Source organism: Desmodus rotundus, chromosome 12 (assembly GCF_022682495.2).
Source record: "Desmodus rotundus isolate HL8 chromosome 12, HLdesRot8A.1, whole genome shotgun sequence".
Taxonomy (NCBI): domain Eukaryota; kingdom Metazoa; phylum Chordata; class Mammalia; order Chiroptera; family Phyllostomidae; genus Desmodus; species Desmodus rotundus.
The window spans coordinates 73,795,384-74,021,237 of NC_071398.1; the positions used below are offsets into that span (position 1 = coordinate 73,795,384).

The 225,854-nt window shown below is 45.8% G+C and overlaps 4 protein-coding genes and 2 pseudogenes across 6 annotated transcripts; 3 read left to right on the plus strand and 3 right to left on the minus strand.

The window, feature by feature from the left end:
• Nucleotides 1-1,730: 1,730 nt before the first annotated feature.
• On the plus strand, nucleotides 1,731-11,392 carry REN (renin). The gene is made up of 9 exons (XM_045183410.2): nucleotides 1,731-1,856; nucleotides 4,873-5,023; nucleotides 5,563-5,686; nucleotides 6,241-6,359; nucleotides 7,321-7,517; nucleotides 9,499-9,618; nucleotides 10,023-10,167; nucleotides 10,370-10,468; nucleotides 11,061-11,392. Exons 1-9 carry the CDS (start codon nucleotides 1,759-1,761, stop codon nucleotides 11,220-11,222), a joined length of 1,215 nt encoding a protein of 404 aa, XP_045039345.1. The 5' UTR covers nucleotides 1,731-1,758; the 3' UTR covers nucleotides 11,223-11,392.
• Nucleotides 11,393-13,543: 2,151 nt separating this feature from the next.
• Nucleotides 13,544-32,719, plus strand: ETNK2 (ethanolamine kinase 2). The gene is made up of 8 exons (XM_024571419.4): nucleotides 13,544-14,094; nucleotides 15,664-15,923; nucleotides 18,867-18,989; nucleotides 23,357-23,499; nucleotides 24,097-24,180; nucleotides 27,701-27,846; nucleotides 29,524-29,597; nucleotides 31,706-32,719. The coding sequence occupies exons 1-8, from the start codon at nucleotides 13,837-13,839 to the stop codon at nucleotides 31,776-31,778; spliced, it is 1,161 nt and encodes a 386-aa protein (XP_024427187.1). The 5' UTR covers nucleotides 13,544-13,836; the 3' UTR covers nucleotides 31,779-32,719.
• Nucleotides 32,720-36,929: 4,210 nt separating this feature from the next.
• On the minus strand, nucleotides 36,930-82,194 carry SOX13 (SRY-box transcription factor 13). 3 transcript variants are annotated; one of them, XM_024574972.4, is made up of 14 exons: nucleotides 81,618-82,194; nucleotides 50,196-50,394; nucleotides 48,985-49,096; nucleotides 48,793-48,879; nucleotides 45,260-45,432; nucleotides 44,756-44,824; nucleotides 44,244-44,355; nucleotides 41,884-41,969; nucleotides 41,588-41,750; nucleotides 41,075-41,184; nucleotides 40,825-40,927; nucleotides 40,359-40,502; nucleotides 39,316-39,532; nucleotides 36,930-38,686 (listed from the first exon to the last, which is right to left on the minus strand). In XM_024574972.4, the coding sequence occupies exons 2-14, from the start codon at nucleotides 50,391-50,393 to the stop codon at nucleotides 38,425-38,427; spliced, it is 1,836 nt and encodes a 611-aa protein (XP_024430740.2). In that variant the 5' UTR covers nucleotide 50,394; nucleotides 81,618-82,194; the 3' UTR covers nucleotides 36,930-38,424. The 3 variants fall into 3 exon arrangements, with proteins under 3 accessions (XP_024430740.2, XP_024430737.2, XP_045038263.2); XM_024574969.4 differs by having other exon boundaries at nucleotides 44,244-44,358; XM_045182328.3 differs by having other exon boundaries at nucleotides 38,514-38,679; nucleotides 44,244-44,358.
• Nucleotides 76,699-177,410, plus strand: LOC112314845 (glyceraldehyde-3-phosphate dehydrogenase-like; annotated as a pseudogene).
• Nucleotides 177,411-184,366: 6,956 nt separating this feature from the next.
• On the minus strand, nucleotides 184,367-184,480 carry LOC112318435 (U6 spliceosomal RNA; annotated as a pseudogene).
• Nucleotides 184,481-214,370: 29,890 nt separating this feature from the next.
• On the minus strand, nucleotides 214,371-215,495 carry LOC112315864 (glyceraldehyde-3-phosphate dehydrogenase-like). The gene is given in 3 exon segments (XM_024572562.3): nucleotides 214,371-214,527; nucleotides 214,529-214,742; nucleotides 214,745-215,495. Coding segments are annotated over 3 exon segments (996 nt in total). The 5' UTR covers nucleotides 215,430-215,495; the 3' UTR covers nucleotides 214,371-214,430.
• Between the last annotated feature and the right edge of the window lie 10,359 nt (nucleotides 215,496-225,854).

Consider the following 225,854-nt stretch of genomic DNA (forward strand, 5'->3'; position numbering starts at 1 on the left):
GCTGGAGATTTCTCGCTGGATGATGCTCCACGGTCAGGTACACCTGTTGAAGTTGATAGTGATCAAATCAAGACATTAATTGAGAACAATCAACGTTATACCATGTGGGGGATAGCTGACATACTCAAAATATCCAATTCAATAGCTATTAGTGAAAATGAACAATGTGCCTTTTATTTTATGGAAAAAACTAAATGGACTTTTTGGCCAACCTGGTAGTTTACGTTTGTGTTGTGATGAGAACACTCTGTCTCCACAAGAGCAGAAACCGTGTTTATTTTTGCCACCCTTGTGACTCCAACAGCTCAAAAAGTGTTTGACAAACCATAAATGTTCTGTGAATATTTTCTAATGAGTGAAAGAGCACAGAAACCTACAGGAGTGCTTAATAAATAACAAGACCAATCCCACTGCCAATTACCATGCCTGTAAATTCTTCAGTTAGACTTTACACCAAGAAACACCAAATTCTCCCATCATTTGGTGAGGGTGTTACAGATTTTGAGGCCCAAACATTCATTAGTAGACACATTAGCAACAAAGCCTCTGATTAAGGCTTTACTGTCCGCCCCGGTCTGTGTGGCTCAGTTGGTTGGAGTGTTGTCCTGCTACCCAAAAGGTCGGCGGTTGGATTCCCAGGCAGGGCATGCACTTAACCTAGGTTGCAGCGGCTTCTATCCCTGTTCAGGGCGCATACAGGAGGCAACCGAGAGATGTTCCTCCCTACCCCCGCCCCTTCCTCTCTCTCTAAAAATCAATGGACATATCCTTGGGTGAGGATTAAATAATGAATAAAATAAAATCTATAGAGGGAAAAATTTTTAAAAGGCTTCACTGCCCACAGTTGCTGCAGAGAGCACTCTGTACTCGGAAGACACAGAACAAATACTAGAGTTGGAAGGCACCCTGGGGGCGACCAAGCATCTGCTTCCTTGCACATATTTAGGAATTGAGGCCCAGAGAGAGGAAAGAAGGGGTCCAGTGTCACGGAGCAAGTTTGTGGTAGAGTCGGAACTGGAAGTTGGAAGAGCAGCTGCCCCACTTCACTCTTCGGCCGAAGCCTCCCCAAGCCCCTGAGGGCTGCCCTTCCCTTCCCTCAACACTAGGTCCACAGAGGACAGACAGAGTCTCTGCCTGCAGCTCCCTGCTTCCTGAAGGCCACGCTAGGTGCACTTTCCCATAAATAGCCACTGCCGACAGACAGCTGGAAGGTGGCAGCAGAAAGGTCTGGATCTGTCAGGGAACAAGCCCGGAGGAATCACCCATGTTCCAGACGGGAACACTGAGATGTGGTCTGGCAGAAGCCAGCTGGGGCATAGCCCAGGTGAACACAGAAGCTTCAAGGACGTGGGGGTGGAGCCTTGCTCGGGGTTGGAAACTCATGCTGTACGCCAGTCCCAGCCCTGACTTCGCTCCTGAGCAGTGCTGTTTCTCATCGGCCTCAGGCCCCTCTGGGGGTCCAGGGCCAGGTCACGGCCGGGCTGCTGCCGTCACGGGGTGCAGCGGTGCATTCCCACAGCCCGACTTCCTCTAGCTCCTGCGCTCCATGTGGGAAACCTGGTCACCCTTCACCCACCTAGCTCAGTCCCATGGGGGGTTTATTACTGGCTGCCCTGCCATCTGCCCCAGGGCAATAAATCAGGGCAGAGCAGAACTGCCACCGTCCTGAGTGTAGAGAGTATAAAAGAAGGGTTCTGAGAGCCACAAGGCTTCAGTGGATCCCAGGGAGAGCCAGAGACCCGGAGACCCAGAGGAAGCATGGACCGAGGGAGCAGACTGCCTCTCTGGGGTCTCCTGCTGGCGCTCTGGGGCTCCTGCACCTTCAGTCTCCACATGGACGCGGGCACCTTCCCACGGTAACTGGAGTGAGGGGGGGCAGGTGGCAGGGGTGAATGGGTTTCCACCTTCCTAGTACTCCTGGCTTGCAGATATGTGATATCATCCAGTCCTCAGGACCAGCTGGACAGAGAGGCATAGTCCCATTCAGAGAGGTCAGGTGACTCGTCCACTGTCACACAGCCAGTAGAGGCACTAGTCAGGCCTGGAAGCCCTGCCTTTTGCTTCCTGCACAGACCACCACACCAGGTGCTGTGGGGGACGCAGGGAGGGTTAAGACAGGCCTCAAGCTCCTCGTCTGATCCTTAGGAAGGGTGAGGTACGGTGAAGTCTGCTAGGGAGGAAGCGCAAGATAGGCTTAAATACAAGGCTCCTAGAGCTGAATTGTCTTGGTTTAAATTCTGCTGCACCAGTAGAACTACACTGTTACTAGCTCTTTAACCAGGGGCCAGTTAACTGAACTTCTCCAGGTCTCAGTTCACCTTTTTTACAATAGGGGTAATAATAGCACCTACTTCACTGGAGCTGCTTTGAAGATTCAGTGACAGCCCTCAGCATGATGCCAGGCAAAACCCAGCTGTTGTGGCCCTGCAGGGTGGGTTGTCGCAGAGCTCAAAAGACAGGCTTAAGCAGCCCAAGGGAGGGAGGAGAAAGACTAATTCACATCCATACGTGGTACCAGGCTCTGGGGGAACAAGCAATCCATTAGGGCCACAACAGGAAGAGGCAGAGTGAGACAGGGCCCTGTGGAGAAAGGGGTTTCTGTTTGGGGAGTGCAGAGGGACAAGAAGATCTTAGGTAAAAGGTCAGGTTTTACCGAAAGTGATAGTTGCTAAGCCTGTAAAACGCTTAGGGTTTCACAGGATCATTCCACACATCTCATCTCAAATCATCCTCCCAACAGTCCCACTTTACAGGCGGGGACACTGAGGCTCAGGGCGGTCACATGTGGAGGCCAGACCTCGACGTGCACTGCACTTTTTGTTTCCAAAGCCTCTTCCCTGCTCCCAGAGAGCAACTGGCTTTGGGGGCATGGAGTGAGAAGCTGGGGGCGTCCCCGCAGCAGGTTCCTGGGTGCAGCCTCCATCCTCAGGGTAAAGGCAGAGAGAGGTAAAAAAAAAAAAAAAAAAAAAAAATCTCCCTTGTTCTCTTCAAAAGAAGGAAACTGGGATGGGGCCAGGAGTGGAGAGGAAGTCAGGACTTTGGAATCCAGCTGTAGGAATTTTCGCCACCCGCTGTGGGCTGAGCATGATGCCAGACGCTTCGGGAGACCTGAACACAGGACTCCACATTCTCGAGGCACTTTCACGGCCTTCTACATACACAACTTACATTTATTGAGCTGTGGGCAGCTCAGGTAGTCTGTGCAGTGATTCTCTGAGGTAGGGACTGCCATCAAGTCCTTTGTAGAGAGGAATTCACGGGGGCTCCGACAGGACCCAGAGAGGTTAGGTAGATTGCTCGGAAGTACGCAGGGAGTAAGGAAGTCAAGTACGTCCCCACCACCACTGCGCTCACCGCCAGGCCACACCACCTCTGTGAGCGCAGTGCTGGTGGCGAGCACCAGGGAACACCGGGAAGGAGCCTAAGCACAGGTGAGGCCAGTGATCTGGAGAGCATGGGCAGGTGTCCTGGAAGTGAGGTGAATGCTGGGCTTTGAAGGACTGAAGGGTGAGAGAACTGTGGGGGTGGGAGGGGGAGGAACGGAGCTTTCTGAAAGGAGATCAGTAAAAGTGAAGGTCTAGAGCAGAGGCTGTTCAAATAGTGGAAAATGTACCCTCTTTGGGGACAAGCCTTCTCTGCTCCTCCGTTCTCCATCTGTAAAATGGGAATAATACAATTACCCACCTTGTGGGACAGCTGAGAATCGAATAAGATCATAACTGCAAAAATACTTTTTGAATAGCAAACTGTGACATATGACAAGTCATGTCCATTAAAATATCACACTGACAGGCATATGAAACGTGACTTCATGTGGAATATAAAAGTGGGATCCATACTCATGGGCCTAATGGGGTATGTAGAATGGGGGGACTGTAAGCACAGGAAGGCTGGCAGCTGAGGGATCATCCATCAACTGGACTGCAACCCTGGGACCCCCTTTGCCTACTAACAGCTGGGGACATCTTCCTTCAGGCTTTGGCAAGCAGCCTTCTTGTCAGAGCACAGGGGCCCATACGAGAAAGAGAGGCCGCGCTGCTGCGAGTCCCCGTCCCAGCTGAGCCACCTCATCCTGTGGACCTCCATTTCCTCCTCACTGAGGACAACCCCAGTCTGCAGTTTTCATGAGGGTTATGTGGCAGAATGGCAGGGCAAAGTTTTTCAGGTCTCTAATTCTGCCTACCAAAGGTGGTAGGAAGGTCTCAGGAAAAGAGGCCAAGAGACTGGGGTTAGGCTCAGAAAGGCACATCTTTCCAAGAACAGGGTGCACAGGCACTCTGGAGATGCTGGCCTCTCTCTCTGCCCTACCCAGTTCCTTGGTCCACTGCACCCCACCGCCCTGGCTGGGCACCTGCCCCAGGCATCGCTGTGGAGCCCCTCAGGCTGCTGCGGGTGTCTGCTGCCACCTACAGGCCTTGAGTGGCACTGCCTCCTTCTGTCCAGCTGGAGGGGCACTCCCATCCAGCCTAATCTAGTTAGAGGGACTACCATTTCATTTCCTCCTCTGTCGCCTCCTGGACCCAGCTCCTTCAATGCAGGAAGGACCTTTATCTTTATATCTCTAGTCTCCAGGTTGGTGCAGGCACATAATCACATGTTCGACATGTGATAATGAATGAATGAATGAACGAACAAATAGCCTTGCCGTGATTAGAATTAGGCAACAGGAGGAAAGTAGTCGAGTGTTATTTAATACTAGTGCAGGTGACTCATGGAGGTTTGTAAATTCTCCTTCAGAGGCCTAAGGGCACAGGAGTGATTCTTAGGTGCTTGGGCCTAGATTAGGGGTTATGCTCCTAGATGCTCCAGGGAATCCCATTATTACAGGGGAGAACAGAGCTCTTCTCTTTTTCCATCTTCACTCTGGGCCAGGATCTTCCTCAAGAAAATGCCGTCAGTCCGGGAAAGCCTGAAGGAGCGCGGCGTGGATGTGACCAGGCTCAGGCATAAGGGAAGCCAGTTCTCCGAGAGACTCTCCTTCAGCAACAGCACGTCCCCTGTGGTCCTCACCAACTACCTGGATGTGAGTGCCCTTGCTCCTCCGCTTTCCTTCTCTCTTGGGCCTAGGGCTTTCTCTGCTCTTTCTGGGCTGTCTTTGACTGAGTTGCTGTGAAGCACTAAGCACACTACCAAATTCCCATTTTGCAGCTGGAAAGCCTGAGACACAGAGGGCAGGACAGAGCCCAGAGGCAGGGTTAGGTGTGGAACTCAGGTATTCAGGCCCAGGAGTCACTGGTGGGTAGGAGGGGTGTGTGTGTGTGTGTGTGTGTGTGTGTGTATGTGTGACCTTATACGCAGGTTTCCATGACCAGGCTCAGCACAAACCACTGCTTACCGAGTCAGTGCTTCCTCAAGGGGTGGGGACCTTCCTACTTTGTTTCCAGTATTTTCATTTTGCCCTCTTGTCTCACTTGCTGGAAGTCACAGACAGTGCCAAGCCTCCCATCAGAGGCTATGTGATCTGCCTAATCTCACCCTGAGTGCCAAGGGGGGTATCAAGCCAGACCCCAAGGACCAGGCTCCCCAAGTCCCTCCAGCTGCCTCTTTCTTCCATTCCTACAGACCCAGTACTATGGTGAGATTGGCATTGGCACCCCACCCCAGACCTTCAAAGTCATCTTTGACACAGGATCGGCCAACCTCTGGGTGCCCTCCACCAAGTGCAGCCCTCTCTACACAGCCTGTGGTGAGCCCCAGACCCCTGCCTGCCCTGCCTGGGCAGCCCTGCCTCACATGCAGCTAAAACCCTCCTGCCGCCACTGGAGCTCCTTCCTGCCTGCCTCTGCTCCCACTGTCCCTGGGAGGAGAGAGGAGAACATCCTTTTCCCCCGATATGGCCATCCAGGTAGAACAACAAGCTTCAGGACACCCCAGCCCACCAAGGAGGCCATTTCTACCCTTCCTGAGACCCTCCAGGCACTTGGGCTCTTCCAGCCCTATCCTCAGTCAACAACTTATTGAGTGCTTACTATGTTCAGAAACTTCTCCTTACCCCAGTGTTAGAAATTACTTTAAAATGCTTCATTTGAGCAAAATTCTCAGACATAGGCACATAACAGGGGACCAAGAAACAGTCCTTGATTGGTAAAACACATTTTTCCAAGCCTCCCACTGACCTTAGGACCACCCCATCCCTGTACCTAAGTCCTCAACCCCTCAGGTCATACCCATATGTACCTGCCTTTGAGCCCCCTGTCTGGACCTCTCTGGGACAGACCTGAGCCTTCTTCCCTCCGCCAGAGATTCATAGCCTCTATGACTCCTCGGAATCCTCCAGCTACGTGGAGAATGGGACAGAATTCACCATCCACTATGGATCCGGAAAAGTCAAAGGCTTCCTCAGCCAGGACACGGTGACTGTAAGTGAGACCAGCCTGGGTCATCTGACCCCCTGCTCTTCTTGTCCCCAGACCTCTCCTGCCACTCTAGGGTCCATACTTGGGAAAGGTGTCACCCAGCTCACCTTGCAGTCTGGGGACAGGCTGTGCCACAGATCAGAGCAAACCTGAGCTCCTGGCTCCCCACTGGGTGATTTATAGAGGCTTCTGCCTCTAACTCACACATAGGGTTTGTCTGAGTCCCACAGCCTCCAGTCAAGTAGCCTGCCTGAGGTCACCTGCTCTGACTGAGCCTTCACCAGATGCTAGACTGAAATCAGAGTCAGGGTCAGGGTCAGCAGTATTGTTGACATTGTAGTCGGGGGCAGTTTTGGGGTCAGGCATAGATAGGTTCTAAAGTCATAGTTAAGGTTAGATTTTAGGATTAGGGTCAGGGCCTGGTTTTCTTTTCCATTTGGCCTGTGTCTGACCCTCTCCCCATTCTAGGGTTTCTCCAGACCCTGCTTTGTCAGAGTTAGGGAAATGCTACTCATGGAACCTGAGAGGACATCGGTGTGAACCCTTAACCCCTCTGTGGAATCAGGGGAAAAGAGCACAAAAGGCAGGCCTGGCTCTGCTGAAGAAACCCTGTAGCCCACAGTGGGGGCGGGGCACTGAGACCCAGTCCTGCCAAAGCGAAAGCTGGGCCACTGGGGAGGTGGTGTGGGAGCTCCTGGCATCTTTTTCTACTACTGCTTGACAGTAGCACCTTCTCAGTCTCTGCCCCTTCCAGTCACTGGGCAACCTCAGTTCTCTGTAGACCCAACAGCCTAGATGCATATTAGGAGAGAGGATATGTGTGGGGGTTGATGAAACGGTCTTACCCCAAATTGTTACCCCTGGAACATGTTCATCCCTAAGGGCCCCAGTCTGGAAGCCTAGACTAGACCGTGGGGTAGAGGGTGGCAGAGGGCTTGGTCTCCTCTGGTTCTTCCTCCCATAGGTGGGCGGAATCACGGTGACTCAGACGTTCGGAGAGGTGACGGAGCTGCCCCTGATGCCCTTCATGCTGGCCAAGTTTGATGGTGTCCTGGGCATGGGCTTTCCTGCACAGGCCGTTGAGGGGGTCACCCCCGTCTTTGACCACATCCTCTCGCAGAGGGTGCTAAAGGAGGATGTCTTCTCTGTCTACTACAGCAGGTGGGCCTGGACTCCGGGGCTGGGGAGGGGAGAGGAAGGAGGCAGGGGAGCTGGCAGAGCAAGAGGAATGCTGGAGCAGAAATTTGATGTTCTCACAGTTAGGTGGTATTCAATCCATATCTGGAGCTGCACTATCCAATATGGAAGCTGCCTCTTAAATTTACATAAACTAAAATTAAATAAAATTAGGCATTCGGTTCCTTAGTTGCGCTAGCCACATTTCAAGTGCTCGGCAGCCCAGTGGCTGCTGGCTATCACATTGGATAGTGTAAACATAGAATGTTCCCGTCACTGTAGAAAGTTGTGTTAGCGCTTCTCTAGAACAAGAGGAGGATGCGGGGTGGGGTAATGGGAAGTAAGACACTGCTGCGACCTGTGAGGGCCCCCGGTCCCTCTCACACAGGCAGCTGACGGCATTCATTCATGACACCTTCATTTATTTGCTTAGGCAGAGATTCACTAAATATTGGGCACCTATGTGCCAAGCACCGTGCGAGGGGCTGAGGTATAGCCAGAAACACAATGTACAAGACAGAGCCTGCAGTCTGGCAGGGAGGACACGAAACCTGACGACTTGATGAACAGCCGCAGGTAGCACAGGCCTGAAGCTGTAGGGGCTTTTCAACTCTAGGCTGAGCTTCTGTGCAGGTCAGCCGGACTTGGGGAAGCCATTGCCAGCTGTGGTCTGCTCTAAACGGTTGGGTTTAGAAAGACGGTGTGAGCTAGAGACAAGAATCATAAGGGCAAGGACTCCAGGCCAGTGGCAGTGAGAACAGAGGGGGAGGGCCAAACTCCAGAAACCCCAAAGGTAAAATGAAGGAGTGTCTGGTTTGGTGAGAGGAAGGAAAGCACTGAGAAATGGCCACCAACTGGCTCTGCAGCCAGGTGAGCCGGTTTAGAGGTGGAGCAAGGCCAGACAGCCAGGAGTCCAGAGGTGACTGTGGGGGTTAGAAAGTGAAGGGCAGATGCAGGCTGCCCTGAGAAATTCATGGCGGGGGGGATGTCAGGTAGGGGCCAAGCAGAGGTGAAGAGAGAAGCAGAGAAGGGTGGGCACTTTTAAATGCTACAGGATGCCTGAGCATGCTTGCAGGTAGAGAGAAGGCAATGGAAAGCACGGGACTGAAAATGTGGGAAAAGAGATGATGACGGAGGGCACAGGAGCCAGGAGACCATGGAAGGGAGGAGGATCCAGCAATGAGAAGAAGGCAACTTTGTTTACGGAGGCAACATCCAGAGAGATACTGAAGCATTGGGAGAGGGACAGAGGGAACTTCTGCTAGCACACACGAATGCATGCTAGATATGTAAAAATGCAATTAATTGCACTTACAAGTGACTTCACCTCTTGGTACACACTTGCCCGAGGGGTAAGAAGAGTGCAGAATACCCGCCCTGCCCAACAATGAGCTAGTGAGGCTCTCCTGAAACAAAAGCTTCCTTTCTGCTGTGTCTCTTTTTTTGCAGAAATTCCAAGTAAGGAGATGAAACCCCCCACATGACCCTGACCTTCCAGAGCACCTGGCCCAGAATCACACTCACCACCTGCCCCAAACTCACATCACAGGCCCAGGCTCCGATGGATGCTGACGCACTGGGTTCCTCCTTCCTGCTCTCCTCCTGCCTCTGCCCCCCCACCCCCACCCAACAGCTCCCCTGACTCCCCTCCAATGTACCTGCTCAACTCACCACAACACAAACCAAGTGAAGGTGGGGCCAGTTTGTGTCTTGTTTGCATTCTGGCCTGTCCTGGTGCCTGTTCTTTCCTGTGACCTCCATAGGGAGGCTTTATCAGGTGTAGTTGGACTATCATGGGGGAACCTCCACTGGCTGGGCTGGGTGAGGGGCAAGAAAGGTGGAGAAGCGGTGAGTGCTGCAGCTTGCCAGCCTTGCCGTCCCTGCCTTCCTGGGCCCTGCCTGCACCTGGGCCCAACTTTGTTGTTGGGGTTGCTATTTCACCAAGAACTTCTGATGTTTCCTTTAGGAATTCCCACTTGCTGGGGGGAGAGATTGTGCTAGGAGGCAGTGACCCCCAGTATTACCAAGGGAATTTCCACTACGTGAGCATCAGCAAGACTGGCTCCTGGCAGATCAAAATGAAAGGGTCAGATATCCTTAACCCTTCCCACTTTCCCAAAATGCTGCTGCTGTTAAGGGTGGGAGGGGGAAGGGGCAAGGTTGCCATCCTGCCCTCTCCCCAATGCAGCAACTTCTTAAGGCACAGCCCACATTTGCTCTCTGCCTGCTCTGTCCAGGGGTGGGGAACACTGACACCAGAGGGGCGGAAGGGAGGGGCCCACTGAGAGAAGGGGGAGGGTCACTAAGCAGGTGCCGAGGGAGGGGGCAATGCCTTTCCTCCTCCAGGTCCTGCCTTACCCGTCCTTCACTGCATCACTGGTCCACCAGCATGGCTTTCCCTCTCCTGCCCTCACTCAGAAAAGCTGTGCAGCCTGGTGGTGCCTCATCAGCCTTCTGTCAGTCTGACTGTCTGACTATGGCCTCTCCTAGGGTGTCTGTGAGGTCAGCCACCTTGCTCTGCGAGGAGGGCTGCATGGCAGTGGTGGATACCGGCGCCTCCTACATCTCAGGTCCCACCAGCTCCCTGAGGCTGCTCATGGAGACCCTGGGGGCCAAGGAGCTGAGCACAGATGAAGTAAGACCCTAGAGAAGAGCGCTAATTTGTCCAGAACCCTCAATCTCCCCAGGCAGCATTAGGTCCCAAATGAGGCCATACCAGGCCTCACTTGCTCACCTCTCACACTCTTCAAATGTGGCTGGTTTCACCCTGGGTGGGGGCAGGCCACAAGCTGGAAGGCTTGCCACACTCTAAGGGCCTCCCTCAACTCTCCCCACAGTATGTCGTGAACTGTAACCAGGTGGCCACACTCCCTGACATCTCCTTCCACCTCGGAGGTAGAGCCTACACACTCACCAGTGCAGACTACGTGTTACAGGTGAGGTTCCAGTCTGCCCCCTGGCAACAGGCAGGAAGGGCGGGCAGGAACCTTCAAAAAGGGACAAGTCATTATGACAGATTACCAACTAGGCCAGCAATTCTCAAACTTGGCTGTCAGAGTTGCCTGGGAACATTTAAACATCCCAATAGCAAGCCACATCCCCTACCTATTAAATCAGGACGTCTGGGGGCAGCACCTGGGCATCAGTGTTTTAAAGCTTCCCAGGTGATTCGTGTGCAGCCCAGTTTAGGAATCGTTGTGCTTGGGCCCTCATCTCCGTTTCTCCTCCAATGCTCCTAGTGATGCTATGCTCCTGTACTGTGATCCCCCTTTTACACTCAGTAGACTTAGGGATGTTAAATAACTTGTCTAGGATCAGAAGCTCTGCCAGACTCCAAGCTCGTAATGCTGTGCCTTCTAGGAGGGGCGCCATCCACCATGAGTTGAAAGAGACAGAATGTAATGGAGGGGCAGTGTGGAGAGGGTGGGGAAAGAGGGATGTTGCTAAAAAGGCTCCCTAGGGTCAGGCAAAGTGAGGGCAGAGTGGTCATGTGGTGGGCAGTGGGGAAACCATCTTGCATCCCGCCAGGACCCCTACAGTAATGATGACCTGTGCACACTGGCCCTCCATGGTCTGGACGTCCCACCGCCCACTGGGCCTGTCTGGGTCCTGGGTGCCAGCTTCATCCGCAAGTTCTACACAGAGTTTGATCGGCGTAACAATCGCATTGGCTTTGCTTTGGCCCACTGAGGCCCTCTGCTGCCCCAGCAAGGGCCCCAGCCCTGGCCCAGAGCTGAGACCCCTCTGGGACCATCCCTGCCAGTGCTTGTGTCCTTGTGTTGGAGTACAGGGCGTGGAGCTCCTCCTGGATCATTGACCCGCCCCAGCACCAGCTCTTCCCTGCTTTGAGGACAAACAGAATAAAGATTTCATGTTCATAGCCCTATTGCACCTGGGTCCACTAGGGTATGAAACGGGGGGGGGGGGGCAACCACGTGATCATGTGCAGACAGGAATGTGGCACAGAATGACAAACACATTCACCTAATGTCTGCAGGGCTCAAACAGACTTGTTTACACAACCTTGGGTGGGAAGTTTGCAGACAGCCAGCCCCTCCAGACCCTGAAGGACCAAGGCTAATGCTGTGACATTAGGCTGTGGGTCAAAAAGATGCTCGCTCCCAGCTCATGGAAGCCCACCCCAAGCTCAGGCTCTGCGCTGCTTTGCTAGCCTGAAGTGGCAAGTGCTGCAGCTTGCCAGCCTTGCCTCTCCTATAAGGCAGACACCCCCAACACCCCAGCAGAGCCATTTACAGTGCAGTCCAAGGCACCATCACCTAAAAATGTGGAACACCAGAGATCTGACTGATACTCCCTTTTTACATGTGGGGAAACTGAGGCTCAGAAAATGGAAGGCATTTTGCTGAGATTGCTCAGTGGAGTGTGAAAAATCAAGACCGAAACCAAGCCCATCAGACTCAGGCCCTAGGGCAGGGGTGTCAAACTCATTTTCATCAGCCTTGCCGTTGCCTTCAAAGGGCCGGATGTAATTTTAGGACTGTATAAGTGTAACCACTCCTTAACTAGGGGCAAGGGGCTCGGCACTGCTGCTGGGTACAAACATGGTGCCAGGCCGGAAAAAAAAAGGTAGAGGGCCGGAGTCGGCTCTGGGGCCTTGTGTTTGCCTCCTGTGCCCTAGGGACTTTCCACCTTCCCACATGACCTCCACCTGGAGAGCCCCCAACACCCTGGCATGGGGCCATGGTCCCAGGCACACAGACACACTGCTCACTCCATCTCATGCACTTGAGACAGGCTGAAGTCTTCTCCCACTCCTACCCCTTGGGCTTTCTGCAGGGTTAGCTACCTCTGCTAATGAGAGGCAGCCCCCACCTGAATCCACTGATGCTGTCCCTCTTCGTGGTAGCTGCTCACCCATCTTTTGACCAAAAAGGGTGAGGCACTGAGTAGCCCAATCAGCACTCAGCAAACCTCACACCTGTAGAATGGCAGCCTCTGGAGATTGAGTGGAATCCCAGGGTTTCTCTACGGCAGCATTCCTGCATGGGCAGCATTGTTCTACAGAGCCAAGAGCAGGATTCTTTAAGTTTATTTGCTTGCCTGATTTACTTCCTTACTGCAAAAAGAAGGGTGGGAGTCAGTGTCCTTTCTAACTCCACATCCTGGGGCTCCCTGACCTTAAGTATGCAGCTCTCCCCCACCATCTCCTACACTGTCCAATATGGTAACCACACAAGGCTATTTACATTAAAATTCAATCGTCACACTAGTCATATTTCAAGTGCTGGATACACACATGTGGCTAGTGGCCACTGGACTGGACAACACGATATGTAACATTTCCATCACCACAGAAATTCCTCTGGGCCGAGCTCAGAGATGGATTCTGGACACAATAATGATTGGGTCTTGTGATTGAGGGATTCCTCAACAGGACAAAGGGACAACTTGGTGAAATAGTAAGGACTTTTCTGGGTGGGGCAGTGAAGGCTCTCCCAGGCTGGTAACTAGTGAGATACTCATTAGCACACCCACCTCTAACATGCATCACCCAATGTTCCTTCTCCCTCGTGCGCGTGAGTGTGTGTGTGGTGTGTGTGTGTGTGTGTGTGTGTGTAGGGAGATATTTGCCCAGGGGCTTCCGTACAAGGAACCGCTATTGAGATGCTGTAGGGGCCTCAGAGCCTTTTCCAAGAGCTCAGGGACTGGACGCAGAGAGGTGGGCACATGTGGGATACCCAAGCTGACCTCTTCTTGGTCGCAGCCGGATTTCCCTACAGAATGGAGCGGGGGCGCAGGAAGAGCCCTTCCCCGGCCCTGCCCCAGGGAGAGAGGCTGTAGCCCAGGTAGGAGGGAGGAAGCCAGGTATGAGGGGCAGAGGAAGGTGGTGCCCTCACAAGGGGGCTATCCGGGACCTGGGCCTCCCACGCGCCCCGCCCCCTAGTCACGGCCCCGGCCCCACCCCGCCCCCACCCTTGCGTCACAGCCCCGGCCCCGCCCCCGCGCCGCGGCCCTCTCGGGGGCGTCAACCCGTCCGGAGCCCCAGGTAGCGGCGGCAGCAGTGCTTCCCGCCCGCCTGGGCCGTGCGGGGGCGGAAAGGGGGCGTTCCCACGGCCCGAGCCCCGCGGCCCGCGCCCGTGATGTCACAATCGCGGCCAGCCCCGGCATTCCAGGGTCGGCTTGGGGCTGCAGGCTGCAAGACGGCGAGCGCGGTGGGCAGAGGCTCCAGAGTCATGGCCTGACCCCGGCCCCTCCCCCACCACGCCGCCCCCCGCCCCGAGCCGGGGCCCCCCCCACCGGGGCTAGCGTACGCGCGGCGGCTCCGAGGGGGCGGCCGCTGGGAATGGCTGCGCCCCCTTCGGCTCCGGTGCCGCGCTCGCCCTGTTACCTGAGGAGGCCCGCGCCCGGCCCGCAGTGCTCATGGGGCATGGAGGAGAGAGCGGCGGCAGGCGCGCGCTGCCGGGAGTCGCCCGGCCCCCTGCGGGCCGCCGCCGTCCCGTACTTTGCAATCTCTGTGCACCAGGACGATATTCTGCCCGGAGCCCTGCGCCTCATTCAGGAGCTGCGACCGCATTGGAAACCCGAGCAAGTTCGGACCAAGGTACCCAAGCGGGAATGAGGGACGTCGAACCCCGCATCCTTACGGGCGTGGGTCCCAGGGGGCGCGGCTTCTGCGCTGGAAGGTTGAGATGGGCGTTTGTATGTGTGTTTCCTTTTCCATTCACCTCCCGCACCCCCCCCCACACACACCTCTCCACTCGGGCTCACGGGCGGGCACCCCCGAGGTCCACCTGCCCGCCGTCCGCGTGCGGGCCCCACCCCCTGTCGCGTCGCGCCGCTGACCCTGGCTGCCCACCGGCTGCCCATGGGCGCGTACCCAGCAGGCTCTAAACCTGGGACCGCAGGAACTTTTCAGGAAGAGCCCCCGGCGCCCCCCGCCCCCGGCCAATCACACAGACGGTTTTGCCCTTTCTGCACCCTGTGGTGGTGGCAAAGCCTCCAGGCTCTGAGCGGCCCCGGAATTCGGGCCAGCCCCTGCACTGTGTGGGAATCCTCCCCATCGCCCCAGCTCTGGCTCAGCACCCCCTCCCCGCCCCCACAGGGCGCCTCCCCACCCCTACATGGGCACATTAGCAGGCACACACAATTGGGCAGAGCCTCCCACTGAGGAGCCTCAGGCTGTCTCCCCAGCTGATGTGCATCCTCAGTAAAGAGTCTTCACTTGCCCACCCTCCCATCCCTTTTGAAAGCTGCTTGAGGAGGAACAGCCCGAGGCAGGAGTACCTGCAGCTTGCACTGGAGTGGTAGGGGCTCCATGCTGATGATGAACCTTCTGGGAGGTTCAGCACCAAGTGTGGGGAGAGGGATGGGTGGGTAGCATTTTCAAAATAAAAGGCATATTTTGGAATAAAAGTATTAAGGCATCAAGGAGGCCTGAGGTTAATTCCAATACTGGCCTAACATGCTGTATGCCAGTTCCTTCCTCTCAGGGCTTCAGTTTCCCCACCTAGAATTTCCCCGCCCTCCTAGAGTTCAGGTGTCCTCCAAGGCCCTTTTCAGCTCTGACACGCTGTGCCCTATAAATTCCATGGTTTATTCCTCTTTGTCACCCCTAGGGAACCCTCATCTCCCAGCGGGGGCCTGTTTTCTGGTATGGAACTTAGAGGCCCTAATGAGCTCTGACCACCACAGACCTGGGGTGGGTGTCACCCTCAATACCCTACATGGGAAGGAGGGACAGCAAAGAACCCTCTGCCTACAGGTGGTGAGAGGCAGTTGGTGGGGATGTACTCATCCTGGGTGATCCTGGTCCTCCTCTGCCACATTCTGGTCCATGGAGGTTGCTTACAGAGCCAGGGTGGAGGAGGAGGGAGAGGAAGACGGCCTCTAACCACCAAGTGGCGTGCAGATTCCTCCAGCACCAAACCCCAGCCACTGGAGGCACGCTCAGGAGAAGCGAGCCTCCACTGAGCCCCAGCTGCCACTGTTTTTGAATTCTCTAGTCTATCCCGAGTATTGGGGACGGTGTTGAGCTCTTAAGTAAGTGAGAGGGTAAAGGATGAGATTCCGTGTGGTCGTGCTCCAAGACCTGTGCTGAAGCTGGGCAGCCATGGGGCAAGAGCAGAGGTCCTGCCCCACGTACCCTTGCGTTGCCCTCTCCCCATGCTAGCGCTTCACTGATGGCATCACCAACAAGCTGGTGGCCTGCTATGTGGAGGAGGACATGCGGGACTGTGTGCTGGTTCGGGTGTATGGAGAGCGGACGGAGTTGCTGGTGGACCGGGAGAACGAGGTCAGAAACTTCCAGCTGCTGCGAGCACACGGCTGTGCCCCCAAACTCTACTGTACCTTCCAGAACGGGCTGTGCTATGAGTACATGCCGGGCGTGGCCCTGGGGCCTGAGCACATCCGCGAGCCCCGGCTCTTCAGGTGAGAAAGGTGCCCAGGGGTACTGTTCATCTCTACAATTTCTCAGGCCTTGGGCTTTGAAATCCTTGGCCACCTTCCATGGTGTAGAGTGGAGTCCATGAATGACTCGATAGATCTGTGAACTCCTTGAAATCGCATGAAAAATGTGTGTGTGTTTATGTGCGTTGCTATGTGAAGAGCGACTATGGCTTTGTGCAGGTTTCCAGCGGGGATCTGCTAAAAGCAAGAATTCTTGAGGGAGGCACGGGAGAACCTCGGTTAACATGGGACTGAAGGGTCTGGCTCCCTAAATGCAGCAGGGGTCCCTTTCCTGGGCCATGCCTCAGCCTTCTGCTTACCCTAGTGTGACGTGGAAACGTCTCTGAGCCTTGGAAATGAAATATGAGCCTAGTCCTCAGAGCAGTCAGGGTTTCCTGCTCCTCCCCTCCTGCCAAGAGCCCAGACATGCTAGGAGAATGGCCCTATAGGGTCAAGCACGGCTTTAGCAGCCCAAAGAGATGGCATCCCTCCCCCCCCCCCCCAGTGTGAACAACTCCCAGGTTCCCTGATAAGGTGGGAGTCCAGGTCTGGGGAGCTGCTGAGGCTGCCATAGGCTCACAGAACCCATGGTCCCCAGGGAGCCACTCCTGTTAATTGCCTAGATTAATGTGTGGGACCTTCAAGCCTTTTGGATACTATGGCTGTGGGGCCTGGAGGGAGGAGGACCAAAGAAGAACCCACAGTTCACTCTCTTCTGAACGTGCTGGGCAGGGAGGTCGAACAGGATCCACCTTTATCCTTCCAATGCCATGGCCACGTTCAGGGTCCTCAGACTAGAATGAGTCCCCAGGGCTGAAATTTACTGCTGACTGGGGACAATGGCACAGGGGTCTGCCCCAAACTTTGGGTGCCGTCCTGCTCCAACCACAGGGAAGGAGCCACCTAAATTCCAAGGGACCACAACAAAACCCACCCAGAGAGCAGACCAACAGTCTTCTTTGTTCCCTCACCTGCTGCAGTCAACCCCAAGTTAGTGCACCTCGCCCTATTTGCAGGGAGCCCCTGTCAGGCACTCCGGGGACTTAGGAGGAGGGAATCTGAGAGCCTCACCCCCCAGTGCTCCTGACCACTGCTTCTAGGGCTGGTGAGGCCCCCAAACATTCCATTGAGTTATATATTGTAGCTCTGTCTTTGTGTCTTGGGGTGGGGGATATGCAAACCCATGTAAGGGGCTTCTCAGGCTCCAGTTGAGCAGCTCTACATGCACCCAGCCTGGAGGAGTGAGGTCAGAGGAGCCAGGGCCTGAGGAGCCCTGTCCCGGCTTTCCCTACCAACTCCTCCCAGCTCTTGTGCAAATAAGCTCAAATATTGGCATATCCTCATACTCCCAGTCTCTACCACCCCTGTGAATCTGATCCTGTCACTCATCCTCTCATGAAAACAATTGCCATTGTCAGGAAGATTGAAGATGGATTTAGGTGCAATAATAAAAACTTAACATTTGGGGGAAAGCCAGAAATTGGGCAAAGTGTAGGAGGTAGCCCTTCCTTGATGCTTTTCCAAGGGGGGGACTATTATCTTTGTGGGGTAAAGGTGATTCCCTGAGGAAAGGTGGGGGTGGACTTTGGGAGCTACTTCCCCATGTTGCCCTGAACCCCACCTCCCCACCTTCACTGTTGAGGCTTTGCAGCATAAAAATGCTGAGTGTTGAGGTTGACTTTCATTGCTATTCCAGACAACGACCCTATTGATATTCAAGGAAACACTCTGTCCGTGCTCTATTCAGAATCTTCCTTTGGGAAGGGAAGGCCTGGGTCTCAGGTCGGTTTCCCACCTCGTCCAAACCCTGGTGGGCTCCCTCCTACTCCAGGGCCTCTGGCCTTTGAAAGCACAGACTTCATCTCCCAGCCACTCAGTTGCTGCCACACCCTCTGCCCCCTACACAGGTCTGGGGGAGGAGCCCCTGGAGTGCCCTGTTATCCTGTTGGGTGATAGCCTGCCTCTTCCCAGTACCTGGCAAGGGGAGGGGGTGTCCCTGGAACAGCTTGGCAACAAGGTTTCAAACAGCCAATGCCTTTGTTGTCTTTCTTGGTGATTATTATTCGAACAAGCAGAGGTGAAGGAAGCTTGAATGTTGGAGGCTTGGCAGCCAGTGGGGCTCCAGAGGGAGAGCTGATAGAGGCCTCAGGGAGCCCAGCTGGGACCCAGGGCCTCAGAGGTGGGGTCCTTACCAAGGCCCTCCCTCTCTGACCAGTCAGTCCTCCATCCACCCCCACCCCCCTCCCAGCAGTCTTCCCCTGAGCTGCTTTCTCCTCTCCCCACCACCCCTCCCGCTCTCCTGGGACCTTGGATAATGTCCACAGGAGAACTTGAAAATAGAACACTGGTTTGTTTTGCGTCCTTGGCACCCAGCCGCCAGCATCATCAACTCCCTGCCACAGAGGAAGGGGCTGCCCTGGGCCTGCCTGCTTCCCTCCCCACCTTGGCCAGGCTGATAAGAGGCGGGCATTTCTTCCTGCCTGGCATTGCCATCCCCCAACCCTTGGTGTCCTGCATTCACCTCCCCCTGAGGGCATGGTTCAGAGTCCAAGGTGGGAGGAGAGGTGCCGCCCCCATCCTCTGGTGACCCGTCTGTCCTCAGGGATTGCTGTGGGTACATGACCTTGGCACTGGGCAGGGTCATTGGCCTGTGGCCAGCAGCCCACTGTTTTGCCCTTCTGCTACCTGAAACAGCCCCAGCTCTGACTCTGGAAAGGGAGCTGCTAGGCTGAAGGCCATATCTCGTCTTCATGCTTTCTGCTGAGGTGGAGAGCTCTTAACAGATTTGTAATGATAATTCCGCACTCTGCCCCCTGGCCAGCCCCTCATGGACAGTGTGGGGCCGCTTTCTGGTCAGGAGGGGCTGAGCAGGCAGGGCCTGCCCCACCCACAGTGATATTCTACTCTTCCTGTTTTGTGCTGTAGGCTAATCGCCTTGGAAATGGCAAAGATTCACACCATCCACACCAACGGCAGCCTGCCCAAGCCCACCCTCTGGCACAAGATGCACAGTTATTTCACCCTTGTGAAGAACGAGATTGACCCCAGGTACAAAGATCTGGGAGGGTTCAAGTCTGCCACTGTCTCTACCACCTTAATGTGATCCTCCTCCCTATTCTTTTGCTCCACCCCACCGTACACAAGGTTTAGGGATTTCAGTCCTGGTGACGGAGCCTCTGTCTCCAAGAAGAGTTGGGCCGGTTGAGAAAATCTGAGGAACTTAGACCTATAGTTTTAGACTCCTGTGTGTATTTCTCCTTGAGTCTTCAGGTTATGGCAGGGCCTAGGGTCAGGGACAGCATCTCCCCATTTTACTTAGAGGATACTGAAGCTCATAGACTAAGCTTTGCCCAGTGTCGGGGGCTAGTCAGAGGCAGGGCTTCTGTTCCCAGCCCAGGGCCCTGTCTACCTGAGCTGCCTTTGGAGCCATGAAAAGGGAGGGCACTGCCCTTTGAGAATGGGCTGAGGCTGAGTCACAGTCATTCAGAAGAAGTCAGCTCATCATCCCCCCATGCCTCTCGGGACCCTGCTTTCCACCTTGTTCAGGCTGACAGCTTGCTGTTTCTTCTCTGCTCTTTTTATCCATCCTGACATCACCTTCCCCCAGATAAGACAGGCTTCCCAGAACCTCCCCTACACACTCTGGCTAGCCACCCGAGAGTCCTTCTAGCCTCCAGAAACCTGACTCACCACCAGCATACCCTTGAGTGTTGAGACAGCAGTGGGGGCAAGGGAGAAAGAGTGGTGTCACCTTGCCCCCTCCGTGAAGGCTTGAACACCTGTGTTGCCATGTTCCTGGGAGTGGGTTACACAGGTTTGGGGCAGGATATCTCCTCACCTCCTCAGAGATGACAGGATAGTAAGGAACTCCCTCCCGATCGTGTGCCTCGTTCCCACTCTCCCACACACGATGGCTCTGTCCGTGCCCTCCCACTTAAGGATTACCAAGTGCTGCTTTGGGGCTATTGGACCAGCGTGGCCCATGTGTAGACCTTCTATGTCAAGTGTTATCTCTGGGACAAGAACTGCCTTGTGCCTTAGGACCAGAACAGTACAGAGAGCAGAGTCCTCTGGTACCTGAACCAACAGGACCCTCCCATCCCCCAGCCCACCACTTCCATTTGACAGATTAAGAAACTGAGACCCATCATAGGGATGGGACTTGCCCAAGGTTATTGCTATCAGTGGCAGCTGAAGGACTAGAGTCCAGGCATGATGCTCAGGCGTAACCCCTGCCACTACAGCTTCCTTTGATTCTGCAGTCACTGTGTCACCTTGGGGGGGGGGGGGGGCGGCTTGTTGGGAGGGGAGTGGTCTCTGCAGAAGAACTGACCAATTCCCTTTGTTCTTGGCATGCCTTTGACTTTGGACAAATCAAATTGCTTGACTTTTTTGAGCCTCTTTAGGGGATGATGGCTGCCTCCCCTACCCCAGAGCAGGCTGTGGGGAGCAATCACTGGGACCAGATGAAGCACCTGAGTTCCATAGTAACCCTGCCTGATAACTTGCCTAGTAGCCTTGATTTCGTCCATCTTCCATTTCACAAACACTAATTGATTGGGATTTAAAACAGTAAAGAACACAGAGGTGACATTGGCCCTGCCCACAAGTTGCTTAGAAACTGTGTGGGTAAAGAGGACCTGCCCATGCAGAGCCGTAGAAGGTGGCAGGTGTGTAGAGTGTGCCCCAGGGGTCGGAGAACCAGGGAGCGTCTTCCTGATGGAGATGGGAAGGGAGGCGGCAAGAGCTCAGCCTGCTGGGGATGACGTACAGGAGTTGGCTGGAGCCAGATCTTCAGGAGGTCTAGGGAGGGGTCCAGGGAGATAGAGCTGCGGAGGTTGTATGAGCTGGAGCTTGATTGTGAGGGGCCTTCGATGTCAGGTTAAGGAACGAAGATTCAGTTTCACAGCAGTGGAAAGTAATTGTGAAGGTGTCTGAGCCGTGGACTCAGGGCAGTGCAGTAACCTGACCGGCTCTGTGGTGGGAGTGAGGAGAAGTGGGGGTCAGGGGTAGGGAGACCAGCTGGAGGAGTGTTGAAATTGAATGGGCAACATCCAGCACTAGGGTTCCCCAGATTTGAGCATGAGATCCCCCTGGGTGCTTGCTAAGTGCAGGCTCCCCGTGTGACCCTGGAGAGTGGTGGGAGGTCTTGCACTGGACCCCAGGAGCCTGCGTTTCACAGACTCCTCTGGTGATTCTGAGGGAGAGCATCAAGGAACCATTTTGGGGGGATACTGCCCTAGGCAGCTTCTTGGGGGCTGACTCGGAGACCTTGTGGGAATGGATGTGGTAGTCGAGGCGTTTGAGTAAGTATGGTGGCATCCAGGGTGGCCAGGAGGATGCAGGGATGATGAAGGCTTCGGGGCCCTCGAGGAGACTCAGACAGGGCCAGGCCACGTAAGCCTGAACTCTTAGAAAAGTCCACCTTTCTCCACTCTGACCCTGAGAGCTGAGTGGCCACTTGTCAGGTAGCAGTCCCTTCCTCAGTCCCCCTCACCCTGCTCCTGCTGCCTCGGAGGGACAGAGGAGCGGCTCTGCCTGCCGTGTGAAAGCTTCTGAGATGACCGTTCCGCCCACCCCACAACCTTGGGAGAGTGTGGTGGTATCAGGCCTGAGGGGAGCCCCGCTGGCGACGTTCCAGGTGCTGGGGGAGGGATGGGGAAGCTCAGGACTGTTCCTACAGTAACTGTCTGCGTGACCTTGGGGTGGGTAGTGTGGGGGTCAGGCAGAGGTCAGGGCCCAGGCAGCAGGCGTCCTGGATGTCAAAGCCACGTGGGGGTTTTTTCAGGCTGAGACCTGGGCGAACCAAATGAAGCCTCCTAATTCTTATCTTTGGATGGTCTCACTCCAAGAAAAAAAGAATTTTGAAAGGAAAGGTAGCTTCTTAAGGAGAGCCAAGAAGAAAAGACATTTTATGCAGTCCTGTCGATACAGATAAACTCCAGTGAGGATGGCGTGGGAGCAGGAGGTGGGAGGCCTCCCTCAGATCAGCCCCTAACAGATGCCTGGACTCAGAGCGGCCTGTGCAAAGCCTTGGGCTGGGAGGGTGGGGGTGGAGGGGGGGGTGGGGACCCGGGCCCTTGTGGTTAGGAGGACTGGCTTAATTTCAGACCCTTGGATGGGCTGCGGACCACTTTCCTTAAGAAATAGAGAGTCCAGCTGTGCAAGAGACATCTGGAGGCTACAAGGAAGACTCTGCCCTGCTTGAGCCTCAGTTTCCCCATAGGGTTGGACTAGAGACCTAAGATCTCTTGGCTTTGACCTTCTGAAGCCTGAGGAAGCCTCCCACTCATTCTTTTCCAGTGGCGGGGACATGGAGATGCCTTAATCACTGAACACTCATCTGCATGTTCTGGTTTCTGGGCTGGGGAGAGGGCAGCGGGGCCATCCCGTGGGAGCGTCGGGAGGGCCCGTCTCATTCTTGTCCCCCTGCACACACTCTCGCTGCCCTGGACAAGAGAGCAAACAGGAGACACATGGGCGGAGATAAAACCCCAGGCCTGTCCCCTCCTCCCATCGATGGTTCTGGGTGTTAAGGGCTCTGCTGACGCCTGGCTTTCCAGTGTGCACAGACCGGTGCCTCCTGGGGACCGCAGTTCAGAGCCTCTGCGCACAGTGTGTCCTCCTCAGCTTCCCTGTGGCCTCTGATGGAGCCTTTCATTCATCCGTCAGCGCGGGTTTCTTTCAGCAGCAGTGCCTGTGCGTGCTGTGGGATGGGGCGGCGCCGAGTGGCCTCCACACTTCTTTGTTCCTGCCCTCAAGTTGCCCACAGCCAGTCTGGCAGGGGTCTGGGACAAGGAAACACACACTCCTAGTTCAAGGTGGAAGGGACAAGATACTAGGGAGCTACATAGCAAGTGTTTTTCCACTGAACGGCCCTAATGTCCCCTTGGCCCTGTAGGAGTGATCCCAAGAAACAACTTCTTTGCTTTTGTATGTGGGCCTGAGTGGTCTGTCTGTGAGATACGAAGTCAAACTCTGTGATCCCTCTGCGACACCAGCTGCGAGAGCATGAGGGAGACACACCAGGGGTACCCTCTGCCTCCTCAAGAGAGCGCCAGCCCCTCCCCTGGCCGCCCTGCTCATCTGCACCTTCCCATCCTCTTCTGTGCCTCCTTCCTTACCTTCCTGTGTCCCTTTCACAAAGTAACGGGGACACTGTTGAGTCAGGGATTTTGGTGCTTTGCAAAATGCTTTTAAGCCATTGTTTTAATCATCTTCTTAGAGTAAACACAGGACACCGGATGGATGGGAGACCTTAGTGCCATTTTGCAGATGACAAAAAGTTGGCCATTTGTGCAAGGTCTCTCTGCAGTAAGAGGTAGTGAGGAGGCCAGAGCTCAGGGCTTTTGAGGCCAAGTACTTTCCTACTATCAGCCCTCCCTCCACTGGCCACCTTTCTTGGCACTGTCCAGCCTTTCTGCAGATGTCCCTAAGATAGAGGTGTTGGAATGTGAGCTGGCCTGGCTGAAGGAGCACCTGTCCCAGTTGGACTCCCCTGTGGTGTTTTGTCACAACGACCTGCTCTGCAAGAACATCATCTATGACAGCACCAAAGGTATGGCTTCTTTGGCCCTGGCTGCCCAGCAGGGTTCTGTTCCTGAGGCTGGTACTTGGATAAGCAAAAGGAGACCTTTTGGCTTAGGTCTTAAGTTAATCTGTAGGAGAGAAATGGAAAAGGAAACATTCCTACTTAGAAAAATCTGTGTCAAGAAAGAACTCAGAGTCATGGTTTGTGGAGGTTTTCAACATTAGGGCATCCCAGCTACTCCCCCTGACAATGTTTTGGGCTTCCGAGTCCTTCTCTGCTGCTCCAAGCCTTCCTAGAGGGAAACCTGTGGCCCAGGTGAGAGCTTCACCCAGAGAACCTTTTGCTTTATTCCTGGTCCTCAGCCATGCTGGGGGCAAGCATCTTTAGATGGGGAGAGCTCAAGGATATAGTGTATGAGAGGGACAGCCGGAGCTGGGCAGATGGACAAAGGGACAGACAGATGGAAGAAGCTTAGAAGATTGCTGCTGAGGAGGTTGGGTAAGGCCGGGGGGCTGCAGGAGCCAACCAGAGGCAGTGAGTAAATTGCAGAGGCCTGTGGAAGTTTGACCAGGCTTGTCCAGGTCTGCTGGGACCAATCCCCTTTGCTGCTTCTCTACCTCATAGGTCACGTCCGGTTCATCGACTATGAATATGCCGGCTACAACTACCAGGCTTTTGACATTGGCAACCATTTCAATGAGTTTGCAGGTGAGAGGGCATTAGCATTTGGCCTGTGCTTGAGATACCCACCTTATGATGGATGGTCAGATCAAGGAGAGAGTGAGAGGGGGTTCTGTACCTGGGGGATGGAGGCTAGACAGACCCTGTCCTCTGCAGTGTCCCAGCTCAAGGGGGGAAGACAGTCTGCCTTGAGAGAGCTTCAGGTCTCCTTGGGGAGGCAGGACCCACCTACACAGAGCACACTCCTGCTGGCCAATGTGGCAGTTTGGTACAAGTTAGGAGAACGTGCCCACTATAGGATCCCTGAGGATACTTAGTTTGGCATGTGAGTTAGAAAAAGACCCCTTCCTCTGGGTACATGCAGTGCACACCAGCTGGGCCAGCACAGGACAACCTCAGCCTCCACTTACCCCCTTGTCCATACTTCTTTATGCCCAGTACAGCCTGCTCAATTGTAAATAAGGGCCCGGCATGCAGGTAAGGAGCAGAACAAGCTGTAAGTAACTACTTGCCTAGTGGCATCATGAAAATAATCTAGGTGGAACTAGTTACAAGTATGCCCTCTGCAACTTGACTCCACAACTTTATATTTTTTAAATTTTTTAAATATATTTTATTGATCGTGCTATTACAGTTATCCTGATTTTCCTGCCTTTGGTCCCCCCCACCCAACACTCCCTACTCCCTCCGGCAATCCCCACACCATTGTTCACGTCAGTGAGTCATGTGTATAGTTCTTTGGCTACTCCATTTCCTATGCTGTACTTTACATCCCCATGGCTATTCTGTAACTACCTATTTGTACTTCTTAATCCCCTCACTTCACCCATCCCCCCCACCCGGCAACTATCAAAATGCTCTCCATACCCACGATTCTGTCTCTGTTCTTGTTTGCTTAGTTTGTTTTTTAGATTAAATTATTGATAGATTTATATTTTTTGCCATTTTATTGTTCATAGTTTTGATCTTTTCTTAAGTCCCTTTAACATTTCATATAATAATGGTTTGGTGGTGATTAACTACTTCAGTTTTTTCTTGTCTGGGAAGCTCTTTATCTGCTCTTCAATTATAAATGATACTCTTGCTGGGTAGAGCAATCTTGGCCGTAAGTCCCTCCTTTTCATGACTTTGAATATTTCTTGCCAATTCTTTCTAGCCTGCAAAATTTCTTTTAAGACATCAGTTGACAGTCTTATGGGAACTCCTCTGTAGCTAACTAACTACTTTTCTCTTGCTGCTTTTAGGATTTTCTCTTTATCTTTAACCTTTGGAATTTTAATGCTGATGTGTCTTGGAGTGGGTCTTTTGCATCCATCTTGTTTGGGACTCTGTGGTTCCTGGACTTGCATGTCTATTTCCTTCACCAAATTAGGGAAGTTTTCTTTCATTATTTTTTCAAATAGATTTCCATTTTCTTGCTCTTTCTCTTCTCCTGGCACCCCTGTGATGCGAATGAATGTTGGGCCTCTTGAAGTTGTCCCAGAGGCTGCTTACACTATCCTTATTTTGGGGGGATTCTTTTTTCTTCTTCTTGTTCTAATTGGTTGATTTTTGCTTCCTTATGTTTCATATCATTGATTTGATTCTCGGCTTTATCCACTCTACCATTGTTTCCCTGTAAATTTAAATTGTTCTTTATTTCAAATAGCGTATCCTTCATTTCTGCCTGGACCTTTTCCATGCCGCTGAGGCCCTCTCTAAGTTCCTTGAGCATCCTTATAACCACTGTTTTAAACTCTGCATCTGATAGATTACTTATCTCCATTTTGTTTAGCTCTTTTTCAGGAGTTTTGATCTGTTTTTTTTTGTTTGGGCCATGTTTCTTTGTTTCCTCATTTTGGCAGCCTCCCTGCGTTTGTTTCTATGTATTCAGTACAGCTACTTTAACTCCATGTCTTGGTAGAGTGGCCTAATGTAGTAGGTGTCCTGTAGGGTCCAGTGGCACAGCCACCCCTATCACCCAAGCTGGGTACTTGAGGTGTGCCCTTCATGTGGGCTGAGTTCTCCCTCCTCTTTTAGTTGAGCCTTGGTTGCTGTTGGCAGATCAATGGGAGGGATTTACCCAGGCCAGTCAGGGGCAAGGACTGGCTGTGACCACTGACCACCAACCTCTACCCTCTGTGGAGGATCAGCCGTGCAGGGCAGGGTGATGGGGCTCCGACACGGTCTGTAGCTGTCCACTGGGTGTGCTGGCCGTGGTGTTTCCCCAGTGGTGCAGGCCAAGGTCAACCCCCACCGGTGTATACGTGAGGGTATGACTCCCACGGGGTGGCCACCAGCTGCATTTAGGACCGTGAGGGACCATGGGGCCTCCACTGGACAGAGCAGCTGAACTGTGTGGGTGGCACAGAGATGAAGCTGGCACCAGCAGGGCACTGGGCCTGTGCATGCTCAGCAGCCAACCCCACTGACCTTTCCAGAAGGGATAATTCTTAAGTATTTTAAGTCCTCCTCACCCACCATACAGAGTGAAGTCCAGCTGGAATTTCTTCAGAGGGATAGATGGCATCCTGCTCTTAAGTTGAGAATGAGGGAGAACTGAGCATGGAAGGGGGACAAGGGAGGAGATTGGGAGCTAGGGAGAGGGACCTCCAGGGTTCTTGGAGCATGGAGACCTGCTACTGGGAGCTGGGAGATGAGTTCCAACCCTGAACCCACCCCTAACTGGCTGTGACCTTGAGCAAATTTCTCTCTGGGCCTTAGTTTATACATCTGTACAAGGAGATTCTTCTAGCCATACTCTTGGGGCCCTAGGAGACTAAGTGTGTTTCTCGAGAAATATAAGGAAAGTTTGAGAGGGACAGAAAGAAAAGGAGAGAGGAAGAGCCTGGGGAGGGTGGCCCAGTTCTAGTTCTTTCTTAAATAAACTGCTGCTTTCTGTACCAGCTCTAAAGCTGCTGCCTCTGCCACTGTGCCCAGGACGGGGCTGGTGTGTGTTGGGCTGGCCGCTTGAGGACTCAAAGAAGGGGTCCAGGCTGTCCAGACCAGGGTTTCCAAACCTGTTTATATTTCCCAGTCATCCGGAAAATTGTGTTAGGGGCAGAAGCCTTGGAATATATGTTGTTACTAAGCTCTCCCAGTGATTTTTAAGTAGCCAGCCACGCACTGGCCCAAGAAGCAGTGTTTGAGAGACACACAGCTTCCTCATGTTGTCAGTGAAGAGATCTGGGCCAGTGAGAGGAAAGGGCTTGTCCAAGGTTAGTGTTGGACCTACGACAACCAGGCCCTGATTCAATGCTGTGCCCGAATGCCTCCTATGTGACATAGTTTTGTATAGGGCACAGGGGAGACAGAGGTGCTTATGGGGACCCCATCACTCCCAGGACTGTCCCTGCCTCTCAACCAGTCTGCCTTTCTTGGTGTCCTCAGTTGGGGTGGGGCTCGACCCTTTATACATTATTGGCGATCAGGACAAGCTGCATTCCTAGGCACAGCCCACAGGGCAGAGCAGGTAGACATTTTCAGTGAAGCAGGGGATACCTGAGCTGGAGGCGGCCCCCGGGTGGGCCATCTCTCAGCAACTTCTGTGCTGCTGCCTCCCCATCAGGTGTGAATGAAGTCGATTACTGCCGGTACCCAGCTCGGGAGACCCAGCTGCAGTGGCTGCGCTACTACCTGCAGGCACAAAAGGGGATGGCCGTGACCTCTAGGGAGGTGGAGAGGCTCTATGTGCAAGTCAACAAGTTTGCCCTGGTGAGTGCTTGTGACTGGTAGGGGGCAGGGGAAGGAGGAGCCAGGAGGTGGGATGTGGCCCCACCCCCAGCTCCTGCCCTCCCACAGCCTTGTGGTGGAGGAGGAAGCAGAGCCCAGGGTCAGGTGCGAGTTCCTGGGAAACCCTGCCATGTGCTCCTGAACCCTAGTCCAGAGATGAGATCTGAGAAGAACTATGTTGGGCATCTCCCTAATACTACGGTGCCCTGTTTCCTGCTTCCCCTACCCCAGCAGGTCTAGGAAAGGGAGAACCTAGAAAAGTTTGAGGAAATCAAACTTTTTCCTTCCAGGAAAGATCTCAGCTGCCTGTTTTAGCAGTTCTGTCATTCGGACAAGTAGTTCTTTCTAATGTCTAACCTTAGCCTTTCGTGCTACAGTTAACCACATCCCTTCTTTTTTTCTCTCTCACTCTTTTTTCCTTTTCTTGTTTTTAAGCCTTTGGAGGAGATAGAGAATGTCAGCTTAATCCTCCTCCTTAGCTTCCTCTGCTGACTCAGACTCCTTGTAAGCCTTTCCCACCAGGCTCTTCCTGCTCCAGTTGCTGTGCTGTCAGTTCTTTTTTTTTTTTCAAGATTTTATTTATTTATTTTTAGAGAGAGGAGGAGGGAGAAAGCGAGGGAGAGAAACATCGATGTGCGAGAGATACATCCATCAGTTGCCTCTCTCACACCCCACAACTGGGGACCTGGCTGAAAACCCAGGCATGTGCCCTGACTGGGAGCCAAACTAGTGACCTTTCAGGTCACGGGTCAGCACTCAACCCCCTGGGCCACGCCAGCCAGGGCTGTCCTGTCAGCTCTTTAGTTTGAGTGCCACTTATCCAGGGTACATGGTTCGTGCCAGGTCTGCACTGGTGTGTGCCCAGGGATTGCTGCCCAGTCTTATTAATGTCAGCCATGCATAAGCAAGAAGTCGGTCAGCTGCCCTGAATTTCACACACCATCATAGACCTGGGATTTTGGATTACCTGTTCTATTCTCCTCATTAGCACAAAGCTGATTCTCCTTCAGGTTCTTCCTCTGAACTGTTCCACCCAATGCCTTTCTCTTGCTAAATTTTTTAGTAATCATTCATACTTGCTCATTGATCTATGCCTCCTTTATGTCCTAAAAAGGCAGAAAGTGCGGGGAGGTACTGTAGAGTCCACCCCAGAGTAAGAAGGACTTAGAATGGGATGGGGAACACCAGCCAGGGGAAGTATTGGAGTCACTGCTATTTGTTTGGGGGCAGCAAGAAGCCTGGTTGTCTGGCTTCTGGAACCTGGGGTGACCTGGGTGCCTCTGGCCAGTGGGCCTGGGCTCTGGCTTGGAGGTTCATCTCCCCCTGGGTATGTTGGCCTGGAAGACTTGAGGAGATGCCCCGGTATAAGAGAAGCTAGAGGTAAAGTTCTTCGTGGCCTGGGGCACAAGCCGAAAGTCCTAGAGCGCCAGCCTGCTGACCCCCTCCTGGTGGTGGGAAAAAACCACCTCTGCTTGCTTTTTTCTAGAGGGAGTGGTATCCCCAAATGCTAGCCAGTGACTTGAACTCCTGAATTCCCCCAACCTGTGCTGGGGAGACCTAGTTCTGTGTTTTCCAGTGTGACTGCACCCCTCTAGCTACATGGGGTCCATGACAGGCTTGGGAGGATCACCGTGTTGACCCTCTTTGCTCTGTTTCCAGGCATCTCACTTTTTCTGGGCACTCTGGGCCCTCATCCAGAGCCAGTTCTCCACCATCAACTTTGATTTCCTCAGGTACGCACACGGGACAACTGGGAGCAGAGTGGGTGGGGGAGAAAAGGAACAGCTGAGGGTGTGAGGGAAAAGGACAGCCCAAATAGAATGTCCAGAGTCCCTTCCTCTGCTCACTCATCCCTTGCCCGTGGCCAGTGGGGTCACCACTGCAGGGGAGGCTCAGAAACCCCGAGCAGCGCTCTGAAGGAGCCTGACGTTCTCACGCCTGCCCTGCCTGCCTGGTGGCAGATTGTGCTTCCCCTGTCTTCTCCTGCGACTCCGGAGCCTTTATCCACAGGGCTCGGTGGGGAACGGAATTGTCACAAATCAGTCTGGAAGACCACAAACCTGGCCCGCATTTTAGAGCTGAGAAGTCAGCGTCCCAGAGAGTGGGAGTGACTTGCTGAGGTCACTCGGTGACTTAGTGCTTACTGAGAGGAGTGTCAGACCCAACTCCTCCCCCAGGGGTCCCCCAGTGACTCAGTAGGGGCTGTACTGACACTGTACTTGAGTACTGACTCCTTGGCGGGAAAGGGGGAGCCCATCGTGTGAGGTACATTGCAAGGGGGGACCCAAAAGACAAATTTATTTATAAAAAGTTGTGTATTTATTCTTACATGTTTAAACTTCAGTCACCTTCAAAGTCCTGCACCGCAGATGTGTTGCATCCATATGATGCAACACACCTATCGAGACTTTCTTTCTGCTGCTCAGAACGGTGTTTGAACTCCTCGATTTTGATGGCTTTTAGTGCTGCTGCCGTGTTTGTTTCACCTCTTCCACATCAGCAAAACGTTTCCCCTTGAGGGCTTTTTTCATCCGGGGAAACAAACAAACAAGTCGCTGGAGGCGAGATCAGGTGAATGGGAAGGTGGAGCATGGGAGTCATGCCATTTCTGGTCAAAACCTGCTGAACACGCAGCGTGGCGTGGGCAGCTGTACTCGTAATCACCCATAGTGAAATGGGCACACGCCGTGAGAATCTTCAAAAAAAATTCACTGCAGCCAAATGTAGTCCTCACAACAACGCCCGCTGGTGCACCGATACAGATGGCTTCCGGTAGCACTCCCCCAGTGGGGGAAGCCTGTCTTACAAGGGGCCCGCCCTCCAGAAGATAATTCCAGTGTTTGAAGGGTTCCCCCGTTGTATGTCTCTAAAGACCAGGAATTATTTTGTTCTTCATTCTGGTCCAGGCTCCTCACCTCTCTCCTCCCCGTCCACACTCAGCCAAAAAGGAATGATCACCTGGCTTCAACATGTTCTCAGCCATTAGAGAAATGCAGGTCAAAAGCACACTGAGTTATCACCTCACACCCATTAGGATGCCTGCTATCAAATAAGCAGAAAGTAACAAGTGTTGGCAAGGATGTGGAAACTTGAACCCTTGTGCATTGTTGTTGGTGAAACAATACGGTGCTTCCTCAAAAAAAAGAAAAATAGAATTACTGTATGACCCAGCAATATCACTGCTGGGTATATATCTAAAAGAATCGAAATCAGGGTCTCGGAGAAATACCTAACACTCGTGTTCACGGCAGCATGACTCACAATAGCTGGAGGTGGAAGTAACTCAAGCGTCCATGGAGGGGTGAATGGTAAATTTATGCAATAGAGTTATCATTCATTCTTAAAAAGGAAGGAAATCATGTCATATGCTGGTGTGGATGAACCCTCAGGACATTATGTCAAGTGAAATAAGCCAGCTACAAAAAGGCAAAACTGCAATTCCACTCATGTGAGGAAACAATCAAATTCATGGAAACAAAGTAGAATGGTGGGGGCATGGAAGGCAGAATGGGGAGCTGCCGTTTAAGGGGTCTAGAGTTCAGTTTTGCCAAATGAAAGAGACGTAGGTATCTGTTGCCCACAGTGTGGATGCACTCAACAATACTGAACTGTGAAAATACAAAAATGACCTTGTTTGGGGAAGGGTTGGTCTAGGGTTGGTCTAGTTAGCTCTAAGGAGAAAAAAATTATAGTTGAATTAAAAAAAAAAAACCTCAGCCTGGGCTGGTGTTGCCTTACACAGACCTAGAAGGGCTGAGCTGGTGAGAAGCTTTGCTCCTGGTGGGAGTCCCCCAGCACGGCTTTCCTCTCGCCCCTAGCTCTCTTTCCTGTCTCCTGGCAGGTACGCAGTGATCCGATTCAACCAGTACTTCACGGTGAAGCCTCAAGTGTCTGCCTTGGAGATGCCAAAGTGACCAGCTGCCCCCTCCCTCCCCTTGCCATCTGCCTGGAAAGCTGATTCTCTGGGGCTTGGTTCTGCTCTGGGGTTCGTACCCTTGGACAAGATGGGAAAGGGGACAGGTGGGTATCCTGGGAGAAGACTCCACCAGCCCCCAGTGGGCGCTGCTGTGACCATATTGTCTCATTTGGAAGGACTGACAGACCTCGCTCTGGGGGCCCCTTTGCCTGGCCTGACTTGGGGGAAAGTGCCTGCAGCCAGCTAGAGCTTGGACCACAACCACCCCTCCCCTCGGAAGCCCAGGGTTCCCGGCCCCAGGCCAGTCTGGGATCTGTGCTGCCTGGAGGTGTCTTTGACCTTCCTGGCTTGGGGAGGGGGAAAGGTGGGGGAGGCCTCCTTTCTACCTCCAGTGCCCTGAGCCTCCAGCCCATCTCCCCACAGGCCCCATAGGGGAGGTGTTGAGCCCAAACCAGCACCATGCCAACTCTGACGGATGTAAATACTTTGGGGTGGGGGCTTGACAGCTCCCTAGCAGCTGCCTCATCTGAAGTCCTTTTTTCCAAGGAAAAAAGACTGATCAATCAGATAGCCCCTTCCCAAACCTCAGTCCAGGGACTGCTGCTTCATGCTCTGGCTCCGGCGGAGGGGACAGCAGTCAGCAGCCTTGTTCTTCCCTTGGCCTTCCAGGCCCTCACTTCCAAGGATCTGTCTCCCCATGTCCACCCACTTGAGCTAGACTAGCAGGATTCCAGGGACCAGGGACCAGGGCTCGCCTGGCATGCGAGAGCCTGGGCAGGATCTGTCGTGAAGGTGCTGACTGAGGTCATCGTCCCTAACTCTCAATGGCCTCCACCTCCTTTCTGCCCTCACAGCCCCTGGGGCCCCTCAGCTTGGGCCTATGAAGTGATTCATTTGTAAATTATCTTGATTTTCTGCATTAAAAGGACCATTTCGGGACCACTCTGTCTCAGTGCAGCTGATGAGGCTCTGACCTGGAGGGTGTGACCAGCCGACCTGTGGTGGGGGCGGAGGGGTTCCAGCCCCTCTGGGCTGTGCAGTTTCCACCACGCCCTCAATGCACCTGGCTGACTGTGCCCTGGCTCCTGGTAAAGGGTAGACCTGGGCAGGACTGGTGGTTTCTGCCTTTAACTGTCTTGCATGAGTCAGGTGGCAAAACTGGGAGCATGCTGCTTGGAGGGAACTGAGCTGTGGACTCCAAGAACTTGGCCTTACCCGGATGATGAGCCAGTGAGACACTGAAGGGAAGTACTGAGACTTCTTCCTTGGTCCTCTCTGGCTCCTAGTGTTTGGGGGTTGAGGGGGTGCTACTTTGCCTGGAACTGGTCTGTCACTTTCTCAGAAGGCCAGAGGAAGGGGAGGGCAGGTGCTTCAAGGAGAGCTGGGGTACCCTGCTCCACAGCCCAGGTTGCTAGGGCTGCCCTACCATGACTGGGCAGCAGTGCCCCAGGGTCCCCAGAAGGTACCCAATACCCTTAGGGGCAGTAGCAGCTGCCCGTCCTGTGGATTCTGCAAAGATACCTTAGCTGCCATGGCAACTGCTGGAACTGAGCTGGCACCTGTAGCTGCCTCCAAGGTCATGGTGACCATGTGTGGCTGGGCCCTAGTGGGCAGGACTGAACCTGGGGGCACCCATGGAGAACATGGGGAAAGGTGTGTCTGGCACAGGGATGGTGCCCAGGCTGGGCAGGTCAGCCCACCGAGGGTTCTCTGTGGGGTCAGGTGGTCCTGGTGCAGCCTCCCTGTGGACTGAATGGCAGTGCCCCCCTTCCTTGTTCCTCTCCGATCCACCTCTGGAGCTGAGGGCAGCAAAACCACTGAAGGCAGCTCATCTCCGGTCTCCTGGGGCCTTGATGTCATAGTGTCGCAGTGGTGAACAGTACAGGCACAGGCCCCCAGGTGTTGTCCTGGACCCGAAGGCCCCTGGCCACCACCTGCATGAGGGAGTTAACCTGCAGGCACCATCCTGCTGTCACCTTTGAAAAAGCATCCTCTCTCATTTCTCCAGGGGAAGAGGGCAACCCAGGGCAGGACCCTCCCCCACAAAGCCTTGGAGTCCCACCATCACTCTCAGACTCCAGCACCCAGGCCTCTTTTCAGACCTGATGAAGCGCTGCCGGCAAAGCACTGCCTGGGCAGGGAGTCCCCTCTGCTGGGCTCTGACCTTCGGCATCCGCAGAAGAGCCACAGAGGGCAGAGAAAGAGTTCCTGACCCAGCCTTCCTGGTAATTACCAGGGCACTGTTCCTGGTCTTGCAACGCTCCCCACCCCCACCCCTACTCCTGCCTCTCCTGGAACGGGGTGGGGCTCCAGGGCACCAACCACAGGTCCCCATAAAAGGTTTTTCCCATCCTAAAAGCATGCAGGGTGCATGGCTCTGTCTCAGCACCTAGAGTTGAGACAGGATAGTGAGAAGCTAGGAAAATTCCTTGGCGAATGGAATAGGGAAACTGAAACAGACAGCTGTACCCCATGGCCAAGCAGTTTACCGCCAGGTGCAGATGGTCACCAAGGCAGAAGACCTTGCAGGGGGCAAAACTGGGAAAAATGAGGACCTGACCCCCAGGGTAACCTTTCCTTTCTTGGCCTTTCTTCCCTGGAAATAACATGTAGGCCTCAGTTGTATTCAGCTCCAGGCCCAGAAACAGCAAAACCAGGTGGTCAAATCCAGAACCAGCTGCAATGACTAAAGACCCTAGCCCGGCATTCACCAATCAGTGGAGACCATGGCCCTAAAAAGGCGCATCTGGAGAATGCAGATGAATATTCTGCTGAAACCCTCCCCTGAGATGTCCCCCAAGATTCCCGCCTGCAGGAGAGAAAAACCTGAAGACAGAGGACCCAGCAAGGGTTCCTGGGAAGCAACCCAAATCATTCCTTTCCCTTTTTCTTCCACTTCTTTCTTCACAGGCATCTGTCCCCTAAACTCTAAGGCGATGTGCGGCTGGTGCTTGGCCAGCCTGGGCAGGCTGGTCCCCTGAACCTGTCCCCAAGGCCCCCTTTTCTCTGACTTCCCAGTGAGCTAAGGCAGCCCAGCCTAGGCTCTCCTGCTGCTGCTGCTTTGCTGAGCCCTTCCTTGTTTCACTTTCCCTAGCTTCGCTGCTCACTGGGACTGGTGTGAAATCTTTCCTACATGAAGTCAAGAACCCACACAGTACACCTGGCCCTAGGCAGACGGGCTCAGAACCAGGTCCGTCTAGTAAACTTCCTGGAGTGGAAAGTGGGCAGTGCTGGCCTCAGGCTCCTGAGGCCACAGAGGACCTGGGAACAGGGAAGTGAGAGAAACTCGGGAATGACAGGGGATGAGAGTGAGCCTACCTGGGAGAGTTCTGACCAGGCTCCACATCTGGTTTGGAATACAGGGCTGATAGTGGAGACAAGGGGTGGGGGTAGACGGACAGGGAGTAAGCAACTCCATGTGACCATCAGAGGGCAGGCGCTGCAGGCAGCCACGCTGCTTTTCCCGAGGACCGCCTGCATCCTCTCAAGGGGCCAAGGAAGCTGGGCTCCACTGTGGAGACATGGGGTAGGGAGGGCCGAGGAGAGAAGGCCGAAAGCGCTGGGAGGCTGGGCTGGGGAAAACCTGCAACGGGTTAGCAGCCAGGATGACCCCTAGTTCTAACGTCTGGGACTCCTCTTAAATTGTTGGGGAGTCTTCATGGCCCTGGAATCAACTGCACCTACCTTCTCTCACCTCTCCAACTTAGTAACCTCTTTTCCAGTAATGCCCTCTGCCCCCATCTGGTCTCTGCTGGAATACTTCTTGTGTTGGAAAGTTCACTACCACTTTGAACATTTTTGTCTAAAGTTGTTTTTGTCAGGCCAAAAAATGACCCTCGAGTAGCATCAAGAAGCCAGTTCTACCTCATAACCTGCAGACCGTATTTGCCCACCTTTGAAGAAAGCAGTCTTACCCTTTATGCCCTACCTTAGTCTCCTCTTTTCTGGGCTAACCGTCCCGACCCTTTCAACCATGCCTCTAATACATGTCCCCTCCAGTCCTCTTCTGTGCAGGGTGCCTGTCTTTGGGTCCCTTCAGTGTCACAATGGCCTTTTCTGTTCAGGGGCCAGGACTGTGGGGTGTGCTGACTGGCTGATCACCTCCCTTTTTGTGAACACATGCCTCTGTTACTCCAGCCCAGACCTTCCCGAGAACTGCCATTCCGCTTTGCCGCCCTGGTATCCCGCCAACAGGATAAATAACAGGATAAATTTTTTAACCACGGGAGTTAAGTCTTTTTATTGACCCATTAGTATGTATCTTGAGTTTAAATCTCTTACCTAGCCATTTCAGGTCTAATAGACTGTTATTTCCCCTACTGCAATATAGTTCTTTGAAATCCTCACTCAAAGCACAAGGTCACAGCCCTGGCCAGGTGGCTCAGTTGGTTGGAGCGTCATCCTGTGCACCAAAAGGCCGTGGGTTCGATTCCCAGTTGGGGTGTGTGTAGGAGGCAACTGATTGATGCTTTTCTCTCACATTGCTGTTTCTCTCTCTCTCATCAATAAACATATCCTCGATTAAAAAAAAAAGCACAAGGTCACAGATACAGCCCTGAAACACACCAGAGACCCTGTTCATTTAATCAGCACCCCAGGAGCTTACACACGAGTTTAGGGTGTCCATGTGAGCACTTTTCTGGGGTGAGGGAGGGTCCATGGTTTTCATTAGATTCTCAAAGGACTCCTCCAAAAGAAGGTAAGAACCATGGATAAGGCTTAACCTTGTTTTGGGAGGAAGACAGCGAGGTCCGAGGGGAGTTCGGACACCCCCACTCCCAACATGCATGCACAAGGCCACGCGGCTAGATCTGGGAAGAACCCAAACCTCCGGACTCACGATGGCACTTTCAGCACTGCCTTCTTTCTCAGGGCCTGTGCGGACAGCTGGTGTTGAGGGCTGGCTCTGGCTCGCCTCCTTGAGGCAAGAGCAGTATCTCAGTCATTCACAGTGTGCGCTCTGGGGCCAGGGGTGGGGAGAGGAGTTTGGGAGTTGGGTCTGAGCCTTCCTTGCTTCAGGTGTTCCTTCTGGGTCACAGGCCTGAAGCTCCCTCAGGCTGCCAGCAGGGGGCAGTGATGTCTGGGCTGGTGGCACCTGTAGGACTCCTTGACTTGAGCCTGCCCCCACCCGCCCACACAAGGGCCAAACTCTGAAATGGTCGGTCTTTATTATACCAACAGAAAACAAAAAACTTCCCAAGAGTAAACAGGAGAAATGTGCTGGTTAAGTTACTCATCATTATTAACAAAATAAAGCACTATCTATGTTTACAGTCATAAAAAAGAAACAGCCTGGAGAGAAGTTGGGCTTTGGGGAGAAGATGGAACGTAGGCACAGACTCCACATCCGTCCCTGTGGGACTTGGGTTCCCTTCCCACTCTGACCCACCTGAATCTTTGGAGTCATGCCAATGGGGTTTCATTTTCCTAAGGAAGAAAAACTTGGGAAATCGGTCAGGAACAGAGGCATGTCCCCCAGTGTAGCAGAAGGGGCAGGCAGGTGAGGGCACAGCTGTGTGAGAGGTGGGTGGGAGGGGATGGAGAATGGGCCTTCTCTCCATTTTCGGTGAGCCCCCACCACACCCCCCACTCCCTGCTCTAAGGGGGGAATGGAGACCAGCTGCCATGGGAGCCTGCTCTCCAGGGCTTCTGGCACCAACAGGAAGGGGACACTGCCAATGCTCCCACTCCTGGCACCCAGATTGGGACCGGGATCTAGGGCACCAGGCAGAGCTCTGTGGAGGCTGAGCACATTCCCATGCTGCTCAGAGCTAAAAATGGCTCTGTGGGAACCCACCAGCAAGAGTCAGGGAGGGGGTGAAGAGGTGGGCAGGGGAGGTCAGGGTGGCCCTGGGGCCTTCAGAGACCCAGAGTGGCCAGCAGGCAGAGTCAGACGCCAGGGAAGGGAGAGACACAAACAGGGCCCTGCAAAGAGATAAGGACACACAGAACCTGAGACACCCAGACTGACAAAGAGGTAGCAATATGGGGACAGAGAACACAGAAAGCAGCCCCCAGAGAAGCAGGAGTGGGATCAAGAGACACACCCACAGGAACTCTGCGGCAGTGCCTGGCACATAGTGGGCACTCAATAAATACGCAACCAATGAAGAGGAGAAAACACACGTACGTGCGTGCACACACACACGGCAGCCAGAGGCACAACAGGCTTAACGGAAGATAAAAACAAAGGGACAGCCAGACCTTTTTGCACAAAGTGCAAAGTGATCCTGGTGATGCAGGAGCAATGTGTGGATGTAGAGGGGGCGTGGGGGTGCTGGTCCCGTGGTGGCTGGTCCAGCCAGAACAAGGGTGGAAACAAAGTGTGTGCTCCAGGGAGACAGGTGTGGAGCTGCCATACACCCGGGGAGGGTAGACCTGCAGTAGGGGAGGGTCATACAGTATCCCCCCGCTATGAGCCCCAAGGACCGAGGAGCTCAGCCAACTCAGCTGTCACCGCGCCATGCAGGCCCTGCCCACTTACGCCAACAGCTCTTCAGGTGTGCCTGCAGGTGTGGTGGGGAGGGGGCCTCTATCTACAAGTACACAGCTGTGCCATCTCCTGGCACACCAGAGTCCAAGTACCAACAGTCCCAGTGGGCTGGCTGTGCCCCTCGGCTCGGGGCCAGGTCTTCTCCAGGGGATCAGTCCGTGAGCACCACCAGCTCCCCATCGCTCTTCTCCTCGCCCTCTGAGTCCTCGTCCTCGCTGTACCGGTACATCTCACCGTCAGCCACCGAGTGCCTGTCCTCCGTGGACTCGGCCTCCTCCCTGAGGCTGCAGGTATTCACGATGACAGGCATGTTGGGGTCCAGGCTTCGGGGCACATAGTGCTCCACCATGGTCTGTGCCACCCGAGGGTACAGGGCATCTGGGGAGCTCATCTGCACCTGGCCCGCCTGCGGGCTTCGGGGTAGACAAGAGGCGGGTTACAGAAGCAACTTCACTTCCACCCCCACCCAATTCCTGCCCAGGCCTCCTTAGGCCAAGCTCTCTCACCTCACCCCCCTTTGGCTCCGAGACACACACTCTGCACCCCTGGGCTGCTTTCTGACAGCCACGTTCCTTGTCAGCTACAGCCCTGCACACATGTCTTCAAAGACATTCCTGCAGGACTGTGAGTGAATCCCACTTTTGCAAATTGTATATTTAAATGCTTTTGTCAAGTCAGGAATCTTCTGTATAATGAACACCTTGGTTTTTGGGGGGACCCCTGAATTTTTACTGAGTCTGTCAGAAAAGGAATCCACGGGCACATTTCTCCAGGTACACAGCAGCCCCCCACACTCACTCTATCACAAACTTGTATCCTGAGACACTAGGTACCCACCACACAGTCGCCCCTGCAGTTCCACATGGAGGCCCAGCCACACAGAGATAATGCTCACACACACACCTATACTCACACACAGCCAATAGACCCGCACAGCACTCCTGCAGTCACACACACAAGTGAGCCACACATTAACACCCAGCCACTCACAACAGCTGCACACACACGCACAATCTCAGCAGCCTGGGGAGGGCCTGCTCACGGGGTCATGTAGCTCTGGCGGGCATCCTGGCGTCGGGTCCTCATCAGGGCCTTGTACTCGCCTACCCGTAGCCGCTTGCCCTCCACGATGCAAGTGCGCTTGGGCCGTGGCTTGTACTTATAGTCGGGGTACTTCTCCAGGTGCTGCCGGCTCAGCCTTGCCTGTTCCTCGTAGTAGGGCTGCTTCTCCTGGTTGGTCATGGACTTCCAACGGGAGCCTGGCCCAGCCCCCCGGGGCAGGCAGTCAGTGCTAGCCTGGCTAGGTTGGCTCTGCCAACCTCCCCAGCCCCCTGCAGGCCCTGGAGGAGCCGAGAAGGTTTTGGTTCCCAGATACATGTGTAAGCACTCATCAAGAACCTGGCCCAATGTGGGTGCTCCTTGGATGTTGAGCAAATGATACAATGAAGTTGGCGTGTACATAGGCATCCAACTGTCAGCTTAAGATACGGCACCCAGAAACTTCTGGGAGGCCTTTCTTCTGCATTATTTGCTTAAACAAAAGAGCAGCTACCGAAGCCCACTGATAGAAAAGGCTTCCTGCTCAGGACAAAATATCTGCTACCTGTGCCCATGAGAGACATGCACAGACAGCGGAGGAGTCTCGGTCTTGAAAACAACTGCCCTCTTCTAGCCCCACCTGCCCCACCCTACATCCCACCCTCCAATCAGGGCACCTCATTGAAAAACCTTTCTACTGACAGCCCAAGAACAGGAGTATCTCCTATTTCCTGCTAGTCAGTAGAACAGGTCAGTCAGGCAGAGATGGGGGAGGGGCTCTCTCTCACAGGTATGCATGTGCACACACACTCCTTAAGTTCGGGTGCAGGTGCTGGCAGAAGAGCCAGACAATGGTACAAGACCCTGGGACTCAGCTGCCCCACATCCCGCCTGACTCCCACACCCCGTCAGATTCCACCAGAACGCAACACGGTGGGCACTATCAAGCAAGCCCCAAATAGGTCCAGCTGGCTCCTCAACCGCGTCCTGCTGACAACGGTTCCTGGAGCTCCAGAGCTCCCGCAGACCTTACCCAATGGCCCTTACCGAGGATCTTGCTGATGCTGGAGTTGTGCATGTCCGGGAAGGCTTGGAGGATCTTCCTCCGCTCGTCTTTGGCCCACACCATGAAGGCATTCATGGGTCTCTTGATGTGGCTGCTGTTCCGGGACTCAGGGAAGTGGCGGGAGCCTGGGGGACAGGGGTGGAGTCAGCAGGGCAGCTGGTGTAGCTAGCATAAGGACTGTCCTCCAGGGCCAGCAGACAGAAACACCCCACACTGACCACTAGGGAGTGCTGGAGGGCTCCCACAGCACCCAGGGATGGCCAGCAGCAAGATGTCAATAGACACCTGGCCAAGGGACCAGGGACCCAGAGACGGACAGATACGGACAGGGACTCCACAGACAAAGGGAGAGAAGGGACAGGAAACAGACATGATGTGCCCACCCTGGCCCTGGTGGGAAGTAGAGGTGGGCCCTCCTGCCCATCAGCCCAGTGCCCTGCGCCTCACCGTCCACATCACAGCCCAGCATGGCTTCCTCCAGTGGGTGCACACAGCTCTCCTCCAACCGCTCCTTGACTGGGGATGTGTCCAGGCTGACGAGGTCCTGGGACTGACGGGGCAACCTATACATCAGCCTCTCTGTGTCACCCCACTTCCTTCCCTATCCCCGTCCCCTTGGTGGCCTCAAACTGTGTCTTTCACCCCTGCCATCTGTTCCCTGTACCTGCTCTCAGGTACAGGGAAGTGGGGCCCATACCTTACGGAAGGGTGTGTTGGGGGAGCTTTCCAAGGCCCCGCTGTGGCTGTGCAGCAGCTGTCGAGCATCCTGGATGGCCTTGGTGACAGCGTCCCCTTCACCAAGGAAGCCTATGAGGGGAGGAGAAGGGACACGGAAGGGAGCTGAGGGCTCACCCCAGTTCATGCCATGTCCCTCCGGTGCTCCCTCCGGTCCCTTCCCAGGGCCGTCGCACTGCGCATTCCCGAGGGAGCACCATTTACACTGCCCGTTGTGCCAGCAGACTAGAAATAAGGGTAATATGCCCTGAGACTGTGCGAGCCAGCGGCCTGAATCACCAGAGGCTAGGGTGCCCAGATGGATATGGTGGGGGAGAGATGGGGGCCTTCTGAGACATCAAATGCTGAAACTACAAGGGGCTGACTAGAGCAAGTCTAACCTACTGAGGGGAAGGATCATTCCCAAGGTCATATCATGCCCTCTTGACTCCCCTAGAGAGAGCTAAGGGAAAGGTGAAGCAGGTACAAAGCTTACCCAAAGGCAGGCTGGGGGGGCTGGACTGCAGGTCCCGAGTGGGAGCCCCGTGGCTGGGGGGGCGGGGTCCACAGCTGCTCATCTTCAGGCTTGGGGAGCTGGAGGTGTTGGGCAGCTCGGGAACCTTGGGCTTGGCTGTGAGGTTCAGGGGCTGGGAGGGCTCCTAGGGCAGACCCAGAGGCAGAGGGTGAGAGACACCAACCTAGACCCCCAGAGAGGAAGAGAGGGGAGAAGCATACCCAGAAAAGACGAAGTGGCAGCCAGCCAGCCCAGCTAGGGAGTGGGTGGCACAGTACCTGCAGGGGATGGTGGGAGGCCATGGCCCCAGGCCTCTTCACGGCTGGGGCAGGGGGGCTGTGCAGCAGCTGCAGCGGATACTCCACTGTGGAAAGACGGCAATGAGAAAAGGCCTGGATGAGCACAGAACAGCAGATACCCTGCTTGATGAGCCCCAGCGGCACAAAGTGGACAGAGGCCTGGAGCTGGCCCAGCCTGCTTCCAGCCACGGCTCACCCTGGCCCGAGTGCTGCCAAGGACCTCTGAGCCCTCCCCACCACTGCCCTGCTTGCCAGCAGGCATCATCACCCTGTCCTGCCCTTCACAACCCACTGAGCCTGGAGTTCCAAACCCAGGTGAAATGAGAACAGAAATGCCATCTATTCACTACCAATACTTGTACCTACTATGTGCAGGGTACAAAAGCAACTACCTTCTGTGTACCCTGTCTCCTGTGCATTCTCTTGCAATAATCCTCACTGTGTGGTATACAATAGGTGCTCAATACATGACTCCATTTTACAGATAAAGAAACGGAGACCTAGAGGAGCTAGAGTTGCCCACAAGTTAATCAGTGGGAGTGCTGATGTTTGAACCTAGGTCCTCTACACCCCACACGTTGTCCTCTCCCCTCTGCATGGCGCTCTCTTCTTCCTCATCTATCTCAGTTTCCTCAACCGGGCCCAGAGTCAAGGAGTGGACAGTTCAGATAGAGACAGCTATGTATACAGATCACTAACCACGGAGCCCGTGTGATATGGGCTCAGGGGATGGAGCGCATACGAGACAACTTCGTTCCGGATGAGGGACTGGCACGGGCTTCTTGTGGGGAGCTGAGACGTGAGCTTATGCCCGCAGGCAGGGCATGCGCAGTGGTGGGGTGTGAGAGCAAGATGTGGGAAAGGAGACTGGCACAGGACAGGCAAGGTGGGCTTAGAGGCATGTGAAGGCTGAGCTCTGGAGTCTGGACTCCACGCTATAGGCAATGGAGCGCCGTCCAAAGCCTGTGAGCTGGGACATAGGGAGGGGCATCTGGCAGCCTGCAGGCCCCCTACTTACTAGAATTCTGGATCAAACGAAGCAAGTGGCAGCCTGGCCAGTCCAGGTCTTCCACAGCTTATTTCCTGCCTCCCTGGTCCAGAAGGTATGCGCCCCTCCCTGACCAGGCCCCTGCTCTCCTCACCCCTTTGCCTCTGCTCCACGTTCACCTGGAATTGCAACGCTTTTGTGCCGTTGCCCTATCCTCCCCCTTTCCACTGGAATCTTCCCTCAAGGTGAACAGAGTCAGTGGGGCCAACCAATGACTTTGCCCATGGCCTTCAGGCTTGATGGTGGAACTGTAGGAACTCACCACCCTGCTAGATTTCCCCTGCCTTCTTTCTCCCGTGGAACAGGGAGGGCGGGCCAGAGGAGTTGACTTAAAAGCTACTCCCCCTCCTGGGGCCATCACAGTTTCTGCCCTGTCCCTATGACCATTCAAAGAATCAATGACCGCAGCCTAGTAATTCTACCTCTGCCTCCGTCCCACTCTCACTACCTTCACTCAGGCTGTCACCTCCTATTGCTAGAGTCACCTCCACAGCCCCCTACCCAGTTCTGCCTCCCATTGGCCCACTCTCCATTCCCCATCACCCACAGCCACGTCACAGCACATCCTCTACTCAAGGGCTCGAGCACGCCCACATTCCACAAAATAAACCCCAACATCCATGTTTGGTCCCCACTACCCTGTCGCGCACTCTCCTCGACAGCGACTGTCTCAGGTCCCAGGGCCTCTGCCTGCACTGCCTTTTGGTGCCCTCTGCCCTCAGCTCCCAGCTCCACCCTCACCAGTGTAGTCTCCTGGGACCCAGTCAAGCGCCACCTCCTCAGCAGACCTTCCCACATTCCCCAGTTGTTGGCAGGCTTCTTTCTCCCTCCCCAGACTGTAAATTCCTGAGCTCGAAGTTCACATTTTACCACCCCCCTGGCCATCCACAACCACACAGCCAGCGTCTGACATGTGGTCGGTGCTCATTTGTGGCCACTGAGTTTCAGTGACAGGGCCAATGGCAAGAGTTGTCACAATCGGGGCATGAACAGAAGTACGAATTTGGGAGACATAGAGATCTCAGTTAATGTTCAAAATGTTAATATTCTGGCACAGTAAATGTACCAGAACCGGGGAGGCTAGACCCAGACTGGCTAAATATGGAAAGCGCTTCATGGTTTCCAATGCACTATTTCTCATTCTCCCAGTGACACCCAGACACGAGGGATCATTCTCCCACTGGACAGACCCCAGAACAAGGCCCGGGAGGGCTGCCCTGCACACCTATGGATGAGAGTGGCTCCAGGCCTCCTTTCCCTAATCACCTCAGGACCCCCATCGCATATTCACCTGGTTTGCAAGGGATTGGCTGAATGGGCAAAGCCAGCTGGGAGTCGGGGGTGACAGGTAGAGGTTGGTGGCTTGGGGGGAAGGCCGGGATCATGACATAAGGCATGTTGACCTGCTGAGAGCAAAGAAACCCTGTGTGAGTCCCCAGACACCCAAACGGCTACCACCTGTGGCCAGCCCTGGACAGAGGGTGGACCCAGGGATGAGAGGCACAGAGCTCGGGGCAGGGACAGTCTTCCAAAGGATCTGTCTGACCCCATACCACCTCCAGCGGCCCCTGTCTGCCTGCCCTCAGGTCCCAGCTGGGGAGGAAGGCATTCTGGGCCCCAATCCCTTGAAACAGGGGAAGAAGACGGGGAGGGGAACGGAGCAGGAAAGACACACCCACCTCGGGGTTTTGCCTGAGTGATTCTGCCTGTCCCTCCCTGTCCTCAGCACCACTCCAGGCAGGGATCAACCCCTGAGCCTGAGCCGCCAGCTCTCCTATCACCCAGCCCTCCCCCCCTTATCACCTGGATCTGCTGCTGAAGGAGGTTGATTTTGTGCTGCTGCTGAATTAGCTGTTGCTGCTGCTTAGCAATCTGGCAGAGGGAAGAGTAGGCAAAGGTGGCATGGGCTTAGACCCCTAGGCCCCACCTCCCAGAGTCTTCTGGGCCCCAACCACACACCCTGCCTTCCAAGAGTGCAAACACGGAGGAGAACTGAGTGGGGCGAGAAGCTTAATAGCCAACCTTCAGAATTTATCCTCCTTTTGCTGGGAGCTCAACCTTCCCTCAGGGGCCAGGGATGGAACTTGGGCAGGACCCTTCAGCATCCCTCCAGCCCCTAACCCCCATAAGGGTTATGAACAGCCAGAAGTGGGAATCCTTCAGGCGGGCCCACAGCCCCTCCCTTAAGGGCCCCCTCCCCACCTCCCGGGCCTCAGCTTGTACTGGTTGGGCTGCCCCGAAGGTGCTCCCTCTAGGCCCTGAGAGACCATGCCCCCAAAAGACAGCCAGGCACCAAGCTGGGCCTACCTGTTCCTGCTGCTGGCGGGCCAGCTCCATCTGCTGCTGCTGCTTCTCGAAGAGCATGGCCGCCATGTTCTTCTGCTCTGAGTGGGCTGTCAGAAGCTGATCCCGCAAGGTGGACAGCTGATGGATCATGACCAGAAGCTGGAGCTCCTTCTCTGCCAGGCTCTCTTGGGTCCCTGCTCCAGAGTGAAACAGCCACCACCGAGGAGAATTTTTGTTTGGTCATCTATTTAGCTGTCCATCATCTGCTATTTATGGATCAACTGCTATGATGCAGGGCCATTAGGGGCTGAGCCACAGAGGTGACTGACATTTCAGCCTTGCCCTGGAGGGGCCCTTCATCTTGCTGTTTGACAACTAGCTGTCCTAGATATGCTCCCACCAGCCACTAAAAATGCTGGCGGTGGGGTGTCCCAGCCCGCCCGCCCCTTGGACATCCTCAGGTGCACCGGGTCAGGGTGCATAACCATCCCACAGGAGCGGCCCAGCAGGACATGCTCAGATTTTGGAGCAAGAGAGATTGGGGTCAAATCCCCCTTTCAACCCATCCTGCCTATGAGCTCTTGGGCAAGTTACCAACTTCTCTGCACTTGAGGTTTTTTATTCTACAAATAAGCACACTAATCATCACTTCAAGGGGTTGCTGTAAGGGTTAAAGGAGCAATGAATGTGAAACTCTTAGTCCAGGATCTGGCACATGGTTCTCAACCAACCACCTTAGTGCTTCCTTTCCCTCCAATTTAGCTAATATCAGATGCAGAAAATGCCAGGCCATAGATGATTTGCCTCGGAATTACTCAGGGAGCCTTTGGAAAATAGATGTCCAGGCCCCCCCCCAACCTCTGGGGTTCTCATTCAGTAGATGGCGGTGGAGCCTTGGCACCTGCATTGTTTTAAAGTGCCCTCTGTGATGGAGACACCCACTTCCCTGAGCAAATCACATGAACCTTGACGGACGGCCTTGCAAACTTGGAATCAGCACTGACTCTACCCTCTCAACTATCAGGCAAGGTCAAGGGAACTAGTAGCAAAACCAGACTCAAGCAGAACAAGTTTAACTACACAGAAATGAATGAACTGATTTTATGACTTTTCTGTTTGAGATTACTGATTTTTTTAAAGCTGTTGTTTTCCAGATAAGAGGAAATTTGTTTCTCTTAAACTACCTATGATTTAGCAATTGGTAAATTATACCTTTGTAAGCAATACTGAAACATTTATATATTTCTCCCTACCTGACCCCTAGAACTTGGAAACTCTTAATAAGTATTATTACTTTAGGGCTACATGGTATTCGCGTAAGTTCAGTAAGAATCCCTTCCCTTTACAACAGTACACATCTGGAAACTGGTTTTATTATCAGGCTTTCATGGAAATGTCGTATTTGCGTGAGATGCATAGGCTCAGATGTGAACAGGCAGCTTTAAGAACTTAAGATTGACATAACGTATGGAAGCCAATAAAAACCTTTGGAAATACTGGCCTGGCACCTTGCTTACAGGGTTCCCAGCAGCATTACCATGTGAGTAAAAATGTCACTTCTTGGCAAGTGTAGAAACCCCGGAAGAGCGGAACTCACCCAAACCTACAGGTACTAACTACACAGGCAGCGTCTGATGGCAAGTCCTTGCCTTAGTTTCTCAGGCCTTGAGAGGCCTTATAAAATTCAACCTGAAGATTCTTTGTGAAAAATTCCAGCAGCACCCTGGCTGGTGTCGCTCAGTGCATGGAGTGCTGGCCTGCAAACCGAAAGGTTGCCAGTTCGATTCCCGGGCAAGGCACATGCTTGGGTTGTAGGCCGGGTCCCCCAGTTGGGGGGCACACAAGAGGCAACCAATTGATGTAACTCACACGTCGATGTTTCTCTCCCTCTCTTCCCCTCTCTCTAAAAATAAATGGAATCTTTAAAAAAAATTTTTAAATTCCAGCAAAGCAGACTTAAAAGAGCCTATGAGGTTAATTACTATTCTTGCTGGACTTACACAAATAATCAGGCCAAGTTTATTGAAACTAGACTTATTTTGCTCGTCTTAATTTGGTTATCTTTGGTAAAAATGGGGGTGATTGTAGAGAGAAAATCTGTTTCAGTAGAAACTGTAATATTAGATTTTAGTGCTGTTTATTTGTCTTTTGAGGTTTTAAAGTTTTCTACCTATAAACTGGACTGGATCCTGAGTTTTTCCAGTTTCCTTAAATATTTGGCTGTAACTCCCCAAACTGATATTTTCACGTTTCCACCCTCTGACTTGGAACCACGGAGAACTGGAATCGCTCTTTTCCCAAGGCCACAGAGGCCAAAGTGGGACCACCTGGTGTAGGCTTCACAGAAATCACAACAGCTGTCTGTGGACAGGCGTGGTGCCTGCTGCAGAGACGTCACCAACGACACTCACACTGCAGACCGGGAGAACCTATGGGACTGCGACCGCCTGCCTTCAGCACTCAGAAACCGAGATCATATATAGTCTGCTTCAATCATTAACCTTTGTTTTGTTTCCACAGATGCCTCTTATTAAATACTTGATTGTCTGCACCATGGGCTTAACGTTGGGAGCCCACTGGCACCTCTGCCTCCTGAAATGAGATACAAATTTAACTGAACTCTTCTCAAGATCAGACTGGTTTGATGATACACAGCACGGAGGTCTATCAGCCCACCTTCCGGACTGTGAAAGCTGCAGGGAACTTTCTGAGGAGGGAACTGTAGAGGTTCAGAACAAGCCACCCCAAGATGTACCTCAGTGGTATGCAGATTATTCTGAGCTAAAGGCAATTCTGACTTCAGGCTCAAAAGAAACTTTTCTCCCTCTTTAACTACCTAGAAGAACTTGAATTAGGGGCTTTGCCCATAATAAGAGACTATCAGAAGTAATCCCTTTTGACCCGCCTATACTGGGCAAAATTTTACTCATTAAACATCTGCTCTTCTAAGCATTCTGCAATGACACTCTGCAGCCCCCAAGGTGCACTGCCTCGTCCCTAGCTCAGTGTCTTGCGTACCCATGTTCCCTTTCTGTCTCTGAACTCTGGGCTTCCCACACATCCTGCATGTATTAAACCTGGTTCCTTTCTCCGGCAAATGAATAAAGTGCCCTCTGTGAGTGGGATCAATCACACTGGAAAATGACCCCTTTAATCAACCCACTAAGAAGCCCTTTAATTTACTTATTAGCGAGATCCTGCTGGCCTAAGAATTTATTTTAAAAAATTTAAGGGAATATTCTGGTCGTTTTATAGTTACTTCTGGGAAGTGGCAATGATATGCCCAAGGTCACAAGGGTCCCCAGTAAAGAGCCCACACCCATATCCATGGGATCTGAGTCCCACCGGGCCTCCCCTATGTGGGAAGGAGCCAGACCTAATGCTTGGTCCCCGGCTGAGGGGTGTGCTGACCCCACGGCCAGGCAGGGGTCAGTGTGGCACAGATGTTACCAAGAGCCCCAGGAATTGCCCTGCCGGCCCAGACTGCATGGCCAGGCTGGGAGAAGGCACAGGGGTTCAGACATCCCTCCCCTGCCCACCCCCATGGCCTTCACCTTTGACATCTTTTGTTTCCACTGAGCTCCTTCCCAGAAATCTCTCCTTCCAGTCACTGGACAGCAACTTCTCAATGGCCGGCACGACTAGAAGACACCAAAGGATAAGGACCCAATGTCCTAACATACCTCTCCCCCAGCCCCGCGCCCCCCACCCCAGACCCCTGCCTCTCACTAGGACAGACATCTTACCTTCTTTTAAATTTCGGCTGAAATCCAGCTTCTCTTGGCTTCCAGAAGCAGCCTCAGAGCCTCCTGGTCTTTTGGGCTCCGGGGACCCATTGCTCTCCGGTGAGCTGCAATTCTATAGGGCACACTGAATGTCACTGTCACTTCTGGGGGAGGATGCAGGCTGCAGAAGGGGCTGAGATTTATACTGTAGGGCCCTCCCTCCTCACCTTCCTTTGCTCTGACTTTGCCCGATATACTAAAAAGAAAAAAAGGTCGAAAGACAAGAGACCTGGCGTAGTGACTCTCAAGGTGCTTGATCCCACATGAGTCCCTGAACTTCCCTGCACCTGACTCACCTCCGCTGAAAATGGACTCTCACCATCCCTGTCACAGGGAGTTAATGCATGTCGATGAGGTTTGCCACTGCAGAGTCAGGGGCCCAAAGCCAGCCGTTAATTATGAGACCCTTGCATATACCTACCATCCCAGCTGGGCCACTTACTCCAAGGGCCTCCTCTTCTTCAGACATTGACCCCTCTGCTCTTCTCACCGATTCCTCTCCATTCTTTAAGTCCAGCTTGAAGCCCTACTCCTCCAGGAAGTCTTCCTTGATAACCACCCAACCTCTAACTCCCTCCCAGACACTCCTCCAGGCTGGACCCCTGCTCAGGACCCCGAACCTCTTCTCTTTTCTCCTCATTTGGCTTTTAATTATATGTTCCCTTTTTACATGTCTTACATGGAATGATAGAATTTTTAAGAGCTGCAAGAATCCTTACTGCTCATGTATTTTTCAGCTTCTTCGTTTTAAGGAAGAGGGACCGTATAGTCCTAAACAGCAATTCACCTCGGCTTCGGTCATCAGACCGACTTTCTGAACTCAGGCGAAAAAGCTGTTAGATTATCTCTAAGCCAAACTGTAAGCGTGTATGTCCTGTCTTTCCAACCAGTCCTTGGGATAAGGATTGGTCACACAGGTGAGTGTTAATGTCAGTTGAGTGTAGGAGTGAGTCCATGTCCACTTGGACAGGTGGCCCGAATGAACTTGGCAGCCCCTCCCTACTCACCTAAGTCTTGCCCCAGAGATGACCATTCCTGCCTGCCCCTCTGCCCAGCTAGGGGTGGGTGCCTGCCTGGCTTAGAGAAGAGGCCAGGGGTGGTGCATGGATGTGGTGGGGACACTGGCAAGCTGGGAACACTGACCCAGGAGCCCCTGGGAAAGTATTGGGCACCTGGGCTAGAGCTTGGGGGTCAGCACCATCCTGGGTGGTTCGGGCTGGGTCTCCGGGCTGGGGTTCAGCTGTGGCAGCTGAGCCCTGGGGGGCCTCGTGGCAGGGCTCCTTCTTCCCCTCTGACTTGACAGCACAGTTCACCATGGTGCCACCGCCATCCAGGGCCAGCTGGGCTGAGCCGGGGCTCCTCATGGACATCCTGCAGGAGGAGGGGCAGAGTGAGTGAGGTGAGTCCTGGGATGCAGGGCAGCAACTCTGCCCTCTGTCCCCAGCCCCGAAAAGGCACACTCACAAGGTGGGAGCTCCCACTGGGGATATACAGTGGAAAATTAGAGCCCCGGCTGGTGTGGCTCAGTGGATTGACTGCCAGCCTATGAACCAGGGGGTTGCCGGTTCGATTCCCATTCAGGGGAAATGCCTGGGTTGTGGGCCACGTCCCCAGTAGGGGGCATGCGAGAGGCAACCACACATTGATATTTCTCCCTCTCTTTCTCCCTCCTTCCCCTCTCTCTAATAATAAATAAATAAAATCTTAAAAACCAAAACAAACAAAAAACCCAGAAACTAAGATTAAATTTGTGAATTGGAAAATTTAAAAAGAAAATTAGAAAAGATTCTTCTTCCCCTCACCCTTTTTTTAGGTAGGAAGCTTTAAGAAAAGATTGGGGCCAAACTTGGTGCTCTCTGCCTGTTGCAATGTTGGCACTAGTGGGCTGCTGGGTCCACCCAAGGAAGCCAGAGATTGTTAAGTGGCTATTTCTCAGCCCAGTAAAGCCACGGTCACACACGTCTGTGTGTCTGTGGATGCTTGTGTAGACATCCTTAGCAGTGCTGGAGCCGTGACAGGCAAAGTCATGGGTCCCTCACAAACCAGAACCTCCGTAGGTGGGGCCAGGAACGTGTTGTAACAGGTGATTCTGATCCATATTGGTTTGAGAAGCATTGTTAAATAAAATTTTTTAACAGATTTTTTTATATGGGCATTCATTTTTTTAGGAGGGACGTATAAGGCAAAAAATCAGATGTAGTAAGACAGCCCTTAAGTTAAATTGCAGGCGCACTACATTTGTAAGTCTCATCAACTTTGCGCAACTATGTTTCTTGTAATGTATAATGAATTTCACAATATGCCACATACAACACACTAAATACGAGAAAAATGCATTCCACCTGAATATGATGTGCTCAATTTCTTGCCATCCTACAGATGGGCCCAGACTCTCCGGCAACTTTCAAAGGGCAGGGCTGCCTGGGGGCTGGTATGGAACCCCGGACAGGCCACTGCAGGATGAGGAGGGGCAAAGCTGCCCTGGGAAAGTTGGGCCAGGGCTTTGGGGTCCACCTCCAGGTGCCCTCCCGCCACCCTGGGACCTGGAGAGCATCCAGGAAGTGGGTGGCTCAGCCCATCCGGGCGCAGGGAGGGGCACAAAGCCAGGCCTAGGCAGGCGGGCCGGGTGGGGGAAGGGGGAGTTGAGGAGGGGTATTATCCTGAAGCTGAGGGCAGCAATTACATAACAAACAAACCTCGGCTCAAGCTGTGAATTAATCAAACCGCTGAAAATAAAACCTTCCTCTCAGGAACTTCAGACAAAAGAAATGAAAACAACCAGGCTGGCTGGGAAATAAAAGGCAGCGGCGCTGAAAGGGGGACAAAAGGAAACCAGACAATAGGGTGTTGGACAAAGGCAATAAAGCCAAAGGAAGTGTGACAGGCGAACAATGCAGGCCTGTGGGCTTCTGATCCCACCCGGCTCCGCGCCACCTCGGCCCACGCCCACCATTCCGCTGGCCTCGGCTCGGGCAGGCCACCGGGTCCCTCCCTTGCTCCGGATTCGGGTCCTAAGGGCATTTCTCTTCCATTCTGGACCAACTTCACGACCTTCCAGCCCCCACCTCAAAGCCTCTCTTCCCACAGCAGCCCAGGACGCCGCAGCGGCAGCGCGCTGGGTCAGACCAGCAGGTCTAAGGCCTCCGGACCTCGGTAGAACCGAGCTGCTGTCTCCCCAGTGCCAGACGCTGACCTTCCGGCCATCCCCCTACGGAAGGTGCAGGCAGAGGTGGTGATGCTCTGTCCTAATTAACTGCTGGACAGCAATGCCCAGTACAGCCACTCGGCCGCACGTGGCTACTGAGAACCTGTAATGGGCCAGACCCAATGGAAATGGGCTCAGTGTGAAATACACTAGGTTTTCAAGGAATAGAATGTAAAATAGCTTGTAAATAATTGGCTATTGGCTGCATGTTGAATTTATAATATTTTATAAAGGTTGGGCTAAATTCGTTCACTTGTTCCTTTTTACCCTTCTCAGGGCAGCTACTAGAAACTCAATGCCGTGTGTGGCTCGTGCTCGCTTCTGCGGGCCAGGGCTGCACTAGACATGTCCTTCCTTTCTCTACAGACCCTTCTGCCCACACCTCAGCCCCCACGTCCCCCGGTGGGGCACTGTGCATCACCCTTGTATTGGGGAGCTAGTCTCCTGGAGCTCCCAAAGGCTCGTCCTGGCCTCTGGCCCAGCGCCTGGTAACAAAGAAAATGGCTTCTGGTGACCAGCCAAGCTGGTTGGGAGGTGTCAGTCTGTTCACCAGGGCGGGGTGCCCACCGAATAATCCTGCCAGCCTGCTGCCCAGTCAAGGGCCTTTTACTCCCACAGTCTTGGATCAGCGTCCGGCACGGGCACTGGCTCTCGGCTGGCCCTCTCGGCCCCCACGTGCTGATGGAGGAGCAACAGTGCAGGCCCGATGGGCTCCTCCTGGTCTCACCTTTTGCGAAGAGGGTCCTTGGGCATCTCTTCCCGCCTCCCCGCCACCCCCGCCCCCACCCCTGCACAGGCCTGCTCAAGAAGAGCCTTCTTCCTGCCCTTGCTGAGTCTGAGGCCCACAGAGATGGAAGTCTCTCAGAGAAGTCTGGGTGCCAGCCTCAGGACCCCAACTATCCCAGCCTTTTCTGAGTGCAGAGCACACATCACGCTTGATAATAAAGAACAATGAAGAGGAGGGTGCGGAGTTGCTCTGCCACTGCAGCCGAGTGTCCCTGTGCACAGGTGGCCTCACCTCTGCAGCCGTTGTCTGTAAAGACAGGGTACAGGGGCAGGGGGTGGGGAGAAGTCAGTGGAATACAGCGGAACTCACAGGCTGTGGGTTCAACAACCTGGGTTGTGTGACCTTGGGCAAGTTAATTAACCACTCTGAACCTCGGTCTCCTCAACCATACACTGGGTAAAATAACCCATACTGCACGGGTGTGCATGAAGATGAAATAATACGGGGTAAGCTCCCTCCAGTTGTCGCGTAGCCCAGGACGCTCCTAGGGTCAGGTGGCTGAGAGTAAAGCCTCCAGGGTCAGCTAGACCTGCGTACATTTGAAACCCAATTCTGCCCAATTGCCTGCTGTGCAACTCTGAGCAAGCGTCTCAACTTTTCTGAACCCCCGTTTCCTGCTCACTAAAATGAAAATTTAAAAACCCAGAATGAAGACATGAGCCTTCCCCTGACACTCCAGACCCTGTAAGATACGCTGGTTTGTACATTCTCACGGCACCCTGAGTTGGCTTTCAAAGTGTTTGTAGTTGGTAATGATGCCTTCACATGCTTATTTTGGACTCACCCAGCAGCCTGAGATCCCACCCAACCCCCCTCAGGGCACTGTGGAAAATACCTGGTTTTGCCCATCATTGGTGGCCCCCGGATCTAGCACAGTGCCTGGAGCAGAGTGGATGCTCAATAAATACTCACACAACGATCAAGAAGTGTAACAGCTCAGCGGCATGACACACAGCGGACCTGGGTGCACCGGAAGTGACAGCTACCGTTATCCCCAGGACTGGGCAGGTGCTGCTCCCACCCCCCACACTTTTATCCTCGGTTGCCTTTTCCTTGCCTCTAAGATCTTCCTATGAGTGACCTAAATCCTCCAGCGGCAAAGCAAGTCCATTTCCTTTTGTTTTTACCTTGGGATAGGTAAACACATTTTCCATACCTTTCGGATTTAAAAACTCTGTTGGAACCCTCCCTGGAGTTACTTTTTCTCCAGAGACTAAAAATAACCCTCAAATTCCTTTACCACTTCCTCACCAAGCATGCTCCACGCTTCGACTATCCACATGGTTTCACAGGAGGTTTTAGGCTCAGCAGCCCTTCCCAGGTCCTGGTCAGAGGCCACAAGACCACAAGACACTCTAGTGAGGCCCAGAGAGGTGAGTCCACATGGCATTTTAGGGAAGTACGGCTTCAGAACTACAGAGTCAGAGGCCCCTAACCAACTGGACGTGAAGAGCATCCTTGCTCTATCCTTCCTTCCCTTCTTGGGAACCCACCCCCACATGCCCTCTGCTGCTTTCCTTCTCCTCAGCCTTATCTCACCCGAGCATCATCTCACCCGAGCACCTGTCCCAGGTGAAAGCCCTTAAGGCGAGAGGGCTCCAGCCATCCTCCCCCTTGGTGTCTCTGAGCTGGTGCTGGAGAGGCCCTGGGGCCCCCAATCCAGTCCTAGGACTAGGCACGGAGGCGCCTTCCTCCATGGAGGGCCGGTGGCCCGAGGCACGGCAGGTGCTCTCGCATCTCCTCCCCCCCCACAGCCACCCCGCTCGTGGCCCACCCACCCACAGTGCCCCCTTTTCTACCCAAAGCAAATCACCAGCCACTTCCTCTCCCAATCAGCCAACGAGCAGCCCAGTTGGACTGGAATCAAAGGAGTTTTCACTCAGCCCTTCCTCCCTCCACAACGAAGCCACCCCACCCCCACCCCCACTATCTAGATGCAGATAAGGACAAGAGATAGATTCCAGTCATCGGAGCCTGACGTGTGACTCAGACCCAGGCTACAGGAAGACAGCCTGGACAGACAGGCAGGCCCTCCGGGGGAGCCAACGACCGTGCCTCCCCACCGGGCACACTCCAAGGCCCTCTGCTGCAGGCTCCCAGTCCCAAGCTGGCCCTGAGTGGGTGGTGGCAAGGGCATTGCCAGGGAGGGGGCCACACCGCAGGGGTGGGGCAGGGCCTGAGTCCCAGGGGAATGGCACTTCCTTTCAAAGCCCCAGAGAGTTGAGAGCCTCAGGCAGCCCTAAACAATAGCCCAAGGCGTGGGTGCCCAGAACGGTGCCCCGGTGCCACATCCTGCCATTCTTCTCCCAGGCCGCACCCTGCCACCCTTCCTGGCTACGCCCGATCCTATCTCTGATGTTTACTCTGAGCTGGGGGCTGGGCTGGCTGTAGACTTGGGACAACGCTTTCCTGAGAGGCCCCCTTACCTTCCCCAGCCTGTGTGTGCCCAGGGCGTGTGCCCATCTGGTCTAGCCCGGCTCAGGAGGGGCCACAGCCAACACTCCCAGTCCGTCGGCTGTTCTGGGCTGGCTAGGGCAGTAGAGCGGCCAACACCAGCCAATGGAGGTTCCTCGAATTCCCAAGCTCCTGTCCTTTCGCCTGTTGTTCCCCCGACCCTCCCACCCACCTCCCAGCACAGAAGTCCAGTTTCAGAAAGGGCTTCTTCACAGGCTGCCAGGGTCAGTCGAGGGAGGTAGGACCGGAGGGAGCTGTGACGTTCCCATCCACAGCCCCATCTGGTAGGGCCTCTGAGGCACCTGAGTCTTCTCCCAGCCCAGAGAGAGAGAGAAGGGACAGAGGGGACTTCCAACAGACTTGGAAGTGCTATTGAGGTTCCCAGGGGAATGACTGCCTACCCTACCAGCCCGGGTCAAATTGAGAAGAGGTAAACAGGGTCTCCAGGAGTTCCTTCTGGGGGGGGGGGCCCTTCTGCCTTCAGTACCTGATGCTATCTCCAGCCCCTCCCACGTCCCATCAGCAGCCCACCCACAGTGCTAGGAGGCAGCTCCAGGTCCCGTCCTTGTCTCCCTGTGGCCAGGTGCAAGCAAGCCTACATCCTGGGCAGTGGAGTGTGTCTGGTCTTCTGCACAAATAATAGTGCCCAGCTTGGGGCTGGCACACAGCAGAAATGGTGTAGCTGGGGCTGACTGGCCTTGTTGAAGGCCTCCCTTTTGGGATAGCCTTGAACACTGACCAAAGGAAAGCAGGCTCCCCCCACCCCCGCCAAAAACATGCTATGGCAGAGCGCTCAGGCTCACTGCCAAGTGAAGGGCTTGCCACTCATCTCCCCACCCCACCCCAGAGCAGCAGAGGTGGCGGCTGAACCCAGGCCTCACTGATGCCCCGGCCTCATTCTGCCTGTACCCCAGAAAACAGGATCCAGTCCAGCAAAGAGAGATCCACCACTGTCTTCACCAGTTTACAGGATTCTAGTTGTTTTACTTAAGTCATGGCCAAGGAAGAATCAGTCCAAAAATACAAAGGCCACTGTGGGAACTTACAGGAAAGACTCACCTTGGTTTCTTCATGTATAAATGGAGATTCCCATACCTACTTTGTGATTAAAGAATCTAGTACAGAATATATGTTTGGGGAAGAAAGAGAGAGAGATAGAAACCTAAAACTGCAAAGGACGTCTCTTCCTCCCACCCAGAGCTCCCTGGGAGCAGGCCGGCATGTTGTGGGCTCTCCAGGAGGCAGGCAGGAGGGCGCGACCCTCCGGCATCACTGGGAGCCATTCTGGCTCCGTCAGAGCCTGCCCGTTTGAACAAAGGGAAGTGTCCATTTCTCCAACTCTAAAACAAAACAAATAGTAGCTATCTTGAAAAAGTATTAGGAGGGTTAAATGTAATGTTTTCCAAAAGCAAAACCAAAAGTCTGCTCCCTGAGCCCTCCCCACCACACTTTGGGGAAGGCGCCCCCGCCCCTGCGTGGGCATGTCACCCTCTCCCTTCTCCATCTGCACCCTGTAGGTCTCCCTCTCTCTAGCACTACCTCTCAACCCCTGTAGGCTGTCCGAACGCTCTGTCACTCTTCCCAGTTATCCGGCAGTCTCCCCAGCAGGCGCCCACGCTGAGTCAGGGGCCCAGGCCCCACGTGGAGCAGATAGGCTGACAGGACCAGAATTTGCCAAGGGACCCCATGTACTTAGTGCCACTGTTTACCTGGCCAAGCCAACGTGCCGGCTGATGACACAAAAGCCCTGTGGACAAAACCTGTGGAACTCGAGCCCCCTCAGCTCCCGCCCCTCCTCCAGAGCCCACGGGTGAAAAGGCCCTGTTATCCCCTGTGGTTCCCCCTGTGGAGACCAGAGGGATGACTACAGAGAGGACACATGGGAACCAGGCTGGATAAAGTCCCACGGTGACACAGAGGCCCTGGAGACATGCGTAGTTGGCTCCAACCCCAGCACCCTCTCACTAGCAGCCCAACTCACTCTCTAAGCCTCCCACTTTCTGTATCTACAAACGGAACTTATTTACAACCCAATAACGTGGTTGTAAGGAAGAAACTATACCACACAGGCCAAGGCCAGAGCCTGGCACACAGCAGTGTGGAATACCTCAATGGACATTCTCATCATAATCAAGACCGGAGGGTGAAGGCTGGAGAAGTGAGAAGTCCCCCAATTCCACACTGCTCTAAGTAGAAGTCCAATGAATCCTTGAGACTTAACCTCTTCATACCACTGATTCTTAGAATCCGTACAGTACAGAAAAGGCTTAGCACAGTGCCTGGCACAGAGCAGACTGGCACTTAGCATCGCTTATGGCTGAATGAATGAATGAATGTGCTTCCAAGGAACCTCTGCCAGCCACAGCACTCAGCCCCCAGCCAGTGTTATGTTTTGAAGACCTTTCTTAAAGGCATTTCAAGTATCGGTCTCCACATATCCGTGAGCCCACATCCTCCTCTCAAGTAGGCACACCTCCACGCTGCATCCTGGGGTACCTGGGGGCTCACAAAGATATCTGATTCCTCCCCTAGTTCCTCTCCTTCCGCCTCAGCCACTCACTGCAGGGGCAGGGGAAATGGGCCAGCAACCAAGGCCGGTGAGTGGTACAAGACAGAAAGAGGAGTCGGTGAATGCCGGTCTCCAAGAATGCCACCTGGTATTGTGGACAGGAGCACAGCCTGTACCAGAAGGTCAGTGTGCCAATAATCAGCACATCCACTTCAGCCTCATCTCCTCCTCCCTGGGGTGTACCACCCCAAGGCTCTGCAAAAGGTACACGTCCAGAGAAAGCCTGGGCTCTCCCAGAGGGGGTTGAGCAGCAAGCTCCACAGCTGGAGCAGACGATGGAGGAGCATGGTGACCAGCAACCGTGCAGTCATGGTGGCAGAGGCCCGGGCCGGAACTGGGCACAACGACCTCACCTCTGGGCATCCCACACAGGTCTGCTGCTTCCGCCTCCGCCTCGCCTCCCACCACAGGGGCTCTGGGTGGGCCTAACCACCAGCATCTCTCCCCCCACAAGCTCGCTCATCGGAAACCCCAGTGCAGCAGCTCGGGCTCGGGCAGCGTTCTTTCTTCCAGCGAACAAAGTGTTCCGTTCTTTTTCTCCGCAAAGGCCCCGTTTCCTCTCCCATTATCTGCCCCATCGACAGCCAAGCCTGCTGCAAAATCAAGATTTCTTCTTTCTTTTTATTTTCATGGTCCCTTTATTTATGGGTTATCTTTTTTCTTAGCTTTGACTCCTTTTCAAAAGGGCAGGGAAGCAAGGGGAGGAGAGCAGTATCATATTCTCTGATTTCATCTAAAATTCTCATCACACAACCCCCAAAGCACCCAGCCTGCACCCCAGTCTGCCTGGGACCCCAACCTTCCAGCAGCAACACCCTTTGCAAACTGACGCAGGGCCACCCCAAGAAGAGACCCAGCTCTGGCTAAGAGGTGGAATGAGGTATGATTTGGGGAGCGATCTTAACATCTGGAGCCCACAATGCTAACAATAAAATAACTGTACTCTCAAAGGATTTAACGAGTGAGTGATGGGCACTAATCAATTAGATGGGACTCTTGGGACAATCAGATGAGTTGGCAGATGCCAGCCACCAACAACTGGTGGTCACTCTGGTGTGCGGTAGCTAAAGACCCCCTCTGGTCATAGCTAACATTTACTGAGCTTTGTACCAAGCACGGTTTGAATCACTTTTACATACATGAATTTATTTGATCTTTACAATAATCACTTGAGGCTGATGGTACTATTATCTCCATTTTACAGATGGACACGTCCCGGCAGAGGTGACTGGAGCCCCAGCAGTTGTGTCGGAATCTGCCTGTGACGCAGACAGTAGGAACGGAGCACACAATGTGCTGAGAGTCGTCTGTAGCAATTAGCTCTTTTAATGCTTTCAGCAGCCCTGCGATGTAGTTACCATCATCATCTCTGTTTTACCAATGAGGACAAGGAGGCTCAAGTAGGCCAGGCAACTCCCCGAGGTCACAGCCAGTGAGTGGTAATGAACACCCCAAACCCAGAGGCTGGCTTGAGTTCCTTCGTTTAAGCACTTGACTATGTTGGCTTCTCCTCCTCGTCTGAGGTCCCAAGAGGCATAGAAAGTCATTCCTGGAGTCTGAAATGCCTGTCCCCAACCTCTAACCCACAACCCCCGCTAGGCCACTGCAGCCGACATGACGGGGTCATGGGACCCAGGCAGGTCCTAGAGTTCACGGTCCTAGGTGATGTGAGAGAAGTCAAAGGCAAACCTGGGGCTAAAAAAGCACTGGCCTCACAGGTGGCAGGCCCTACTCCTGCCAGCCACACCAGGAGGCCAGGTCAGAGTAGGTGGGGGTCAATGCACCCACCCACACCACATGCAGAGATAAAAGGACTCCAAACCAGGGCCCTACCGCGATACCTTCCCAGTGAATTCGGGGCACGGTTCCGTTCCGGAGGTCACAGGGCTGCCCCACCCCTGACCTCCCTTAGTTATCACTTCTTCATTTCCCGCTGTCCCTCCGTGCCACCTGTCCCCACGCCTCCACTCCTGCTCCCTTAGCGTCTCGGGCATGCCTGACTCTCAACAGCACCGAGCAGAGCTGTGCAGTCCCTACGGCCTGCACCCTGCAACACGTAGGCCGAATAAATGGCTGCAGTCATTCCTGTTCTCTTACGAAAACTTTCTCTAAATATAAAAGGAATGTGTGCTCATTGTAGAAAATCTGCAAAGTTTATAACATAAAGAAGAATAGAAAAATTAACAAGCCACCCATTTCCCACCAATCCAGAAGAGGCCGCTGATAATAATCTGGCATATCTCCAAATCTTTTTTTTCTTTTTCATCACTGAGCTCATAAGCAAGTTTTTATAGTTTTCCCCTCGCTTAATAGACCATAGAAGGGGAGTTTTCATGTCACTAAAAATTGGAAACTATTTAAAATTCTTTATAAAACCATGTGTAATGGCTGTGCATTTGCCACTCCATGGCTACATTTCAATTTACTTCACCAATGCCCATGGTCGAAATGGTCAACTCATTAAATCTTATGTTACTGAAACCTCCTCTCCTCCACCTCCAGCCTCTCCAGTGGGTCACGGCCATTCTGATCCTGTGACAGACGGAAAGGAAAGGGCCCTGAGAGTCAGCAGATAGAGCAAGGCAGCAGAAGGGCCTGGGGAGTAGGGAATGGAGGATGGAGGCTCGACAGGGGCCGGGGAGCTGGGGCCCAAGCTCTGACGGCCTCTGCAATGGGGAGGAGTCTGTCAGCACATCTCGGGCCTCGGCTTCCCCTTAAAAAGATGGAGGAGAGCCACAGTGAGATACTACTTGACACCCATTACAACAGTTATTTCTAAAAAGTCTTGGCAAGAATGTGCACAATCGCTAGTGGAGTGGAAAATGGTACAGCCACTGTGGACAATATGGCAGCGCCTCAAAAAATTAAACAGAATAACCGTATGATCCAGAGATTCTTTAAAAATTTTTTAAAATTGATTTGAGAGAGAGATGAAGGGAGAGAGAGAAGCATGGATTTGCTGTTCCACTTCTTCCTGCCTTCATTGGTTGCTTCCTGGATGTGCCGTGACCAAGGATAAAACCCACAACCTTGGAGTATCGGGATGACGCTCTAACCAACTGAGCTAGCTACCTGGCCAGGGCTGACCCAGCAATTCCATTTCTGGGTGTATACCCAAAAGAACAGAAGGCAGGGTTTTAAAGAAAGACTTGTACACCACTGCTCATACAGTATTATTCACAACAGCCAAACGGTGGAAATCACCAAAATGTCCACGGAGTGATAAGTGGATAAACAAACATGATAGATACATGTATGAGGTCTGTCCAAAAAAAGCCCAGCTGTTGTTAATATAATGAGAATGGTTTGCACAGCATCAATGTAACCTGGAGCCAAAAAGAGTGGGTTGGAGTGTGCACGCGTGAGCAATGAGGACTTCACTGTACTAGTCAGGGGTGGTGGTAGACGCCACTGTGTGAGCCTGTGGACTCTGTGGCCATCGAATTCAGAGTGAGTGAGTAGAGCAATGAATCTGCATGAAATTTTGCATTAAGCTTGAACATTCCTCCACAGAAACTATTTGGATGATTCAAAGGCCGAATCTATGGGCAACTGGTGATTGACAGCTTCACCACAACAACGCACCCGTTCACGCATCACGTCTCAAGTGCAGTTTTTTGGTGAAACATCAAATCACTCAGGTGACTCAGCCCCGCTACAGCCCTGATTTGGGGCTCTGCAACTTCTGGCTTTTCCCAAAACTAAAATCACCTTTGAAAGAGAGGAGATTTCAGACTGTTGATGAGATTCAGGAAAAAACAATGGGGCAGGTGACGGTGATTGGGAGAACTGTGTGAGGTCCCAAGGTGTCTACTTTGAAGGGGACTGAGGTGTCTGCCCTACATACAATGTTTCTTGTATCTTGTATCTTCTTCAATAATGCCTCTATTTTTCATATGATATGACTGGACACCTTCTAGACAGACTTCGTGAAATGGAACATTAACCTTAAAAGAGGAAGGCAACTGTGACACATACTACAACATGGATGAACCTTGAAAGCCCTATGCTAAGTAAAATAGGCCAAACACAAAAGGGCCAATGTTTCAGGATTCCACTTTAACAGGCAGTGAAATCCACAGAGACGGAAAGTAGAGCAGGGGCTGCAGGGGCTGTGAGAAGGGGGGAGGGGGCTTACTGCTGAATGGGTGCAGAGCTTTGGTTTGGGATAAGGCAGCGTTCGGAGATGGGCGTCACAGTGTTTGCACAACACGTGAAGGTACCTACTGCCACTGAACGGTGCACTGAAAAACCGCCCACGTGGCAACGTTACACACATTTACCACAACGAAAAAAGGTTGAAGAACAGAAACTGCTAATAATTTGCACCTTCTTGGCACCTTTAATCTTGCAGATGGGCAGAGGTGAGAGCATAAACATAGCGTCACAGACTGGGGACGCATGTCAGACTGGGCACGAGGAGGCCATGCTCACAAAGCTATAATTAACATCACTAATTGAAGCGTCTAGAAAAGGCCAGAGCCAGACAGTGCCAGACCTGCCCCACGAGCTAGAAGTCCTTCCCTCCAAGCCTCCCTCACCTCTAGGAACGATTAAAGGCTTTCCACCTGCCTCGCAGAGACAAGGTATATTTAGGATCCCTCAGCAGGGAGGTAAAGGGATCTGGGGGCAGGAAGACGGGGATAGAGGAAGAGATTTAGTCTTCTCTTAAAATCAGTTCCTCAGCTTTTCCGGAAATCCTCTCTTCAAATATTCTTCTTCGGGTGCTGGTTTCAAGGAAAGCACTGGTTCCAGGACAGGTGTGCACCCCCACCCGCCACCGTCTTGCAGACAACTCTGGGTGAGCTGTCCTCCTGCTCTGGGCCTCTCTTGAGGTTACTGCTGGTGTCCCCACCATCTGGAGGGGACGCAGTGACAATGGTCCAAAAGGAAGCTCTAAATCAGAAGGTCGGTGTTAACAGAGGGGGTGACGGGGTAGGGGCCGCCTGGGGAGAAAACGAGGGAAATAAGCAGCCTTGCCAGTTCGCAGGGACTCACCCACTTATTCCACAAATGCTGGCTTCTGTGGGCCACCAATTCATCCCTCTCCTCCTCAGTGAATGACAAGCTGGTACCAAAGTCTCATTCAGCCCTAAGGTTCATTTCCTTGTTCTTTTATTGCTAAAAGTTACCCAGAACATGTCACAGGGTTTCAGTGTCTCTAAGAGCTGCCTGTGCTCCGTGGCACTGCTCAATGATAATGGAGTGCTATAAACACTGTCACACGAATAAATAAAAGTGAAAAATTAGGGGGGAAAGAGTGCAGGCCACAGGGATGGCAGGCCACCACCAGGACCCTTAGGGATTTCCTATGGAAACCAAAAAAGCCACCAGCATCTCTGTCCAAAGAGGAAGACAGATGAATGTCCCCTCCCCCACTCCTGCCTCCCCAGGCCCTCTCTCTGCCCCCATGGGTTGTTAGAAGCTCTATGCCCTTCCCCCCACAGCCTGCTGCCCTGACCCAGGGGATGGGGGTCAGTGATGGGGTCACTGGAGGCGCCAGCTCAAAACCAGCTCTGTCGCTTAAGGAGGAATTTAACCCTCTTTCTGCCAGCTCATAACTATCCACCCTAACAGACCTACCTGTAGGAGGAGGGAAATGACAGAGAGGGTCTGGATGGGCCGGGGCGAGGATTCTGAGTGCAAGGTGGAAATAAGCACCGGATTTGGTGGCAGAATGTCTGAGTTTGAGCCCTAGCCCTGCCACAAACTCAGTCTTAGTTCTCTGAGCCCGGGTTTTCCTATCGGTATGGTGGGAAAATACGCAGTACCGGACGTGGGGAGCCTTCGCACAGCGACTTCCCAAATGTCAAAGCACGTACTTGATGGTTGATTTACAAAGCCCTCTCCGTGGGGGAGGGGCTCGGATCTGGGGCAGACCCCCACCTGCCCAGCTCTTTATTCTTCCATTTGCACGTGGAACAAATTCTTTCCTCTACCCCCAGAGATAAGCTTGTAAGTGGGAGAGGCACCACAGCCTTTGATGCTGCGAAATAAATACAGATGCTGCTAAGCCCCTGCTCTCCACCTTCAGGATGCAGCCAAACGGGCTGACAGACACTGACATCTCCTGCCACTTGCAGCCACGTCACAGACATCTTCAGCAATGGCAAACCCATTTTATAGATGAGGCGACTGAAGTCAAGGTGTGAAGGCAGAGTCCCACTTAAGGTCTGCCTGACCCCAAGCTCAAAACCACAGCACAAGCATCTGGGAAAAGAGGCTGCCGAACACAATTAACCCTCTAGCTGTGGGCTTGGGGCGAGCAGGGCAGCCTTCGCTTCCTGCCAGGCTCCTGCAGGCAGCTCCTGAGCACCCAGAGTCCAAAGATTAGTGAAAGGCTGTTGATTACTGTGGATTATTAAAATTCACCAGCAGTTAGGTTCTGTGAATGTGGTAGTTTCTGGCTTCAAAGCAATCCCAACTACATGTGAATTTCACCGGTTTTGCAAAAATCCACTCTGCTTGTATAGAACTACCCCCCTCAGTGACCAGTGTGAGGGGCCACACTGGGAAAAGACCAAAAGGCAGTGTGCTTGGAGCGAGAGTCATTTTGGTACACGTGGCAATGCCCCAGCCTAGCAGTGTGGGAGAACACAGTGCGCCCCCTTTTATGGGCTCCTCCCCAGCACCAGCACGTGGGAGTCCCCTCCCCAGCCCACCCCAAACCACAACCCCATGCTTGCTCCAGCTTCTGGGACACTTGGAGAGCAGGTCCCACCCTTGTTTCTTCGAGGGAATGCTTCACTCCGGGAACAGAATAACCACAGCAAGAGTAACAGCACCACATACCTGGAGGAGTCCCATGTGCCGATGCTGTTCTGAACACTTTCCATGTGATCCTTTTTATTTAATCCTCCCAACTGCAGGCCTGACTGTCCACAGCACTTTACAGTGGAGGAAGCTGAAGCACAGAGATGCCAAGTAACTTGGCCAGGGCCGCACAGCACATCTGCGGGTTGCGACTGAAGGAGGAATACTGAACGAGGCTGAGGAGGTGTCTTGGCTGACAGTCTGTCCCCCTTCCCCCACAATCTGAACGGGTGCTCATCCTCCTTCCCCAGATCTACAGAGGCCATACTTACGACTCACGCCCGGCAGGCCCCAGGGGAGCCACAGCATACGCACCCAGCACACACCCCAACAACCACCACAATGGCCACGACACTAAATACTGGCTCCCACTTAATGGAGCCTCCTATACTCCAGGCCCTGTGCTAAGTGCGGTGATACGTACACCACTTCACTGAAGCCTTTCCACCTTGTGGGGAATTATTCTTTTCCTACTTCGCCAATGAGAAAACTAACCTCAAAGAAAGCTCTGGTATTTGCCAGAAATCACACAGCTTAGAAGAAACAAAACCAGCACTCAAACGTGGCTCTGTCTAAGTCCACCTCCACCCCAGCCTCCCAACCCAATGCTGCAGAGGTGGAACTGTCACCATCGGTCCTGGCACCGGGGCTGACTCGGCTGAAACCCTTGTTCCCACAATGCAACTCGGTCTCCTAGGATTTTGTCTCACCTCCCCAGACAGATCACAGCTTCCCCGAGGACAAAGTCTGGTCTCTCCTTGGCCTCACCCAGCAGATTCATATAGTGAGAGCTTAGTAAAGCTTGTCCCTTTCCTATCTCATCTGTCCAACACATATCAAACCCCTGCCTTCTTAAAAGACATCTAGAGATAGCTGTTCCTCAACCCTGAACAATATAAATTTGCCCATTCATTGAGAAACGGCACATGCTGGATTTCCCGGGGAAGCTAGCCACACTCACTCACTCGGGCCCCAGCAGGAGCAAAGCCAGCGGCAGCATGGGTCAGGGCAGAGAGAGAAAAGGAACAACCCCACCACCCAGGGCGGCCAGCATGGCCTCACATCCTGGGGACCCAGGAGCCCTGGCAGGGAAGGTAAAGATATCTCGATTACCAGACTGTTTGGAATGATTTTTTAAAAAATCCTCACCAGAAGTCATTTTTTCATTGCTTTTTAGAGACAGAGAAACATCAATGGGAGAAAGAAGCATTGATTGGTTGCCTCCCATACATGCTTAGACCAGGGATCATACGTGCCCGGACCAGAGATCAAACCTAGGTATGTACCTTGACTGGGAATCAAACTCCTGACCTTTTCAGTCATGGGCCGACGCTCCAACCAACTGAGCCACACCAGCCAGGGCATTGGCGTGACTTGTCATAGAACAACGAGAGAGAAATTTCAGCCAGAATGAATGTTCTGAAAGTTCTCTGAAACATCTCCGAGTTCATCTTTTCATGAATCCCTGGCTAGAGCCTTGAGCTAGTCCATCCGAGAACAGAGGACAAGTACCCGCCTCAGGACTGCGTGTCCCATCAGCTGTGTGAGGGTAATAATAAGATAATAGTCCAAACCTCACAGCTGGAAACCAGTCCCATCCCTCACTGCCCAGCATCCCTCTCCACGCCATATGCACACTTTCTCTGCCTAGGCTCTTCCCAGAGCCCCACAGATGCTCCTCCTCCGGCAAGTCTGCCCTTCCCAACAGCACCAAGCTTGGAAACCTGTTGGATTGCGGGATTGGACCACTTTAAGAGGTTCACCCTCCCTAAGGCAGCCTGGGACTCTCCCAGCCTGGAGGCAGAGTCCAGGGGATCAGGCATCACCAACCCTAACCATGAGCAATCCCCCCACTCCCTAAAGAAAGGCTAATGCCAAGCCAAACAGTCGGGAGGAGAATGAGGGGAAAACAAGGGAAGAATGAGACCAACTTACATAAGGGGTGGATGGAGGAAGGGGACTTGCTTCCAGGAATGGGGATTGGTGACAAGCCCAGGGAAGGGCGAAGGCCAGCCTGGCTGAGGGGGCAACGCAGGTGCTGCTCCCACCCTCTGCATCGTCGTCCGGGACCCCCACACACAACCTGGCGCACACAGCCCAGGCACCCGCAGAGCTCTATCTCCTGCCCCAATCTCAAAGCCACGGAGCTAAGTTCCACCAGCTCAGCACTTTTGCAGCAAGGGGGTTGTTTCGCTGGCGCACCACTCTTTCCACACAGCTGGTGGTCATCTTGCCTGCCCCCCTCTTCCGGGATCCTCTCACACACAGCTGCTCTCCTTTCGTTGTAGGGGTCTTCCCCGGGCCCTGACCTCTCAACAAACTCAACAGAGACTCTGGTCCAAATATCAGCGCCCCAAATCCATTTCACAGAGAAAAATCTGGAGCCCAGGGCCCAGGGGGCATAAGCGTGAGAGTGAGCCCACTCACCCTGCTTACAACAGCTATTTGGGCCACTTGGGGATGCCACACTGTCCGGAAGGGCGTCTCCCCATACAGAGCTGGGCTCACATCGGCCCAGAACTACAACTGTCCCTTGGCACAAGCCAGACACCACACAGTCAATCATAAAATTGTTGACCTGTCCTCTTTCCTGTTCAGCCACTCGCCATGACCCCTAAGAGTCTCCCCAACACTGGAGAACAGAATGTGCTTGGCTGGAGACCTGGATGTCATAAATTGTTGTTAATAACAGATTCTCAATCTGGAAAACAAAATGAGAGAAAGCCTGGCCCTTCCTTTCTGCTCCTGATTCCCAATACTATGTCCTACAAGACCAAGAAGAGGAAGAAACGCCTCCCTTTGGCCACAGGAAGAGAGGGAAATGGATTCCTACCACCCGGGACCCCCCCAGGGGCTTCCTCTTCTCCACCAGCCTGGCCAGTCACAGCACAAAACCCAGGCCCCAAGGAGCAACGTCTGTCTCTAATTTCACTTTATCCCCACATTTGTTAAGCGCCTGCCAAGTGCCAAGCACTGTGTACATGCATGCAAAGGCTGCTGGTCCCCCCCCTCAAATGGGACAGGAGTGAGAAGGCAGAAACAAGAGCCAGAAGCAGCCATCTTCACAAAGAACAATAGTATACAAGGCAAATCTGAATGTGCCCATTGATAAGATTATAAAGCTACGGTCAGTGTATTGGTTATACACAAATTGTATGTAAATATGTACATGGACCTTTAAAAAAAAATCCAAGTGTCACTGCTGCTCTCTCTGCCTCTGTCTCACTCAGGGCCACCTAGGAAGCCACTGCCCACCTGGCCAGGGCAAACCGGAGTACCGCCCCAGCCACATCTCCCAGCACTCCCCTGTGCACCAAGTCTCTCCATGGCCCCACCGCACCTCGCCCCACAGCCACCTGAGAAACCTCAGGGCAGAGGAGGAAGAGAAAACGGAGACGTGCCCATGCCAGGCACAACCAAGGCGGCAAATGAGGAAGGGGAGGAGAATGGTGACCTCTGCCCAGGCAAACACCCTTCCGATCTGGTCTCAGGATGGCTCCCTACGAATGTCAGGAGACCCAGTGGGCTACAGACCTTCAATGCCCCTGGCCTTTCCCATCACCAATTCCTCAAACCCAGTGGCAGGAGGCCAGGGCCACTGCAGCAAATCCCAGAGCGGGTTTCCACGTGTTCAGCTCCCGCCGGACAAGCTCATCCCTGCAGACCACAGCCAGGGTGGGACGAGGAAGCCCCAGCACTTGGACGAGGCCCCATTTCCAGATCTCAGTCTGCTCATCCACGAAATGGGCAGTCAGATACTCTCAGCCTTCCTGACTGGTCTCCTGGGCACGCAGAGGTGAGCCGCGCGGAGGGAGGCGCACCAGGGAAGGCTCTGCCAAGTGCAGAGGCAGGACGGCGGCACAGTGTCTGACTACACATCTGGAGTTTGAAACTGCTACAAAAGTGACCAGGGTGGCTCTAATTATCCACATCTGGCTCTAATGCCACAGCAGCACAGCGTTCTCGGTTCATCCCGTTGGGGTCATGATGGGCCCTCCCAGGGTGCAGATGGGAAAAGCGAGGTCCCAAGAGGCCAAGTGTCGGACCTGAGGACACACAACCCAAAGCTAGACCAGGGCCTTGGTGTCCTCAGTGCCTCCCGGCCCTCAAACACCAGCACTGCAGTCGCAGTCACAGGAAGAGATCAATCAGAGGGCCCCTGAAGGGCTTAACCTTGTGGGAAACGGGGCCCCACTGCGTGACGCACAGGGAGCAGCTCTAGACTGGAATCATTGCCACGACCACTGCGAAGTAGCTCCCTCCACTTCAGTCCAGCGGGCCCGGTGCTGCCCGGGAAGGCCAATGTCCAGCTCCTCTGGTCCCGGCCCGACCAATCCACCCATGACCCCTTACCAGTTTGAACGGAAGGAAGAAACACAGACCTCTTTCCACCTTGCAGATACAGAGACCGACCCCAAGAAGAGTTCTGGCGCCGGCAGGACGGAAGAGTCGCCCTCGCCGCTCCGTTCACTGCGCGAACGGAGCGTAAGCACGCGGCTCGTATCTCTCCGCCGCCCCATCACCCGCCCCTGGGGATACCTTGTTTACGCGGCTCCAAGAACTCAGGTAAATGGCCCAATACTGAGATTCAAAATCCAGAAGCTTCAAATCCAGAACTTTCTGACTCTAAAACTCTATGGTGTTTTCACTAAGCAATCCTACTTCTCTATAAATTGACGGATAATCCAGAGTGAGACTGAGTTTTTTACATGTTTTGGTGTGGGGAGGAGCGAGTGAGGTCCACTGTGTGAGGACCGAAACTGGCAGCGCGCCCTGCAGTGAGCTGGGATGAGCCGGAAGGCTTTTGCCTGGCCCCAGCGCCCCCAGCTGTGGTCCTCACAAATCTGTAGTGCAGGTATAAACACGCACTTTCACCCCTCTGGGCTCTGGCTCACAGGGCGCCCCTGCGAGAAGGCCCACCCTCCAGGCCCGTCCTCCGTTCTCACTCCAAGCCCAGCTCAGACGTCCCGCGCCTTCATAAACCACGCTCCAGCAGAGTAGTCGCAGCACAGGTAGCTGCTCCTCCAGGGTGTGCTGGAGCCCTTGGACATCCCGGGCTCCCGTACTTGACTAGACTGCAACTGTTCTTTACCTGTCTCCTTCCCAAGCTCTGGCTAGACTGGAGTCCCCGCTACTCTGAGACAGGGATAATAATAGTGGCCTTCTCGTGCATAGTCCTTACTATACAACTGGCACCACACCAGGCATCTCTTCACACACTTAACCAGCTCAACAGCCCCACCAGGCAGTGCCTGGTATGACCCCCGTGTTACAGATGAGGAAACTGAGACTCGGGTTATGTTACCTATAAGAGGCAGTCGGCTCCCGACCTGCCAGTCTGTGCTGGTGCTGTATTATTTTTTCCTTGCCTCCCGCAACCCGAATACAGTGCTTGGCATCTGGTAGGTGCTCGGTAAAGGTCTGTTTCACAAAGAGGTATGGAGGGAGGGTGGTGTTGCCACCCCAGCCACCTCTAGGCCGAACCCTACCCTGGAACCCCTGGGCCCAAGTCTCCCTACTTGTCACCCCACCTTCCATCACTCCTGACAGCAGCCTGTGCTTCTTTCCTCCCCAAAGCGCCAGGTGCCCTTCCCACCTCCCCTGCATTTCTTCCTCTGTGCCCTGCAGGGGTGAGGAGTCCTGCAGCCTTTCCAGCGGGAAACAGACTTACTCTGGCCTCATGAGGGTGGGGCTAGTGCAGCCACTCTCCCCTCCCCCTTCCCACACCCGGTCAGGACTGGTTTCACCTCGCAACAAGCAAGAAAAAAACAAGCACCAAGAGGCAGGGGGAGTCTGGAGGTCAGCACCTGCCCATCCCTCACTCCCAGCGCCCCCTGGCTGACCTGACCACTGGTCTAGGTCTGGGAAGCAGGGGGCTGCTCCCTGGGCCAAGGAGGAGCAGACAAGAGGTCCTTTGTGTCTGCAGTGCTCCTGAGACACCTGTTCTCCCTCCTGCCTGCGGCCTCCCTCCTGGCCGGCCTGTGTGCGGCCTTGTTTATCCTGCAGCCCTGGCAGCCAGGCCCAGCCTGCTCCCAGCGTGGGGCTCCGGCAGCCCCTGCCAGCACCTGCCCAATCCTGGCAGCCCAGGAGTCTGCTGGCCAAGCACAATCACCCTGCTGTTGACACAGTTGTTGATTTTCGGGAGAGCAGGGAGGGGCGTGAGGGGAGGAGAAAAGCAGCAAAGGCATTTATCACCAGCCTGGTTAATTTGCAGTTGGCCCTGGCAATCCTGAAATCCACCCCCAACCCTGAAACCCTCCCCTCCACAGCTGCCTGGAAGGGGCTTGAGCTTCCAATACCTGGGCTGCTTGGGCCTCACACCACACTGCACCTGAGTGCTACCTGAACCTGCAGCACCACACCACAGGCAGCCAGCACACACCCCATGCATATTAGTGTACCCCAAAACCCATGTTCCCCTGGGCTGGCACACACACCTCGTAGCTGAACAAGGTCTCTGGGTGCCAGGAGTCCCTAGCCACCCTGCCTTGAATGCCCCACATTAACCCTCGCCCTACAGTCAGGAGACCCAGGTGGGGCCCCTGGGAGACAGGGATCTGCCCTTAAAACCTTCTGACTTGTTCTTGCCAAGCTAGCTCCTCATTCTCCAGGTCTTTGTTTCCTCTTACAGGGAGCCTTCCTTGACTGCCCAAATCTGGTCGTGATGCTCCTCTTGGGCCCTCCCAAAGCACTCTACCCTGCACCTCCCTTCCTTCAAGTTTCGCAGTCAGTATCTAATCGATTATATACTGCTCTTTATCTTCCTCAAAGCTGTGTAAGGGCCATGCTGGACTCATAACCCCAGTGTAGCAGGGCACAGCCCCAAGGCAGGAACTTCCTAAGCGTATGCTGAGTGGATGGGTGAACTGAGCAGGCCCCCACATGCCCAAACATCCACTCCACCTCTGCACCTGCCCACTCTGCCAATCACCTCTTGGGTTAGTAAGGCCCCATGGCTAGTTAAAAGGCTCATGTGCTTCAGGAGTTACCTGTTAATTTGTCACCAGCACAAGAGCTTAGATTAGTAAATCCAATTAGCCAGTTATCTCCTCAGATATTGAAGAGCAGGGTCTCGAAGGGTAGGGATGGGTGAGTTTTCACGAGGGTGGAGGGGGAACTAGGAAGGAGACAGGGAAGACCCTTGGGTTGAAAATAATAAGCCAAAGGTCCTGGAGGAGGGGTTGCTGTCAGACGAGGCAGTAGCCTGTCCTCCTCCCCATTTGTCCTGTCCGTCTTTCCTGCCCCATCCTCAACCCACCAACCTTCCTTCGGGAATCACGAGGTCCCTTGTGCAATACCTGTGGCCAACTATCCAACCAGGACTCTGCCTCCACAAGGAAGGTAGTGACGGTCTAACTCCAGACCCCCTCTAAACTGTCCAATACAGCCACACCTGTACACAAGCCCTCCCCTCAACTCTGGTTCCAAGCTCTGTGTCAGTCGATGCCCGGAAAGGGGTAACCAATAGCCAAGAACCACCTCCAGATTGAGGGTGTCATGGTGAGGAGTACGGCCGTCAGGCCAGGTGGTGGAAGAGACGGGAACTTACATTACAAAAACCGCAGGTCCTGCCCTGCCTGGTGTGGCCCAGTGGATGGCACTCCGGCCTGTGAACCGAAGGGTCACTGGTTTACGGCTTGATTCCCAGTGCAGGCACGTGCCTGGGTTGTGGGCCAGGTCCCCTGTTGGGGGCATGCGAGATGTTTCTCATATCAATGGTTCTCTCCCTGTCTTTCTCCCTCCCTTCACCTCTCTCTAAAAATAAATAGATAAAATCTAAAAAAACCCAAAAACCAAAAAACCATAAGTCCCAACCTCACACCTGGCAGAACAGACAACAAATAACAAGTGTGGAGGAGGGTAGAGGGAAGAGAACCCTCATACGCTGCTGGTGAAAATGTAAATTAGTGCAGCCACTATGGAAAACAACACGGAAGTTCCTCAAAAAATCAAAAATGGAACTTCGGTATGACCCGGCAATTTCACTTCTGGGTATTTATCTTCCAAAAATGAAAACACTAATTCAAAAAGACATATGCACGCTTATGTTCATTATTGTAGCTTATTTACTTTAGCCAAAATATGGAAGTTACCTAGGTATCCATCAATAGATGATTGGATAAAGGTGTGGTACGTATATACAATGTAGTACTAGCCATAAAAAGACTGAAATCTTGGCATTTGTGACAACATGGATGGGCCTAGAAGACATGCTAAGTGAAAGACAGGTAAAGACAAATACCTTATAATTCAATTTATAGGGAGTGGGCAAAAGTAGGTTTACAGCTGTTCATATGGAAAATAATACAGTAATTAACAAATAATATATACAAAAATTAACTGTTTCATGTGCTCACAACTGTAAACCTACCTTTGCCCACCCCCTATGTAGACTCTAAACAACAAAATAAATGAATAAAGAAACAAACAAAACAGAAACAAACTCACAGACACAGAGAACAAACTGATGGTTGCCAGAGGGGGGGGTTGGGGGTTGGGTAGAAAAGGGGGAGGGGATTGAGAATACAAACTTCCAGTTATTTTAAGTGAGCCATGGCGTGTGGTGTGCAGCAGAAGGAGCAGGCTCGATGGAATAACGAGACCTGAGGACAAGGGTTCCCGAACTCAGTGGGGGGCCACTCTGTAAGGTATGTAAGTGTTGAATCACTACGTTGTGCACAAGAAGCTAATGTATTGCATGTCAAATATAATTAAAAGTAAAATTAAAAAAAATTAAGAAACAAAAATAACCAACAGCAAGATACAACCATCAGTCCCTGGTGCTCTGAGCCAGTTCCAACAGGGCCATCGGGGACGGCTGTGCAGACGGGGCCAGGAGGGACACAAATCCCTTTTCTCTCTTCTCTGACCCTGCTTCCTGGCTAGGGTTCCTGTAATGAAGGCTGAGCCCATCTCCCCAAGAAGAGAGGCCCCTTCCCTGCCCCACCAGGACCTGCTAAGAGACGCCACGGACCCCACCGCTAACTCCCCATCAGTCTACTCTCTCTCTCTGGCCCCTCACCATGGCCAGACTGCCACACTGCCCACTGCGGGGATGAGGGGTGCCCATGGTCCCAGGCTCACAGTGACAGTGGGAGGAAGCTGAGCTGGAAAGAGAAGGGAGGGAAGGAAGGTGACTGCCTGCTGCCTGCTGCTCTCCAGATAGGCTGGGATTGGAACCCCGACTGTGCGGGGCCCAGAGGTTCCCAGGGAAGGGGATGAGAGGAGGGCCTCCTCTGCCTCTCCTCGGCAAGGCCCCCCGCCTGGCTCTCTTTCTAGCCTCCCAGTTCACTCTCCACTGTCTCCGCCCCCCCGGGGCTCTCAGAGGCATTGCCTGGCCCCCCCAGGGGCCAGATGGGGCTGACCCAGCCCCCACCTGGCTGTCCATACCTACACATGCGCGCGCACGCACGCACGGACTCCCTCTCCACCAGGCAAGAAAAAGGGAGCCAGGCAAGCCAAGAAATGGCAGGGGCTGGAGGGGCCACTCCCTTCTGCTTTCAACAGCTCCCTATTCATTCCCCACTCCCCTCACCCCACCTGCCTCTGAGAGCCTGGTTTTACCTGCTCACAGGCTGCCTTCCAGCCCCTCCCCACTAACCTTTTATTCGCCCTTCCTTCCCCACCCCACCTCACCCCTCCAGGGACAGGTCTGGAACCAAAGCCTCACAGGGATGGGCAAATGACTTCAGGCTGCTCCAAAAGGAAGGTGAGGGGCAAAGTCTCAAGAGAGCTTCCCACCCCACACACTGAAACAGAAAACTTTTCTCACTCTCCACTTTGAGGAGGGTGCAGGACCCGTCTTGTGTGGGCAAAAGTTAATTCTCTGGAGTCAGCATGAGGGCAGCTGAGGGTGTCAGGGCCAAAGCAGGAGGCCTCAAGGTCCTGGGTACCTGGGCCACCCACCCCAGCCCAGGCCCCATGGGTCCACTCCAATGTCTTCTTCTAAGGGTGCTGGTCCTGTCTTACAGGCTTCTTCGGTCACTTCCGCCATTACCACTCCTGCCAGGGACCTTTCTTTTTGCAGAATATTCTAGTGTTGGTCAAGCCTTGACTCCTTTTAGTCTTCCAGAGAGTACACAGATGACTGCTCTTTCTGTTTCCCTGGCTGGCAATTCTACATATATTCTAAGTCCTTTCCATTTTAATTACAATTACAAAAGTACAACATTGTTGGACTGTTTTGGAAAACTACAGAAATAAGAAAATAAATATGAGCCACAATTAAAGAAGTCAACAAAGGCTGCTGGTCCAGGGCAGGTCACCCCAGTTCTGGGGAGTCTGCCTGCTTCACCCTGATCTGTTGGCCACCCGCCCTCACCTGGGTCTTACAAGGAAACCCCGCAACCCTGGCCGCCCTTCCAAATGGCAGGCCCTGGACCTCCATGGACCCATGGCATCCACCTCTGCCCCAACTCAGCACAGGGTCTGGGACTGCCAAGGGGACCTCTAGCAGTGCCAAGAACTGGACTAGCCCCAGAGTCCCCCACCGCCTTTGTGAAGGGGCAGGAGGGGGCTGGGATCAGGCCTCTGGGAACCAGTTCTCACCCCATCCTGTTCCACAGGCTGCACATTCCATTCTGAGTCAAGCAGGGGCGGGGATGGGGGAGGTAAGGCTAAGGGAGGAGACTGGCCTGGCCTCCTCTGGGGCGGATCCCCCAGGGAGCTCCAGGCCTGGCAGGGATCAGACCTAAACCAGCAGGGGAAGGGGGCCAAGGGTTCCTGCCCAGTCTGTGGCCCCTTCCCATTCTCCTTCCTCTCCTCAAGTCTAAACGCTGAAATTCAGCCAACTCTGGACATCTCCCCAGAAGACACAGAGGGGACAAAGTGGGGGGGAGGGGGCGGGCAACACTAAGTCCCTCCCCTCAACCCGGCCACAGTCCCCTAGGCTGTTTATAGGGCTTCAGGCGAGGCCATGTAAATGCTAAGGCCGCTTCTCTGGCGAGGGGAATCTGAATGCTGTGTTGTGTATCAAGGGCAAGGGAATGGAATTCAGATTTCAGCGCCTGTGTCCGGCTTCCCGGAGTGACAGAAAGCACCCCATACACGCCTCTCCCCCGGCCCCTACCCCATGAAACATTTCTGGCTGCAACCCCCATCCTCTGGCTGCAAATCTCATCCCCTGCTGCTCGCCTAGTTTGTCCCCATGTGCACACTCGAGTTGAGATGACGGGTCACCCACAGCACATCCCGGCTGTGCCCAGGCCTTGGGTTTGCCCACAGGTGACCCGGGCACTTCCTGCTCGCCGCACAGCCTCTCTAACCATTGGTGCTGTTCCATTTCTGGGTCCATCCAAACCCTCCCTTACGACACCACCTAGGAGTGAGCAAGGGGGTCACAGGGCGTCTGGCCTCTCCCAACTCTGGCAGGTCACAGGACCAGAGGTGTGTTCAGGGGCAGGAGAGACAAGATCATCCCTGGAGTAGCAGATGGAAACTGTAGACCACAAAGGACGGACAGGAACCTTTCTGTGGGAGAGCCACAAAGGCCATCATCACCAAGAGGCCTGAACAAAGATGGACACAAGGGCACATGGGTATGTGGGCTAGATCCGTGATCCAGGCTGAACTGAACGCCTCCCCCTGCCCCACCTCACCCTTAGAAGGGAACTACCGTGTCAGTGTTGCTCAGAGAAAGTATTTGATTTTTAAAAAGAAGTAGCGTGGCCCCTGACCAGAGAAGCTGGTGGAGTCTGAGGATGGCCCTGCTGATCCAGCCTGTAGCAAATCTCCCAATTAGGTCTTTCCACAGGGCTAGAAGAAAGACCAGTCAAAAGGGGGTTGCCCTGGCAAAGACTCGCACCCAGGGCACGTGTTCCTGTTTGGAAGAGAGAGATTGCAGGACTCATGAAAGTGGTCTTCATGGGCCCTGGTTCCCGCCTAGTAATAGGCACTGTGACGGTCTACCTGGCCTACCTGGCTAACACATCCCGGTCCCAGGACGGGGACCAGCAAAAGGTAAGGATCACAGCTAGTTCCGGCAGGAGCAAGCCCTCTTAAGGAAACACTGAGCACAAAAATAATTCCCATTCAAAGCACGATCTGCTGTGGGCATGGCCCGGCCTTCTCAGCGGAGTCCTTTGCAAACACTCAGCTTCACCCCTGAATGTGGCTGGGGGAGGGGCCCACGGGCACAGCTGCGTTTGAATTCACCCTTGGCGTCCTAGACCTCCTCAGGGAGCTGCCCAAAAAGGGCCAATCTCAAGCACCCCTGGGGAGGACAAAACCTTTATAGAGTCAAGTGTAGCCCAAACACACACTTATCTGGCAATAGCAAATCCCAGACCCTTCCCACTCATGGAGGCCTACTGTAGCTGTGAGCCGTGGGCTGACATGAGCCTCTAAGTTCTAAGAGGCAGGGCTTCCCAAATGGTATTGTCCCATTTCACCGACGGGAAAACGGAAGCTCAGAGATGTCCTGTACTGCATATGCCCCACCCAGCTCTAAATCCTACTCACTTCATACATCAGTTGCCCTAAATCTGCTAATTATCAAAGTAGCAAAACATTCAGGAAGGGCCCATAGCCCCCACATCCTGCTAGAAGTTAAGATAGGGCTAAGGACGCAGCTGACACCTGAGACACTTCTAAAGCCAAGGCAGCAATGGAAATGGCCCTTCACCATCACCATTCCCACACTCCTGATTACAAAGTCTGAGTGGGGGTGAACGCCCCTCTGGGCGAGAACAGAGCACAATGTCAGGCAACGGTGTGTCAGCGAGACCTGTTGGCTCTACTTCCAAAGCAAGCTCCTGCTGGCCCACCCTAATCCAAGACATCATCTCAATCCAGAGTCAGGCTCCTTCCTCGTGGGCGTCTCTGCTTCTATCCTTGCTTACCTTCAAGCTATCCTCTACTTGGCAGCTGAAGCACTCTTTTTTTTTTTTTTTTTAACATTTTTTCCCACTTATAAAAGCAGTTTGGGACCACTGTATAAGACTGGAAAAATCAACAGAAGACACAAAAAAGTAAAAACCACCATTATGCCCAGTATCTAGAGTTTACCTCTGTAGAAAGGCAGCCTTCTAGTTTTCTTTCTACGTGTGCATGATGCGTGTGTGTACACAGCATTATCTCTGCAAAACTGAAACTATGCTATGTAGTTTTACGTCACTTTTTACATTTTTCATCATACAGTTTCCAGCTATTCTTTTTTAACTGCGCCTTCGCTCTGAGGTTTGGGGGGGTTGGTATACACAGCTGGTGCGTGCACACCGCACCAGGCAGAAAGGACACAGGAGTCTGCAGCCAACACACCATCTAGCCTCCATCCCACCCCTCAGGCACCATCTCCCTCCCCTGGGGCAACTCTGATTACCCCATCTTGTGCACCAAATAATCTATTAAAACCATAAATCAGATCACGTCACTCCCCTACTTAAAACTCTCCAATGGCTTCTCAATGCCCTGTATGTCATATCCAGGCTCCTCACCTCTCAGTCCTGCCAGGCCCCCGTGACCAGGCTCTGCCCTTCTCGGATTTCCCCGGTCTCCCCCTCCAGCCACACTGCTGTTGCAGACCCGGTTCTGGCCTCAGCAATTTTTCTTTTTAATTTTTTTTAATGTATTGATTTTAGAAAAAGAGAGGGAGAGGAGAGGTAGTGAAACATCGATTTGTTTTTCCACTAATTTGTGCATTCATTGGGTGCTTCACGTATTCACCCCAACCGGGGATCGAACTAGCAACTCTGTCATATTGAGACAACACTCTAACCAATGGAGAACCTGGCCAGGACCGCCTCGGCGATTTTTTTCACTCGCTGGACTTTCTTCAGAGTTTTGTGCCACTGGCTACTTCTCATCCTTTAGGCCTCACTGAGCTCCCCTCTCCCCAGCGCGGCTTTCACTGGCCTCTCAACCTAGGGCCACCCCTGTCCACTCTCCACACATGTTCTCTATCACATCACCCTGTTACATTTCTTTCATATGTTTCACGTATTTCTTTCATATCACAAAGGTTCTAATATTGTCCTGGTTACTTATTTCAAGTTAGTCATTGCCTGTTGCCTCTAACTAGAAAGAAGTATCCCTGAAGGCAGGCGGGCACCCCTGAGGCCCCTCTGGCATATATAGGTGTTCAAAAATTTCTGTTAAAAGAATGAATGCAGGTGACTGCATTGGCTGGTTCTCATCACTAAATGCACACTTGCAGGATCTCCAAGCACCAAGAACCAACCTCCTGGCCATCCTCCCTCATGCCTGGGGTGCAAGTTAGAGGCTCAGTCAGGGAAAGGAGAAGAGTCCACTGTATGAGACAGTGTGGGTGGCCAGCAGCAGCCAGTTCTTCCCTCCACCCCCTGCCAACACCCAGTTCAGAGTCCAGGATCAGATAAGGAGCTGTGATTAAACCCAAATTCCTAGGAAATACTCTGCATGAAAGTGGAAAGTGGGAGGTGAGACTGTGGCCCATCATACACCCAAAATCCCACATCCATTCTACCCAGGCAGCTGGGATAATCCAGGTTCCCAAGTGAGCCCCAGCAACAGGCAACACAGAGCTGCCTTCTCCAGAACAGCCCAGCCTACCACCTGACTCTTCCCTGGGGCCCTAGATACCTGTGCTCCTTTCTTCAGAAATTCACGAAGCCCCAGAGACACAAATGCACATCCAATCCATGAGCCAGCAGCCCATGCCCTGCACTCAGGGGACACCCTGTGGAGACACTTCCTTCCTGGGGCCTGATTTCCACGGAGAACACTGCAGTGGGGCCAAGATTGATTTTTTTTTTAATGAGGGAATGAAGTGACTTTCACAAAAAATATGAAGAAAGAGAGGGAGGAAGGAAGGGGGGCAAGAAAGATAAAAGACTTAAACAAGATGGAACCAGAGAAGGCGTAAGGAGGATTTAACAAGCCAAAAACAGGAAAGGATGGGAAATGTGAGGTTTCTTCCTTCCCAGAAGTGGACAATTACTGTGACTGATTAAATGAGTACAATCCTGAAGTGCTCTTTTGAACTCTGTACAAGGTGATGGTAGTAATAATGACAAGAACAGCTAACATTTCCCCAGCACTTACTATATGCCAGGCACTATTCTTTGAGCTTCACTTTATCAAGATTTTAATCCTCAAAACAATCCTATGAGGTAGGTACTGTTCAAATTAAACCCATTTTAGAGATGCACAAATTGAGACACAGAACAGTACGGTTAAATTACTTAAGATAATATTGCCAGTGGCGGGGGATACCTAGGATCAAACTCCACGGGCTGGGGCTCTTATCGACCAAGTTATACCGAGGTTTCAGTGGTCCTGTTAGAGGGGTCCCTACCCCCTGGTGTTCCTGCATTCCCAACCACTATCACTTTACTAATTATTAGGTACCAGTTTCAAAGACGCGTGCATAACGCTGCCCATTTTGCATAAGGAAAAATGTAGAAAAGTTAAAGCACTCGCCAGAGCTCACGTTGGTGGGAAATTAGGACCAAGATGTGTCGAATCCCAGCATCTGGAGCGCCACTTCCTCAGGGCTCCCAGTAGAAGCCAGGGTCCCTCCCAGAGCGGCAGCATCTTCCCTGGCTGTATCTCGCCAGACCCCTTGACCAACACCCAGGCGCCCTGCCCGGAAATTCCCACAGAGTCAAAGCAAACTTCCCAGGAAAACTCCCCTGCTTCCTCCCAGCCCCTGTGGCGGAGGCGGCTGCCAAGAGCGCCGCTGGAGTCCTTGCAGCTGCCGTCCACCCTCCAGGGCGGGAGTCGCCGCTCGTGCGCTGGGGTCCTCCCGGAAAGGTCCAGGGCTGAAGTTCAAAATTCACTTCCCGCCCAAGGACAGCTCGCTGCCCCGCCCGGGACTCTCGGGCCACCCCCACATCCCTGCCAACCCCCAATCCCCAGATCCAGTTAAGTAATGTAGCAGCTGCCCGGCTCGGTCTTGCAGCTGGAGACCCCGCGGGCAATCCCCGCGCGTCTCCGGACTCGAAGCACTGTGTGCGTGCGTGTGTGTGTGTGTGTGTGTGTGTGTGAAGCAGAGTGAGTGAGTGAACGAGTGTGAGTGTGTCTGTGAGAAGCACTGTGTATGTGTTTACGTACGGAACGCGCGGTGTGGGAAAACAATGGCGAACCGCTGGGAACAGAGCGACTAGCCCCCCGCCCCCCACCTCTCTACCCCCAGGCACGATTTGCTCTTTCGGCGAAATCTGGATGAAAAGGTTCACCTCCGACATCCCAGGCGGGAGGTGGGGGTCGTCAGAAGACTAGGTGGGAGGTGGGAGGGGGTGAGACGCGAGCAGCCGGAGCAGAAAACAAACAGGATGCAGCGCCCGGCTGGTCGGTAGGGGAACCGACCTGGAGGGGGTAGTAAGGGTGGCTTTGGCTGGAGCCCCGCAGCCCACACACCAGGGCGGGGCGGGGGGGATCTCAGCATCGGGGCCGGCCCCTGAGTACCACTCTGGGCGCGCACAGGTTGGTTTGGCTTCCCGCTGGGAAATCCTTGAACTGGGAGAAGGCGATAGACCTGGTGCAGCCCGGCCAGGAGCAGGCGTGGGGACCCCGTCAGCTCGGCCCGCGCCGGGCGCACACGCACGGACACCCGCAGCCACCCACGGCCCCACCAGACGGCTACCCCTCTCCACAAGGACCCTGCCTTTACCCCCAAGGAGCCCCAACCGGCCAGCGATACTGGGGTCAGGTGGGGGTCCGTCCTTCCTCGGAAAACTTTGCAAAGGATGGAAACTAGCAGAGATGAGAGCTGGCGTGTGCCCGGAACCGTGGGGGCGCGAGTGTCAAACTTCCGAGGGCGGGGAGGGGACGCGAAGGGGAGCACTTACTACTCAGCCGAGCGCTGGGCTCTGGGCTCGCGGCTCCACGATCCTGCTGCTCCTCCGGCCGGCCTCGCGCTGGCGGCCCCGGCTTCCCGCTCTCATGCCCCGCCAAGCAGCTATCCGGAGCTGGGCGGGGAGGGGCACGCCCCCCGCCGTCGGCCAGGGACTCGCTCTGGACTCCGGGCCGATCGGGTGCGCGCCCAGCAACCGGCAGCCGTCCCGGGCGGAGCCCTCCGCGAGCCAGGCCGCTCTTCGCCCTCTGCCCTCTGCCCTCTGCCCTCTGCTGCGGCCGTCTCCCTGCCTTTCGCAGTCCTGCCCCGGACTCGCACGGACGCGGCGCCGGCCCTCCGACCGGCTCTCCGGCTCCCCGGCTCTGGCTCTGCGCCCCCGCTCGGTCGGGATCCGGGCCTCCGCGGCTGACCGCTGCGCCCGGCCTCAGACCCGGCCGCCGCTCCGGGGCGGATGGCAGGACCCGGCACTCACACACTTCAGTTCCAAGCCGGGACTGGGAGCCGGGCGCTCACGGCTCGCGGCTGCGAGGCGACTCCACAGCCTCAGAGGAGAAAAGAGGGAGGGAGACAGAGCGGGCAGGGGGAGGAGGAGGGAGGAAGGGTGGGGAGATGGAGGAGGAGGGAGGGACCGAGAGTTCCCTCCTCCTCCCTGCAGCCAGGTCCATCCTGGCATCAACAGCTGGAAACCTCTGGTGGAAAGGGGAGAGAGCTGAGGCTCCTGAGCGGTGGGGGTGGATGGGAGTGGAGAGAATAAAGACGTGGATTTTGCCCACTCCCACTGCCCAGGAATAAGGGTCTCTACAGAGACTCGGCTCCTTAGGGCGAGACTCAAGAAGTTGTCCATCCAAATCCCAGCCTCCTAACCCCTTCAGACAGATAGGCTTGATTTAGGGTTTTTAAAACCTCCATTTAAAAATCTCTCTTAGGAATCTGGTCCCACCTGCAGCTAGACAGCTTCCTGATGTTTCAGACCAGTCCCTAATCCTGCCATCTTTCACTGGCAAACAAGTTCTTTCCCCCTCCCCCCGCCCCGATCTGTTCTACATAGGAGGGTGCCCTGGCCGTTCCAGATTCCCACTTTGTGAAGGACACAGATGAGTGAACGTATAATTACGGTGAAGTGCAAGAGTGCTGAGGTCCTTTAGTTGAAGCATCCTTCTCCAGTGCACCAAAAGTTTACGGGTTCGATTCTCGTTCAGGGCACATACCTGGGTTGCGGTTCCGTCCCCAGTGGGAGCTCCTAGGGAGGCAACCAATCAATGTTTCTCTTTCTCTCTCCTTTTCCCTCTCTCTAAAATCAATAACTGTATCCTCCGGCCAGGAATTTTTTTTTTTAAAGAGTGCTGAGATCAGGCAACTACAGGGGGCATGGGGCCCGCCAAAGGCACTAGGGTGTGGTCTTTGGGGGAAGGTGTCCAGTGAAGTGGGTCTTTGGAAGGCCCTGTAGGAGTAGAGGAGGTTAAAGGAGTGGCCATCGTGGAAGTGCAGATAATGTGCCCACAATGGAGGGGACCAGGCTCTCAGCAGGTGATGGTCGGTTGGGTACAGAAAACTTTTTTTAAAAGATTTTATTTAGCCGGGGTGGGTGGAGGTGGGAGAAGGTGTAAGGGGGATAAATGGTAATGGAAGAAATACAATAAGAATGTAAACAAAACATTTATTTATTTTTAGAGAGAGGGGAAGGGAGGGAGGAAGAGACAGAGAAACATCGATGTGAGAGAGAAACAGCAATAGATTGCCTCTTGTATGCACCCGGAACATGCAACCCAGGCATGTGCCCTGACTGGGGGTGGAACTGGCAACTCTTCACTCTGCAGCAAGAGGCCCAACCAACTGACCCACACGGGTCAGGGCTAGACCTTTTAAGGGTGTGGGATTTCATCATTCCCCAGAGACTTCCTTGGCTAACTCTTTCTATTCCCTTTTAGTTCTCAGCGTAGATATCAACTCTTCCTGGAGCTTTTCTTGACAGGCCAATCTGGTTCAGGTACCCTATCTAAATAAGGGCTCCAAAAGCCCTTCGATGTAGATATGAAAACAGCTCATTTGTCTATCTCTCTCCACTGGACTGTAAGCTCCATGAGGGCAGAGGTTGGCAAAGAGCAGGCCCTTGCAAAATGCTTGTTCAGTTGGTTGATTGAAGGGAATGGGAAGTCAGTGAGAGATCCTAAGCAGGGCTTCTACTGAGAGCGTTCTAGCTGGAGGCAGGAAGGTCAGTGACCAGACAATGGCAATAAACTGATATAGGCCTGAGCTAAGCTAGGGGTGGGGAAGAAGGAAAGGAGGAAACAGGTCAGGGCAAAAAGGTAAGAGGAATCAATATTAACACCTCACAGTCTGGTTTGTGGATAACTGTGGATGAAGCCATTTCAGAAACCACGAGGTGGGGCAGGCAGAGGGATTGAACAGAAAAGGGAAAAGAACCCAGGGACACAGACAACAGCATGGTGGTTGTGGCTGTGGCGGGGTGCAGGGAGACCGGGGGTTGTGGAGGAGAGTACAGGGAGGATGAATGGTGATGGACGGGGACTTGACTTGGGGTGGTGAACACACAGTACAGTGTGCAGATGATGTGTTGTAGAACTGTGCACCTGAAACCTGTATAATCTTTGTTAACCAGTGTCATCCCAATGAATTCAATAACAAATAAAAGTAGGAAAGAAAAAAGAAACCATGAGAGTTGTCCCGATGCCACCAGCCAACATGCCTCTGTTTGCCATATACCTGGATGTTCTCTTCGGCTCCTGATCAAGCTTCAGTGAACAGCTTCATTATGGGTCCCTACCTGTAGCTCTCCTCAGCCACAGCAGACTGAGAGAGGAAGAATAGAGGGGTGACAGGTGGGCTGTCCTCTCTTCAACAGCCCCCCAATCCACTATATTTTACTTCATAGGTATCTACTCTTCCCAATCGTTGCCACTAAATTGAGGGGTTTTTTTTAAAGTCTCACCTAAGGATATGTTCTTTGATTTTACAGAGGTGTTGGGGGGGGGTACTGTTGTGAGAAACATCTATCTGCTGCCTCCTGTATGCACCCCCAACTGGGACTGAACCTGCAACCTATGTATGTGCCCTGACAGGGAATCGAACTTGCAGCCTTTTTTGTATAAGGGATGATGCTCCAATCATCTGAGCCACCCCGCCAGGGCTAAACTGAGGTATTTTTAAGTATCTGCCTACTGTGTCTTATGCATGGTACTACTTTCACATACAGAATCTACCTGTCCCTTAGCCTAATTCTGTGAGGTTGGTATCATTATCCCCATTTTAGAGATGAGGAAAATGAAGCTCAAGGTCATAACTAGTAAGCGATGGGAGAAAGTTCTCTGACTCTGAAGATTCTAGGTTTTTCTATACTATCATACCATTTCCCAGGAGCACCATTACACCATTTAACCCAGCCAACCACTTGCTCCTTGGAACACCCACTCCATGACTTCACACTCTCCTGAATTGCTTCTGACCTCACTGGTTGCCCTTCCTCGCCTCCCTTATTTTTATTCCTTTCTCCACCCGTGTCTCCAGTGGGTGTTTCATATGGGTTCTCTCTGGCACCACCTTTCCCTTCTTTCCCTAGGTGAAATTTTATCCATTTCCATAGTTTCAAATAACAACTATGTGCTGATGCTTCTCCCAATTTTTTATTTAAATCTCCGAGTGCGTTAAACCACCCATTTGACATTTCTACCCAAGGGTCTCACAGACATCCTTAACTTCACATGTTCAAAACTGAACCTTTAGCCTGCTAATGCACTGCCCCACCTGCCTCACCTGCCCCACCTGCCCCACCTCAGTGAGCAGTCCCACCACCTACCCAGTGTCTGAGGCCTAAAACCTAAAAGTCATCCTTGATTCCTCCTTTCCCATCTGATCAAATCAATGCTGTTGATCTGTCTCCAAAAACATATACCGATCTGTCCTCTTCTCCGTCTTCGCTGCTCCCCGCCGTTGCCCAGGCCTGACATCTCTCAGCGAGACTAGCACAGCCTCGCTGCTTCTCAGAGCTGAGACACCTGCAGCCACATAATGTAATCAAGACTGTTTACATCAACATGACTTTAATATTTGTTCCAGAAATTTCTTGTCCAGGAAGATAAGACTGTAAACCAGTAAATAACTTCATTATTTGCTTCAGAAACTTCCTGAAAATCAATTTATCTGAACAATAGACTGCTCAAACACCCCCTCCCTGGGAGAGTTGTTTGCTTAACCTGGCAAACCACTAGCTTATTGTTTATTTTTCAAGACCCTCCCTCACTGTGTCCTCCAGTCCTAAACTGTTATCTCACAAATTTAGCCCAGTCCCAATCAGATCTTCCACATTGAAAGATCTGCCTGAAGCTAGACTTCGAGCCCTATAAATACTCTTTACGGAGAAAGCACTCCCCAAATCCTGCTCTTCCCAGCACGGGCTCCTATTCATCCTCTGGCCTCAACACAACAGTGCCTTCGTCTGCCCTCCTGCCCATCTAAAATCATCCTCTACCCTTTCATCCTCCTCAGCCCCTGCTTCCTTCATAGCACTTAGCACACAGTTGGTACTTAATTTTATGTTTTCTTGTGCTTTTTCTAATCTCCCCTTTAGGCTGTAGGGTCTGTTTCCACAGCCCAGGCTTCAGTCAGTCCTCACTTAATGATGTCAATATATTCTCGAACTTTAAGAAAAGGTGGGTGTGGAACCAAGTTTACTATAGGCTAATTCATATAAACAAGAATTAAGTTCCTAGGGCATCTCATCAACCTTATAACAAAACAATGTTATTTGAGGACCTGCTGTAGATGCTTAAAAAAATATTTGCTGAAGGAATGACTTTGATTGGCTTCAGTGAGTCTCCAATTCCCTTTCTGTAGCTGTCAAGCCTGACCCTGAGCACCGGTGGGGCTGCGGTGCCCAGGGTGCTGGGGTTCCCTCTAAGACCCAAGTTAGAGACAAGGTGCAAAATGCAAATTCCCTTGGGTGAATTGCTTTCTTCAGTGTTCCAAGAGCAGGGTGAGGGAGGGGAAGCTGCAAGACAGTGAGCTGAGGAGCTGGGAGAAGGACAGAGCTGTACTGAAATCCTGGTCTCACTTCTTTGCCCAAAGCCCTGCCTGCTCCTCGCATTCCTGACCAACCTCACCTACCCAGGGGCCATTTTCTCTGTGATGTGGAGAGGAGGCTGCTCATAGGTCATAGGTCAGGTCAGGTCAGGGTAGGCCCAACCTAGTGGAGCTTGTCTGCGTACCAAGTCTACATACTACTGACTGAGGAAGTGCTTTTCTAGAAACAGGTAGCCAGACACGGGAGTCAGGAGTGCTCTCAGTTCAGGTGGTCCCACCCCGTGGTGACTCCCACAGCAGTTTTTCAGGGTCAGGCGCTCCGTTCAGGCCGTGCTTGGAGGCTTCTACTTAGTTCTGCTGGAGTTTTTCAGAGTCACATTCCAATATGGGAGATAATCAAGATCACAGATTGAGTCACAGACTGTTTCATTTGCCTATCGAAGAATCAGATCTGGAAGGAACCAGCCTTCTAGAAACATCTCCGGCTCCACCCTGTGCACAGAAAGAGGAGGCATCTTGCCCAAGGCCTGCACTTTCACACAAAATCTCCTTTAGTCTCCTGACAACTCTGTGAAGGTGGGGACAGCTCCATCTCACAGACGAAGGAAATGATGCTCAGAGGCAGAAGGAAACTGCTCAGTACCTCGTAGTGCAGGGGCAAGAGCCTGACATTTGAACCAGGTTTTCTGACCCTCAGACCAATGCTTCTTCTGCTGAGCCATCTTCACTTCCTACGGGGTTTTATGGTCCTTAAAATCTGAACCATATAAACTAGCACCTGAGTGTTACTCAACAGTCTAGATTCTAGCCTAGACCCTAGAAGTAGAAACAGGTCTCTGCTCCTCATGTGGCAGTCAGCGTCCTGTCCTCCAACTGAGGACTGTTCACCCAAGGACAGAGAACTCAACCCATACCACCACCCTCCAATACCCTCGCACACTTGCACATGCCCACCTACACGGGGACCCATTCATGCATGTGCTCAACTAATGCTGGTGACGTGAGTCCTTCTTACATACACACACACACACACACACACACTTCCAAAACCTCCACTCCATTCTTTACATGTTTAGCTGTCACAGAGGATAGAGCAGGGGGAGGGGTGGAGCAATCACTTGCACCTCCGCAGCAGCCTGCATTCTCTCTGTAAATGCAGTTAGTAGTAGCCCCAAACGCTGGGAGTAAAGATCAGGTTGCATATCTTACTGATCAACTTGGAACGGGTGCGGTGAAAGACACACTCATGCAACACGTGCACAGAGGTGCATAGACAGAACTGTCGTTTTCTTCTCTCTGTCCCTTCCCATTGGGGGAGGGGGTGCAGGGAGGGCATTGGGCCCTACCTGAAAAGGCAGCTGATTGAGGGAAGGAGGGAACGAGGTGAAGAGGTGTTCCCTTCTCAGAAGCCTGGGCAATTTAAAAAACCCTGAAGTTGCCTTCTCAGTCCTCTTCACCTCTACCCCCACCACCTGGCCATGGTGCGCCCCCCCCCCCAACCTAACTTGTTTTTAACCCTCTTTCCGGTCTTGAGGAGGCCTAGATCCTCATCCTGGGAGGGACTGGCAACAATTAACAAAGGCACCATGGAGAAAGGACAATTAACAATCCAGAAAAGAGGGGAAAGAGAGGCTTTGTTCTGGTCTCCATGGCAACGAGGGGGGAGAAAGAAGGGAGGAGGAGAAAGAGGAGGAGAAGGAGGAAAGAGGCCATCCAGAGAAGCTGATACTTTCACTTTCCTTTCATCCCTTCCCTCTCCTGCTCCCCGGGGAGACAGACTGAAGGGATCTTGAAGGGAACAGGGCTGGGACTGGCCAAGTCTGCAAGCTGGAGATTCTCGGTGGGTGACTCTAAGGTTCATGTCCTAGCCAAAACCCACTATGGAATTAAGGTTAGAGAGAAGGACTCGGGGCCTGAGTGGAAGACATCCTCCCCTTTCTCCTCCTGTTCTGAAGGGCTTATCTTGTGCTGAAACTGCACCCAGAATCTCCGCTCTGGACAGCTTCTGGTCAAAGGAGCTCGGGTGGCTGTGCTGCCTTCCTCAACACAGTGGGAAGTGGAGTCAGAGGGTCAGAGGGCCACCACAAGTTGCGGGGCCCACTGCAAAATGGCATATGTCACCCCATGTTCCAAAATATTTTAAGAATTCAAGATGGCGATAGCAGAGGACTAAATCGAGCCCAGGGCTCTTCTGAGCACAGGGCCTTATGCACCTGCACAGGCTGAGTCACACCAAGCCTGCCTTGTCAGAAAGCAGCTTGGGGCCTGGACTCTGTCTGCCTGCTCTGTGTGTGTGTGTGTGTGTGTGTGTGTGTGTGTGTGTGTGTGAGAGAGAGAGAGAGAGAGAGAGAGAGAGAGAGAGATAGAGAGAGAGAGAGGTAAGTGGGGCGGAGAACAGGAACATTTCCTCTTGGGGGAAGTCTTTCCTTCCTAGATTTTCACTTCCTCAACTATTAATGAGGAGATTGAGCCAGGTGATCTCTGCCTTGCTTCTATGGTTCCATGCTTCCTTCTCCAGGATGAGAGCGGGAGGATCTCTTAGGCTTCGCTCCACTGCACACAGTTCTGAGCCCCACCTTCAGAGCAAGAGAGAAACCAAGCGCAGAAAATTCATTCCCAGGAGTGAGGCATTCTGGTGCCCAGCTCTCTCCCAGGCTTACCTGTTTGGAAAAGGCAGAAGACGATGAAGTGTATACTAAGCTCCAAGATCATGCTGTCAGTGTGGGGGGAATTAGAGGGCACCTTTGATCTCACAAGTGTTTTTAGCTGAAACAGAAGTTTTTTGGCCTGAGAACCCAAGTATACTAGCCCAGCCCCATGAGTGGGCCTCTCCATTAGCCATAGAACCCTGGCTGCAGGGACATTTCTCGCTCCCAGCAACCATAAGTAACCTCATGAGAGAAAAGGGTTAGGGATTCCAGAACCTATTCTTCTAGGGCTTAGCATTCCTGCCCTGTGGGTCCAAGTGAAATGAAGAATATTAATCAGAAACTAAAATCAAGAGAAAAAAAATGTCGGTTCCAGTAGAAGCCCAAAAGCAGGTAAGAGGTCAAAGGTCCTGCTCTCTGCCTTTGTTTCTGTCTGGAGGGTCTCTTCCCAGGTACTCCTGGCAGGGATGCTGTTAAAGCTGAATTACATCCACCATCCTCTCCAAACTCATGTGTGCTAATCCCCAGGGCCTCAAAATATGACTATAGCTGGAGATCGGGTCTTTATGAGGTAATGAAGCTAAAATGGTATCATTTGGGTGTGTCCTAATCCCATGTTACTGGTATCCTTACAAGAAGAAGAAATTTGGCCCTGGCTGGTATGGCTCAGTAGATTGAGTGCTGGCTTGCGAACCAAAGGATTATGGTTCCTGGGTTGCAGGCCAGGTCCCCAGTTGGGGGCACGCAAGAAACAACCACATATTGATATTTCTCTCCCTCTCTTTCTCCCTCCAAATAAATAAATAAAATCTTTAAAAGAAGAAGAAGAGGAAGTTTGCACACAGAGGGAACACATAGGGAGGAGACAGACATTTGCTCCACCTCTAGGAGAGAGCCCTGGGACAGATCCTTTCCTCAGGGCGCTCAGCAGAACCAACCCCGCGCACACCTTGATCGTGAACTCTTAATCTCCAGAAGTGTGAGACAACACATCTCTGCTGTTTAAGCTCCCCCGTCCGTGGTACTTCGTTAGGGCAGTCCTAGCAAATCAACATGGATGCTTAGGGGTTGGGAGGTCTGCACAACCTTCAGGCTGCCTGGACTCAGTAATGCGTTTGCACAAGGGGGAAGCTGCTGTACATTCTCTGCAGCATTATTTTAATTTCAAACAAAATTAATCTACTACTTCCTTTCCCCATAGCCCAGTCATTTAATTTTTTTATTTCTTTTGGTTTTGGTGTAACACATTTTATTGTTTTAATCCCTTTTAGTCTTTTATTTTTCTGGTTTTAATGACTTTACTTATCTCAGTCATTTTTAATCTCTGTTTTGTCTTTCTTCTAGTTATTTTATACTATTTTATTTTATCGCATCTTATCTTCTAGAGTTATTGTTATTGTTTTATCTTTTTATTCTCCATCTTTTATTTCTAACCTTTGCCTTATTGTGTCTTTCTTCTATCTTTCCATTTCTTTTACGTTTATTTGGTTTATTTTTAGGTCATATTATCACTTGCCTGCTGCCTTTTTTTTTTTAACTCTTTCACCATTTTTTAATTTCTTCTTAGTTTATTTACTTTATCTTTTTATTGACTTGTATTATCTTCCACATTTTACTGTTTTCAATTCTCTCAGCTTATTAAATGTGGAGGCTGGAAACACAGCCCTCAGGGGAGAGCAGTAAGGCTAACCCAGGCCCAAGCTGAGAAGGCCAGAGTGTCTGCCTGCTTGAGGTGGCCCTTCAGCACCTCCCAATAGATGCTGCATTCCTCCAACGCTGGCCTCTCCTAGCTAAAGAATTGATCTGTGCAATCTGGGAGACCTTGGGATAAAATTCTCTTAGGAAGATACCAGGTTTGCTTGTAGTGATAACATATTAGAATGGCCAGAAGAGCCGGGCTTTTTCACATCATGGGCCGTCAAGCTGCTCTTTGTGCACTATCAATCTAAAACGCACCATCACTGGGCATAAGACCAAGACTATAAAGAAACCACACCACCCATCAGGGTGGGAGTGGTGGTAGGAAGTGTCACTTCGGGAAGAACTCTCAGCATGCCTTCTCAGGTTTGATGTAACGGGAAACTGAGTGATCTTGATCCTTGCAACAAAAATCCTTGGGAGGAAGCACAAGGAGGGTCTTCTGGAACTCTTAAATCCAGCTTGATAAATATGTATTGAGAACCTACTCTGTGCTGTGAATCGTGCTAGGCAATGACAGTAAAGGGAAAAGCAAAAAGAGCTAAGGACTTTGCTGTCATAAACTTCTAATCTAATGAAAAAATGTTTACCTAACTATGACTGATCTGCTTGGCCTTCCTTTCAGGCAAGATTACAGGAGGTTATTAATGTCACAGGCTGCTAGTTGTCCCTCGATATCTGTTTTTCCATCCTAGAATAATACAAAGTTTAGCTGAGAAAATGACAGCCAATTAAACGATGGCTTTTCCCAGCTTCCCTGGCAGCTAAGTATGGCCATGTGCCTAGCTAGGTTCCGCCCTATAGGACCTAAGAGGAAGTGCTACATACAGCTTTCCGGTTCCATCATATAGGACCTGCACAGAGTGATATATGCAACTTCCTGGTCACGTCCTTAACAAGAAAGGGTGTATTTTTCTCGTTCTGTCTTTCTCCCTTCTGCTGGCCAGAATGTGAGTATGGTGGTTGGGGATGTAGCAGCTATCTCAGGCCAGGAGATCAAAGAAAGGCATTGAAAAAGGAGTCTGGGTCTCTGATACTATGGAGCCTCTATAAAGCTCTGTCCTCCTTATTCTTGGACAATTATAGGAGACACTAATGAACTACTATCTTCTATACGCCACTATGACATTGGCCTGTGGTATATAGCATCTGAATCAGTTGGTTTTGGCATGTAGGTCTCCCCTAAAACTTTCTCTTATTTTGAGGTGAGCCTGGAATCTTATCTTTCCAAGAAGTTTTAGAGAAGAATTAGATATATGCTTACTGGATTACTCCTGTAGGCAAGAAAGAGAGTCCATTCCTGTCACCAGGATGCATGAGGGTGGACTTCTGAGTCTGTATAGGCCTCTCACTGTGTCCTGTTCTCTTGAGTCCTGGAAAAGTAATCTAGGTCTTAGCACTTTTTCCAACTTTAGATATCTTTTCCATGACAAACTATTTACACACGCTGAAGAGCCCATTCAGTTAAAAACAAATCTTTCATCATTGAAATCTACACCAATGACTATACTGACTCCACCCTTTCACCAAAAATGTGATTCTTCTCCAAATTTTCTACTATTGACTTGGAACTCCAAGTTGGCCCTTAAAATGCTTGCTTCCATGCCCTGCAGTCACATTTTCAGTAACTTCTTCAGTTGTTGGCACTCCCTTCCATCAGCCCTGCCCCTCTGCAGACAGAAGCTGTCGTGAAACCCTATAGACTCCTCCACCGCTGAAAACACTGTAAAATCTTAACGCTGTGAATTTAGCCTTGCTTCTACTCAATCAGGAGACAGTGGTCTGCTTGAGCTGTTATAACAAGATACCATAGACTGGATGGCTTAAACAATAAAAATTTATTTCTCATAGTTCTGGGGGCCAGAAGTCCAAGATCAAGGTGCCAGCCAACTGGGTTCCTCATGAGAGGTCTCTTTCTGGCTGGTGGATGGCCACCTTCTCCCTATATCTTCACATGGTGAAGAGAGACAGCTCTTATCTGTGTAAGGGCTAATTCCATCATTGAGCCCCACTTTTATAATCTCATTTAAACCTAATTATCTCCCAAAGGTCCCACTTCCAAATACCATCAAATTGGGAGTTAGGGCTTCAACATAGGGATTTTGGGGGGATGTACACATTCAGTCCACCCCCACTCCCTGATGTCTTGTTTATTGTTGTATCCTAAGTCCGAATTAAATAAATTGAATTGTAACCCTGCATAATTCTTAACTGTCAAAGGATAATTGTTACATCCTTCCAGAGAGTTCCTTGAAGCTACCTCCTAATATCTAAGGTATTTTTCCCAGCGTAGGGCTGGATTTGGTTCTCAGTAAAAACTTTGTACTTTAGGATGTAACAGTATAATATTTATAAAGAGGACTGTATTCTATAAAATAATTTTATCTAAGAACTACACCCTTTTCTTTATATTTCTATGTGTAACAATGACATGAAGGTGAATTGGCCATTTCATTCTCAATGTCACAAGTTTCTAGATTCTTAAAATTATGGTTCGTCTATGAGGGTATCTGTGGTAAGTAAATATCCAAGGCGGCCCCAATAATCCCCACATCTTGGTGAACACATTGTCGTCCCTAGTGTAATCTCTTCCTACTGAGGATAAGATGGACTTAGTGACTCACTTGTAATGGATAGAATAAAGCACAAGTGACAATGTATGATTTGGAGATCAGGTCCTAAAAAAAAGAGTGGCATTTGGATCATTTGATCTGAGGGAAGCCACCTGCCGTGTCCAGCAACCCTGTGAAAAAGCCCACACTGTGAGGAACTGAGGCCTCCCGCCTGTGGCCACTTGAGTGCCTTGGAAGCAGACACTCTGCTCCCGGTCAAGTCTTCATCCCAGTCTAGTCTTCAGAGATTGCAGCCCTGGACACTAATTTCATGAAAGAGCCAATAAGACACTGAGCCAGAAACTCTCAGCTAAGCCAGGCTTGGATTCCTGACCTTCAACAAAGTGTGTGGAATGACAATAAAATTGCAAAGTTTGGCAGCAATTTTTTTTTGCAGCGACAGGTAAGGATATAATAGGTAAGGATGTCTATATCAATAACTCCGTAACTTCAAATATATTTACCTTCTATGGATGGGATATGCCATCTTCCAGAAAGAAAAAGGAAGGAAGGAAGGAAGGAAGGAAGGAAGGAAGGAAGGAAGGAAGGAAGGAAGGAAGGAAAAAATCAGTAAATGGGAATCTGAAAGAATATTTATTCTCTGGAAAGCATGATTGAGTCATCTGCATAATCTGTGTTCTCCCGAACCTCCTAGCATGATACTGGACACAAAATTAGCTAATTGGTTAACTGATGGCTGTTAATTGAGACTTGCATTGTTTTCTATTTGCTTTATTTAAACACATATTTAGTAGATTCACAAAGTTCTTTCTGGAGTGAAGAAGAGTGAATCCAGTTTGCCTGCTGAATCCATTTAAAAGTCTTCTCTGATACCTTCTCTGGCTACCCCTTACCGCCAGCCTCCTCTTCTCACTAGCCATAGAGCTCTGTCTTTCTTTCCTCGGTGAGTTAGCTCATGGCACCCTGAGAACACCTGTGTTATGACACTTAGCATTGTAATTGTCTGATCACTTACTATCTCCTTCATTAAGCTGGGAGATTTTTGGAGGCAAAGACTATGACTGATTCATCTTTGTTCTTAAAACAGAACACAGTCTCTGGCCCATAGTGTAAATTCAACAAATATGTCTTACATGAATGAATAAGCATACAGTGGTACCTTGTCACTCTCTGTTAATTTGTTTTGGAACTCAAGACAATACCAGATGAATTGGTGAGCAAGTGACAAGTGATGAAGTATTTTCTCTTGCAGGGTGGCATCATGACTCATACAGCTTTTAGCAAGTGCGACGAGTCCCAAGCAAGCACCAAGTGCTGAAACATTTTTTTCTCCTCAAAATGCTACAAGTACAGGTTTGACAAGTTTTGAAGCCTGTGAGTACCGAGGTATGACTGTATATTACTAAATGAAGGAATAAATAAATGAATAAATTAGTGGGCCTTGGAAAACTAATTTGCCTGAGATAAATTTCTTCCCCCTAGGCTTTCTGTTCACCTATGAAACATAAGGGGTTGGCCCTGGCTGGGTGGCTCAGTTGGTTGGAGCATCGTCCCATGCACCAGAAGGTTGTGAGTTCAACTCCCAGTCAGGCATATACCTAAGTTGCATGTTTGATCCCTAGTCGGGGCACATACAAGAAGCAACCAATTGATATTTCTCTTTCTGTCCCTTCCTCTCTCTTTAAAATCAATAAAACATATCCTTAGGTGAAGATTTATAAAAAAGAAAAAAGAAGTTACCTTTTTTTTTTCCTTTTATTGATTCTATAGAGAGGGGAAGGGAGGGAGGAAGAGAGAGAGGCAGAGAAACACTGATGTGAGAGAGAAACATCAGTCAGCTGCCTCTTGCATATACCCTAACTGGGGACTGAACCCACAACTCAGGCATGTGCCCTGACCGGGAATTGAACCTGTGACCTTTTGGTCTGCAGGACTTTGCATAACCAACTGAAGGTGCTCTGTGGCTATGAGTATATACTGAGCAACCTCGTGTTTGTGGAGCCCTGCAATGTTCATGTGAGGGCCAAGTTGTCATGAGCCACGGTGCAGCCACTTCTTCCCTCTCAATGGTGAGGGCTGGAGGGTAGTGGGGACCCAGGGTCAGCACTGCAGGGGCAGTCAACCATGACTGGCCCAAGGTAACCAGACCTGGCTTAACCTGGGGTACCCTGGCTAGCTGAGGGTCCCATTGGTGGCGGGGGAGGGGTTGGTGGCCTTGGACAGGGAGTGGGGCAGCCTGTAGGGCTGGTTCATGAGTGGCTGCCCTCAAGGTCCAAGCTGGGGCCAGACTGGGCAGGGCAACTTCTTTGTTTGGGCCCCCAGGATGGGGCTTAGCAGAGCCAAGTTGCCCGGGGCTCTCAGACAAGGAGGTGTGGTTATTCCAGAAGAGGGATGAGAGTGACACGCCCACAGTGCCGTCCAGTCTGGGGAAGGAGCTCCTCTACAACCCTTTCCTGAGGGTGGTGTGAGGCCAGTGTTCCTGGCCTTCCTGTGGAACAGGTTAGGAGCATATGGCAAGGCCTGAGCTAGTGTGTCTTGGGGAAGTCCTGTGTTCTCCTCAGGGTAGGCTGCACTTCAGAGCAGGCTGACTCAGCCAGCCCACTGTTTGTGGGGCCTCCCTGGCAGTCATTTTAACATGGAGAGAGGTGTCGGGGGACCCGTTGTACTGGCAACGGGGAGAAGCATCTCGTTAAGCAGCTTCAGCCAGCACCTGCGCAGGACCCCTTTCTTGAAAGATAAGAAAGAAAAAGAAAGATCCCTGGTCAGGGCACATACAGGAAGCAACCAGTTGGTGTTTTTCTTTCTCTCCCTTCCTCTCTCTTTAAAATCAATAAAACATATCCTTAGGTGAGAAAGAGGAAGGAAGGAAGGAAGGAAGGAAGGAAGGAAGGAAGAAAGGAAGGAAGAAAGAAAGAAAGAAATAAGGAAAGAAAGGAAAAGAAAGGAAGGAAAGAAAGATAAAGGGAGAGGTCGGACAAAATTATGTCTAAGACCCCTTTTCATTAAGACTTCCTGTGACTTACAGTTGAAGACGGGAGTGGGAACCCATGTCCTTCTACAACCTTCAAAAAGCAATATGAGGAAGAAAATAATAAAGACAAGAGTGAAAATCAGTGAACTAGGAAACAGACCAACACTGAAGAAAATCAATGAACGCAAAGGCTGGTTCTTTGAACAGATCAACAAAATTGATAAACCTGTAGCTACATTGATCAACAACAAAAGAGGAAAGACACAAATCACCAATATCAGAAGTGAAAGGGAGGGAAGATCACTTCAGATCCTATAGATATTAAAAGGATAAGAAGGGAGTATTATTCACAACTTTATAGAATATATCTGGCAATTTACATGAAATGGACAAATTACTTGAAACACACATAATAGAAAAACTGGCCCAAGAAGAAATAGAAAATTGGAATAGCCCTCTATCTATTAAAGATTTGAAGTTGAAATTGAAAAAAAAGGTAAAATTCTATCAATCATTTAAGGATGAAATAATACTAATTGTACATAATTGTTTCATAAAACATGAGAAACACATTGCAACTCGTTTTATGAGTCCAGCATTACCCTGATGCCACAACCAAAGATATGACAGGAAAGAAAACTATAGTCTAATATCTCTCATGAACACAGACACAAAGCCTTAACAAATTTTTGCAAATAAAACTCAGCAATATATAAAAAGGGGACTACATCAGAACCAAGTGTGATTGTCCAGAAATGCAGGGCATACAGACAGTAAATAAAACTCTTTTTATTCACAGCTAAAATGATATGTATGCAGAAAACTCTAAGCAATTTATGAAAAACACCCTGCTAGAACTAATAAGTCAATTGAGCAAGGTTGCAGAATACCAGTCAATACACAAAAATCAGTGTAACAAACTATTGCAAAATAAAATTTTACAGTAGCATCAACAAATATGAAATGCCTAGTGATAAATTTAATGAAAGATGAATAAGATATTTATATGAAAAATTATAAAACATTGCTGAGAAAAAGAAGATCTAAATGAATGGACAGATATGCCATGTTCATGGATGGGAAATGTCAATATTGTTAAAATGTTCATTCTCCCAAAATTGATCTGTAGATTCAATGCCATCTCAATCATAGTCACTGCTATAAACTGAATGCTTGTGTATCCTCCAAATTCTTATGCTGAAACCCTCACACATGGAAATAATGCCCCGGTTTTTTTTTTTAAAGTCCACAGAGAGAGCCCTGGCCCCTTCTACTATGTGAGGATACAGCAAAAAATGGCCATCTATTAACCAGGAAGTGGGCTCTTATCAGACACTGAATCTGCTAGTTCCAGCCTCCAGAACTGTGAGAAATGAATCTCTGTTATTTAAGCCTAGAGTAAGTTGATGGTATTCTGCTACAGCAGCCCAAATGGACTAAGACAATCACCCAGAAATTTCTGTTGACATTGACAAACTTATTCCAAAATTTGTGTAAAAATTCAAAGGATCTAAAATATCCCAAGTTATCTTGAAAAAGGAGAGCAAAGTAGAATTTAAATTATTTGACTTCAAGACCTGCTATAAAGCCATAGTAATCAAGTCAGTGCAACACAGGTAGAAGGCCACAGCGATGGGCAGCTGGTGGTTGGCAGCTTCATCATGAAAACACACCCCCTCATGCGTCACATCTCATGCAGAATTTTTGGTGAAACATCAAATCACCCAGGTGAGTCAGCCCCTCTACAGCTCAAAGTTGGTGACCTGCGACTTCTGGCTTTTCTCCAAACCAAAATCACCTTTGAAAGAGAAGAGATTTCAGACTGTCCATGAGACTCAGGAAAACATGATGGGGCAGCTGATGGCAATTGGGAGAATTGTGTGAGATTACAAGGTACCTACTCTGAAGGGGACTGAGGCATCATTGTCCTATGTATAATGTTTCTTGTATCTTGTATCTTCTTCAATGAATGTCCCTATTTTTCATATTACATGGCTGGATAACTTCTGGACAGACTTCATATACATCAGCAAACAGAATAACAAGTCCAGAAATAGACCTACACATGTTTCGTCAATTGATTTTTGGCAAGGATGCCATGACAACTTAAAAAGGAAAGGGTATCTTTTCAACAAATGATGCTAGAACAACTGTACAGTCTTATGAAAACAACAACGACATTGATCCCAACCCTTATAATATAATAAAAATAAACTAAATATTAATCATAGACATAAACATAAGAGCTAAAATGGTAAAATTCTATGGGTAAACATAGGAGAAAATCTCTGCGACTGTTGGAGTAAGAAAAGATTTCTAGAACACCAAAAAAGAAACAGCAAATTTTACTCCATGGAAATTAGAAGCTGTTCTTCAAAGGACACTTTTAGAAAACAAAAAAGGAAGTCACATGTCACAGCCCGGGAAAGAGTATTGTATTTACAATATTGACCTCTAGCAAATAACTTGTGCCCTGACTGGTGTGGCTCAGTAGATGGGCACTGGCCTGTGAATGGAAAGGTTGTCAGTTCAATTCCTGGTCAGGGCACATGCCTGGGTTGTGAGCTGGGCACAAGAGGCAACTGATAGATGTTTCTTTCCCTCTCTTTCTCCCTCCCTTCTCTCTAGAAATAAATAAAACTAGTCTTTTTTCTTTCTTCTTTTTTTTTTTTTCTAGAAAGGGACTTGTATTCAGAACATATAAAGAATTCTTACATTCAGTAATAGGAAGATAACCCAATTTTTTTAAATGGACAAAAGATTTGAAAAATCACTTTGCCAAAGGAAATATATTAATGGCTAATAGGCACATTCAACATCATTAGTTATCAAGAAAATGCAAATGAAAAACGTAACGAGATTTTAGTAACTCGGAATGGCTAAAAGAAAAAAGAAAAAAGATATACAATACCAAGTGTGAGTAAAGATACAGAACAACTGAAATGATCGTGTATTGCTGGTGGGCACATACAATGCTACAACCACTTTAGAGAATAGTGTGGCAATTTCTTATAAAGTTAACATACACTAACTATACCACCCAACAATTTTCCTAGTAGATATATACCCAAGAGAAGACTTTTACACTAACGATGAAGTTTTATTCCTAACATCTCCAAATGAGAAACAATTCAAGTGTCCATTGACAAGTATGGATAAGCAAACCGTGGTAAAGTCACACTTGGAATACGACTCGGCAATGAAGAGGAACAAACTGCTGATACACGCCCAGCTGACTAAAGCCAGACACATTAAGGGCCCATACTCTATGCCTCTGTTTACATGGAAAACTCGAATTTGCAAAAGTATTCCGTAGCGATGGAAAGCAGATGAGTGGTTGCCTGGGCAAGTGGCTGGGGAAGGCTTGCTGGCAGGGCCAAGAGGGAACCTTCAGGGGTGATGGAAATGTTCTGTGTCTGTCCCAGGGTGGTGGTTACATAGGTTTATGGATTTGTCACAGGTCACTGAACTGCACACTTAAAATGGTGTATTTTACTTTAAGTGAATTATTTCAAGAAAGTAATTTTTTTTTAAAAAAATGCAGTATTGCTGTATTCTACATTGAAGAATGTAGTTTGAAGCTGCTCTCGGTCTCCTTCTTCCCATGTCCCTTCAGAATATTTCAAACATCTTTACCCGAAGCCACCGCAGGGACTCCTTTCTCTGTGGAAGGTCTCTTTCCCAACATGTCTTCCCACCTGCCATGCCCAGCCAAGACGTTTTTTCACCAGCCTCTACCACCCAGAGCAGGCCTTAAGGATGAGCTGTCTGTGCTTCCCCAGGTAAGGGCTTGGGGCCAACGCTGAGCAGCCTTAACAAATTGTGTTCAGTTAAACACATCGGCCTCATCCGTTCTTGCTGGGTTTTGGCAAAAGCAAGGGACTGCACACAGAGCCTCTGGGACCTTTGCCTTCAGACCACAGCACCTCCTACCCTGTGGCCCACCGGGGCCAGGTTCTCTGGCCTGCACAGTGAGTTTCACAGGCCTCTCCCAGGCTCCTTGGTCTCTTCCCCATCCCAAGTCTCATCTTCTCTTTAGTTTTTACCATACTCTGTCCCAGGTCCTCTCTGCCCCTAAGACATTGTTCCATTGAAGAAATCCCAAATAGAGATATTTAAAAGAAGAAACCCAGGTGGGCACTGACTGTGGCATATACCCACTGGGAACCTGTTAGAATCCCTTGCAAAAGAACACCCTGGGCTGGCCAGTGTTCTTCCCCTCTAGGTGAGTGACTATGCAGGGCTGGATGACATTGTTGCTCACATTATTGATGGACCCTATTTCCGACCACTACTTAGCCCCTACCTGGGGAATAGACACAACCCTTTGGGAACATAGGGAACAGTCCTAGCCAAACACAGAAAGGGGTGCCAGAGGGCCAAGACGCTTGTTAGGGCTTGTTTGCACTCCTGCTCCAGGGAGAGGCTGAAGCATGAAATCCAGATGGGAGTGGAGGGTAGCGGTGGTGGTGGAGGGTGGTGGCAACAGACCTCCTGGTCAGGGAATGTGGGGATTTGGACAACAGCATCCTTCGGGGAGTTATGGCTCTTTGCCTCCAACCCCTGGTACACCTACTTTTGGATGGCAAAGAGTCTACGATTACCCTGGTCATGGGAATGGCTAGATGCGTCTGACTTGGAGACAATGGCTTGGCCAGAGCACGTGGGCGAGCCCAGGAGACTGGCTTGGGTCTGTGGCTTCCTGGAAGGAAGCGAGGCATTGTTTCAGGGGTTGTGTGGGCCTGCTGGAACTCTGCACAATACAGGGAGCGATGGGTGCCAGGTCCAGCCCTCCGACAATCTGGGAACTTGTTTATTGCTTTAATGACCCCACGGTGGATCCACCTGGAAACAGACCTGCTAATGAGCGGAGACAGAGCTGGCACACCCCCAAGGGAAGCCAGTCGGGCCAGCTCCCCTGGAGGCACTAAGAGTGTGTGGTCTGAGACTGGGAGAGCTGGGAAATAGAGACCTGGGTTCTGTCTGGGAAAACCACAGAAAGATCTCATGCTTCTCCATCCTCATCTGACTCTTGCTGGGGGGTCATGAGAAGGCAAAGTGGAGGAAGTGGCCTGAGGTTGAGAATGAGAGGCATAATTGGGCTTCCCATTCCAGCCTCTGTGCCAAACTGCCAGTGACCTTGACCAAACTTTCTAAGCTTTCTGGGCCTCAGTGTCCCCGTCTTTCAGGAAGAGACACCCAAATTCTTCCCGCTGTCTCCCCACTTTCCCAGGGTGTTGAGAGGATAAGGTAAGATCAGACATAGCAACTGCTTTGAACTCCTTGGAAGAAAAATCCTTTTACACATCAAGGCTTTGCGCTGTTTGCTTCTGTACCCTGTGGCTGAGACCTGAGAACTTGGGGAGATGTACTGTCTGGAATTCGGCTTTCCTAGACTGTCAGACACCTGCCAGCGACTGAGACAAAATTAAAAACTTTCCCTACATCAGAACATCTGGGAGTCAAGGGTGGGCAGCATAGGAGGAGGCGATGGTATGCTGGACCCAGCCTATGCCAGCTCCCAAGAGTGTGTTTAATGTTCAGGAATGTTAGGTAGCTTGCAATAGGCCATTGTAAGAGTTTTTACACCATAAAAATCAGCAATCTCTACAAATCAGGGCTCTATCTTTTTCTTTTTCTCCCTAGAGATGGTTTCCCAGGGAGGGTCTGTGGAGGCTCACTCTGTGTTGCCCTGAGCCCACTCAGCTCTCACCAAGCAGTCCCAGCCCGGGTGTAGTGTGGCCCAGTGGATGGAGTGCCAGCCTGCGAACCAAAGGGTCCCTGGTTCGATTCCCAGTCAGGGCACATGCCCGGGGTTGTGGGCCAGGTCCCCAGTTGGGGGCACGTGAGAGGCAACCACACAGTGATGTCTCTCTCCCTTTCTTACTCCCTCCCTTCCCCATTCTCTAAAAATAAATAAATAAAATATTTAAAAAAGAAAATGGCTCCAGTGCAGGAAGTAGTGGGGCAGGAGTGGCCAGTGAGGTGGAGGTTACTGGGCTCCAGGGCCAGAGCTAGAAGAGATGTCTCTTCCGTACCACACTGAGTCCTGAGGGTCTGGGAACCAAACCAAAGCTCCTGTTGTATGCTGAGGACTGCTGCTGCCCTGGGTGTTTCTTTGCCCTGGTTCAAACACAACAGGGATGGGAATGGGGATGGAGGGATGGGTGTGGGGATGGGGATGAATGAATGGGGTTGGGGAGCCATGAGAGTTGCACATAGGCATCTGTGAGGACACTCTTGCAGGAGCGTAGCTCAGAGACCTCCTTAATGATTTGAGAAATTGTTTGTTTGCTTGCTTGTGTTTTGAGGGGTTGTCTCTAATCCAAGATGTTTCTCTGCAGACTGAAAAGGGACTGTGCTCACAGATTCTGCTGAGGCCTCTGACATGGCAGGCATGGGGGATAAGCTTGTAAAGCTGATGGAAGAAGCTGCCAATGAGCTGGAATGGAGTAAGGGGCAGCTGTGGGCCTAGAAGCCAGGGAACCTGGGTTCTGACTCTGCCCTTTGATCCAGGGCAAATCACTCCCCACCTGTGGGCCTCCATTTTCTCACCTGTACTCTGGGGGCACCAAAGGTGATCTCCAGGGGCCCTGCCTGCGTTCACGTTTCCGACACTGAATTCATCTCTGCTGCACCTGGCTGTCTCTTATCGATGTCCCTACTCTCATGGGGCGGCGCATGAGCTAGATGTGCTCCCCTCCCATCCAGGGAATACCTACTCGAGACACAGCAGCGTATCTTTCTCTGTTCAGGGCACTGGCTCCAAAGCCCTGGAGGTCCTGGGCTTCGATCTCGGCTCTTGCCTCTTACCACTGTGTGACCTAGAGCAGGTTGACTTCTCTGATCCTAGCGCCTCGTCTAAGAAATAAGAGTGATCAGAGAGCCCTCTCCCCAAGGTTAATGGGAGAAGCACGTGGGAAACTCTCGGCATGGATCCTGCACTCCGTGGGTGTGCAGTCATGGGAGGCGGGGTCGATCCTTCATTCTGAGGGACCCTGCTCTGCTCGCTAGAGCAAGATGACATGGGTGGGCCCAGGAAAAACCTGCTTCTCAAAAGAAGAAGGACACCTTGAATCCTCTGCCAGGAGAAGCGATGCATCTCCAGGCAGTTTTACCAGGAAATTTCAATCCAGCAAGTAAAATCACGACCTCCTTGAGGAGACCTCCATGTTGTCACAAGGAAACTGAAAAATTGATCCGAGCGGGAGAGGCAGGACACTGTCTGGTTTTGACTTGGGCAGGTCACGCAGCTGCTCCAGTTCCCAGTTGCCTTGTTTCTGACAAGGATCTCTGCCCTGCCCCGTCACCCCAGACAGATGAGGTCATGCTGATGAGCAAAATGAAATCAGTTAAAATGTTTTAGAGTACTTTATAAAATGTATTATTATCACAAACAATAACATCTCCATGGCCCAAGACAGACCTTAGAGATTTATTTGTGGGTAGAAGAATCTTTTCTTTCCCATTCTCTTCCAGGGAGGCCCCGTACCTTGGAGACAGAGTGGAGCTGAATGTCCAGTGTAACTCACAGTCCTGGCTTCTACCCTCCCACTCGTCCCTCCACTGGGAAATCTAAATGTATTTTTAGGGAACCTCATTCCTCCCGCCCCAGTTTCCTTCCCAGGGCATGCCTGGGAAAGCTCTTAGAACCCAGTGGAGGCTGCTGCAGAGCCGTTCTGTAGCAGATTTCTCTCTGACCCTGGGTTTTGGTCCTCAGGGGGTAGAGCAGGGTAGTAGGCCCAGGCACTGAGGTGGTCAGCAAAACAAAAGGTGTGGCAGAGACAAGGAGCCTGAGAAATGCAGCAAAGTCTGGGGGTGGGGGACACAACTTCCTCGGCCCCCAAGGAGAGCGAATGAGTAAACAGTCCAGCAGCACCCCCTGGTCCCTCTGGGGCAGGCGGAGGGCCGGGCTCCTGGCCAGAGCAGGTCAGCTTCAGAAAGTTGGGGGCGGGGCAAACGGGTGACAAAGGCTCCCCTGAGAACGGGATAAATAACCTTCGGCAGCAACAATAAAGATCAATTATGACCTAAACACACAACCCCAGTTCCAAAGGCCCAGGGGGTGGGTCTTCTCCTCCGAGTCCCTCCAGGTTTAATTATCTGAACAGTCTTTGGACTTCAGGAGACACAGAGAGAAAGAAGATCTGCAAATAATTAAGCTGGGGAAAGGCCTTCAAGAAAGAAGTGTCTGTGGGCGTGGGGTGGGGGACAGAAGATAAGGCAGGTCCCCCCTCCATGCATCTGTGTGGGCGTGGGGTGGGGACAGAGAATTGCAGCAGAAAGAGAGGCAGGAGACAGGCAAGAGCTCCAGGGACAGAAAGAACACGGGAGGGAGCCCTGAGAGTCCTCTGTCTCTGCCCAGCAAGGCAGCCCAGGGGGAAGCTGCCTCTGAGGATCCTCTTGCTCAGCCTTCTCTAGAGTGTTCATGGCACTTTTGCAGATACTACAGTTGTGGCCGGTATCCTTGGAGAGACTCAGAAGAACTCAAAACAACCCTAAACAAGTTAAGCATAATTATTTCACTCATAGCTATAGTACGCATAGATGCAGAGTCCAGGAAAGTTGTCTCCTGTTCTTCCAGACTTGGGGCAAAGCTTTCTCTCTGACAACAGTCTGGCAAAGTTCTTGTGAGCTCAGCAATGCCTCTCGCCTCTGTGTGGAAGCAGGTTGTCCCTTGCTTGGTACCATCTTACACAATTTGCCCAGGTCCACATTCTGCATAACCCACATCACTAAAATATATGGCTATGCACAGTGGAGGCCAAGGTCAATTTTACATAAGATCAAACCCGTGAAGGATGAATACCTGGCACAGAGGTTACGCGTCCTGCTAGGATCTGAGTCAGACCCATGGGTTGTCCTTACAGGAATTTGGAGGTTGCAATTCATTTGGCCTGATCCTTTGCTTCTAACGGAGGTACCTACTGAAGGCCCCTAATGGTATTTTCATATCTCCTCTGCCACGTTTGGCCCTGGATTCCTGAGTAAACCTTTGAAAATCACACCTGTTAGTGCCTGAAGGGACAGCAGAGGTTATAGAATCCATTTTCCAGATGAGGAAACCGTTCTTATCTTACCCAAAGCTTGGCCTCTGGACTCCCATTTGCTTTCTAAGTTATTATTCCATTAGTTTTTGCTAATTAGGCATAACTTTATTGACGAAAGTTTTGCACGTACAGCCATACGTCATGGTTTGTTAGCAGACAGTGGAAGCTTGCCCCGGATTGCACTGCAGTCCCAAGCAGTCCACAAAGAAGACAGAATACAAGTTGCCTGTGAGCATTAGCCCCATCCCCCACCGGAGAAGTGATGCTCTGCTGTGCTTTAAAATTGCCTTGGTGTATTTATATGTTAGTGTTCTTTTCTGTGTTAAAAATGCTTTCCTATTGTGCTTTGGCTCACTGGGGCAATGCTTTTCTCCTGGTTGTGCCAATAGGCTTTTCAATCAAAAACAAGAGAAAAATCCACGTCTATTTCTTTATATATCTCTGCTTTTTCAGGAAAATAAATATTTGTTAAATTGAATTGGAAAAAATTTTGAGAAAAATGTTTTTGTACCTTGTGTGTTTTGCTGTTATTGTTGTTAAATAAGGGCTTTTGGTGACAGGCCTTTTGTTCTGAGAAAGAGCTTTTTATGTTGGGGTAGGGGGACGCTGCCTGGCCAGGGGGCTGTGCTGGGAGTTTTAAAGTGAAAGAGTCTTCAGTGGTGCAATCCAGCAGTGGCACCCATTCTTTCTCTCCTTCTCCCCCACTTTGATTCTGTCTCTAGTGCGTCTGTTCCCTTCTCTCCCCCACATCATTACCCCTCACTTGGCCTTCCCGCCATGATGTGGTACGAGAGCAGGGCAGACAGTTACACAGTTTTTTCAGTCCCCTGAAAGAGGTCCCAGTACCACTGAAAGCTCCACAGAACCCACTGAACCCAGAAGAGGGGCAGAGGAAGCTGTAACATTCCACTGGAGATGAACAGAGAGCTGTTCTGGGGCACAGAGGCCTGGCCATTGAGGTTGCTCCTTTGCCCACCCCAAGGCTATTTCCAGTGTTCACAATTCGCCTGGCTCTCTCAAGGGTCATTTCACACAGTGAGCTTCACTTAGATGGAGACCCTAATGTATATGGAGGTGCAGAATGGGTCCCACCCCTTCCTCAGTTAGGAGGAAGCAAGGCCCTGCTGTCCCAAAGGCCAAAAAGTCTTGTCCCATTTTGCATCAGCTGTATGTATAAACCAAGTTGAGTTGAAGAAAAGGCCCTCAGGTGTAGTTCCTTAAGTACAGCTCCCATGACAGACTCCTCGTGATCAGTTAAACAGATATGGCACTCTCTCCACACCCTATATACAATGTGGGAGAGGCATAGGGTAACTGCAATATACGTTCCTGTTCCAAGAGAAGGAAAAGGGTCCATAGAAATTCTGAAATCCAGCCAGGCAGATGGAATAGTCCTCCGTGACTCTTGCTTCTGACCTCTGTGTCATCCTTCCTTTTTCATGAAAGCTAGCATGTACTTGTAGCTGAGTAGTTTTTTCAGTTTGCTTCTTGCCAGTAGAATTTTGGGAGTCCAAAAGCCTCTTTTCATTTTGTACTGTATCTACAGTATATGAAAATACTTAGGAAAAAGACAGCCCAAAGACTAAGCTGGAAAAAAAAAAGTTCAGTAAATGATAGCAGTTATTAGTAAAGGGAAGAATCTAGATGGGTGTGGTAGGCAGAATAATGTCCCCCTAAAGATACTTACATCTTAAGCCCTGGAAACTATGAATACGTTACCTACGTAGCAAAAGGGACTTTGCAGATGTGATTACATTAAGGATTTGGAGATGGGGAGATAATCTTGTATTATCCAGGTAGGCCCAGTGTAATCATAAGAATTCTTATGAGTCAAAGAGACATTTGGAGAGGAGAGGTGATGACAGATGCAGAGCGATGCATAGAGTGATGCAATTGTTGGCACTGAAGATGTGGGAAGGCGGCCATGAGCCAAGGAATGCAGGCAGCCTCTCGAAGCTGGAATAAGCAAGGAAATGGATCGTCCCCAGAGTGAACGCAGCTCTGCCAACTCCTTAATTTTAGCCCGGTGAGAGTCATTTTGAATTCGTAATCTCCTGAACTATAAGATAACATAAATTTGTGATGTTATAAACCACTAAATTCATAGTGATTTGTTATAGCAGCAAGAGGAAATTAATGTAGGAGGTATTGGTGCCATCAAGATATAAACAGGTAGGAGCAGATTTGAGGACAAGATTCACATTTTGAACATATTAAGTTTATGGAGCCCAGGTGCACATGTGTAAGAAATAGCTGGGTATTTGAGGCTGGAGCTCAGGAGGGAAGCCTGGCTGGGGAAAGAGACCCAGGGTTCCAGGAGCTATGGGAGCCATAACAATGAATGAAGGATGAGAGTGTGAAGAGGTGGAGGATGTAGGATTACTAGAGGGCAGGCCATGAAGGAGAGGCAGAAGTGCCCTTGAAGGAGAGAGAGACGGAACAATTAGCGAGGATTAATTAGGGGGTTCACATCCCCTAACAAAGGTGGTAACATGATGACATAGTTAAGACTCTAGTTTCATTCTGCTTATTCCCTGGGGTCTGCTCTTTACATTCCAGCTTGCCTAAATCTCCAGAGTTTGTCTGGAAAGCCTCATGAGATGGGGTTTCATTGCTCCCAGGAACCAAGGGAGGAGGGGTGGGGGAGCAACAGACAAATGTGCTTCTGCAGCAGCCCGACCATTGTCCTGGGAGCGAGGCCCAAGGCTGGCTCATAACTCAGGAGTACACTTTTGGATCCTCAAGGCAGAGAGGGGCACAGGGACCATCAGGGTGAGGTTGTCTTTTTTAGTTCTTTGGCATTTAGCCCATGGCCTAGATTTATCCTGTGCCAAGTGAACAATACAGAGCCCTTCATCTGGGGGCCAGATGAGACCAACGTGGGGCACCTGGGCAGAGCTAGGAGGACCAGGTCATGCTGTGGAGGGAGAAAGCCCCTTTCCAGATATTTCCTTTCCTTGATGGAGGACTTGGTGACTCATCTCTCCCATTCAACTCTGGGGGCTGAGGGATCCCTTAAGTCTTCTTCCTTATAAAAACATCCATAAGCAAGCTGATCACTTAGGAATGTTTTTCAATGACAAGAAACAGAAAGACTAACTAACACAGGCCTAAATAAAGTGGGGTTTACTTTCCTTGTTAACAAGAAGTCTGGAGGTTGCCGGTAGCTGGCATTGTTTAGTGCATTACGATAGTAGGGAAAACATCTTGTATTTTTCTTGGCCTTTCTCTCAGAGTCATAGTATGGATGCCACAGCTCCAGGTGTCATGTTCCTTCCTACTCAAGGTAGGCAACAGGGGGAAGGGATGGTACCAGGCACAAGAGTTTCTCGACACCCAAACAGGTCTTTGCTTATGTGTAATTGGCCAGAACATTGTCAAAAGTCACCTACAGCTACAGAAGACAAAAAAAGTGGCTTTAGTTTTTCCAGCCGTAAGAGTGGAGAAATGGTAAAGGAAAGGAGGTTTGGGATGTGTATATGTAAGCCAGCCTATTACTAAAGCCAAGTTTGTTGTGTCAGGCAGCCTCTCATTAAAGGAGATGTTTTGTTCCGTTTGAGGGCAGCTGGAGTTTAAGGGACCTCTGACCCCAGTCACGGACCCCTCACTCACCATAACCAGGCTGACCCCGGATGATCTATCCAGGCATCTGGCACCACGGGCTATGTCCCCCTAATCTCTCCCTCTCTGAGGCTCCTGTCTCATAGAGCCACACCACTGAAGACGGAGAGGAAGACGCCTGTCTTAACTTCCAAGTGATAAAACGCAGGGCTATTTTTTGAGGCCAAAGATAGCTAGCTGTTCAGTTAACTCAAAAAGAAGTCAAATCAGTTGTCCGGGATGGTGACTAGTTCTCCCCTCTCAACCTGCTAATAGGCCTTCGCAAGACAGCTGGTACCCAGAGTCAGGGGACACGGGCCCTCCTTTTAGTCAGCTGTGCACCTTCCCTTCTCTCCTCATCTCTGGCTCTTCTTCAGCTGGTCCGACCTGACAGCCACACCTGTTTACCCTTAGTTTGGGCCATCCTTCAGTTAAATTCTCTGACCTGTAGAAGGAGCATCTCTGAAGCTATGTTGACACCCATCTCCTCCCTGCCCACCCACATACTGCCCACCCCACTGCAGCATGGGGCAAGGAGACCCACCTCCCCAACAGCAACCCTATGTCAGGCACACACACACACTATTGGGAAGATTCCCCAAAGCAATGTAATTCTATTACTTGTGTCTTGGCCTACTCTCTCTGGGCAAGGATCAGGATTTGGGAAAAGTCCAGACTGACCTTTAGGCACTACTCCCGCTTGATGCTTGGTGGGTGTCTACCCATGTGAACAAGAAGTCAAGCACCCGCTTACTCTCAATCACACCCCAGAGTCTTGTTCATGAGCAGGTAAGTGTCTGCTTCTGCTGGGCTAAAGGGAGCCCCTTGGCATGTGCTTCAGGAGCTGGACCTTCTCCATGACAGTGCTCAGCCTGCCTGGGAGCAGAGCCAGAGCAGGAACCTAGCCCAGCGAGGACACTGCATCTCCTAGAGGTTAATGGACAAGGGTCACTCACAGTGACCCCTTTCCTGAATCTGAACAGCCTCGGATGGGGGAGGGGCAGGCTGATCCAGAAAGCATCTTCAAAGGTCTGTTTTGGATCTTCTGCTGTGCTGGTGAGGGTGTGGGCAAAGAGGGGAAGGGGCCCTCTTATAAGCTGTTGGCAGAAATACAAGTTGGCTCAGCATGTTTGGAAGACAATTACCCTTGCCGACCAAAGTTTAAACGGGCTCGTGGATACCTCTGCTGCAGGTTGTTCCCACACGGGCGCTATGTCGTTACTCTGAGTCGGGAGCAGCCCTTGGGGGGCTTGGGGGACATACATTTTTTTACTTCATACATTTCCGCATGTACACTTCTTGATAGTGAGCATGTGTTACCTTTCTAATTATAAAAATAGTAAATGTGAACATTATCTCCCTAGTTCAAATATGCTATCAGTATATGTCAATATACTCGTATTATCATCACCCTGGGAGAGAATTCTGGTTTGGGGACCCCTGAACTCCACAGGATGAAGGGTTTATATATATATATTTCCATTTTAAAAAGTCATTGGGGTGACACTGGTTCACAGGTTAAAGTTTTGAGTCACTGGGGACAAGACACACCAGGTGAAGGGATGTAGGGGTCCAACCCAAGAAGGCAGAGCATCGAGCCTTCTTTGCTTGGGTGGCCTCATGGCACCCAGTTTATTAAGGTGAAGAAGTAGAAATTAGGAAATAAAAATATATATAGCAGTCCATAAAAAAGATAAAGTAAATTAAAAGAAATAAAAAGATTATTAAAACAATATAAAAAGCAGTGTGCAACTAAATGATGAAATGAACTAAAAATGACCCCCAATTCAGCCCTCAGCTCTCCAGCAGCCCACCCTGAGGTTGCCCAGCACAACCACTGGTCCCTGTGAAGTCCCCATTGTCCCAAGTGCACTGACCTGGGCGGACAGGCTGGGAGGCAGGTCTTCCCTCTACTACTCTGTCCTAAGTGAGGACACAAGCTTCTCCCTAACTGCTCACAGCTGAGCTGAAACCTGCTCAGGGACTGTTCAGACATAAGCTGGGTGAAGACTTGGGACCCTGGGGGTGGGGGGCAGGAGGACAGAGAAATGAGTAAGGACCAGGTCTGCTCTCTGGGCCCCCCGGCCCCATGCTCAGCCTCCTCATCTGTTCTTCAGGCTTGCCTTCTTCATTCTCAAAGAGCAGATTTGGGGAGTGGGGATATCCAGGCTTTCTGATGGGAATCCTCAGAGCTGCAAAGCACTGCCAGGCCCACCTCTACCAGATCTCCCTCCCTCTTGGGGTCTGACCCATCATAGGGCAACTGATAGAGTGTGCAGCCCCTTGGGACCAAAGGGATAGTCTAGGATTTGACCCAGCTGTGAGTCAAGGGTTTAAACAGCCTCTCTCCATTTAACACACTTCCCATACTTCAGTCTGTAGTAACCCCACGAAGAGATTCCAACATTGCCCCGAGGTGGGTCTAAGGTTCCCTCAGTCTGGCTGTTTAAGGGAATCTCTGTCAGGTGCATATAGTGCCTGGACCCCCTTCTGGCAGCTTCCTCTCTGTGCCCCATGTAGCAGTAGCTAGAACAGAACCACATTCTCACTTGTCCATGACTTACAGAACAACGTCTTCCACAGCCCTACAGCAAAGAAACATCTGTCATGAGGGGAAAGATTAAAGACACGTTGCTGCATCCTCACCGTGGACTATTCTTGAGCTTGTGAAGGGATGATGAGAAGTGACGTGGAGATGCGGAAGCATTTGTACACTCAGGATCTGATCTTCCAGAAAAGAAATATATGCCCAGAAATAAATGCCCAACACTTAGAACAGCTTCCTGTTTTGAGCTTTGGTGTTTTTGTGGCTTTGAAAATCCCAAAATTTTTGGTTAGGACTTGAGCTTAAATTTTGAGGGCTCCCCACCACCCAGAAATCTCCTCAGAAACTTTCCCAAGGACAAAGCAATCGAGCTCTGAGGGACGGGCTCCTCCAGGCCCCGGGAGTCTTCTCCTGGTCACTAAAAAATAGCACAAGGACAATAAAAACAAAAAGATGAGATAAGAGTGTAATATAAAATTATAAAGGACAAAATAGAGATAAAGAATGATCAAGATAAGTAAAACAGAACTAGCAGACTAACAGATTAAAAGGATAAAAGAGAGAAATGAGCTTTCAGATTATACAAAAATAAAATCAACAACTTATAAGATTATACATATAAGATTGGGAGCTGAGGTTATAAAAAAAAAAGGAGGGTTACAGTGTTCAAATAGACTAAGGGATCAGGGACCTTAGCAGCCAGCCGCACCAGGTCTATCCCATCTCACACAGTCAGGCTTTCAGCCAATTTAGCCAAACCCAACTTCCCTCCCCGACCACATCTCACTGCTTAAACATCGTGGGACCTTTGTTCCTGACGATTTCCAAAAGCAAATTTGATTGGGAACTAGTAGAGTATAGGTCTGCAGTGTCTAGTTCTTAATTCCAAGATCCCCAAACCAAAAATGTTGGTATTCCTTATTTGGAGGCCTAACCTAATCTGGCTGCACTCATTTGGTGAAAAACCTGACCTGAACTGGGGTGAAGCTATTCTTAGGATGATTACTTGTACATTTCCTTTCGGAAACATCGATATTTTGATTACCCTACATGGGGAGCTGCATGCACCTTACTTATCTTTCTAAAATTGTGAAACACATCTGGCTCGGAGGTTGCAAATACAAGATTGTGGACCTGAATTAAAATATGCCACCAGGTACAAGCATGAATATAAAAACCGTGGCGTGTTTATATCGTGGAATATTACACGGCAATGACGATGATTTATCTCCACAACACACAGCATATGTCAAGAGAAAGAAGCCACTGTTGGAAGGCTCAAGAACACCTTGCTTTTTTTTGTTCATCTCTTAAAAATCTATATATGAAATCCAAACACAAGAAAGCTAATCAGGTAGGATTTCTTTCTTCAAATATAGGCCACCTCAGAGAACACACTGCTGTCCCCCCGCCGTGCTTACAGCCCTGTCGCCGGCACAGGACCCGTGTGCTGTGCTCCCTCTCTTTTTCCCTTCCTCACTCTGCTTTTGTTTCCAGCTCCTTTTTGCTTTCCCCAGGTGGAGTGGCTCAAGGGGTGATGGCAAATCTTGTTTTGTCATGCTTTTGTCCCATCCCCATTTGGGGTCCCCTTCCACCCTCTCCCTGGCTGTTCACGTAGGCGTTTTATCTTCCTTCATTCCCTGTCCTCCTTGGCTGGTGGGTTGCGCATCCCCACGCGGCCTGCTCTCTTCCTGTCCTGTGTCTCCACTCTCTGATCCTTGGGATCGGCTGGTTTTAGGCTTTTGTTTGGGCCACAGGGCTTTCTCTCTGTCTCTGCCTCTCTCTCACTACCCACCCTTTCTCCCCCCCTCTTTTCCCTGTCCTTTGTGGGACATGTACTTTTATCTCCCTTTGATTTGCTCTATCCTCTTTGTAGAGGGAGAATGAAAGGCTCAGCTAATTGTAGCAGGAGGGCAGTGAAGCCCAGTTCCCCTTCCCCGTACCTTCCCTACCAGGCTGAGCAGGACGGGAAATAAGGGCCATTCAGACTCCCACCTGCTCTGAGTCACCTTAGATCTCTCTCCTCCATGAGGCCCCTCACCACTCATCCATGTATATAGGGTGGGGCAAAAGTAGATATACAGCTCTAAGTATGCAAAACACGGAGTTTATTCTTGCATTATTATTTATTAATTGTATTGCTTTCCATTCTAACAACTGTAAACCTACTTTTGCCCCACACAGTATATTCACTGTGCACAGGTGGGTGTGTGCCAGCCACCATACCCAGTGCTGGGTGCCGCACAGTGAACAGAGAGATGTGCCATTTCTGAGTTCACAAGTCATAGCAGTAAAATGGCCCAGGGGTTTGAGAAGGAAACGATGGTAATGCCTCAGCAGAGGGACCCAACTCAGAATGGGGGCAGGGCCATCACCGAGGAAGTGTGTCTAAGCTGGGCAGGTAGTCAGGTGAGAGAAGGGAGGGAAGCAGTTCCTCCCTTCTCTCACCTAATAAATAAATGGAGAATTTTGAGTTTAATGGCAGAGAGAGTGGGTAGTGGAATTTATTGCATGAATTTCTGGAGCATAAACTGCTACAGGCTCAGTGATGGAGTCTTGCAAGAGGCTTGGTATCCTAAGGATGAAGGGGAATCACAGAAGTGTTTTAGATGAATACGGGGCAGATCATAATGTGACTGGTTGGTGTGTAGAATAGACTGGAATAGGGTAAGAATGAAGGAAGGGCTAGGAAGTATATTCATTTCCTATTGTAAGTATAACCAGCTACCACAAATTTGGTGGCTTAAAAGGATATAAATGCATTATTTTACAGTTCTAGAGGTCAGAAGTCCAAAGTCAGACTCACTGGGCTAAAGCTAAGATGTTGGCATGGCTGCTTCCTTCTGGAGGTTTGAGTGGAAAATCTGTTTCCTTGTCTTTTCCAGCTTCCAAAGGCAACCTGCATTCTTTGGGCTGTGGCCCCTCCTTCACCTGCAAAGGGCATCACACCAGTCTTTGCTTCCATCATCACATCCCTGTCTGTCTGACCTTCCTGTCCCCTCTCATAAGGACCCTTGTGATTACACTAGGCCCACTCAGATAACCCAGGATAATCTTCTCATCTCAAGATTTTTAATTTACTGTATTTTTTGGACCATAAGACACATCTAGGTTTTAGACGAGGAAAATAGGAAAAAAATTTTTGAAGCGAAAAATGTGGTAAAATATTTAATAACATAAATAACATAATATTTCACCAATGTAAATGTAAACTACATTCAGACTATATGACGCATCCCCATTTTCCTCCCAAATTTGGTGGTGGGGGGGAAGTGCTTCTTATAGTCCAAAAAATAGGGTAGTCATAAATGCAAAGTCCCTTTTGCCATGTAAGGTGGCACATTCATAGGTTCTGGGGATTGGGATAGGACATCTTCGGGGGCCATTGTTTGCCTACCATGGGAGGCTTTTGTGTTACCTGAGGCAGGATATAATGATAGCTGAAACTAAGTGATAGCAGTGGAGATGGAGCCAAGGGGATAGATTTGAGATAATGTTAGGGAGTTGACTGACTGGACGTGAGAGATGAGGGAGAGGGCTGAGCAGGGATCACTTCTAGCTTGTAGGTTCTCGCAACCAACCATATGGGGATGTCATTTTATAAAACAGCTAACACAAGAGAAAAACCAGGTATGAGATTCCAATAGAGGGGAAGTTGAGATTGAGCTACCTCTGAGATACCCAAGAAGAAATACCCAGGGGGCAGGTGCGAATGTATCTGGAGTCCAAAAGAAGGGTCTTTGAGAGCAATATAGGTTAGAGTAGGGAGCAGAAAATTACAGCCAGCAGGCCGGCAGCCTGTTTTGCAAATAAAGTACTATCAGCCCATTCACTTTTGCATTGTCTATGAGTTCTTTTACACTACAGCAGCAGAGTTGAATATTTGCAATCGAGATTGTTTGGACCACAAAGTGAGACGGCCCTTTCTTAACATGTATTCCAACTCCTGGGTTGGAGAATCATCAGCCCAAAAGTGGTATGCAAGGATGTAGGCTGGTCCAGAGCAAACACGTGGAATGAGAAGAACATAATGCCCGAGAAATCCAGCATTCAAAGAACAGGAATAACACAGGATGGACATTGAGAGTGAGATGCCAGAGACATAGGAAGACAATCAGGAGGGTTGTCTTGCTGCAGAAGAGAAGTATGGCAGTTTTAAAATATGTCCACAAATTCTTTGATACTGTAGGGGTTCAGAATATTCCACCCCCAAATATGCCACTTTAGCATTAGGATTATTTTGAGGTGAAGACAACTGAGGAACAGCAAATACTAAAAAAAGCTCCTTGTCCTCCCCTGCCATTTGCCTAAAAGCACACGTAGGCTCTTAACCACCAGAGACTGCACTGAGAGGAATCTGCAGAACAGCCTTACTAACTCTGATCTTCCATTAGTTTTCCCCATATATTAGTTTGCCATTCTCGGAAGCCTGAACCCTTTTCCTTTGTCTTATCACTTCTCTACAAATTTATTGTTTTTTGTTAAGATGCTATAAGCCTAAGTTCTAACTACCCCTTTGAGTTACTCATCACTGTTTCTCCTGCATATATGAGCTCTGCATGTGTTAATTAAATGTTTTTCTCCTGTTTATCTGTTTGTCAATCTAGTTTGCAGGGCCCCAGGCATTAAACCTAACAGGGTAGAGGTGAAAAGTTTGATCCTTCCCTACAATATTCCTCCTTTTAAAAAGCAAGTCTAATTATCCTCCTTTTGAGTGCGGGCTAAACTTATTGACTCACTTTAAGACGTAGAATAAAGTGGAAGTGACAGTATGTGAATTTGGAGACTCAATCATAAAAAGACTGTAAACTTCTTTTTCTTTCCAGAGGAAGTTATGCCGTGTTGTGAGGACTCACAAACAGCCTATGGAGATATCTACATGGTGAATGGCTGAGGCCTCCTGCCCAAAGCTATGTGAACGAGGCATCTTGGTGGGTCCCAGCCCTTATTAAGCCTTCAGATGACTGCAGTCTTGGTCAACATCCCAACTGCAAGTAGATGACTTTGAACAAAACCATCCAAGTAAGATGCTCTGGAATTCCTGCCCTACAGAATCTGTGAGAAAATAAATACTTGTTGTTTTAGGTGACTAAAGTTGTGGAGTAATTTGTTACACAACACAGACAACTAATAAAATTAGGAAGCACCATTTTGTTTTTGCTGTGCATAATGTGCACCCATGTTTTGTGCACATTATACATGATATATTATTATACCCATGGCATGTAATCATACCCATGTGTAATGCACATCCTTATTTTTCCCTCAAAAATTTGAGCAAAAAAGTGTGCATTATACATGGCAAAATATGGTAAGTGTTTCAAGGAAAGAGTGATCAACCATGTCCATGTAGCTAAGCTCTCAAGCAGAATTTAGTGGATTGTTCCCATAGTTACCTTCTGGTGGGCACTGAGTTCTTTTGGATTGTTCCAGATTTGAGGAAGTCTTGCCCTGGCTGGTGTGGTTCAGTAGGTTAAGAGCCAGCCTGCTAATCAAAAAGTCACCAGTTCGATTCCTAGTCAGGGCATCGAATCCGTGCCTGGATTGTGGGCCAGGTTGCACCCTCACACATCGGTGTTTCTCTCCCACTCTTTCTTCCTCCCTCCCCTCTCCCTAAAATATATAAATATAAACTTTAAAACAGAAGAACTCTATCCCAAAGAGACTGGTCCTTTCTCACTTGCATACTTTTGGTCATAGATCAGCCAGTTTTGTGAGAGACTTAAGCACCAATACTCTGTCTAGGCATCCGGTGTGCAGTGAATTAATTTGCCTTGTTTGCATTTATTTGGGACTAGTTCAGTACCGTACTTGGGAGAATTGAGGAAATAGTCACTTAAATAATTTTCTGTGTTTTGTGGTTCAGATGAGAAATGCAGGTTGAGAAAGACACTCACATAGGTATGTTGGATTTTATGGTGGCTTCAGCTTAAAGGACTCTGGTTCACTTAGCATGCGATTGCTAGGCTTTTGAACTTGCTGTTGCTCCATAGTTAGACTCTTACTATGATTCCTTCTTAGTTCCTTATAATATTTTATTTCCGTTTATTATTGTAGCTTTTGAAGGTTATTTGGTCCCTTTAATCATTCACTTTGCATCATGGACCTATTTGGCACAGTTCAACTGGTCTAAAAGTGCTGATTTTTCTTACTATTTTATACGTCTTTCTTTGATTCACTTAAACTTTATGTTCTCAATCATATTTTTTTGTTTGTTATCACTACTTTTAACTTTATGGCTTACCTGTTTTTATTTTGTCTTTTATTACAGTTATAGTTTTCCATTTATTTTAATCTCTCTATCTCTTTATGAATTGCTTTTTAAAGAATATCTTCTGTTAGTTTATTAAATGGGGGGTCATAAGCACCGTTTATTTTTTTTAATTGATTTTTAGAGAGAGAAAGGAAGAAGGGAGAGAGAAAGAGTGAAACATCAATTATGTTGTTCCACTTACTTATGCACTTATTGGTTGATTCTCATACATGCCCTGACTGGGGATTGAACCCACAACCTTGACATATGGAGTTGACACTCTAGCCAACTGAGCTACTCAGCCAAGGAATAAGCACCATTTTAAGGTGAGCTGTGGTGTACATGATCCATACCCTAAGCTAAGGGGGTTGGAGGGTTTTTCTCCTCTGGTTGACCCATTGAGCTTTCTTTAATGAGCACCATATTCCCTTCTATTAAAAAAACTTTAATCTGAATGTTACAAGAGACTCGCTGGCCAGAAGCGCGAGATCAAGTGTGGTAGACAGAATTCTAAGCAGGCCCCTAAATTTCCCATCCCCTGGAGTCCATATTCCATAATCCCCTTTTCTTGAAGTGGTGGGACCTGTGAATAGGACTGAGTTCACTCTCGTGATTAGGTTATGTTATCTAACAAAGCTGGAGAGATTCTGCAGATGTAATTAAGATTCCAGATCAGTGGACTTTGAACAATTCAAAAGGGAGATCATCCCAGCTGGACCTAATCTAATTAGGTAAACCCTTAAAAGGGACAGGGCCCATCCTACAGTCAGAGATTTGAAGTGTAACGGAGATTATGTAGCCCTGACTAGTGTGGCTCAGTGGGTTGAGTGTCGTCCCATGAACCGAAAGGTTGCTGGTTTGATTTCTGTTCAGGACACGTGCCTGAGTTGTGGGTTAGGTCCTGAGGTGCAGGCCTGCGGGAGGTGACCCACTGATGTTTCTCTCCTTCCCTTCTCCTCTCTTCAAAAATAAATAAGTAAAATCATTTTTTTAAAAAAGAGAGATTTTGAAGACGTAGGTTGCTATGTTTAAAGGGTCTATGGAGAAGGCTACATAGCCAAGAACCGAGAGCAACCTCTCATTGCTGAGAACAGTCTCCAGCTAGTAGCTAGCAAGAAAATGAGGACTTCTGTCACACAACCACAAGGACGTGAACTCTACAACAACCTGAGGGAGTTGGAAATGGACCTTCCCGTATCTGAGCTTCCAGGTGAGGACAAACCAGCTGACACTTTGATTTCAGCCCTGTGACACCGTGAGCAGAGAGCCAGCTGAAACATGCCAGATTCCTGACCCACAGAAACTGTGAGACAACAACTGTGTGTTGTTTTAAGCCACCGAACTGTGGTGATTTGTTACACAGCAATAAAAAAACCAAATCCATCATTGATCCTATACTGGTAACTTTTTGAACTGCTGAAATGGAGCTGTTCGTTCACATCCCACTGTCAAGTTTCTCTCTGAGGAGGTATAACTTACAATCTCCATCCTCTAAACCCTTTGGACACAGAGCAATGCCTTTAAACACATAACTGCATATCAGGAACAGAGCTAAGTAAGAAGTTCAACTTGGATAAGGATCCTTAACACAAAAATGATTAAGGTTAACAAACAAAAACGTGTTCTTGAGCCTTCTGACAAGACATCTTGGAAGGAAGGAAGGTATAAGAACCCAAACTTAGCATCACAGTTATATTTTCTAAAAATGGGCAAAACAGCCCCGGCCGGGTAGCTTTTAGAGCATCATCCTGATACACCAAGGTTGTGGGTTAGATCCTGGTCAGGGCAGATAGAAAAATCAACCAATGAATGCATAAATAAGTAGAACAACAAATCAATGTTTCTCTCTCTCTCTCTCTCTTAAATCACTGAAATAAAAAATTTAAAAAATGGTCAAAACATATTGCCCATTTTGTGATCTTACAGAGTGACTTTGATACTCTTCCCATTGAGAAGCGATTTCCATGTCCTCTTTCTTTGACACTGGGTAGATCTGTGACAGAAGTAACACTGTGACTTCTAAGGGTAAGTCTCTAGTGTATTCATTCTTGAGGTTCTCAGCCACTGTGTAAGCAGTACCCTGAGGCCTCCATGCCAGGAGCAACCTGAAATCAGCCCAAGCAGGAGACCCCATGGAGAGGTCCTGTGACTACATGAAGAGGGCGAGAGACATCTTGCCAGCCCCCCACTATTCAGATTCCCTACCATTCCAGCTCTAACCAGTTGACTGCAGTCCTATGCAATCCCAAGCCACAACTGCCCAGCCAACGCCCACTCAACTTCCTGACTCTTAGAAATAATGAGAGATAGTAAAACAGTTGCTGCTGTTTTAAGTCATAAATTTTAGGATGATTTTGTAATGTAGCAACAGATAACCAGAACATCTGAGTTTGAAATCCTGTACCCAATATGGTTTTCAGTCTTGACTGGCCTCCCTTCTACTCTTACCAGCTCAAGATTTTGCCCCCATAATCCTCCTGACCGGATTATGAAAGGTCCTCTTAGTGTGTAAATTGCCTCAATCTCCTTCCTTTGTTTTGAGACTTAGGGGAGTTTGACTAAAGCTGAGATCATCTTTGATGGCTCTTGCAGTCTTGAGCTACAGGTATTTTGCTGGGTTGAGGGACGAGAAGACCACATGTAAAATTATGCTAGACACAAGGGACAAAAGCATGAAACATGACACTGACCTCAAGGAATTTTATATATATTTAGTGTTTTTTAAAAAGTTAAACAATAATCAATGCTCTGTTCAGAAAACTTCAGTGACTCCATGTTGGCATTAGGTAGAATGATCATTTCATTTATTACCCAAATCAAAACAGTTTTGGAGATGAAAGGGTGCACTATTACTAATCACCTTGGAAAACCAAGCATAAACTAGGATTGTCTTCAGCAAACCATGTATGTATGAAGATCATACCTGTGATCTTCATAGCTATAGAAAAATATATAAAGAGAGCCATAGCACCTCTTACACATTGTCATACTCAGACAAACCACAACTCTGTTTGGACCCAACTCTCCTACTACTCTGCACCTATTCCCATGCAGGGCAACGGCCGGGAACAACACACAGCTGTGCTGACTGCTGTGCTTTAAATTCATGACCGTTTATTTATCTCATGTAACCCTGAATGCTACATAGCAATCTTGCTATATTTCCCACTCTTCTGGACACTTTCACATCTCCTCCTCTTTCCTCCAAAATGCCACTTCTTTCTTCATCCTCATACTGAGTTGAAGTCTTCACCTCATCCACCTACATCCCTGCTCCTGTGCCCGTGTGCTCTGCCTCCTCTCCTGCTGTTGGAGAGATACTGTCTGTGCTCCTTGATGAGGGTAGCCCCTCCACTTATAGACGACATCCTCTGCTCTCACCCACAACTCTCCCTCTGCCTCCCCTGTTTCATTAGTGTTTTCCTCTCATCATTCACACAAATATGCTGTTACGTCTCCCATCTTTAAAAAACCCTCTCTTGACTCCATTTTCTCCTTCATTGTGACCTTTATTCCCTTCACACAAAATTATTTGAAAGAATATTCAGTCTCAAATTTTCCTTCTTTTATTCTATCTTCAATCCACTCCATTGAGGGTTTTGCCTTTATTACTTGACCAAACCTGCTCTGGGTGTGGTAGCTAATGGACTGTACATGCTACATCCAATGGACATTTCTCATCTCAGCAGCATTTGACAATGGGGGTTTCCCTAAGTCTTCCTTGAAAGATGTCTTCACTTGGCTTATAGAAAAACGCACTCACCTGGCTTGATTCCTACCTCTCTGGCTACTCTTTTACAGTCTTTTTTTGGGCCGAACCCTTCAATCCCAAATACAGGAATGCTCTAGGGCTCAGTTCTTGGGCCATACAGCTTTCTAGCTGCACTCACTCCTTAGGGGACTTTATCCAATTTCAGATTTTAAATTCCATTTATATCTGATAATCCCTGAGTTTGTATCTCTAACCTGAACCTCTTTCCAGAATTCTAGCCTTGATTATCCGATTGCTTAACCAGCATCTCAGCCTGGATGTCTAATGGGCATTTCAAATTTAACATGTCCACAGTTGACTGCCTGCTATTTGCCCAACACTGCTCCTTCAGTCTTACCAAACACAGATAAATGGCAACTCAGTTCTTTCAGTTCTTGGGGTTATCTTGGACTCCTCTTTCTCTCACATCCCATAGCCAACCCATCAGCAAATCCTGTCCTTTCTACCTTCAAAATGTTTTCAGAATAAGACAACCATCATCTCTCACCTCCTAACCATCACCTCTTACCACGGTCTCTCAACTCCTGACTTGTCTTCTTCTTGCTCCTGCCCTTGCTTTGCTTTGGTCTATTCTCAATACAACAGTCAGATACATTGTTAAGTTCTAAGTCACATCATGTCACTTCTCTTTTCAAAACTTGTATTTCACTCAAGGTGAAGATAAAAGCATCCCCCTTCTCATCACCTCTTAGACATCTTCTTTTCCTCTCCCTCTCATTCACTCTGCTCCAGCTCATTGCACCCTACTATCCTCCATATACACCAAGAATGTGTATTTGCTCATGTTCCATGAGCAATAGTGGCTACTACCCTAGTGGCTACTACCCCCATCACTTTCTTCAAGGGTTAATCCAAAAGTCATTTTCTTAAAAAAGGCTGTCTTGGTCAGTGTGGTAGCCAGCATCCAAAATAGCCCCTAGTGATCCCTGTGTCTTGATATTTATAATATTGGGTTTTCCTGCCCTCCCCACTACATTGTACCAGGGTCCTTCTGCGTGATGACAGAAGTGATGGTATGTCACTTCTGAGATCAGATTGTAAAGTCCTGTGGCTTCCATCTTGAATCATTCTCTCTGGGGAAAGCAAGTTGCCATGTCATCAGCCATCCTATGGAGAAGCAAGAAACTGAGGCTTCCTGCCATTTGAGTTGAATATGGAAGCTCATAGCCAAGACCTTAACTGTATTTTCATGAAAGATCCTGAGCCTGTCTTCTTTACCCTTGGAAACTCTGTGATATAGTAGTCTTCAGCTGTTAAGTTTTGGAATAATTTGTTATACAGCAGTAAATAATACTGGCATTATATCTGAACCCATCCCCTGGCACATTATAATGACTTCCCTACTTTATTTTTATTTTATTTTTTTCTATTTTTAGAGAGAGGGGAAGGGAGGGAGAAAGAGAGGGAGAGAAACATTGACATGAGAGAGAAACATTGATAGGTTTCCTCTCGTACGCACCCTGACCGGAGACTGGTCCTGTAACCCAGGCATGTACCCTGACTGAAAATCAAATTGGCAACATTTTGGTTTACAGAACGATGCCCAACCAACTGAACTACACTGATCAGAGCTTCCCTGCTTTAATTTTTTTTCTTACCACTGATTACTATCCAACATATAATATGTTTTATTTATTTATCTTATGTTTGTCTCTCTCCTCAGTTAGGATGTAAGCTCCTGATGGGCAGGAATTTTTGTCACTTTTCTTCACTGCCATGTCCCCACCACATAGAACAGAGTCTGGCATATAGTGAGGACTCAGGTATTTGACAAATGAATGTATAAACAAATGAATGAATCTGACTTCAGCCTTCTGTCTGAAATTCTCCTATGTAAATTGTTATAATCCTAATCATTTACTCACAGTACTCCCCAAGTATTATTTTTATTCTAAAACCTGCACAGTTAGACTTCTGGCAAAGATGGAGGCGTAGGTAGATACACTGTGCCTCCTCACACAACCAAAAGAAAGACAACAACAAATTTAAAAACAAAAAATAACCACAACTGCCAGAAAATTGAGCTGTATGGAAACCCAACAACCAAGAGTTAAAGAAACATTCATCCAGATGGGTAGGAGGGGCAGAGATGGGCAGCTGGGGCAGAGAGGATGCCTGGGAAGGCAGCAGCTGGAAGACCTCTGCGGGTAAGGCGGCAGCTGGTGGAGCAGCTGGTCCCAATTTGCATGTGGATAAACCAGAAGAACAACTGGGGAGAGAGTAACCCAGGGTTCCAGCATGGGGAAATAAACCTCAAAACCTCTGACTGTGAAATTCTGTGGGGGTTGCAGAGGCAGAATAAACTCCCAGCCTCACAGGAGTGTTCGTTTGAGAAACCCATAGGGTCTAAGAACCTACACAAACCCATCCACCCGGGAATCAGCACGAGAAGGACCCAATTTGCTCCTGGGTAGTGGAGGAAGTGACTGAAAGACAACCAAAAACTAAGCAAGCAGCATTGTTCCCTCTCGGACCCCTCCCCCACATGCAGTGCCACAACGAAGCACCCTGGGTTGCCCCACCCTGGCGAATACCTAAGGCTCCTCCCCTTACTATGTAACAGGTGCGTTGAAACAAAGAAATATGGCCCAAATAAAAGAATAGATCAAAGCTCCAGAAAAAAGACAACTAAGCGATGAAGAGATAGCCAACCCCTCAGATGCATAGTTCAAACCACTGGCAATCAGGATGTTCACAGAAATGGTTGAGTATGGTCACAAAATAGAGGAAAAAGTGAAGGTTATGAAAAGTGAAATAAAGTAAAATGCACAGGGAACCAAAAGTGATGGGAAGGAAACTGGGACTCAAAATGGTTTGGAGCAGAAGGAAGAAATAAACATTCAACCAGAACAGAATGAAGAAACAAGAATCGAAAAAAAATGAGGAGAGGCCTGGGAACCTCTGAGACACCTTAATACATTCCAATATCCAAATCGTAGGGGTACCAGAAGGAGAAGAGGAAGAGCAAGAAATTGAAAACTTATTTGAACAAATAATGAAGGAGAACTTCCCCAATCTGGCAAAAGAAATAGACTTCCAGGAAGTCCAGGAAGCTCAGAGAGTCCCAAAGAAGTTGGACCCAAGGAAGCACACACCAAGGCACATCATAATTACATGAACCAAGATTAAAGATAAGGAGAGAATCTTAAAAGCAACAAGAGAAAAGGAGACAGTTACCTACAAAGGAGTTCCCTTAAGACTATCAGCTGATTTCTCAAAAGAAATTTTGCAGGTGAGAAGGGACTGGAAAGAAGTATTCAAAGGCATGAAAGGCAAGAACCTACATCCAAGATGACTCTATCCAGCAAAACTATCATTTAGAATGGAAGGGCAGATAAAATGCTTCCCAGATAATGTCAAGTTAGAGGGGTTCATTATCACCAAGCCCTTATTATATGAAATGTTAAAGGGACTTATCTAAGAAAAAGAAGATGATCAAAAATATGAACAGTGAAATGACAGCAAACTCACAACTATCAACAACTGCACCTAAAAAAGCAAAAACAAAAACATAGTAAGCAAACAGGTAGAACAGGAAGAGAATCACAGAAATGGAGAGCAAGTGGAGGATTATCAATGGGGAGGGGTGAGGGGCAGAATAGGGGAAAAGGTACAGGAATTAAGAAGCATAAATTGCAGGTACAAAACAGACAAGGGGAGGTTAAGAATAGTATAGGAAATGGAGAAGCCAAAGAACTTATATGTATGGCCCATGGACATGAACTAAGGGGGGAATGAGGGTAGGAGGGGTGGTGCAGGGTGGAGGGGAATCAAGTGGAGTAAAAAAATGGGACAACTAAATGGGACAACTGTCATAGCATAATCAATGAAATATATTTAAAAAAATAAATAAAAGCTGTACAGTCAGTTCTGCAATAACATGATATATATGCTCTTAAGAGTCACCACACTATGCAAAAGTCATGCAGTAAAACAGAGCTTATGGAAGAAATGGGGTCAGAGGTCACAATACTCAAAAACTTTGTTAGTGGAAGCAAAAAATATATAAGAACCTAATAAAATGGTAGCATAGTTTACACACATTAAATGGTAAAATAAATAAATAAATAAGGCATTATACCTTGAAACAGACCTGAACTGTGCACATGGAAGTGATGTTGGAAGGGGTGCAGCTTATGAGTTACAATGACGTGATGGAAGGAGTGTTATGAGATTGGAAAGAACGTTATAACAGCAGAAATGGTTACACGTATGGTTACGGCAATTGTGAACTTAGGTAGGCGTAGGGTTTTGAGGGGTGTGTTTATGCACATTTTGCATATTTCTACCCTCCTTGGTTAAGCTGGGTGCATTTTTCTTCATTCCCTTAGTGTTTCTCAGAGCAAAATGAAGCAAAAGCAAATGCAGAATTCACATTATGCTCAAATTGCTCCCTAATATATGACTCGGATTGGAACAAGTTCATGTTTTAAAAACAAACCGTAGAGAAGAACTGCCTGTACCTTTGTTTATATCATTTCCTAAGGCCATAGATCATCTTCTTTCTCCTTTTTGTCTGGCTAATGCCACCTTTGCTTCAAGGTCTATTTTCCATTGTCTTATTTATTACCTACTACTTGACACAGGGGTAGCTTCCAACTCATTGCTTCTCTTTGCTCATCTCCCAGTGTTCATCCTAGGACTGTGTCTTGCGCACAATGGCTATTGAAAAATTATTTGTTGATTTGACTTTGATCCTGAGGCAGGACTAGATGAGGCCTCTTTCATGTCACAGCTCCGTGTCTAAGGAAAGCTGCAGGGTAACTCATGGAGAAAACTCGGACCAGAAATGAGGAGGAGAAGTCAAAACCTAAGAGCAAAGATAAACATGGGGCTAGGTAGCCAATGGGTCCCAAGAAAGGAGCAGTGTTCAATGACCACAGGTTGGTCAGTTTAATCAGGGGTGTAATCCTAGAATGCCTGAGTTTTTAACAGAATTTTGAAGAAAGGTAATTTTTTCTTATCACCCAGGAAACTCATTGTAAGTATATCTGCACTTATTTAAAAATAAGATAATTTTGATTCAGAATTTAAAACTCCTTACCTAGAAAAGCCCTGACTGGTGTGGCTCAGTTGGTTGAGAATCATCCCGCAAAGCAAAAGGTCGCCAGTTTGATGCCTGGTCAGAACACATGCCTGGGTTGTGGGTTCAGTCCCTGGTCAGAACGCATACAACAGGCAGCCAATTGATGTTTCTCTCTCACATTGAAGTTCCTCTTCCTCTACTTCCCCCTCCTTTCCCGTCTTTCCAAAAATAAATAAATATAATTTTTAAAAAGTAAAATAAATCTTCTTACCTAGGAAAAAGAAGTCCTTGGTATTGGACACCTAGTCCACTACCACAGCCCTAATTACTACCTCCTGAGAAGTGAGGCATGAGCTGAGATTATTCTCTCCAAAGACGGCAGGCAGAGCCACAAAATAGACAATAAGAGCAATCTAGGAACGAAACATTAGGGGTTAGGGAGGGGAGTAGGGTAACTTTGGTGCCTTGCTGATGGAGCATCAATCTGAGAAGCAAAAGGGGGTCTGGCTACATTGTTGACCATGCCGGGGGGCATCATTCAAGTGACACTCTCCGTGAACCTCCTTCCTGGATGCCAACTGGAAGTGAGACTTCAAAACTGACAATCCACCTGCTTCCAGGTGTCTCTCAAGTCGTGGGAACAGGGAGTGGTGCAGACAGTGCATAATGCTAGGACTCACTCTAGGAGTCTAATTAGGGTCTGTGGCAAAACAAACAAAGAAACAAACAAACAAACAAAAACCCTGTATTACTAACTCTAAAATGAGAGCTCAAGCTTACAGTTTTGCAGTTATTTTACGTGTGCCTTACATATTCGTCAGCAGAAGCTGAAATCCCTTCTCTACCTTTTACAACTCATAAGACTCTTGGTCATCTTCCTTTCATCTCCATAGGGTCCCGGAGGCCCTTACATTTCCCTAACAGAGGGGAGGAAAACTGTTTTCTTCTCATCTATCAATTGATAGGGCCCTGTAATTAGACTAATAAAAGACAGATTAATGAGAGAAAAACAAATGGAAGTTGATTAACACATACAGCCCATACATGTGGGAGCACTCGGTGATGAGTAACTCAAAAGGGTGGTTAGAACGTAGGCTTTTAGAGCATCTTAACAATAAATTTTTAGGGAAGCATCAAGAGAAAGGAAAGGGACTTTGAGTTTTTAAGGCAGCAATTTTTAAGAAGGTAAATATATGGGAGCACTAATGGACAATAGGGCTCGTTTTATTAAAGCTTGGTGTGTAGATTCCTCCAGTGCCATCTCTCATCTGTTCAGGGTCTAGAGTTGTCTCCCTCTCTCTTTCTTCTAGGATTATACCTCTCTCTTTCCTGATAGAGCAGGGAGGGGGACAGCTTTACAAATTTACGTCCTGCTTTTAGGCAAATAGGGGCAGGACAGAGAGTTTTTCTTGTGTGTTGTTCTTTTTAATTGCCTTCAGCTCAAAATAACCTGCATGCCAAAGTGGCATATTTCAGGGGAGCATGTTCTGCTACCGTCATTAGCATTCTGTGAGTAGGCTCCCTAGGCCCCCATCCCAGATATTCCCTGCAGTAGCATAATTTCTACTTTGTTGAACTTCCTTGGGAACTCTGAGCCATTGCTTGGCACTAGCTGCCTTAATCCTATAGGATCATTTTCAGACTCTGGAATATGGTGCCCTCCTCCGTGCCCACACCCTGTGAGTGTGGACCAGAGGACCTTCCCATGTATCAGAGGTAGCCGATCTGAGATGATTAGGTTGTGTCAAAAAACACACATGAACATGCTGAAGGGGTGAGGGGACATATGAGGCTCTTGTTATCTCAGAACTGACCAGTAGCTGTGCTGTGTGGGATAGGAGAGCAGGAACACAGCTACTGCTGTGGCTGCTGTTGCTTGCTGAATGTCACAAAAATAATGATAATGCCTCTATCCCTGTCCTCTGTTGCCAAGAATTCAGAATGAATTACAACTATGCTGAATGGCAGTCCTTCCCAAACCTTAAAATGTTTTCTCCTGGGGAGTGGGGGTGTAGGATAGTTGAAATAAAATGGCCTGGGAGAAGTCAGAAGGTAACTGGAAAAGCTGATTTTCCAGTTAGACTGGATGGTAGATTGCAAGTCCCAGCCACTCTCCCCTCCTTCTAAAACATGACTGTCCATAAATCAAAAATTACACGGCTATTCATTTCATCGGAGAGAATTAACTGGTTTGATAGAGAAAGACAGTCAAATAAACACTCTGCGGTGGTTTGTAAATGTGTTTAGATTAGTTAAGTATGTGGGAGTTGTGATGATCTTTATAGAAGATGATGAAATTTAATATATTAGGATTAAAACAACTATGTAAATAGTGCTTTTTATAAGTAGGCACCAACAAAGGTGTTTGAGGGTTTTTTCTACACTACGGGAGAAGAAACCCTAAAATTTAATTATAAATATTTGACTTTATTCATTGGTGACTTTGCCCCTACGAGTGGGAGGACAGCACCATTGTCTGAACGACAACAGCACAATCTTTCAGTCTAAGAAAAGAGTTTTGAGTTGGAACAATCGTAATGGTCTTGAGTGTCCATCCCTGCCTGGGAATTGCTTTGAATTCTAGAGCATGCGGCAGCCCCACAGGGCTCACCACTGTTGTCCTGTTTTCACCAAGGACAGCAGAGGAAAGGAGGAATGTTATCATCTCTACTTTGAAGAACTAAAGAGAACTAATGAGATTCTGTGTGTTCTCTGCTATGAGGTTCTTCCAAGCTCTTCAGTTCACCTTGTGGACCAAGAGGCTTCTCCTTCTCTCCCATCATTAGGGATTGTGTTAATCAGCTTGGGCTTCCATAACAAAATACTATAGATGGGTAGCTTGGACAGAAATTTTCTTTTCATACTTCTGGAGTCAGGACCAGATCAAAGTCCAGGAGGGTCATTATGGTGGGAACTCTCTTCCTGGCTTGTAGATGGCTACTATATTTCCATGATCACACATGGAGGGGATGGGGATGTGGAGAGTGAGCTCTTTGGTTTCTCCTCTTAGAGGTACTAAGCCTATCAGGGCCCCCACCCTTGTGACCTCATTTAACCTTAATTATCTCCTTACTGCAAATATAGTCATTTTGAGAATTAGGACTTGAACATATGAATTTGGGAGGAGGCACAACTTGGTCCATAGCATTCTGACATTGGCTCCCCAAATTCATCTCCTATTGCATGCAAAATACATTTACTCCACCCTAACAGCCCAATAGTCTTAATATTCCAGTACCAACCCTGAAGTCTGAAGTCCCACCTAAATATGATCTAAACTGGGTATACATAACTTGAGATACATTTACTCTGAGGGAGAATTCCTTTCCAGCTATGAATGTGTGAAACCAGATAATTTATATGCTTCCAAAATACAATGTGGATAGGCATAGGCTATAGCCCCAATCAAAATGGAAGAAATCCAAAGGAAGAAATGGGTGATGGGTCCCAAGTAAGTCCAAAACCCAGCAAGGCAAATTCCATTAGACCTTAAGGCTGGAGAATAATCCTTTTTGGCTCAATGCTTTGCTTTCAAGAGGCACTGGGGCTGTGGTCCTACCTCCACAGCTCTGCCAGGTGGAGACCCCACCCCCAAGGCTTCAGTCAGGTCAGGGGCCAGTTAAAACAAAGGAGACAGCCCTGATGATCTCTGAATTACCCAAGGGATCATTCTTCCCTTTTCTTGAGAAAATCACATATTAATATCTAAATAGCTCTATGGTCCTGTTTTGTAGATCTGACAAGTCCAACAGCCTTCCTTCCTTTCATCTTATTTTCTCTTCGCCTTATTTCGCATGTCTTTGCTGGCATATTCACATCTATATTCCTGGCTTGTGCTGAGATGGCTGATTAAGTCCATGAGTGGTACCATGATCTCTTTATCAAGTGTTGTTTAGACATACCTTTAGTGTTCTCAGTGGAACAAGCTTTCTCATTTTTCTCATTAGGCTGATAATTTCCTAAATCTTCAAGTGCCGTTTTCTTGTTGCTTAATAATTCCTTCTTCAATCCATCTTTCTCCTTTCACATTTTATTATGAGAGTCAGGAGAAACCAAGCCACTCTAATACTTTGCTTAGAAAATCTTTTCAGCTAAACATCCAATTGTATTGCTTGCAAATTCTATCTCCACAAAACACTATAATGTGGTTTAATCAAGTTCTTAGCTACTTCATCACAAGGGTCACCTTTCCTCCAGTTTCCATTAACATGGTCCCCATTTCTGCCTGAGATCTCACCAGAACTGCCTTTAACGTCCATATTTCTAGCTTGCATGTCAAAAATCTGCCAGCCTCTACCCAGTTCCCAGTTCCATGTATTTAGGTATTTGTTACAGCAGCACTATAATTCTTGGTACCAAAATCTATATTAGTAAAGTTCTCTAGAGAAACAGAACTATATAGAGATTTATCATACGGAACTGGCTCACATGATTCTAAGTCCCAACATCTGCAGTCTGCAAGCTGAAGACTCAGGAGAGCCAATGGTGTAGTTCTAGACCAAATCTGAAGGCCTGAGAAGCAGGAGAGCTGATGGTGTAAGATTTATTCCAAAGGCTGGCAGACTTAAGACACAAGAAGAGCTGATGTTTTAGTTTGAGTCCAAAGACAGGAGAAAACCAACGTTGCAGCTCAGTAGTCATGCAGGCAAAGTTTCCTCTTACTCAGCCTTTTTCTTCTCTTCAGGTCTTCAGTTGGTTGCATGAGGGAAGGGCAATCTGCTTGGTACCTGTGTCCCAAAGTCAAGTTGATCCATAAAACTACCCTTCACTGTGATTATCCAGGCAAATCATAATAGATGGTGTAAACCTTTTCCTTAACAATCTTTGATTGAACATATGCTAGGTACAAAGTCCCACTCCTAAGACTCTTTGAATGCCGGTTTAATTCTCTTCAATCTGATTGGATTCCAGCTGTGGAATGGATAGTTACCACGGATGCTCAGATGCAGCTCGATGGCCTGTCTGGTTCACAGTTGCTATGATTCTAGGCTGTGGATGGCAATACTGCCATGAGATGGGCAAGAGTTGTGGGGAGGCAGGGAGAGAGAAGTTGTACTGGATCAGCGCTTCTCAAGGACTCTATGAATTACTTGGGGAGCTTGTTAAAAACCAGATTCTGATTCAGAAGCTGTGACGTGAAGCCTGAGGCTCTGCATTTCTAACAGACTCCCAGGTGATGCTAATGCTGCTGATCCAGGGCCCACAGTTTGAATGGCATGCACTAGATGAGCTTTAAAGTTCCTTCTGGTTGTCTGAATTTGTCCAGTTCAGCAAGTGTTTGTTGAGAACTTACTATGTGCAATGATGCAATGAGGTAGCCAATAGAGATATAAAATGTGCTTCCTGACTTCAAAGAGCTGCTTATTTGGAAAAAGCTGAACAAATAGCCACAAGTCCCACAAATTAAGTGATGGCTCAGCCTCCTGGGTTAACCTCTGAGTGTCTAGTCTCTTAGGGAGCCATTCTCCTTGAAATTTTTATATCAATGCTTCCTCCCCAATTTTTTTGAGGAAGCCAGGGATTTGCAATGCAGTTTAGCCACCTAGAAACATAACAAAAGAATATGAATACTGACAAGAAGAAGACCAGATAGATGAAAAAGTAGAGGGTTCTTTCTAACCCCCCAGGACCCAGCTATAGTGGGCTACAACTCTGAGGAAAGAGCACACAGCCTTATGAACAAAGTAGCCTTGGAAAAGGACACCTTTGACCCAATAGTCTAGAGTCAGAGTTCCTCCAGGAAGGAACACCAGGGAGATACTTAGCAGGGAGTGGCTAACGCTGTGGACTGGGGTCATCTGTGCTCCAACGGAAATGGCCCCGGGCCCACAGAAAGTCCAGTGCTACCAGTCTTTCCCTAAGCTAGGACTAGTTACCCTGACCTCTTAAGTTCAGCTTGGGGTGGGGGAGGTGAGGGGGTAGGGAGTGGAACTGGGACTTAGTCAAGGAAACTGGGAAAACTATGAACAAAGATAGGAGAAAGCAGTGGTTCTCTGGGTGGGGTGGGCAGCACTTGCTGGCACAAAGGAGGAAGGGGGCAGAAGAGCAGGGTAGGACTCCTTATGGCCTTGGCTATTAAATGAACAGCCCACCACAGCAAGCTCAGGCTGGACCTATGATTGTTGGTGATGGGCAGAATTGACTTTTCTGAACAATCCTTCCCACACACCCTCGTTCTCCAGCCCTAATCTCCACCCTCTTTCCTTCATTGAGGGCCTGATAAGGTTGAGGACAACTAAGAGGCCTGATAGAAACACTCCCTGCTTGGTCCCTTTGTCCCCTCCCAACAGACAGACACACATGCACACACAAACACAGACACTCTTAACCAGGCCAGTGACTTGAGCTCAGAATGCCTGGAGCTGGTGGGGGTTGGAAACGAGGGAGGGGGGAGGGAAGGAAGAGGAGAATCAAACAGAAACCTTCTCATCTTTCTATCAGCAGCCATGCAAGGAATATTGTTCAGCATGGCACAAAAGCGGCACTGAAAATAGCTGCAGCCTGAGCGGGGCTGCCAACCACTGCCTGAGATAACGTCTACTTGGAGACACTGGTGTCTTTGTGGGGCTGTCAGTGTCCCTATTGTTCCCAAGCCTATTGCCTGGGGAATATTGTTCCCAGCTTTTGTCTCCCCCGGTTCACTTTTGTTTGCCTTTACTTACCATTTCATTCCTCACTCCCTTTGTGCTCTCCCATTCCCTCCTTTGTCTCTCCCTCTCTAAGCCTGCCTGTGGCTGTGGATTGGTGCCCAGGGAGACAATAGGCCCTACCCCTTCCCAGCCTACCGCCCCACCCTGAACCTTGGTGAACCACACACAATGCATAGTTCCATTCCTTCTCTGTCTCCCAAGTGGCACCTCAGACATCCCCAAGGTGGAAGAACCTTAAGGGAGGGTAGGCCCCAAGCTACCCATTCCCCTCCTGGTAACAGGAATAAAAGGCAGTGGAATATTTGGTTCCCAGCAGGAGCCTGAAAGGCCTTGGAGTGGGTCCCTGCCTCTTTCTGGATCTCTCTCTCTCTCTCTCTCTTTTTTTTTTTAAAAGGGTTTTGGTCCAGTCAAAGGAATAAGGACACACTCATGCTCCAGATCCCCAAGCCCTCTTTCAGGTACCCTGCCCACATTTCTCTGACCAGGGCACTCAGCTTTCCTCCCCTCCCTTTCGCCTCGTGGATCAAAGCGACTTCTGTTTATTTGCACATTCAAATCCAGACTGCCTCCAGTAACCCGATCTAGTCAGGCGCCAGGATGGTGCAAGAAAAGCCCTGCCTACACCCCCTCCCCCATCTAACAACCCTTTTGGCAGTACTGGGGAAGAAAGGGAGCAGGGGTCTCCTGGGGTCAGAGTTGGGAGTGGAGAGGAGCTGGGCAGTGAGAAAAAAAAAACAAACGAAACAAGGAGACCTCCAGTCCCTTTAGAATAGCTTCTGGTCTGCTCACCTTGATGGCAGGGGAAACTAAGGCAACAAAAGAGATTTAGAAAATATGGGAATCAAGCCCTGAGTTTGCTTGTCAACCCCCAGCACACTCAGGTGCCTGGTTGTAGTCTGGTGGAGAGATTGCTTCCTAGTTCTAGCTAAGACAGGAACAGGCCTCGGGTAGCTTTAAAGGGCTGGGGCTGTCTTGAGGTTTCAGGACCAGTTAATAGAAAGTGCTTTTTCTTCTATCATCCACAACTTCCTGCCTCTATACAGATGGGGACAGTGATTGGAGAGCTGAGGAAGCTTTTACTTTGGGGGAAAGGCTGGGAGCAGGGATGTCACCCGAAACCAGAGAGGAGGCTCTACTCTCTCATTGTTCCAGTTCCAAGGACAAAGGGAATAGTCTCCAGAGATACATTGTTTCAAAAGCTGGAAATTGGGTAGGGGATTTCCGGCAAGTTTGAATGGAAGCCAGGCTTGACCGAGAGGAGACAGGAGAAGGAAGAAGGGGAAAAGGAAGGGGAGGGGGCAGTCTGGGGTTAGAGAAAACTAGTACTCGGCCCTGAAGACAGATGTGGCCTCTTGATTTCTGTGTTCTGAAGCCAAGACTGCTTGCTCATTTTTGTTCTGATTCTTGCTCTGCCCTTCTACCCTATGTACCTTCTCCAGCCAAAATTAGCTTAAGATTCTTAATACTCTTAAGCATAAAGAGAAGCAAAAATAATTTGTCCCTGCCTTGAGGGCAAGCATTGAGGGCAAGCATTGAGCGCAAGCATTGAGTCTGATCCACCTGCCATCCTAGCCCATAGCACAGAGCCCAGAGCATAGTACAAGCTCAGGAAATGTGTGAAAGGTGAATAAATGAAGACAGCATAGCCTCTTGACCCCAGAAAGTCCCTTTGACTATTCTAGGATTTTCAGGGAGCTAGACACAGAATTGAAAGTTTGAGGTGAGAAAACCTCAAGGTACAGATAATGAGGATTCAAGGTTAGGTCAGGCACAGGGGGCAGAATGTGAGGTGGACATCTGTGGACAGCAAAGGCACAGCAATGCAGGACAATATTTTGCCTCTAGAATGAAATCCCCTACCTCAAGCCTCTTTTCCAGTTTTTTCCGTACACAGTCTGAGCTATCTTCTAGAGATAAAGATGCGATCACATCTCTCCTTTGAGTAAAACTATGTGGCGGCTTTCTCCTGCCTCCAGGCACATGTGAGTCTTTGAAACTGGAGCTCCTCAAGGACAGATTCATCTCGACTGGCCTCTGTGTCCACACAGGTAGCTGGCGCCCAGCCAACACTGAAACCACTCAGTAAACCTGGAACTGAATTAACTGACAATTGTGTGAGTTAATTTTGCCAGTTCTACAGTGCTCCCTAGATGGTATTGCAAGTTTAGTATAGTTAGTGATTTTTTTATCCATTTTTATAGCTATTGATTTGATCTTTGAAAGGAGCCAAATATCATGAAAATCAAAACATTTATATTTACTAAAAAATTAAGACATAGCCCTGACAGGTGTGGCTCAGTTGGTTGGGCATCATCCCACAAAGCAAAAGGTTGCCATTTTGATTCCGGGTCAGGACACATGCCAAGGTTGTGGATGCAGTCCCCGGTTGGGGTACCTACAAGAGGCAAGCTATCAATGTTTCTCTCACACACTGATGCTTCTCTCCCTCTCTTCTTTCTCCCTCCCTTCCCCTCTCTCTAAAAATAAATAAGTAAAATCTTAAAAAATAAATTAAGACCTATCCTATTTCACTACAATATATTGAGAACTAGAAAGTATGCTAATGTACACTGTGGAGCAACCAAAAGTAATGACCTAAAGACAATATATTCAATTTATTTCAGACAACAAAATATTTCCCTTGTATCTAGGGATAGCCAAACAAATATGAGTGGAAGAGATGAGCTGTTTGGGAATGTCTCCGAAAGGGGGTTGACTCAGGTGGAAAGCATACTTTTTGCCCTACTTACTCTCCTTTTTGTCCTGCTGGAATGTGGTTGTGATGACTGGAGATCTAGCAGCTATCTTGTGACCATAAAGGGACATTGCGTTTGAAAGACTTATGTTAAGGAAAGCAAAACAGAAAACTAGAAAGTACCTGGGTCCCTGATGACTGAGGAGCCACAATACTAACCTCAAATAGCTTACCTGTGAGGTTTATTTATGTGGGGAAAAAAGCTTTTATTAGATTAAGCCCTTGTATTTGGTGGTTTATTATTAGGAGTCAAACACAAGTCTCACTAATACAGTAGCATAATTTATATCAATGAGGAAATACATTTTTATACCATTTCTTTCTGCTTGCTGAACTGGTATAAGAAAATGAAAAAGTCAGAAGAGATATCCCATTGTGTACTGGAGCATGTGAATAATCCTGCAGGTTTTCAAAGTGGAGCCACAAGCTGCGTTTGGAGGCAGGAGCTAGAGACAGCACAATTGCTCTGCACAACAAAGGAGGAGGAACCATTCCAAGGTGGCTGGCGAGCAGTGAGAGGCCAAGTGACAGACAGAAGACTGCTGTGGCTACGCACACGGGCATTAGAATAAAGAGGCAGCTGATAGCCTGAAAGAAGAGGGTGGGGAGGAAATCTCTAAAAGAAGACACAAGAATAATAACAACAACAACAACAACAAAAAACACCCCCAAACCAAAACAAAACACAAAAAACAGACGTTTATTAATATTGATGGCCCATAGAGTAAATGCAAATCTATAAATTTCCCCAGATGTCTTAGGGGGAGCAGGCTTTTGCAACATCACACAAAAAAGGGTGATTTAAAAAGGAAGAGTACACATCACCAAGACAAGGCCGCTCGGTGAGTAGGGCAGGCGCCGGGCTCCGGGTCAAGACAGCAGGTGGAACAGATGCTGAAACCTCCTTCTTCTCTGAACACGTAAAATAGATTTTAGAACTCATAGCCACACGTGAAAACAAGAAAGGGAAATATTAAAAGCTCCAAAAAAGGGAGAATGGATTATTTACCAAAAGACAAGAATCAGACTGGTATCAGACTTCCTTGTATGGAATAACAGATGCCAAAGACCATGGAATAAAATCTTCAAAAGGGTTTTGAAGGGTTTTCACAGAACTGAAATAATGTTAAAGGTAAAATTCTATGCCCTGTGAGACTATTAGTCCAGTGCAAAGGCCAGATAAAGGCATCTGTAGGCACGCAACGGCTCAGAGCGCTCAGTAATCACAGACTCTGACGGAAAGAACTATTTCAACAAGAGGAAAAGTGAATCCTGAAGCAGAAAAGGTGGGATTGAAAGTTCAACAGAAGATTTTACATGTATCACATGTAATGCTTTAGAAAGGAAGTACACAGGTAGGTGATGCTACAGTAATAAACTACATTCCCTAATCCCAAAAGCTTACAACCCTAAAGATGATTGAAATATAGGTAATTATATTCTGTATTTCTTGCTCATGTCAGCTCAGCTTCAGGGCTCAGCTCTCTACATCTTCTTTATTCTGAGATTTAAATGGAAGCAAAAGTGTCTGTGGGAGAGAAGCTGGTTTCTGGCAGAGGGAAGGAAAAGTGGAGTGCCATGGTTACTAAAGCATCAGCTAGGAAGGAGCACATCACTTTTAACCCATAAAACAAGTCAAGTTTCCCCATGAGGAGTGTGTCCTGAAAAATCACATGGCAATGGAGGGGTACATATAATTCATAAATAATTTGGGGACAGTAATACAATTTACCACAACAGGCAAAAAGACTGGAAAAATATGACTGTTACTGCTATGAATTCTAGGGAGGAAAATGAAGGTAATTACATTCCGTATTTTCAAAATTCTCAAAGTGAAAAAGAAGACAAAGGAAAAGATTATACCTACTAGAACAAACACATTTGTGTCCTACTTTTTAAGCTTCATATTAATTTTGTGAGTGTAGGGGAGGGGAAAAAAAAAAAACCTTTGCCAGGATTGGGCCCTGGGAATTAAACTGACAAGAAACAGATTAACAATAGAAAAACAGCACAAACTCAGTGATGAGTAACTTAAAAGGGGTGGTTAGAACTCGGGGCTTATAGGGCATCTTAATAAATAAAGAGCAATACATTTGTAGAGAAGGGACAGACAGAGGAAAACCAGTTTAGGTGTTGGGGTGGCAACCAGGGGAAGGTAAGTATATGGAAAAAGTAATGGAAGATAAGGGTTTTTTCAGTAAGGTTGGTTTGCAGACCTCTCTCCGTGCTGTCTCTTTCATGGCCATAAATCTCTCCCTGGAGAGGGAACTGACGGCAGTCCTCATTTCTCAGAACTTTCTGCTTGTAATCAGACAGGGGAAGCTCCAACAAGGCTTCTTCCTGCATCTGTTGATTCTCATTTGCCTCTAGCTCAAACTAAACCTGATATCAAAGTGGCATATTTTAGGGTGGCATATTCTGATCTCCTACAGAAGAATTTGCTCATATCACTAATAGTCTGCCCCATTACTCTTTTATTTTTATTTTTGAAAAGGACAACACTAATTTTAAAAATTATATTTACCCCAAAGCATTCAGCACGTCAACAAAAAAGGTGCAACTTATTCTTGCAGTTGCAGAGTGGCATTCACTTAACAGAACAACAACTATTTCCTATAAGCTGCACTGGAGACAAATGAAGATGAAAAAACTACCGTCCCCATATATGTCTGATTTGTGCTGTGCACCAGCAAGAACCTGCTTTGCATTTCCAGGCCTATCTGCAACCCCCATACTGCACTAGGCAAGGTTAGTGACTATTGAAAACACCACCAGGACAGGGTAGTGTGTTAAGTATATAAAAAAAAGACACTGTACAGTTTAAAAACAAATCATACATAGCCTTACATTTCAATATAATTGAACTTTTTTCTTTAAAATGAATGAGTTGCATACAGGGGGTTATATGCTTTCTAGACAAGAACAAAAACTGCACTAGAAAAAACTTCACCATCATCATCATCTTTTTCTGCTTCATCTTCTCCTCATCCTCCTCTTCATCTTCCTCTTCTTCCTTCTTTTTCTTGCTTTTTCTTTTTTTCAGCTTTGATGACTCCCTTTTTGGCCCCATCAGACTTTCCTTCAGCTCGTTATACAACTATGTGCTTGTTGTATTTCTCCTTCAGCTTGACCACCTTTGTTTCCCAAGGCTGATTGTTCCCTGCAGCCGTGTGACTTCCCATCTCTCCCAGCTTCTTTGCAGCATCACGGGTAGATAGGCCAGATGCTCTCTTTAAAAAAAAAAAAAAGATTTTATTTACTTTTGTAGGGAGAGGGAAAGGGAGGGAGAAAAGTGTCAATGTGCAAGAGATACACCAATCAGCTGCCTCTCACATGACCCAACTGAGGACCTGGCCCACAGCCAAGGCATGTGTCCTGACTGGGAATCGAACCAGCGACCTTCCCTTTCGCAGGCCAGCACTCAATCCACCAAGCCATGCCAGCTAGGGCTGGATGCTCTCCTTTGATTTGGGGGAAATAGAATAAAACAAGAAAAAGGCCAAAGGAGGCCTCTTGGGCATACTGGGGTCCTTGAACTTCTTTCTTGTCTCCCCTTTGGGAGGGATATAAGTTTTCATTTCTCTTCATAACAGGCCTTGTCCACCTTTGCCTTGTCCTCAAGTTTTCATTTTTCTTTAGCAAACATGGTCTTCCACCTTCAGAGGGATCTTAGAAAGCTTTGAGAAGTTTCTTATCGAGTGCCTCTTGTGTTCCTCCCAGCAAGTTTACACAAAGAAAGCATGTAATAACATTTTGCCTTTTGGCTTCTTAGGAGCTCCTTTGCCCATGTTTTTCCTCAGCGAGCACAGAATCTGGCTTGCACTTGTCCCAGAGCTGTCCCTCTCCATTCACTTTTTTAAAGAAGTAGAGATGTAAAATAATACAGTTTAAAAAACCAAAATAGATGAGATAATAGAATTTGGGGGCTTAAAGGGTAAAAACTTATGCACATTTCCCAAAGAATCTGTCTGATGTTTATTGTGTGAAATTATAATTCTGAATGCCATATAACTTTAAAAATAAAAAGTAAACTTCATTTTTAACACTGAAAAAGCACCAAATAATATTGAGCACACAAAAGTATTGGGCAATGAGGAACTCATGACATATGCTTACCAAAAACCCAGGTATTTTCAGTCATCAAGAAAAATTTTGAAAGATTTTGAAATGGATCAAAGAGTTGCTGGACATCTTCAATAGAAAACTATGCATTTTTTAGAGCGCACCCTTCTAGGTTATCTGATTCTGTGGGGTTTGTACCTTTCATTGTCTTTGATCTATTTTACAACATTGCAAATTGTAGATAACATAGCAATGCAAATAATTCTGTTTGGTGCACATACAAAATTGTCCAGTGAAGGAATGATTCATTTCTCTCCCCCGCCTCCAAAAAGCTAGTTTTACCTGTATTTGCAGATTTGCTTTATGGCCTGCATATATGTTTGGCCTTTGAATTCTTCTTTGAACTAGATGAAACATTTTACTTCTTCCTTCATTAATTAATGAGTTAAATAAAATCTTTGGTGTGTTCATTTCATATTTGTCAGGGTGTCATAATTTCATTTTATTTTTTTAAAAATTACCCTTCAACACTTAATATCTCATAAAATTTCATTTATTACGAACACTTATTAGGAGTCAACCTCTAATGCTATATGTTTTTGCAAACACATGTTATAAGACAGTATTTTGAATGATTAGCTGTTGCTACTTCACCATGATATTTTCCTTGACTCACACACCATTTGGCCCAAGCTTGTTCCATCAGATTTTCTCTCTTAGTAATATAAAGTCAGAGACAACTGTGAGTTCTCAGGTTGGGGACAGGTGATGACTTGGCAGTGGTGGGGCCACCATGTTCTGTGGGACTGTGGCCGGAAGATCAGGAGAGGAGATCGTGCTGGAGGAGGGGGAGGCAGACTAGCCCATAGCTTGGTTCCTGCCTGACTCTCTTGGTAACCTTTGATTTCTGAATATTATCCAGAAATCTTCCAGTCAAGTTTCTTTTTTGATTTACCTAATGTGAGCCAATTTGTTATTTGCAATCAGAATGACTTTAATCAAAGCAAAGTGGCATCAAGAAGGGCATAATACCATTATCCTGGTTAAATCAAAGTCTCTGCCTCTCCTGCCTGTGTGCTTGTGGTGGGAGAAAAACACCCAACCTCACTAATTTGTTCTCACTTTAAATTCATGGTTACCAGTGTCAGTAAATTTTCATGCTGTCCAGCAATCTGCTCCTTTCTGATCTATTCCCTCTCCCCCCATCTCCTTTCTCCTCATACCCCCAATAACTTCTGTACATCAGCACCCTGGGCAGTATACCTGGCTTGTTTCTTCATTGAAAAAACTGAAACTATTATAACTTCTACAGATTATCACCACTTCCACTCACACAGCTTCCAAGATGTCATGATATCTTGGTTTCCTTTCTGCCTCAGATTCCTCCTCAGTCTTCTTTGCTACCCTCTTCTCCTACACCTCTAAATCTGTGTTGTCCAACAAACATGTTAGCCACTACTCTCATATGGCTATAAAGCACTAGAAATGTGGCTAGCCTGAATGATGTTGCTGGATGATAAGTATTCAACACATGCAAGACTTCAAAGACTTACTGAGAAAAAAGGAATATATCATACATCATTAATAATTTTTAGAGTAATCACATGTTGACATGATAATATTTTGGTTAAGTTAAATAAAATATGGCTTAAAATTAATTTGATTGGTTTTCTTTTAATATGGCTCACATTATATTTCTATTGTCAGCCTTTCTCCAAATGTCATGTCCTGGGCTCGGACTTTGACCCTCCATTCATTCTCTACTCTTATGCTCTCATTCAGTTTCATGGCTTTAAGTACTTGAGAGCGCCAGCACGTATCCCAGACCTCTCTCCTGAGCTGCTGACGTGTTTATCCAATGGCTTACTCATCTTCTCCACTTGGACATCTGATATGCATCTCATACTGGATCTCCCTTGGGCTTCCCTATCCCAACGGATGACAACTCTGTCCAGTTTTTCAAAAGAAAGCCTTGGAGTCATCTTTGGCTCCTTTCTTTCTCTCATTTGCCATATTCATGTCTTCTGGTGGGCTTATATCCAAATGATATCCAGAATCTAACCATTTTTCACTATGATGAGGTTTAGGACACACTATCCCAAAATATGGTATCTTGGCATATGGAAGATTTTAAACTGAAGGAGTTTGAGAAACAGGAGTTTGAGATGATCACTCTGACCTTTCCCTCCCCCCTTTCTCCTGAACCAGGTCCTAAGACTTTCATGTTAGAGGTGCCTTCCTTAACACTGGAGGAAGGGAACATCCTTATCAGAGGAGGGACACAGACATGGAGAAAAATCTGAATGAATAGGCCTTGTTAAGTTTCCCCCAGTTTACTTTACTTAGCTCACACTCTTTGCTCTATGATATCTTTCCATGACCTTCTGCTCTTCATCAAATCTAGCATTAAAAATACTCTGATTTGCCTTGACTGGTATGGCTCAGTTCGTCAGGCATCATCCTGCAAAACAGAAAGGTCACAGGTTCAATTCCCAGTCACAGCACATGCCTTGGTTGCGTGTGTGGACCCTGGTTGGGGGTTTGGTCCCTGGTTGAGGTGTGTACAAGAGGCAACTGATCAATGTTTTTCTCTCGCATCAATATTTCTCTCCCTCTCTTTCTCCCTCACTTCCCCTCTCTGTAAAAATAAATAAATAAAATCTTCATTTCCTTATTAAGGCTCTTGTGTCATATAAAAGAAATATATATAATTTCTTCCTATTAATCTCTATCAGTTTCTTCCAGCCTAGATGGAAGCATAGGTAGATACACTGTGCCTCCTCGCACAACCAAAAGAAGGACAACAACAAATTTAAAAAGAAAAAAACAGCCAGAACTGACAGAAAATCGAACTGTATGTCCTACAGCCAAGGAGATAAAGAAGAAACATCGTGACTGGTAGGAGGGGCGGAGACGGGCAGCCAGGGAGAGGACTAGCGGCAAGGAGGTAGCTGGAGGGCCAGGGCAGGCGGAGGCTGGTGGAGCTTGTGGTCCCACATTTGCATGCAGATAAACCAGGAGGAACAACTGGAGAGCAAGACAGACCAAGCAACCCAGGGTTCCAGAACAGGGAAGTAAAGCCTCAAAAGCTCTAATTGAAAAAACCTGTGGGAGTTGTGGTGGTGGGAGAAACTCCCAGCATCACAGGAGAGTTTGTTGGAGAGACCCACAGGGTCCTAGAATGTACACAAACCCACCCACCTGGGAATCATCATGAGAAGGGCCCAATTTGCTCATAGGTAGTGGAGGAAGTGCAGGTCAAGAGCTCAGAAAGCAGCATTGTTCCCTCTTGGACCCCTCCCCCACATACAGCGCCATAACAAGTGACCTGGGTTACCCCAGCCTGGAGAATACCTAAGGTGCCACCCCTTACAACAGGCGCACCAAGAAAAAAAATTATGGCCCAATGGAAAGAACAGATCAAAGCTCCAGGAAAAATACAATTAATTGATGAAGAGATAACCAACCTATCAGGTGCACAGTTCAAAACACTGGTAATCAGGGTGCTCATAGAAATGGTTGAGTATGGTCACAAAATAGAGGGAAAAGTAAAGGCTATGAAAATGAAAATGTAAAGGAACCAAAGGTGAAGGGAAGGAAACCAGGACTCAAAATGGTTTGGAGCAGAAGGAAGAAATAAACATTCAACCAGAACAGAATGAAGAAACAAGAATTCAAAAAAAGAAGGAGAGGCTTAGGAACCTCTGAGACAACTTAAAACATTCCAACATCTGAACCATAGGGGTGCCAGAGAGAGAAGAGGAAGAGCAAGAAATTGAAAACTTATTTGAACAAATAGTGAAGGAGAACTTCCCTAATCTGGCAAAGGAAATAGACTTCCAGGAAGTCCAGGAAGCTCAGAGAGTCCCAAAGAAGCTGGACCCAAGGAAGCACACACCAAGGCACATCATAATTACATTGCCCAAGATAAAAGATGAGGAGAGAATCTTAAAAGCTGCAAGAAAAAAGACAGTTACCTACAAAGGAGTTCCCATAAGACTGTCAGCTGATTTCTCAAAAGAAACCTTGCAGGCATGAAAGGGGCTGGCAAGAAGTATTCCAAGTCATGAAAGGCAAGGACCTACATCCAAGATGACTCTATCCAGCAAAGCTATCATTTAGAATGGAAAGGCAGATAAAGTGCTTCCCAGATAAGGTCAAGTTAAAGGAGTTCATCATCACAAAACCCTTATTATATGAAATATTACAAGGGCTTATCTAAAAAAGAAGATGATCAAAATTAAGAATAGTAAAATGATAACAAACTCACAACTATCAACAACCAAACCTAAAAAAAACCTAAAACAAACTAAGCAAACAGCTAGAACAGGAACAGAATCACAGAAATAGAAATCACATGGAGGGTTATCAGCAGGCAGGTGGAGGAAGGAGAACAGGGGAAAAGGTCAGGGAATAAGAAGCATAAATAGTAGATATAAAATAGACAGGGGGAGGTTAAGAATAGTATAGGAAATGTAGAAGTCAAAGAACTCATATGTACGACCCATGTACATTAACTGAGGTTGGGGGGGATGCATGTGGGAAGGGGTGTGCAGGGTGGAGGAAAATAAAAGGGGAAAATGGGACAATCGTAATAGCATAATCAAGAAAATATATATACAAGAATCTCTATCAGTATAATTTTAAAACTTAACAAGGGTCCCTAAGAAAGTCAAGGACACGTTGTCCTCTCCTATAACCACTTTCCCTGCCACCACCATCATTTCTTGCCTTGATTGCTGGAATAGTAACGGGTCTCCTGTTCTATGCTAACCGGTCTTCCAGCTTCTACCCTTGCGTCTCTACAGTCTGTTCTCAACACAGTACTGAGGGATCCTTGTAAAACGTAAATGAGTGCTGTCACTCTGTTAAAAATCCTGCTATGATTCCTCATGTCACTCAGAGTAAAAACCAAAGTCCTTACACTGGCTAAAGGCCCTGCATGATCTGACCCCCATCACTTCTCTGACCTCATCACCTACTACTACTATTCACCCTGTTCTATCCACTCAGCTGTGCCTTATCATGCCAGGCATGCTCCTGCCTTAAGGCCTTAGTATTAGTTGCTCCCTCTGCCTGGAATGCTCTGCTTTTAGAGATTTACATGGTTGAAAATCTTCAATATTCATATATCTGAAAATCTTAGATATTCACATGGCTGAATGAATATATAGTGCTCCTTCAACTTTTGTTCAGCTGTCATGTTCTAAAGGATGTTCCTCTGTTTAAAATTGCAATCTAGCCCTGGCTGCGTGGCTCAGATGGTTGGAGCATCGTCCCATACACCAAAAAGTTGCAGGTTCAATTCCAGTCGGGGCACACACCGACTTGTGGTTTCGATCCCCATTCTGGGTGTGTAAGGGAGGCAACCAATCGATGTTTCTCTCTTACGTTGATGTTTCTCTCTCTGTAAAGCCAATAAACATATGCTTGGGTGAGGATTAAAAACAAATTCCAATCTACCTCCTTCCTCTCAATTTCTTCATTCTCATCTAGGTTTTTTTCTCTGAAATACTTAACACCTTCCAATATCCTATACAATTTATTTATTTGTGATATTTTTTGTTAATCCCATCTGCTGTATATCCCACTAGAGAGGAAGCTCCACTGGGGCTTGTGTCTCTTATTTCCTGATGCATTCCAAGCGCTTACGAAAGTGTCTGGCACATAGACACCCAGTGCGTATCTGCTGAATGAACAGAGTAGGTTGCTTATCGAGATGGTCAAGCTGGAAGCAAAAAGAAATGCAGAACCACAACTTAGATTCTGAAAGCCAGGTTAATAAATCAACTAATTACCAGGTCCAAATGTAGCCAAACTAAGACCTCTGATTTGCTCCTTTTTTGTTCGAGACTGGTTGATACACTTGATTGGAAAAACGTGGGATCCTGAAAATCTCACTGGAATATGGGAAAAGCACAGGGTTGTTGGAACCCTGATGCTGGCCCCTAAGCAGTCTATTTTCATGCATGCCTTTGGTGAAAAGGAGCTCCCATTCCAAGTCTACAAATGGAATGCAGTTAGGGGGCAAGGGCAACATTCCTGGGGAGATTAAAGAAGATAGGTTCATTGCAACCTCCTCTCTACCCCTTTGTTCTGGGTCTCTGCCTGGAGGCAAAGACCATTAAGTGGAAAACAATGGGTGATGCTGAGAAACGGAAGACCAGCAGTCCGGGACAAGGCCTGATATTTCAGCTCTGTAGGCACTGGCCCAGCAATGTTATTAACATTCTCTCATTTACTGAGCTCTTATTATGTGTCAGACACATTCTTGGCCTTGAGGAAACACTGGTAATTAATATAAGGTCCCTGCTTTCATGTAGCTTATGTTCTGATTGGGGAAACAGAAAATAATCAAGTGAAAAATGACTAAGATAATTTCAGATCATGGTACCTGGTAGGCACTAAGAAGAAAATGAAAATGAAAATGAAAATGTGACGGGGATGGGCTGCTTTAGATACAGTGGTCAGGAAAGATGTCTCTGAGAAGGTAACTTTTCATATAAGACCTAGATGAAGAAATGGATCCAGTCACACAAAGAACATTCAGGTAGGAAGGACCCCAAGTGCGGAAGCTCTGGGTGAAAGGATGTTCCTGGAGACCAGAGGAAGCTTATGTGGCTCAAGAGTAGTGAGTGTGAGCAGAAAAGGAATAGAAGATGAAATAGAAAAGGTGGGTAAGATCAGATCATCAACGGAAAGACACTGAGAGTTATAAAAAAGTAAATGTCATATTCTGATTTTAACTTTATAAGTAGTACTTTAAATTGCAGGGGCAGTTAAAGAACTAGTCCAATAGTTCAGGTGAAAGATAATCACAGCTTGGGCAAGTGAGGCAGTAGTTAAGGTGGTAATAAAAAGACATGGATGAATTTAAAAGATGTTAGATATTTTGGAATGTGGAAAACAAAATGTACTGGACAATTAACCAAAGTAACTCCTAGTTGACAGAGAAGAGAAAGAGGTGGATAACTTTGTATTGTCTGCCACATGCCAACATTTATACACTTCTCAAAGCGACATATGTAAACACGTTCATTAAAAACACACAGATACAGTCTTTCTGTAGCAGATAAAAATAAGAAGCAAATAAACTTAAAATTATGACTAGTAATCAGTTGTTCAGTATTCTATCTTAGAAAAAAAATCTCTATCAGCAGTCCCCAGCCTTTCTGGCACCAGGGACAATTTTTCCATGGGCTGGAGGGGGCAGGCAGGAGGGGGCAGGCAGGAGGCGGCAGGCAGGAGGCAGAGCTCAGGCAGCAATGGGAGCGAGGCTTTGCTCACCCGCAGCTCACCTCCTGCTGTGCTGCCCAGTTCCCAACAGGCCACAACATGTACAGGTCCACAGCCCAGGGTTGGGTACCCCTGATCTAGGTGTTTAATTAACATGATATAGTTATCAGTTCAAGATTTAAGTTCCCTAAGATATTTGAAATTAACTTAAAATTAATTATTGATTAAATAGTTTGTCAGAATAATTATGCGGTGATTTAACACAAATTTATACTTTATATAATTTTATTGTATTGTTTTTTTAAAAAAGATTTTATTTTTATTTATTTTTAGAGAGAGAGGAAGGGAGGGAGAAAGAGAGAGAAAGAAACATGGATGGGCGAGAGAAACACTGATTGGTTGCCTCTAGTACGCCCCCATCCAGGGGCCTGGCCCGCAACCCAGGCATGTGCTTTGACCAGGAATTGAACCGTTGACCTTTCGGTATGCGGGACACCCAACCCACTGAGCCATACCAGTCAGGGCCACTTTTTGTAATTTTAAACATTAAGTACAATCATGAGTCACTTAATGATGGGGATACTTTCTGAGGTATGTGTCATTGGGTGATTCTGTCTGTGTAAATACTACTAAGTGATACTACTATACACAAACTTAGATGGCATAGCCTGCTACACGCCTCGGCTATATGGTACAGCCTACTGCTCCTAGGCTACAAACCCGCACAGCAGGTTACTGTACAAAAAAACGACACGAGATTAAATCAAGCACAAGAGAAAATGATGCATCAAGAGACATGGCAAACATGAGGTGTATGAGGCTGCTGCTGGTATATAACATGGCATACTGTTTTATGGCAAATATTTTTTGTAAGTAGAAAAGTACATCTAAAATAACCATAAAAGCGTGTAGTATAATAAGTGATAAACCCGTAACATAGTTGTTTATTATCGTTGTCGAGTATTATATACTAGACGCAATTGTATGTGCTATACTTTCATATGACTGGCAACACAGTAGGCTTCTTTACACCGTGGCACCACAAACACACAAGCCACACAATGCACTGTTATGATAGCTACGGTGTCACTAGGCAGTAGGAATTTTCCACCTCTGTTACAATTTTCTGGGACCACCATTGTATCAGTGGTCTGTCACTGACCAAACATCGTTATGTGCTGCGTGACTGCAGAAGTAATGCTAGCTTATTCGATTGGTAAACCTATAGAAGTTTAAGAACATATCTAAGTAGAATATATTATACTTGATACCTATGTTGGGGCCCAGGGCAGGCCACCCTAAAATATCCCACCATGGGAGGTTGTTTACTTTGAATGAAATTTACTTGACAAACAGCCGATACAAAAAGGACACATTGACCCTCCTTGTTTCCTTGAACACAGGAAATGAACCTCTCCTGTAAACGGTGTCCTTCTGGTTCCAAGTATTGCTGAGAGACACCTCTTGTTGCTAGAGGTAAGGAATCCAGGGCTGAAAAACCTGTATACTCAAACCTCATTACTCCTTCACTAATTTACTACCCAAGTGTAAAGTTTGCTTAGATTTCTCACTATTGAGCACCCAAACCTAACTTTCTTTGTCCTGTCAATTCGTCACAAATTTATTGTTTCTTTACCTGAAAGTATAAATAGCTACCAGCTTCGATCATTTATGATCTCCCGTGTGCAGATACTTAATTGGTTTTTTTCCTGTTAATCTGGTTTTATGTCAAGTTTAATATTAGTCCAGCTATGAGAACTCAAGAGGGGTAAAGATGGGAACTTCCCCCTTCCTGATACCTGTAGCTCAGGGAAAACAACATATTTTTATTAAAACAAAATTACTAACCTAGTTTTGTTTGCCAAAGATTTATCTAAATTATGTTGATTTTTAAAAGATGTTTCTGTTGCCCCTGCCTGCTGTGCCTCAGTGGGGTGGGCATCATCCTGTGGACCAAAAGGCCTCCAGCTTGACTCCCTGGCAGGACACAGGCCTGGGTTGCAGTTGAGGGTGTAGGAGAGGCAACCAATTAATGTTTCTCTCCCTCTCTTTCTCCCTCCTTTCCCCTTTCTCTAAAGATAAATAAATAAAACCTTAATAAAAAACTAAAATGTTTCTGCAAGAATGCCTCTTTTTCACATTAAAAGTATTAGAAATTCAATTTCCTTAATTTATTAAAATTTTAGGACTACTTAATTTATATGTTTATTTATCTCTAAACAGTCAAAATAGAATTTTCCTAACAGATTTTTAAAAAGATTTCATTTATTATTTATTCTTAGAGAGAGGGGAAGGGAAGAGAAAGCGAGGGAGATGTGTGAGAGAAACATCGATCAGCTGCCTCCCACATATGCCCCTACAGGGGCCTTGGCCCACAGCCTGGGCGTGTGCCCTGACCTGGAATTGAACCAGCAACCTTTGGCTTTGCAGGAGGATGCCCAACCAATTGAGCTACACTGGTCAGGACAACTCCTAACACACTTATAATCTAATTTAGTAATAACACCTGGAGGTAAGAAAATATTACAAATATCACAATGAGAAGTAAAGGTCTTCCTGATACGTAAATATACAGACAAACTAAAACAGAAACCTTAGAGCTTCAATTCTAAAATCCCAACCATGGGTCAAGCCGAACCATGAGGTGGGTCCCACAGCTGAAGAGTGGTAGAGCCGGGATTCTAGCACCAACAATCTGGCTGTAAATGGATGAAGTGGTCAAGGTAACCACTGGTGGTAGTCCCAGCTTTATAATAGCGGAGAAAAACAGCTCAGTTACAAAAAGATTTCCTCTTAGAAAAGGGGATCGAAGGAAACTTCCCGGACAGCTCCAGGCATTGATCACCAGTCAAGCACATGCCAGATCCTGCTGGACAGGGATCCTGAGGTGAAAGGCAACACTACAGATGTTACCGGTATTAGGTCAAGTATTTGTTTCCTTGATCAGAGATTGGGTTTGTGTTTCCTGGTCAAAGAATTCAAATGCCAAAAATAACGTCCTCTGAGAGCCTCTACTTTGTCCCATTCCCTTCAGACTGTACTACCATGCTTGGAAGCCTGCTATGTGTAAATGGTAGTCTCTTTTGGTTGGTAGCCCAATCAATGGCTGCAATTGTGCAAAAACAATACTGCCCAGGGCCCTGGCCAGGTAGCTCACTTGGCGAAAGCATCGTCCCCCTTCCGCAAGGTTTAGGGTTTGATCCCCACTCAGGGCACACGCGAGAATCAACCAATGAGTGCATCAATAAATGGAACAACAAATCAATGTTTCTCTCTCTCAAATCAATAAATAATTTTTTTTTAATCTCCCTCTTCCAAGGGTCATTTTTGACCAACTGTTCTCATAACTAGTTGAATTTCAGGGTGATTTCTTAGGCTGAATTTCTATAAAATCTCCACTTTTCTTCCTCAAGGCAGAACACCCCTCTGGAAAGTTTCTCTTCTCCAGCATTCTAGATGAGGCTTATGCTTGACAGTGTTCTGGTTCATTTCCTTCAACAGTTTCTGGTGCCATGACCTGGCCTCTCTGCTGCTCAGCCGGGATCACATACAGTAGAACCTTTTGCCACCTCTCCTCCTGGAAGTCCCAGTGACTGCGCATCTGAGTCAGTCCTCCTCCTGACGAATGAGCCACTCTCTTCTCTTGAGCATCATCACCTAAGCCATTATTCTTTCTCTTATTGTCCTTGGTGTAAGCCTCTTGATTTGAATCGTTTTCTACCATTCAGGGCGCTTTTAAACGAGGTGGGGTAGAGTGCTGAAATTCTCGGGCCGGTTATCGTCTCTCGTTTGTCCTCATCATTCACATGTTATTCAGTGAACTTCCAGGTCACTCTCCCACTAGCACGTACACACATTATGGTGCTCATAGCACCGAGCGTGGGCAGTTCTGAGACGATCCTATCAAGGACAATTTAAAACTCCAGTGACCACTCTGGGGGACTGGCATAGAAACGAAATTACTCACACCTCTGGTATCTCAGAACCAAAGGATTAAAGACTTCCAAATAATTTGATGGTTAACATTTTTTATTGCTTTAAAGAGGTCTCTGAAAGGCAGAAAAATCCAATTGCTTCCCTTTAGGATTTTTAGAAAAGGCTAATAAAAATCTGGAGAACTTAAAAATCCATACTTAAAGCCTCCTGTCCCTCTCTGAGCAACTCCAGATGGGCTTCTCTTTTGACCTCCTCCTTGTACCTTGACCTCTTTGTCCTTCTTGCTCTGCCTTCCTCATCTTCCTTCTGAACTACTACTTTCTTCCTCAAGGCAGAACATCCTTTGGAAAAGTACAGCCAGCATTATAGTATAGTAAGTACCTAAACCAGTAACAATAGTTATTCATTATCATTGTCAAGTATTATATACTGGACATAACTGTGTGTGCTATACTTTTATCTGACTGGCAACACAGCAGGCTTGTTTTTCCTTCACTGCTCTTTTTTAAATACATTTCTCTCACTGACACTGTCCCTTCACAATGGCTTACAGTGTAGGTGTGAATGATGCTCACCCTCTACACCGATGCGCTTACAACTTTAAACCTTCACCCAAATCGGATTTGCATAATCTAGCTAAAGACTTTTCTAAGGGTCTCAAGGAAAGGTAAAAGCTCATCAAAGACATCAGGATTCTTCTAAAAATTTGTTAATTCATTTCTTTTGGGGGCCTAGAGATGCAAAACCTGCATGGAAAAGAGACTGGACTTATCAAATTATATTAAATATATGCATAAAAATTTGAGCATACATGGATATGTAAAAGTATAAAAGTAAGAGAATATTTCTTAGTAGTTTTCCATGAAGTCTTTCCTGTAAAAAAAATTAGTCAAAAAGTCAAGTTAGTAAACAGAAAAAATAAATCTATCTTTCTAAATCCATTTCAGAGACAACTTAACTGCCACTTACAGGGACACTGTAGTCCTGGTAAAGGTAAAGATGTCACAGCTATCTTATGTAATTTCTTTGTCACCTTAAACTAAGGTGACAGAGTTAAAAAAAAAATAGAAGATAGTATGTCCTGTTCTCTAAATTACAATATCTTTTGGAGCTCTGTGAAGATAGTTTGATTCAGAAAAACTTATATAGACCAAATTAACAACTCTTTAGATTAAGTAACCAGGTAGAACTAGAACAAGGACACCTCTCTGTCCACTCTAGACAAGGACACCTGTTTATATTGTAAGGAAAAGGGACACTAGAAGAACAATTGTTCTGCTTTAGCTCGGAAGATAGGATCTAAAAAGACAAAGGAAAAGGTTTGGCTGCCAAAATGACACCCTCTGCGGAAGAAGCTGCTCTGGCCTGCACACAATTGCCCTGGACACAAAGGGGAGAGATTTCCACAGAGTTGCAAAAACAGAATGCTTTATTTCTATCAATAAACCCCACAGCCTTTCTGTAATTCCCTTTCCTGGAGTAACAAAAAGTTTTTAGTGGCAGGAATCTTAAAAACATCTCAGATTCTGCCTTTGTCTCCGCCACTTCCTGTGTCTTCGAGCCTTTTCACTAGTCAACACACTTTTCTGCTTAGTAATTTCACTTTAGGGAATTTGTTGTAACTGGAATACCATAATTTCACCAATAATTTTATGATAGCACAGATCGATTATCCACTGCCTGATACCTTCCCTACTAACATCTCAGACCCTGAAAAGAGCCCTGAACATCTCTAGGCCAAAAATAGTTCAGATGCAGGACACATAAAGGAGGTTAAACACTTAAAGGTGTCTCTTGTTCTGGCTGGGCCCTTCCAAAACTGACCCCAAAACCAACTACAAAACCTTCTTATACAAAGGAAGACGTTGAAGGTCTTCAGACCATTGCATTCTGTGTATCACCTAAAAGACTCATTATTCCCTGCACCAGCCCTTTGGGTTAACCCCATCCTGCCCATCAAAAAGGCCAAAAGACTCAGCAGCCGCTTTGCACAAGATATAAAAGCCATTAACAAGAGTGTGCTTCCTCGCTTCCCTGCAATCCCCAATCCCGAGTCCATCCGACCTCTCTGAAACAGCTACTTACTCTACAGTGGCATATCTAGACCTCATATTCTTTAGGACACTTGCAACCAAACACATACTTTGTATTTGAGAAGGCATCGTTTGGGAAAACAAACGATACACATAGACAAGCTATGTATGTCCCAGGGGCTTACAAAGCACCCTCTTATTTTGCCTAAATACTCAACCATAACCTTAGAGATATCCTGTTCTTACACAATATGATGACCTTCTGTTATGCTCTTCAGATGGAGAGCCTTGCAAGATCGATTTCCTCCGTTTGAACACAGTGTTAACGTACAAGAACACAATGTCTCTAAGAATAAACTTTAATTTTATATGGTCCAAGTGCATTATCTAGGCTATGACATCACACAAAGTAGAAAGTTTTTTCTCTTCATGTATTGGAAGCTATTTGGGATTTGCCCCCACCCAATTACCAATACATAACATCAAAGATTTCTCAGCCTCGTAAGATACTATAGACATTGGTTCCTAAGTTTTTGGAATGGCTGCCCCTTTATATGTTCTTCTAAGCGCAGACATACCCAAGCTCTTGCCCTGGATGTATTCTCTAGGGACTGCTTTCAGCAACTTAAAGGATTCCCTTCAGTTTGAGTATATGTGCCGCCAAAGCAAGCACATAGGATTTCCTTCAAAATCTTCCTCTTGAACTCTGCAATTATGATAAACCTTCCTATGTACACATGAAAAATCAGTACCAGTTTTGGGGTTCTAAATTAAAAGCTTATTTTGACCTCTACTTGATCCTAGCAAAGGCCTACCCCTCCTTGTTTCTATGTAGTGCCAGTAGCCACAAAGTTATCAGAAGCCTTTCGTTATTTAGGATTTCTATTTATCTATGATCCCTTTAACTTAATTTTTGCATATGGTGTGAGATAAGGGCCCAATTTCATTTTTGTTGCATGCAACTCTCCAGTTGTCCCAGCATCATTATGGGAAGTACCTGCCATTAAGCTTTTGATTGCTGAGGCATCCATTTCAAAAGACGTCCATGTTGAATAAACACACTGCTGGCAGGATGACACAGCAACTAGCAAAACCAGCTATGGATTTAGGCTGCCTCAGTCCATGAAGTTTCCCCTTCAGAAAGCCCTGGGTGCCCTGGCTGGGTGGTTCGGTTGGTTGGAGCGTCATTCTGTGCGCCAAAACGTCGCTAGTTCAATGCCTGGTCAGGGCACATACTTAGGTTTCAGGTTAGATCCCTGGTCAGGGCATGTATGGGAGGCAAACGATAGATGTTTCTCTCTTGCATCTCTCTCTCTCCCCCTTTGCTCTCTCTCTAAAAGCAAAGGAAATGTATCCTACGGTAAGGATTAAAAAGAAGAAAGAAAGCCCTAAATAACTGACAATTTCAGTGACCCTGCTTCTCTGTTCCCATGACCTAATTCCTGCTCTTATACTTTACATTAGCCAAAAAAGAGTGAACCTGCAAAACCTTAGACACTCCACTCTTGGACCCTAATAAAGACAGAGCCCCAGTTCTGTGTATTCTCTCTCTACCTGCGACCTTGGTATGTGTCCCTCAGGCGTGCTGTGTACCCTCCAGGACTTGTGAACAATAAATCTGGTTCCACAAAGTTCCCTGATAGTTTTGCTTAAGTGCATCCTGCAATCACAACAAGAACCACAAGGGCCATTCCAGCCACAACATTGGCCCATGGGGGAATGTCTGCGGGGGCTTGCTCTGAGTGTTATGAGACCAGTCAAGTACCTCAGGCATTCCAAGCCAATAGCATCACTATCAATGGCCTGGGACCGAAATAAAACCATTTGTTAAGGACGTTATTCTTTTCCCATTGAGTGGTCTTGGCACCCTCATTAAAATCCGATTGGTCATAGATGTGTGGGTTTATTTCTGGATTCTCAATTTTATTCCATTGATCAATGTGTCTATGTTTATCCCAGTACCACACTGTGTTAATTAGTTTTGTAGGAAGTTTTGAAATTGTAAAGTATGAGTCTTCCAACTTTGTAATTCTTTTTCAAGGTTGTGTTGGCTATTCTGGATCTTTTGTATTTCCATATGTACTTTAAGATCACCTCCTTGTCTACATGAAAGGCAGCTGGCATTTTGATAGGAATTGCATTCAATCTGCAGATCAATTTGGGTAGTATTGTCATTTCAACAATATTAAGTGTTTTAATTTATTGCTATGGAATATCTTTCCATTTATTTAAAACTTCTTTAATTTCTCTCATTGGTGTTTCATAGTTTTTAGTGTACAAATCTTGCCTGTCTTTTGTTAGATTCATTCCTAAGTATTTTATTCTTTTTGAGGCTATTGTAAGTAGAAGTGTTTCCTTAATTTTATTTTTTGATTGTTCATTGTAATTCTATAAATAAAATTGATTTTTGTATATTAACCTTGTATCAGTACACAACCTTGTTGAACTTCTTTATTAGCTTAAATGTGTTTGTGTGTGTGAATTTCATTCATATGTATATATAAAATTTTAGCCCTGGCTGGTGTGACTCAGTGGATTGAGTGCTGGCCTGCAAACCAAAGGGTCACCAGTTCGATTCCCAGTCAGGGCACATGCCTGGGTTGTGGGCCAGGTCCCCAGTAGGGGACCCACGAGAGGCAAGCACACACTGATGTTTCTCTCCCTCTCTTTCTCTGTCCCTTCCCCTCTCTCTAAAAATAAAATAAATAAAATCTTTAAAAATATATATTTTTAAAGATTTTATCATCTCTGAATAGTGACAATATTACTTTGTAATATGGATGTTTTATTTATCTTTTCTTGCCTAGTATCCCTGGATAGATCCTCCAATATAATGCTAAATACTAGCAGTGCGAGAAGGCACCATGTCTTGTTCCTGACTCATTGGTTATTTATCAGTGTGTTGTTTAATTTTTACATATTTGTGTTTCCAAATTTCCTCCTGTTATTGATTTATAATTTTATTGATTGGAAACTATACTTTGTATGATTCCAATTCTTTTAAATTTATTGAAACTGTTTGTACTCTAACATATGGTATATTGTAGAGAATATTCCATGTGCTCCTGAGGAGAATATGTATACTGCTGTTGGTGGGTGGAGTGTTCTATAGATATCTGTGTCTAGTCGCATTATAATATTGTTCAAGTTCCTATTTCCTTGTTGAACTTCTCTGCCTAGTTGTTCTATCCATTATTGAGAATGCGGTATTGAAATCTCTAACTATTATTGTTGAATTGTCAATATCTCTACCAATTCTGTCAATTTTTGCTTTATGTATTTTGAGACTTTATGTACTTATGTTTATAATATGCATTCCTGATGGACTTTCTTATCATTATAAAATGCCCTTCTTAAATCTCTAGGAACAATTTTTGTCTTAAAATCTATTTTGTCTGATATTAGTGTAATCACTCCAGCCATTTTTAAGTTATGATTTGCATGGTATATTTCTTTAAGGATTTTATTTATTTTTAGAGAGAGAGGAAGGGAGGGAGAAAGAGACGCAGAGAAATATTGATGTGGGAGAGATACATCAATCAGTTGCCTCTTCATCAGTTGCCTCTCCTATGCCCCCAACTGGAGACCTGGCCCACAACCCAGGCATGTGCCCTGACTGGGAATTGAACCAGCAACCTTGTAGTTTCCAGGCCAGTACTCAGTCCACTGAGCCACACCAGCCAGGGCTGCATGGTATATTTCTTTCTATCCTTTTAATTTCAACCTCTGTATCTTGGAATCTAGAATACATCTCTTTTAGACTATAGGTGGGTCATGTCATTTTTATCCCTCCTGTCAATATCTGCTTTTTCATTGGAGTATTTAGTTAATTTACATTTAGTGCAGTTACTAATGAGGTAAGATTTATGTCGCTATTTTGCACAAAGGACTCTATTTAGAGCAGGTATGCTAGTGATGAATTATCTTAGTATATGTTTATCTGGGAATGTTTTAATTTCTTCTTCATTTTGAAGGATAGTTTGCTGGATATAGAATTCTTGGTTGGCAGTCTTTTTCTTTTAGCACTTAGAATGCCTGTCATGCCCACTGCTTTCTGAACTTCATTGTTTCTGGTGAGAAACTAGCTGCTAATGTTTTTGAGGATCTCTTGTATGCAGAGTCATTTTTCTCTTGCTACTTTCAAAATGCTTTGTCTTTTGACAGTTTTTCTATTATGTGTCAAAGTGTGGATCTCACTGAGTTTATCCTAAGAGTTCACTGAGCTTCTTGGATATGCAGACTAATGTTTTTCATCGTTTTTTGGCTACTATTTCTTTAAATATTCTTTCTGCCTATTTAACCTCCCCTCTCTTTTTGAGGCTTCAGTTATGCTTGTGTTGGTTCACATGATGATTTTTACAGGTCTCTGAGATTCAATTCATTTTCTTCATTCTTTTTAATTTTGATTCCTCAGGATGAATAATCTCAATTGAACGTTCTTCACATTACCTAATTCATTTGCCTGTTGAAATCTGTTGTTGGGTCCATTTAGTGAATTTTTCATTTCAGTAATTTTACTTTGCAAGTCCAGAATTTTATGTTTTTTATAATTCTCTTTATTGATTTTCTCTCTTTTGGTAAGACATCATTTCATACTTTTATTCTTCAGATATAATTCCTTTCAGTTCCTTGAGCATAGTTGTAATAGCTAATTTGAAATCTTTGTCAGCTCTCTCAGATAATGTTTCTATTGAATGTATTTTTCTCTATATAGGAAACACTTTTCAGTTTCGTTGCATATCTCATAATTTTCTGTTGAACACTGGGCATTTTAATGCTATGATATGACAACTCTATCAACCAGATTCTCACCCCCTTGGGATTTCTTTAATGATTTTCATGGACTAATTCTGTCAAGTCTATATTATTTGTCATATGAACTCTTTGCTCAGGTAGCTTAGTAGCCAGCTAATGATTGAACAGAGTTTTCCTCAAATATTTTGAATGAATAAGTCTTCTTCCTTTTGCTGAATGACGTAACGTGCATACCGGAATACAGTTTCAATGATTTGCCAGGCACTTTACATCTCTTGTTAGGGGTCACTTCATGTTTGGGCAAAGCCTCAAGGTCAGCTGGCAGTGAGACATTAGGGCCTTCTCAGGTCTTTCCTGGGCATGCAAACAGAGTATGTGTGGCCTTATAGATTGCCAGACCCACGTCAGATCTTTTCAAATGTCCCCATGGACATCTTATTTTAGAGTTTTTCCTTAATTTCTTTTTCATCAGCCTCTTATTAACCCTACTATTAACAACACCTCTGGCAGCTTCAGTGTTAAGCAACTGCCACTGATTGTTTTTGATAAATGCCTGTAGATAGGGCTAGTCCCAGAGATTGAGTTCTGGTTCGGGTCAACAAGACAGTCTCTGAGAATGGCACTTTACTGTCAGACAAGTCAAATAGTATAATTCTCTGAGATTGGGGTTTTTGTGGGAGCTCCAAACCCATTATCCCCCTTCTAGTAGATGCTAGTTTGTTGGTTTTCATAGCTACTGTAGTTGTGAGGCTGTTGGTTTTTAATGATACTTTGAATCTAGATAAAGGGAAATTGGATTAGGGAAAGTTAAAACCCCCCAAAGCTAATTGTTCTTACTGATATTCAACCATTTTTCTTCACAAAACACTGCTCAGATTATTGAAAGCCTCTGTTTAATTTCAAGGATCTGAAAATTTATATTTTTGAGAGTTTTTCTATATTTTTCATTGCCTTTATGGAGGAGCTGATTTTCAGAGGTTCTTTCTTTCCCCCTCTTTTTATTTTTTTATTATTTAAAAATTATTTTTATTTTTAATTACAATTGACATACATTATTATATTAGTTTCAGGTGCACACCCAGTGGTTAGACATTACATAACTTAATAAGTGGTCATCCTATTAAATCTCATACCTATCTGACACCATACACAGTTATTAGAATATTATTGACTATATTCTCTATGATGTACTTTACATCCCCATGACTATTCTGTAAAAACAAATCTGTACTTCTTCTTTTTTATTTATTTATTTTATTTTTTAAAATATATTTTATTGATTATGCTATTACAGTTGTCCCACTTCCCCCCCTTCACTCCACTCCATCCTGCTCACCCCCTGCCAACCACATTCCCCCCCTATAGTTCATGTCCATGGGTCATACATATAAGTTCTTTGGCTTCTACCTTTCCTATACTATTCTTACCCTCCCCCTGTCTATTTTCTACCTACCATTTGTGCTACTTATTCTCTGTACCTTTCCCCCCTCTCTCCTCTCCCACTCCCCTGTTGATAACCCTCCATGTGATCTCTATTTCTGTGGTTCTGTTCCTGTTCTAATTGTTTGCTTAGTTTGCTTTTGTTTTTATTTTAAGTGTGGTTGTTAATAACTGTGAGTTTGCTGTCATTTTACTGTTCATATTTTTTTATCTTCTTCTTCTTAGATACATCCCTTTAACATTTCATATAATAAGGGCTTGGTATGATGAACTCCTTCAACTTGACCTTATCTGAGAAGCACTTTATCTGCCCTTCCATTCTAAATGAAAGCTTTGCTGGATAGAGTCATCTTGGATGTAGGTCCTTGCGTTTCATGACTTTGAATACTTCTTTCCAGCCCCTTCTTTCCTGTAAGGTCTCTTTTGAGAAATCAGCTGACAGTCTTTTGGGAACTTCTTTGTAGGTAACTGTGTTCTTTTCTCTTGCTGCTTTTAGGATTCTCTCCTTATCTTTAATCTTGGGTCATATAATTATGATGTGCCTTGGTGTGTGCTTCCTTGGGTCCAGCTTCTTTGGGACTCTCTGAGCTTCCTGGACTTCCTGGAAGTCTATTTCCTTTGCAAGATTAGGGAAGTTCTCCTTCATTATTTGTTCAAATAAGTTTTGAATTTTTTGCTCTTCTTCTTCTCCTTCTGGTACCCCTATAATTTGGATGTTGGAATGTTTCAAGGAAACATCTTAGGAACCTCCAAGATGTCCTGGAGGTTCCTAAGCCTCTCCTCATTTTTTTTAATTCTTGTTTCTTCATTCTTTTCTGGTTGGATGTTTCTTTCTTCTTTCTGGTCCACAGCGTTGATTTGAGTTCTAGTTTCCTTCCCATCACTATTGGTTCCCTGTACATTTTCCTTTGTTTCTCTTAGCATAGCCTTCATTTTTTCATCTAATTTGTGACCAAATTCAACCAATTCTGTGAGCTTCCTGATTACCAGGGTTTTGAACTGTGTGTCTGACAGGTTGGCTATCTCTTTGTCGCTTAGTTGTATTTTTTCTAGTGCTTTGATCTGTTCTTTCATTTGGGCCATTTTTTTTGTCTTGGTGTGCCTGTTGCATAAAGGGGCAGAGCATTAGGTATTCACCAGGGCAGGGTAATGCTGCTAGCTGCGGTGTGACACTATGTGGGGGAGGGGTCCGATAGGGAGCAATGGCGCTTGCTCCACTCTCTGCCAGCTCTCAGTCACTCCCTCTGCTACCCACAGTCAAATTGGACCCTTCTGGTGCTGCTTCCCGGGTGGTTTGTGTACGTTCTAGGACCCTGTGGGTCTCTCCAACAAACTCTCCTGTGAGGCTGGGAGTTTCTCCGACTGCTGCCTCAATCCCCCACAGGTGTTTTCAATCAGAGGTTTGAGGCTTTATTTCCCCTCGCTGGAATCCTGGGTTGTGTGGTCTGTGGCCAGGTCCACCAGCTGCTGCCTCACCGGCCAGCTGCAGCTTTGCTCACCCCGCTCCACAATCCGCCACCTCACTGGGTCCTCCAGCCACTGCCTTGCTGCAAGTCCTCTCCACCCCAGCTGCCCATCTCCGCCCCTCCTACCTGTCTGGATGAATGTTTCTTCTTTATCTCCTTGGTTGTCGGACTTCCATACAGTTGGATGTTCTCTCAGTTCTGGCTGTTTTTTTGTTTTTAAATTGTTGTTGTTCTTCTTTTGGTTGTATGAGGAGGCACAGTGTGTCTACCTATGCCTCCATCTTGGCCGGAAGTCAAATTGGTGAATTTTTGTGTAGCCATTTTAATATCGAAGATAAAAGAAAATAAGCAATATTTTCAATATATTATGCTTTATTATTTCAAGAAAGGTAAAAATGCAACTGAAATGCAAACAAACAAACAAAAAGATTTGTGCAGTGTACAGAGAAGGTGCTGTGATGGATTGAATGTGTCAAAAGTGGTTTGTGAAATTTCGTGCCAGAGATTTCTCACTGGACAATGCTCCATGGTTGGGTAGACCCATTGAAATTGATAGTGATCAAATCAAGACATTAATTGAGAACAAGCAATGTTATGCCATGTGGGAGATGGCCAACATAGTCAAAATATATAAATCAATAAAGTTATTGGTAAAAATGAAAAATGTGTCTTTTATTTTATGAAAAAACACACAGACTTTTTGGCAAAATATACACACACATATCTTTTGAAATAATTTTCATATACACATCCAAATATACATATAGAAATTACTTCAAAATATACCCCCAAAATTTAGTAGTGGACATTTGTATCAGGGGAAGCGTATGACACCATGTGGATGAATCAGTTGTAGGATGAAAACTTTTCACTGAATACCTTTTCACATTTTTAGTTTTTGTGTTTATGAATATATTAACTAATCTAAAGTTAATTGCTTAAAACTATTTATAAAACACACTTGAACAATTCATGAGCCTATTGTGTTCTCAGCCACTGCAGCGCCGCTGTTGCTCTCTAACACCAGTACCGCCTCCAGCTCTCCGCACTCCAGCCCAAGGAGAAGGGAGATAGGTAAAGAGGTCTCTATACGAAGGCTCCTACAACGCAGACTGCCCACAAAACCAAGGGTGATAAAGTACCAAGGAATCAACTGGCTACCAAAGCTGCTTAAAAGGATGCGTCCTTTACTGGAAGAGTGAAGAAACCTATCATTAAAGGCCTGGTACCATGGCACTTTGTGAAATTAGACATTATCCCAGCAAACTTCTGATTTACAAACTCCCCTTCCAAGACCCAGTGTGAGAAATTGCTCAGGACTTCAAACAGATCTGCACCTCCAGGGTCCAGCTATTGGTGCTTTGCAGGAGGCAAGTGAGGCTGTCTGGTTGGCCCTTTTGAAGACCCCAACCTGTGTGCTATCCACACCAAACGTGTAATAATTATGCCAAAAGACATCCAGCTAACATGCCACATGCATGGAGAACATGCTTAAGCATACACTATGATGGGGCCTTGGCTGCTGTGGATTGAGTGTTAGCCTGTCAAGTGAAGGGTCACCAGTTCAATTCCTGGTCAGGGCACATGCCTGGGTTGTGGACCAGGTCCCCAGTTGGGGGGTGTGCACAGTACCTCTCACACATCGATGTTTTTCTCCCTCCCTTCCCTTCTCTCTAAAAAACAAATTAAAAATCTTTAAAAGAATACACTATGATGGGAAACATTTCATTCTTTAAAAAAAATTTCCCTTCTTTCTGTTATTGGTAGTACTGAATGTTAGTTTTTTTTTTTCATTGAAGTCAAAAGGTACCCAAGTATATGATTGCAAGTGGAAAATAGGAGATAGAAATCATATATTGGCCGTTTTTCCATTTTCATTTGTGTGTGATTTTTTTACATATAAATGCGGGGACATAAAGCATTAATGCAAGTCAAAGTGTTCAGTGAACAAGTTTCAGCAGTTCAACTTTGTATCCATGTAAATAAACCTGCTCAATTTTTCTGGACAATGCCAGCATTTGGATTTTTAAAAAACAAGTAAATTTCTTACTGATGGCAACTAAGTGGTGTTTGTAGCACTGTTACCACACAGCAGATCCCATCCACTCACTGTGCTTGCTGTTCTCGCTGTCCATGTGCGCGCGCGACCGCACAGTTTGCGAGGTCGTAGGTCTTCTGTGCCCTTCCTGTAAGTTTGCTAGTAAAATACATGAAACTATTCATGAGCCAAAGAATAAAATATAATGGGGAATTAGAATATATTTAGAACTGAATGACAGTAAAACCCATAAATTTTGAAACTTGTAGAAAGTGCCTGAAACAGTGTCAAGAGGAACATTATTCGTTTTAAATGCATTTGAGGCAGAAAATAGATTGAGGTTAAATTGGCAAGAATCCCCTTCTAAAGATTAAAAATATAATAATAGTGCAAATTTAAGGGAACATTTTAATTGTTTCTACTCCTGACTAATGAAGTTAATTTGAACAAATCTACTGTTTCAATTCAAATACTGAATAAAATATTATTTTTAAAAGCTTTTAAGTGTATTGCTGGGCTGGCATAAAATAAATATCTAAACTCCTACTTTGAATTGCAAGGGGAATTCTGGCAGTCCCATGCTCCAGCGTTCACTGTGAGTTTTTCTGACCAACCCTGGGGCCTCCAGCATTTTGATGGCTACATGGATCCTCCTAAGTAGAGAATGTAATGGGAGATGGCTACTGAGAGTAGAACCCGAAGGATGGCACCCCAGTGTAAAAATAAATATAAATCCTGTGAGAAAAAAAAAAAAACAGGTGACAAGGAAACATACCTGGCTTGACCTTAGTATTGGAGAAAATGAGGAGAAAAATCTCCCGGGATAATTTACAACAATACGCCATGTGTGGTAGCCAGCATCTACGTTGGTTCCAGTGATCTCTGCCTTCTGGCAGCCACACTCGTGTATGTAGTCACCTCCTACACTGAATAGGTCTTACTTACATAGCTAAAAGGGTGTTGTAGAAGTGACTATGGGTGAGTTCTGAGGTTAGGTCACGTGAGATATTGAGGCTTCTGGGTTTCTCTCTCTTGGAACACTCACGCTGGGAGGGATCAGCTGCCGTGTCACGGAGCTGATCGTCATCAAGCAAACTGTAAAATGGAGAAGCAAGGAACTAAGGCCACTTCCTAGCAACCAGACTGGCTTGAGAGGCCTGTGAGTGAGCCACCTGGAAAGTGTGTCCTTCAGTCCCAGTGAAGGCAAGCCTTTAGGTAACTGCTGTCCCTGGAGGCTAAAAAGCTTAACTACAGCCTCAGGTGAGACCCTGAGCTAGAACCATCTAGCTAAGCTACTCCCAGGTTATAAAGATCAGGTAAAGATAGTAAGTGGTTATTGTTTTAAGCAGCTAAGTTATATAATTTGTTATGCAATAGATAACTAATATACCAGTTGTCAAAAAGGTTTTTGGTCTGAATTTCTGTTGCCTGTGTGGTCTGAAAAATTCAAGTAAAAATTCGACAAGTGGGAGAAATAAATACATATTTTCTTAGGAAGTGCTCATTTTCAACCCAGGCTTCAAAGAGTTACTGAAGATAAATTTTAAAAAATATAATAGCTCACATTAAAAAATCAGAAAACATGTACATGCACAAAACCCCATGAGTGAGAGCCAGAGAAAAAATAGACAGCAGAAGCAGAAATGCAGACTCCATATATTGAATTTTTATCAGTCATAAAATCTAAAATGATTATGTTTAGTATGCTTCCAGAAATAAAAGCAGGAAAAGAAAGTATGCGTAGGAAATAAGAAACTATAATGAACAACCAAGCAGATTTTTAAAAAGTAGAATTATAAATAAAAAAATAGGATAAATAGTCAAGGGACTGATTAAATAGCAGGTTAGACAACTGAAAAGAGAACCAATGTACTGAAAAAAAGATGAAAACCATTTATCTGGAACACTGTCCATGGATTCAAAGATGGAAAAGTATGAAAGGTTAAGAGACATGGAGGACCAACGGAAAAACAGTGACACGTATCTCAGTGGAATTCCACATGGAGAAAATGGAGAGATGGCATGGAGAAATATTTAAAGATGAAAAATGACTGGGAATTTTCCAGGGTTGCTGAGAGATATGAATCCTCAGTTCTAGAAATCCCAACAAAATTCTGGAAGAGTAAACAAAAAGAAATTCAAAAGAAACATATCAAAACTTAACTGCAAATTAGAAAAGAATTACAATCTTAAAAAAGCAGAGAATTTCAAAGAAAGTATAATAAAGATAACAGTAAAAGTAAAAACAGAAATTAATAAAAAAAGAAAAGAAATGACACCCTAGAGCGATCCATAAAAACAAAGCAGGTGGCTGTGGCTGGTGTAGCTCAGCGGACTGGGCACAAGCCTGCCAACCAAAGGGCCACTGGTTTGATGCCTAGTGAGAGCATATGCCTGGGTTGCAGGCCAGGTCCCCAGTAGGGGGCGTGCCAGAGGCAACCACACATTGATGTTTCTTTCCTCTTTCTCCCTCCCTCTGTCTATAAAAATAATTAAAATCTTTTAAAAAATAAAAAAAATAAAGCGGGTGATTAGATAGACAAACATAACAAAATCATTAATATATAAATATTTAATAAATATTAAATTTACACATGAATAATATCAATAATGAAAAAGGGCATAATTTATTTTACTAGGAGTCTTTAGGATATATTTGGCTTTGTGTAACAGAAGACTTGATTAACAGTTGTTTCAGCAATAAGACATTTAATTAAAACATAGAATGGACTTTGGGAAAACAAAAATGTTCTCTCCATAAGCTTGTCACTAATCATTTTTTGTACAAACTTTTTTTGAAGTAAAACATTCATACACAAAAGTACGTGAATCAAGTGCACTGCTCAGTGTGCTTCCACACAGTGAATACCTCCAAGTGAGCAGCACCCAGATCGAGATACAGAGCATTTGCATACAACAGAACTTGCGGCAGTAATAATTTAAAGCTTAATCCTCACTGATGTTTGTAGCTTTAGTGGGCTGGCTTGTATTTTATCAGCACAAAGATTTTTCTGTCCACCATTTCCTTAAGGAACTACGTATTGAAATGTTTTCTCCCAGAGTTTATTCTTACCTCAGCCAAACCTGCCCATTAAATCCACTAGCTCTACCAATTCTGCCAAGATTTTCAAGAGGTCAACACCTGTGGTCTGAGACCAATGCCACAGTTAAAGGTTCAGGCTGCAGCGGTAGTGTACACCCTGAGGCCGCCGGAGAGAGGCCTCTGCAGTGACTCAGTTGAGGGGTGTATTGTTGCTAAAGACTACATCTTTGCTTAAGGCCCAACATGTGCAGCTTTGCTTTGTAGTAGTGCAAATATCCTAACATAAACGGTAGTCATCTGCCAAGGTCAAAATATGAAGTGGCTTAAGACTTAAAGCCTCTTGCAGAAGTTAGAAGCTATCCACACAACTGCAAAAACCCACCTGGCTTGATGCAACCTCTTAAATTGCTGAAATCAAAACATGCTAAATATACACCAAAGTGTAAAACTCAAAGCTACATACCCTACCTCACCAAAAGCCTCTTTGTGCATATATTTTGTCTTTCAGAATTTAATTCCTTATTTATTTACCAGTATTCAGAATGCAATGTTAGGGTCTTGCAGGTTTACACCTACAAATTGTAGGTCTCTTTTTAAAAACTGACTGTATTGGGGCAATGTTGTTTAATAAAATTATATAGGTTTCAGGAGTACAATTCTATAATGCGTCATCTCTGTACCCCAAGTCAAGTCTTTCCATCACCATTTATTCCCCCTTCACCCTCTACCACCTCTTTCCCTCTGGTAATCACCACACTGTTGTCTGTGTCTAAGACTTTTTTTTTTTGCTTAATCCCTTGACCTTTTTCACTCAGTCCCCCAACACCCCTGCCCTCTGATAGCTGTCAGTCTGTTCTCAATATCTATGAGTCTGTTTCCGTTTTGTTTGTTAGTTTATTTTATTAGATTCCACATATAAGTGATGTCATATGGTACTTCTCTTTGGCTTATGTCACTTAGCATAAGGACCTCTCCAGGCCCATCCATGCTGTCCCAAAAGGTAAGTGTTCCTTGTTTTTTTATGGTCAAGTGATATTCCATTGTGTGAATGTACCAGAGCTTTTTTATATACTCATCTACTGATGGGCACTTGGGCCATTTCCAAATGTTAGCTATTGTAAATACTGCTGCAATAAACATGGGGGTGCATGTATTCTTTCAAATTAGTGTTTCAGATTTCTTCTGATATATTCCCAGAAGTGGAATTGCTGGGTCATAAAGAAGTTCCATTTTTAATTTTCTGAGGTAACCACCTACTGCTTTCCAGAGTGTCTGTACCAATCTGTATTCCTGCCAGCAGTGTACAAGGGTTCCCTTTCCCCCACATCCTTGCCAACATTTGCTGTTTGTTGATTTATCGATGATAGTCATTCTGACAGGTGTGAGGTGATATCTCATTTAGTGATGTTAAGCATCATTTCATAAGTCTATTGGCCATTTGCATGGGTAGGCCTCTTTACTACACAGGTGAGACCTGCCTCTGTATATCTTACAGCATGGACGATAACAGTCAGAAGATTCTACCCTTTGTAGGTAAGTCAGTTTTCTAGATGAAGAGATTAAACTAGTCCTGCTCATTTTCTTAAACTCATCACTCAGGTAATCTCCTGGGAAGCCAAGAGATAAGGAGTAGAAAAAACCCAGGAAAGCTATCCTAATGAAGCTCTCCTTACCTGGAGGAAACACTAAGTGATGGACAAATGCACTCTTTCCCAACCCATTGGTTCAAAGTATCAGAAAACAATGCATTGGAAGCTAAGATTTCATTTAAGTATGTCAACACTTTCCTAAGATAAGATATACCAGACCCAGGACAGAGGGTGAGGATTTATGCACACAACCTACCAAACAGTGAAAGCTTTGACAAGGTGCTCAGACAGTCTAAAAGTGAGCATAAAAGGAACCAAGGAAAATACACACCTCCTACTCAGTCTGATAAAAATTAGTCTTTGTTAGTATAATAAAGATTTTAACCTGTAAATGTTAAATGATTCTTTTAAAAAACATTTCTTTATTCTTAGAGAGAAGGGAAGGGAGGGAGAAAGAGAGAAAGAGAGAGAGAGAGAGAGAGAGAGAGAGAGAGAGAGAGACATTGATGTGAGACACACACAAACATTGATTGGTTGCCTCTCACATGTGCCTCCCAAAACCCAGGCATGTGCCCTGACTCAGAATCTAACTGGTGACCATTTGCTTTTCAAGGTGATGCCCAACCAACTGAGCCACACCAGTCTGGGCATAAATAATTCTTTAAATAATTTCTCAACTAAGATAGAAGAAGTCATGTCCTCTATAAAAAAGGAGCAAAAAGTCATAAACCAAGAACAAAGGAAATGGAAAGATAGCAGGATAAAACACAAAGACCACAAGAGAGAAATAAAGGTAGTTAGGTAAAATATGGGAGAACTTTAAGGAAAGCAAAACAGCAATCAACAAAAAGATACATAGAATGGACATTACAGACAATGTAATAAATATGTAGAGAACAAATATGAAAGAGCTCCTAAAATGTGGAGGAAAAGGAGAAAAGATTAAATAATAAAAGAAAAGGTGACAGTAATAGATGACAGAAAACAGATTTAACTCAATAATTACTGCTGTTCCTAAGGGAGGAAAAATGAAAACAAAACTTAGAGTTTTGGGGGCTGGAAAACCCCCCCTCTAAGGATGAAGACTAAAGGGAATCACCATATTGAGTAAAAATTAACTAACAGACCTACATAGACATAACCTGGCAACTTTACTTAATTACAAAAATATGGGAAAATGTTATAACCTAAATAAAACAAAGAGCTTACTTCTAAAGGAAAAAAAATTGTGGGTGATTTTAATCTTTTCTGGAATACTACATATAAGAAGTCAATAGAACATCAGATACAACATTTTTAAGGAAAAATTATGTGACATAGCCATAAGTTGGCAAAAGGCAGGTACTAAAATAAACATTTTCAAAGAGCAGTCCATTGACCTCTTGAGGTCTTTGAAATCTTTTTTCAGGGGGTTTACCAGGTCAAAGCTGTTTTTATAATAATACTAAGATATCATTTGCCTTTTCATTCTGTTGATATTTGCATTGCTGATAAAAGAGCAATAGTGGGTAAGCCCTAACCAGTGTGGCTCAGTTGGCTGGGCGTCGTCCCACAGAGCCAAAGGTCACCAGTTTGATTCCCTATAAGGGTGAATTGCCTGGGTTGCAGGTCATTCCCCAGTCAGGGCAGGTACAGGAGGCAACCACTCAATGTTTCTATCTCATGTTGATGTTTCTCTCCCTCTCTTTCTCTCTCCCTTCCCTTCTCTCTGAAAATAAATAAAATGTAAGAAAAAAAAAAACAGTGGGTAAAACTGCTGGCAGCTTATCACAAATTAATGCCAAGGTACCAACTGTACTAGTAGTTATAATCTTCATCACCACACACTTGCATGGGGATAAAAAAAATAGTACCCTTGAGGAAAAATGTATATATATAAATTTTACTAAATCCAAAGTGCAGATTTAAAAATATTATATGTGGCAAATAGGTTACCTTACAAAGGGTAACAAAAAGGGAACCAAGAAAAAAGTGGTTGATCCGTTTTCTAAGAAAGATTGGGATGATGTGAAAGCACCAGCTATTTTCAATATAAAAAATACTGAAAAAACTGGTCATGAGAACGCAAGGAACCAAAATCACATCCGATGGTTTCAGGAGTCGTGCTTTTGAAGTGAACCTAGCTGATCTGCATGCAGAATGATGAAGTTGCATTTAGGAAATTCAAGCTGATTATTGAGGATGTTCAGGGCCATAACTAAGTTCCATGGCATGGATCTTACCTGTGACAAATTGTGCTCCACCGTACAGAATGGTGATCCATCACTGACTGAAGCTCGTGTTGATGTCAAGACTACTGATGGTAATTTGCTTCATCCATTCTGTGTTAGTTTTTACTGAAATCTGCAACAATCAGATTTGGAAAACCTCTTAATGCTCAGCATCAACAATTCTGCCAAATCCAGAAGAAGATGATAAAAATCATGACTTGAAAGAAGTGGTCAACAAATTAATTCCAGATGGCACTGGAAAATACATAGAGAAGGCTTGCCAATCTATTTGCTCAATGATGTCTTTGTTAGGAAATACAAATGCTTAAACTGCCCATATTAAATTGGGAAAACTTATGGGGCTTCATGGTAAAGGTAGCAGTTCTGGAAAAGCTACTGGGAATGAGACAAGTGTTAAAGTTTAATGAACCGATGGATATGAATCCCCAGTGTAAGAATCATTGTTTAAAAGTCAGACTTTTAATGGTGACAGATTTTTTAAAATATCTTATTTGTGATTTAAAAAAGCAGCAGCAGCAGCAACAACAACAACAACAAAACCAAAATGCATCTCTTCTGCGTATCCTGGTTGTCTCAAGGAAAAGCACTTGTGTGACTGAGTCACAAAATGAACTAGTTTCTTTTTGCATGAAATTATTTTTACTTGAAAGAACTACTGACAGACAAACCATTGTTGTTGAGACTTGGGCACTGGAAAGAATTTTCTTCAAAATGAACAAAGTGAGACTATCACTTCAGAGAAAAGAACTGATAGTATTTGTTCTCAGTTAAAAAAACTTGAGATTTCAAGTGAAAATTAAAATATTAGATAAATTGCATCTGCTACCCTGAGCTCAGATCCCTATACTTAGTTTTCTGGTGATACCAGCAGTAAAGCAAATGAAAGTACTTTTACATACTGTTTAATGAAATATATTCATATTTGGAAGATATGTATGTCTCAGTGAACCAATAATTTTAAATGACCAAATGAATGTTGATGCAAAATTATGCACAGGTAAAAATTTCAATCAAAGTGAAAGACAGGTCAATGGAGTTTAATTGAACAGAGTTAAGAACAGTTTGTTGATGTGGTTTTAGATTCTACATTGCAACTAACCTTTAGGAAACTCCTACTTGTTGAATTTTGGTATGGTGACAAAGAAGAATATATAGAATCGTCTAAAAAGATTATTATAAAATACTTCTCTTTTCCAATCTGGGAAGCCAAATTTTCTTTATATGTTTCAACTGAGTTGGTATATTATAATGGATTGTTTCAGAAGGCTCTCTGCTTCTCATGTGCTGCGTCTTCCAGTGCAGCGCCAGCCTCAACCCTGAGACACAGTGGTGAAGGTCAGAGTGAATGGATTTGGCTGTCTTGGGTGTGTGGTCACCAGGGTTGTTTTTAACTCTGGCAAAATGTTATTGTTGCCTTCAAGGATCCCTTCATTGACCTCAATTACATGGTCTACATGTTCCAGTATGATTATACCCATGGCAAGTTCAAAGGCACTGCACAGTCAAGGCTGATAATGGGAAGCTTTTCATCAATGGAAAGTCCACCTCCATCTTCCAGAAGCAAGTTCTTGCCAACATCAAATTGGGTGATGCTGGTGCTGAGTATGTTGTGGAGTCCACTGGTGTCTTAACCACCGTGGAGAAGACTGGGGCTCACTTGAAAGGTGGAGCCAAGAGGGTCATCATTTCTGCCCTCGTGTTTGTAATGAGTGTCAATCATGAGAAGTATGACAACTCCCTCAATATTGTCAGCAATGTCTCCTGCACCACCAACTGCTTGGCCCCCTGACCAAGGTCAATCCATGACAAATTTAGCATCATGGAGGGACTCATTGCCACTGTTCATCACTTACACCCAGAAAACCATGGATGGCCCCTCTGGGAAGCTGTGGTGTGATGGCCAAGGGGCTGCCCAGAACGCCATCCCTGCTTCTAGAGGTGCTGCCAAGGCTGTGGGCAAAGTCATCCCTGAGCTGAATGAGAAGCTCACTGGCATGGCCTTCGGTGTCCCCAACCCCAATGTGTCAGCTATGGGTCTGGCCTGCTGCCTTGTACTTGATGCCAAATACAATGACATCAAGAAGGTCATACCCTTGAAGTTTGTTCAGTTGGCTGGAGCTTTGCCTTATGCATCAAAATGTTGTGGGTTTGACCCCCAGTCAGGGCATATATGGAAGGCAACCAATCAATGTTTCTGTCTCACATTGATGTTTCTCTCTCTCCCTCTCTCTCTGGAATCAATAAAATATACCCTTGGATGAGGATTAAAAAAAAAAAAAGAAAGTGGTGAAGCAGCATCAGAGGGCCCCCTCAAGGGCATCCTGGGCTATACTGAGGACCAGGTCGTCTCTTGTTACTTTACCAGTGACACCTACTCCTCTACCTTCAATGTTGAGGCTGGCATCACCTTCAATAGCCACTCTGTTAAGCTCATTTTCTGGTATGACTATAAATTTGGTTACAGCAGCAGGGTGGTGGGTGGTAAAACTTATGATCCACGCGGCCACCAAGGAGTAAGAACTCCCTTGACCACCAGTTCCAGTGAGAGGAAGAGAGGACGTCAGCTGCTACGGAGTCCTTGCCCCAAAGGGTTCCCCCAACACACCGAGAATCTCCTGAGCTCCAAAATTTTCACACCAGACCCCCTGAAGAAAGGGATGGGCTTAGGGAGCCCTGCCTTGTCATGCACCATTAATAAATTCACTGTACCCAGCGAAAAAGAAAAATGAAAAAATGTATAGACTATTGTCTATTAATACAGACATTAAACAGAGAAGCAAAGCAGTGTTTTATATACAACCAAAATAATCTTCCTGGGTGAAGAAAAACAGGAAAGAATTCTCAGATTTGTAAGGGCTCCATCAGTCAAAAACCTACTTGCCCTTTTTAAAAGAAATTATTTGAAGGCTTACTGCTGCCATTCAAGATATGAATTATGATGTAAAAAATAATACAAGTGGAGCAATTTCAAAATGGAGTCAGAGCTGCCATCCAGAGGAACTGCCTTGATCACCTAACTCTTCAAACCTCTGGAATGTTAGAATTGGGAAAGAAAACCTTTGGACTGGGTCTAAACTAGCACTGTATTCTAAACAACTGTTTGAAAAGTTAGCAAGAAAGCAGATGACTCTTGAACTGAAAATGAAAGACATTCCTTAAAATTAGCATCACTATGTTAGATGATCAGCATCTATAGAAACGTCTTCCTTCTATTCGTGTGATTGTTCCCCTTCGCATTCTCAGGAATACTCCTTGACTTCACACCCTAATCAGAATGCTATTTGGATTTCTGCCTAAATAGCTATGTTTTTAGACATTAAATAAATGCTTGTTGCCTCTCAATTTAGCCTTTTATTTTCTGGTGTCTGAAGTGGGATCTAAAGTGTCCTTACCTTTGTGTCTTGGTGTTCAGTGAAACTGGTATGGCACCTACAGAGACTCTTCTGTGCTCACCATTTCCATGGACCACCACCTCGCCTTCTCTGGTTTAGACCACACTCCTTTTGAAATTGGTGCCTTTGTTTGAGATCAGTAGGGATCTTCCCTGGGAGCAGGGTGGGAGGCAACTGCTGTGGAGACAATTGTCCCAGTTCCAGCATGTGGCTTCTGCCACAGGAGTTGCTACAGCATGAGAAATTTTCCCCTCAGGAGTAAACCTTCATTTGTGGAAGGTTTCCTGGGAGCTAGGCAAGAAGGAGAAACTTTTTCTCTCAGAAGGAGATATTTTTTACTTATGGAAGGTTTCCTGGGAGGTGAGCAACTCAGGGCTTGCTACTGCATAAGAAAGAATTTATCTTTTTTCCTCAGGAGGGGCTTTTTGGACTCATTAGAAATGTCCTGGGGGTTGAGCAGCTTTCAATGATTTTTTCCCTGGTGGGTGAGTACTCATTTTTTTTTGTTTGCTTTTTCCCCTTTCCTTGTCTCCTTCTGTGTACTGCTGTCATCAGATAGAGGTTTCATAGGGGAAGACACAGGCATAAATCCTGTAAACCTGTTGTCCAGGCTGGCCCCCTTAAACAGACAAGCTTGAGGATCTCTTAGTACCAGCTTCTGTTTAGACAAACTTTGCTGTGGGTCCTTATAAAAAACCAGATGAGGTTTTCCTTCTGTCTTGTTCTATGTCCTGAAAGCTTGGCTTTGTGACCAGAAAAATATTACTCCCTGGTCTCCATCATCTGGAAGGGGCACTTACTGGGGTGTATCTGGTGGGCAGTCAAATAGACTGGAATTTTGGCAGCTGTATCCAATGGTACAGAAGCACAGGAATTGATGACTGGTTAGCTATAGCTAGTCAACTGACATCTTTTGGTCTTTCTGTCTGACTGTGCCACTTCTCAGCTGAATCTGTCATGAGGGGTCCCGGTCCATAAGAGCCTTTGTTGTCTTAACCATCACTGTTTTACTGTAGCAAGGAAGAGTTTTACTGTCTTCGACTATTTCAGCAATGAGTTTTCTGGATTTCATTCTTAGTCTTTGGTTAAGTATAAGAGACTTATTGGTTTTAGCTGTTGAGATTAATAGATTCTACTGTCAATGGCCATACAACAGATGCTTTGAATTGGAAAAACTTCTAAATTGGATTCTGTTTTTTTTTGTTAGCTTGTTTGTTTTAGGGAGCTCTCATCATAGTATTAGTGTAGGAAGCTAGGAGTTAACAAAAGAGAAGGAAGGTAGACTTGCTGAGCCTGATTGAGTCTGGAAGTTATAATTAATCAGGCTTAGGTCTTCAAGTTACATCTTCAGACACCCCAGGGAATAGCTGCATCCCCACCAAGAAGATTAACATCCCTCTACCCCCACTCTGTGTAGGGAGGAAGGACTGGCTTTCCAATCTCCCCAGGACCACTGGTCCATTCCCCACAGATTACTGGTGGGGAGGAAGAACCAGTAAGAGGCAAATTCCCCTGCTGGGCACACGCACAGTAAGAGCCAAAATGGCGCAGGGGGAGGTCCTTCTACTTAGAGGCCTGTGAATTAGGAGCTGTGATGGTAACCATAAAGGGGAAGTGTCTAATCTGGGGAAAGAATTGGATTAGATAAGGGACATGGAAACCTGAAAGGTCTAGGAAAAGGATTGGATGGGGGAATATCCAGAACAAGCAGCACCAAGGTTTAGAAAAGAGATAGGTTTAAAAAGAGAGCCTCTCTCTCCCAAGCCTGACATAATGTAATCAAAGTTTAACAAAGGTCCATCTCAGTAGCATGTGTTCTTTTGTTCGCTGGCCTATTCATTGATGTGTTCACTCACTCCATTCTCTCTGTAAGGTGATTTTAGTTGGGAAAAGCCAGAAGTCACAGGGTGCCAAATCTGGGCTATGGGGGGTCTGAGTCACCTGGGTGATTTGATGTTTTGCCAAAAAAAACTCTGCATGAGATGTGAGGCATGAGCAGACGCATTGTTCTGATGAAGCTGCCAATCAGCGGTTGCCCGTAGCTGTGGCCTTCTGAATCATTGAAATAGTTTCCACAGAAGAATGTTCAAGCTTAACGCAAATTCGAGGCAGATTCATTCCTCTATTCGCTCAGTCATTTTGAATACAACAGCCACACAGTACATATGCTCACTCAACAGTGTCTACCGCCCCTGCTGACTAGTACAGTGAAGTCATCATTGTTCATGCATGTGCCTTCCAGTCCACTCTCCTTGGCTGCCAGGTTACATTGATGTCAGGCAAATCATTCTTATTATATTAAGAATGGCTGAATGTTTTCCCAGACAGACCCTGTAGATTCTATATTGTAATGTCGTCTTATACAAAAAGAAAAAAATCAACTACATTTTAAATTTGATTGTTTTAAAGTGTATGTATCTTTAGTGACATTTACATTTTGAAATAAAATTTATGATTCACTTAAAAAAGTAATAACTTCAATGATGGCTGACTTGGTCTAACATCTCTTGAAGTTTTAGTGGGTAACCCAAATGTAATTATTGAGAACAAGTGAAATAGATGTATGTGGGATAGAAAGGTTTTTAGGTGAACCTTTTTAACACTAATTATATATGCTATGGTATATGCCCTTATAATAGTTCCCTAAAATCTTTGGTAAATGGAAACTTTAAAGTTTTTCTAGCTAATTTGAATGATGAAAATTTACTGAATATTTAGATAATTTCCAAATAAAATAAAACACGAGAATATTAATTACTAAGTAAGGCTAAGTTTACCTACTTTTGGTTTCTTATTACAGAGAGACTAAAAGATAAGTTTTAAAAGTGTTTGCATTTTATTGAGGAAGCATATGTTTCTAAAAATTATAAAATACATTTGGTAAAATATACCTTTTGTAGAATTATTTATCTTTTTATCCCTACACGATCCCTCCAGAAATTCTCAGTTGATATTTTAATTTTCATGGCTGTGTAATTATCTCCATAAATTTATTAAGAATCTGTTCTCCATATAAGAAGACAGAATTGGAAACATTGTTATATTTCCAAGGCTTTGACCAGAATTTCACTTTGAGAAAGACATGCATATTCTCACATATAACCAGACAGCTTTAAGGAACAAATATAGACTTACGGAAGCCTCCCTGGGAAAATCAACCTTGTACTTTGCTTACAGAGTTCCCAGCAGCCTTATGTCAAACTATACATTTAGTTTTCTCTGCTTTTACTATCCCATTACTTAGTGGAGACTAAGTAATTAAACACCACAATTTACAATGAAGTGATTGTGTATACTGGAAAAGATAAACCTTCAGAAGGACTCTTTATAACCAAGGTGGAAAGGACCATACCAGGTAGTACTGTCAACTAAACCGTGTGTGGCAACAGAGGATCTGAAAAGAAAAATCGCTAGGATGTGAAGCAGATGGCATCTCTCGTAGACAGCAAACCCAAGATTTCAGACCAGGCCTGAATAATCTACACCTTCATTTTTCCTTTTACCTTACTTTAGTTCCTTCCTATCTCACAAATAATATGATAGGCCAAGCACTCACTATAATATTGTTTTCTTTTTCCCCTTAAATTTCTGGAAAGATAACTCAGCACTGGACATCACTTTTAAACCTGCTTCAGAAGTCAAAACATGCAACTAATACACATATGCCAAACAACTGTTTGCAAAGATGACAAGAGAAAAGACATATGACTTCCAAACTGCCAATTAAAAACGTTCTTTAGAATTAGAATTACTATGTTAACTTATCTGCACCTGTAGAAATTCCTCCTTCTAGTCATGTAGTTGTTCTTCACTTTCTCATAAATAGCTCTTGACTTTACCTCCTGACTGGAAAACTATTGGGATTTCTGCCTGAATCAGTGCTTCCCAAATAGCTATTCTTTTGGATCTCAGATAAGTGCTTCTTGCCTGTCACTTTGGCCTTTCATTTTTAGGTTAATGATGACTACAAGAATGGAGAAATTCAGTGATTAAAGGATTGTTTTGTAATTTATAAATTGCCTCCAAATTCCCTGTACTATAGTTGGAAAAGGAGGAGTTCCTCAAGCTGGGAAGGGATTTTGGACAGACGAAAACTAGGAGTCAACACATCACTCTGTTAAGTCCTTCTGTTTAGAATATGCTCATCTGAATCTTATTTACATTTCAAGATAAAGTTCAGATCCCACATAGAACCATAGAATTTCAGTACTGGGAACGAGCAGGAGACGGGGAAATAATTTATATTGAGATCTATTATTATGTACCTGTTTGGGTGTTTGAAATTCATTCACATTTAAATCTTACGGAAAACCAGAAGAATTGGTTTGTTATCACCATTTTATAGTCAGGGAAATTGAAGTTCAGAGAGGTTAAACAACTTATCCATTGTCATCATACTAGCTAGAGTTGGAATGAAGGCTCAAACCCAAATCTTTTCCACTTTGAAGTCCATGCACTTTGCATTTCACTATGTTACGATAAAGTACACCCAATCTTAGCCCCGCTCAATCTTATGCTTAAATACTCATTAAGACACCACCATGAGCCCCGGCCTGTGGGGGTGGGGTACTCAGTTGCTTGGAGTGTCATCCCATGCACCAAAAGTTTGTGAGTTTGATCCCTGGTCAGGGCACATACTTAGGTTGCAGGCTCAAGTAAAGTTGAGATGAGAATTGTGGACAGTTTTCAGAAGTAGGAAAAGACAAAGAATTATTCTGTAAAGCCTCCAGAAAGAAAGGTATCTTTGTTGACACCTTGATTTTAGCCCAGTGACACCTGTATTGGACTTCTAACCTACAAACCCATAAAGAAATGTAGACAAGAGGAGACAAACCAAGGTGGGCCAGACTGCACAATGATTAGAAGAGGTCCGGTGCAAATTCTATCTACATCATGCTCTGTTCATCCGAAGTGCAGTCTGGAGCTTCATTAAATTCTGGAAGGGGAGAGTGACATGGTGAAAACTGTGTGAGAAGAAGACCAAGCTTCCATCACTACACACAGTGGTTCCGGATATGGACGCCTCGGAGCTGAATGAAGATGTGCAGCACATGTGAAGCCACTCCAGCCTCCCTCTCCCACTGCAGACAATCAGTCAGGACTCGGATTCCAAATGTAGCCTCGGACCCTTCTCTACACAGCGTTCTTGAACTTACTATTTGTTGATCAGAGCTGGTGAAAGAAATGAAACCTATTGCCACTTCAGACGTTTGTGCTAAAGAACATAACAGTTGTTAATGAGGCATCATTGGGTGAATATGTTTTGCAGGTCTTAGAGTCACTGATCATTTGGAACTTATTCAGTAGCAAGATCTCCATCAGGACCTTAGCAGAGTCTATCACCAGAAATACTTTAGAAGGGCATTTCTGATATGACATTGCTGTCTCTAAATATTTTACAACTTTGTAAACTTAGAAGATAAATTTACTACATCCTGTAGCTTTTGTTTTTCATAATTTATTTTTTCACAGTCATTAAAACATTCATTTGTTTTAAAAAATCACACAAACAAACATCACCATGAATAGTTATCAGCCCAAACCCATCTAGGGACAAAGAAGTCCACACATTTCAATGCAGTCCATTGTTTTATTTACTGCAGTAAGAAGTTTCTCTCAATATTAAGCTGACATAGTTCTTCTGAAACCCTTACCCATAAATCCTAATACCCTTAAATCATAATACCATTGGGTCTTTGCATAATGAGCTACTGGGAGAGACCACTAGTGGACATCTATTCTCTTTTCTTCTTACATGAAAGTAGAATTTCTACTTCAGCACAAAAGCAGATGTACCATGAAGGGTGATCAAAAGACGCTGGGAAACCTCAAAGCATAGTGTCCCCTGCTGATGGCTTAACCAGTCAGCTCATGGCATTCCTCTGGTCATGGAGGTTGCTTTGCAGTTAGCAGGCATCTCACCCATTTCAGACCAATGCGATGTTGGGTAGGTTTCTTGGGGTTGTTGTAAATGGAGATGGGATGGAAGAGTTCTCATTCTTAAGGTTTACTGGAAGCCAGCCTCCCTCTTTCTGGGCAATTTGATTTAAGTACATGAGGCCTCAAATTACTGCAGCAATTTGGCCATCATGAGAAAAGCTATGCTCTAGATGAAGTTAGCACAGCAAGATGCAGAGTGGAAATATGGGAAGACAGTGAAAAACTGAACTTGGGCAATCCTAAAGTCTGTGTGTTATACCTCTAGATCTTTAATTATGTGAGTGAATTTATCATTTAAGCCAGTTTGAGGTGTTTTCCATTTGTTTGCCTAAAAAACACATATATGGTGAAGGAAATGTATCCATAATACATAAACAACTCCTTAAATTCAGTAATAAAACAAACAAACTAATTTCAAAAACAGGCAAATGTTCCGGCCAAGACAGAAGCATAGGTAGGTACACTTTGCCTCCTTGCACCAAGAGAAGGACAACAAATTTAAAACAAAAAAATATGAATAGTAAAATGACAACAAACTCACAACTATCAACAAATGAACCTAAAAAACAAAAACAAAAACAAACTAAGCAAACAACTAAACAGGAACAGAATCACAGAAATGGAGACCACATGGGTGTTATCAGTGGGGAGAAGGTGGGGGGAAAATGGGGGAAAAGTTACAGGGAATAAGAAGCACAAATGGTAGGTACGAAATAGACAGGGGGAGGTTAATAATAGTATGGGAAATGGAGACGCCCAACAACTTATATGTACGACCCATGGACATGAACAAAGGTGGGGGAATGCTGGTGGGAGTGGTGGTGCAGGGTGAAGGGGAATAAAAGGGAGAAAAAAATGGTACAACTGTAATAGCATAGTCAATAACATATATATTTTTTAAAAAAAACATGGGCAAAAGATTTGAAGATATACCTCACCAAAGAAGAAATAGAAATGGCAAATAAACACACACACAAAAAGATCAACATAATTAGTTATTAGGAGCAAATTAAAGCCAGAATGAAAACTACTACACATCTATTAGAATGGCTAAAACTAAAAATCTGACAATACCAAGGGCTAACAAATATGCATAGCAACTGAAACTCACACAATGCTGGTGGGAATGCAAAAAGAACAGCCAATGTTTAGAACACAGTTTGACAGTTTCTTTTTTTCCCCTCCTTATCGAAGTCTGCATTTTTTTTTTTTAGCAGTTTTAGGTTCACGAATAGTTTCTTTTATTTGTTTGTTTGCTTATTTATTTTAAAAAACTATTCTTTTTTAAAAAAGATTTTATTTACTTTTTAGAGACAGGGCAATGGAGGCAGAAATAGAGGGAGAAAAACATCGATTGGTTGCCCCTTCCATACCCCTCAACTGAGGACCTGGCCCACAACCCAGGCATGTGCCCTGACCAGGAACTGAACCTGAACCAGTGACCTTTTGGTTCTCAGGCTGCTGCTCAACCCACTGATCCACACCAGCCAGGGTGACAGTTTTTTTTTTTAAAGTTAAACATAGTTACTGGATGATCCAGCAATCCCATTCCTCCATATTTATCTAAGAGAAATGAAAATTTTGTTCCCACAAAAACTTGTACATAAATGGTTATGGTGGCGTAATCACAAAAAGCTGCAAACAACCCAAATGTCCTTCAGCTGATGAAAGGCTAAACAAACTATGGTACATCCTGGAATGAAACGCACTAGTCAGCAATGAAAAGGAACAAGCAACAACGTGGACGAATCTCAAATGCATTTTGGAAAGTGAAAGAAGTCACACTCAAAAGGCTTCATAAATATGGTTCCACTTGTATGACGTTCTGAAAAAGACAAAATTATAGGGACAGAAGGAAGATCATCCATTGCCAGGGGCTAGGTGCTTGGGGGAGATTGCATACAAAAGGGCAGCATGAAGGAATCTGGGGGGAGGGTGGTTGAAATGGTTTTGTATCTTGTTTGTGGTGGTGTTTACATAATTGTATATATTTGCCAAAATGCATAGAACTGTACATACACAAAGAGTGAATTTTATTATATATAAAATTTTTAAGTGAATAATTTTTTAAAAATTCTGTATCTACAGTGGCTCTTAATCTATTGGATGAAGCAGAGTTTCAGTCTTCAAGGAACTTTTAGTGCAGGTGGTTAAACGAAGGTGACTGCTGTAAGAAACATTCTAATACAAGGTACACACACCTAAACATATAGCGAGGATAGAGAGACAAGTACAAACGCATGCAACTTCAAAAACTAACACATACTGGTACTGGAATAAATATAATGAGGTAAAGTTAGTGGGGAAAAGCTTCCTGGAAAGGATGAGCACAGGTTATAAAAACAAAATCTCACTAGGATCTGAAGGCACTCTGGAAGATAAAGATTTATAAAAGTACAGATTTCATAATTTTCTTGGTACCCCCTGCAAGGCCTATGACAATACTGTGCATATTGCTAGTATTTGGTTAATAATTTTCTGTTATTCTTGTTACTACATAGCATAAATATAATAAATTGTTCAAAGGAATGGAAAGGCATTCAAATCAAAGGGGGCTGTCCAGAAGTTTCTATCAGTTCCAGCCTGGCTCAGATCCCAAAGACTGTTCCCTTGCTATGAGCAGAGTTTAAGGGTCGCCACTTTGTAATGCCTTGATCCAGGTTAATCAAGGTCCTGTTTTAGCTATGGCTTGGTTTGCAGTTTAAGTAACTGGTATCAATCTTGTGCTCCTTGCTCTATACGAAGATGAAGGCTCCGATGAGCACAGGAACACAAGCTCCCAGCTGCACAGGTGGGCATGCTTCATGTGGCAGCCCCCTCCACTTGTCTTCCTCTCCCGCTTGACTGCTTGGCTCAATGTTCTGCAGAAACCAGCCTTGATGGTATCTTGTTTCCCAGATCTGCAAGGGCCCTCTCAGCTGCAGATTGGTGATGTGGCAATTAACCTTCAAAGTGGTCTGAACCAGGTAAGAGGCACAGAGCAGCAACCACCTCCGGAAAGTCAGCATCTTGCAAGCCCACTAGTACCTTAAAAATCCAGTGCTGCTGTGATTTGCCAGCAGAAGAAAACTGTTTAATTAACTGTCTTTACCCACCCTGCCAGGGCCCTTAAAACCCTGAATTTCTCCCCATCAAAAGGGTCCCTTCCCACAAGCTACAGGTGAGAGAGCATAAAGAAGTAATTTTATTCATATAAACCCTATAATTCCTCTCCTTTATGACACTTCCTAGCTGAACAATTCACCTGGATACCAAACTGTCAACTTTTTTTGTCAAGTTTTCCTTCATTCTCAACTCTAAAGCCTACTAATTTTTCATGAAAACATCTTACTCTTGCTTCACTGTTGTTTTGGTTTTGCATTTCTGTTACTGCACGTCGATCCTTCATAAGTACACCTATCTGCAGTTTTCATGCCATAGAAGGTAGGCTCTGGCTTTGATCTTTATAGTGGAGCCTAGCAATACATACTTTTTTCAATAATACATAGATGGGAAAACAACGGTCTAATGAGAAATATTCACAGTACCCAGGCTCCCCCTGTAGCAACGTCCCTTCCTGTGTATAAGGGAACAAAGGGATTCCATGAATCACCAAGAAGTTTAGGAACAGAAAGTCACCCATTCCTTTCCACAAGGTTTTTTGGGTATATTTATGTATTTTTAATGCAATAAATCAAAAGAACTACATTTATCTCCTTTCCCTACTTCACATGCTCAGAACTACAAGGGTTCCAAACAATTCATAGATGAGACACCAATTCACATACACTTATATTTATTCCGTATTTTAATTTAGTGCCAAAATACAGACCCTGCACCCTACAACCTCATCCACTGCCCCGTACACTCCTAGCACCTTTTCCTCCTCTCCTACTTTACTCATAAGGAGTAGGCAATGTCTAAGGTCCCTGCCTAACATTCACTCTTACTTTGTTCCAAAAGCACCTTGTCAATCTCATGTTCTAGGTGTGGCCAGATCTGGGAGATTATCTTCCAAAGGTAGAAAATACTGTGAAAGTTTGGGGAAATTTCCCTACCCGACCCACAGAAGTTTAAAGAGCCTACGGAGCAACCTGTGGGCTTTAAGTTCATGCACCCTGAACAAAGGCCCCACCCAGAAGGCTGTCTTCCCAGGGAGCTCAGTCGTAATCCATGGAATGGCTCCTCTGCCAGGGGAGACCAAGACTGTCAGGAAGTGGGAATTTTCTAACCAGGCTCTTCCTCGGGGCTGTGGGGGAAAGTCTCTGAGGAGGAGGCTCTGGGACTAAATAGGGGAACATGGAAAACAGCACCTGGGCTAGCTAGATGCAAAGAGAACAAGCAAGCCGTCCCTGGCAGGAGCTGGAAGGCCCTCTGCACAATGGGATGCATGAATTAACACCTAAATTTGGGAGATTGGTTCGTACCAACCTAACAAATCAAGGCAGGAAAGCAAGCCAGAGCTCAGGTGATGTGTTTAAAGTCTTGGGACAGGAAAGGCTGTGAGCCTGGTTTTATCATCCATGCTGTTGCAACATGCTTGAGACAAGGCACAGACAGTGAGCCTCTGGGCCTCCATTATCTTCCAGGACAGCAGCAACTTCCCAGGCAAAACAGATGTAGGACCTAAGCACTCTAGGTTTGAAATTCTTGGTCCATGTGCTAGTGAGAAGTTATTCTAACTTCCTAGGATACTTTACCATTCAGCTAGGTTTCATATGTATTCTCGTATTTAATACTGATGGTAACCACGTGAGATGGTTGTTCTTTCCATTTCACAGAAGATGAAGGGAAGACTTACAGATATTAAAGCTTACAGAGACATAGTAACAAATCCAAAGTCACATTTAAAACTCAGGTCTTTTGATACCCGGTCTGGTATGCTTTGCATTACCCAGTGTTTTTCAAACTTTGTTTTTCAAGGCCTTCAACAATTCCATGGAGGCTTTTGTGAGGTTCTGTGAAGGTTCTTAACAGTAGGCCAGAAACGTTTTTTCTTTATTGCTTTTTTTAAAGAGAAAGGGACATCAATTTGTGTTCCACTTATTTATGCACTCATTGGTTAATTCCTTGCACAGGGGCCATGCCAGTCTTCTCTGTATCATTCCAATTTTAGTACATGTGCTGCTGAAGTGAGCACCATTGGTTAATTCTTTTATATGCCCTGTCTGGGGATCAAACCCCCAACCGTGGCATATTGGGATGATGCTCTAATCAACTGAGCTACTCGGCCAGGGCTGGGTCCGAACTTATTAAAATACTACTCAGTGATGCCTGACTTTGGTACAGCCCTTTGATTTCAAGTACATTTGATCCCCTCGGCAATCCTCAGAGCTTTGTTAGGCCTCACTTTCCCCTGAGCTGCAATGAGTAAGAAGGATAAATAATACATAGGTAGGGCCCTGAGTGCCTTGAAAGCAAGCCTCATTTCTATAACAATCCCAGCCTCACAGGGCTGTGGTGAGAGAAGTGGGCAAAGCAAAAGGAAGTCTGTTACTGATATGCCGTGCAGTCAAGTGATAATGCAACCGTTGATCTTCCTGTTAAAGAGTTTGAAGTGCTCACAGTTATGAAATTCTCTCAGATTGGTTTTTAAAGTTCCTTTTAAAAATCTAGCTCTTAAATGAGTTCCAGTAGCTTCCTGCATCAGCAGTCTAACACATTTCCAGTGAGTGCTCTGACAGAATGGGGTAAACAGTCCTTGTTTTGGTGGCTGCCCACCATCTGAACCTCCATCCTATATTTGAAGAATTCCTTACCATTTGAACTTTAGCAAAAAGCAAGGCCAGTGTCCTGCTATGGAAGTGAAAGGACCACGGGCTTCCCCAGCACCTTTGGCAGCTAGGGCATAGATGCGCAATCTGACCTCAGCTAGCTGGGTGTGTCCACCTGGGATTTTGACTCAGGAATATCAACACAGAGAAAGAAGCAGAAAAACAGAGAACTTATTCTAACAACAGCAATGCCCAGTTTCCACACCAGTGGTGGCATGTGGTGTCCAGTGCTGGCAGCAGGAGAGACTTTATCAGATTGGCTCTGTGATAAGATTTTAGCAGCGGTTGCAGCTCCCTCCCTCCTCTCTATGTATACCCGTGTTCAGAGCTTGAGTCTCCAGGAAATCCTATGACCCGATCTATCCAACTGCTTCTTTTCGTTGCTCATGAGCCAACTTTGGCCTCAGCACCGAGTCTTCTTTGTAATGCAACTCCCAGTCCACCAAGCAATTCTGGGTGTGACCTATCTCCTCACTGGTAGTCCTGTTCCCAGCTGCCATTATCCCACACAGGATCATGGCAACAGCTTCTTAACAGTCTCTCTGCTTTCACCTTTGTTCCCATGCAGTCCTCTCTCCTCACAGTTAGTGATCTTGTAAAATCGTAAGTCAAGATCCTATCACTCCTCTGCTCAAAACCATATAACAGCTTCTCATCTTATTCATAATAAAATCCCAAATACCTCTTCCATCTCTATGATTGGCCCCTGCTTTTTACCTTTCTAATCTGGTCTCCTGTCAGTTCCTCACTTGCTCTGGCCACATTGGCTTCCCGTTATTCTTCTTCACAATGTGGAGCACACTCCTGCTGCTAGACCTTTAGCGTTGCTGTTCCTTCTTCCTGGAATGCTCTTCTCCAAGGTTCCCATGTCACTTGCTTCCTTACTCCAATCAGGTCTCTACTTAAATGTAACTTTATCAGATAGGCTTCCTTGACCACCCTATCTAAAATAAAATAGCACTCCTGGAGACTTCCAGCCAAGATGGAGGCATAGGTAGCTACACTTTGCCTCCTCACACAACCAAAAGAAAGACGACACTTTTTAAAAAAAATATGTTATTTATTTATTTTTAGAGAGAGGGGAGAGAGGGAGAGAAACATCGATGTGTGGTTGCCTCTCACATGCCCTGCACTGGGGAACTGGCCTGCAACCCAGGCATGTGCCCTGACTGGGAATCAAACTGGTGACCCTTTGCTTCACAGTCCAGCATTCAATCCACTGAGCAACACCAGCCAGGGCTGAAGGACAAAAAATTAAGAACAAAAAACAACCAGAACTGCCAGAAATTCAAACAGCATGGAAGTCTGACAACCAAGGAGTTAAAGAAGACACATTCATCCAGATAGGTAGGAGGGGCAGAGATGGGCAGCCAGGGTTCAGAGGACTTGTGGCAAGTTGGCGGCGGGAGGACCGGGGCAGGTGAGGTGGTGGCTGGCAGACTGGGTGGTCCCATATTTGTGTATGATAAACTGGGAAGAAAAACTGGGGAGTGAGACAGACCGTGCTACCCAGGGTTCCAGTGAGGGGAAATAAAGCTTCAAAACCTCTGACTGAAAAAACCTGTGGGGGTAATGGTGACAGAGGAACTCCCAGCCTCACAGGAGAGTTCATTAGAGAGACCCACAGGGTCCTAGAATGTACACAAATCCACCCACCTGGGAATCAGTACCAGAAGGGCCCACTTTGCTTGTGGGTAGTGGAGGAAGTGACTGAAAGCTGGCTGAGAGCTGAGTAAGTGGCTTTGTTCCCTCTCAGAACCCTCCCCAACCAGTGCCACAACCCAGCAAAGTGGGTTGCCCTGCCCTAGTGAACACCTAAGGCTCCACCCCCTACAGAGCGCTGAGACAAAAAAAAAATATGGCTCAAATGAAAGAACAGATCAAAACTCCAGAAAAAATACAACTAAGTGATAAAGAGATAGCCAACCTATCAGGTGCAGAGTTCAAACACTGGTAATCAGGATGCTCACGGAAATGGTTGAGTATGGTCACAAAATAGAGGAAAAAGTGAAGGCTATGAAAATGAAATAAAGGTAAATGTAAAGGAACCAACAGTGAAGGGGAGGAAACTAGGACTCAAATCAACAGCTTGGACCAGAAGAAAGAAATAAACATTTAAATGGAACAGAATGAAGAAACTAGAATTCAAAAAAATGAAATTCAAAAAAGTGAGGTGAGGCTTAGGGACCTCTGGGAAAACTTAAAATGTTCCAACACCTGAATCACAGGGGTACCAGAAGGACAAGAAGAAGAGTAAGAAATTGAAAACTTAGTTGAAAAAATAATGAAGGAGAACTTCCCCAATCTGGCAAAGGAAATAGACTTCCAGGAAGTCCAGGAAGCTCAGAGAGTCCCAAAGAAGTTGGACCCAAGGAAGCACACACCAAGACACATCATAATTACATTACCCAAGATTAACGAGAAGGAAAGAATCTTAAAAGCTGCAAGAGAAAAAGAGACAGTTACCTACAAAGGAATGCCCATAAGACTATCAGCTGATTTCTCAAAAGAAACCTTGCAGGAAAGAAGGGGCTGGAAAGAAGTATTCAAAGTCATGAAAGGCAAGGACCTACATCCAAGATGACTCTATCCAGCAAAGCTATCATTTAGAATGGAAGGGCAGATAAAATGCTTCCCAGATAAGGTCAAGTTGAAGGAGTTCATCATACCAAGCCCTTATTATATGAAATGTTATAGGGACTTATCTAAGAAAAAGAAGATGATCAAAAATATGAACAGTAAAATGACAACAAACTCACAACTATCAACAACTGAACCTAAAATAAAAACAAAAACAAAAACAAACTAAGCAAACAACTAGAACAGGAACAGAATCAGAAAAATGGAGATCACATGGAGGGTTATCAGTGGGGGAGTGGGTGGGGAGAGAGGGAGAAAAGGTACAGAGAATAAGTAGCATAAATGGTAGGTACAAAATAGACAGGGGGAGGGTAAGAATAGTATAGGAAATGTAGAAGCCAAAGGACTTATATATATGACCTATGGACATGAACTAAAGGGGGGGAATGCGGGTGGGAGGGGGTGCACAGGGTGGAGGGGAATAAAGAGGGGGGAATGGGACAACTGAAATAGCATAATCAATAAAATGTATTTTAAAAAATAATCATAAATGGTAGGTACAAAATAGACAGGGGGAGGGTAAGAATAGTATAGGAAATGGAGAAGCCAAAGAACTTACATGTATGACCCATGGACGTAAACTAAGGTGGGGGAATTATGGTGGGAGGGGAGTATAGGTAAAAGGGGCATAAAGGGGAGGAAAAAATGGGACAACTATAATAGCATAATCAATAAAATATATTAAAATTAAAAAATAAAATAGCACTCCCCTGACAATTCCTTCCTTAGTTTTCTTCCCTATCATTGAATTATTCCTCTTTATTTTTCTTCTTTAGCATCTGAAACATAATATATTCATGTATTTGTCTATTGTCTGTCTCCTCTTCTACAATGTAAACTTCTTGAGAGTAAGGACTTTGTTTTCTGTGATATTCCCAGGGCCTAGAGGGTGCCTAGCACATAACGAGTACTCAGTAAACATACACACAGTAGGTGTTGACCAAATAAAATTCCATTTCTGTTTAAATCAGCCGTAATTGGTTGCAGTTTCTTACAATTTAAATTCCTAAGAACCTCATCTGATAGACATAGTGTAAGATCCAGTACACTCACTTAGTGACCTTGGGCAAAGTCACTTAATACCCTGGGACTCAGATTCTTTATATGTTGCCCTTTTTGCTTTAAGATAATTTTACAGTTTTTTTAAAGTCAAATTTCCAAGCACTAACAAAATAGTGTTTTTTCCAAGTTATTTCATTCTTTATATGTTCTTAGAAATGAGTCATATCTGCTCAAAGTTTATTATTCTCAGTAAATCCTTATATATTGCCAGTGTCTTTGTCACCATTGCCACCAGTACCACCAACTTAATAACATTATATTAAAGTACCAAACTAAAAGATAGTATAGGATTCAAGCTAAATAAATGCTAAAGAAGTTCACAAGGGAACTTTGTTGAGAAATGGGTGGGACTGGAGGTAGAAAATTCTGCCTTAATTCAGCAGAAGACAGAATTAAGGTGAGCAGGGAGGAAAGGTGGTCTACAGACACTTTACACACATGAGGGCAGAGTGCTACAGGTATTCAATAAGGAGGTGGCATAACAGGAAATAAGCAAGAGGGATACCCACAAGCTATGCTCTAGCTTCTCTTGATATCTAGGAAAAGATTTCAATCACATGGCTTAAAGCTTAGTCTCATGCCTTTCTTCAAATTGCACCTATATCTATATCCTCAACCCAGCTTGCTTCCTCCATCTTCTTGCATCCAAAGGCTATTAAAACATTTTTTCAGTGTCTTTGCATTACTCATTGGCTCCTGTATTTTTCCAAGCCTTTTTCTCATGAACTGCTACCAACCCAAACTTCCCCCTTCTTATACTTATATATTTTAATGTATATGCTGGACTTTCTAATTAGCCCCATAAATTTTTGTCTTTTAGCCTAAAATTATAGCTTATTCATTAGAATTTGGATTCCTAACTCTCTAGGTCAATATAGTAGGTGATAACTATGACAGTTGATATCATCTGAAAATTTCACAGGTATTTCTCACAGATCTTTGTCCATTTGTTAAAGAAAATACTAAATGAGGTTTATAAGGCCTGACCCTTTAGAGATCTCTCTCCAAGTTGATATTGATCATACCAGTCCTTGGGTTTTGTTTAACTTTTCAATCACCAATAAATAAATTCACCCAACTGTTCTGCAGAGAAGAGAGTGTGATTTAGTAAACAGAGCAATGTACTACTGAGATTTGTACGAACGTGATTCTGACTCAAACTTTGCCTTGACCTTGTTAAGTCAGTTAACTTCCCTTGAGCTCATTTAGAAAATGAGAGGGCTACACTAAACTTATTTACTATTCCAAAGTTCAGGGATTCTGTCATACAATCCTTATTTCCCCATAGACAATATTGTACTATCTCTTTAAGTCTCTTAAAGACAGGGCAATATTTCTCTTTGGTCTAATTAATAGTATTTCAGCAAAGGTGAGTCTCACAATATTCTCAAGAATAAACAGTCTAATTTCTATTCATTGCACAATCATTTGTTGAGTGCCTACTGTGTCAAGCATTATACTAAGAGGTTTCTAAGATAAATCACCAACAATAAAAAACAGAATTAATAACCAAATAGACTGCATTGGCAGATTTGCCTTCTGCTCATTGATTTTGGATTTGTGCAGCATTGTGAAAGTATATCTCAGACTCCTTTCCATTGTGGTTTCCACAGCATCAATCCTTATGCATTTTATTAAAAGAACTGTATTTTGTACCTGAATTCTCTGAGATATTTTCTCATTCCTTCTGAGGCCATATGTAATTAACCATGTTCTTTATTTTTCTGTTGTTCCCTGTGGGACCTTTGGAGAAATGGGAATTATATCAGTTAAGGTTTGATCAGGAAAGCAGACACTGTGAGTGATATAGAAGAGAATAAGGATTTATTATAGGGATTAAGTCTTTTGTAACCATGAGAGCTGTTTAAGCAGTCTATGTAAGTCTGTTGCTTCTTCATATAGTGTTGGGCCTGAAGTCAATGAGGCCACCTTTCAGAAAGGGAAGACAGACATGATGTGGGAGAAAGGACAAAGGACAAAGCGGAAGCTCTGAGGACAAACTGGGACTGTGTGTGTCTCTTTAGCACTTGTTCTACTCGAAATGCTGTAGACATTCTGGAGAATAAGCTGGTGCTCCTCCGCATAGAGCAATACATGCACATGACTCAGGATTAGGAGAAGGTGAAGGAGGAAATCCAGTGGGAAATGGCTTCTGCCCCAAACCAACAAAATGAGCCAGTAAATAACTGAAAACATCTGCCCTATACTGACCTTCAGAGCACAAAATTGACTACTACTTCACTTTTACCTTTAAGTTTAAAGGTAAATTGTGGGCAATTCCAGCCAAGAAGTGCACAGAAATGGAAATTAGGGGAAATGCAGTTCCAGCTTAGCTACTGTTGACACAGCAGAAAGCCCTCGTAAGAATCAATGTATGCCTGGACAGCCCTTACAAACTTGTCCTCCTTTAATCTTCAGAGCCTTTTGAGTGCTCACTCCCAAATTCCCTGCTATTGTACTCATTTCTGCTATCAGCAAGGAAAAAAAAACTACATAAAAAAAAACTTCAAAAATCTTTACAGGGAAAATTCTAAAACTTTAAAATACAAAATAAAACTAACTAAATGAAAACATAGTATTTTAAGGAATGGGAAGCCTCAATATTAAAAGTTAAAAAGAAAGGCATGAATTAATCTAAAAATTCAATGAAATTCCAAACAAAATCCCAATAAACTTGTTTTTTAGAAACTATACTTCACATGAAAGATTAAAGGACAAGAAGAGCCAGGACAATTATAAAGAAGAACAAGGTACAGGTACTTATTCTCCCACATGTCAAGACTTATAGGGGGTTGCCGGATGTGGGAAGTTGGAGAGGGAATAAAATGAGTGAAGGGGATCAAAAAGTACAAACTTCCAGTTATAAAATAAATAAATCATGGGGATGTAAAAAAAAAACTTACAATAAAGAGACGATATTGAACACCATAATAATAATATAGGATTTTCAAGACTGCCATTAAATCAGAATAGAGAGTGAGGCACAGACACATACAAATATGATCAAGGTAGCTTTATAAATTTTGTAGCAAAAAAATGGAATAGTGAAAAAATAATATTAGAACAATTAATAATTTATAATTGAAAAATTATAATGGATCCCTATTTTATACTACATGAAAAAGAAAACTCCAGATAGATCAAAGACCTAAATACAAAATGCAAAATTTTAATATTTTTTTAAAAGTTGGAGAATTTTTTTATGACATTGGATATAAATCTTAAGCAAAAAGACTAATTATTTTGATAGTATTATAGTTTAAAACTTCCATAAAACAAGAGACCCCATAAATAAAATAAAAAACAAGCCACAAGATAGGAGAATATAACTGAAATAAATATCATTGACAAAGAGTTAATATTTAGAATATTAAGAACCCCTAAACACAATAAGAAAATGAAAAATAACTCAATAAAAATGGGCAAAAATATGAACAAGCAATTCATAAAAGAGAAAACTCAAGTGACCAATACACACAAGAAAGAAACTAAATTTCTTACTAATAAAAGAAATGCAAACAATAACAGATTTCATTCATATTCATCAAAACAAAAAACATTTTAAAGTCTACAAAAGTAAGTATTGATGGGGATGTAAAGAACTAGAAACTTATACACTGCTGGTACAAGGTAAATTGATACAACCACTTTGAGTAGTGACTTGTTAACATTAACTAATAAGTTGAAAATGCATATTACATATGACTCAAAAACTATTCCTGGAGAGTTCTTATATGGATGTACAATGAGAAATATACAAGAATATTCATTGCAGCATTAATGTAACACTGAAAATTGGTAATAATCTAAATGTCTGTCAACAGGTAACTAAATAAATAAAAATTGAGGCATATTCATTCAATAAGAAAAATATTCAATAGTTAAAGTGAATGTACTACAGTTACATAACTAACATGGATAATTATAAAAAATAATCTTGAATGGAAAAAGCAATTTGCAGAATGATATCTATAGTGTGACAACATTTAAATAAAGTTTAAAAATGGGCAAAACACTAGCATATATTATAGTATATAGTAAATGTATAAAGGCATGCATGAAAATGATATATACTAACCCAGTGAGCACCACTGGAGAGAAAGAGAGAGGGTACAAAGTGAGTTCAACTATATATGTACAGTAATGTTTAATTTCTTTAAATAAGAAAATCTGAGGCAAACACAGCCAAAGATTAAGATTTGACCAGCTGGTTGATGGATATATTGTTTTAAGTTAGTCACTATACTTTCCTGTTTGCCTGTAATAGTTTGTAATTTAAGGTGAAGGAAGGAAGGAAAGGAGGGAAGAAGGGGGCAAAAAGGAGGGAATGAAAGCAACATCTGCATCCCATGTCCTACTCAATGCCCCAGGTTGCTGCTATTCCTTCATCACAGTGAAGCAACATGGTATAGTGGAGAGGAAGATGTCCTGTTATTCAAAGATTTGAGTTCTGATTCTAACTTGGTCTCTTCTGAGTAGAGTGACTTTACTCAAGTCACACAGTTCAAAAGGTACAGAGCTAGGATTATTTGAATTCGTCCTGAGTTGGTTCCCTTACTGCAAATAAGAAAAAAGTAAACCCAGCTCACAAAGTTGTGAAGATTAGCTAAAACAGCTTATATAATATAACTAACAGAGTGCCCAGCATGTAGACATGTGATGAACAAATGCGGAATGAATGAGAGATTTCCTTCACTTGTTTCCAACTTTCTGCTAGTTCTTTCCCCTTTCTATGCCCTATCTTCAGCCTGCTTTTTGCTAAAAGGCATGACTTTTCGGGGGCTTTCTCATAAATCTTTACAGTTTTTTCCTGGTACCCCTAAAAGGTAAGGACAGGTTTGTTTGTTTTCCACACTTTGTAGATGGGGAAATTAATGCTCATAAAAGTGAGAGAACTAGCCAATGTCACATAGGGTATTTAGGAGAGTAGCCGTGACTGAATTGGAATTCTCTTGAATCTTGGCCTGCTATTCTAAACACTCTGTCTTAATATTTAAAAACAAGACAAAAGCACGCAAACAAAATCAATGAAAAGCACACACCTCAGGACTTCCAAGATGGTAAAGACTAACTGCCTCAGACTCTACACCTCCCATATTCCCCATGTTTCTAAAAAACAAATCACTGAGACAAAGAAAATTCTCAACAGCAACAGGAAGACTCAAGAAATTAAACCCAGGGCATTTAGACATACATATAAAAGTAACACAAGGTCTAGAAAAATGACAATACCAGATTAACTCCTAGTTAATGCAACCATTGAAATGGATGAACCATTAAGAACCATAAAAATTTAAAGGAGAGCTGAAAATTAATTCCTGAAAATTCAAGGGAACATCAAGTCTAGAGAATTCTTATATGTATTTACTAAGCAACATCTAGTCAGGATTATCACATTACCAGGTAAGATAATTGTATTAAACAGAAAGAAAATGGACCCAGCAGGAAAAAACACACTCTGAAATAAAAAATAATTTAGAGAAACATGCTAGGAAAGAAAAAGTATAAATAGATTTTAAAAGAGCATGAAAAAGAAAGATAGAACAAACCTTTGAATAACAGAAGTTTTAAAGAATACAGAAAATTGGGCACAGGTGGGATCAATAAATGTATAAAAGAATATATTTTCACCTGGAAAAAAGAACTGAGATTGGATACAAAGAGAGCTCATGGAGGAAACCAAAATTAACAAGCAGAGCCCAGGACCAGAGGTTTAGAAAAATAAATTAAAATTACTGGTAAAAAAATGTAGTAACTCTAAACCTTCCAATATGAAAAAAAAAAAGTGACCTGTATGCAAATTGAATGCCTTTATATTTTGCCATTGAAACAAAACCAAAAAATCAGAGAAAAAGACATTTATCTCAAATGTAAGTTTTATCTGTAATTAAATGGACTGGGAAAACAACATTAGTTTGGAAAAGTGTTAATAAAAAACACGAGGTATATGCCTTGTATATTTGGTGTCTTCAAGAGCACCAAAGTCTCTGTAAGTTATTATTTGAAGAAAACTGATTTTGAAGAAAAGTGATGTGCTTTGTCAACTTGACTGGGCTATAACCCACAGTTATTCAATCAAACACTAAATTAGGTATTGTTTTGAAGGTATTTTGTAGACATGACTAAGGTTCATAGTCAGTTCCTTTTAAGTGGAGATTATCCTAGATTATCTGGGTGGGCCAGATTCAATCAGCTGAAAGCTTTTAAGAGCATTCTCAATAACATATATTAAAAGTAAAAAATAAAATAAAATAAAAATAAAAAGAACTGCCCAGCTAAACTACTCCCAGATTCCTGACTTTCAGGAATTTGGTAAGATAATAAATGTTTGTTAAAATGCTAACTTTTCCTCTAAATTGATTTAAAAGACAAAAAGAAATAAAGAAATAAAGTGAAATCCATAGAATAGGTAGAACTAAAGAAAAATAAGTTAGGAAGTGTTAACCTTAAAAATGAAACAGCCAGGTATTTTCACCAGCAACTTCAATTTATTCAGAAATAGCAAGGAATTGCAGTTAGGGACATGTATGCTATAGCAAAAAACCATAGGCAAGTCCAGCAAACAAAGAAGAGAGATCTTACTTTACGTGAAAAAAGGGGGAAGTTGAGAGGGGATTGTTTGAGTCAAATTCCACTGGAGAAACTAGAGAATTCAGGGTAGTGATGGCTTCTCACTGGCTGAGCTACAATGGTTTTTATGGGTTGGGCGTGTTGCTGAGCTAGGAGAAAATCTTCCTTCCTCCTTCTGGGATAGTAAAATAGAGACATGTCTTTTTGGGAATGCAAGGTGGTCTCTCCCTGGTGGGTGTGTAATTGACGTTGACAGTAGCACAGGAGATCTCCTCCTTGTAGCCTCTTCACTCCATTTTAAATGAGGTTTCCCTTATTCAGTTTCACAGAAGCATAAAATGGAAAGTAAAAAAAAGGATAGCAATTAAAATTATTCTAAAGAATCTAAATCCTGCTACTAGAAGGCAAAAAAGTATAAGTTATTTAAAAATCAATTACATAATAAGTTATTAATATAGATCCTTAAAAGCCAAAGTCCTAGAAAGGCTAAAAATCCCAGAATGAGCAAAGATAAACTAAACTGAAAAAAAGGGAAAGCAGTGATAGCAATAGTAACGTTAGATAAAGTAGAACTTAGGGCAAAAAAAGCACTTAACACAGGTAGAATTGTTGTATGCAATAAAAGGTAATATGAAAATATAATAAGGAATTGTTATAGACCAACATGACAACTGAATATATAATGTATATTAATAGGACTGTAAGGAGAAAATGAAAAAAATACAAATATAGTGGGAGATTTTAATCCCCTAATGCCAATGATAGACTAAGCAGATAATAAATAAGACACAGAGGATCTAAGCAACACAATTCATGTTGTGAATTCATAATTCACAGAACATTATTCCAGGTTTATATTCTACAAATAATAACTACACATGTTTGTGTATAGAAATTGAACATAGTAGGTTATGGAGAAAAATCTCACTAAAGTCAATAAAGGAAAATATTTTATGGGATATATTTTCTGTTTACAATTAAACATTAATGGCATAAGTGTATTCTTATAAATAGTTCCCAATTACCTGTGAAATAAACAAGTATCCACACATTAGAACTTGAAGAAAAAGAAATAGAAAATGTGAAAAGAGAAAGCTTTGTAGGCTATAAAAGTTTATGGAAAATATGACTAATTATTATTGGTTACATATTTTTTAAAAAATAGAGAAAATGCCAACCTACCTAAATCTTGTGATAAAGTCAAAGCCATATCTAGAGGAAAATGTATAGTTTAAAATATCATATTTCTTGAGAAAGACAAAAGGTTATGTAAAAAGCAACAACAAAATCCTTAAAAGTAAACAGAAGAATGGAAATAACTAAGACCAAAACAAACTTAATTAGAAAATAAAAACAATTTGAGTATGCACACATTGAGTATTGCAAGCTTCATGCAAATCTAATCAATAAGAGTGAAAATATATACAGAATATGAGAAACAAGGAGGTAAGTAATAAACAAACATTCTAATTTTTTCTTATCCTAAACAACCTTTCTTTTACTATAGTTCTCTTTATCTCTCTAAACAATTTTTTTTGGAAATAATATGTTTTCTGATTATAAAAGTAATGCAAAACTTACATTTCTGGTAGTATATAAGACTAGGCACCAGAGGACTAAAACACCTGCTAAAATCAACTAAACTTACTGGATATTTTAAGTCTCAAATGTACTCAGAAGCTGACAAGAAAGAAAATATAATTTAATGTACTACATGTATTCTAAGGCATTGTTGGTTGAAAAAGATACCATCAAACTATGACATAATGCTTTCTTGCAATGTAAAACTCTTATTTTGTACTTACTGAAGGTGATCTTTCAGACTTAGTAATCTATGTTCATCACATTATTTGGGGGTATACATAAACAGTAAAATATAAGTGAAAAAACTCACTTGAGATATGCCAAAAACTTCCTCTCATTTAATCTTACTCTTCCACCCAATGTTCTGTGCCTTCAAGAATATTGGTGACAGTTCCGGCCAAGATGGAGGCATAGGTAGAAACCCTCCACTTCCATGCACAACCAAAAGGAGGATAACAACCAATCTAAAACCAGTAAACAACCAGAAGTGCCAGAAAATCAAACTGCATGGAACTCCGACCAAGGGATTAAAGAAAGAGTCAATCAGAACAACCAGACCACTAAGGTGGTGGACAGAAGAACCTGGGGCGAGGCGCTGACTGAATGGAAAACTGAGACTCAGAGCGGACTATGGACTATGGCAGGGAGGGGGGTTGGCATGGTGGGAGAAACTCCCAGTATCACAGGACAGTCCATTGGAAAGGGGGGCTAGAGCCAAGCAGGAAGACCTGCATTGTTCCCCTTCTGGCCCCTCCCCAATAGGCAGCACTGCAGCGCAGCAAGGAGGGTTGCCCTGCCCTGGTGAATACCTAAGGCCCCGCCCCCTTACAATTTAACAGGGGCCCCAAACAAAGAAATATGGCCCAAATGAAAGAACAGAGGAAAACTTCAGAAAGAGAGCTAAGCAATGAGGAGATAGCCAGTCTATCTGATGGAGAATAAAGCCCAGGTAATCTCACAGAACTGATTGAACTTGGCCAAAAAATGAAAGAACAAATGAAAGATACCCAAAATGAAATAAAGCAAAATATTCAGGGAACCAACAGTGACAGGAAGGAAACCAGGACTCGAATTAACGATTTGGAACAAGAGGAAGAAATAAATATCCAACTGGAGCAGAATGAAGAAACCAGAATTCAGAAAAATGAAGAGAGACTTAGAAACCTCTGGGATAACTTGAAACATTCCAATATCTGAATTGTAGGTGTGCCAGAAGGAGAAGAGTAGCAAGAAATTGAAAACTTATTTGAACAAATAATGAAGGAGAACTTCCCCAATCTGGCAAAGGAAATAGACTTCCAGGAAGTCCAGGAAGCTCAGAGAGTCCCAAAGAAGTTGGACTCAAGGACGCACACACCAAGGCACATCATCATTAAGTTACCCAAGATTAAAAATAAAGAGAGAATCTTAAAAGCAGCAAGAGAAAAGGAGGCAGTCACCTACAAAGGAGTTCCCATAAGACTGCCAGCTGATTCCTCAAAAGAAAACTGGCAGGCAAGAAGGGGCTGAAAAGATATATTCAAAGTCATGAAAGGCAAGGACCTATATTCAAGATGACTCTACCCAGCAAAGCTTTCATTTAGAATGGAAAGGCAGATAAAGTGCTTCCCAGATAATGTCAAGTTAAAGGGGTTCATTATCACCAAACCCTTATTATATGAAATGTTAGAGGGATTTATATAAGAAAAAGAAGATAAAAAATATGAACAGCAAAATGACAACAAAATCACAACTATCAACTACGGAACCTAAAAAATAAAGAAAAACAAAGAAAACAAAAACTAAGAAAACAATTAGAACAGAATCAGAGAAATGGACATCACATGGAGGGTTTTCAGTGGGGAGGGAGAGGTGAGGAATAGTGGGGGAAGGTACAGAGAAGAAGAAGCATAATTGGTAGGCATAAAATAGACGAGAAGAGGTAAAAAATTGTATAGGAAACAAAGAATTCAAAGAACTTATATGTACAACCCATGGACATGAACTAAGTGGGGAGAATGCTGGAAGGTTGGGGGCGCAGAGTGGAGGAGGGTAAAGGGGGAAAATTGGGCAAACCGTAATAGCATAATCAATAAAATATACTTAAAAAAGAATATTGGTGGTGTATTTTTTCACAAAATAATCCTTAAAAGAATGAAAAACCATTGACTCCGGGCTCTGACCCGACTTTGCAATTATGGAGTACTAACCTACTCCATACTTTTGACTCATATTTCAGGAATATTGCTGAATATGTCTGATTCACTATCAGGATAGCCCTACTCCACAGGCATTTGATTTCTAGAGATTAAACAAATGCTCCATTATCAGCCTCAAGATTTTCTTCCAAGCCACTGATGTTCATCCTGCAAATTTCGATGCTTTACTTTGATAGGTATTCACACATAAACAATACATCAGTTTTATGCCTGACCCTGGCTGACAGTGACTGTAGGATGCCATCAATTTAAGATGCATACTGATTTCAGAGATGTTAAAATGTGAAAAAATGTATACTTTGAATTAAAAAATATGATAAAGCGAGTTTGAAGTGGAATGTAGGAGATATCTACCAAAACTGGAAGAGCTTATTGGTTCAATTTTGATAGCATTGTGCAGCATGCAAATTAGAAATCAAAGCCCAAGAGCATCTAAACTAGAAAATCTAGAAGAAGATTCTCCTCCACCCTCTTAAAGCTGAGTCCCCAAAGTACTACACTCTCAGTGTGAGATGAATTGGAAATCATCCATTTCCCCACTATACCTATCATCACCAGGGGTCTACAAGAAAAACTGCACATCTCAAACCTTGGTGCTGTGGTGGGAACAAGAAGAATTTATATTCCCTAAAAATCTGTAACCACAAGCTAGCTTTAATGAAAGTTTGCAGCCCAAACACATACAACTTGGATACTTAAAAAAAATGTAAAGCCTATATTTAAATATAAAGTAGTCCTAGTACAATGAGGCCCTCAGGTGCCCAAAGGAAGATAAAGCAAATCCCTTTGGAGGAACTCATCTTCATCCCAGGCCTTAAAGTCTTCCCAAAGAAAATGTTTTAAATACCAGTTCATAGTAAAACAACAACGCAACACAACAAAAAACAAATCATAAAACCACCAGAAAACAGAGCACCATTAGCAAGAGCCAGCAGAAAAACAGAAAAATCAGAATTGCAAACACATCAGATGTTGAAATTGCCAGACACCAAATGGAGAAAAGAAAAGTATATTTAATATATTTCTGAAATAAAAAAGAGGAGTGAAAATATGGTTAAAAGCCAACATATCTGAAAAGAAACAATAAAGAACTTCTTAAAAAAGTAATATATAAATTGAAAATTTTCTGGATAGGTTTAAATTTTCTGTATGTCTTTAGACGTAGCCAAATATCGTGGACTGGAAGATAGGTTTGAAAAAATTACACAGAATGAAGAGGAAAAGATGATAAATATGAAAAAGATAACAGAGGATATAGTGCAAGGATCTACCAAATGAGTATTTAAAGTTCCAGAATGAGGAGAGGAAAAAAAATGGGGTAAATAACTGAAGAAATAATGGCTAACAATATACTGGAATAAAAAAAGAATAATAAGAAGAAGAATTCAATTCACAGATGTAAAAAATAAAATGAGTCCCAAACAGAATAATTAAAAAGAGAGTTACACCCAGAGACCTACTACAGTGAAACTACAGGACAAAGGAAAGAAAAAAAGACATTTGAAGCAACCATTAAAAAAAGAAATTACCGTCACACGTGTCATAATTAGAATGACAGGAGGCTCATCGACAGTAACAAGTAAAGCAAGATGTTAATTAAGTAATATTTTGAAAGTGTTTAATGTGCTGAAAGCAGTAACTGTCAACCTGAAATTCTGTGACCGATGAAAATATCTTTTAAAAATAAAGGCTAAATAAAGATATTTTTCAAACAAATGCATAGTTTGCCACCACAGATCTTCATGAAAGGAAATTCTAAAACATGTACTTCAGGCAGAAAGAAAGAGATCACAGCAGGTAAGTGGTTTAAGATGAAAGACAATAATGAAGAACGAAATGATAAATACATAAGTAAATTCAAACAAACACGGGCCACATAAAAGTATAATAATAATAATAATAGTAATAGTAATAACGCCTTATGAAATTAAGAAAGACAAGATAAAATTAAAATACATAATAACATTAGCATATAAAATTAGAAGGGAGTAATTGGAGTTGAGATGTTTAAAGTTCTTTTGTATCATTGAAGAGGAAGTTAAAGATTCTAATTCACTATAAATTTTTCATTTCTATCTTTATATTATTTTCCTTAAATCCTGGAGTATATTTAAAATTTTATGAATTTTGTGTATATTTAAGATTAGTAAATCCCATCATCTCTGTCATTTCTTGACCTGTTTCTTTTTTGTTTGGTTGGGGTTTTTGGTTCTCTGTATGAGATTCAGAAATATATCAGAATATAAAGGAAAAAAAGCAGAGGTCTAGAAGAGAGAATAGGTGAAAAGTGTAGCTCTGAGCTACACTGTAGCTCAACTGGTTAGAGTGTTGTCCCAATATACCAGGGTTGAGGTTCGATCCCTGGTCAGGACACATACAAGAATCAACCAACGACTGCTTGAGTAGGTGGAACAACAAATCATGTTTCGATGTTTTTCTCTTTCTCTCCAATCTTCTCTCTCTCTCTAAAGTCAATGTTATTTTTTAAAGATTTTATTTATTTAATTCTTAGAGCAAGGGGAAGGGAAGGAGAAAGAGAGGGAGAGAAAGATCAATTTGTGAGATACATCAATTGGTTGCCTCACACACACCCCCAAATGGGGAACCTGGCCCACAACCCAGGCATGTGCTCTGACTGAGAACCAAACCTGCAAACTTGGTTCACAGGCCAGCACTCAATCCACTAATCTACACCAGCCAGGGCTAAAATCAATAAATTAAAAAATAAACTGTGTGCTCTATTCACCATCTTGAACAAAAAGTCCCCTCTAATGAAATTTTTTGTCTTTTTAATTAAATGTATTGAAGTGACATTGGTTAATGAAATTATACAGGTTTCAGGTGTATAATTCTATAACACATTATCTGTGTATTGTATTGTGTGTTCACCACCCCAAGTCAAGTCTCCTTCCATCACCATTTCTCCCTGTATATCTTTTTCTACCTTCCCTACCTGCCTTTCTCTCTGGTAATCACCATATTATTGTTATCATTGCCTGTGTTTATGAGGTTTTTTTCTTAGTCTCTTCACCTTTTGCACCCAGTCCCATAATCTCCCTCCCCTCTGATAGCTTTCAATATGTTCTCTATCTATAAGCCTGTTTCTAATTTTTGGTAGTTTATTTTGCTAATTAGATTCCATATAAGTGAAATCATATGGTACTTGTGTTCTGATGGGCTGATTTCATTTAGCATAATTTTCTCCAGGCCCATCCATGCTGTAGCAAAAGGCAAGATTTCCTCTTTTTTATGACAGAGTAGTATTCCATTCTGTAAGTGTACCACAGCTTTTTTATCCACTCATTTACTGATGGGCACTTGGGCTCCTTCCAAATCTTGACAATTGTAAATAATGCTGTAAAGAACATAGGGGTGCATATATTCTTTTGAATTAGTGTTTTGGGTTTCTTCTGATATATTCCTAGAAGTGGAATTGCTGAGTCATAAAGCAGTTCAATTTTTAATTTTTTGAGATAACTTCATACTGCTTTCCACAGTGGCTGCACCATTCTGCATTCCCACCAATAGCGCGTGAGGGTTCCCTTTTCTCCACCACCTTGTTGATCGTTTCTATTGACAATTTTTTTTCCTGGTCAGGGGTCACATTTTCCTGCTAACTGTCATACTAATATTTTTTAGTTGAATACTGGAAACAGTGATATTTTGCTGTTGAGCAATGTATTTTGTTGCCTTCTTTTAAATAGTGTTGAATTTTCTTTTAGGTGGCAGTTAAATTACTTGAGGATTTCCTTGATCCTTTCAAGATTTGTTTTTAAGCATTGTTAGAATTGGTCTGCAGTAGCCATTACTCAGAGACTGGTTTAGTCCTACTAGTAAGACTTGACCTTTCTGCAGTCTCTACTGAATGTCCCAGCTGTTTAAAAGTTCTCTCCTTTCTGTCTGGTTGGAATTCGAATGTCTCCCAACTCTATGCATATTATCTGAAATTTTTACCTTATTGCCCCTCAGTAGTTCTTTGCCAAGCTTTTTAAATGCACATATTGGTATTCAGGAAAAACAAAAAACACAACAACAACAAAACAGTGCAGATTTCTAGAAATCTTTCTCTATGTAGCTACCTCTTCTCTGGTACTCTACAATTCCAACTGCCTCAGCTTCTCCAAATCCTAATTTCTGTTTCCTCAACTCAACAGATTCATTGCACTCTGATGGGGCTCTTTCTCCCTATGTCGTGGTCCAGCAAGTGCCTCCCAACTGAAAGCCAGGATGATCACAGAACTCAGCTTGTTTGTTTCTATTCTTTCAGGGATCAAAATACTTTGCTGCCTATTGGTCAATGTTGGAAAAGTTATTTCATATGTTTTTTCCAGTTTTCTAGTGGTTTGTGGTATATGTAAGGAAGGGGCAGATCCAGTACTAGTTTTCTATCATGGCTAGATGATTCAATTTATACTATGAGAAATTAGGCATGCATGTAAACATTTCTAGGTTAATTTCTAAAAACATAAAAATAGATGGTATATACTTGTCATAATGTTACTGTAGGCAGTCAGAGAGCCAAGGAGTCTCTCCTATTCACCAAGATGGTATTAGGGGCAGGTTCTTATACAGAGCATGCTAAAAGATAGGAAGATGAATGGATAGGGCCTGAGCACACCAAGAGCTAGCAAGATAATTGGATAGGGGAAAAAAAAAACTCTCCCCTTCCTAGCCCTATAAGAATCGACTTGATCAGGAAGGGAAGATGGTCTTTGAGACAGTAGTCCACCATTCTCCCAAGTCACATGGCATCTGAAAAAAACCTCTTTCCTTTTGCATCAGTACCTGTCTCACAAGTTTGACTTTTGCTGTGGGAGGCAGCCAACCCTCTGTTTGTTCAGTTACAATAGGTTGTGAAATAGCCACAGACTCTTCCTGTCTCAAAGAGGTGAAGTCTATTTCTCTACTCCTTAAATCTGGATTAGCTATGTGATTTGCTTCAGACATTAGCAAATAAAAAGCAAGCAAAGTAATGAAAAAAAACGTCAAGCTGCTACAGAAAGAAGTCTAAGCAAAACAGATTGGTGACAAGAGACATGTGGCCCAGTCAATAGTCACCCCTATTACTCTGGCCAACAGCCTGCCAATCACTAGACATATTAATGGATCACCCTAGATTGTCAACTGCCAACCAACCTGCCAAATGGTCACAGATGCAGAGATCCACCAAGCTGATGTGGACCAGAAGCATGGTCCAGATGGTTCAGACATTGTGAGCCAAACAAATGGTTATTTTAAGCCACTGAGTTGTTTTTGTTGTTGTTTGTTTCTGGAGAGGAGAGAGAGATTGTTGTACAGCAAGAGCAAACTTTATATAAATCTCAAAGACCAGGAGTAAAAACTAGAATGAGAAAAAAGCCCAAACTCAATAAAAGAAGAAATTCTGGGAACAAAAAACCAAACATAAGATAGCACAAAAAGAAACCACACAATGATAAGAAACAAAATCCTAATTATAACTGTAGTAACTCCAGTAACTGTAAAAATGTAAGTGGACTAGAAATATAGCTAAAATTCAGAGATTGCTAGACTGGATTCTTTTAAAAAGGTAACTATATGCTATTTACTAGAAAAACACATAAAACACATTGTTCACATCACAATTAAAAGAATGGAAATTAACAAAAACACTTATGAAAACCTCATGAGTAAAAGTATCATAATTTAAAAATATTTTTTAATATAACCATATAAAGATTATATATCAAAACTTGTGGTATACAGCTACAGAATTACTTAGAAGAAACCTTACAGCTTTAAATGTTCATTAAAGGCAAGACAACAGATTAACAATTAGTAGTTAAACATTTATCTTAAGAAGTTGGGAAAAGTAGAGCAAAATAAACTCAAAGAGAATGTAAAGAAGAAAATTATAAAGAATGGAAATCTATGAAATGTAACGTAAACACATAATATAGTCAAAATGGCTAATGAAAGTGACAAATTGCTGATGAAGTTGATCAGGGAAAAAGAGCAGCGACACCAAAGACGTCGTGAGTGGCATGGGCTGTAACTACAAATGCTGCAGACTTTAAAATATAGCAAATAATTTAAGGTCAACAAGTTTAAAAAGTTAGATGAAATGGACAAAGTCCAGAAAATATAACTGAACCAAAAATGACTCAAAAAGATAAATAAAATATTTACATTATGTTATCATCATTAAAGAAATAGTATAGTAGCTTCAAATCTTCTAACAAACTCCAGACTATGATGGTTTTACCAGGAAGTTCTAGCAACATTCAAGGAATAGTGCCAAAGTTAAACTATTCTGAAGCATACAAAAAAAAAGAGTAAATTCTCTAACTCATTTTGTAAATCCAGTATAACTATGATATCAAAACATGACAGGAGAAGTATAACAAAGAAAATTGATGAACTAATTTCACTTATAAACATAGATGAAATATCCCAAATAAAATCAACACACGCTCACCTCACTAAAATATATTTCAGGGGGATTAAAAATTATAATTATAGGAATTCACAAGATGGCGGCAACATAGGTGGGAGCGGAGTCCACTTCCCCTCAACGCCAGGGAAATACCTAGCTGATCTGAGGAGCAGAGCGAACAGCCAACAGTATTCCAGCATATACGAAGATCAGAGACCAAAGATAGAGGACACTGAAAGATCTGACGGTAAGAAGAGTGCTCTAGGACAATAAGGTCCACGGGACCCAGGACCGCGCGGTACAAGGGCGGCAGAAGCGCCAGCCCTGGCGCAGGGGCTCCTGCAGGAGTCTTGGGAGAGGGCCAGGCTGCGCTGTGAGCAGCCAGGTGCTTGATTAGACCAGGGGGGCTTGAAAAGGAGGAATTTCTCAAAAAGAAAAAGAAAATAGAGACACTCAGGGGCTAATTAGAGAACTCTCGGTAGTAGCTGAGGCCCCTGGCGCCCCTCCCCCTCCACCCCTGGACTGCTACGCTCACCTGAGGTCCGGTCGCGCGCGCGAGCAGATTAGCGAACGGGACCCACACTTGAAACCCCGGAGGGGCGCCCACACCTGAAACCTCCGAGATAATTTGGAGCAGAGACTAGCTGCTCCACCCACAGGCCCCAAACCTCGGAACCCAGTGCCGCGTGATTCAGTCCCAGGGCGGCCCCGCCCGCCCGAGAGACTCAAGCCCAGGGCGGCTGGATCGGGCCCCCAAGCACAGAGCCTGTGGCTCAGCGGGCTGCGCGCGCTCACCAAGCACAGGGCCGGCTGGGTGCCTGTTTTCCAAATACAAAGCTGCTGGCGAGTGTCCTAACCCCAAGGCGGCTGAATCCGCCACCTGCGCGCCAGCGTTCCAAGCCCTGGCGGCTCTATTGGTCCGCCGGCTGCGCGCTCAGGGCACAAAATAACGTCACAGACCCAAAGCGGCTGGATTCCCCTGCTGCGCACGCACGCGTCACAAGCCAAAGCAGCTGGATTGGCTGATCAACGGACTGATTGACTGCCAGGGACCACACCTACAAAACAGCGAAGAGTGTGACCCAGGAAGAGAGAAAAGTGAAACCAATCCTTCCAACCACCCCCTCCCGTTGCACAGACAGGACACCAGCAGAAATAACCTGACCGGTTTAAAGCCAACAGAAGATTTTTTTTTTTTATCCTTTTTCTTTTTTTTCCTTTCCCCCTGAATTCCTTCTTCCTCTCTCTTTTTTTCTTTTTTTTCATTCCTTCTTCCTCCCATCCTTTACCATTTTTATGTCTTCTTCCTGCCTTCTTTTATCTATTTCTATGTTTTAATTTTTGCTAAAATTCCTTCTTATCTTGCCTCCGATCTTTCTTTATTCCTTCTTCCCTCCTTCCTTCCTTTCCTCCTTTCCTATTTCCTTTTTCCCTCCTTCCCATCTTTGTTTTGGTTTGTTTTGTGTGTGTGTGTGTGTTTTTTTTTTCTTTTCTTTTGCCCCCCCTTTCTCTTTTTCCCACAGGTGAGACAACAAAACCTGGAGTGCTGAAAAGACTAGAGTTAGACCGTGTTAAACACATAAACGTCAGCTCAAGACCAGTGAGCACAGGAGAGTAAGGAGACAGCACCACCGAATCCCATTGGCATTCTACCATAGAAGTTCATATCATAAATCCAGGGAGTCAGAACAAAGCAATTTAAGACGCAGAGGCCAACAAGAAGAGCCTCACAAACAATGGGAAGACAAAGAAACAATTCCCAAATGAAAGGAAAGGAGGAAGTCTCAGAAAGAATACTAACCGAAAAAGAGGCAAGTCAACTATCAGATACTGAGTTCAAAGCAATGGTCATCAGGAAACTCACTGAGCTCTCTGAGCTCAAAGAGAACTACCAGAAACTACAAGGAAACTACAATGAACTCACTGCAAACTATATCAACATGAAAAAGGAAATAGAAAATATCAACAAGAGCCAAGAGGAAATGAAGAATACAATTTCTGAATTGAAGAACACAGTAGAAGGAATTAAAAGCAGACTTGACGAAGCAGAGGATCGGATCAGCGAGCTGGAGGACAAAGTAGAAAAAAACACCCAGAAGGAGCAAGAAAAGGAAAAGAGGCTCAGAAAGAATGAAGAGGCAATAAGGGAAATGCAGGACAACATGAAACGTAACAATATCCGTATAATAGGAATACCAGAAGGAGAAGAAGAAGAGCAAGGGATAGAAAACCTGTTTGAAAAAGTAATGATGGAAAATTTCCCTAATCTGAGAAGAGAAAAAGTCACCCAAATCCAGGAATCACAGAGAGTCCCAAACAAGAGGAACCCAAAGAGACCCACTGCAAGACACATCATAATTAAAATGGCAAATTTCCAAGACAAAGAGAGGATCTTAAAGGCAGCAAGGGAGAAAAAGGAAGTAACATACAAGGGAGCCCCAATAAGGTTAGCAACTGACTTCTCAATGGAAACGCTCCAAGCCAGAAGAGAATGGCAAAAAATATTCCAAGTACTGAGAACCAGAGGCCTGCAACCAAGACTACTTTACCCAGCAAGGCTCTCAATCAAGATAGAAGACCAAATAAAGAGTTTCCCAGACAAAAGAAGTCTAAAAGAATACAGCTCCACCAAACCAGCTCTGCAAGAGATGCTAAAGGGACTGCTTTAAGGAAAGGAAGGAAAAGAGAAAGACAGAGGAACACAGGTAGGAAATAATGGCAATGAATAACTACCTATCGATAATAACCTTAAACGTAAATGGATTAAATGCTCCAATCAAAAGACATAGAACAGCTGAATGGATAAGAAAACATGACCCACACATATGCTGCCTACAAGAAACCCATCTCAGGACAAAAGACTTACACAGACTGAAAGTGAAGGGCTGGAAACAAATCTTCCAAGCAAATGGACAGGAAAAAAAAGCAGGGGTAGCAATACTCATATCTGACAAAATAGACTTCCAAAGAAGGGCCATAAAGAGAGACCCAGAAGGTCACTTCATAATACTCAAAGGAAGAATCCACCAAGAAGACATAAACATTGTAAATATATATGCACCCAACATAGGAGCACCCAAATACATAAAGAAAATCTTGGAGGATTTCAAGAAAGATATTGACAGCAACACAATTATAGTAGGGGATTTTAACACCCCACTATCAAAAATGGACAGGTCTTCCAAACAAAAGATCAACAAAGATATTGTGTCACTTAACAATACCTTAGAGGAAATGGACTTAACTGATATATACAGAGCTTTTCATCCCAAAGAAGCAAAATACACGTTCTTTTCAAGTGTCCATGGAACTTTTTCAAAGATAGACCACATGATAGGACACAAAGCAAGCCTCAACAAATTCAAGAAAATTGAAATCATATCAAGCATCTTCTCTGACCACAAGGGTCTGAAACTAGAAACCAACCCCAAGGGTAAAAACCCAAAACACTCAAAAGCATGGAGACTGAATAGCATGCTATTAAACAATGAATGGGTCAAGAATGAGATTAGGGAAGAAATCAAAAACTTCCTGGAAACAAATGAAAACGAACTCACAACAACCCAAAACCTATGGGACACAGCAAAGGCAGTCCTGAGAGGGAAGTTCATAGCAATACAGGCCTACCTTAAGAAGTTAGAAACAGTTCACACAAACAACCTAACCCTACGCCTACAAGAACTGGAGGAACAACAACAAAGACAGCCCAGAGCAAGCAGAAGGAAGGAAATAACCAAGATCAGAGCAGAACTAAATGACATAGAGACTAAAAGCACAATTGTAAGGATCAATGAATCCAGGAGCTGGTTCTTTGAAAAGATAAACAAAATCGACAAGCCTTTAAGTAGGCTCATCAAGAAAAAAAGAGAGAGGATCCAAATAAACAGAATTAGAAATGAAAGTGGAGAGATTACAACTGATACCACAGAAATACAAAGGATCGTAAGAAATTACTATGAAGACCTGTATGCTAAGAAATTTGAAAACCTAGATGAAATGGACACATTTCTAGAAAAATATAATCTTCCAAAACTGAATGAAGAAGAAGCAGAAAACCTGAACAGACCAATATCAGCAAAGGAAATTGAAGAAGTCATCAAGAAACTCCCATCACACAAAAGCCCTGGACCAGATGGTTTCACAGGAGATTTCTACAAAGCATTTAAGGAAGAACTAACCCCTATCCTTCACAGACTATTCGAAAAAATCCAAACTAATGGAAGACTCCCAAACTCTTTTTATGAAGCCAACATCATCCTAATCCCAAAACCAGATAAAGACACAACGAAGAAAGAAAACTTCAGGCCAATATCGCTGATGAACATAGACGCTAAAATTCTCAACAAAATATTAGCAAACCGCATCCAGCAATATATTAAAAAGATCATCCACCATGACCAAGTGGGATTCATCCCAGCGATGCAAGGATGGTACAATATTCGCAAATCAATAAACATAATACATCACATCAACAACAGCAAAGACAAAAATCACATGATCATATCAATAGATGCGGAAAAAGCGTTCGATAAGATACAGCACCCATTTATGATAAAAACACTCAGCAAAGTGGGAATAAAGGGAGCAGTCCTCAACATAATTAAGGCCATATATGAGAGACCTACAGCCAACATCACACTCAATGGACAAAAACTTAGAGCTTTCCCACTAAGATCAGGAACTAGACAAGGATGCCCTCTCTCACCACTCCTATTCAACATAGTATTGGAAGTCCTAGCCACAGCAATCAGACAAGAAAAAGCAATAAAAGGCATCCAAATTGGAAAGGAGGAAATGAAACTGTCACTGTTTGCAGACGACATGATAGTGTACATGGAAAACCCTATAGACTCCACTCAAAAACTACTCGACCTAATAAATGAATTTGGCAAAACAGCTGGATACAGAGTCAATACCCAGAAATCAAAGGCATTCCTGTACACCAGCAACGAAACTGCAGAAACAGAAATCAGGAAAAAAATCCCATTCGATATAGCAACAAGAAAAATAAAGTACCTAGGAATAAACCTAACCAAGGAGGTAAAAGACCTGTACTCAGAAAACTACACAACACTGAAGAAAGAAATTAAGGAAGATACAAACAAATGGAAGCATGTACCATGTTCATGGATTGGAAGAATCAACATTATCAAAATGGCCATACTACCCAAAGCAATTTATAGATTCAATGCAATCCCTATTAGAGTACCCATGACATATTTCACAGATATAGAACAAACATTGCAGAAATTCATATGGAACCATAAACGACCTCGAATAGCTGCAGCAATTTTGAGAAAGAAAAACAAAGCAGGAGGGATCACAATACCTGATATCAAACTGTATTACAAGGCCACTGTAATCAAAACAGCCTGGTACTGGCATAAAAACAGGCACATAGACCAATGGAACAGAATAGAGAGCCCAGAAATAAACTCAAGTCTATACGATCAATTAATATTTGACAAAGGAGGCAGGAGCATAAAATGGAGCAAAAACAGCCTCTTCAACAGATGGTGTTGGGAGATCTGGACAGCTACGTGCAAAAAAATGAAACTCGATCACCAACTTACGCCATACACGAAAATAAACTCAAGATGGATAAAAGACTTAAATATAAGCCGTAACACCATAAAAGTCCTTGAGGAAAACATTGGCAGGAAAATCTCAGACATTCCACGCAGCAACATCCTCACAGACACATCCCCTAAAGCAAGGGACATAAAGGAAAGAATAAACAAATGGGACCTCATCAGAATAAAAAGCTTCTGCATGGCTAAAGAAAACAGCACCAAATTACAAAGAGTACCAACAGTATGGGAAAACATATTTGCCAACGATACCTCAGACAAGGGCCTGATCTCCAAAATATATAAAGAACTCACACGACTCCACTCCAGGAAGACAAACAACCCAATTAAAAAATGGGCAAAGGACTTGAACAGACACTTCTCCAAGGAAGACATACAGAGGGCCCAGAGACATATGAAAAGATGCTCAGCATCACTAGCCATCAGAGAGATGCAAATTAAAACCACAATGAGGTATCATCTCACACCAGTCAGAATGGCCAACATAAACAAATCCACAAACAAATGTTGGAGAGGATGTGGAGAAAAGGGAACCCTTGTGCACTGTTGGTGGGAATGCAGACTGGTGAGGCCACTGTGGAAAACAATATGGAATTTCCTCAGAAAACTAAAAATGGAACTGCCCTTTGACCCAGTAATTCCGCTGCTGGGATTATACCCTAAGAACACTGAAACACCAATCCAAAAGAATCTGTGCACCCCAATGTTCATAGCAGCACAATTTACAATAGCCAAGTACTGGAAGCAACCGAAGTGCCCATCAGCAAACGAGTGGATCCAAAAACTATGGTATATTTACACAATGGAATTCTACGCAGCAGAGAGAAAGAAGGAGCTTATACCCTTTGCAACAGCATGGATGAAACTGGAGAGCATTATGCTAAGTGAAATAAGCCAGGAAGTGAGGGACAAGTACCATATGATCTCACCTTTAACTGGAACATAAGCAATAGAAGAAAAAAGCAAACAAAATATAACCAGAGACATTGAAGTTAAGAACAATCTAACAATAGCCAGGGCGGGGGTGGGGGGTGGGGGCGGGGATAGTGGGAAGAGGGTATTACAGGAACTACTATAAAGGACACATGGACAAAACCAAGGGGGAGGGTGGAGAGGGGGGAGGGAGGTGGGTTCACCTGGGGTGGGGTAGAGGGATGGGGAGAAAAGGCATACAACTGTAATTGCATAACAATAAAAAAAAAATAAAAGAAAAAATTATAATTATAAAACTAAAACCATACAGTGCTAGAAGAAAAAACATGAAAATATTTTTATCCCAAGTATGTCATAGAATGTATAATCTAATAAGAAAAGAATGTTAGATTTAACTATGTAAAATTTTAAAATTCTGTATAGTAAAAGATACCATAAATAAAATTAAAAGATAACTATCCAATCAGGAGGAACTATCTAAAATAAAAAAAACTTCTACAAATAGAGAAAAACAAAATCAATAAAAATATGACAAGGCAACCCACAGGAGAAAAATATAGATATACAATAAAGGTATAAAATAGTATACTATACTGACAATTCTTTGGAAACTGCAAAGTATTATAGAGTTGATCCTTGAACAACAGTGGTTTGAATTGCGCAGGTTGGCTTACATGCAAATTTTTCAATAAATACACAGTCGGCCTTCTATATCCCTGGGTTTTGCATCTGTACATTGAACCAACTGGATGAAAAACAGCATTTTCCATCTGTAGTTGGGAAGAGTTTATGTGGAGGGCCAACTTAAGACATAGGTGGATTTTTTACTATAAGGCATGGGTCAGCACCCTTAACTCCAGTGGTATTTAAAGGTCAACTGTACAAATGATGGATGTTAACACATTGAGTTACTTATGCCACCACAACTATTCTTTGCTCGTTTAATATGGATAAAACTGTAACTCATTCCTCTATCTCTCTTACAGTTTCTTTCACTGGCTCTTCTGCCTGCCTCTTATTACATTCTTAACCTTGTCTTTCTCTCATTCCATACTTTTTCCACAAACAATTACCCCTTTCCATGGTTTCTACTATGCCTGATGGAATTGTACTTGTCCTTCAATAATAATAGCTACCACTTTCAGTACTTACTATATGTCTTCTAAGTGCTTTACCTTTATTAACTCATATTAATGAGGAAACGAGTACAGGGCACTTAAGTAACATGCTCAAGTGACACAGCTAATAGAGTGATTGCAGAGTCTGTGTTCTTAATTACAGTTCTATGTATAGAAAATACCACTTTCTCTGAAAAGCTTTCTCTATTTTCTAAAAGAAAAAATAATTTAATTCTTATCTTACATCATCAGAATACTCTGATTTACCTGAATACTCTGATCCACCCAAGTTGGAGGCCTAGGTAGACATACTTTGCCACCTTGCATAACCAAAAGACGGACAATGACAAATTTAAAAACAAAAAACAACCAGAACTGACAAAAAATCTAAATGTATGGAAGTCCAACAACCAAGGAATTAAAGAAGAAACATTCATCCAGAATAGTAGGAGGGGCAGAGATGGGCAGCTGGGGCAGAGAGGACATGTGCCAAGGTACGCATGGGCTTAAATAGTCCATGAGGAGCACTTCTAGCACTCGTTAATTAGCTCTGGTAGAAGTGCCCACTTGGGCACCTCAGTGGAATTATATCAAAGTAAAGTATTCAAAAAGTGTAAAACACGGTTTTCACACATGTAATAGAACAAAGCCACGTCAACAATTTATTAATTCATTGGTGGTGGAAACAGGTAGATGATAAAGCTGGTTCCAAAACTATTGAAGGAACTGTGAATAAATAAATATATTATTTTTAAAAAGTAATGCTAGATTAAGATTTCTAGGTTACATAACAAACTGGTAAATGAGTTTCAGGACAAACAAACCACAACCTTTGGGGTTATCTTTTCTACTGGACAGAAATTTGCAAATTAACATGTAACTTCACAGAGTTTGGCCTCCACAGATGGTAAATAGTAAAATCAGACAGGCACAGTCTTCCTAATTAAGTTAATTAGACACTGAAAAGACTGGCTGCACTTTTTTTCACTTAATTCCAGGTTTTGTTTTTTGTTTTTTGGGTTTTTTTTGGGGGGGGGTGCAGTGAACTTTATTGATGGTGTATGACAAGGCAGGGCTCCCTAAGCCCCTCCCCTCGTCAGGGGGTCTAGGATGGAAACTGGAGGTTAGGATATTCTCAGTGTGTTGGGGGATCGGTTTGGGGTAAGGACTCCCCAGGAGCTGAGGGTCTCTCTTCCTGTCGCTGGGGCTGGTGGTCTATGGGGCTCTTACTCCTTGGAGGCCATGTGGACCACAAGGTCCACCACCTTGTTGCTGTAGCCGAATTCATTGTCATACCAGGAAATGAGCTTGACAAAGTGGTCAGAGGGCAATGCCAGTTCTAGCATCAAAGGTGGAGGAGTGGGTGTCACTGTTAAAGTCACAGGAGACGACCTGGTCCTCAGTATAGCCCAGGATGCCCTTGAGGGGGCCCTCTGATGCCTGCTTCACTACCTTCTTGATGTCATCGTATTTGGCAGTTTTCTCCAGGCGGCAGGTCAGATCCACAACTGACACGTTGGGGGTGGGGACACGAAAGGCATGCCAGTGAGCTTCCCATTTAGCTCAGGGATGACCTTGCCCACAGCCTTGGCAGCATCAGTGGAAGCAGGGATGATGTTCTGGGCAGCCCCTCGGCCATCACTCCACAGCTTGCCAGAGGGCCCACCCATGATCTTCTGGGTGGCAGTGATGGCGTGGACTGTGGTCATGAGTCCCTCCACGATGCCAAAGTTGTCATGGATGACCTTGGCCAGGGGGGCCAAGCAGTTGGTGGTGCAGGAGGCATTGCTGACAATCTTCATGGAGTTGTCATACTTGTCATGGTTCACACCCATCACAAACATGGGGGCATCCGCAGAAGGGGCAGAGATGATGACCCTCTTGGCTCCACCCTTCAAGTGAGCCCCAGCCTTCTCCATGGTGGTGAAGACACCAATGGACTCCATGACATATTCAGCACCATCATCACCCCATTTGATGTTGGTGGGATCTCGCTCCTGGAAGATGGAGATGGATTTCCCATTGATGACAAGCTTCCCGTTCTCAGCCTTGACTGTGCCTTTGAACTTGCCGTGAGTAGAATCATACTGGAACATGTAGACCATGTAGTTGAGGTCAATGAAAGGGTCATTGATGGCAACAACGTCCACTTTGCCAGAGTAAAAGGCAGCCCTGGTGACCAGGCGCCCAATACGGCCCAATCCGTTCACTCCGATCTTCACCATCGTGTCTCAGGATTGAGGCTGGCACTGCGCAGGAAGACGCAGCTGTCTGTTGAACTGGAGGGGCAGAGAGCCTAATTCCAGGTTTTGATTTCTTTCTTTTTCTCTAGTTGCATGTGTTCAACTGAAAAATGGAAACTGTAATCCCAGAGTATTCTCCATGCACCTCTCTCCTATTTGATGGTTTGTCTTGAGAATTCTTGCTGCTTTGGCCTCCCAGTAATCCAGTTCCCTCTTTAACTCAGGGAGATATCTGGACTCCCTGACATTTGGTTCCACCTCCTTTCACCCTGGCAACTATTTTCAGATAGGATGTATTTGTTTCCCATTAATCAATCATTGCTATACTTAGTTGCCCAGTGTCCAAGGTCTTGAAAACCATTGTTTCATATATTTAGTCTAATTTTTCAGTTGTCACAGGCAGGAGGGTAAATCCATTTACTATTACTTTTTTGGCTTGCTATTTTTTTTCTTGCCTCATTGCTCTGGTTAGAACATTCAGTACAATGGTGAACATCATCGCCTTCTTCATGATTGTACAGGGAAACCATTCAATCTTTCAATATAAAACATGATGTTCAATGTAGGCTTTTCATAAATGGCGATTCCTAATTTGTTGAGAGTTTATCAGAAATGGATGCTATATTTTGTCAATGTTTTTGCATGCAAGTGTTGAGATCTCGCCTTTTCTTTCATAGTCTGTTAGTGTGGAGAAATAAACAATTGGCTTCCTAGAACAAGAAAATACTCTGTCCTCTTCAGTTTTCTGTAAGACTTTTGTGAGGAACTGGTGTTTTTGTTTGTTTGTTTTGTTTGTTTGTTCCTTCTTTAAAAGTGTGGTAGAATTAAGCCCTGGCTGGTTTGGGTCAGTGGACTGAGTGCCAGCCTGCGAACCAAGGGGGTCTCTGGTTCAGTTCCCAGTCAGGGCACATGCCTGGAGTATGGGCCAGGTCCCCAGTGGAGGGGCATGTGAGAGACAACCACACATTGATGTTTCTCTCCCTCCCTCTCTCCCTCCTTTCCCCTCTCTCTAAAAATAAATAAATAAAATCTTAAAAAATATATGTTAGAATTCACTAGTAAAGTCATCTGAACCTAGTGTTTTCTTTGTGGAATTACAACTACATATCTAAATTCTTTAATAGTTATACAGCTAATAAGTTACCTATTTTTTCCACTTCAAAAAAATTGAGATATAACTGACATACAACATTATATTAGTTTCAGGTATACAACATAATGATTCAATATGTGTATATATTGCAAAACCATCACTACCATAAATATAGTTAACATGCATCCTATTTCTTCTTGAGTGAGTTTTAGTAGGTTTTTCTTTCAAGGTATTTGTCCATTTCATCTAAATTGTTGAATGTATTGTTCATAATATTCTGTCTTTTTAATATGTGTAATATCTGTAATTATGTCACATTTTTCACCTCTGATATTGGTAATTTTTGTCATCTCTCTTTTTTCCTGACCAGTCTAGCTAGAGGTTTATTCATTTCTTTGAGTTTTACTCTCATATCTATTGTTTCCTATCCTCTGCTTACTTTGAGTTTCATTTACTCTTTATTTTTTAACTTAAGGTGGAATCTCACTTATCTGAGATCTTCCTTTTCAAATGTAGGTATTTACATTATAAAATTTTATCTAAGTTCTGCTTTAGCTGTATCCTTTAAAATCTGATACTCTATGTTTTCACTTTCCAATCAGTTCAAAGGAAGCCCTAATTTCTTTTTGATGCCAGGCAGCACCAGGGTAGACCAATATAGGGCTTAACCCCATATAGGGGTCCAGGTTCTTGTCACTGCACAAGAAAGGATTAGAGAACAAGATGGATAGATTTAGCAAAACACAGAAAATTTATTAGAGCGAAAGTACCCGCTCAAGAAGTGAGAGCAGGCAACATCTAAGAATGAGAATGAACGCCCCCATGGGGTCTAAGTGGAAGGTTTTTTATTAAATGTAGGCAAGGAGGGAAGGAGACACGGTGGTCCTCTTCTTCATATGCTGGTGGGTGACTGCTGATAGGGCTCATCCTGATCCTTCCTCTCCAAATAGTGATTTCTGAGGGGGGAGAATGGGAGAAAAGGTACAGGAAATAAGAAACATAAATGGTAGGTAGAAAATAGACAGGGGGAGGGCAAAAATAGTATAGGAAATGTAGAAGCGAAAAATTTATATGTATGACCCATGGACGGGAACTATAGTGGGGGAGTATGGGAGGGAGGGAGTATGCAGGATGGAGTGGAGTGAAGGGAGGGGAATGGGACAACTGTAATAGCATAATCAATAAAATATATTTTTAAAAAAGAAAATAGAGAGGGGGAGGGTTAAGAACTGTATGGGAAATGGAGAAGCCAAAGAATTTATAGGTACAACCCATGGACATGATCTAAGGTGGGGAATGCTGGTGGGAGGAGGGGTGCAGGGCAGAGGGGAATAAAGGGAAGAAAAAAAATGGGACAACTGTAATAGCATAATCAATAAAATATATATTTTAAAAAATAGTGATTTTTCTTTTGGTCTTCCCAGAACTGTCATGGCAATTCAGGGATGGAGTGGTCCTGAAACCTCAATGCAGATTTATTATAAAAATTTTATAATGGCCTTGTTGATCACTTTTAGGTCAATATGGCTGCCAAATCTGGTTGAGGCTGGTTTTTGTTTGTCTCAACTACAGGAAATTGGGAAGGGGGAGAGGGAGAACAAGTCAGTAAAAGTCACATCTGTCATGTTCCACCCAGGATGGAAAAGGGAGGGGATAGAGCCTGAGGCCTTTATACCCCTATCCTAACTTTCATGCCTCCTGTTGGCTTCTTTATTGTTTCATGAGTGGGCTATGTAGAGGTATATTACTTAGTTCCCAAATATTTGGAGGTTTTCCAGAGACTGTTCTGTTACAATTTTTAATTTAATTTAATTTAATTGTTAAAGAATATACTTGGTATGATTTTAATACTTTTAAATGTATTGATATTTGCTGCCCAGAATATCACTTTTTTTTAAAGAATTTTATTTATTTACTTTTAGAAAGAGGGTCAGGCAGGGAAAAAGATACGAGAGAAACAAATTGATCAGTTAGCTCTTGCACGCACCCGGAATGGGGAACAAACCCACAACCCAGGCATGTGCCCTGACCAGAAATCAAACCTGCAACCTTTCGAACTGCAACACCGAACCAATTGAGCCACAACCTGTCAGGGTCCCTTGTCTTGATAAAGGTCCCTTGTACACTTGAAAACATGTTTTCTGCTGCTGCAGAAATATATTTCACAATATAAAAGTCAATTACATTAAACTGGTTGATAAGGTAATTTCAATCTTTCTCCCCTTTTCTTTTTTTATTGAGATATAATAGATGTAGAACATATTAGTTTCAGGTGTATTAATTATCTACATATTTTAACAGTTATTGAGAGGTGTTGAAACCTTTGACTATAATTTTGAAAGCTGTGTTTTTCCTTACAATTTTGTCAGGTTTTGCCTCATGTACTTTAAAGCTTTGTTGTTATGAACACATAGGTTTGTAATGGCCTCTGGTTGAATTGACCCTCTGATAGTTATTTGTTGGGGACTGCTCAGTGTGGGTTCGGAGATTGTAGCCCCACAAGAGCAAGCTCTGAAAGGGGTTAGTAAGTCTCCCTGGAAAACCAGGTCATAATGCAGGTGGCAGGCATGACTGGATTCTAACACCGAGGGTCCCGTGGGAATCAGGCCTGAAATGTACATTTTCGTCCTCTGAAGCCGGCTCTGCTCAGCGATAAACCCTGTTACTATAACCCAGATGCTTCAGTGAAACTCCCTACTTCATGAAATACGCCTTTACAGCCATCTGGCGCCTGCATGTCTCACAGACCCCAGCCTGCAAAGATTTCTGTGTTTCTTCCGTTGTTATCTATAGATAGTGTCAGTTTTCTACGACTATAGCCTGTTGCGCATAGATAAGCTATGCAGGTGTGCTGTATCCCTCTGCACTTCCCAACCCTAATAAAAGCCATGTAGGAAAAGGGCTGGGGGCATTCTCCACTAGAGGGAATCGCCACTTGCTTTTCCGCTGGAGCAACAAGATTAGGGGCTGGGAAGACTCTTTATTTCCATCTACGGTGGCCCCCAGGGGACCTCGCTGGCCGAAGCCCCCCTCAGTTATTATCTTTTCTGTTAGTATGCCTTGTTCTGAAATCTACTTTGACCGCTGTTTGTGTAGCCTCTCCATCTTTCTTTACATTAGAGGTAAGAGGACATCTTTTTTCATTTAACCTATTTGTGACTTTTATTAAAGTAGTTTTCTTATAAGCAGCAGACAGTTGGGTCTTGGTTTTTCATCCACCTTAATGTTAATTGGGATATTTGGACAATTGTCATGGCATGTAATTATCGATATAATTGGTTTTAAATGTACCACCTTGCTATTTGTCTTCAGTCTGTCCCAGCTCTTCTTTGTTCTCCTTCTCCTGTCTTCTTTTAGGTTGAGAATTTTTAGGATTTCATTATAACTTCCATTAGCTCATCATTAAAAAATTTTTGCAACTCCTTAAGGATTTATCGTATATAACAATCTTTAAATTATTACATTCTACATTTAAGAAATATACCACTTTACATTCAGGGTAAGACTCGTACACCAGTAAGATTTCCTGGGCTTTGTCTTATTGTTGTCACACATTTTCCACTTTATATTTTATTTATTTTATTACCACTTCCTGGTCTTTGTTCTATTGTCATAGCTTTTTACTTCTATTTGTATTATAAATCCCATTATTAATTGTATTACTTTTTCCTTTAAGCAATAACTATCTGTTAAAGAAAACTTTTATTCTTCATTCCTTTGTGGAGATCCCGATTTCCATCTAGTATCTTTTTCCTTGTAGTATAAATCTGCTGGCAATAAATTTTTTAAATTTTTGTTATGTCTGAAATAGTCCTTATTTCACCATGGTTTTTGAAAGGTATATTTTGCTGGGTATAGAATTCAAGATTTACTTTTCTTTTAGTGCTTTACAGATATTACTCTGTCTTCATGCTTGCATTGTATCTGTTGAGAAATATGTCTTTCTTTGTTGTTCTCTATATAATGTGTCTTTTCCCTTGTCTGCCTTTAATATTTTCTCTTAATCCCTTGTTTGAGAAAATTGAGTACAAAGTATGTACTTTGGTGTAGTTACCTTCATGTTTCTTGTGTTTGCCAACTACTGAAATTCTTGAATTATAGTTGTCATCAAATTTGTAAACTTTCAGCCACTGTTTCTTTAAATACTTTTTCTGTTTTCTGCTCTCCTTTGAGGACTCCAATTACAAATATGTTGGATCACCTGAAGTTGTCCAACAGTTATACAATTTACTGAAGAGTTGTTCATGTTTACCAGTATTTGTGTTTCATTTTGTATAGTCTCTATGCCATGTCCTCAAATTTAATAATCCTTCATTCTGCAATGTCAAATCTGCTGTTAATCCTGTTTAGTTTCCTTTTCGTCTTGGACACTAGAGTTTGCATCACTAGAAGTTCAATTCTTTTTAACCTTTCAATGTTCAAACTTTCTCTACTTCCTTGAACATAGAGAATACGAGGTCAGAGCCCTGGCTGGTGTGGCTCAGTGGATTGAGTGCTGGTCTGCGAACCAGAGAATACGAGGTCTGTCCAGAAAAGTCCAGCCATTGTTAATATAATGAGAATAATTTGAGTGACATCAATATAACCTGGCAGCAAAGGAGAGTGGACTGGAATGTGCAAGCATGAACAAGATGACTTCACTGTACTAGGCAGTGGGGAGGGGTAGATGCCATTGAGTGAGCTTGTGGACTGTGTGGCTGTCACATTCAAAATGATTGAGTGAGTAAAGCAATGTATCTGCATCAGATTTTGCGTGAAGCTTGAACATTCCTCCACAGAAACTGGATGATTCAGAGGACTGCAACTATGGGCAACTTGTGATTGGCAGATGTGGGGGGGCTCTGCCCACAGGGCGCCCCCAGCTGCCACAGATGAGAATAAGTCTACCAAGACATGATCTGCTTGGGGAGGAAAGGTGGTCGATCTCTCAAAGGAGAAGGGCCAGGAGCCTTTTCCTCAATGGGCTTTGATTGGGTTCAATTTGCACAGGAATATAGGTAAAGCTCATCAATCATTGTCAGGCAGTAAGGATTAAACAATAGATAACATACAAAGAACTAGGAGGGCTTATTCTGAGTCAGGGTCAGTTAGCTAAAGGGCTATAAAACCTGGGAAACAAACTCATTTCATGCTTGGACCCTCTCCAGAAAATTGAGGACATTCTTAGCAAAGCAGGTTTCACAGGATTTTATGCATTCTTTCTTAGGCCTCATCGCCCAGGGGAACCCACCCTTTCCAGCACAGGGCTGCACCTCTGTCATTGTTTCAGGCTTAAATCAGGCAGGGGAAGTAAGGCAGCCAAGAGATTAGGAGACTTCTCGAAGACAGAATGAGGACTCAGGCTACGTTAAAGCCGAGGGTTGAGGGCCCATCACCCCCTTTTTCTATAGCTCCCCAAGTCCTTCCCTGAGGGCCCCATTCATGACCATGACTGTCTTAGGTCATCCCTCCCTTGAGGAATCTTACCCTCATTTAGCTAACAGGTCATCTGCTTGGGGCCAAGCAGGGTGAAGTAAAGGGGGCAGAGGTGGTGCCCCTGCCAGGGAGATAAGCTTTGTCCCCTTAGTGGCTTAGGGTCCCAAGTTCTTTTTACTCAGCCTTAGCCATGGAGGGTACAGCTTCTGAAACCAGGCAGGGCAATTCCCTAGAGGCAGCCTCATCACAACAACCAACACACCTGCTCATGCATTATGGCTCGTGCAGAGTTTTTTTTGGCAAAACGTCAAATCACTCAGGTGACTCAGCTCCCCCTACAGCCCAGATTTGGCATGTTGTGACTTCTGGCTTTTCCCAAAACTAAAATCACCTTTAAAAGGGGAGAGATTTCAGGCCATCAATGAGATTTGGGAAAATGCGATGGAGTGGCTCATGGCGATTGGGAGAACTGTGTGAGGTCCCAAGGTGCCTGCTTTGAAGGGGACTGAGGAGTCATTGTCCTATGTACAATGTCTCTTGTGTCTTGTATCTTCTTCAATAAATGTCTCTATTTTTCATAGTACATGGCTGGATACCTTCTGGACAGAACTCACATAGCTTTAACTGTTTTAATGTCTTTGTAAACTAAATTCTATCATTTGTGTTATTTCCAGGTGTGTTTTATTGATTTTCTCACTGCAGATTGCATTTTCCAGCTTCTCTGCATGCCTGATAATTTCCAGTTGGATGTAAGACATTGAGAATTTCACCTTGTTGAGTGCCAGATATTTTTGTAATTATAATATTCTTCAGCTTTGTCCTGGGATCAGGTTAAGTTACTTGGAACTAGTTTGTTTTTTCAAAGCTCAGTTAACTTTTGCTAGGTGAAACCAAAACTATCTTAATTTAGGGCTAATTATGTCCTACTACTAATTCAATGTCCATTTAAGTACTCCTGATGCTCTGTGAAGCATGAGGCCTTTCCTCTGTAGTTAGTGGGAATACAAAGTATTCCAGCCCTGTGTGAGATGTGCAGTGTTCACTCTTTTCCTTTTTGACATTCATTTCCCCTGCCTTGGGTTGTTGTTACCTTACAGGTATATGCTAATACTCAGCAGATTTAAGCAAAGTCTTCCTATCTTCAGCTCTCTCTTTGGTACCCTGCCCTATAATCTACCTTGGCCTATCCAGATTGACTCCATTTCCTCAACTCAGAGACTCCTTGGCTTTACCTGTGTACCTGCCTACTGCACTGGGGCCTGAAAATTTTTTTTTCTCCTAACAATAACTAGGGTCAAATATATAGCTCACCTCATTTGGTTCCTCTCTGCCACAGATCACTATCCTACAATGTCCAATGTCTGAAAATCACTGTTTCATATTTTTTTTGTCCAAATATTTAGTTGTGTCTGGTGACAGGGCAAATGTGGTTCCTCTTATTCCATCACGATCAGAAACCCAGTGTTCTATTTTTTTACAGCTGTGATTATAAATCTGCTGGAGGAAGAGGACAAACTAACTGCTCTGTAAATCCGATGGAAGCTACTCACTACATTCCCCTAAAAAATGAGTGTTTCCTCTAAATTTCCAATATAATTTTAGGTAGGTTCACTGGCTCCTGTATCTAGTGGCGGGGGGGGGGCAATAGTTTCTGGATAAGATGTTTAACTCTTCATTTAGAGCAGTATGTGTTTTCCTTTTGAATTCTGAGTTGTCTTTTTATTTTTTCTTTTTTTATTATTGTTCAAGTACAGTTCTCTCCATTCCCCCCCCATCACTTTCCCCCACCCCATCTATCCCCACCTCCCACCCTCAATCTTACTCCCCTTTGGCTTTCTCCATGGATCCTTTATACATGTTCCTTGATGAGGGAAAATCTTCACGTTTCTTCCATTATTTCCCTACTCCCTCCCCTCTGGTTACTGTCAGTTTGTTCTTTATTTCCATGCCTCTGGTTCTATTTTGCTTGTTTGTTTTGTTGACTAGGTTCCATTTATAGGTGAGATCATTGGTATGTCTTTCACTGCCTGGCTTATTTCACTTAGCATAATGCTCTCCAGTTCCATTCATGTTGTCATGAAGGGTAGCAGCTCCTTCTTTCTTTCTGCTGTGTAGTATTCCATTGTGTAAATGTATCCGTTTTCTGATCCACTCATTTATTAATGGGCACTTATGTTGCTTCCAGCACTTGGCTATTGTAAATTGTGCTGCTATGAACATTGGGGTGCATAGGTTCTTTTGAATTGGTGTTTCAGGATTCTAATTGTATAAGCCCTGCAGTGGAATTGCCAGGCCAAAAGGCAGTTCCATTTTTAATTTTCTGAGGAAATTCCATAATGTTTTCCACAGTGGCTGTACCACTCTGCATCTCCACCAACTGCACTAGGGTTCCCTTTTCTCCACAACCTCTCCAGCACTTTTTGTTGATCTGTTTACGATGGCATTCTCACGGGTGCGAAGTGGTATCTCATTGTGGTTTTAATTTGCATCTCTCTGATGGCAAGTGACGCTGAGCATCTTTTCATACGTCTATGGGCCCTCTGTATGTCTTCCTTAGAGAAGTATCTGTTCAGGTCCTTTGCCCATTTTTTAATTGGATTGTTTGTCTTCCTGGAGTGGAGTTTGTTAATTCTTTCTTCTGTTATTAATATTTAATCATTTTTCACTGATTTTATCCTTGTTAGTGTTTTTCAGCTTTTATGTTTATTGTTTAAAAAAAAATTAACTTCTATGATTATACAGAGGCCGGCAGAAGTAAGGCCTGCTTGAGTGTGGTTGGTAAGGTAATAATATGGGTGTAATAATTTGTAGTTTTAATTTGAACATTTCACCTAAAATGTCATATGGTATGCTTGAGTGTGATATTGTTATGTTGCAGAATTACATGCTTATGATTTTGTAATAAAGGATTTTGTAATAAAATAGGAGCGTTATTTGTGCTGGACCCTGTAGATTAAAAACAGGAAGCATGGCTATGTAGTTCTGTGTAGTTGATCTATACTTAAAATGGGACAATAATTGCTTTTAAGCAATAAACTCTGACAATGCCCACCTTTTTTTTTTTGGTCTCTAATCAGTTGGTTCTGCACTGGCTCTCCAGGGTCCCTTTCCTACATCCCCAATATTGAATACTCTACGAACTCCATAGAGCTACCACTTTTAATTGTTGCAACATTGTGGAGCTGGGGGAACAATGTTTTTTAACTCATGTCACACACAATCTAGGCCAGTGCTGTCCAATGTGAGCTATATATGTAATTCAAAATTTCCTCGTAGTCAAAAAGGTAAAATTAATTCTAATATATTTTTTACATTTTGAAAAATTGAGGTGTAATTGACATAACATTATACTAGTTTCAGGTCTACAACATAATGTTTCAATACATTGATATATTATAAATTGATCATAATAAATCTAGCTATCATCCGTCACCATACATAGTATGTTTTGTTTTCTTGTGATATTTTATTTAACCCGTTGCATCAAAAATAACATTTCAACATGTAATAAATATATAAACTTACTAATGAGATATTTCACTTCCTTTTATGGTACTTAGTCTTCAAAATCTGGTGTGTATTTTACACTGATAGTACATTCAATTGGGATACTTAATTTTCATCAGAAATACTTGATCTATATTTATATTGCATTGAATATATAGCTGAAAAAATGATTCCCATAGCAAAGTCGTTCCAAATATATGTAAAAGTTTTCTAAATTAAAAAGTCGGTTTGCAACAGCTGCATTTCAAGTGTTCAATAGCCACATATGTTTAGTGGCTACTGTATTGGACAGCACAGATGTAGGCCCTTTATGAAGAGCTACATATTCTATAATTTTCGTGGTATCCATGTTTTTTCTCTCTACACACACTCAAAAACACTGGCTAAATCTT

Bases quoted from the DNA above. Each gene is read 5' to 3' on its own strand.
- REN (XM_045183410.2), top strand. From the start codon at position 1,759: ATGGACCGAGGGAGCAGACTGCCTCTCTGGGGTCTCCTGCTGGCGCTC. The intron at 1,857-4,872 runs GTAACTGGAGTG...ACTCTGGGCCAG, and splicing joins GACGCGGGCACCTTCCCACG to GATCTTCCTCAAGAAAATGC. The intron at 5,024-5,562 runs GTGAGTGCCCTT...CCATTCCTACAG, and splicing joins TCCTCACCAACTACCTGGAT to ACCCAGTACTATGGTGAGAT.
- ETNK2 (XM_024571419.4), top strand. From the start codon at position 13,837: ATGGCTGCGCCCCCTTCGGCTCCGGTGCCGCGCTCGCCCTGTTACCTG. The intron at 15,924-18,866 runs GTGAGAAAGGTG...TTTGTGCTGTAG, and splicing joins CGCGAGCCCCGGCTCTTCAG to GCTAATCGCCTTGGAAATGG. The intron at 24,181-27,700 runs GTGAGAGGGCAT...CCTCCCCATCAG, and splicing joins CCATTTCAATGAGTTTGCAG to GTGTGAATGAAGTCGATTAC.
- SOX13 (XM_024574969.4), bottom strand. From the start codon at position 50,393: ATGTCCATGAGGAGCCCCGGCTCAGCCCAGCTGGCCCTGGATGGCGGT. The intron at 41,970-44,243 runs GTGAATATGCGA...GTCTTTCCACAG, and splicing joins GCCAATCCCTTGCAAACCAG to TGGAGTATCCGCTGCAGCTG. The intron at 40,928-41,074 runs GTATGGGCCCCA...TTGCCCCGTCAG, and splicing joins CCAACACACCCTTCCGTAAG to TCCCAGGACCTCGTCAGCCT.